The sequence below is a fragment of the Loxodonta africana genome, chromosome 1 (assembly GCF_030014295.1).
Source record: "Loxodonta africana isolate mLoxAfr1 chromosome 1, mLoxAfr1.hap2, whole genome shotgun sequence".
Classification (NCBI taxonomy): Eukaryota; Metazoa; Chordata; class Mammalia; order Proboscidea; family Elephantidae; genus Loxodonta; species Loxodonta africana.
In genome coordinates, this window is record NC_087342.1 from 145,913,377 (window position 1) to 146,201,734 (window position 288,358).

A 288,358-nucleotide genomic window follows, 5' to 3' on the forward strand; every position below is an offset into this window, starting at 1 on the left:
CCTTCCGTTCACCTAAATTAGTTCTTGTCTACTATCTAATAACTAAATACCCCTCTCCCTCCCTCACTCCCTCCCCACTGTGGTAACTATCAAAGAATATTTTCTTCTCTGTTTAAACTATTTTTTGAGTTCTCGTAATAGTGGTCTCATACAATATTTGTCCTTCTGCAACTGACTAATTTCACTCAGCATAATGCCTTCCAGATACCTCCATGTTATGAAATGTTTCACAGATTCATCGATGTTATTTTTCTATGCGTAGTATTCCATTGTGTGATTATGCCATAATTTATTTATCCATTCATCCGTTGATGGGCACCTTGGTTGCTTCCTTCTTTTTGCTATTGTAAACAGTGCTGCAATGAGCATGGGTGTACATACATCTGATGGTGTAAAGGCTCTTATTTCTCTAGGTCATATTCCAAGGAGTGGGATTGCTGGATCGTAATGCAGTTCTATTTCTAGCTTTTTAAGGAAGCGCCAAATCGACTCCCAAAGTGGTTGTACCATTTTGCATTCCCACCAGCAGTGTATAAGTGTTCCAGTCTCTCCACAACCTCTCCAACATTTATTATTTTGTGTTTTTTAGATTAATGCCAGCCTTGCTGGAGTGAGATGGAATCTCACTGTAGTTTCGATTTGCATTTCTCTAATGGCTAATGACATGAGCATTTCTTCATGTATTTGTTAGCTACCTGAATGTCTTCTTTAGTGAAGTGCCTGAATCACATCCTTTGCCCTTTTTTTAATTGGGTTGTTTGTCTTTCTGTTGTTCAGTTTTTGCAGTATCATGTAGATTTTAGAGATCAGACCCTGATCGGAAAAGTCATAGCTAAAAAAGGTTTTTCCAGTCTGTAGGTAATCTTTTTTTACTCTTTTGGTGAAGTCTTTGGATGAGCATAGGTGTTTGACTTTTAGGAGCTCCCAGTTATCTAATTTCTCTTCTGGTGTTTGTACAGTTCTAGTAATGCTTTGTAGACTGTTTATGCCATGTGTTAGGGCTCCTACCATTGTCCCTATTTTTTTCTTCCATGATCTTTATCATTTTAGATTTCATATTGAGGTCTTTGGTCCATTTTGAGTTGGGTTTCATGCATGGTGTGAGGTATGGGTCTTGTTTCATTTTTTTGCAGATGGATATCCAGTTATGCCAGCACCGTTTGTTAAAGAGACTGTCTTTTCCCCATTTAACAGACTTTGGGCCTTTGTCAAATATCAGCTGCTCATGTGTGAATGGTTTTATGTCAGGATTCTCAATTCTGTTCCATTGGTCTATGTATCTGTTGTTGTACCAGTACCAGGCTGTTTTGACTACTGCGGTGGTGTAATATGTTCTAAAATCAAGTAGAGTGAGGCCTCCCACTTTGTTCTTCTTTTTCAGTCGTGCTTTACTTATCCGGGGCCTCTTTTCCTTCCTTATGAAGTTGGTGATTTATTTCTCCATCTCATTAAAAAATGTCACTGGTATTTGGATCGGGATTGCATTGTATCTATGGATCGCTTTGGGCAGAATAGACATTTTTACAATGTTGAGTCTTCCTATCCATGAGCAAGGTATATTTTTCCACTTATGTAGATCTCTTTTGGTTTCTTGTAGTAGTGTCTTATAGTTTTCACTGTATAGGTCTTTTACATCTCTGGTTAGATTTATTCCTAAGTATTTTATCTTCTTAGGGACTATTGCAAATGGTATTGATTTGGAGATTTCCTCTTTGTTGCTCTGTTTGTTGGTATACAGGAATCCAGTGGATTTTTTGTATGTTTATCTTGTATCCTGATTCTCTGCTAAACTCTTCTACTAGTTTCAGTAGTTTTCTTGAGGATTGTTTAGGTTTTTCTGCGTATAAGAACGTGCCATCTGCAAACAGATATTTTTACTTTGCCAATCTGGATGCTCTTTTTTTCTTTGTCTAGCCTAATTTCTCTGGCTAGGACGACCAGCACAATGTTGAATAAGAGTGGTGATAAAGGGCATCCTTGTCTGGTTCCCGATCTCAAGGGGAATGCTTTCAGGCTCTCTTCTTTTAGGATGATGTTGGCTGTTGGCTTTGTATAAATGCCCTTTATTATGTTCAGGAATTTTCCTTCTGTTCCTATTTTTCTGAGAATTCTTATCATGAATGGGTGTTGGACTTTGTCAAATGCCTTTTCTGCATCAGTTGATAAGATCATGTGGTTCTCTTTTCTTGTTTTCTTTATGTGATGGATTTTATTGATTGTTTTTCTAATGTTGAACCATCCTTACACACCTGGTATGAATCCCACTTGGTCGTGGTGAATTATTTTTTTGATATGTTGTTGAATTCTACTGCCTAGAATTTTGTTGAGGATTTTTACATCTAAGTTCATGAAGGATATTGGTCTGTAACTTTCTTTTTTTGTGGAGTCTTTATCTGATTTTGGTATCAGGGTTATGCTGGCTTCATAGAATGAGTTGGGAGTATTCTGTCTTTTTCTATGCTCTGAAATACCTTTAGTAGTAATGGTGTTAATTCTTCTCTGAAAGTTTGGTAGAATTCTCCAGTGAAGCTGTCAGGGCCAGGGTTTTTCTTTGTTGAGAGTGTTTTTTTTTTTTCTTTTCTTTTCTTTTTTATTACTTTTTCAATCCCTTCTTTTGTTATAGGTTTATTTAGTTGTGCTGCCTCTGTTTGTGTTAGTTTAGGTAGGTAGGGTGTTTCTAGAAATTTGTCTACTTCCTCTAGGTTTTCAAATTGGTTAAAGTACAACTTTTCATATTACTCTGTTACAATTCTTTTAATTTCAGTAGGGTCTGTTGTGACATCACCCATCTCATTTCTTATTCTGGTTATTTTATTCGTCTCCTGTTTTTCTTTTGTCAGTCTGGCCAGTGGTTTAACCATTTTGTTCATCTTTTCAAAGAACCAGCTTTTGGTCTTGTTAACTCTTTCAATTGTTTTTCTGTTTTCTATTTAATTCTTCTCTAATTTTTATTATTTGTTTTCTTCTGGTGCCTGTGGGTTTCTTTTGTTGCTCTGTTTCTATTTGTTCAAGTTGTAGGGATGATTCTTTGAAATTGACCCTTTCTTCTTTTTGTGTGCGTACATTTATTGATACAAATTGACCTCTGAGCACTGCTTTAGCTGTGTCCCAAAGGTTCTGATAGAAAGTGTTTTCATTCTCATAAGATTCTATGAATTTCTTTTTTTTTGTCTTTAATTTGTTCTATAATCCAATCGTTTTTGAGCAAAGTGTTGTTCAGTTTCCATGTGTTTGATACCTTTTCCCTGATTTTTCTGTTATTGACTTCTAGTTTTAGGGCCCTGTGGTCAGAGAATATGCTTTGTAATATTTCGATGTTTTGAATTCTGTTAAGGCTTGCTTTACGGCCTAATACGTGGTCTATTCTAGAGAATGTTCCATGTGCATTGGAAAAGAGAGTATCCTTGGATGCTGTTGGGTGGAGTGTTCTGTATATGTCTATGAGGTCAAGTTGGTTAATTATGCCATTTAGCTCTTCCATATCTTTACTGAGATTCTTTCTGGATGCTCTGTCCTTCACTGAAAATGTTGTGTCGAAGTCTCCTTCTATTATTGTGGAGCTGTCTATCTCACTTTTCAATGCTGTTAGAGTTTGTTTTATGTATCTTGCAGCCCTGTCATTGGGCACATAAGTATTTAATATGGTTATATCCTCCTGGTATAGTGTTCCTTTAATCATTATGTATTGCCCTTCCTTATCCTTTGTGGTAGATTTAAGTTTGAAGTCTATTTTGTCAGAAATTAGTATTGCCACTCCTCCTCTTTTTTGCTTGATATTTTTTTTCCATCCTTTGAGTTTTAGTTTGTTTGTGTCTTTAAGTCTAAGGTGTGTCTCTTGTAGGCAGCATATCGACAGATCTTTTTTTATCCATTCTGCAACTCTCTGTCTCTCTATTGGTGTATTTAGTCCATTTACACTGAGTGTGATTATAGATAGGTATGAGGTTAGTGCTATCATTTTGATGCTTTTTTGTGGGTGTTGTTGACAGTTTCATTTTTCCACTTTTTTGTGCTATTTTTCTTTGTAAATTGTGTGTTCCTCTTTTTCATTGTAGTTGAATTTCTTTTTGCTGAGTCTTTACGTCTTTCTTGTTTGTTATTTTGAACTGTAGGTTTATTAGTCTTCTTTGTGGTTACCTTAATAATTACCCTTATTTTTCCGAGTTTAAACCTAACTCATATCTCCCTATGTTGCCTTGATTTCCTCTCCATATGGAAGATCTATGCCTACTGATTTACCGTTGTCATCTTTTACATAATGACATCACTGATTCCTTGTGTTGAGTGTTTGTTTACTCTTGATTTATTTTTGTGATTTCCCTATCTGAGTTGATATCTGGTTGCTTTGTCCTGTGTTCTAGTGTTGGGTTGACATCTGATGTTATTGATTTTCTAACCAGAGAATTCCCTTTAGCATTTCTTGTAGTTTTGGTTTGGTTTTTGCAAATTCCCTAAGCTTCTGTTTATCTGTAAATGTCTTAATTTTGCCTTCATATTTAAGAGAGAGTTTTGCTGGATATATGATTCTTGGCTGGGTATTTTTCTCCTTCAATGCTTTGTATATATGTCATCCCATTTTCTTCTTGCCTGCGTGGTTTCTGCCGAGTAGTCTGAGCTTATTCTTATTGATTCTCCTTTGTAGGTGACTTTTCGCTTATCCCTGGCTGCTCTTAAAATTTTCTTTTTATTGTTGGTTTTGGCAAGTTTGATTATAATATGTCTTGGTGACTTTCTTTTAGGATCTACCTTCTATGGGGCTCAATGAGAATCTTTGATAAATATCTTTCATCTTTCACGACATCAGGGGAGTTTTCTGCCAACAAATCCTCAAAAGTTCTCTCTGTATTTTCTGTTATCCCTCCCTGTTCTGTTATTCCAATCACTCACAAGTTATTCTTCTTGATAGAGTCCCACATGATTCTTAGGGTTTCTTCACTTTTTTTAATTCTTTTATCTGATTTTTCTTCAAATGTATTGTTGCCAAGTGTTTTATCTTCGATCTCACTAATTCTTTATTAATTCTGTAATTTTATTGTTAATCTTCTGAATTTCTGCTTGCTGTCTCTCTGTGGATTCTAACAGTTTATTAAATTTTTCATTATGTACTTGAATAATCTTTTTAATTTCCTCAGCTTCTTTATCTGTGTGTTCCTCTGCTTCTTCTGGGTGTTTCCTGATCTCGTTCCTGATGTCTTGAAGAGTTCTGTACATTAATCTCTTGTATTCTACAACTGGTAATTCCAGGAATACATCTTCATCTGGGAGAGTCCTTGATTCTTTGTTTTGAGAATTTGTTGAAGCAATCATGGTCAGCTTCTTTATGTGATTTGATATCGACTGTTTTCTCTGAGTCATCTGTAAGTTATTGTATTAATTTATTTTATGTTTGCTCTCTGTGTCCTAGTTTCTTGCTTTGTTTTGATATACCCGAATAAGCAACTAGAGTGAGCTAACTTGATTATTGGAGACTTCGAAGCACTAATGTCCTGTTATCAGATGGCTAGAGCTCTTACCAGGTATATGAGCCTAGGAGTCCATTCCCTATTCTTGTATTGATTCAGCTCAGGTGTTCTTATAGTCAGTCACCAAGTGCGTGGTGTAGGCTCTCACCTAGTATCTTAGAAGAGCAGTGGTGATGGGTGTATGCACAGGTTTCTGGTAGCAGCAGTGGGTCACATTCTGAGGAAGGCAGGGAGCTGACAACCTTCCCCCACATATCAGTGAGGAAGGAACGTCCCTGCTTTCTAGAGCGTTCTGGTGGGTGCGCTCTGCAGCTTTACATTAGGCATCCAGTGCTTATACCTGTAAGGACTGGTAGGCATCACTATCCTTGGACCCTTTTCACGGGTGGCTAGGTGCCATGGATGGAGCTGCCAGCTCTCAGACCCCTGCTGTGGGTAGATGAAGGCCCTATTTAATAGGGAGAGCAGTATCAAACCTCCCAAACCTTTCTCTCCACCACACAGCTGAAACAGTTACAGTCAGGCCTCAAACAGATTCGCCCTTGCAATATAATAGCCAGATCCTATCTGGTGTAGCCGAGCCACGTGGATCCATGCAGGGGTGAAAGACAAAGTCTATGGATCACTTGTGCCTGAACTGGAGCCGCTTCTGTTCTGAGCTTCCAGCTTAGGGGAGTCAGCAGACTATTTTTTCCCCTGTTCGTTGATTTGTTCCTTCTCCAAGGCCAGGAGAATAGCTCAGATAGCCCAGCAGGACCTATCTCAGGCCCAGGGAAATCAACCGTTAATGAAGCCAGCTGGGGCAGAGGGAGGAGTGATCAGATAGATAGGAGAGAGGTCTTCCAAAAGAAGGAGCTATCAGGTCTATGTGGTAAATAAGACAAAATCACTCATCTTGTGCCAAGAGTGCTTTTTTATGTCAGATTCCAGAGGCTTGTGTAGCCTGTGTGTGCTGGCTGGGTCTCCACTGAGATTGCCCCGGGGGTTAGGGCTGCATCCTGCACTTGCCTTCTTTTGCTGAAGCAGCTGTGTCCTAAACTCCACTACCAGTCCCATGACCATCATACCAGGGGGTCAGGGGTGCCAGCTCTTCGGTTGCCTTCTTTTGCTGAAGGAGCTGGTTCCTAAACACTGTGGCCAGCCCCACTGCAGACATGCCACAGAGTCAGGTGTGCACCACTCTGCTTGCCTTCCTTCAATGAAGCTGCCATGTCCCGGGAAACTACCATCAGCCCTGCTGCAGTCGCACCAAGGAACGCACCAAGGAATTGGAGCTGAGGCGCTGCCGCATGCTCAGCAGCTCCTCACTGCTTCTGCACCATCTCTCCCTCCCCCATCACTCAGTGCAATTCCTTAACTTTGCCTTTGATGCTCAGGGTTCCTAGCTTGTCATATATATAATTGATTCACTTGTTTTTTTGGGTCTTTTTCTTTTTTTGTTGTAAGAGGGATCACCAGAAGCATCTGACTACTTAGCCATCTTGGCCTCGCCTATAATATAAACATTTCTGAACCAAAGTTTCATAAAACCAAAAACCAAAAACCAAAAACCAAACCTGTTGTTATCAAGTCAATTCTGACTCATAGTGACCCTATAGGGCAGAGTAGAACTGCCCGATAAGATTTCCAAAGAGCAGCTAGTGGATTCAAACTGCTGACCTTTTGGTTAGTACCCATAACTCTTAACCACTGTACCACCAAGACTTCATAACAAGGCCCTATTTCTGTTTATTTTATGATTGGAGATGTGGAGATTGGCACTGGTGAGGTCAAGGTAGAAGACTTTGTGGACTTTTTCTTTTTCTCCTTACGAAAATAAACCAAAATGCTAAAATAAATAAATATAGGGTCGCTATTTGTCAGAATCAACTCAATGGCACTGGGTTTGGTCTTTTTGGGTTATATTCAGTTTGGAAACCCTGGTTGCATAGTGGTTAAGTGCTACAGCTGCTAACCAAAAGGTTGACAGTTTGAATTCACCAGGTGCTCCTTGGAAACTCTATGGGGTGATTCTACTTTGTCTTGTAGGGTCACTATAAGTTGGAATCAACTCGACGGCAATGCACATGGTTTTTTTTTGTTTTGGTTATATTCAGTCTGGACGTTTTAAGTACATGTGTTATCAGGAAATACAAACCCAAATTATCGTCTTGTTCAAGTATGATACACAACTTATGGAACTTCACTCTTCCATTTATATTTCCCATTGTATAGTGCATTGTTGTCTCCATGCATCTCTTGAAATGGAACGTATTTTGATGTATTCAAGATCTGTTTACTACACCCCAGGGATTGCCTTGGATTCTGTCCCTGAAGACATAAACATAAACATACTAGAGCAGACTAGTAATTGAACTATTTCTTCAAAGTGTTTGGAATGCACAAGTACAGAATGAGTGCTTAGATTTTCTCATTCCCAGTTATGTTATTTATACCTCACTCTCCACACAATTAGCATAGCTTGAGGTCAGGTATTGTTCTATCCATGGGCCACCATATTGATTTCTAAGGACAAAAAGATAATTAACATCTAGCATCTGTCGAATTTAATGGGGCACCAAAATCTTTATTCCACTAGTCATCATATAGCCCAAGAAACAATTTAACAGAGATGTGGGACAATGGCATGGGAGGGCACAGAAGGACACAACAAATACACTATAATTGGGGAGGGGTTCCAAAAATGTTTCACAGGAGCAGTGTTATTTGCTGGCCTCGAGAATGAGTAAGAGCTTTCTGGAAATGTTCATAGAAGGATATTCTAAGAAGTGACAACAGCATCAGCAAGAATATGGAGGCATGAAAATGCACAGTAGGTTTTGAAAACAGAAAGTTATGACAGGCTAGAACTTACATAAAGCCATTTGTAGCCCCTTTTCAATGAACTGCTTATTCATCCTTTCTTATCCTTTCTTCATACCTTTTCCTATTTTTACTGTGAATTGCTTATATCCTTTGCCCATTTTCTATATTATACTATTCTATATTATTGACATCTTTAAGCTTTTAATTTTTTTATACTCATGCTGGATACTCTTTTTTGTTTGTTTTGTTTTAACAACCAGCATTCGTTACTACCCTCTGGATACCCTCTTCTGTGTTATGGGGTTTGGAAGCTGGGAAGTACATTTACTAGACTCTCTTTCCCCATGTAGGTATAATTTACATTGTATAAATAAAATATGTGCTTGTAAGATTTTGAAAGGTGGAAAGAAGACAGAAACCGTGTATTCTTCCAGCAGTGATGGTAGATGAGTGGGCTTCAGCAGATACAAATCTTTGCAGTGGCCCCCAGAGCCCCCTTCCAGCCACCCTCCTCAGGATTACAGAGGAGCTGTGAAGTTGGCTGCAGTCTCCTGGTATACAACAACAGCAAGAATAAACTGAAAAATCTATGAACAATAGCAGAGTTCAGTGAGGAAATAGGTATAAAATTAATATTCAGAAATTATATATAAAATATATGTACATTTGTAGTCAGTATAACCATATAATGGAATGTAAGAACCTATTTACAATAGTGACAAAGAAGACAAAATATCAAGAAATAAATGAGCAATAATTAGGCAAAACCTATGTGAAGTAACTGTTAAAACATTCCTGAAGGCAAAACAAACTTGGACAAATGGAAAGGCATCTATATTCTCGGATGGCAAGATTCATTATCATAAAGATGTCCGTCAACTCTTTAAGTTATAAATTTAGTATATTCCTTCTTAGTTCCCCCTCCTCCCAAAAAAGATTTTTGATCTCTGCATCTTATTAGGTTTGTTATTTGTTTGTTCTATCTCCTTACTTATTTTATTTCCAATTGATCTCTCATGTGTTGCATGATAGTCTCCTACTGGAAACATGTTTTTGTCAACTTTTCTGGTATATCCTGAACTTTCTAAATTATAAAAATTTGAATGCTCAGCTGCTAACTGAAAGGTCAGTAGTTGAACCAACCAGCTGCTCCAAGGGAGAGAGATGTGACAGTCTGCTTCCATAAAGTTTACAGACTTGGAAACCCTATAGGACAGTTCTACTTTGTCCTGAAGGGTCACTATGAGTGAGAATCGACTCAACGGCAACAGGAATTCTGTGCTCAAATAAATATTTGTGACTGCTAAATATTCATCATTAATTGCAAGGTTTAAAATTATAAAGCATGCTTTTATAGTCATATTTAATGTTCTTTCTCTGGAACTCATCTATTCTATTCTGGTATTACGATTGGAACCCTTGCTTTCTTTAGGTTTATATTAAGTTGCTCTGAATCACTGTTTTAGGTGAGTCTTTTACATACAGTTTGGACTTGTATTTTAGTTTTTGAACTAGTTTACAATTCTTTTTCTTTGAATAGATGAATTGTTGTTGTTGTAGGTTGTCGACAAGTTGGCTGACTCATACTGACTTTATGTATAATAGAATGAAACGTTGCCCTGCCTGGTGCCATCTTGATCATTAATATGTTTGAGTCCATTGTTCCGGCTATTGTATATGTCCTCCAACCTAGAGAGCTTATCTTCTAGCACTATACCTGACAATATTCTGTTATGATCCATACGGTTCTCATTGGCTAATTTTCAGAAGTAGATCACCAGGCTTTTCTTTTTGAAATACCAATGGCATAGTTTCTGTACAGTACCTAACAACATGAGCAATGATAAAACAAGCTTATTGTCAAGTCTTTCCTCCCTGCCTTCTCCTCTGTACCCTTCAATTTTGAACAACAATATGTCTTTAGTATTTATTTTGTACTATTATATATGCTTATATTTATATCACTTCATTTTATAGCTTTAAATGATATTCTTTGACTAAGAAATTATCTATATACTATAGATCATTGTACTGACTCTACCTCCCACTTTTTTTTTCCACTGTCTCATTCCAAGTTTTATAGTTAAATAACTTTTTTTCTTGTCAGGGCATATAAAAATGTCTTTATTGCTAGGATCATATAACATTTACTATTTTGTTTCTGTCCCTCTCATCCCCACATTGTTCAAGTCTTCTTCTTTCCTTATTTGGTAATGCTAATTATGTGGTAGATTTCCTTTGCTTGTTTTCCTTGTCATTTTCTCTCTAATTCTTTCACCTTGTTAAAGAAAAAAAAAAGCTTCTTTTTTCATTTTGATAGTTTTGCTTACATCTATTCTGTATGCCCTTGGTGTTTTTCCCAGCGTGACTATTTTATTTGATATGCACCCTCCAATTTTGCCTTATTTCTGTAATGATGTTCTTTCTAATTCTCTGATAGTTTCCACCAGATCATGTTTCATCTCCTCCCTTTGCTTTGCTATCTCTCCCCCAAGTTCTTTCATTTCTGTTTTCTGGTCTTTGTTTAGAGAGGTAATTGCTTCATTAACTTTTTAAGTTCGCAAATGGCCTGTTGTTCTTGCTATCTCTCTCTACTTAACCAATGAAATTCCATGTTTTGCCTAAACTTTTTCTGACATAATAAGGCTACATTATCTAGCCAATCCCTGCAATCCCCAGCACTCTAGGAAAATAGGTTGGGCAAAATTATTTCTTTTTAATGGAAAGATAGTGTTTGACAATTAATAATAAAACATAAGATCATGTTTTATGGGATTTTTATTGGTGAGACCTAGAATTTAGACTTGTGTTTAAAAGAGAAGTGTAATGTAAGAAAGCAGTGTTAGAGATGTAGTGAGCATGGCCTTTGGAGAGAACTTAAGTCAGCATATTCGGTGTGGTTGTAGAGCAGCTGAGAACCTGTGAGACCTGAGTTATAAAGCAATAGAAACTCAAGTTCTTGCACGTATGCCCAGGGAGGGATGTGGTATTGATATTTGTGGGTAAGACGGCTCAATGAATTATTGATATTCTGTTAATAAAATATCTTAAGATAAACTTTATAACCATGCTTGTCTTATGTTTTAGATATTCATCAAAATGCTATGGAAAAGGAGTATGCTAACTGGACACCTACCATGAAACAAGTTGTCCTCACATGGACACATTCCTTATAAATATCTCATAGTTCATGTGGTCTACTCAACAGCTTAAAAGTTATGGAAATCTATTTATCCATCTATCCTATATCTAGTTAATGATACATATGTTGAATTATTTAGGGGGTATATACTGATATCTAGGAGCCCTTGTGTCACAGTGGTTAAGTGCTCAGCTGCTAACTGAAAGTTGGTGGTTCAAACCCACCAGCCACTGTGGGAGAAAGGTGTGACAGCCTGCTTCTGTAAAGATGTACAGCCTTGGAAACCCCATGGGGCAGTTCTCCTTTGTCCTATTAGGTCACTATGAGTCGGAATTGACTAGGCGGCAGTATTTAGTTTTCAGTGTATTGATATCTGCAATTTACTTTGAAATGCATAAATATAAGGTGGATTGATGGATGAATAAATAGTTGGATCAATGGACAGATAGGTGAGAAAACAAGTATAGTTAAATGTTGACAGAATCTAGGTGCTGTTCACTGTAAAATTCTTTCAACTTTGCTGTATGTTTGGTTTTTCATTATAAAATGTTGGGAAAAACTGTGGAAGTGAAAGTAATTACTATGTAGTTGTTGATTTCATGGCATTTACAATGCTCCCAAATTAAGGACTCAATACATTTAATTCTAACAGGTAAAAATGGAAGAGTCAGTCACAATATCAGCTTGATAATTTCTCTCTACTTGGCCTTTATCTCAAAGTTGCTCGATTGGCTTGCTTAGTTAAGAGCTTGAGCTGTCCTAACCTGAATGTCCAAAGTTAAGGTGCTCCTGTCCAGGACTCTTCCAAGGATGATGGGAACCTTACTTAACGGAACCTCTCTTAGCAGAATTGTTGCTAAGGCAACTCTCCTGTGACCGTTTTGAAATTAAAAAACAACAACATCAAAAAACTTTCCAAGTAGTCTGGTTGTAGAATTCCACTGGAAGCGGTCCATATTTGGTGGGTCATGTAGGTGACTTCCAAAATGGGTATCCAGTTTTGGATCCCCTACTTGAATATCCTCAACCCTGTTTGGGTTGCCTAAACCTTTCCAGAAGGACCTGGGTGGCATAATTAGTTAAGCATTTGACTAGTAACTGAAAGGTTGGTGGTTCAAACCCACCCATAGGTGCCTCAGAAGAAAGACCTGGCAATTGGCTTCCAAAATGTCACAGTCATTGAAAACCTATGGAACAGATCTACTCTGCACACGTGGGTGTGCCATGAGTTGGATGCAATCGACTCAGGGTAAATTTTTTTTTTTTTAAACTTCACCACACCCTAAACTTTGGTCTTTTATCATGCACAATACATCTGGATGCTAGAAGTCAGCTTCAAATAAGATATTTCTAGAGACTGGCCAGGTGTAGCAACTCAGGTGGATTACTGTAATGAGGCCAAAGAAGTACTGACCTGATGGGTCTTTCTTATAATCCACTTGCTCAGTTTTGCCCTCCACTATAACAATAGTGACACAGGCAGCCTCAGAACCCAACCCTTCTAAGAGACACCTGATGCGGCTCGTCCTCCTACAACAAACAGAATAGGCCACACATTCTTCTGAAATTGTTCTTGACAAGATAACCACAGAATGAGCTATAGATGGCCTCAACCCACCTCTAGATGGAGACTTAACATGCTAATGAAGGAAAATCGACCTCTTTCTCCATCCCAGAGAATCGAATCCTTGTCTAAAGAAAATGGCTAGTCATCCCCAAGCTCTGAGCACCTGTGTGAAGGTCAATCCTGAATATTTATGACAAATTTGCATTTCCTTGTCTGCTGTCTGTAAAAGTGTGGGCTTTTACCTCCCCAAGCTGCCTGTGAGCAGTCTTGGAAACAATAGCCCTGATTGCTCCTTTCCTTGTACAATGAAATAAAGGCGTCTTTCTGATCTCTCTACCTTGGCTTCTTGTTTACCAAGTAAAACCTGGGGTGTTCACCCAACAACAATAGCTTGCTGACATTCAAACCCCAAAGAGTAAGCCAAGCTTTTATGGTTTTAGGGGTGAACAAGCCCACAAAATGGTTTCTTGCCTGTCAGTCATTTCTGTTAAAAAAAAAAAAAAGTTATCTGGCCAAAATTGTGAAGTCCTGTAGACATAAGCTCAAAGTCAACGTGATCATTAGTAATCTCTTCTTCTTCTCTCCCATCTCATCATTGTCTACTCGTGCTCTTATAGCCATACCATGCCGTCAACTTCAGTCAGACAAGACTGTGAAATAAAAGACCAGGCAGAGTAAATTAGGAACTGCTATGTGGACCATATTTAGGTGGTGACTCTGACAAGATATTCTGGGTTGAATTTTGGTTTTGCGTGAGGAGGAGGCTTATAACTCTGTTGGTAAAATCCGTACTCTCCCTGCTAACAGGCTTTCCTCCCCAGAAAAAAAGGAGTAACAGGAAAAATAATTTTCTGAAAAGCCAGAGAAAAGTCAGCTTTTGGGTTATTTTAAATAAGTTATTTTTTTTCCTACTTTGTCCTAAATTCTTTCACTAAACTTATACTTTTCCAGTCCTGGTCTTAAAAAGGAGCACAAATGCACATAAAGCCTTGACATCATGTTCTGCTTAGAAACAAAACACGAGATTAGTTTTTTAATCATTTAGAACCATAGGCAGAATTTCCTTCCACATGTCAGGTTTTTTGTGATGAAGCCCTTAAAATTTGACTGTGCAAAAGGATGAAAGTAAAAGAGTAAAATTTCTACTGAGATTCTATTGTGATTTTCCTTTTCCTTTACTCTTTCAGAGGGCCACAGTGCTGAGAACCCGTATCTCTGGGCATTAGGAAATGAGGTAGTGAACTTTGAATATTCCCAGGCTTTAGGATCACTTGCTCTTAATTAGGTTAAATACAATTACCAATTGGATAGAAGGAAATTTTTTTTTTATTTTAATAATGTCTTTTATTTAACCCAATATACTAAAAATAATAACATTTCAACATGTGGCACTAGTCACATGTCAAGTGGTCAATAGTCATATGCGCCTGGTGGCTATGGTGTTAAAGAAGCTCTAATCAGTAATTTATTTCAGTTGCCGCCTACATGTTTGTCCTGCCTCCAGTTTCTCCACTCTCCAGGCCCACTGCTGTCACTTAATCTTACCAAAGCATTCTATTCATATCTCTCCTCTGCTTATAAGGTTTTGGTGACAACTTTGCCTACAGAATAAAGTCCAAACAATTTAATATCCAAGTAGCTCCACCATTTAGCACCTCAATATTTCCCATTTGCTTGAATAGCATGTTCTTGCAAAACAAATCTCAGTTCTTCAAATAAACCTTGCTCTTACCCAACTCTGATCCCTGGCTCTTTCTTTGCCTCTACATGAAATTTCTTTTCCCCACATTTCTACTTGTCAACATCTAATCCATCTTCCATGGTTTCACCCTATTGATGTTGTTCGGTGCTATTGCGTTAATTCTGACTCACAGTGACCCCATATGACAGAGCAGAACTGCCCCATAAGATTTTCTTAGCTGTAACCTTCATGAAATCAGATTGCCAGGTCTTTCTCCTGCAGAACCACTGGGTGAATTCGAATCACCAATCTTTTGGTTATCTGAGCACTTAACCGTTGTTATCACCTGTGCTCCTTAACATAAATGATACTTCCTCCATAAAGTGTTCATTGATTACCATGTCAGATCTGTTATATCACTTTTTTTTCATTTTTATTGTGCTTTAGCTGAAAGTTTTCAAATTAAGTCAGCCTCCCATACAAAAACTTATATATACCCTGCTATATACTCCCAGTTCCTTTCCCCTAATGAGACAGCACATTCCTTCTCTCCACCCTCTATTTCCATGACCACTCAGCCAGTTTCTGTCCCCATCTGCCTTCTCATTTTCCCTCCAGACAGGAGCTGCCCACATAGTCTTATGTGTCTACTTGATCCAAGAAGCTCACTCCTTACCAGTATCATTTTCTGTCCTATAGTCCAGTCCAATCCCTGTCTGAAGAGTTGGCTTTGGGAATGGTTCCTGTTTTGGGCTAACAGAAGGTCTAGGGACCATGACCTCTGGGGCCCTTCTAGTCTCAGTCAGACCATTAAGTCTGGTCTTTTTATGAGAATTTGAGGTCTGCATCCCACTGCTCTCCTGCTCCTTCAGTGATTCCCTATTGTGTTCCCTGTCAGGGTAGTCATCGGTTGTAGCCAGGCCCCATCTAGTTCTTCTGGTCTCAGGCTGATGTAGTCTCTGGTTTATGTGGCCTTTTCTGTCTCTTGGACTCATAATTACCTTGTGTCTTTGGTGTTCTTCATTCTCCTTTGCTCCAGGAGGGTTAAGATCAATCGATGCATCTTAGACGGCCACTTGCTAGTGTTTAATACCCCAGACGCCACTCTCCAAAGTGGGATGCAGAATGTTTTCTTAATAGATTTTATTATGCCAATTGACCTATATGTCCCCTGAAACCATGGTCCCCAAACCCCCGCCCCTGCTATACTGGCCTTTGAAGCATTCACTTTATTCCAGAAACTTCTTTGCTTTTGGGTTAGTCCAGTTGTGCTGACCTCTCCTGTATTGTGTGTTGTCATTCTCTTCACTTAAAATAGTTCTTGTCTACTATCTAATTAGTGAATACTCCCTCCCTCCCTCTCTTCCCACTCTTATAACCACCAAAGAATATTTTCTTCTCTGTTTAAACTATTTCTTGAGTTCTTTTGCAACTAATTTCACTAAGCATAATGCCTTACAGATTCTTCCATGTTATGAAATGTATCACAGATTCATCATTGTTCTTTATCGATGCGTAGTATTCCATTGTGTGACTATACCATAATTTATTTATCCATTCATCTGTTGATGGACACCATGGTTGCTTCCATCTTTTTTGTTATTGTAAACAGTGCTGCAATGAACATGGGTGTGGATATATCTGTTCGTGTAAAGGCTCTTATTTCTCTAGAATATATTCCAAGAAGTGGGATTGCTCGATCATATGGTAGTTCTACTTCTAGCTCTTTAAGGAAGCGCCAAATCGATTTCCAAAGTGGTTGTACCAGTTTACATTCCCATCAGCAGTGTATAAGTGTTCCAGCCTCTCTACAACTTCTCCAACATTTATTATTTTGTGTTTTTTGGATTAATTCCAGGCTTGTTGAAATGAGATGGTATCTCGTTATAGTTTTGATTTGCATTTCTCTAATGGCTAATGATCATGAGCATTTCCTCATGTGTCTGTTAGCTACCTGAACGTCTTCTTAGTGAAGTGCATGTTCATATCTTTTGCCCATTTTTTAATTGGGTTATTTGTCTTTTTGTTGTTCGGTTTTTACAGTATCACGTGGATTTTAGAGATCAGACCCTGATCGGAAATGTCATAACTGAAAACTTTTTCCCAGTCTGTAGGTAATCTTTTTTTACTCTTTTGGTGAAGTCTTTGGATGAGCATAGGTGTTTGATTTTCAGGGTCTCCCAGTTATCTAGTTTCTCTTCTGGTGTTTGTACATTGTTAGTAATGTTTCATATATTGTTTATGCCCTGTATTTTGGCCCCTAGGGTGGCCAGTATTTTTTCTTCCATGATCTTTATCATTTTAGATTTTATATTTAGGTCCTTCATCCATTTTGAGTTAGTTTTTGTGCATGGTGTGATATATGGGTCTTGTTTCATTTTTTTGCAGATGGATATCCAGTTATGCCAGCACCATTTGTTAAAGAGACTGTCTTTTCCCCATTTAACAGACTTTGGGCCTTTGTCAAATATAACTGCTCATATGTGAATGGATTTATGTCAGGATTCTCAATTCTGTTCCATTGGTCTATGTATCTGTTGTTGTACCAGTACCAGGCTGTTTTGACTACTGTGGCGGTGTAATAGGTTCTAAGATCAGGTAGTGTGAGGCCTCCCACTTTATTGTTCTTTTTCAGTGATGCTTTACTTACCCAGAGCCTCTTTCCTTTCCATATGAATTTGGTGCTTTGTTTCTCCATCTCATTAAAAAATGTAATTGGAATTTGGATTGGAATTGCATTGTATCTATAGATTGTTTTTGGTAGAATAGACATTTTTACAATGTTCAGTCTTCCTATCCATGAGCAAGGTACGTTTTTCCACTTATGTAAGTCTACTTTGTTTTGTTGTAGTAGTGTCTTGTAGTTTTCTTTGCATAGGTCTTTTATGTCTCTGGTAAGATTTATTCCTAAGTATTTTATCTTCTTGGGGGCTACTGTAAGTGGTATTGATTTGGTGATTTCCTCTTCGATCTTCTTTTTGTTGGTGTAGAGAAATCCAACTCATTTTTGTATGTTTATCTTGTATCCTGATTCTCTGCTGAACTCTTCTATTAGTTTCAGTAGTTTTCTTGAGGATTCCTTAGGGTTTTCTATGTATAAGATCATGTCATCTGCAAACAGAGATACTTTTACTTCTTCTTTACCAATCTGGATGCCTTTTATTTCTTTATCTAGCCTAATTGCTCTGGCTAGGACCTCCAGCATGATGTTGAATAAGAGCAGTGATAAAGGGCATCGTTGTCTGCTTCCCGATCTCAAAGGGAATGCTTTCAGGTTCTCTCCACTTAGGATGATGTTGACTTTGTATAAATGACCTTTATTATGTTGGGGAATTTTCCTTCTATTTCTATTTTGCTGAGAGTTTTTACCCTGAATGGGTGTTGAACTTTGTCAAATGCCTTTTCTGCACCAGTTTATAAGATCATGTGGTTCTTATCTTTGGTTTTATTTATGTGATAGATCACATGAATTGTTTTTCTAATGTTGAACCATCACTGCATACCTGGTATGAACCCCACTTGGCCATGGTGAATGATTTTTTTTTTTTTTTTATATGTTGTTGAATTGTATTGGCTAGAATTTTGTGGAGGATTTTTGCATCTAAGTTCATGAGGGATATAGGTCTGTAATTTTCTTTTTTTCTAGTGTCTTTAGTATGAGGGATATGCTGGCTTCATAGAATGAGTTTGGGAGTATTCCATCCTTTTCTATGCTCTGAAATACCTTTAGTGGTAGTGGTGTTAACTCTTCTCTGGAAGTTTGGTAGAACTCTCCAATGAAGCCGTCAGGCCAGGGCTTTTTTTGGGGGAGGGGGGGAGGAGTTTTTAAATTACCTCTTCAACCTCTTCTTTTGTTATAGGTTTATTTAGTTTTACTTCTGTTTGTGTTAGCTTAGGTAGGTAGTGTGTTTGTAGAAATTAGTCCATTTCTTCTAGGTTTTCAAATTTGTTAGAGTACAATTTTTCATGGTAAACTGATACGATTCTTTTAATTTCAGTTGGGTCTGTTGTGTTATCACCCTTTTCATTTCTTATTCGGGTTATCTGCTTCATCTCCTGTTTCTCTTTTGTCAGTTTGGCCAATGGTTTATCAATTTTGTTGATTTTTTTCGAAGAACCAGCTTTTGGTCCTGTTAACTCTTTCAATTGTTTTTCTATTTTCTATTTCATTTAATTCTGCTCTAATTTTTATTATTTGCTTTCTTCTGCTGTCTGAGGGTTCCTTTTGTTGCCCTCTTTCTATTTGTTCAAGTTGAAGGGATAATTCTTTGATTTTGGCCCTTTCTTCTTTTTGTATGTGTGCATTCATTGATATAAGTGGACCTCTGAGCACTCTCTAGCTGTGTCCCATAGGTTCTGTGAGGAAGTATTTTCATTATCATGGGATTTTTTAATTTCTTTCTTCCATCCTTAATGTTTTCTATAACCCAGTCTTTTTTGGGCAGGGTATTGTTCAATATCCAAGTGTTTGATTTCTTTTCCCTGATTTTCTTTCCTGTTATTGATTTCCACTTTCATTCCCTTATGGTCAGAGAAGATGCTTTGTAATATTTCAATGTTTTGGATTCTGCTAAGGCTTGCTTTATGACCTAATATGTGGTTTATTCTAGAGAATGTTCCATGTGCACTGGAAAAGAAAGTATACTTACTTGGCTGCTGTTGGGTGGAGTGTTCTGTATATGTCTATGAGGTCAAGTTGGTTGATTGTGGCATTTAGATCTTCCGTGTCTTTATTCAGCTTCTTTCTGGATGTTCTGTCCTTCACTGAAAACTGTGTGTTGAAGTCTTGTACTATTATTGTGGAACTGTCTATCTCACTTTTTCAAAGCCGTTAGAGTTTGTTTTATGCATCTTGCAGCCCTGTCATTAGGTGCATATTTAATATGGTTATATCCTCCTGGTATATTGTCCCTTTAATTATTATATAGTGCCCTTCCTTATCCTTTGTGGTGGATTTAACTTTAAAGTCTATTTTGTCAGAAATTAGTATTGCCACTCCTGTTCTTTTTTGATTGTTGCTTGCTTGATATATTTTTTTCCATCCTTTGAGTTTTAGTTTGTTTGTGTCTCTAAGTCTAAGATGTGTCTCTTGTGGGCAGCATATGGATGGATCATGGTTTTTTATCCATTCTGCCACTCTTTGTCTCTTTATTGGTGCATTTAGGCCATTTACATTCAGCGTAATTATGGATAGGTATAGTGCTCTCATTTTGATATCTTTTTTTGTGTGTTGTTGACAGCTTCTTTTTCCCACTTAATTTTTTATGCTGAGTAGTTTATCTTTATATATTGTCTTTTCCTCTTATTGGTTGTTGTTGATTTTGTTTTTGCTGAGTCTTTATTTTTTCATGTATTTAGAAAGAAATAATTTGCATCGTATTATTGCAAGATGTATAGCTTAGGACAAGCAAGGTCATCCTGAGCCATGATAGGAGTCAGAAATTGCCAGACAAATGGCTAAAGGGCTTTAAAACATTTTTTTAAAAAACTTTTTGCAATGGCTATAAATGGTTTCCCTCTATTGCTAGCTGACATGCCCTGTGAATTTCTACTTCATAATACTTTTATAGGTGTCTCAAAGGACATACTAGTACTTTGGATCAAAAATCACATTTGAATTTTTTTCCCTTTCTTTCTGTTCTAGGGGCCTCACTTTCAGTTCTGAAGAGACACATAGAACCCTAGGATAACTCTTGTTGCTTAGAAATTGTCAAACTAGTAAAAACAAGTGTGAATTCATTAATGTACTTTTCCGCTAGGATACAAAAATGCCAGTGTTACATTTGAAGGGAAATCTGACAGAACCATTATATTAGGTAAGGTAGGGAGAGATGTAGACACTCTTCATTTGGGGTCTAAATAAATAAAATGATCTCCCAAATCCCTAAAACCCAAACTAGCCAAAGGCTACACAATCAGTTGCATAGTTTTAGGTTTTACCTGCCCTTTTCCTCATCTGTATGGTCCAAGTGGTTTGGAAAGGAAGTATTGATTGAACATCTTTTCCTTACCCATATTTCTTTTTTTATGCACTGAATTAAAGCCCCGATAGTTCCACTAAAATGGCGTTTTTAAAAATCTCTTCCTCAGGTCTGCCTTTTCAAACAGGAATGACATAAAAACTATTTCCAAGCACACAAATGTTTTTTCTTTCAAGGTCGGTTTGTCTCCTAACACATCTCATTTACCAACAACTCATTTGCCTATACATAATTCTGAATCCACAGACTGATCATAAAACACCAATAATTTAATCAGATATTGTTATGGACAACTGATTTTGGCTGGGAAAAGTTGGTCCATTTAGAAAGTAAGCCTTCCAGCTCCATTAGCATGAAGCTTGGAGCGGTTTTCTTATACAGCCCACTGCCCTTTACTGTTGGATTTGACCAGAATTATTTTGCTTGCCTGAGGGCTGTATCTCAGAGCTTTGCCCTTGGCACAAACTCTGGAGGTTGCACCATGGTTACTGCAGGGCACCACTCAACCCACCCTTCTTACCTTCCTTTCCTATCTCCTGCTATTGCCCCAAAGAAGCAAACCTAATGTCTCACACTGTCCTGGGCCTTGTTCACCTGGATTCTGAAAGTCTACCAAGGCCATAGGACACAGAGGCCCGCAAAGCCTTTCCTTAAAACTTTTGCAGGCATCAGTCTATAGCTATCCCAAGGGCTGCTTCCAAATTAATTAGGGTACCAAGATCCTTCATAAGGAGAGATCCTTTAGTTGAATGTGCCCCGGTACACTGATTGGCACCTTTATCATTTACTGTACATACTTAGACACAGTTTAGTAAGTAATGAATTAAGTCTTCCAAAAGGTATTAGACCGTCTTAGTTACCTAGGGCTGCTATAAGAGAAATACCACAAGTAGATGGCTTTAACAAACAGAAATTTATTTTTTCTCAGAGCTTAGAAATCCAAATGCAGGGCACCAGCTTCAGGGAAATGCTTTCTCTCTCCGTTGGTTCTGGGGAAGGTTCTTGTCATCAATCTTCTCCTGGTCTAGGAGCTTCTCAGCACAGGGACCCTGGGTCCAAAGAATGAGCTCAACTCCTGGTGCTTCTTTCATGGTAGCATGAGGTCCCTTTCCTTTCTGCTTAATTTTCTCTTTTATATTTCAAAAGCAATTTACTCAAGATACAACTTAATCCTGTAGATTGAGTCCTGCCTCATTAACATAACTGCCTCTAATCCTGCCTCATTAACATCATAGAGGTTAAGATTTACAACACATAGGATAATCACATCAGATCACAAAATGGTGGACAACCACACAGTACTGGGAATCCTGGCCTAACCAAGTTGACATGCTTGTTTGGAGGACATAATTCAATTTATGACATTCCACCCTTTGGCCCCTGAAAATTCATGTCTTTACCATATGTAAAATACATTCACCCCATCATATCATCCCAAAAGTCTTAAATCAAATCTAAGTCCAAAGTCACATCTCCTCCAAAACTGGTCTTCATCTGTGAAATCTAGAATGTGAGTTATCTGCATCCAAAGTACAACAATGGAACAGGCAGATGGTAGACATTTCCATTATAAATGGGAGAAATTGGTGGGAAAGGAGGAATAACAGGCACCAAGCAAGTCAACAGAACACATTACATTAGCTCCAAAAGCTTGAAAATGATCCTCTGTTCTCTGAAACCATTTAGGCAATGGCCCGGACCTTCGGGTATTGGCCACATTTTCCAGGTTCTTGGTGGAGGCCTCCCAGCTCTGGGCTTCAGCTATGTTTTCTAGGCCCACTGGAACAGCAACTCTGCTCCCTCCCATTTGGGCAGCTCCATTTTCCTAGTCCATCTGTGTGGCAGTTCCATCCCATCGGCCCTGGCAGTCCACATTTTTCTGGCCCTTGGGTATGGCAGCTCCACCCTCTCAGCTTTGGGCAGCTGATATGGCCCCAGCCTGCTGGCACTTGTGAAAGGCAGCCCCATGCTCCAGGACTGAGTTGGTGAAGACCTGATTCTTTGAAACCTAGAAGGCTGTGTCCCCACCCTTTGAAACCACAGAGGCCATGGCTCTACCCTTTGAGACCCTGAAAGCTGTGGCCCTAGCCTTTCAGGCAGCTCTGCTTTCTTTGTTGCTTGTCTCTTCAGCTTCTGCTTCCTGGTTCCTTGGCTTTTCAGCTTCTTGGGTCCTTGAGCCACCCTGGGATCTGCACTGCTCAGGCAAGTGTTCCAAAGATCTTTAGCTCTGTCAATAAGTACCTGGAGGTACCCTACTCTGCCAGGAAGCCTCCTGCCTGATGTCACTCTGCCCTCTAGCTCTGTGGATTAGCTCCTGCACCGTCTCACAGTGGTCTCCCAGTTCTGCTACTGCCTTTTCTATGCTGCTACTTCTTGCCGTCTGTGCCATCTCTGGTGTCACAGCTCTTCTCACTTCCTTCTGGGCCCTCACCAGAATTGCTTTTGACATCCATAATTCCAATCTGCAAAGGAGGGTTCTTGCAGCAATTGCCACTTCCTGCTCACGAAGAAAATGATGGTAACTTTACAAGGGATGTGGTTTTGATTGCAGAACAGCCTTTATTGTCATCTGTGTCTCCCTGTGGCTCTTGTCCTCACCATCTTCAAGGCAATCTAGGCTTTTCCTATGTTGTTGTTAGGTGCTGTCGAGCTGGTCCCGACTCATAGTGACCCTATGTACCACAGAATAAAACACTGCCTGGTCCTGCACCATCCTTAAACAATCATTGTTATGCTTGAGCCCAATGTCGCAGCCATTGTGTCAATCCATCTTGTTGAGCATCTTCCTCTTTTCCACTGACCCTGTACTTTACTAAGCATCATCCTTCTCCAGAGACTAATCCCTCCTGACAACATGTCCAAGGTATGTAAGATGCAGTCTTGCCATCCTTGCTTCTAAGGAGATTCTGGTTGGGCTTTTTCGATAAGGCACCTTAAAGCTCTTCCAGCTTCTACCAATTCACAATTTCAAAACCACTTCCACATTTTGGTTATCTGTTAGAGCAGCACCTCACTCCCAGTACCACATTTTGTCTTCGTTATCTAGTGCTGCTATAACCAAAATACCACAAGCAGATGGCTTTAACAAACAGAAATTTATTCTCTCACAGTGTAGGAGGCTAGAAGTCTGAATTCAGGGCACCAGCTCCAGGAGAAGTCTTTCTCTCTCTGTTGGTTCTGGGGGGTGGTTCTTGTCATCATTCTTCTCCTGGTCTAGGAGCTTCTCAATGTGGGGACCCCAGGTCCAAATGACACATTTCCCTCCTGGTACTTCTTTCTGGGTAGCATGAGGTCCTTCTCCTCTCTGCTTGCTTCTATTTTTTATATCTCAAAAGAGACTGGCTCAAGATGCAGCCTAATCCTGTAGATTATGTCCTAAACACAATTAACATAACTGCCTCTAATCCTGCCTCAATAACATCGTAGAAGTTAAGATTTACAACACAGTATAATCACATCAGATCACAAAATGGTGGACAACCACACAATCCTGGGAATCATGGCCTAACCAAGTTTACACTCATTTTGGGGGAACACAATTGAATCCATAACACAGACTTTACATGGAAATTAAATGCCAACCATAAGCACTGCTTAAAACTATGTTGTTGTTTTTAGTTGCAGTAGAGTTGGTGCAATGTAGCCTGACTCTGAGAAGCCACTGGGTGGGTTCGAACTGCCACCTTTCCTTAGTAGTCAAGTGTTTAACCATTTGCACCACTGAGGGACTCCCGCTTAAGGCTATAGCATAGATTATTTTTTTGTGGAATCCAGATGCTTTTCTGAGAGGAAATACCAGAGCTTAGAGAAAAAAGAAGGATGTTTTGCTTGATGAGATGGTCCCTCACCAAAACACTTGCTACGTGCTGGTGAGTGAAGGTGGCAACAGAGAACAGAGGACACAGCCCTAGTAAAGAAGGTGTAAACATCTCTTAGGGGCTGTGCTTAATTAGTTTGGATCATTCTGATCAGGAAGGGTCTACCTTCTCCAGGTATGTATATAGAAATTTATGAAGATGACAGAAAGAAATAATAGCTTGGTCTCTCCAAAAAGAATATATAAGTTCACTATACTAAAGTCCTACAATCTGCAAAGGAGGGTTCTTGCACCAATTGCTGCTTCCTGCTCACAAAGAAAATGATGGCAACTTTACAAGGGATGTTGCTTTGATTGCAGAACAGCCTTTATTGTCGTCTGTGTCTCCCTGTGGCTCTAGTCCTCACCATCTGCAGTGAATTGATTTCTGTCTTTTGCTCAAGGCCCTCATTATTAAGTTTTTTTCTTGCTCTGGCTGTGGCTAGTTTTCTGTCTCTCTAGGGCTTTGGAGTAAAGAATACCTTCCCAGTGAGAATCTCTCAGAGCACCCCACCACGATACACTGCCTGTGTAAATACTGAATCTTTCTGACATGCAGAATAGCAACTCAAGATATCACAATTTAAATAGTTAGTGCCCAATATCATATATATTCCAAAAGTTCTAAAATGAGGAACTGTCAAACTGGATGAGGAATCCATGAAACTATAACTGCCACAATAAAGGAATCACAGCATTTGACCAGTTCTCAGCATGGGTGTTGGGGAGGGTTTAGCTATCTAGTGCTGCTATAACCAAAATACCACAAGTGGACGGCTTTAACAAACAGAAATGTATTCTCTCACAGTCTAGGAGGCTAGGAGTCCAAATTCAGAGCACCAGGTCCAGGAGAAGGCTTTCTCTCTCACCTCTGGGGAAAAGTCCTTGTCATTGATCTTCCCCCGGCCTAGGAGGTTCTCAGTGCAGGGACCCCAGGTCCAAAGGATATGTTCTGCTCCTGGCTCTTCTTGTTTGGTGGTGATGAGTTCCTTCTCTCTGATCGCTTCTCTTTTTTATGTTTCAAAAGAGATTGACTCATGATACAACCTAATCCTATAGATTGTGTCCTGACTTATCAACATAACTGCCTGTAATCCTGCCTTGGCAACATCATAGAGGTTAGGATTTACAACACAGTATAATTACATCAGATCACAAAACAGAGGACAACCACACAATACTGGGAATCATGGCCTAGACAAGCTGACACACATTTTTGAGGGACACAGTTCAATCCAAACATTCCATACTTTGGCCCCCCAAAATTCATGTCTTTGCCACATGTAAAACACATTCATCTCATATCATCCCAAAAGTCTTAAATCAACTCCAAGTACAAATTCTATCTTAAGGCAAAATTCCTCTTCATCTGTGAAATCTAGAATACATTTCATATACTCTTTCCATGTGCAAAGCCCTGTACTAGGCATGAAGAATATTTGAGATCATATTCTAGGTGAGTGAAAATATAATAAGAATGGCACTGGAACACCCTAAAGGTATTGCATGTTAATCCAGCATATATCAGACAGCTACCAAAGGATAGTGATACATCTCACAGTTATTGAGTACCAATATGATAGTACAAATCAAAACAAATGTTATTAACTGCTTTTGTATTCCTGGCTCAACACTAGATGCTGGGAATATATCAGGTGAACAAGATACACTCATTTCCTGTCTCAGAGAATACAGGCTTTGGAGAAAGCTGCCAATAAAAAAGTAATTATAAGTGTAACTACAAATTATAAAAAATTTTATATTTCTAGATTGCTATGCATTTATGCATGTTTCTTTTTGGATGGGGAGGGAAAAATTAAAATGGATACTAAATTAAATGTTACTAATTTTTTGTTTAAAATATTTAATAAAGTAGCATATCATAGTGAATAAGAACATAGATTCTGGAGAAAACCCTAGTCTTGAATCAGGCAGGTTCTGTGACATTGGGCAAGTTATTTGACCTCTTTGAATCTCAGTTTTCTCATCTATAAAATGGGGAAAATATAGTATAAGCATCTACCTACTTCATCCACCCCTTGTTTGTAAGTTTTTGTACTGTGGTGGCTTGTGTATTGCTGTGATGCTGTAAGCTATGCCACAGGTATTTCAAATACCAGCAGGGTCACCCATGGCGGACAGGTTTCTGTTGAGCTGCCAAACTAAGACAGACTAGGAAAAAGGACCTGGTGGTCTACCTCTGAAAAAAACTGGCCAGCGAAAACCTTATGAATAGCAGCAGAACATTGGTATAGTGCTGAGATGAGCCCCTCAGTTTGGAAGACACTCAAGATATGACTGGGGAAGAGCTGCCTCCTCAAAGTAGAGCCGACCTCAATGACCTGGATAGAGTAAAGCTTTCAGGACCTTCATTTTTGATGTGGCATGACTCAAAACAAGAAGAAATGGCTTCAAACATTCATCAATAATTGGAATAAGGAGGCGGAGCCAACATGGCTATAAACAGAAGCACCATGCTGTCCCTCTGCAGTGAAGGCTTGAAAAACTAAGTAAAACAGATACAAATGTCAATCCTGGAACCCTAAGCAAATGAAGGAATAAAGAACTCCATCAAGCACCGAATGGAATAAGAAACTGACAGAGAACAGAGAATGAGGACAGCTACAGAGTGGAGGTCCCCTACCAGCTAATGAGGCATGAATTCACTATCTTGGACTATAGCCACCAAAGAACACAGACAGAGAGTACAGGTAGGCAAATTCATGGAGCTTCCAACAGGAGACAAAACACCTGGTAACCAGCGATACACACTTTCCCACTTTCCGCACTTCTTCCCTGTATGTGGCCCCCCCGCCCAGCTTTCCAACATGCTACGGTTGCTTGGCTGGAGAGACATCCCTCACTGCTGCCCAGATTCGCTATCTTGGACCTCAGCCACCAAGGACCAAGGACAGGGAGTACAGGAAGGCAACTTCAAGGAGCATAACCAGGGATACATGCTTTTCCACCCCCCCCACCCTTCTTCCTTGTATGTGGCCTCCACTGTTTTCCACCTGGGTCTGCCCCAACCACACCAGCCAGCCCCTTCAGCAGCATTTTTTTTGTATTTTGGGGTTTTTTTTTTTTTTTTTGCTTCTCTCTCTCTCCCTTCTTTCCTGTCCTTTCTTCTGCCCAACTTGACCTGTGTGCTGTCCCCTCACTTTCCTGACAGGTTGTGCCATGCTGCTCAGCTAGAGAGCTACCACTGCATAGCCACTTTGGGTTTGCCCTGCCCCTGCTGGCAGACTCCCTCAGAGCAAATTTTTATTTTATAATAATTATTATTTTTCTGGCTTCTTCTTTGCCTTCCTCCCTTTCCTTTCTCCTGCACACCAAGTCCCATATGACATCCCCACCCCTTCTTGGTGGGCTGTGCCACACCACTTGGCTAGAGAGCCACCACTGTACAACCTCCCCAGGTGTGGGCTGCCCCTCACGGCCGGCACCTTCGGTGACATATTTTTTTCTTTTTTTTCCTCATTATTTCCTCTCTCTCTCTTTTCCTTTCCTTTCTCCAGCCCACCTATCCCTGTGGGCTGCCCCAGCCCCTTCTCAATAGGCAGTGTTGCACCACTCGGCTACAGAGCCACTGTTTCACTGCCTCCATGGGTCCAGGCCACCCCCAACAGCCAACTTCTTCAGTGCAATGTTTTTTTCTTTGCTTTTTTTTTTTCCTCATTATTTCTTCGCGGTCTATCCCTCCCCTCATTTCCTTTCTTCAATCCACCTGGCCCCCTGTGCTGTCCTTGCCCTTTCTCAACAGGCTTTGCTGCACTGCTTAGTTGAGGGCCACCTGCACATGGCCTTTACGAGTCTGCGCTACCCTCACCAACCAGCCTGCTCAGCACCATATTTTTTCATTTGTTTGCTTTTTTCTTTTCTCCTGTTTCTTCTCTTTTTCTCTGCTTTCTTTCTTTTCCTATATCCTACCCACCTAGCCCTGTGCACTGCCCTCACCCCTTCTCGAGGGGCCGTGCTGTACTGGTTGGCTGTAGAGTCACTGGTATGTGTCCTCACCAGGTCTGCACCACTCTCAGTGCCATTTTATTTATTTTTTTGTTTCTTCTCTCTCTCTCCCTTTCCTTTCTCCCACCCAACTAGCCCCATGTGCTGCCCCCTCCTTCTTGGTGGGCTGTGCTGAACCACTCTGCTGGAGAGCCTCTGGCACACAGCCTCCCCAGGTCTGTGGCATCCACTCAAGCAGCTCCCTCAGAGCCATATTTTTTATTTTTCTTCATCTTTTTCCGTTTTCCTTCCCCCTCCATCCTAGGCCCTGCAAAGGATAAACAAAAAGACTAAGCCCAGATTACTTGGTGGAAACCATGCAGGCAAGAAGGCAATGGGATGATATATAAAACCTTGAAAGAAAAAACTGCCAACCAAGAATAATATATCCTGCAAAATGCTCACTCAAATATGATGGCAAAATTAAGACATTTCCAGACAAACAGAAATTGAGAGATTTTGTATAAACCAAACAAGCTTACAAGAATTATTAAAAGAAATCCTTCAGTTAGAGAACCAACATCAGACAACAGCCTGAATCTAGGACACAAGACAGTATCAGCCAGATACCAACCTAGGATACAAACTCTCAAGGATAAACCAAAACTAAAAGATTTACAACAGGGAACCAGAGAGGTCAACCTGTAAATGACAACAAAATTAGAACAATAAAAGAGGAAATAAACAGTGTAGGAATACAACTTTCAAATGAAGAGGAAGTCAAGGTGATACCAAGTAATAAAAAACTGGTTTAAACTTAGGAAGACAGGGGTAAATTTCAAGATAGCCACAAAGAAAGTTAACAGAAGTTAACTTTCAAATAAAGAAGTAAAACAGAAAGTCTTAGTAAACACAAAATCTACAAAAACAAGAGACAAAAAAAAAAGAATCCACAAACAAAAGGAATTCAGCACAGAAGAGTAAGAGGAACAGAGAAAATGTCAGCATCAAAAAAAAGAACTACAAAATGACACCAATAAACTCATACATATCAATAATCACACTGAATGCGAATGGCTTAAATGCACCCATAAAGAGATAGAGACTAAAACAAACAAAGAGGACCCATTAATATGCTGTCTAGAAGAGACACACCTTAGAAGCAGAGACATAAATTTATTAAAAATCAAAGGATGGAAAAATACATATTAAGCAAACAGCAACAAAAAAAGAGCAGGAGTGGCAACATTAATCTCAGATAAAATAGACTTTAAAACAAAATCCACCATAAAATACAAGGAAGACCATGATATAATGATTAAAAGAACAATCCACCAGGAAGACATAACCATAATAAATATCTACGCACCCAATGACAGGGCTACAAAATAAATAAAACAAACTTCAATGGCACTAAAAACAGAAAATGACAGTTACACAATAACAGTAGACTTCAACACACCACTCCTAGTAAAGGACAGAACATCTAGAAAGAAACTTAACAAAGATACAGAAGATGTAAAGGCCATAATCAAGCAACTTGACCTCACAGACATATGGGTCTGGGTAAAAGAAGAAATCAAAGATGGAATAAAAAAATTCTTAGAATCAAACAAGAATGAAAACACATCATACCAAAACTTTGGGACACAGCAAAGGAAGTACTCCGAGGTCAACTTAGAGCAATAAATGCACACATCAAAAATGAAGAAAGGGACAAAATCAAAACATTAGCCACACAACTCAAACAAATAGAGAGAGAACAGAAAAAGGAGCCCACAGTCACCAGAAGAAAGAAAATAATAAATATTAGAGCAGAAATAAGTGAAATAGAGAATAGAAAAACAATAGAAAGAATCAACAAAACCAAAAGTTGGTTCTTTGAAAGGATCAACAAACCATTGGCCAAGTTGACAAAAGAAAAATAGGAGAGGACACAAATAACCCAAATAAGAAATGAAATGGGGGACATTACAAGAGATCCAACTGAAAAAAAAAAAAGGATCATAACAAAGTACTATGAAAAACTACACTACAACAAATTTGAAAATCTAGAGGAAATGGACTAGTTTCTAAAAACACACTACCTACCTAAACTAACACAAACTGAGGTCGAAAATCTGAATAGAACCATAACAAGAGAAGACATTGAAAAAGTAATTTAAAACACTCCCAACAAAAAAAAGCCCTGGCCAAGATGGCTTCACTGGAGAATTCTACCAAACATTCAGAGAAGAGCTTGCACCGGTACTACTCAAACTTTTTCAGAACATAGAAAGGAAAGGGGTGCTTCCAAATTCATTCTATGAAGCCAGCATAACCATGACACCAAAACCAAGCAGACACCACAAAAAAAAAAAAAGAAAAGTACAGATCAATATCTCTCGTGAATATAGATGCAAAAATTCTCGATAAAATTCTAGCCAATAGAATTCAGCATCATATAAAAAAAGAATAATACATCTCTACCAAGTGGGATCCATAGCAGGTATGCAAGTATGGTTCAACATTAGAAAATCAATGAACATAATTCACCACATAAATAAAAGAATCACAAGATCATCTCAACTGATGCAGAAAAGGCATTTGGTAAAGTTCAACACACATTCCCGACAAAATTTCTCAATAAGTAGGTATAGAAGAGAAATTCTTCAACATAAAAAAGGGCATCTATCCAAAACCAATAGCCAACATCATTCTTAACAGAGAGAGACTGAAAACATTTCTCCTGAGAACAGGAACAAAACAAGGATATTCTTTATCAACATTCCTATTTAACATTGTGCTGGAAGTCCTAGCTAGAACAATAAGGAAAGAACAAGAAATGAAGGGCATCAAAATTGATAAGGAAGAAGTAAAACTATCCCTATTTGAGGATCTTATGATACTACGTAGAGAACCCAAAGGTCTCCACAAGAAAACCGCTGGAACTAATAGAAAGATTCAGCAGAGTGGCAGGATACAAGATAAACATACAAAAATCAGTTGGATTCCGATACACCAATAAAGAGAACTACAAAAGGAAATCAGGAAAGCAATACAATTTATAATAGCCCCTAAAAAAACAAAATAATTGGAAGTAAATCTAACCATGGATGTAAAAGGCCTATACAAATAAAACTACAAAACACCACTGCAAGAAACCACACAAGACCTACATAAACAGAAAAACATTGTGAAAATGTCAATTCTGCCCAAAGCAATTTACGAATACAATGCAATCCCAATCCAAATGCCATCAGCGTTCTTTAAAGAGATGGAAAAACTAAACTTTAACTTTATATGGAAAGGGAAGAGGCCCCACATAAGTAAACCACTACTGAAGAAGAAGAATAAAGTAGGAGAACTTGTACTACATGACTTCGGAAACTACTATACAGATATGGTAGTCAAAACAGTCTGGTACTGGTACAATGATAGACACATTTACCAATGGAACAGAATCAAGAACACAGATGTAAGTCCATCCACCTATGGTCACCTGATCTTTGACAAAGGCCCAAAGTCCATTAACTGCGGAAAAGATAATCTTTATAACAAATGGTCCTGGCAAAACTGGATGTCCATTTGTAAAAAAATGAAACAGATCCCATACCTCACACTATACTCAAAAACTAATTCAAAATGGATCAAACACCTAAATATAAAACCAAAAACTATAAAGATCATAGAAGAAAAAATAGGGTCAATGGTCCAAACCCATTGCCATCAAGTCAATTCCAACTCATAACCACCCTATAGGAGAGAATATAACTGCCCCATATGGTTTCCAAGGAGCATTTGGTGGATTCGAACTGCCGACCTTTTGGTTAGCAGCTATAGCACTTAACCACTACACCACCAGGTTTCCGGGTCAATGCTAGAGGCCCTAATACACAGCATAAATAAGATACAAACCATGACTAACAGGACGCAAACACCAGAAGATAAGCTAGGTGTCTTCGTTATCTAGTGCTTCTATAACAGAAATACCACAAGTGGATGGCTTTAACAAAGAGAAATTTATTCTTTCACAGTCTAGCAGGCTACAAGTCCAAATTCAGGGTGTCAGCTCCAGGGGAAGGCTTTCTCTCTCTGTCGGCCTTCTTATCAATCTTCCGCTGGACTAGGAGCTTCTCTGCACAGGGACCCCAAGTTCAAAGGATGTGCTCTGCCCCCCGTGCTGCTTTCTTGGTGGTATGAGGCCCCCTTGTTTCTCTGCTCACTTCTCTCCTTTATACCTCGAGAAATTGCCTCAAGACAATCTAATCTTGTAGATTTAGTCCTGCCTCACTAACTCAATGGCTGCCCATCCTCCATCATTAGTATCATAGAGGCACAATTTACAACATGTAGGAAAGTCACACGATACTGGGAACCATAGCCCAGCCAAATTGATACACACATTTTGGGGGGACATAGTTCAATCTATGACACTAGATAACTGGGATCTTCTAAAAATCAAACACTTATGCACATCAAAAGACTTCGATGAAAACGCAAAAAGAGAACCTAGAGACGGGGAAAAATTTTTGGCTATGACAAATCTGACAAAGGTCTAATCTCTAAAATCTTTAGAAAAATCCAACAGCTCTATAACAAAATGACAAGTAATCCAATCAAAAAATAGGCAAAGAGTATGAACAGACACCAACAAAGAAGACACTCAGGAGACTAACAGACACATGAGGAAATGCTCACAATCAGTAGCTACTTGAGAAAAGCAAATAAAAACTACAATGAGATACATCTCACCCCAACATTACTGGCACAAACCAAAAAAAAAAAAACAGAAAATAACAAATCTTGAAAAGGCCGTGTGGAGCTTGGAACTCTTATGCAGTGCTGGTGGGAATGTAAAATGGTACAACCATTTTAGAAATCGATATGGTGCTTCCTTAAAAAGTTAGAAATAGAAATACTGTAAGATCCAGCAATCCCACTCCTAGGAACATATCCTAGAGAAATAAGAACCACCACACAAATAGACATATGCACACCCCATATTCACTGCAGCATTATTCACAATAGCAAGAAATGGAAACAAGCTAAGTATTCATCAACAGATGAATGGATAAACAAATTATGGTACATATACACAGTGAAATACTAGGTAAAAATAAACAACAATGATCAATCTGGGAAAAATCTCACAACATGGATGAATCTGGAGCACATTATACTGAGTGATATAAGCCAATCACGAAAGGATAAATACTGTATGAGACCACTATTATAAAAACTTACAAAAAGGTTTACACACAGCTAGAAACAATCTTTGCTGGCTACTAGGGAGGGGAGAGGTGGGAGGGAAAAACATAAACTAGAAAATAGATAAGTTGTAATTTTGGTGAAGGGTAAGACAGTACACAATATTGAGGAACTCAGCACAACTTGACCAAGACAAGGTCCTGAAAGCTTCATAGACACATCCAAACACCCTGAGGGACCAAATTACTGGGCTGAGGGCTGGGAACCATAGTATCGGGGTACATATAGCTCAGTTGACATAACACAGTTTATAAAGAAAATGTTCTACATCCTGCTTTGGCGAGTAGTGTCTGGAGTCTTAGAAGATTGTGAGTGGCCATCTGAGATACTCCACTGGTCCCACCCTGTCTGGAGTAAGGGAGAATGAAGAAAACCCAAGGCACAAAGGAAAGATTAGTCCAAAGGACTAATGGACCACAACTACCACAGCCTCCACAAGACTGAGTCTAGTACAACTAGATGGTGCCTGGCTACCAGTACCAACTGCTCTGACAGGGATCATAATAGAGGGTCCTGGACAGAGTTGGAAAAAAATGTAGAAAAAATCTTAACTCATAAAAAAGATCAGACTTAGTGATCTGCAAGAGACTGGAGAAATCCTCAGAGAATAATGGCCCCTGGATACCCTTTTATCTCAATACTGAAATCACTCATTAGGTTTACCATTCAACCAAAGATTAGACAGGCCCATAAAACAAAATGAAACTAAATGGGTGCACCAGTCCAGGGGCAAGGATGAGAAGGCAGGAGGGGACAGAATAGCTGGTAATGGGGGATCCAATGTCAAGAAGAGGAGAGTGTCGACATGTCGTGGAGTCGGCAACCAATGTCATAAAATAATGTGTATTAATTGTTTAAGGAGAAACTAATTTGCTTTGTAAACTTCATCTAAGTACGACTAAAAATAATAATAATCAGAATGTGGAGTGTATGAAATATGAATCTAAGAAAACTGAAAGTCTTCAAAAATAAAACAGAATGCATAAAGGTCAATATCCTAGGTATTAGTGAGCTGAAATGCACTAGTATTGGCCATTTTGATTTGGACAATCATATGGTTTACTACGCCAGGAATGAGATCTTGAAGGGGAATGGCATTGCATTCATCGTCAAAAAGAACATTTGAAGATGTATCCTGAAATACAGTGCTGTCAGTGATAGTAAAATATCCATACACTTACAAGGAAGACGAGTTAACAAGAATATTATTCAAATTTACACACCAACCACTAATGGTAAAGATGAAGAAATTGGAGATTTTGACCAACTTCTGCAGTATTAAATTGATCAAATGTGATCGAGATGCATTGATAATTACTGGTGAATGGAATGTGAAATTTGGAAACAAAGGATTGGTAATTGGAAAATACGGCCTTGGTGACAGAAATGATGCCAGAGATCGTATGATAGAATTTTGCAAGACCAACAATTTATTCATTGCAAATACCTTTTTTTAACAACATAAACAGCAACTATAAACCTAAACTTTGCCAAATGAAATACACAGGAATCAAACTGACTACATCTTTGGAAAGAGACAATGGAGAAGCTTAGTATCATCAGTTAGAACAAGGCCAGGGGCTCAGTGCAGCACAGTCCACCAATTGCTCATGTGCAAATTCATGTTGAAGCTGAAGAAAATTAAATCAAGTCACGAGAGCCAAAGTACAACTTTGACTATACCTGTTGCCATCAAGTCAATTCCGACTCATGGTGACCCTATAGGAAAGAGTAGAACTGCCCCATAGGGTTTCCAAGGAGCAGCTGGTGGATTGAACAGCTGACCTTTTGGTTAGCAGAGTAGCTCTCCATAGGATTCAATGACTGCACTATCAGGGCTCCAACCTTGAGTATATCCCACCTCAGTTTACAGACCATCTCAAGAATGTATTTGATGCATTGGACAGTAATGACTGAAGACCAGATGAGCTGTGGAATGACACTGAGGACATCATACATGCAGAAAGTAACAGGTCATTAAAAAAGACAGGAAAGAAAGAAAAGACCAAAATGCATGTCAGAAGAGCCTCTGAAACTTGCTTTTGAAAGTAGAGCAGCTAGAGCAAATGGAAGAAACGATGAAGTGAAAGAATAGAACAGAAGATTTCGAAGGATGCCTCAAGAAGACAAATGTGCAAAGACCTGGAGTTTGAAAACCAAAAGGGAAGAACACGCTCAGTGTTGCTCAAGCTGAAGGAACTGATGAAAAATTCAAGCCTCAAGTTGCAATATTAAAGGATTCTACAAGCAAAAACATTGAATGACACAGGAGGCATCAAAAACAGGTGGAAGGAATACATAAAGTTACTGTACCAAATAGAATTGGTCTACATTCAAACATTTCAGGAGGTAGCATAAGGTCAAGAACAAATGGTACTGAAGGAAAAAGTCCAAGCTGCACCGAAGGTATTGGCAAAAAACAGGGCTTGAGGAATTGAGGGAAAACCAGTTGAGATGTTTGAACAAATTGATGCAGCTGTGGAAACACTCCCTCATCTGTGTCAAGTAATTTGGAAGACAGCTACCTGGCCAACAGACTGGAAAAGATCCATATTTGTGCCAATTCCAAAGAAAGGTGACCCACCCAAATGCAGAAATTATCTAAAAATATCATTAATATCATGTTAGTCATCTAGTACTGCTATAACAGAAATGTCATAAGTGATGGATTTAACAAAGAGAAGTTTATTTCCTCACAGGAAAGTAGGCTAAAAGTCCAAATTCAGGGCATCAGCTCCAGGGAAAGGCTTTCTTTCTCTGTAGGCGCTGGAGGAAGGCCCTTGTCCTCAACCTTACACTGGTCCAGGAGTCTCTCAGCCACAGAGACCCTGAGTCCAAGGGATGCGCTCTGCTCCTGGTGCTGCTTTCTTGGTGGTATGAGGCTTCACTGTCTCTCTGCTTGCTTCTCTCCTTCGTACCTCAAGAGATTGCCTCAAGACAGAATCCAATCTTGTCTCACTAACACAAAGGCTGCCCATCTCCCTCATTAACATCATAGGGCAGGATTTACATTGACAGGAAATTGTCAGAAATTCAAGCTGGATTCAGAAGAGGACATGGAACAAGGTATACCATTGCTGATGTCAGATGGTTCTTGGCTGAAAGCAGAGAATACCAGAAAGATATTTAACTGTGTTCTACCGACTATGCAAAGGCATTCTACTGTGTGGATCATAAGAAATTATGGATAACATTGCAAAGAATGGGAATTCCAGAACACTGAATTGTGCCCATGAGGAGCCTGTACATAGGCCAAGAGGCAGTTGTTCAAACGAGGGGATACTGTGTGGTTTAAAATCAGGAAATGTGTGCATTATGGTTGTGTCCTTTTACCATACTTATTCAATCTGTATGCTGAGCAAATAATCTAAGAAGCCAGATTATATGAAGAAGAACGTGGCATCAGGATTAGAGGAGGATTTATTAACAACCTGTGATATGCAGATGACACAATCTTGCTAGCTGAAAGTGAAGAGGACTTGAAGCACTCGCTCTTGAAGATCAAAGACCACAGCCTTCAGTATGTATTACATCTCAGCATAAAGAAAACAAAAATCCTCACAAGTGGACCAATAAGCAATGTCGTGATAAATGGAGAAAAGATTGAAATTGTCAAGGATTTCATTTTACTTGGATCCACAATCAATGCCCATGGAAGCAGTAGTCAAGAAATCAAAAGATGCATTGCAATGGGCAAATCTGTTGCAAAAGACCTCTTTAAAGTGTTAAAAAGCAATCACTTTAAGGACTAAGGTGGGTCTGACCCTAGCTGTGGTGTTTTCAATCACCTCATACGCATGTGAAAGCTGAACAAAGAATAAGAAAGACTGAAGGAGAATTACGGTGTTAGTGAAGAACATTGAATATACCATGGACTATCAGAAGAACGAACAAACCTGTCCTGGAAGAAATACATTCAGAGTGCTCCTTGGAAGTGAGGATGGTGAGACTTCATCTCACTAACTTTGGGTATGTTATCATGATTGACAAGTCCCTGGAGAAGGACATCATACTTGGTAAAGTACAGGGTCAGTAAAAAAGAGGAAGATCCTCAATGAGATGGGTTGACACAGTAGCTGCAACAATGGGCTCAAGCATAGCAAAAGTTGTGAGGATGGTGCATGATTGGGGCAGTGTTTCTTTCTGTTGTACATAGGGTTGCTATCCGTCAAAACTGACCTGACAGCATCTAACAACAACAACCTGCTTCATATAGTTGTTATGGGAACAGAATGAGTTAATCTTTATAAGGTGCTTATAAGAGTGCCTGGCATATACTAAATGTCATATAAACGTATGTTTTGTTGTTGTTGGCTACCCTTGAGTCAGTTCTGACTTATGGTGACTCCATGTGTGCCAAGTAGAACTGCTCTATAGGGTTTTCAAGGCTGTTACCTTTCAGAAGCAGAGCACCCAACCTGTATTCCAATTATCTTTTGGGGAAGGGAGATTAGGATGTTACTGGGTATATTAGCCCCCACATTCTCTATTCCTGTTGCAAATATTCTATGTTTCATTTCTTATATTACACCATGCAGAAATTCATTATCTCTACATGAGATTTAAGGAAGCATGAGTTATTGATTTAAACCTTGCATCTGGTACAGAGTTAAACCTCTCCTGCCCAATGAGACACCTGAAATGGAGCCCACAGTTGATTGCTCTATGATGACTGGTTTTCATTCTGCTTCCAAGATACAGAGGAACATCCATTAGAGTTTGGCGGAAACTGTTCTGTAATCACCACAACAGCCTGAGTTTGCCTCAGGAGCTAGAGGGAGGAACAGGTTTTCAAACTATTTAATTGTAATCTAGAGACATATCTTGCTTTGTCTGATTTACGAGTTAAATGATTTCACCTGGTCTTGGGAGAAAACTGACATTCAGTTTCTCATTCCTGCTTCACAGATTACTGTTTCCGGTGAACAGAGCAACCACTTGCACACTCATTCTGACTTGAATCAGGCGATATGCTGCTTACTGATTCATTTGAGTTGTATAGCGGGAGGCTCTAAGGAGGAGTAAAGGAAGGCATTCTCCCTCCATCGTGAGAAAGAAGTGTTATGGGAACTTTTTTTTAAAAAAGAATTGAAGATAGGTATAATTCCAAGGTTGAGCTCAGAGGGAATGAAAATGAAATTAAGAGGAAATGGGTAGAAATTAAAATGATTGAGAAGTATGAGGACAAAGTTAACTATCTAGGCCCAAGTAGAGGAGTCAGTAAGAGGCAGAGCTGGAGGCAAGATGGAGGGATGAAGAGCCCAGGAACCCACTGATCACAGGCTGCCAGGAAAAGATCTGCATTTGTGCTTGGCATGGTTGTTTCGCTTGACTTACTACTTTTACTCAAACTTTCCATCTATCTGGCAAGATTTTACTTTTTTTGTATTCCCACTCTGATGTTGTGGGCTTAGCAGCATTCCTTTAGGTGATTCAGAGTGTAAAATCAAAGCCCTTTATTTTGAACTTTAGAGGAATCTGTTGAAATTGGAATGACAACTCCACTTGCATTCCTAAATTGCAGCATGTAGTCCCTTTATCCTCTTAACACACATCAAGACTATCTCCTCTTTGTATGAGGACCATGTCCCGGCCCTTAAATAATGACATATGTCAAATATCAAAGGTGATTGAAAATGGCACCTGTCATCAGTTTATGGACAGTTCCAAGAAGGAGGGAAGTTCACTTCACAGCCCAGTGCTTTCTACTTGAAGCTTGAACACTCACCCCTCCCTCTCCCTTTACCAGACTCGACTGGTCACCAGGACGGATGGCCAAATAATCAGACTCATACAAATCAGAGCTGTTCCATTGTCAAGCTTTATTAATAATTTCAAGGAGACAAGTAATCAAGAGGGACAGGCTAAGCAGGGAAAAGTCCAGGATTGTCCGCAGTATTGAATATACTTTCTCCTGATATTGAATACACTCTGGCCCCGGTGTAGACCATATGAAGTCCCTAAGGGATGTGTGCAGGTCAAATCGCTTACACAGAAGAGGCCCATTTTTGCACCAAACATCTCCATTTTATACTCAGCTTCTTACCTGACTTTTACAGGGAGCCAAGGCCCCAAAATTCATAAATTTTAGGATTGTTTACCAGAAGCAATCCTAAGCAACTGGGTAAGCCATTGCCTTTGAGTCAATTTTGACTCATAGCAACCCTATAGGACAGAGTAAAACTGCCCCACACTGCCTGGTAGATTCGAACAGCTGACCTTTTGGTTAGCAGCCATAGCTCTTAACCAGGTATGTGCTACTAAAACTGTCCTTAGGGAGGGACTCTTCCACCAGCAATCAATCCCATTTGTTTGCTTGGCAGGAGGCCTGTCATTAGCATCTTTATAAGGAGATTAGACTAGTTGCCTGCCTTCTTTATTTCCTGGAGATCACCCTTCCCCTCTTAAAGAGGGCAAATGGATTGCAGGCCTGCTGCTCAATCTCTTTCTTTTTGGAAATAAGAGGATCTGCTCACTTGGAAAGCCTCAGGAAAGCACTGCTCTAGGGAATCCATTTTTAAAGCAAACGACACAGCCAATTCTCATCAAAGGAAGAGCCATGTTATGAGATTTCCCAAAAGAGCCAAAAACCACCAAACCCACCGCCACCGAGTTGATTCCGACTCATAGTAACCCTGTAGGACAGAGTAGAACTGCCTGATAGAGTTTCCAAGGGGCCCTTGGTGGTTTCGAACTGCCGACGTCTTGGTTAGCAGCCGTAGCACTTAACCACTACACCACCAGGTTTTCCCCCAAAAGAGCAGATAGTGAAAAACTTCTATTTGATTTGGGAATATTTATCCCAGAGATTTACTTTTCTCATTATAATTTGCTTGGGTTCATTTAAGAAAGTGCTTGAGTTCCCCAAGCAACTGTCATTCCGTGTGAGAAGGAAGCAACCTAGCTCTAGAGAATGTTCTCGGCACAGAGAAAAACTGACTTGGTAAAAACATGAACCACAGAGAGCAGCTGAAGAATCTTCCTTAGAGATTTCCTAGTTTCATACAAAGCCAGTTTGAGGCAAAACCCATTCAAACCTTGAGGTGATGCTTGTTTGAAGTGGGCCATCCTTGATAGCACTTTTTTATGTGCTATAAATGAGTTGTTACTCATGAGGATAGGATGACTGATGCGTGTCATAAAAAGGCGCACAAATAGATTCACTGACTTGCCCAGAGTACCAAAATTATTTACTTTTGGATTTAAATTCAGGGCTCCAGACTCCAAAGATCGTCTTTTCTCCACAGTTTGAGACTGTGGACTGCAATTGCTGTTAACATAATGCGTAATAAAAAATAATAGTAGCTACTACCATGTGGTGAGCATTTAATCTGTGACAGACACTGTGCTAAACTCTTATGTCATCTCATTCTAGTTGCAACAATCCTGGAGGGAGTATTTATTCCTACTTTACAGATGAGAAAACTGAGGCACAGAACAAGTTAGTAGCAGAACATGGATTTGAACCTAAGTCTCTTCTACTCTAATTCTGTGCTCTCACCCACCTGCTACATTGCCTTTCCTGAACTGCTTTGATCTTGGCAAAGAATTTAGTTACACTGATTAATTATTTTTTACTTTTTCACAAATGAACAAAGGTGAACAAATGATTTGCCAGGGCCCAGACGTCCATGAGTTTAAGAGCTGTTTTTGTTACCCAGAGCAGTTCCTGCCTGGTTTGGCTTCCTGTCAATAAAGACACACTGAGGTGAGGAGAGAGGAAAAGCGTTTATGGCAAGCTCACAGGCAAGGAGCAAGGAGGTGTATATCTCAAACTGAGTTCCCTGTACAAAGGGAGGTAGAACGTTTTATACCATCCTTCACAAGGAAGTACATACAAACGTCGTGGACTACATAGGTTATCATGGCGCACAGGCACAGTAAAAGAAACTGTATTTTTTCCCCTTAGTATGTACTCTGCCCTGGGCAGAGATCTTAATATTTAATTAGGTCTTAGTGAGTCTGAGGTTACTTTGGGACAATTTTTAGGCTAGTAAACTGGGTTTGACTGGTTTAAGGCAGGAACTGAACCATAGGCAATGCTCAGGACGATGTAAACGAGGGGCAGGTTTTTCTTGATAATGGCTGAGTAGCTGCTGGCTGCACTCACTATCATTTTCAGTACTAAGCTCTTGCAGGTTCTCCCATCTACCTAGGTACATGTGTGTTTTAAATTATTTTCACCTGTTGCCCTTTCCCTTCCACTGATTATTCTCAGTCTCATTCCTTTCCTCCCTCTCCATTTCTTTCTTTCTAAAATGTTACAGATAAATATATTGTATATTTATAAATACATATGATATGGTTATATATAATATATAAATATTATATTTATCATATATATCTATTGAGATCTAATCTTGAGATGGTCTCTAAATTCTGGTGGTTTATACTCAAGGTTGTACTTTGGCTGTCATGGATTTGTTCCAATTTTCTTCAACTTGAACTTGCATATGATCAAATGATGGTCTGTTCGGCCGTCAGCCCCTGGCCTAGTTCTGTCTGATGATATTGAGCTTTTCCATTGTCTCTTTCCACAGATGTAGTCCATTTGATTCCTGTGTACTTCATCTGGCAAGGGTCATGTGTACAGTTGCTGTTTATGTTCTTGAAAAAAGTCTTGAAGAAGTCTTGGTCTTGCAAATTCTATTATACAATCTCCAGTGTCATTTCTGTCACCAAGGCCATGTTTTCCAACTACTGATCCTTCTTTATTTCCAACTTTTCCATTCCAATTGCCAGTAATTATCAATGCATCTTGATTGCATGTTTGGTCAATTTCAGACTGCAGAAGTTGGTAGAAATCTTCGATTTCTTCAGCTTTGGCCTTAGTGGTTGGTGTGCAAATTTGAATGAAATTCTTGTTAATTGGTCTTCCTTGTAGGCATATGGGTATTATCCTATCACTGATAGTGTTGTACTTCAGGATAGATCTTGAAATGTTCTTTTTGACAATGAACTCAATGCCATTCCTCTTCAATTAGTCAGTCCCAGCATATAAGATCATATGAAAGTTTGATCCAAAATGGCCAATACCAGTCCATGTCAGCTCATTAATGCCTAGGATATCAATCTTTATGCATTCCATTTCATTTTTGACCATTTGCAATTTTCCTAGATTCATATTTGGTACATTCCATGTTGTGACTATTAATGGATATTTGCAGCTGTTCCTTTTCATTTTGAGTAATGCCACATCAGCAAATGAAGGTCTTGAAAGCTTGACTCCTTTCACATCATTAAGTTTGACTCTACTTTGAGGAGACAGCCGTTCCCCTATTGTATTTTGAGTGCCTTCCAGCCCGAGGGGCTCATCTTCTGGCACTATATCAGACAATGTTCTGCTGCTATTCATAAGATTTTTACTGGCTAAATTTTTTCAGAAGTAAATGTCCAGTTCCTTCTTCCTATTCTGTTTTAGTCTGGAAGGTTCACTGAAACCTGTCCACCATGGGTGACATGCTGGTATTTGAGCACCGGTGGTATAGCTTCCAGCATCATAGCAACATGCAAGCCCCCAATATATGACAAACTGACAGACTTGTGGGCACACTGAATACTAATGACGAAAGACCAGACTAATTGTGGAATGACATCAAGGACATCACACATGAAGAAAGTAAGAGGTCATTAAAAAGACAGGAAAGAAAGAAAAGAAAAGACCAAAATGGATGTCAGAAGAGACTCTGAAACCTGCTCTTGAACATCAAGCAGCTAAAGCAAAAGGAAGAAACGATGAAGTAAAAGAGCTGAACTGCAGATTTCAAAGGGCAGCTTGAGGTGACCAAGCATTACAACGAACTGTGCAAAGACCTGGAGATAGAAAACCAAAAGGGAAGAAAACACTTGACGTTTCTCAAGCTGAAAGAACTGAAGAAAAAATTCAAACCTCAAGTTGCAATATTGAATGAGTCTACCTGGAAAATACTGAACAATGCATGGAGCATCAAAAGAAGATGGAAGGTATACACAGGGTCACTATACCAAAAAGAATTGGCCCACATTCAACCATTTCAGGAGGTGGCATATTATCAAGAAACACTGGTACTGAAGGAAGAGGTCCAAGCTGCACTGAAGGCATGGGCAAAAAACAAGCCTCTAGGAATTGCTGGAATATCAGTTGAGATGTTTCAACAAACAGATCCGGTGCTGGAAGTGCTTGCTCATCTATGCCATGAAATTTGGAAGACAGCTACCTGGCTAACCGGCTGAAAGAGATTCATATTTGTGTCCATTCCGAAGAAAGGTGAGCCATCAGGATGCAGAAATTATTAAACAATATCATTAATATCATGTACAAGTAAATTTTTGGTGAAGATCATTCAAAAGTGGTTGCAGCAGTACATCGACAGGAAACTGCCAGAAATTCAAGCCAGATTTAAAAGAGGACATGAAACAAGGGATATCGTTGCAGATGTCAGCTGGACCTTGGCTGAAAGCAGATAATACCAGAAAGATGCTTGGCTGTGTTTTATTGGCTATGCAAAGGCATCCAACTGTGTGGATCATAACAAATCATAGATAACATTGCAAAGAATGAGAATTTCAGAATACTTAATTGTGCTCATGAGGAACCTGTACTTACATCTAGAGGCAGTCATTCAAAGAGAATAAGAGGATACTGATTGGTTTAAAGTCAGGAAAGGTGTGCATTAGGGTTGCATCCTTTCACATACGCATTCAATCTGTATGCTGAGCAAATAATCTGAGAAGCTGGACTATATGAAGAAGAATGTGGCATCAGGACTGAAGGAAGACTGATTAACAACCTGCGATATGCAGATGACACAACCTTCCTTGCTGAAAGTGAAGAGGACTTGAAGCACTTACTCATGAAGATCAAAGACCACAGCCTTCAGTATGGATTACACCTCAACGTGAAGAAAAAAAAAAAAAAATCCTCACAACCGGACCAATAAGCAACATCATGATAGATGGAGAAAAGATTGAAGTTGTCAAGGATTTCATTTACTTGGGTCCACAATCAATGCCTGTGCAAGCAGCAGTCAAGAAATCAAAAGAAGCATTGCATTGGGCAAATCTGTTGCAAAAGATATATTTAAAGTGTTAAAAAGCAAAGATGTCACCTTGAGGACTAAGGTGCACCCAACCCAAGCCATGGTGTTTTCAATTGCCACATGTGCATGTGAAAGCTGGACAATGAATAAGGAAGACTGAAGCAGAATCCATGCATTTGAATTATGCTGTTAGTGAGGAATACTGAATATACCATGGGCTGCCAGAAGAACGAACAAATCTATTTTGGAAGAAGTATTGCCGGAATGATCCTTAGAAGTGAGGGTGGTGAGACTTCATCTCACCTTCTTTGGACATGTTATGAGGAGGGATTAATCCCTGGAGAAGGTCATCATGCTTGGTAACATAGAGGGTGACCAGAAAAGAGGAAGACCCTCAACGACATGGACTGACACAGTGGCTGCAACAATGGGCTCAAGCATAACAACGATTGTGAGGATGGCACAGGATCAGGCAATGTTTTGTTCTGTTGCACACAGGGTCGCTATGAGTCAGAACCTACTCAATGGCACCTAAAAACAGTTTGTAACGGACCCTGCTTCTGAAGTTTTCTTTCTTTGCTCCATTAATAATGTGATTGTTTTTAGGAAATTCAGGACATTTGTCCGCTTAGAAAGTCTGAGGTGGGGCTGCAGGATTACAGACTCCTCCTCATGTGGGGCCACAGGTCTGCAGTGCAAGGAGCACTGGGACAGGAGCTGGGAGAACTGGGTTGTCATTCTTCCTCTACAGCTCAATGCATGCTCCCAGGCAAGTCATTTAACCTCTCTCTCTCTTTTTTTTTTTTAAGCTATAGCTTCCTTGTCCATAAAGAGGGGAAATACCTGCCCTGCTTATCTCCTGCAATCTGTATGAGGACCAAATAAGAAGATAAGTGTGAAAACATTTTGAAAACTGTATTAGGTATTTGTAAGCTTTGTGAAAGCATAAAATTTTGCTTTGCTCACTCTTGCATCCCTAGCATCTAAAATGATGCCTGAATCGTGATATAGGCTAACTACATATTTGTTGAATAAATGCGCATCACAAAAAAACCAACCCACCTTTTCACTTAAACAAGTCAAAATTATGGTAATTACTTCTGTTTTACAAAAGGAATAATCATTTTTGTATAACCTCAAGTGTCAGCATCTCAGGGCTAGGAGGGGGGTCTGCAAGGTCATTCATCCTGAATTCCCTCGATGCTACCCCTGCCAGGTGCTTGTCCAGCTGGCTCTAGATCACTGTCACCGAGGGGCTCTGTCTGGATCACCAGTCAGAAGTTCCCATTCACACAGCTGAAACCTGTCTCCACTTTAGCCACAATTCTCCCTCAATGCTTGGCTCTTCAAATATTTGAAGACAATAATTTTCTGCCCTTGGATTTCTCGTGTCTAAGATTTCTCATTTACAAACACAGGGCACTTAACAACTATATTTTTTATTAATAATATAAGCAGAAATTTAGTATTTTTAAACAACAACAACAAAATTTTATTAGAATATGCCTGCTGCTAGCAACCCTGGTGGTCAGCAGTTTGAATCCTCCAGGTGCTCCTTGGAAACTCTATGGGGCAGTTCTACTCTGTCCTGTAGGGTGGCTGTGAGTTGGAATCGACTCGACGCAGTGGGTTTGGTTTTTTGGGGGGCTTTAGCCACATCAGGCTCTGGCAAAGGTGGACATCGCTGGTCCCATCTATTGGTAGACATCTGAAAAATGGTCTGCAAATGTAAAATAAATACTAAGATAGAGAATAACTAATGTGAATTTTGTCATATGTACCTTTATATAAAATCAATGCAAATTTCTTTGCAGCAATACTTATCATATTTTTAAAAAACCTGGAATCTACACAAGTGTGTAACAATAATGAGACAGTTAAAAAGTTGTGATACCTACTCAATGAAATAGCACAGCTATTAAAAATATGTGATAATAAGAATTACATAATAAAATGAAAAGTGTCTACAACATAATGGCACTAAGTGAGAAAATTACTATATATGTATTCATAGGTACCATGTGATTACTACGTTCTACAACAGTCTGAAAGTCCATGCTAAATGGGATCATTGGTAGTTTTATGGTAGTAAAGTTTTCTGGCATGGTGATTTTCTTTTCTCCTTTTTAGTTTTATATAAAGTACTGATTCCACTTTTAAGATAATAAAAATTAAAACGTTTAGGAATTTATTTTAACATTTTTTCTGAGATTTTTTACACCAACACACACATGCAAACACACGCATCTCCTCCTCCTCCTCCATCTTTTTTTTCACACTGAGTCAGAGTCTACAAAATAGAGACATGCATTTCGGTGGAGCCAGAAATGTTGAGATGAATATAAAAGATAGTATGAGGGGAAGCAGAAGTCTGTTGAATGCATACTTCTTGTTACACATTACTTTCCTCATCTGTAAATTGGAAATAGAAATAGTAGCTATCTCAGGATTGTTGTGAGGATTAAATGTGATACTTTTTGCACAGCACTTGGCATGGTATGGAGTAAGTGCTCTTAATATCATCGGCTTCTACTCCAAGATAACGGTAAAATTGCCATTGATTACAATTGTGTGTGCACGCATGCGTGTTAAAACTAAAACCAAACCTGTTGCCTTCAAGTCATTCCAGCCCATAGGAATCCTATAGGACAGAGTAGAGCTATACCCCTATAGGGTTTCCAACCAGTGGCTGGTAGATTTGAACTGCTGACCTTTTGGTTAACAGCCTGAGCTCTGAACCACTTCACCACCAGGCTCTGTATGTGTGTTCCTGTGTGTGAAAATGTGTCCTGTCAAGGAAGGCCCAAAGGAAGGTGACCAAGAGTGACAATACTATGGCCGACAGGTGGAGGCAGCCTCCCCCAGACAAGTTCACCATGTGTCTGACTGCCTGATGCCAAGCACTGACCTCCTGGGAGATGAGGGAGAAACAAGTAGGGTGTGATATCCTGGGCAGGTGTCAGACAAGCAGTGCTAAGGAGCCCGCAGGAATTCAGCAAAGGCAAGGCAAGTGGTAGTGGGTTCTTATTTACGCTCTACAGATGGCAGTTTTGGGACTGCCACTGGATCGGTTTGTGTTCTATAATGGGGGAGATACGTAGGCTTGGTCATAAACTGAAACCAGAGAATTAAACCGTCTACGTAAAATCCCTCTGAGGCAAAGAGACCAGGAAGGGAAAGGTGGAAGAAATGTGGACCCCATGGGAAGATGGAGCCATGCTGCTGGGCTACAAGACTTCAGAGAGGGAGACATGAATATGTGCGGGACACTCACATGGCTGTACCCCTCCAGGATCAGAGCTGGAGTCCATGTGTTTTACCATCCTGGAATAATTCCAGCATGCCTTCTATTGGCTCCGATAGAATTTAAGGAATAATAAGGGACGAGGAGCCTGTACAAGCTAGTCTCTCTTTTCCATTTGCTGTCAGGGAATCGATGAGCCCAGAGCCAAGAAATTGAAGCCTCCTTATTATTGTGTGATAGCAAACAAATAAGAGACCATCAGAAATTCACTCCAAAATGCACAAATTTGATTTTGAGGGAACAAAATATGTGAACATTAACGCCTAGGGCTACAGGTTATCACCATGAGGCTATAGTTTTCCCCTGGTGCACTGTGTCTCTCTTTGGTAGTTTAAAATACACTCTCATTGACATTTCAGAGTGGCTCACAGCTCCATCTTCCTGACTGAATGCCAAACACGAACTAAAATACATGAGATGTTTTGTCTGCCTAGTGCCATGCTCGGTGGGTGGAAGTCTGTGCACTTCTACCAGAGACGCAATAGGATTAGCAGCAAGAGGAAAGCTCCAGGCAAATGTTGGAGCAATGGAAGGGAAGGGAGGGAATGGATACTATGACGAGACGCAGTGTTTGTGCATGCTTGCGTGCGGCATGCCTGCTCTGTGCTCCATGGAATAAAAAAGGAACGGTTGGCAAGTGAAATGACAAGTTACATATATCCGGGAACAATTGTGCTAATTCAAAAAGACTAATAGTATAAAACTAAAGCAAAGCAAATGAAATACAGTGTATGCCAAAGAGTAAGGAATAAAAAGATTATAATAGATGACAACTCTCAAATCACTTGAGAAAAATAGGCAGAGTGCTACTGCCATTAATGAGATGGGAGGGATTAAGGATTAGAACACGATGACCTTATCAACCTCCTCATACCTTAGAAGGCTCTGGATTTCTGAACACTCACCCTCCTATTTGTTTTCTGGAAACTTAACTGAGCCAAAGGAGGAAACTATACCCTCAAAATGAGTTGTGCTTGCTGCTTCTTAGGGTGACTCTGGCTTAGTGAGATACCTGTGTTAGGCTGTGTGGGGTGTGTGTGTGTGTGTGTGTGTGTGTGTGGTTTTGCTTCTGATTTAAATAAATTTTCCTATTCTCGGGAGAAAACAATCAAGTTAGAGAGATAACTGTGTCCTGTTATATATTTTAACATCTGAACACAACATGGCCTTTTCTTCCTCATCATTGTCTTCAGTTGGTCATTGTTGGACTCACTGAAATACTGCCAGCTTTCCCTTGCCCAGACACATTAGCTATTAGGGATATGTCCTTCTCTGAGACAGGCTTGGATTTTACTGCTTCCTGCTGGGCCTGTTGGCATGGGTCCTAATCAAGTGGAAAATAAATGGCACTGTCCTGGGTCTTGAGCCAACATGGAGCGAGCCCCTGCTCTCCGGAACCGGAACACTGCCAGCCGGCCCACTGCCACGAGGCCAGGCAGAGCTCATATTCCTTTATTCTCGCTCTACTTCCTTTCCCCTACCTCCTCCCCACCTCTGCAGTAGATTTTCCCAATGCCTCCAGCCATTCTCCCAGTTCATTCTGTTGCCAAACCCTTCTCTATTACACAGAAATCCTGGGAACATCTTTGCTGTGTTTCATTGTTGTATATATTTTTTCCATAAGATTTTTGACCAAATTATCATAACTTGTATTTTGTGTCGCTCTCCCCCTACCCCAAAGTTCTCCATCCCCTATAGGGCGCAGGGTAATTCCAGGTGCTCAGCACTGATTGAATTTCTCAAAAGATGATTCAGCCTTTTTTTCCCTTCTTCCAGTGGTTATCTTGATCTATTTTCTTCTTGTTTTCTCTAGTATGTTATATCGTCAGTTATTTCTTCTCTTGCCCCTGTCTTCAACCTCTCTATTCCTTCTGGGTCCTTGCTTTCAAGCTATAAACATGTTTAAGTTTCTCCTACCTAAAACAAGTAAATGAATAAAAACTAATCAAATACAACCTTTCCCTAGACCTTGCATCCCATTCATTTATTCAATACATGTCTACTACACAGCATATGCCTACTATGTGCCAGGCACTGTTCCTCGTGCTGTTCAAGTCAGAATTGTCACTGCTCTTACGGTGGTAGTGAGGGGACTCAGAAAATGAACATACAAGTAAGAAATGTCCTATTATTCAGGGATAGGCCATTTGGTGCCTTTCTTAGAAGACCTTCTATTGACACTTCCTATAGCCTTGGCGACTGAGTGTGAACTGGATTTCAGTCCCCTTGGCCTCTCACAGACCAGCATACAGGTCCTAGTCTTTACTTTCTAACCAGCAGCATTCTGGCCTTGGTTCCCAGCACATGGCCTCTATGCTAAGGTTTTGGCTCTTAATCACAAGACATTAGGTTTTAGACACTGTTGTACATTCATTCATCAGGTTCTACCTTTTCTTCTCCTATCTTCTAGTTGCTCTTTCTCTGTTTTCCCTTCAGGTTCCTGTTCTAAGCTTCCAACATCACCCTTCTTCTCTTCTCACTTCATGTTCCCAGGGAGCAATTGTACCCATTCTCACTGCTTCAACACTACCTCTCTACTGCATCCCAATTTGCCTTCAGATTATAATACCCATATCGAAAGACCAGCTCCAAGGGCATGTGACAAGTACAGTGGCAAAGGACTCCATGATTAAAAGGGTCTCATGCTTGGGGTTTAATGCTTTGTGGTTGCCATTTTGGTATTCTTAAAAATTTTATCTTTGAATTTGCATTTTGTAATGAAGTCTGATGGGACAATGGAACATGTACTCAGGGCTTGAAGCCTTGGCTCACAGGGACTGCCTCCTGCTGCCTCCCTGGGACAGGTACTCAGATGCCAGCTCCCCTGCCTTCAGGTGTCCTGGCCTGCCCAGCATCCTCCTCTTCCTCTCTCTGCCCCTGGCCAGGACCTGGTTGCAGGAGTAGGGAGGGTCAAGGCTGGGATGTGTGCTGTAGCGTCTTGGGGATGGGACATGGTGGTGGCCATCCCTGCCTGGGGTTGGGAGCATCACTGCATGTTTGGGAGGTGACTCAGCTGGGGCAAGATCCAGGTACTAAGTGCATCCTTGTATGGATGTTGTAACCCGTTGGAGGCTGTCTGTGTGCAGAGGGTTGGACACCTGGCTGTGGGAAGAGATACTGACTTTCCCTGGGGAGTTCAGTCCAGGGGAGGGGGAGGCTGGTAGTCTGTGGGTCACATCCTCGCACCAGCACAATGAGTCAATGGGTGTCCTGGGCATCTATGAGTATTGGCACTTGTCTAGCAAGTATTCCTGTGTCTGAGGGAGTATAACATTAAACAGAAAATAAAAAACACCATGATCTGTAGAGAGAGAGACTGAGGTAAAAAAAAACAACATTTTATATTTGAGTACCTTTAACGGCACTCTTTTGCTGCTTTTTTTCCAGCCTACACTGGGCCTTGCAAATTATGTAGCAAGCCTTGCCTATTATAGCTGCCTATCTGAAATCTATACTTCATTGGCCCACGGGCTTTCAACACGTCCAAAAGTAAATTCAAAACTCTCTCCCTCAATGTTTTCTAACTCGGGTGGTGCCGGTCAAGCTAGAAACCCAGGGACCTCCTTCTTGTCCAGTCAGTTCCCAAGTCTTGTTAGGTCTCTCAGCTAGATACCGACCACAGTGACTGCATTGCCATTCCCACTGCCACCGCCTCGGTTCAGACCCTCTTCATCGCACACGATGGACTTGAACACGATGATTGTGAGGATGGCGCAGGACTGAGCAACGTTCCATTCTGTTGCACATCAGGTCCCCAGGAGTTGCAGTCAATTGGAAGGCAGCTAACAACAACAACAGTACAGAGCAGAGCACAGTAAGTGTTTGTAAATATTTATTGAAAGATCAGACGAATGCTTGCTTGAATGAATGATTGAATGAGGTACAGTATAACATTTTGGTAAAGGGCATCCACTTTGGAGTAATGCAGTCCTGGACTTAAATCCCAGCCTATATCTATCAATGTATCATGACCTTGTGAAAATTATTCTAAGCCTCAGTTTTTCAATTTCAAAATGGGGCAAATGGAATTTATCTCAAGATAAACTGTTTTAATATTGACAAATGAGGCTATACCAAAAACCAAACCAAACCCAGTGCCATCAAGTCGATTCCGTCTCATAGTGACCCTATAGGACAGAGTAGAACTGCCCCATAGAGTTTCCAAGGAGCACCTGGCAGATTTGAACTGCCGATCCTTTGGTTAGCAGCCGTAGCAGTTAACCACTATGCCACCAGGGTTTCCAAATGAGGCTATACTTAGATATAACTCAGATCTGTCATTAAATCTCTGTATGCTTGGAAGATGAAAAGACGAAAGTAAAGAACAACTAGACTGTGTTCCTTTAGCTTATTAACAATAACAACGACAAAAAAAAAAACACGCTCATTAAATACCCAATGGGTGCAAGGCACTCTGCTAGGACCTGTGGAGAAAATAAGTACAAAGCAGACCTGTGGGAGGCATTTTTATACATAATCCCTAAAATAAGGTAGAAAATGACAGCTGCCCTAAGAGAGGTATCAGATTTTAGATTGAGAGTTCATTGATAGCTAGAGCAGTGAGGAAGGCTTCCTGGGAGAAGTGGCATTTGAGATGGACCTCGGAGGAAGGATAGGAAGATGTTGCTGGCACTGGATGCGGCCATGGGAAAGCAGAGACCTCTGGGAGAGAACTGTGAATTCTGTCATTCTACTGCTGATGTTTCCATTGGCTGCTGCAGTTTTAGTGTCTGAAATGACGGTTGGTAACCTGCCTTTTCCTCATAGTACATTGTGCCCTGGCTTTCTGCCTCATAAGCTGTGGGCATGCTGCTCAAAATGAGGTCACTTGACTTTGACAGCTAAGGTAGAAGCTGCCTGTTCGGGCTGTTGCCTCTCAGAATAGGCACTTCTGCCTTTCTGCTCTCTGAACGGATTCCCCACACCCCGATGACACGTGGTGCAGGCTCTGCTGTATGGGTGACTGACCGCATCCCCGCGAACAGGAATGTGCAGCTGAGATCAGTGCGGAGAATTAAGACTAACAAATCTCATCACAGATGGCCAAATGATGTCATTTAGAATTAAATGGACTGTGCGTAAGGCTGAGGAATATACAAACACGCTGTGAAGATGATTTGGAAAACATTTTGTTTTACATGTGATAAACTAGTTTTGTGTTTTTAAATCAGTGAATCAGATGTCATTTCCAGGAATGGTTGTCTGGCACCACCAGACTGGGTTAATCACACCGCCACCAGCCTGTGTGTGTGCTACTATTACTGCATTTCCTTCACTGCAGTATGGTTGTGGTTAAACAAAGGTTCTGGGGAACCAGGCTTCTTGAGCTTGAAGGCAATCTCCATTTACTAATACGTGACTTTGTGGCACTTCACTTAACCTCCTTAAGCTACAGTTTCCTCATTTGTAAAATGGAAATGGTAGTAATACCTGCCTGATACAGCACTTGTGAGCAGTAAAAGATATGACCAGTGAAATCAGGGACATCTCCAAAACCAGAAAAAAAAAAAAAAAAACAGTTGCCGGTGTGATTGATTCCTATCCACCGCAACCCTGTGTGTTTCAAAGAACTGTGCGCGATAGAGTTTTCAAGGCTGTGCTCTTTCGGAAGCAATTACCAGGCCTTTCTTCCAAGGCACCTCTGCTCTGAACCATCAGCCTTTTGGTTAGTAGAGCACGTTTGGGCCACCCAGGCCATCACAGCACCTGGCATATAGCAAGTGCTTTCTCCCCAGATACCATCATGATTTGTTCTCTCATCTCCTTTAGATCTTTACTCAAATGCCATCTTCATTGTGAGGTCTTTTCCTACCACCGGCTTTAAAACTGCACCCCACCAACATTCTCTATCTCCTTTCCTGCATTATTTTTTCTCAACAGCACTTACTTATCACTATTTCACACAATGCACATTTTACTTATTTTTTTTAATATTTCTTGCTTGACTGTCCCTAGAATATAACTCCAAGAGGCTGTATGCCCAGATCACTGCCTGGCATGGAATGGGGCCTCAATAAACATTTGCTGGAAGGGACGAATAGGCTAAGTCTGCAAACTTGAAACTACTCGTGTCCCAGTGCTTTCCCTTCAGAGCCCTGTGTGGGGGACATTTGACTGTCCATTGTCTCCTTTACCAGGGGTGAACAGCAGGAACTAAAACTGAGGTAATAATTTAAGTAGCACATCAAGGAGAGCCACGGCCTTACTGAACTTAAACCCACTGCTGAGGAGTCTTCATAAACCTGGATTCATATTGCCCATTCCATCTCCCTGTGCTCATGACCTCCTGTTACCCAAAGCTGGCCAGGAGGACCCACTGCGGAACCTTGGAGGGCAGAGAATTTTCTCAGATTTCTTTTCCCTTTCCTGGGGCAGGCCCTTACTGGAACTCTGAGGAATAGCGTGAGCAGGAAAGAGTTCTGCAAGGCTCACCTCCTCTTCGCCTCGGCGGCCTCCATCTCGGGAGGCGGCTCCCCGCCCTGCAGCCCCTGCGCCCCGCGCCTCCGCTGCGCTTCGGGAGCGCGCGTCTCCGCCGCACCGCCGCGCCAGGAGCGACCAGGCGGCCAAAAGAGAAGGTGGCCCTCGCGCACCTCGGAGGAGTCGCGACGGGGGTCGAGTCCGCCGGCCGGGGCGCGCTAACCGGTAACAGCTGGCGGGACGGGGCTCCAGGGGCAAGCAAAACCGGGGTGCAGCGGGCGGGGCGCTGGGCGCGTCGTGCTCCGGAGGCGGTAGTATGGCTCGCTTGGGCTTGGGGTGGTTTTAGTTTGGGCGTGTTTTGGAGGATGGCGTGTGAGGGAGAGAACTGGGATTTGAGGGTTCCCAGGTAGCGAGTGTGGACCCCGTGGAGAACACTCAAGTTTAAAACCTTTCTGCAGCTCGTTGATGTTCCTGTGTCCCGCCGGAGGGCGTCAAAAAAGGCTGGAAGCGGAGGCGCCTGGGGCTTGGGTGGGCTTCCATCCCTGCGCTCGGCCCCAGGGGTTGGGTTACATTTCCTGCCCATGAGGAAACTTTCCTGCCCTTGGCCTTCCTGCTACCTCGGTGTTCCACAACTGGGAGAGCCCTTTCGGGCGGGGTGGCGGAGGGCCTGCACCTCCGAGAGAAATGCCCAGTCCCCTGGCCCCCGGGTGCGCGCTCCCTGCGATGGACAGGGGTCTCAGAAAGAACCCTGGCGTAAAAAAAAAAAAAAATAGCGGTTGTTAATTCATTTTGTTTGGACCAAGGAGCTTGCCCGCAGCGCACCTCACTGATTGGAGGGAAACTATGGCTTTGTTCCTCCACCCCATGTCCATCTTTTCTGTGTTATTGAGGAAGGAAAGAATAGCCTCATTAGGGACTTTCTGAGGTTTTGTGGCTTCTACAGTATTTAAACCTTGGGGTTTCAGCGTCCATGCTACTCCAGGGAGGATAAGAGAACTCCCAAATATAAATTCTCATTAAAACCCTAAAGGTAAGTAGTAGTATGTCCAGTTGACGGATGAAGGAAAGTCTCTTGAGATAGTAAATAAGTTTTCCAAGTTGACTTCCTCAGTTATTAGTAGGGAGTTGGGATCTGGAAACTAGGTCTGTGAGTATGATGTCTTAGGCACAGCACATGGGGTGTATCACCAAGAATGGTTGCAGGAAAGTGGCTGGGCCTGCAAGGATAAGGGAGAGACAGAAAGAGAAGACAGACACCACCATGAGCTGGGATATCCACAACAAGGAGTTTGTTCTCATCAGGGAGATCACCTGGTTTTTATGGGTTTAAGGTGATGTTAACAGGTGATAAGAGAAGGCAGAATTGCACCCAGTTTCTTTTCAAAATAAGAAGGGCAGCTCAAATGTCTTTAAAAGGGCCTTGAAGCCTGAAACTGGACTGGATTGTTCAAAGACCGAATGACAGTCATCTTAGAGAGATGACAGAGTGGGTGGACACCTTTGAGTAGGCATGAGAGATGAAAGCAGAACTGACTTTTTGAAAGAGGGGAGTGTTGAATCCTGGCAGCATTCCAGGACAAATTCTTTAAAAAAGATAGCTCAAGACCACCTAGGAAAGAATTTACAAAGACAATTTATGCCAAACGAACTTCTTTCCCTTTTCTGATCATCTCCTGGGCTGTAGATGGGAGAATGCCATAGCCCGTGTTTTTCAAATGAAGCGTTATGACTCATTAAAGTAACGATAAAGTAACAATATCAGTTTAGTGAATTGCATCCAGCATTAAAAAAAAAAAAAATGAAATTCAATAGAAGGGAAGAGCGCATTGCATCTACAAGGATAAGTGTTGTTTTGTAAAACGTGTGTGTGTGTGTGTGTGTGTGTGTGTGTGGTATTCTGGTTATCCTGTGCCTCTGCCTGGATGTGCATACCTGTCCCCAGCTACCCTCACTCATCCTTCCAGGCAAATCCCATTCTGCTCACAGTGGTGGTCACCTTCTTTATCTTGCAAATTACATCATAAGTACATTCTGGCAAGTATAGGCTTCCACCTCCCCATTTCTCTAGGCCCCAGAGTCTGAGATATTTTGCCAATCAGAACTCATTTCTGAATCCTTTATTTTTGACATTTTAATGTTTTTGGTGTGCCAGCAACTTGGCTAGGTGCTTTCTAATGCGCAGTCTCCTGCAGTCCTCACAGCAAGGTGGCTGTTATTATTCCCAAAAGTGGGGAGCTGCAGATAAGCAGACTCTCCCCGTTAGTGGGCAGTAGACAGTGTGTACTGCCTTTGTGGAGGCATTTTACAAAGCCTTACATTTTTTTTTTTTTTTTTTACATTATACCTAAAGGTGAAGAGGGGGAGAAGGTGCAACCTGTCTTTGTCCCTGCTTTCGTCTTGGTGTCATTCATCTAGAAAAGGGCAGAGGTGGACATTTGTCAGAGTTGAAGCAACTATGGTAATCTATGAGACCCATTTTTTATCTGGATAAGAGATGTAATACTAGAATGTTGGTCTTACAGTACAGTTAATAATTGTGCATTTAGGTCTAAAGAGTCAATTAAAACACTAGAGACTAGTGCCACTGAGCAGCAGTTCATGTAAAAGAAAAAACCTGGTGGTTTCGTTGAACCAGCCCTGAATGAACCACAGGGTAAAGTAGCTACTCAAAAGCAGACTTGGGTTGCATTGATGATGACATGCCTTTTTTTTTTTTTTTTTTAACATAGGGCTCATTATGTGCTAGGCACAGTTATGGGTGCTTTGCAGATTCAACCCTTGCAACGATTCCAGGTGGTAGGGACTATCATTTTCATCATTCCCATTTAACAGAAGGGGGTTTTATATCTCCAAAAGCCCCTTCGAATGCTCAAATTCCTCAATTTTCTTAGCTATATAAGAATAAAAATGCACTTTAAAAATAATTGGAAATTGACAGTTGTCTTAGTTATCTAGTGCTGCTGTAACAGAAATACCACAAGTTGATGCCTTTAACAAACAGAAATTTATTTTCTCACAGTTTAGGAGGCTAGAAGTCTGAATTCAGGGTGCCACCCCCAAGGGAAGGCTTTCTCTCTCTGTTGGCTCTGGGGGAAGGTCCTTGTCATCAACCTTTCCCTAGTTCAGGAGCTTCTCCTCACAGGAACCCTGACCCATTAACATAACTGCCTCTAATCCTGCCTCATTAACTTCATAGAGGTAGAATTTATAATGCATAAGAAAATAACATCAGATGACAAAATGTTGGATAATCGCACAATACTGAGAATCATGGCCTCACCAACTTGACATATGTTTTTGGAGGACACAATTCAATCCGTGACAACAGTGTATCTTAAACAAACCAGCTGCCATTGAGTTAACTTCAACTCATGGTGACCGCATGTGTGTCAGAATAGGGTTTCCAGTACTCCATAGGGTTTTCAATGGCTGATTTTTCAGAAGTAGATCCCCAGGCCTTTTGGCTAGCAGCTGAGTGGTTAACTGTTTACACCACCCAGGGACTCCATCCTAAACACTGGAAGTGTTAAACACTGTAGGTATATTTAAGGAAGTGTTAAACACTGTAGGTATATTTAAGGAAGTGTTAAACACAGAAGGTTTCATATGTATATATGAATACATACTTATATATAACCAAAAGGCTGGAGATTCGAGTCCACCCAGAGCACTTTAGAAGCAAGGCCTGAAGATCTGTTTTCCAAAAAAAACAAAAAAATCACCCATTGAAAACCCTACAGAGCACAGTTCTGCTCTGACACACATGGTATTGCCATGAGTTGGAATCAAATGATAGCAACTGGAAATACATACATACATGTATACACATACATATATATATGTAAATGTACATAATAGAGTGCTAAATGAAAGTTTTGACTGAGGCACCACGTTCAAGTTATGTGAAATTCCAGAGGGAAGTGCTGGACTCCCCAGTGGAAATTTCAAAGTAAGTACATAACTTGTGAACCTCTTGACCACATCAAGAATATGAGGGTTGAGAGAGGATGCCTTGTTGAAAAGATTTCTTTGGAGAGATCTGTCGCCACATCTTCATCCAAAACCCATTGAATGGGCGGGGGCTTTCAGGGCACTCTGAGGAGAGTTTGTTTGTTTGTTTGTTTCCTGCATCTGGGTTTCAGATGGTGGGCTGGGCAGTGTCAAAAGGCTGTGCACTAAGATCACCTACCTTCCCCCAGTTAGTCAGGGCAAAGGATGCTGGAGGATTTCTTGGGGACCAGGTGGGGCCATGTGAGAGAGAGGGTTGGCCTGGGACCACTCTAAGTTTGTCCCATGGGCGAGGGCATCTTAGCAGATAGCTTCTGGATATCCAGGAAGTACGGGGGAAACAAGCAGTCAGCTGAAGGAAAATGCTTATGATCAAAGCAACCATAGAGAGTGTGTGTGAAGGTAGTCAAAATATTGTCAGCTGAGATGAGACCTTCCCTGTCCCTTATCTCTCTGTCCTTCTGCTTTGATGTTGGAGGGGTGAGAAACTGGCCAGCAACTGGCGATATAGTAGAAAAGAAAAAAGAGGTTATCTTAGTTATCTAGTGTTGCTATAACAGAAATACCACAAGTAGATGGCTTTAACAAATTTATTTTCTCACAGCTTAGGAGTCTAGAAGTCCGAATGCAGTGTGCTGGCTCTAGGGGAAGGCATTCTGTCTCTATCAGCTCCCGGGGGAGGTCCTTGTTCCTTGGTTCCTTAGTGATCTTCATGTGGTATGGCATCTGTCTTCTCAGTGGCATCACTGGCGGGGGGGGTGTTGGGGTTCAGACCGTACCCAGTGACACTTTTGGAGGGGGTGACACCAAAACGACTGTCTATAAATTTTTGTGCAGTGTTTCAACAGAAATTTATTATTTTTTTAATAAAAATATCTCTAGATTGGACTGGACTCTAAGACAGAAAATGATACTGGTGAGGAGTGAGCTTCTTGGCTCAAGTAGATACATGAGGCTATGTGGGCAGTTCCTGTCTGGAGGCAAGATAAGAAGGCAGAGGGGGACAGGAGCTGGTTGAATGGACATAAGGAATACGGGGTGGAGTGGAGGAATGTGCTGTCTTATTAGGGGAAGAGCAGCTAGGAGTACATAGCAAGGTGTGTGTAAGTTTTTGTATGAGTAACTGACTTGATTTGTAATCTTTCACTAAAGCCACAATTAAAAAAAAAAATCTGTGTAGATATAACAACAAAAACATTTTTGTAAGCCCATCTTACATGTATCAATATACCTACAAGGCTGAAACTCTATGCTAATTTACCTTTTGAACGTTCTGATGCGCTCAGTCTGGTCGGAGCTATCGTTATTACCCAGTGACAATGCTGCTTTGAATCACGTGGTTTCGTCTGCACGCACCACAAGCACGAAGCTGTTGTTTTCGTTGCTGCTGGTGTTTTTATAGTCATTGATTTTGTCAAATTTTCTGGCGTTTTAGCCACAATGTTGTGGTAATTAGTGTTTGTGAACCAATACCAATGACTTTTTTGAGAAAAAAGTAGTAATTAAAGGAAAAGGAGTGATATATGGGAATTACAATTTCTGAGTAACATTAGTACAGAAACATTATCAAGGATTCTGTATGGTCTGGTATGGAAGGCAGTCCATGGGGGGAGGTGACACCATGAGTTACAGCATTGGGTGACACCAACTCTAGTGACCACTGTATCTTCCTTCCTTCATCTCTGCTTCCTCTCTTCCTTGCTCAGTCTACTTCTTTGATATCTCAAAAGAGATTGCCTCAAGACACAACCTATACAAACGCTGTCTAATTACCATAACAAAGAAAACCCATTCCCAAATGAGATTATAACCTCAGGTATATTTAAAACAAACAAACATTCCGACCCATAGAGACCCTATAGGACAGAGTAGAACTGCCCTGTAGGGTTTCCAAGGAGTGGCTGATGGATTCGAACTGCTGGCCTTTTGGTTAGCAGCTGAATGCTTAACTACCACAGGTATAGGGGTTAGGATTTACAACACATATGTTTTGGGGACACAATTTAATCCATAATAGAGGTCAATCCACGTACTCCCACCGCTGCAGGACACCAGCATGGAGCAGGCCCTGGTTGAGGGTAGGGCAGAAGATTTAATCTTAAAACCAGGTTGGATTTTTTTTTTTAATTTTCTAAGACTGGACATTTTAATTCTGTTTGAGACTTAAAGTGGTGGTGTGAGCACAAAAGACATGGGATCTGCTCAAGTTTTTACTTGAGGGCAGGAAGATAACGCCACTGAATATGTTTTAAGGGACAGTGGAAGGCTAAAATAAAATTGTCCTTTGACTAGGTCCTGTGAATTGTGCTAGTTCAGAGCTTGGGCTGTATATGCTTGGATTGAAATGGTAGAGAGCAGCAATCCGTTTGCTTGATGTTGTGTTTACTTCTGACAAAGGGCTGGAGCATTTAGGTTTGCCAAGAGTGCAAAGAGTCGAGCCTCGGAAGACCAGCTCATCAAATAAAAACACAATAAATACTTGGAGAAAAAATCCTCACAAAATTATCAAGGTGCTCGAGTATACATTAGTCTGTTCATAGTGGAAAACACCAGCTTTCTTACATGATTATCCCCTTTAGGTTATGACTTATCTTTAGACATTAGCGTAAGAAACATGAAGGGAAAAAGTTATTTTTGTGAGGAAGTCTAGGCTTATGGGATATGTTCAAGGTTTTATTTTGAGCACTGATAACCGGACACTGTGACCGTGTTATTTTTGGCTTTTTTCAGTGTGCAGAGTATTTTTTTTTTTCCCAGACTGGAGTATGAGAAGTGCTTAGTCCTTTTGGAAAGAGGGGAAAGTATCCATTTTTTGCTTTTACTTTCTTGCCAGCTTTGAAGGTGCCCAGTCAACCAAGAAACAACAGTTAGGAGATGAGTGATGAGTTGTTGTAAATGCTACTATCTTCCTAAATCCTTTGTGTAGGTTGTTCCAAGGAATATAATTCTGCCTTGTGTGAAAATAAAAAAGAAAAGAACAATTTAAGATGAACATTTGGAAACTATCATTTAAACCAACATCATATTCTTATCAGGGCTGCTTTAAAATTTCTCTTAAATTCTCTCAGTGGAAGAGGAAAGTTAACCCGTATTTCTGGGTGTCTAAAGCAGAGACCAAGAGGCAGTCGTTCAGACAGAACAAGAGGATACTGCATGGTTTAAAGTCAGGAAGGGTGTGCGTCAGGGTTGTATCCTTTCTCCATACCTGTTCAATTTGTATGCTGAGCAAATAATCTGAGAAGCTGAAGTATGTGAAGAAGAATGTGGCATCAGGATTGGAGGAAGACTCGTTAACAACCTGTTAGGCACAACCTTACTTCCTGAAAGTGAAGAGGGCTTGAAGCATTTACTGATGAAGGTCAAAGGTCACAGCTTTGAGTATGGATTACACCTCAACATAAAGAAAACAAAAATCCTCACAACTGGACCAATAAGCAACATTATGATAAACGGAGAAAAGACTAAAGTTTTCAAGGATTTCATTTTACTTGGATCCACAATCAACAGCCGTGGAGCAGCAGTCAAGAAATCAAAAGACGCATTGCACTGGGCATATCTGCTGCAAAAGACCTCTTTAAGGTGTTGAACACCAAAGATGTCACCTTGAAGACTAAGGTGTGCCTGACCCAAGCCACAGTGTTTTCAGTCGCCTTATATGCATGCAAAAGCTGGATGATGAATAAGGAAGACTGAAGAAGAATCAACACCTTTGAATTGTGGTGTTTGTGAAGAATATTGAATATGCCACGGACTGACAAAAGAATGAACAAATCTGCCTGGAAAGAAGTAAAACCAGAATGTTCCTTAGAAGCAAGGGTAGTGAAACTATGTCTCAAATACTTTAGGCATGTTATCAGGCAGGATCAGTCCCTGGAGAAAGACATCATGCTTGGTAAAGTAGAGGTCAGTGAAAATGAGGAAGACCCTCTATGAAATGGATTGACATAGTAGCTGTAACAACGGGCTGAAGCATAACAACGATTGTAAGGATGGTGTAGGACCGGGCAGTGTTTTGTTCTATTGTACATGGGTTTGCTATGACTCGATGAACTGACTCGATGGCACCTAACAACAACAATAACAGAACAGAAGTCAAGACAGCCAGAAGCAAGTATATGTTTATCTTATTCGGTATTTACAGTTTACTCTGTAGCATGTTGTTGTTAATTGCTGTCAGGTCGGCTCCGAATCATGGCAACTTTACGTATAACAGAACCGTCTTCATGATCATTGGTGTGTTTGAGTCCATCACTGTGGCTGTTGTGTCACACCATCCCATTGAGGATTTCCCTCGTTTTCACTGAGCCTCTACTTTACCAACCAGGATGTCCTTTTCTAGCAATTTATCCTTCCTGATGACATATCTGTCATCTGTAGCATATCTTTATGACATCCTGATGACATATTTGTCACATATCTGTGCTTGTTTAACTAAAAAAATAATTCTCTAAGTATTCTAGTGTCATCTGTGCCCTAAGGAGATGAACCAGTTGTGTCCTGAGGCTTTGCAGGGCCATTTGGCCACCCTCAGTCCTAAGCAAGGGGGTTTCTGTTTTCCACCCCTCACTTTGCAAAGCCCCTCCCTCTCTATTTTTTGGCAGGGCCCCTCCCTGAAAGTTGAGGTGTCAGTGGAGTGCCTGGAGCCTGCATTGCCCTCGCCCCACCAAGCTCTGGTTTAATTGTAAACAGGGATTGTACTAAGGTGGCAGTGGGTGGGGAGGTGGAGGAACTAGAAAGGACATGCACCCTGGTTTAAGAGCTACAGACCTAGGAAGGTAAGATCATCATTAGGAAGTTTAGATTTTCTGCTGTTTCTGCATCAGGCTCTTAAATAAGCCACTGCTTTAGTTTCAATATTCTTTTCTGTGGAGCAGAGATTGAAATACCTAGTTCCTCTCCTCTTTGCTTGCTTGTCAAAAGAATGATTCAGCTCAGAACTGTAAGAACGGTGTGTACTTCCTGGAGACAGATAACCATGAGCAATAAATACAAAGTAGGCTTGTTTGGCAAATCATCCTCAAAGTGATTTAAGATATTGCCAGTCTCACTTTTCTTGGTTTTATTGTGCCAAGGACTTCAAAAACGCCATTGATTAAAATTTAAAGGGTGATTAATTTCCTAGTACTGTTAAAATGGTCTCATTTTAAAGTTTTAATTCACCTGGCATGGTGTTTTATAATAGGAGCTATAAATCAATATGAGGGCTCAGTGAGAGGCAAATGCAGATTTTTAGGAAGTCTGCTTTATACTAAGGAGTTCCTGGGTAATGCAGACAGTTAAGTGCTTGGTTACTAACTAAAAAGTTAGCGGTTCGAATCCACCCAGAGGCATCTTGGAAGAAAGGCCTGGCGATCCACTTCCAAAAAGTCATAGCCATGGAAAATCCTATGGAGTACAGTTCTACTTTGACACACATGGAGTCTCGATGAGCCAGAGTTGACTTGATAGCACCTGGCTTGGTTTTTGGTTTGATTTATATTCTCTTTGATATTAAAATGAAAGATTCAGCTATGATGGGATTTGAGAGAAGGAGGCAGTCTTTGTGGGCTGAAATAGTTGGACAGGACTCCACAGAGGAGGCAGTGATTGAGCCCAGCACTAAAGGGTGGCACAAGTCTGGAGAGGAGTGAGATGGCAGTTCAGGTTGGCAGGGGGAATAGCATGGACAAAGACTCAGGGGCTTGTCTTTGAGGGCTTGGCCTCCTTCCTGAAGCTCCTACCACCAGCCCTCCCTTTCCTAATGACCCTGTTATGCCTGTTGTCTGTTTGTGTCAGCAGGCCTTTGCATTACCCTTTAACCTCTGTGTAGGTGTGTGCATTTGACAGGGTGAGGCTTGATAGGGGAGAGGATGGTTCCAAACACAAACATGGATTCTTTGAGGCCACAGGCCTCAACTCTTAAAAAAAAGAAAAAAGAATTTTTTTCAACTCTTAGGCCTCCATTAAATCTTTCGTAGTCAAGATCATAGTAAATGTTAAAAAAAGAAAAAAAAAACTTGCTGGGCTGAATTCATCCATACAAATTTTAGCATGTGCAAAACTAGTTAGTGTTCTTTTTGCTTGAAGGGCATGTTTATGAGAACATAATAAATGAATTTATTGAAGATGGCAAATAGTAGGATAGATTAATGGTGTTTTGAAAATGTCATTCTTTTCAAAAATATATTTGTTGTATAGTTATAGTAAAGCCAAGTCATTTTTTAATGTTTTTTTTTTTAGGTCAGTTTGTTGAATTAATTCATCAAAGAGAGCGTTGTTTTCCAAAACTTAATTTCAGCACCATTTCCGTATTATACTATACGAATACACACACACACACACACACGCACACAATTTTTACAGATAAACAGACCGTTGGGTCTGTGATGCAAGTGAAAAGCAAGTTGGTATTTTCTTATCAAGTTCTGGAATCATGTGTCTGGAAGAAAATTTGACTGCATCCGTTTCGCTCCTTTGACTTCAGAAAGGGTGAGTGTTTAAACCACAGCAAGGACCTGTACCGTGAAGACGGGGGACAGAGGCAGTGGGGTGCAAACATGCATGGAAGTGGCCTGCTTGCTGTGAAAACATTGACATCAGATTGCCAGACTGCCTTCATCATGAAATTATATCGTCCCTACTTGGAGGATGTTTACAATGACTTTTTTACTATAAAGTGATAATAATTGTTAATGATAGTTATTTTTTTAAAACCCTACTTGGCAAAATGAAAAATGTTGGCAAGCATATTTTGTTGTTATTGTTGTTAGCTGCCGTCTAATTGATTCCAGCTCACGGCGACCCCATGTGTGCAGAGGAGAACTGTTCCATAGAGTTTTCAAGGCTGTGGCCTTTCAGAAGCAGGTCACCAGGCCTGTCTTCTGAGGCGCCTCTGGGTGGGTTCAAACCGCCAGCCTTTCAGCTCGTAGTCAAGTACTTAACCATTTGAGCCACACAGGGACTCCAAACCCTATTTTACAGGTCTGTAAAATCCAGCCGGTCTCCAGAGTACATTCCTAAGAAACTGAAGCCACTTTAATGAGATTGAGGTGCATGCTCTTTGACATCAGAAAGCAACCGAGTTTAAATGTAGTCTGTGAATAGGATCTGAAAGCTTTGGAATGATAACTTATAATGGACTTCTGCCGAAATGAAAGAGGTGGTGTAATGCCAGGGACAACAGAAGGTGAAGCTTCTGAAAAGGAGGATTTGGGAAGCAGTCAGTGTGTTTTCCGGACCAGGCAGGGAGAGAGAGCCATGAGCTAGCACAAACATTCTCTTGGCTGCCTAGGACAGTCCCTACAAGGGCTCTTGAAAACAGCAAAGCTGAGCAGAATCCTTGAAGGTTGGCCATAGAAGAAGGACCTTCCTGGGGAGGGGTGCCTGGATATTCCAGCACCATCTTTTGTTCCGTGAAGTCCTCTTTTGCTTGGGGGGAGGTCTCAGTAATACCAACCTCCCCAGTGCACTTGCCGAAGGGTTGCTGCTTTTTGGTAGTTCTTTGACTCAACTCTAGTACTATTAAACCAACTTCTACTGAAGGCTTAGGGATAGAAAGAGCAAAATAGACAGTAATGTGAACTCAGAAAACCTGACTGTACTAGTGTAGCCTGCTTGGGATTCCCTTGGTACCATTAACATGCCTAGAATATTTTGAGGTCCAGACCAGGGAAAACCGGCCCGGAAAGAGGCAGAAGTTAAACCTCTGACTTTTCTGTGGTGGGAACCCCATCCTCCACCAAAAGAGTGGTCTCTCTTTGTGATTGCAGCAGACATCTGTGTTGGAATACAAGAAAACCAGCATAACGCGTGGCACACATGTAGCTGGTGGTTTTATAGGGGCTTCTTATATAACTTCCACATTCATCAGCTGATTTTCTGGTCTTAAATTTTGTTTACCATACTGTGCAATACAAGCGGTCAGGTCTGCTGTTCCTTATTGTAATTCAGCAAATTGATGCTCTGGTTATACATCAATTTCCTACTCTTGATTAGTATGACTGCATTCATAGGGCCTTGTCATCTCTGTGAAAATCTAGCTACCTGAATCTACGGAGCTGAGTCCAAGGCACAGCCATTCTCCTCACCTGGCCAGAGGCAGGGCACCTGGCACCTTCACTGCATACTTCAGAGTGATGCCTCCTCCCTTCTTGGAGATTTTACAGCTTCTTTCAGAAGTGTTTTATCTCTGGGTGGGCATGACATTTTTCTTGCTGTCCAACTGAAGCCTGTCTTATGATGGGAGAGCTCTGCTCTGAGGTTCAGCTTTGAGAAGGAGAGTGAAAAAAGATAATTTTTTTGTTTCTCAACATAACTTCTTTCATTTGATAAGAATTTATTGCATATCTACATCTTAAGTTATCTAGCGCTGCTGTAACAAATACCACAAGTGGGTGGCTTTAACAAACAGCAGTTTATTTTCTCACAGTCTAATAGGCAAGAAGTCTGAATCCAGGGTGCCAGGTCCAGGGGAAGGGTTTCTCTCTCTGTCAGTTCTGGAGGAAGGTCCTTGTCATCAATCTTCCCCTGGTGAAGGAGTACCTCAGCTCAGGTACCCCAGGTCCAAAGGACAGGTTCAGAATAAAACCTGATCTTGTAGATTGAGTTCTGCCTCATTAGCATAACTGCCTCTAATTATGCCTCATTAACACCATAGAGATATGATTTACAACACATGGGAAAATCACATCAGTTGACAAAATGGTGGACAATCACACAGTCCTAAAAGTCATGGAGTAGCCAAGTTGACACACATTTTTTGGGGGGACACAGTTCAATCCATAACATCTGCTATGAAGCATTTATTGCGTATCTGCTGTGCGGGATGCTGTACGTACATTGGTGAGCAAAACAGAAGAGGTCCCTGCCCAGATGGTGCTGGCCAAGGAAGAGGCTAAAGGAAAGAGAAGGCTAAGAAAGGACTGGTTTATTCAGTCTTATCAGACTTTTACTATGGAATATTGGAAAGATCTAATATTTTGAAGATATCCAAAGATATCTCCAAAGATCCTCAAGGAAAGCATCGTGTCCCAGCACCTAGCAGTTCACACACCCAGCATTCACTGGACTGAACTGGGGACTACTAAAACCAAAACCAGCTGCTGCTGAGTCGACTCTGACTCGTGGAGATCACATGTGTGTCAGAGTAGAATTGTCCCCCATAGGGTTTTAAATGGCTGATTTTTCGGAAGTGGATCACCAGGCCTTTCTTCTGAGGTGCCTCTGGGTGGGCTGGAACCTCCAACCTTTTGGTTAGCAGCCGAACTCATTAACTGTTTGCACCACCCAGAGAGTACAGAGCCAGAAAAAACTAACTTTAAAAATCCTTTTCTAACCTGTTTACTACCAAAGAAGTCCCTAGGACATAACTGGAAGAGGTGGATTTATGAGCCCAAACAGTTTGTCCCCATTGAGCCATCAGCTGGTCGAGGACGGATGCTCACTTGTTAATTAAGCATGAGTTCCAAGTGTTGACTGTCTGCACAAAATATTACGTCCTGTTTCTGCTTTTGGAAGTTGTTATCCTGTTGGCATTGATTCAGATTTTAAGAAGGAGGAAGTCTTCAGACTTGGGAAAACTCTCTGTTCCGTTTCTTACTTCTGGAAACAAATTACTATTGTGCACCGAAGTGAAAATAAAAAGGGAGAAGACACATCCTGAATTTCTCTGTTAGCTGTCAGTCACCACATTTTTGAGGTCTGCTAGGTAACTGAGGACTTGATAGGAAATACTAGGGAATGGCATAAAACATTTGATATGTGTAGAAAAATCTGGGAAGTGTGTCAATTTGAGAAGAGAGTAGGAGCCCAGTGTGTGTGTGTGTGTGTGTGTGTGTGTGAGAGAGAGAGAGAGAAATCCATTCTGAATTGAGTGGCTAGAATGTCTGACTTCAAAAGTAAGATGTATGTTCAAGTCAAAGGCTAGGAGGCAGGAATGGGAGAAGATTGTAAAAATCCTTGGAAAGACAGTCTTTTTGACTGGAGGAGATAAAAACCCACAGCTTATGAAAGAAGTTAAAAACCAACTTGAAATGAATTCACAGAAAAGGCATCTGTGAACTTGGGAATTAAAGTGACCAGTGCAAGCAGGAGGTGATGGTTCAGAGGGAAACCACAGAAAGAACTGAACCGGGGAATAAGGCTGTGTTAGCAATTTTTAAGCACTGCCCTGGGAGGAGACTACAAAGGCTTTGATTTTAGAGGAATGAAAGTGTTAGGAACATGACTGGGAAAGGAGTGATGGTTTGGGCAGGTGTCTGGGGACCTGTTAATCGCACTTTCTCTGGTTTGAGATCTTGTCTCCCCCTCCCCCGGTTCCTCTCCCCAGTCACTCATAAGTCCACCCAAAACAACAGCAAAAAGTATGCTTCTGAGTTGCAGTCGCAATTTTTATTACTGCTTTTTTTTTTTTTTGCAACGGTGCTTTCAGCTGCTCCAAAGAGCAATTCATCTCTGCTGCTCCAGGAAGGTTGTTTCAGGTATGTTTGCTCTCAGAGAAGTTCTTTTTAATGACTCTAATATTATGAAGAACTTAGACACAAAGAAAATCTCGGGCAGGGATGCTCAGGAGCAAATGCACTGAGGGCAGCTGCCCTGCCTTGCTCCGCATTTCCTGTGTTTCTTGTGCTCCAGGGTGAGCAGCTGCCAGCTCTTCAGCAGCCCCGTGACTAAGCTTTGGTGTGAATGCCTCTCTCACTCACTGCACGGTGTTATGACCCAGGCTTTCCTTACTGTGGTGAGATTATCAGGCCCTGGGGACTGTTACCCAGACATGTGGGCAGTTGCAAAACAGACAGTTCTAGCTTAAGTGTCTGCAAAAGTCAGAAAGTCAGCCCTGGGCTTTGAAAATGGGCATTCTACAAAATCTTGTCTTACTGCCTTTTATTTGTTGTTTGTTCTAGTACATTTGATGGCTAAAACTGATTAATTGGAGTCTTGGATGAAAAAATAGTGCCTTATGGACTCTTTTCTAAGGCACTAGGTGTCTGCTGTAAAGGAGGGGCCCAAGGTTCAGGGCTCTGTCCTGCAAACCTGTCTTTGGGATTCAAGAGGGAGAAGCCAGTGAAAACACAAGCCTCCTCTTTTATATGAAGGCTGTTAAAATGGTGGCTGCTTGGGGAGAGGCTGTTTCGCGTTTCAGTCGCATCCCAGGAGAACCTCGGATAGGCTGACTCTTGTTATTTGCTCACACTTGTCTCCAGGTGTTTGTCAGGGCTTTGCTACTCCCTTTTTGGGGTCTGTACCAAAGGCACAGGGCTTTCCACTTTCAGGACCTTGGCTCATGTAACTTTCATTATCCTTTGATCTTTACCCATCCTTAAGTGCTTCCACTTATATGAAAGGTAATAGTGTAAGGGATAAAAAAAGGAGTAGAAAAAAAAAACCCAAAACTTTCTTTATGGTAGGTATCAGTTGCCATCAAGTTAATCCTGACTCGTGGCAACCCCATGTGCGTCTGTGATGGTTAAGGTTGTGTGTCAACTTGGCTGGGTCATGATTCTCAGTGGTTTGGCAGTTATGTAATGATGTAATTAGGCAGTTATGTAATGATGTAGTTAGCCTCCATTTTGTGATATATTGTAATCATTTTCATGATGTGCTTTGATGTGATCAGCCAATCAGTTGTAAAGGGAGTTTCCTTGGAGGTGTGGCCTGCATCCAATATAAATGGACGTTCTGGCAAAGCTTGCCGGCTTTTACTTGCTCTGGATCCTGGATCTGGCCTATCATCATCTGACCTCTGGTTTTTGGGACTTGAGCCGGTGGCCTGCTGTATAGCCTGCCAATCTTGGGACTCATTGGCCTCTGCAACTTTGTGAGCCAGCAGCCTGCTGTCTTCCCTGCTGATCTTGGGTTCATGGCCTCTGCAGCCCATGAGCCATTTCCTTGAGATAAGTCTCTGTGTGTGCGTATATATACATGTACATATATGTATGAGTGTATATGAAGCCCTAGTGCCTCAGTGGTTGAGTTTGGCTGCTAACCAAAAGGTTGGCAGTTTGAATCCGCCAGCTGCTCCTTGGAAACTCTATGGGGCACAGTTCTCTGTCCAGTAGGGTCACTATGAGTCAGAATTGACTCAATGGCAATGGGTTTGGTTTTTTAAATTTTATTTATTTATTTATTTAATATGTATACACACATATGCTTCACTGGTTTTGCTTTTCTAGAGAACCCAGCCTAAGACGGTGTCAGAGTAGAATTGTGCTCCATGGGGTTTTCAATGGCTGATTTTTTGGAAGTAGATCACCAGGCTTTTCTTATGAGGTACCTCTGAATGATCTTGAACCACCATCCTTTCTGTTAGCTGCCAAGTATGTTAACTGTTTGCTCACCCAGGGACTCCTTATGATAGGTAAGCAGTTGATATTACTTGATATTTGACTCTTTTACAGACATACTTTATTTGCTAGTCCCTGACCAGCCTGGGAGGGCGGCACTGAGTGTGTCTGTCTGACTGGCCTTAGCAGCCATAAACAGGGATCACACCGTATACAGATGTGGGGAATTTATGCCGGGAGAGCTGCCCTTGGACTTGTGATGTGCTGCGTAGACAAGAATAGAAAACACTTTCCCATCTTTATTTTCCTCATTATTTTATGTCTTTTCACTTTTTTACCTGTTATCTATTTTGAAGCCAGATGAATCCTAGTTTCTCCTTATGCTCTGCTTATTATATGGGCTATAATGTTGATTACCAATAAAAATGATATGATAAAACCAGACTTCACTTATTGTCCTTAAAAAATAAAAAGAGAGAGGCGGAAATTATTACCATTTTTTGACTTGGTCGAACAGCATGGATCCTAAGTTGTAAATGTTGACCTTTATGATTTTTCAACCATCTAAATGAATCCTTTTTAATGTATTTTATATTACAATTTTACCTGTTTATCTGAAGCACATAGATTAATAAACTACATAGTAAATTTGTTAGGAATAGTCTGAGAGGGGAGTTAGTGTGGTATCTGAAGAATAAATCTAGGCTTTTCTGTCCCAGATCAGTGTATCTTAGCTCATAATGATAGTGCTACCCAAAACCAAACCAAACCCACTGCTGTCGAGTTGATTCCGACTCATAGTGTGTGGCAGATCCTATAGGACATGTGTATGCAGATGACCCTATAGGACAGAGTAGAGCTACCCCATAGAGTTTCCAAGGAGTGTCTGGTGGATTCGAACTGCCGACCTTTTGGTTAGCAGCCGAGCTCTTAACTGCTGTGCCACTAGGACTCCAAGGATTGTGCTAAAAACTGAAAAAAAACAAACCCATTGCTGTCGAGTTGATTCCAACTCATAGCTTCCCTGTAGGACAAAGTAGAACTGCCCCATACGGTTTCCAAGGAGCAGGTGGTGGATTTGAACTGTCATCCTTTTGGTTAGCAGCTGAGCTCCTGGCTAACCATCTTTCGCGCAACATTTCATTTAATCCTTACAGCAAGTCCATGAAGTAGGTACTGTTACCATCTTCATTTTTCCAGTGGGAAAACTGGAACTCAGATAATTTTTTTTTATGGTTCTAGATTTTTTTTAGAGCAAGGGTTCTGATGAGCTCTGGTGGTACAGTGGTTAAAGTGTTCAGCTGGTAACCAAAAGGTCAACTGTTTGAACCCAGTACCTGCTCCTCAGGAGGAAGACGTGACAGTCTACTTCTGCAAAGATTTACAGCCTTGGAAACCCTATAGGGTCGCTATGAGTCAGAATAAACTTGATGGTAGTGGGTTTTTTTTTTTTGGTTAAAGCAGGGTTTGGCAAACATTTTCTGTGAAGTGCTTCTTAGTAAATAGTTTAGGCTTTGCACTCAACTCTGCTGTTGCTAACACTAAAGTGGCCATTGTTGTTGCTGTTAGTGGCTTTCCAGTTGACCCTGACTCATGGTGATCCTGTGCACAACAGAACAAAATACTGCCCAGTTCTGCACCATCCCCAATAAATTGAAATATTGTTTGAGCCCCATGATCAGTTGCAGATCAAACTATTGTGATTTATAGAATTTTCACTGACCAATTTTTGGAAGCAGATCACCAGACCTTTCTTCCTAGTCTGTCTTAGTCTGGAAGCTCCCATGAAACCTGTTCAGCATCAACAACATGGAAGTACCACTGACAGACAATATATAAACAAATGAGGGTGACTGTTCCAATAAAACATTGTTTACGGACACTAAATTTGAATTTCATATAATTTCCTAGTGTCACAAAATATTACTATTCTTTTTTTTAACCATTTGAAAATATAAAAAATATCCTTCACTCAGATGAACTATACAAAAACAGGTGGTGGGCTTAATTTGGCCTGTGGGCTGTAGTTTGACGACCCCTGATCTAGATGGTAAGAGTATGCAGGGAAGGAGGGATAGGGTAGAATGGGGGTGGTAGGAAGATCCCATCCACCAGAGGGAACAAGGTGTGTGCAAGTGGCAGAGAACAAGAGTGTCTGAGGAGCTGTAATAGATGCAAGTACAATTTGATGGGGCATGAGGCAGAATGGCTCAAGATCAGAGGAGACAGGACCTAATCATGACCTTGTTTGCCATTTTGAGATTTTGGACTTTGTCCTTAGAGCAATGAAAGCCATTAGAAGTATTAAGCAAAGGAGTGACAAGTGCAATTTGTCTTTTTAAAGGATCACTGGCTGAAGTGTGGAGAATGGATTGCAGGGGTCAGAGTAGAAGCAGAAAAACCATTTTGGAGGCTTGAGGAGTGGGCCAGGTAGATGATGATGGTATCCACTAGACAGAGCCATTCCTGATGACAGTGTTTTCAAGCTGTCATGATGACACTTGTTTTGCAGATGAGGAAATGTGGTTTGGAGAGATTAAGTGTCTTGACTAACAATATAGCAAGTGGAGGTAGAGCAAAAATTAAAACCCTGGTCTTCTGACTCAAATCCAATGCTATTTCCTATGTGTTTTGAAATTCTTAACATTCCCAAAGGAAAATTATGTTGATCCTAATCTGCAACATTTATCTCTGACCCGTACAACTAAAGAGCTGCTCCTCTGATGGTATTTCTTTGATTTGAGTTGTTAATTTTCTTTTCCTGAGGAAATGTATTTCATGGCTGAGAAAAAAAATAATCTCTTGTTCAAAATGGAAAGGGCAAAGATGATACTGTGGTCTTATGTATTTTTTTGTGTGCTGGGGATAGAAAGGTAACTGAACACTTACAGAAAGTAAATGTCAGCTCTTCTTATAATAATCTGTGTAGCTTTATGTCCCAAGTGAGAATTGGCATCTTCATTTCTACCTTTGGAGGAGTGATTTGTCTGACTGGCTGCTCAGGGTTGTACAACTCTGGATTCAAACACCTGGATGCCAAGGGGTTAGATTCTCTTTCTTTGGGGTCCAAGGCTGAGGATGGAGGAAGAAGGGATGAGGGAGGCTGAGATGCCTGCCTTGGGACAGGGTGCCGATGGTGGTGATTTTACCTCGGTTTTCCTGGGATTGTGCCCTTGAGGAGCTGGTGGGAGATTCTGATTGGTGGTGGGAGAAGAGGAATTCCGGAAACTATGGGGAAGGGGCAGTGGTGGTGTCTGCTTAATGAATCTTGGTTTCAGCTGCTATTTCATTTATATGATCCCTATATTACTGTTATTTGTTAATTTGTCTCCCTTTCCCCATTATAAAGAAAGGCCTGTGGAGTCCTGTTCTGTGTCAGGTGTCTTTGCGTACCCCATAGTGTCTTGCACACAGTAGATGCTCAGTATTGAACCGTGGCTCTGTTGAATTGTCACCTTTGGCATTTGTACTGCATAGTGCAGCTTCTTTTTCCAAAGAAGTCATAATTTTCTTGTTTAAAATAATCACAGGTCACAAAGAAGGTATTTGGAAAATCCTGAAAACATGATAAATTTCAGAATAAGCACTGGACAAGATGCAGACTTCTATTGAGGGTCTTCAGCATGCAACCCTCATTATGTAACTCTTGTTGCCCACTTCTCATTTCTCTGCCCCATTTCATTAGACTTGGGTTGCACGTCTTTATTGTTGCATAGGTGGTGCTCAAGGAGTATATACTGAAGTAGTTTATTTCTGATACTGACTTTATTGATTCTTTGTAGGTTCTTTACATTCTCATGCAGGTATAAATTGTGAGGCTAAAGTTGTAAGCTCAGAGATTTTGATGTACTCTCTCCCTCCTTCCCTTCTTTATTTGAGTTGCCTTGAATTGGAATTGACTTGATGGCAATGAGTGTGGTTTTAGTTTATGTGCCAGGCACTGGTTTAAGTCCTGGGGGGCAACAACAACAAAAGGCATGGTGTCTGATCTCAAATACGTTCCAGTCTAATAGATAGAAAAAAAGGAATAATGGCCACATGGTATGAGGTAAGACCAATGTGTGCGCGGCTGATGAGGGCCTCTCCCTGATGTAGTGGATGGGACTACCCTGGGGCCTTTGCCTGCTGAACTGGTGAATGTGGCTGGAGCAATTAGAGCAACCATGAGTTTTGGATGAATCAACAGGTTCTGCCCTTTCTTTCTCTATTTGTGCAGGGTAGAGATGTCTGTCCAGAGGTTAATTTCTAACAGAACCTCCCAACAGTCTGCATCTAATTCTGATTACACCTGGGAATATGAGTATTATGAAATTGGACCAGTTTCCTTTGAAGGACTGAAGGCCCATAAATGTAAGTCTTATACAATTCCAGATTGTGAGCACAAAACGTATTTGCTTTTACCCCTGAAATCTCCAGTGACTTATTCTCCTTCTTGCAGAAATCTGTCCTCTACCTGTTCTTGTTGTTGTTAAGTGCTGTCGGTTTGTCATACTGTGCAGGCTTGTGTGTTGCAGGAAGCTATGCCACCGGTATTCAAATACCAGTAGGGTCACCCATGGCAGACAGGTTTCAGCTGAGCTTCCAGACTAAGACAGACTAGGAATAAGGAGATATTCTGTTGTTTCTGAATGTGTATCAATGGCACTGTAAAAGCTTTAGGTGCTTAGTAGGTCCAAAGTAATGGGATGGATTAGTAAATATCAAAGAGATTAGAATTGGCGATACAAATGCAGCAAAGGAAATGCTTCTATTCCAAAGGTCACTGTCAGTTGGAACCGACTTGATGCACCTAACAACAACAACAAATTACTTAAATTGTTTAGTCTTTTTTTATTTCTGGATAACAGGTAAGGACATTGCTTGTTATGAATTATAGTAGAAATCAATGTGACTAGAAATATTGCCATATATTCCTGTGGTTCAGAGCTCGGCTGCCAACCAAAAGGTCAGCAGTTCAAATCCACCAGCCACTCCTTGCAAACCCTATGGGGCAGTTCTACTCTGTCTTACAGAGTGGCTATGAGTTGGAATGGACTTGACAGCAACCGGGTTTAGTGTGGGCTTTTACAGCTTGGTGATGCAAACTCTATTTTTGTGTCAGTCTACTCCTGTTTCTTTTCCTTAGTTTCAGGGATACAAAAGACAGAGCTGCTGCCGTACTTGTGGTTAGTACGTTTCCAGAGACAGTTAAGAAAAATATTTTAAGAGCACATTTTAGAAATGATTTTAGCTGGAAAAAGTTCCTGCAAAATATATGTCGAAAAGTGACATATCACATACTTACTTTACTTACTATGCAATTAGTAAGGGGGTGATTTTGTTAGTTTTAGCATTTATATCATGAAAAAAACAAAAATGCCAGAGTGCATACTTACTGTTCTGGTATAAGAGATCTGATGAAAGTAGAGACCCTTAGCTTCAGGAACATGACAGTATACGAGACACATAAAACAACAACAACAATAACAACATAAAACTCAGACATACAGGAAAATGAAAAGATCAAGTCAACTATTGCAATGCGTACATTGGTGCAGTCTCTTCCATTTGAAAATGCTGTGATTCTGAGCTTCAAGTACGTCTTCTTGTTTTGCTGAGCAAAATATCAAGCCAATTAAGTGCAATTTCAAAACAATAGAAGTAAGACATTTCAGGGGAAAGCCCTTACAGTTGGTAGGTATGAACATAATAGTTATCTTCATTTGCTTTGTCTGTTATGAATAATATTTGGCCACAGTAGTTACATTTTAATGTTAGATTAAGTTTCTCTACCTGTTGAAATTAAGATTCTTAACTTCAAAGTGTCATTCATCTGAGAAACAACCTCTGATGGTCATTGCAGATTCTCCTTTTGCCCTCATTTCGAATCGTGTATTAAATCTTACTGTGTATCAGAAATGGACACATATATGACATACATTTGGCACTAGCAGAGTGGAAATTCACTCATTCATTCAGCACATATTTATTGAGCAACTGTTGTATACAGTAGCATTTTAAGCACTGGAGATGCAATAGTGAACAGAAAACACAAAAGTACCCCTTCTTATAAAGCTTGCATTCTAGTGGGAGAGACAGTTAACAAGTTAAATAAACAAACTATGTCAGATGGTGATTAAAAGAGGAAAAACACAGGCTGAAATGGAGATTAGAGTGTGGAAGTGAAAGTAGAGAGTGGCCATGGAAGGCCATACTGATAAATAGAGTTTCGAGCAAAGACCTGAAGGAAGTGAGGAGGTGAGCTATAAGATAGCTGGGGGAAGAATATTCCAGAAAAGGATCTATGGCAGGAGTAAGCTGGAACATTCAAAGACAGTGAAGAGGCCAGCATGGCCCAGGTGAAGGACTGAGAGGCAGAGCAGTAGGAGACAAAGTAGTGGGGCCCAGATTACGGGGGACTTAGAGTCATCCTAAGGATGTTGACTTCTACTCTAAAAAGTCATCTTAGGGTTTTGAGCAGAGGAGTGGGATCTAGCATAGGTTTAAAAAGGACCATACTGCAGCTGGATTGTGAAGTAGACTGAAGGGAATGAAATTGGAAACATAGACCTGTCAGGCGCCTATTGCCCTAGGCCAGACAAGTTATGATGGTGGCTTGGACCAGAGTGGGGGCAGTGGAGTGATGAGAAATGCATACGTTGTAGGTATATTTTGAAGGTAAATCTGACAGAATTTATCAATGAGTTGGCTATGGAGTGTAAGAAAGAGAAGAGTTAAGGATGATTTGAAGCTTTGTTACCTGAGTGATGGAGGATAGAATTGCCATTAAATAAGATGGGGAAGAAAATGGGAGAAGGAGATTTTGGAGAATTACATCAGGAGCTCAGTTTTGGACCTGTTAAGTTTGAGATGCCTATCAGACATCCAAGAGGACAAGGGAGGAGAGGTGTGGGATGATGGTGTAGGTTTGAGAGTCATCCGCATATAAATGGTATTCAAAGTCAGGAGGGTGGATGAGTGAGTATAGATAGAAAACTGAAGAGGTCCAAGAACTGAGCCCTGGGTATGCTTAAAAAAAAAAAACCCAAACCCATTGCTGTGGAGTCGATTCCAACTCATAGTGATGCTATAGGACGGAGTAGAACTGCTCCATAGGGTTTCCAAGGAGCAGCTGTTGGATTTGAACTGCTGACCTCTTGGTTAGCAGCCTGAGCTCTTAACCACTGTGCCACCAGGGCCCCAAGCCATGGGCATGCTAGCATGTAGAAACTGGGGCTAAGGGAGAGGTTGAGGAGGGAGCAGAAAAAGGAGTCTGAGAAGGAATGGACAGAGAGGAAGAACACCAGGCAATTGTGGTTTCCTGGAAACCAAGTGAAGAAAGGGTTTCAAGGATGAGAGAATCATTTGTGTCAAATGCTGCTGTTAGGTCAAGTTAGTTGAGGACTGACACTTGATCGTTGGATTTACAATGTAGAAGTAACTGGCAATCTTTTTAAAAGCTGTGTTAGTAAAGTATTGGGGGATGAAGGACTGATGGACTTGGTTCAAGAAAAAATGGGAGAAAAAGAATCGAAGACATTACATATAGACATATCTTTTGAGTTTTACTACAAAGGAAGGGAAAGAAATAGCTCAGTTCTGAAGGGCTCCGCTGGATGAGAGAGGGAGTACTTAGAGAGAAAGAAGCAAAAGCCAATGAGTCAGTGAATGGACATTCATACATTCTAGCAGGATTGCTCTGGCTGCTGACTTGAGATGAGATTAAAAGAACATCCTCTTATTCTGAGTTGTCAATGGTGGCCAAATTCCATGGTTTTTTCATGTGCCACTTTGCAGGTAATGCCGGGTACACCCATGGATAAGTCAGCAAGAAGCTAAGTCATCAGGACAGGAAGCAGAGCTAGAGCTTGCAAAGGCTTGGAGTAAGATGTATCGTCAGGAGCACAGTAGAGACAAGTCCTGGAACTCACTCTTGGTTCTTTGCCAAGAATTCATACCACGAAACTGACCCTACTGCCTTAGGAACCAGAAATGGTGTGAGGACAGTCCTGGCTCTTGTGCCCCGAACTCTCTTTCAAATGGAGTATTAGTCCTGGTTTTTCACACGGCCATGAAATGGATAAAGGTCATAGTTTATTCTCAGGAAGTGAAGTGGGATGGGCTGGTTTGTTTTAGTCCTACCCTAGAGTGGAAAAGATAATACAGGAAGCAAAAGATCATGCCAGTGAAAAACGTGCAGCTGCTAGCTTTCTGCTCCCTGGTTTTATTAAAGGTCAGGTTATTTTATTATGACACATTCCATTTGGAATTTCCCTGGGCCGCTTGTCTCTTAGTAGCTCAGTTCATAGCCAGAACAGGCTGTGGCTGCCTTGCTTTGTTAGGAACCCCTTCGGAAGGCTTCTCTAGGTTTCCTTAACCATCTAGCTTCATTGCACCCCACTGTGGGCAAACCTCTCTTCTGACTTCTTTCCAGGAAAGGGTGCTTTGGGAAAGACCAGGAACTCTGCTTTGCTCCTTTCAATGCAGTGTGAATGCCCATGAAACTCAGCATGTAAATATAACTTCTAAAGAGTTTGGATATTTTGGGGATGAGATAAGGGATCACCAATGTTCCCTGTGAGGTGCTCAGAATGAGAAAGTGCTGTGGGCTGAAGGTCATGTGGCAGAGTTAAGGGGAAAATAAATGGAAATAATTTGAGGAAGCAAATTTCTTTTAAAGGAGAATGTGAATAAGCAGAAATACTTAAAGCATAATGTGGTGGGAAAATTAGATGCCCCAGTTTTCAAGGAAACATTTAGAACATTGAGTCACAAGGATTCTCAAATTCTAACACAGTCCTCCTCCTCACCCCTCATGACTTCTCTGAGCGCTGTGACCCTTCCATGCATACCCTACGGTATTGCTGCTTCTTGATCCGGTGCCTAGGGTGCAAGATGGGCCAAGAAGGGAGGGGACGGGGGCTGGGTTAAGGGCACTGCTTCCCCACCTCTGCCCACCCCAGGCTAGGAAGTGGAGGACTGATGGGGATCACCCCACCATTCTCAGGGTGAAAGCTATCCTCACGAGAGCACCTTCTTAGTAAAATTTTAAAAATGTGAGTCAACACAACTAGATTAAGTTCTAAATTGAAGATTTAAATATAACACTGGTGTGTAATTTTAGAATGTGATTTCACTGTGCAGATAGTTGATACAGTACAGTGTGGGGAACTGCCATTCATCTGGTTCTTCATAGACTGCGCCCCTGTAATTGAGATTTTATTGTTAGATGTTAGCTGTACTTGTATACATGTGTCTTGTGGTTCTTGTCTTTATGTCTTTTTTTATGCCTCATTTCCATTTATATTGTTATAAGTCAAAGTCTTCAATTTCTATTTCTTTGCTACGCTTAACCCCAGGAAAGATACATTAGCAGAGTAAATTGTCCATTTGCTTTCTTCATTTTGGAAAAAGTGCTACGTAGATCTAATTTAACTGGAACAATGCTTTACATTTAAATACATTTAATGTATAAGCTCCGATCGTTTATTTAAAAAAAAAATTGCCAAGCATCCTCATTGTAACCACACATGGGTAAACTTCTTAGAATAGATCAGAAAGTGTAAAATGATTCAGCTCAGTTGCCCCCCAGATTTGAGACCCTCTGGTGTATGTGTCAGGTTCTATAGACAATTCAGCCTAATCCTTGTCCATGGAAACCCTGGTGGTGTAATGGTTAAGAGCTACAGCTGCTAACCAAAAGGTTGGCTGTTCGAATCCACCAGACGCTCCTTGGAAACCGTATGGAGCAGTTCTACTCTGGCCTATAGGGTCACTATGAGTCAGAATGACTTGTTGGCAATGGGTTTGGTTTTTTTTTTTTGTTTAATCTTTGTCCAGTGGTATACACCTGTGACTATTACCCAAGAGAGGATCAAGGAAGGGCCCGTTTAGAGAAACAGAGACAAAATGCCTGGGGTCCAGAGAAGGGAGAGGGCACATTAGTTGGGGAAATTAAGGAGACTTTGTGAAGGAGATGGTGCATGGGATGGGCCTTGAAGGATAGATGGATGTTCGTCTGCTCCAGGCTGGAGGAAGTTGTTCCAGCCAGGTAGAGGCAAGAACCCCTGTAAAGGCATGAATGTTAGGAAGCTGTGGTTGAAAGTTAAGGCAAATAGAGGGATATAATGTCCCCTAGTCCAATTAGAAACTTATGGGTTGTATGAGGGATAAACCAAGAAAGGATGATGATGATGATTCTAATGATAACTGGCAGATGTAAGGCAGCTTCGGAGATGCCAGGCATCATATAAAGTACCTTACATATGGCATCTCTTTTAATCTGGAGGAGTAGGTCAGGCCTATTTTTGTTGAAGGTTGTTCATAAAATAGCAACATTATCAGAGCTGTGTTAAAGCAGATTTATAGAGATGAATCATAGGAAAAGGTAGAAGGCAGGGAGAGCCTTCAGGAGACCGTTTGTATGCCCTCCCGAAGACGTAACTAGGACCTGAACTATTCCAGGATGCTTCCAGTGGATGGAGAAAAGGGGATGGCCGTGGGTTTTTCTGGACCAGATGCCTGTGGAGCAGGATCCTGCCTTCCTACTGGCACTTTGCCTCACTTCTGGAACTTGTTTTTAACTGGAGCTTGTGAACCTAGGTTTCTTGGTCCTTTCCTACCGTCTTGATGGTGATCCGTTCCTGATTTTTATCAATTAGGATGTATTTTCTCCTAAAAAATACAAAATTGATTTGTTTTAAATCAGAATTCACTTAAATTTTGTATTGTAGTCTCTACTAGAAATTGTATTTTCTAACTCAAGATGTTTCAGTCCTGGGTTCCTTACTGGGACATGGAGGAACAGAATAAATAAGGCTGAAATCTCTTTGTGTTACCGTGGTCCCTGTTATTGTGGAAAAAAAGAAAACATCATTTCCTTAGCTGAGACAGAAACTGGGGAGGTGACTCAGACTCTTGCCTCACCCTCATTCTCTACATTTTATCTGTTCCCATTTGACTGATGGGTCAAGATTGGCTCATTGTATTGTTGACCTCCTCACTCGTTCATGCACCAAAACAAACAAAAACAACCAAACCCGTTGGCAGTTAGTCAGTTCTAATCCATGATGACCACATGTGTTATAAAGTAGAAAACCCTGCTCCATGGGATTTTCTTTGCTGCCTGTAATCTTTATGTAAGCACATTGCCAGGCCTTTCTTCCAACTCTCTCTAAATAGCTCAGATTCCTTGAATGTTCCAGTTCTAAGTTACTGTGAAATACTAATCCCAACATTAACTGTCTTGCAGATTCCATTGTGATTGGATTTTGGGTTGGTCTTGCAGTCTTCGTGATTTTCATGTTTTTTGTGCTGACCTTGCTGACCAAGACAGGAGCCCCACACCAAGAGTAAGTTTGGGCTATTCCTAAATGTCTGTTAAGCCCCATAAGGAAGCAAAGAAACAAACCAGTACCCAGGCCTGGAGTTGCTTCCAGTGGATGGAGAAAAGAGGATGGCTATGGGTTTGTTGTCTGGACCAGATACCTGTGGAGTAGAATCCTGCCTTCCTCCTGGCACTTTGCCTCACCTCTGGGACTTGTTTTCAAGCTTGTGAACCTAGGTTTCTTGGTCCTTTCCTGCTGTCTTGATACTGACCCATGCCTGATTTTTATTAATTAGGATGTATTTTCTCCTTATTCTTAAAAGGATTTAGATGCTTCGCGAGATTAAAAACAACAAAAAAGGACAATCGCAAAAAATAGAATGAAAACCACTTTTGAAGAACTTTTCAAGGGGCAAAGAAATAATTGTTGCTGGGCATTCAGCTAAATCAGTTATTGACAGTAAATACTGCATTTAACACTGAATTTTCTTGAAGCTAAAATAAAAAGGGAAACACTATGGATTATATATTCTCATAATATGATAAAGAAAACATTTGTATTTCTTTAATTACCAGTTGCCATCGAGTGGATTCTAATACATCGTAACTCCATGTGTGTCAGAGTAAAACTATGCATAGGATTTTCAATGGCTGATTTTTTGGAAGTAGATAAGCAGGCCTTTCTTCTGAGGCACCGCTGGGTAGACTTGAATCTCCAACCTTTTGGTTAGCAACTAAGCACTAACCATTTGATCCTCCACTGACTCCATTTCTTTAATAAGCATAATGATTACATAGGTGCTTAAAGAATATTGGGTAACATCATAAAGTGTTTGGTTATGGTTTGCAAAAAACCCTGAAACGTTTCTTTATCCCAACTCTTCTACAAAGGTAGAGGCAAAAATAGCCTATGTTGAATACGTTATTAGTCGGTCCCAGCAGGCAACAGGTGTTATTGTTGTTAGTTATCATTGAGTTGATTCGAATTTATGGCATAGAGAGCACATTCAAATTGGGTAATTGGAGGAGCTTTTGATAAAGGGATTATTCACAAGTTGTGGACAAGGAGGAGGGCAACCTGGTGGGATAGTGCAGAACACCGGGGATAGCAACACTGAGAAGCAGATACCATCTGAGATCTGAAGGGGTAAGGGGAAGGAGCCATGACTGGAAGCCAGGAGTCCTGTGGAAAGGGCTGGCGGAGAGGAGCTGTGACCTTGGGTCAAGGGCACAGCTAGCCCAAGGGGTAACTGCCTAGGGAGGAAGCTTCAAAATAAATTCCAAGATCTTACTTGCCTCCTTCCTTCCCATCTTCCGTATCATTCAGCTGAACACAACCAGCAGCTAGAGGCAGTCTTACAGGGCACAGAACAGGGTGAGGAAGGATGGTGAGTAAATGGAAGAAATTTAGCACAAATTCCTAAGGTTAAACATTGAATCCTCACAGCTTGACAAGAGCACCTGAGTAAACAGAGGGTTCGTTCTGCACACTTTGGTTCTGTGTCTCATCCCACAACCTCTGGCATCCATTGTTCTGTCTTCAGGTTGTATTTGCACTATAACATGTGCTTGGGTAAAGGGAACAGTTCTGCCCACCATTTAGCTATTTCTAGGCATCCAGAAAAAATGTTTAAATGCCAACATTTTAAATGAAAGGAAAATACCATTTTATTGAAGCATACAGAGACATAAGGTTGAGAATTTCTTTAACAGCCACTAAAAATTCATGAACTTTCCTTTTTCTCTCTTCATGTCCTTAAAAACATCCACACCTGCCTTTGCTTCTCCTATATTGGTTCAGGGAATTAGAAAATCTGCTGTGGTTTGTAACAGTAGTAAGAAAAGCTGAGGACAAGCTTGAATTACAGTGCGTTTTATAGAGCGGTCAGGGAATAACAATGCCTTATTATATTCCTTTTCCTCTGAGGGTGAGAGGGATTTTTGCAGGGTTATTGAGATGGTTTTGTTTGATGTAGGAGGCAGGTGATTTTATGGCTGAGAACACTTTAGTACAAAACAGAACGTGGCTTTCTTAAGGTGTCATGGTGATCCCGGCTAGTTGAGACTTGCATTTTCAATCTTCAGTTGGCAATTCAGTCAGACTGCTAAATGGTCTCCCTTTTTGATGAAGGTTCTGAATGGCTTCAGTCAGAGAAAAGTGGTCATCATCACCTTACATCTGTCTCACAAGGTCAGAAAGAAAGCCTAACTTTTGTTTCCACTTATAATAAAATGATGGATCAGCTGTCATGTCCATACTTTAACTGCTTTTGTACACAGCCTGAGGCAATGTGAGATACAGCATTTGGTTGCAGTATATCATAATAATAAAAATTGAAAAGAATCAGACATGTAGAAAAACGCTTAATTGGATCAGTTATAAAAGCTTTTAGATCTTAATAAACTTGACATTTATTTGGCAGGAATTTTCTTCTAAAGCAGACATTGTTTTTTGTTTTTCCCCATACAGCCATCTTTAATATAAAACAACTCACTAAGTTTCTATGTGATAATTAGGAATGAGGGAAAGAATGATAAATCGTTGAGAATAATAGTAAGAGTTAACTTATCAAGGGTTTATTATATGCCAGGGACTGGTAATCATCTTCTATGCATTATCTCACTAAATCCTCACAAGAAGATAAAGTCTTATAATAGTCCCCATTTTACAGATGAGAGCAAAAAAGGCTGAGGCAGTTGCGTGAGGTTTCACAGGTAAAAATCTGTAGAGCCGGACTTCAAACTAAAGTCTTTTTGACCGTTTATTTCCTGTTCTTACCCATTACACTTAACTATTTTTTATTGGCAATTTTTAATCTCTTCCTTCTGTTGAACAAGAGATCTTAGCAGGCAGTCAGTGTTTTTTCTTTTGTCACTTACTGGACCAAGCATGGGCCCTGGAGGCAAACATTTCCAGGTTTATTTATTGAGACTGTAGGCCAAATTATTATTCTTTTTTTAAATTGTGCTTTAAGTGAAAGTTTACAAATCAAGTCAGTCTGTCATACAAAACCTTGTATACACCCTGCTATATACTCCTAGTTGCTGTCCCCCTAATGATACAACACATCCCTTCTCTCCACCCTGTATTTCCATGTCCCTTCAGCCAGCTTCTGTCCCTCTCGGCCTTCTCATCTCCCCTCCAGACAGGAGCTGCACACATAGTCTCATGTGTCTACTTGATCCAAGAAGCTCACTCCTCACCAGTATCATTTTCTGTCTTACAGTCCAGTCCAATCCCTGTCTGAAGAATTGGCTTTGAGAATGGTTCCTGTCTTGGGCTAACAGGAGGTCTGGGGATCATGACCTCCGGGGTCCCTCTAGTCTCAGTCAGACCATTAAGTCTGGTCTTTTTACAAGAATTTGAGGTCTGCATCCCACTGCTCTCCAGCTCCTTCAGGGCTTCTCTGTTGTGTCCCCTGTTATGGCAGTCATTGGTTAAAGCCAGGCACCATCTAGTTCTTTTGGTCTCAAGCTGATGTAGTCTCTGATTTATGTGTCCTGTCTCTTGGGCTCATAGTTACCTTGTGTCTTTGGTGTTCTTCATTCTCCTTTGCTCCATGTGGGTTGAGACCAATTGATGCATCTTAGATGGCCACTTGCTAGTGTTTAAGACTCTGGGCCAGATTCTTAATTTGTGTTGAGAGTTCTCATTTGTAAAAATAAGGTAGTATCTGCCTCCTAGAATTATTGTAAAGATTAATGAGATAGTACCTGCAGCGCTGCCAGCATAAGCTGGGATCGTAGTGTCATTCAATGAAGGTTAGTCCACTCCTTCTGTGCTGGTAGAAGTCCTGGGGAGATGTGAAGGGCCTGGATAAAGAGTAGTAGGGAGAAGAAAAAAGTGCATCACCTCATGAGATAGCCAGGCCCTAAGCATTCACATTGTGTCTACGCTTGTTCAAATGTTGCTTCATTCTACCCCAGCTTTAGTTTGAGTGCATCTCAAGATGACTCTATAAGGTGAATTTAGAAAGATGTCAAAGTAGAGAATCCTGGTGATGGTTCAGAAGAACTAACATGTCTGAATTCTGATTGCTTTATGTATCAGGCTATGTGGATGGTTTGTCACAAAGAGCAGTTACTTCCTCAGTTGGGATACCAGGCACCATCCTGTTTGAACATATAACTCCAACACTCAGGTTAAGGCACCTGGTCAAGTCTGGAATCTCAAATATATGGCCCAGTGCTGGATCTGCCACTTAATTCTTTTCTCCATGGAGGGTTTTCAGGGCAGGGCTGAGTGGTGCCATAGGATCTCGTCATTGCTGGTACATGGGAGGAGTATGCACATCCCTTAAATAGTAGTAGGACCCAGGATGGCAGATACCTAACTTCTGTGCCCATGCCCCCAGCAGACATCACTAATTACCTATGTCCTCTTTCCTGTTTAGCCAAGACTTGACCTCAGGATTATTTTCAAAACAACTAGAGGCAGCCATCAGGAGTTAGTCATGTTTTTTTTTTTTTTTTTTTTTTTTGACAGAGAACACATATTTGACACCCCTGGCTGGAGTTCCCTGTAATAGCATTGGGTAGCAGGAGTTGAGATCCATTCCAGTTGCACAGATCCAATGACACCACAATAAAATGGGCATTTTATTTTTTTCTGAAGTTTTTAATTTGGGATCATGTTAGGAAAAGAACTTCAGTTCTGGAATTACTGACTGCTCAGTGGCTTCTGTTAACAGAGGGATGTGTAATAGGATAGGCTTTGATGCAGTAACAATTCCCCAACTATCAGTAAAACACAAAAACCAGTTGCTGCTGAATTGATTCTGACTCATGGCAGCCCCGTGTGTGTCAGAGTAGAGCTGTGCTCCACAGTGTTTTCAATGGCCCTGCTCTTTCTGAGGTAGATTACCAGGGCTTCCTTCCGACGCATCTCTGGGTGAATTTGAATCATCAACCTTTCAGTTAGTAACTGAGTACATCACTGTTTGTACTACCCACAAAGGTTTATTTCTTGCTGAGCCTACATGTCTGCCAAGGGTCAGCAAGGGGTTGACAGAAGTGTTTCTGTCGTGTAGCTGCAATATCTGTAATACTCAGCCTCCTGGGTTGGTGTGACAGGGGAAGAGAACACCTGGAGATCTCAGAGACCCTCTGTTCTTTCACCCAGAAGAGACACATTGGTAAGAACAGGCCATGCCTACCTAACTGCCTGAGGGTTGAGAAGAGTAGTCCTCTGTGGCCAGAAGAAAAGAACCAGATATTGGGGAACACTAGTAATATATCGGGAGATAGATGTGGTATACTTCTCCCATAAAGATTGTTTTTATTGTTAGGTTCCCACTCATAGCAACCCTGTGTACAACAGAATGAAGGCAGGAGGGGACAGGAAAGCTGGTAATGGGGAACCCAAGGTTGAGAAGGGGAAACTGTTGACACGCAGTGGGGTTGTCAACCAATGTCACAAAACAATATGTGTATTAATTGTTTAACGAGAAACTAATTTGCTCTGTAAACCTTCATCTAAAGTACAATTAGAAAAAAAAAAAGATTACAGCCTTGGAAACCTTATGGGACATTTCTACTCATAGGGTGGCTATGAGTCGGAATTGACATGACAGCACTGGATTTTTTTGGTAGTGTATACTGCAGAGGGAAAAGAAGGCTATTATAAAGCCAATATCACCTTTCTTAAAAGCTTTTAGGCCCAAGAAGCAGCTTTGATGGGGATTATTTTTCCCATGGAATATTTGCTATTGTGTGCAAAAAAAAAAAAATCTCTTATCTGGGTCCTTTATGGGCAACGAAGTTAAAAGAACCATTTCTACCATCCCACCCCTGCTTTCTCAGCTAGAAAGCCATTCAGTCTGTGTGCTGTCTTGTTAAAGCGTTATAGCCCATTATCATCAATCTGCCAGTTAGAGAGATGTGGATCACGTTTTTATGTTGAATTTCTTAGACTTCATAAAAGACAGATTCCTAAAATACCCTGTCTTTGTAGCCTTTGCTAAGTACACCTTGGTCAGGTGAGGATGTTCTTCATTTAGGGTTGAGTGCAGGGCTGCTTATGACCTTATAAAAACAGAAATTACATTTTGCTTTCGGTTGTAATTTACCTGAATATGGCACTCTCTAAAGAACAAGTATAGTGCAGCTAAAAGCTAATAACAGGAAAATGTCAATGCCAAATCTTTGATAATGACCATGGCCACAGGAACTAGCTGGCAAAGTGCAGATGTTGTGAGTGGTTCCCAAGACAGCCCTGTCCTTTTGAGGACAGTATTCACAGGTAGAAATTCTGACTATTTTATGTATTTGATTCAATTTGTAAACGTTTTTTCAGGAGATACTTTTAATTCCCTGTCAATTAAGAGGTATTTACTAAGTACATAGCTACTGCTTTCCCAGCAGGTGGGTGTCTCTGTTAGGGCTTATTACATGAGATAAAACACTCAGCACAGGCTGTGGCTTGGTAAATGTTAGAGGTTGTTATTATTTTCTCTTTGTTTATCACAGAAGTTTTCACCCTTATTAGATCTTTAGATTGCACATCTTTAAAAGTCCACTGTGACTGACTGCTGGAAATAGCAGGTGCCAACAGCCTGGTCTGCCCATCACTTTAAATGAGTGGGCAAACCCGAAGACAGTTGTTGGCACACTAAGACTCTTGACATAGCAGCAGGCAGTTCATTTGTAAATTAAAACACATACACACACAACAGTTGCTGTGGAGCCAGTTCCAAGTCTTGGCGACCCCATGTGTTACAAAGTAGAACTGTGCTCCACAGGGTTTTCAACTCAATGGCTGTGATGTTTCAGAAGCAGATCACGTGTCTCCTGAGGTGCCTCTGAGTGCATTCAAGCCGTCAATCATTTGCGGCACCATATTGGACAGCATGGTTCTAGAGGAAAGCATAGGAGAATATCTTGAAGACTTTGAGTAAGCAATTATTTCTTACAGAGGACACGAAAAATACTAAACATAAGAAAAATTTATAAATTGAAGTTAATTGAAATTTAAAACTTCTGTTCCTCAAAAGACATCTTAGGGTTCTGTAGTGAAACTACACATATATATAGCTCTGTAGTGATATATGTATACATAAAGTAGAACCAGGGAGATATGTATATATATCTTCCTGGTTCTCTTTTATACACACACCCACACGTGTGCATACACACACATGCACATACTCATATAGAGTTTTTTTTTTTTTTAATTCAACAATTGGTTCATGCAGTTGTGAGGGGCTGGCAAGTCCAAGAGCTGATCTGTAGGTTAGGTGACAGATTAGAGACTCCTGTAGGCTTGTGTTCCAAAATTCACAGGTCAAGTGACAAGAAGAGTTAAGAGCGTTCTGATAAAATGTCTATTTCTTAGTCTGGAAGTAGAACACATCCTAGAGAAACTCCCTTTTTGCTCTTAAGGTCTTGATTGAGGCCCATCCACATTATGGAAGACAGTCTTCTTTACTTAAGGCTAACTGATTTAATCACATATAATTATAAAACAATTAGACTAGTGCTTTACCAAACAACTGGGCACCATAGCCTAGCCAAGATGACTCACAAAATTAACCATCACACACACCAAGAAATCATGGGGAGAAGGAGGGGAGTGGGATGGCCATGGGAGCACATGTCTAGCTTCAGGTGTAAGGGGGGAAAACATCTCAGAAGGGGTTGCTTTATGTCCACTGTCCTGACCCTTCCCTGGGGCAAGACAAAACCCTCATTGTCTCCTTTGTCTTAGTTCTTCAGCAAGGGTTAATGGACGCAGCTTTTAATTCTGAGAAAATATAGCCTGTGTTTCACATTCACCTGATGCGCTAGGCAGACAGAAAAGCTATTACTCATTGTTTCTTGTTCCTAGAATTGGGGATAGTGTGGCCCCAGCAATTTTTTTTTCCAACAGTTTCTATATGTACCATTTAGTGACATTGATTACAGTTTCAGAGTTGTACAGCCATTCTCACCCTCCTTTTCTGACTTGTTCCCCCCTCATTAACATAAATTCCCTGCCTCCTAAGGTTCATATCTGATCTTTCAAGTTGCTGCTGTGAATTTGATCCCATATAGATAGTTCTTACTAGAGTATGATGTTCAAGGCAGATCTTTTTCACTAGTCAAGCTATTGTTTGATTTTAAGACGACTTTAGGGGTTATTTTTGGTTTAAGGTTTAAAGATTATCTTAGGGCAATAATTTCAGGGTTTCATCCACCCTCCGTGGCTCCAGAAGGTCTAGAATACACAATAATTTGAAAATCTTTTCTGCATTTTCCCCCTTTTGATCAGGATTCTTCAGTGGAATCTTTAATCAAAATGTTCAGTAATGGTAGCCAAGCACCATCCAGTTCTCCTGGTCTCATGGAAAAGGGGGCAGTTGTTTATGGAGGTGATTAGCCACACATTCCATATTTTCCTCCTATTTCCTGACTCTCCTTCTTCCTCTTGCTCCAAGTGAGTAGAGACCCATTGTTGTGCCTTAGAGGGCCACGTGAAAGCTTTTAAGATTCCAGGTACTACGAAACTAACTAGGAGGTAGAACAGAAGCACTAAACATGTTATTAGGCCAACTAGGCTGTCCCATGAAACCATGACCCTAAAATTCCAAACCAAGAACCCAAATTCCATGAGGTGTTTGGTTGGACATAAGCAGCCTCAGCAGCTACCATTTCTTTTTTTGCCCTCGTTATAAATATATCTAACACACAGCTTTTGCCAATTCAACTTTTTACAGGTGTACAGCTTATTGACAGCAATTACAATAATCAGCTGTGCAACCCTGTCCTTAATCAGTGTTAGCTTTCCATCACTGCTAACCCTCTTTCCCCCCTCCCTCTTGCCCCTGGTAACCACTAATAATCTTTGGTCTCTATATATTTGCATTTCCTTGTCTTTTTATACAAGTGAGGTCATACAATATTTGTCCTTTTGTGATTGGCTTGTTTTGCTTGGCATAATGTCTTCAAGCTCCATCCATACTGTAACATGTATCAAGACTTCATTTCTCATACTGGCTGAGTAGTATTCCATTGTATGTATGTACATTTTGTTTATCCATTCGTCTGTTGATGGGCATTCAGATTGTTTCCACCTTTTGGCTATTGTGAATAGTGCTGCAGTGAACATTGGTGTACAAGTCTTTTTTTGAGTCTCTATTTTCAAGTCTTTTAGGTATCATAGGAATGGAATTGCTGGGTCCTGTTGTTGTTGTTGTTGTTAGGTGCCAATGAGTTGGTTCCAACTCATAGTGACCCTGTGTACAACAGAACAAAACACTGCCCGGTCCTGCACTATCCTCACAATCATTGTTATGTTTGAGCCCATTGAGGCAGCCACCATGTCAATCCATCTCATCGAGGGTCGTCTTCTATTTTGCTGACCCTCTACTTTACCAAGCATGATGTCCTTCTCCATTGATTGGTCCCTGCTGATAACATGTCCGGAGTACGTGAGAGGAAGTCTCACCATCCTTGTTTCCGAGGAGCACACTGACTGTACTTCTTCCAATATAGACTTGTCCATTCTTCTGGTAGTCTATGGTATGTATATTTAATATTCTTTTCTAACACCATAATTCAAATGAATCAATTCCTATTTTGTCTTCCTTATTCATTGTCCAGCTTTCACATACATATGAAGCAATTGAAACTATGTTTTGGGTCAGGCACACCTGAGTCCTCAAGGTGACAGGTTTGCTTTTTAATACTTTAAAGAGGCCTTTTGCAGCAGATTTTCGAAATGTAATATGTCATTTGCTTTCTTGACTGCTGCTTCCATGGGTGTTGACTGTGAATCCAAGTAACATGAAATCCTTGACAACTTCAGTCTTTTCTCTGTTTATCATGATGTTGCTTACTGGTCCAGTTGTGAGGATTTTTGTTTTCTTTATGTTGAGGTATAATCCATACTGAAGGCTGTAGTCTCTGATCTTCATCAGCAAATGCTTCAAGTCCTCTTCAGTTTCAGCAAGCGAAGTTGTGTCATCTGTATAATGCAGGTTGTTAATGAGTCTCCCTCCAATCCTGATGACGCCTTCTTCTTCATATAGTCCAGCTTCTCAGATTATTTGCTCAGCATACAGATTGAATAAGTGTGGTGAGAGGATACAACTCTGACACATACCTTTCCTGACTTTAAACCACACAGTACCCCCTTGTTCTGTTTGAACAAGGTCTATGTATGGGTTCCCCATGAACATGATTAAGTATTCTGGAATTCCCATGCTTTACAATGTTATGCATAATTTGTTATGCTCCACATAGTTGAATGCCTTTGCGTAATCAATAAAACACAGGTCAAAATCTTTCTGGTATTCTTTGCTTTAAGCCAAGTTCCATCTGACATCAGCACATCCTCTTCTGAATCTGGCTTGAATTTCTGCCAGGTCCCTGCTGATACACAGCTGCAACCGTTTTTGAATTATCTTCAGCAAAATTTTACTTGCATGTGATAATTTCTGCATTCTCTTGGATCACCTTTCTTTAGAATGGATACAAATATGGATCTCTTCCAGTTGGTTGGCCAGGTAACTGTCTTCCAAATGAATGAGCATCTCTAGTACTGCATCTGTTTGTTGAAACACCTCAACTGTCAATTCCTGGAGCCTTCTTTTTTGCCAATGCCATCAGTGCAGCCCGGACTTTCTCCTTCAGTACCATCAGTTCTTAATCATTTGCTACCTCTTGAACTGGTTGAACATCAACCAGTTCTTTTTGGTACAGTGACTGTATTCCTTCCTTCTTTTGATGCTTCCTTCATTGTTCAATATCTTGCCCATAAAATGAATCCTTCAAAACTGCAACTTGAGGCTTGAAATTTTTCTTCAGTTCTTTCAGCTTGAGAAATGCTGAGTGTGTTCTTCCCTTTTAGTTTTCTAACTCCAGATCTTTGTGTATTGCATTATAATACTTTGTTTTTTCGAGTCACCCTTTGAAATCTTCTGTTCTGCTCTTTTACACCATTATTTTTTCCAGTGGCTTTAGTTACTTTATGTTCAAGAGCAAGTTTCAAAGTCTCTTCTGATATCCTTTTTGGTCTTTCCTTTCTTTCCTGTCTTTTTAATGACCTTTTGCTTTCTTCATGTACGATGTTCTTGATACCACACAATTTGTCTGGTCTTTGGTCGTTAGTGTTCAGTGCATCAAATCTATTCTTGAGATGGTCTGTAAATTCAGGTGGGATATACTTAAGGCCATATTTTGGCTCTCAGGACTTGTTTTAATTTTCTTAAGCTTCAACTTGAACTTGAATATGAGCAATTGATGGTCTGTTCCATGTTGGCCCTTGGCCTTGTTCTGACTGATGATATTGAGCTTTCCCATCGTCTCTTTCCACAGATACAGCTGTTTTGATTCCTATGTTTTCCATCCAGTGAGGTCCACATGTATAGTAGCCACTTAGTTGTTGAAAAAAGGTACTTGCGATGAAGAAGTCGTTGGCCTTGCAAAATTCTGTCATGTGACCTCTGGTGTTGTTTCTATCACCAAGACCCCATTTTCTGACTAATGATCCTTCTTCTTTGTTTCCAGATTTCACTTTCCACTCACCAGTAATTATCAATGCATCTTGGTTCCATGTTTGATCAATTTCAGACTGCAGGAGTTGGCAAAAATCTTCAAGTTTCTCATCTTTGGTATTAGTGGTTGATGTGTAAATTTGAATAATAGTTTTATTAACTGGTCTTCTTTGTAGGCATATGGGTATTTTCCTGTTACTGACAACATTGTACTTCAGGCTTGATCTTGAACTATTCTTTTTGATGATAAATGCAACTCCATTCCTCTTCAATTTGTCATTCCTAACATAGTAGACCATATGATTGTCCAATTCAAAATGGCCAGTACCAGTCTATTTCAGCTCACTAATGCCTAGGATATTGATCTTCAGGTATTACATTTCATTTTTGATGATTCCGATTTTCCTAGATTCATACTTCTTACATTCCTCGTTCAGATTATTAATGAATGTTTGCAGCTGTTGCTTCTCATTTTGTGTTGTGCCAAATCCACAAATGAAGGTTCTGGAAGCTTGACTCCATCTTCATCATTAAGGCCGACTCCACTTTGAGGAGGCAGCTCTTCCCCAGTCATCTTTTGAGTGCCTTCCAACCTGAGGAGCTGATTTTCCAGCACTATATCAGCCAGTGTTCCACTGTATTCATGAGGTTTTCACTAGCCAGTTTTTTTCAGAAGTAGATCTCCAGGTTCTACTTCCTAATCTGTCTTACCCTGGGAGCTTTGCTGAAACCTGTCCACTGTGAGTAACCCCGCTGGTATTTGAAATAATGGTGGCATGGCTTTCAGCGTCACAGCAACATGCAAGCCACCACAGTGGAACAAACTGACAGACATGTGGTGGCTGGGTCATATGGTAGTTCTATTTTTAATTTTTTTAAAATAATTTTTATTGTGCTTTAAGTGAAAGTTTACAAATTAAGTCAGTCTCTCACACAAAAACTTATATACACTTTACTACATACTCCCAATTACTCTCCCCCCGATGATACAGTCCGCTCCCTCCCTCCACTCTCTCTTTTCGTATCCATTTCTCTAGCTTCTAACTCTCTCTACCCTCTCGTCTCCCCTCTGGGCAGGAGATACCAACATAGTCTCAAGTGTCCACCTGATCCAAGAAGCTCACTCCTCACCAGCATCCCTCTCCAACCCATTGTCCAGTCCAATCCATGTCTGAAGAGTTGGCTTCGGGAATGGTCCCTGTCCTGGGCCAACAGAAGGTCTGGGGGCCATGACCACCAGGGTCCGTCTAGTCTCAGTCAGACCATTAAGTCTGGTCTTTTTATGAGAATTTGGGGTCTGCATCCCACTGCCTTCCTGCTCCCTCAGGGATTCTCTGTTGTGTTCCCTGTCAGGGCAGTCATCGGTTGTAGCCAGGCACCATCTAGTTCTTCTGGTCTCAGGATGATGTAGTCTCTGGTTCATGAGTCCCCTTTTGTCTCTTGGGATAGTAATTACCTTGCATCCTTGGTGTTCTACATTCTCCTTTGATCCAGGTAGGTTGAGACTCATTGATGCATCTTAGATGGCCGTTTGCTAGCATTTAAGACCCCAGACACCGCTCTTCAAAGTGGGATGCAGAATGTTTTCTTAATAGATTTTATTATGCCGATTGACATAGATGTCCGCTGAAACCATGGTCCCCAGCCCCTACCCCTGCTACGCTGGCCTTCGAAGCATTCAGTTTATTCAGGAAACTGCTTTTGGTTTAGTCCCCTTGTGCTGATCTCCCCTGTATTGTGTGTTGTCTTTCCCTTCACCTAAAGTAGTTCTTATCTACTATCTAATTAGTGAATACCCCCTCCCACCCTCCCTCCCTCCCCTGCTCCTAACCACAAAAGAGTGTTTTCTTCTCAGTTTAAACTATTTCTCCAGTTCTTATAATAGGGGTCTTATACAATATTTGTTCTTTTGCAACTAATTTCACTCAGCATAATGCCTTCCAGGTTCCTCCACGTTATGCAGTGTTTCACAGATTCATCACTGTTCTTTATTGATGCGTAGTATTCCATTGTGTGAATATACCGTAATTTATCCATTCATCCATCGATGGGCACCTTGGTTGCTTCCATCTTTTTGCTATTGTAAACAGTGCTGCAGTAAACATGGGTGTGCATATATCTGTTCATGTAAAGACTCTTATTTCTCTAGGATATGTTCTGAGGAGTGGGATAGCTGGATCCTATAGTAGTTCTATTTCTAGATTTTTAAGGAAGCACCAAATCGATTTCCAAAGTGGTTGTACCATTTTTACATTCCCACCAGCAGTGTATAAGTGTTCCAATCTCTCCACAGCCAATCCAACATTTATTATTTTGTGTTTTTATTAATGCCAGCCTCGTTGGAGTGAGATGAAATCTCATTGTAGTTTTGATCTGCATTTCTCTAATGGCTAATGATCATGAGCATTTCCTCATGTATCTGTTAGCTACTTGAATGTGTTCTTTAGTGACGTGTCTAATACATATCTTTTGCCCATTTTTTAATTGGGTTATTTGTCTTTTTGTAGTTGAGTTTTTGCAGTATCATGTAGATTTTCGAGATCAAGCGCTGATCGGAAATGTCTCAGTTAAAAACTATTTTCCCAGTCTGTAGGTACTCTTTCTACTCTTTCAGTGATGTCTTTGGATGAGCATAGGTGTTTGATTTTTAGGAGCTCCCAGTTATCTAGTTTTTCTTCTGCATTCTTAATAATGTTTTGTATACTGTTTATGCCATATATTAGGGCTCCTAATGTTGTCCCTATTTTTTTCTTCCATAATCTTTATCGTTTTAGATTTTATATTTAGGTCTTTGATCCATTTTGAGTTAGTTTTTGTGCATGGTGTGAGGTATTGGTCTTTTTTCATTTTTTTGCAGATGGATATCCAGTTATGGAAGCACCATTTGTTAAAAAGACTGTCTTTCCCCTGTTTAACTGTTTTGGGGCCTTTGTCAAATATCAACGGCTCATGTGTAGATGGATTTATGTCTAGGTTCTCAATTCTGTTCCATTGGTCCATGTATCTGTTGTTGTACCAGTACCAGGCAGTTTTGACTACTGTGGCGGTATAATAGGTTCTAAAATCAGGTAAAGTAAGGCCTCCCACTTTGTTCTTCTTTTTCAGTGATGCCTTACTTATCCAGGGCCTCTTTCCCTTCCATATGAAGTTGATGATTTGTTTCTCCATCTTATTAAAGAATGTCATTGGATTTGGATCAGAATTGCATTAAATGTATAGATCGCTTTTGGTAGAGTAGACGTTTTTATAATGTTAAGTCTTCCTATCCATGAGCAAGGTATGTTTTTCTACTTCCATAAGTCCCTTTTGGTTTCTTGCAGAAATGTATTGTAGTTTTCTTTGTATAAGTCTTTTACATCTCTCGTAAGATTTATTCCTAAGTATTTTATCTTCTTTTATTTTATTTTATCTTCTTGGGGGCTATTGTAAATGGCATTGATTTGGTGATTGTCTCTTCGATGTTATTTTTTTGGTGTAGAGGAATCCGACTCATTTTTGTATGTTTATCTTGTACCCCGATACTCTGCTGAGCTCTTCTATTAGTTTCAGTAGTTTTCTTGAGGATTCCTTAGGGTTTTCTGTATATAAGAGCATGTCATCTGCAAATAGAGATAATTTTACTTCTTCCTTGCCAATCTAGATGCCCTTTATTTCTTTATCTAGCCTATTTCTTTATCTAGCTCTGGTTAGGACCTCCAGCACAATGTTGAATAGGAGCGGTGATAAAGGGCATACTCGTGTGGTTCCCAATATCAGTGGGAATGCTTTCAGGCTCTCTCCATTTACGGTGATGTTGGCTGTTGGCTTTGTATAAATGCCCTTTATTATGTTGAGGAATTTTCCTTCTATTCCACTTTTATCATGAATGGGTGTTGAACTTTGTCAAATGCCTTTTCTACATCAATCGATAAAATCGTGTCATTCTTGTCTTTTGTTTTATTTATGTGGTAGGTTACATTAATTGTTTTTCTAATTTTGAACCATCCCTGCATACCTGGTATGAATCCCACTTGGTCATGGTGAATTATTTTTTTGATATGTTGTCAAATTCTGTTGGCTAGAATTTTGTTGAGGATTTTTGCATCTACATTCATGAGGGATATAGGCCTATAATTTTCTTTTTTTGTGGTGTCTTTACCTGGTTTTGGTATCAGGGATATGGTGGCTTCATAGAATGAGTTTGGGAGTATTCCATCCTTTTCTATGCTCTGAAATACCTTTAGTAATAGTGGTATTAACTTTTCTCTGAAAGTTTGGTAGAACTCTGCAGTGAAGCCGCCTGGACCAGGGTTTTTTTTTGTTGGGAGTTTTTTGATTACCTTTTCAATCGCTTCTTTCATTATGGGTCTATTTAGTTGTTCTACCTCTGTTTGTGTTAGTTTAGGTAGGTAGTATGTTTCTAGGAATTCATTCATTTCTTCTAGGTTTTCAAATTTGTTAGAGAACAATTTTTCATAGTAATCTGATATGATTCTTTTAATTTCAGTTAGGTCTGTTCTGATATCACCCATCTCATTTCTTATTCAAGTTATTTGCTTCCTCTCCTGTTTTTCTTTTGTCAGATTGGCCAGTGGTTTATCAATTTTGTTAATTTTTTTGAAGAACTAGCTTTTGGTCTTGTTAATTCTTTCAATTGTTTTTCTGTTTTCTATTTCATTTAGTTCTGCTCTAATTTTGATTATTTGTTTTCTTCTGGTGCCTGTGGGTTTCTTTTGTTGCTCTCTTCCTATTTGTTCAAGTTGTAGGGATAATTCCTTGATTTGGGCCCTTTTTTCTTTTTGTATGTGTGCATTTATTGATATAAATGGACCTCTGAGCACCTCTTTTGCTGTGTCCCAAAGGTTCTGATAGGAGGTGTTTTCATTCTCATTGGATTCCATGAATTTCTTTATTCCATCCTTAATGTCTTCTATAACCCAGTCTTTTTTGAGCAGGGTATTGTTCAGTTTCCAAGTGTTTGATTTCTTTTCCCTGCTTTTCCTGTTATTGATTTCAACTTTTATGGCCTTATGGTCAGAGAAGATGCTTTGTAATATTTCAATGTTTTGGATTCTGCTAAGGCTTGCTTTATGACCTAATATGTGGTCTATTCTAGAGAATGTTCCATGTGCGCTAGAAAAGAAAGTATACTTGGCCGCTGTTGGGTGGAGTGTTCTGTCTATGTCTATGAAGTCAAGTGGGTTGATTGTGGCGTTTAGATCTTCCGTGTCTTTATTGAGCTTCTTTCTGCATGTCCTGTCCTTCACCGAAAGTGGTGTGTTGAAGTCTCGTACTATTATTGTGGAGCTGTCTATCTCACTTCTCAATGCTGATAGAGTTTGTTTTATGTATCTTGCAGGCCTGTCATTGGGTGCATAAATATTTAATATGGTTATCTCTTGTTGGTGTATTGTCCCTTTAATCATTATATAGTGTCCTTCCTTATCCATTCTGATGGATTTAACTTTCAAGTCTGTTTTTTCAGAAATTAATATTGCCACTCCTGCTCTTTTTTGATTGTTGTTTGCTTGATATATTTTTTTCCATCCTTTGAGTTATGGCGTGTTTGTGTCTCTAAGTCTAAGGTGTGTCTCTTGTAGGCAGTATATAGACAGATCTTGTTTTTTAATCCATTCTTCCACTCTCTGTCTCTTTATTGGTGCGTTTAGTCCATTTACATTCAGCGTAACTATGGATAGGTATGAACTTAGTGCTATCATTTTGATGTCTTTTTTTTTGTGTGTTGTTGACAGTTTCTTTTTCCCACTTAATTTTATGTGCTGAGTAGATTATCTTTATATATTGTTCTTTCCTCATATTTGTTGTTGATGATTTTGTTTCTGCTGAGTCTCTATTTTTTTCTTGCACTTTATTTTGATGAGTAGGATAGTTTGTCTCCTTTGTGGTTGCCTTATTATTTACCCCATTTTTCTAACTTTAAATCTAACTTTTATTTCTTTGTATTGCCGTATCTTCCTCTCCATATGGAAGGTCTATGATTACATTTCTTAGTCCCTCTTTATTATTTTAATGTTGTCTTCTTTTATGTAATAACATCGCTGTTAACCTGTTTTGAGCTTTTTTTTTAATAATCTTGCTTTGTTTTTTTGGATTTTCCTGTCTGGGTTGACTTCTGGTTGCTCTGCCCAGTGTTCTAGTCTTGGGTTGATACATGATATTATTGATTTTCTAACCAAAGAACTCCCTTTAGTATTTCTTTTAGTTTTGGTTTGGTTTTTATGAATTCCCTAAATTTCTGTTTATCTGGAAATGTCTTAATTTCACCTTCATATTTAAGAGACAGTTTTGCTGGATATATGATTCTTGGCAGGCAGTTTTTTTCCTTCAGTTATTTAAATATGTCATCCCATTGCCTTCTTGCCTGCATGGTTTCTGCCAAGTATTCCAACCTTATTCTTATTGGCTCTCCTTTGTAGGTGACTTTTCATTTATCCCCAGCTGCTTTAACATTCTCTCTTTATCTTTGGTTTTGCTTAGTTTGATTATAATATGGCCTGGTGACTTTCTTTTCACATCTACCTTGAGTTCAATGAGCATCTTAGATAGGTGTCTTCTCATCTTTCACGATATCAGGGAAGTTTTCTGCCAACAAATCTTCAACAATTCTCTCTGTATTTTCTGTTATCCCTCCAATCACTCGTAGGTTATTTCTCTTGATAGAGTCCCACATGATTCTTAAGTTTTCTTAATTTTTTAAAATTCTTTTATCTGATTTTTTCTTCAAATATATTAGTGCCAAGTGATTTATCTTTGAATTCAGAAGTTCTGGCTTCTACTTGCTCAGTTCTGCTCCTCTGACTTGCTATTGAGTTGTCTACTTCTCTGTAATTTTATTGTTAATCTTCTGAATTTCTGATTGCTGTTTATGGATTTTTCCAGCTTATTAAACTTTTCATTATGTTCCTGAATAATCTTTCTAATTTCTTCAGTTGCTTTATCTGTGTGTTCCTTGGCTTGTTCTACGTATTGCCTCCTTTCCTTTCTGATGTCTTGAAGGGTTATGTATATTAAACTTCTGTATTCTGCATCTGGTAATTCCAGGAATGTACTTTCATCTAGACGATTTCTGGATTCTTTGTTTTGAGAGCTTGTTGAGGTGATCATGGTCTGTTTCTTTATGTGACTTGTTATTGACTGTTGTCTCTGAGCCATCTATAAGTTATTGTATCAGTTTATGCTTGCTTACTGTGTCGTAGCTTCTTGCTTTGTTTTGTTTTGATATACCCAAATGGGTTGCTTGAGTGAGCTAGCTTGATTATTTTTGCCTTTGGAGCTCTGACGTCCTGTCCTCAGCTGGCTAAAGCTGTTATCAGGTATATCAGTCTAGGAGTCCATTCACTTTTCTTGTATGAGTTCAGCTTAGGTTTCCAGGTAGCTGATCATCAAGTGTGTGGTACAGGCTCTGTCCTACAGAGAGGCAGGGGTGGTTGGCGTATATACTGGTATCTATCTGATTGCAGCAGGGGGTCACGCTCTGAACAAGGCAGGGGGCTGAGAACTGACCCCTGAGTGTCTCTGAGGAAAGCACGTCCCTGTTCGCTAGAGTGTACAGGTGGGTGGGTTCTGTAGACGGACCATGGGCACCCAAAGTTTTTGGTTGTAAGGACTCGGGGGGTACCAGTTATCCTTGGACTCCTGTCACAGGGGCTGGGTGACCTGAGTGGAGCTACCAGTCATTAGGTCCCTGATGTGGGTAGGTGAGGACCTCTTTTAATAGGCAAAGCAATGTCAAACATCAAACACCCACCTCTCCACCGACAGCTGAAACAGTTGGAGTCTGCCAACAAGGGGCTATTCTCCTGAAATAGGCCCATGTGGAGGGGAATGCTGCTCAAAGTCCACAGACAGTTTATGCCTGGACAGGAGCCGCTTCTGTCCAGAGCTCCCCTGGTTAGTGGAGCTAGCAAATTATCTTTTCCCCTAATTGCAAATTTTTTCCTTCCCCAAGGCCGGGAGGATGGCTCTAGGTGCTCAACAGTGCCTACCTCAGGCCCCGGGAATTCAGCCGCTGAAGCTGGCTTGGGGGTGGGGGGGTGCGTTAAAATGTATGCAAGTACTTAGCTTTTGCCGAGAGCACCGTTCTTCTCTGGTTCTGGAGGTGCGAGTAGGCTATGTGGCTGGCTGCTTCTCCCTTAGGAAACTGTGGCCGAACGCTAGTACCAGCCCGCCGCCACCACTCCAGGAATGGTGCCTGAGAGCTCCCCGTGATTCAGGTCTGGTAACTCTTCTCCGCTTCTGCACAGTCTCTTCCTGCCCCTGCCCCTCAGTTTGTTTTCTAAGCTTGCGTTTGAAGCTCAGGGCTACCAGCTTGTCACAAATATACTTGTTTCACTTTTTTTTTTCCGGTCTTTGTTGTAAAGAGGGCTTGCCGGAAGCATCTGCCTATTCTGCCATCTCAGTTCCACCCCCTCTCTATTTTTAAATTTTTGGGGAACCGCCAAACTGTTCTCCACAAAGGCTGGACCATTTTGTATTCTCACCACCAATGGGTAAGGATTCCAGTTTCCCTAGATCCTTGCCAACATTTGTTATTTATTTTTTTAACTTTTCTTAGCCATCCTATTGGGGGTATAATGATACCTCACTGTGGTTTTGATTTGCATCCCTCTTAAGGCCAATTATGCTGAGCATCTTTTCATGTGTTTGCTGGCCATTTGAATGTCCTCTTTGGTGAAATGTCTATTCATATCCTTTGCCCACTTTATGATCGGGTTGTCTTTTTGTTGTTTTAAAGTTTTACATATATTTTGGTTGTTCAGTTCTTGTTGGATATATGGTTTTCAAAGATACTCTCTTAGTTGGCAGCTTGCATTTTCACTTTTTTTGTTCAAGTCTTTTTTTAAATTTTTAATTATTTTTGTACTGTATATAAGTGATACCTTTGGTAAAGTCTTTTGATGAACAAATTTTTTATTTTTATGAGATCAACATTTATTTTGTTTTTTGCTATTTGTGCTTTTATTATATTAGATAATTCATTGTTGAAAGCTAGGCCTGACAGTGTTGTCTTTGCTTGTTCTTCTAAGAATTTTATGGTTTTAGTTTGCACACCACAAGGAGCCCTGGTGGTGTAGTGGTTAAAACACTCTGCTGCTAACCGAAAGGCTGATGGTTCAAACCTACCAGCTGCTCCACGGGAGAAAGATGTGGCAGTCTGCTTCCATAAATATTTATAGCCTTGGAAACCCTATAGGGTTGCTGTGAGTTGGAATCAACTTGATGGCGGTGGATTGAATTGGCACACTTAGGTCCTTCATCCATTTTGAATTTGTTTTTCTGTATGGTGTGATGCATGGATCCTGTTTCATTTTTCTGCATGTGGATATCCAGTTTTCCCAGAGCCATTTATTGGAGAGACTCTTCTTTCCCCATTGAATGGACTTAGCACCCTTGTCAGAAGTCAGTTGACGGTAGATGTATGACCCCAGCAGTCTTAATCGTGCTATTCCAAACACCTTATGCCCTTCTTTTTTCCTGGGTGACATTTTAGCTTACTGGTCACAGGTTGCTGGCACACTCATCCTCAGCTTTAAACCTGAGTGAAATGACAATTATGGGAGAAAAAAATCACTTGAAAGACAAAAAAGACCAGTTAAATTTGCATTGATACCCAAGTCTTCAGAGTCTCTCTAAAGTGATTTTTCTCCAAACTCTTAATACAAACCTGATGAATGTTGTATTCTTGTATAAGTCATTTATCTTCACAGCACATCTGCTTAGCTGGCAATGAGATTTGTTAACCAGGCTTATAACTGATAGGGATAATTCAGATTTCTGAGAGCAGTTCTTTGCCTCTCAAGTAATCATGGTAGGAGATATATCTGGAATAAAAAATCCCTCAGCTAGCTGGATTGCAAATCTTTTAGGATGACTGATCTCTGAAATCCAGATGATTCTTGCTAATTTGGAGGTTTGTGATATATGACCAGATTTTCTAGACATGTAAATTGAATCCATGCTCCCTCACCCCATAAGAATTTGGTCATAAGCACTTTCTACTGAGTGATAGAATGGGAGGAAAGAGATTTAAGAACCGAAATCACTAAAAAGATCATACATTCACTGAATACATATTTCAGAGCCTGATTTTTGTCAGATTCTGTTCTGGATTTGAAAATGCGTAGACACGATTCTTGCCCTTAAGGAGTCACTATATGAGCATGAGCAACCCTTGTATAAGTCTGGAAAGGATGGTGGTTAAAGTAGATGGGGTATCCCAAAAAACCACAAAACCAAACCCACTGCCAGCAAGTTGATTCCAACTCATAGCGACTCCATAGGGTTTCCAAGGCTATAAATCCTTACAGAAGTGAACTGCCACATCTTTTTCCTGCAGAGCAGCTGGTGGTTTTGAACTGCCAACCTTTTGGTTAGCAGTCGATTGCTTTACCCACTGTGTCTATTAGGTTTTTCAATTTACCTATGCTCTTTCTTTCATGCATTTATGGGACAGATTGAGAGTTATTTCCTTCCTTCATTCATTCATTCGTGTTTGAACTGTTAATTTGTCCTACACTAAGTAAGGAATTAGGAACTGGGGTTTCATCCTATCACTAACTAGCTGTGTGACTCAATGGACAATTTGATTGCCCCTTGCCTTAGTTTAGGAGCCCTGATATGCAGTGTTTAAGAGCTCAGATGCTAACCAGAAGGTCGGTGGTTCGAACCTACCAGCGGCTCTGCAGGAGAAAGGTGTGATAGTCTGATTCCGTTAAGATTTACAGCCTTGGAAACCCAATGGGACATTTCTGCTCTGTCCTAAAGGGCTGCTATGAGTCAGAATTGACTTGATGTGGATGGGTTTGGTTTGGTTTTGGTTACCTTAGTTTATGAATTTGTAAAATGAGTAACAAACAAATCTGTCTTGGAATAAAATAGCCAGAATGTGCCTCAGAAGCGAGGATGGCGAGACTTCGTGTCAAATACTTTAGACACGTTATCAGGAGGGATCAGTCCCTGGAGAAGGACATTGTGCTTGGTAAAGTAGAAGGTCAGTGAAAAAGAAGAAGACCCTCAACGAGATGGATTGACACAGTGGCTGCAACAGTGGGCTCAAGCATAACAATGATTATGAGGATGGCGCAGGACTGGGCAGTGTTTTCGTTCTTTGTACATAGGGTCGCTATGAGTTGGAAACGACTCGACAGCACCTAACAACAATGAAATGAGTATAATAAGTCTTGTCTACAAGACTGCATTGTTCTATTTTGAGAATCAAGGGAGGTAAATGATATGACAGTGCTTTGACAAATACTGAACACACCACTATGAGATAGTATGATTATTGTTGTAGGCCAGTGGTTCTAAACTCCAGTATGAGTAATAATCCTTGGGGATCCTGTGAAAATGCAGATTTCTGGGCCCCACATCCATAGATTTTGAGGACCTGTGACCTAGGAGGAAACCCTGGTGATGTAGTGGTTAAAAGCTACAGCTGCTAACTAAAGGGTCAGTGGTTTGAATCCACCAGGCACTCCTTGGAAACCCTATGGGGCAGTTTTACTCTGTCCTATAGGGACTCTATGAGTCAGGATCGACTCAACAGCAGTGGGTTTGGTTTTGGGTGACCTAGGAATCTGCAGTTTAAGAAGTACTTCAAGTAATTGTGGTACAAATAATCCAAGAATCCCACTGAGAAACATTGCTGAATGATGTAGAATACTGGGAGATTCCCTAGCAAGGTATCTGCTCTCAGGATTCTCTAGGGGCTTTCATCCCTAAGCTTCTGCCTTGAGTTTATTTGAACATTTTCAGAAGCATCTCATTTTTGATGTTTCTTTTGGTTTGGTTTTTTGGTCTGCATGCCCTGTGTAGGTGCTCTATGGAAATATGCTGGCCTGCCCTATGTGCAGAAAACCATGATTCTGCAGGTGAATGAGCTAGAGTGTAAATAATCTGTTATTTTCTTTCCTTTATAGCCATGCAGAATCTTCTGAAAAGAGATTCAGAATGAACAGCTTTGTGTCAGACTTTGGAAGACCCGTGGAGCCGGATAAGGTGTTTTCTCGCCAAGGCAATGAGGAATCCAGGTCCCTCTTTCACTGCTACATCAATGAAGTGGACCACTTGGACAGGCCCAAGGCTTGTCACCAGACCACAGCCTTTGACAGCGATGTGCAGTTCCAGGAAGCCCTCCGAGGCAGCGGGAGGCCAGAGGAGGAGCTGAACAGGCTTATGAAATTTGACATCCCCAACTTTGTGAACTCAGACCAGAACTCCTCCTTTGGGGAAGATGATCTTCTGATTTCTGACCCACCCATTGTTTTAGAAAATAAGCCAGTTTGCCAGACCTCACACAAAGACATGGATTGAGAAACATGCTTTGTAAAGGCCTCCCTGAAGATGTGGATTCTGTCTTTGTATAGCAAAAAATCTTCTTCATTCACCAAAATTGTACGTGTGTGTGTGAAAGAGAGAGAGAGAAAAGAGCAAGACCTGAATAAGCAGAGTAAATAGGCAATTTATGTGCCTTTAAACACACTTGAGGCTTTTTTTTTTTTTTTTTTTGATTATTTACAGTATTCTATTTTCCTTGTTGAAAAATTTGGCCGAATATCCAGTATCATTCTTCCGGAATGGGGGTCAGCATACTGCTTTTAATCTAACCCTACCATGACCATATTCTGTGCCTTTTAGCAATTTGTTTCACCTCTCTGGGCAGCCACCTTTTTTTACTGTAAGATGAGGTGGCTGCAGTATCCCTCCCAGCTCTGATAATTGGTGAATTTATGACTTTGCACCCAGATGAGGCTGGTATATGCGTAAAGCATTATAAGCTAAGGCACTGCCTCCTGTCTTGTTTTACGATTCCCTAAATGTCTGTACCTTTTATCTAGCCCTTAACGGAGTCCAGCTTTAGCCCAGGGGCCCAGAGGTCTACTAGGCTGTCAGGAGACTTGCCTTACATGGTCACTGTTGGCTAGCATTTCTGCTGGGTTGTGCGGAAACTGCTCTTCTGAGAACCTTTAGGCCACTCATGCTCAGACCTGGGGGACAGCTGCATCACCCTCAGAATGAGTTTCAGTCCCCAAGAACTGTAGAGAAGGTTGTCAGCTGAGAAAGGAGAGGGAAGGAGTGGTGTCGTCCTGTTTGTCTCTGTTTGTGTACCTGTGTCTGGTCACATTGTAGTACCATTGACCATTGGCTATAGAACAATAAAAGTGCTGTTTGCCAGGCTGTCTCTTTACTACAGACAGATAAATGAGGGTCATCTGGCTACTGTGTGGGCTTTGAGCTGAAGCAGTAAGTGGGTTGAAAATACTCCACCAACAGATATTCAGGGTGGCCTAGATTATGTAAATACGTGTACAATGCAGAGTTAAGTTCATGAAGAAATCAAGCCTGCGCACTGGTATTGGCAATAACCTGGTTCTGCACACACCCTTAGTTGCTCGCATGGCTAGCTGCTAATTTGTGAGTGGCATTTTCATTATGAATTTGTTCACTGCCTGTCTTGCTTTAGCTGTAAAATAAATACATTTGATCGCACAGGAATTTTCTCTGGTTCTTTGTTTTCACACATCTATTTTTCCTCTTTCCTTTAAAAACTATACCGCATTTGTAATACCTTCAAATTTCTTAGAGTGGGCAGTGTTGATTCCGTCATCTTGGGGGTCCCAGTCATGCACCAGCCATGCTTTAGGAATTAACCAACCAACAGAAATCCCTTTGCCATAATAATGTCTTTTGAGGAAAACAGTATTCTTTAAGGCTCTTGACACTGAACAGCAGAACAAAGCAGAGAATATTTCTTAATAATTAAATCTGCTTTAACACATTCTTACAGATACTTATATATTTTCCTGAATATTCTCTACAATACATAAAGAATGCTGATTTTATTAATTTCTACCTTCTAATTACTCATAAATTACTCAACCAAATATAAACCATAGGCTATTTCTTATTAATGTTCAAAGCTATTTAAGTGGTATCTTACTAAAAAATGCAGATTTATTAGTCAGAACACTGAAGGATATTCAAAGTTGGAAAAATATCCATGACTATTCCATCATTTTTATGAGCTAAATCAAGAACCGAAGGGTCCGAGATTTTACTGTACTTACAACCTAACGAGTTATCCTGCCACAGTGTTATGCATGCTGCCAGAAGACATTAGACTCCTGAGTGAGAGACAACGGACTTCATTACTCACGACACAGCTAGGCAGCATGAGCTTCATGTTGGTTCCTGTATTAGTTTCCTGTTGCCATTGTAACAGATTAACAGAAAATTATTGGCTTAACATGACACAAATTTATTCTCTTGACACAAATTTATTCTTTTACAGTTTTGGAATGCAGAAGTCAAAGCTCAATCTCAGTGGGCTAAAAATCAAGTTATCATCAGTGCTGTGTTCCTTCTGAAAGCTCTAGGGGAGAATCCATTTCCTTTTTCCAGCTTCCAGAGGCTGCCCACATTCCTTGGCTCATGGCCCCACCTCACTGTGATCTCTCATTTTGTCTTCACATTTCCTTCTTGACTCTTGTGATTGATTAAATTGGACCCTCGCAGATAATTCAGGATAATGGCCCCATCTCAGGATTCTAAATCACATTTGCAAAGTCCCTTTTGCCATGTGACAGAGTCACAGCTCTGGGGATTAGGACATGGGCATGTTTGGGGGAGGCATTATTCAGCTGACTATAGGCTGCCCTCTGGCTTCAAAGATTCAGGCCCATCCATATGCAAAATGTATTCACCTCATCCCAACATCCCCCGAAGTCTCAAACTATTACAGCATCAACTCAGAGTCTAATACATCATCTAAATCTCATCAGCTCAAAAGTCCCATATCTCATCTCTTAACCATTTAAGTCATAGAGATTCAGTGCATGATCCATCCTGAGAAAAAATTCCTCTCCATCTGTGGACCCATAGAACTAGAAGAAGTTATTTGCTCCCAAAATACAATGATGGGAAAGCCATAGGATACCAGTTACAGACATTCTCATGCAAAAATGGAGAAAATGGAAGGGAAAAAAGGAGTCTTTCTGATCCTAAGCAATTTTGAAATCCAACTGGGCCAGCTCTGTTAGGTTAAGGCCTGGGAACCCGTCCCCTCTTGAGGCTGGAGCATGACCTTTTGTAGTCCCAAGTCAGGGAAAAGTGGCTCCCACTTTGACCAAGGGCAGTTCTCAAGAGAAGGGGGCACTGACCAATAGCCACAGAAGCTGGGAATGGCATACTGGTTAGTAAACAGGATCTGGGTAGGGCTCTACCAGCACCCATTACAAACAGTAACAGGTAACTTTCACTAAGTACTAAGCAGCCACGCTGCTAAGTGCTTTAACTCTAAGAACTCTCAACACAGAGGCTTAAATGATCCTTTTAAATGTCAGATAGATCACGTCTCTTCTCAAAACCCTGCGATGGTTTCGCATTTCACTCAGCAAAGAACCCAGAGTCCTTACAATGACCTATGTGGTCTATGAGAACACCCCACCCCGGAGTTTCTACTGCTCTCCCCTGGCTTATTCTTGCTTCAGCCACACTGGCCTCCTTGGTGTTCCTTGAAAACATCACAAATGCACCCATTTTAGGGCTGATGCCCTGGTTGGTCTGTCTGGAACACTCTTTTGCTAAATAATCCACATGGTTCACTCCCTCATCTCCTTCAAGTCTTTCCTCAAGGTTCTCAATGAAAACTATCCTAGTCGTCCTGTGACCTATCCCAACACTCCTTATCTATCTCCCTTATCATCGGTTTTTCCTCCTTCACAATTACCACCTTTTATCATACTATACAATTTACATGATATTATGTCTATAGTGCATTTTCTGCCCTTTCTACTAGAATGTAAACTCCTCAAGGGCATAGCTGTTTATTTTGTTCACTGATAAATCTCAAGTGGTTAGACCAGTTCCTGGGAACATAGCAGGCGGTTGATAAATATTTGCTGGCTGGATGGATGGATAGATGGGTAGAGGGGCAGACTGTTCTTTACATTTATTTTGCAGATAAGGGAACTAAGGCTCTGGAAGATTCAATGTTTTGTCTAGGCTAAAGAGAGCTAGTAAGTGGCAGACAAAGCTGGACTTTGAGTAAACTTTGGTGAGTTTGTAGAAGGCCTGAACTTGCGTAGTGATGTTGCATAAGTTCCGACATATGTATTCATCCAAGGAATCAACACAATTAAGATAATGAATATATCACATGTGGTCTTCTGTAATCCCTCTCTTCCTCATGTCCCCCCATTCCATGGGAAACACTGATTTGATTTTTGTCACTATATATTGTTTTGCATTTTCTAGAATGGAATTATGTAGTATGTAATCTTTTTTGTCTGGCTTCTTTCACTTGGCATAATTAGCTTAAGATTCATCATGTTGCATGCAATAATAATTTTTTTTTTTTTGCAATTGTTGAGTAGTATTTCATTGTATGAATACACCATAATTTGATTATCTGTTTCTCTGTTGATGAACATTTATTTCCAGTTTTGGCCATTACAAATAAACTACTACGAACATTTGTTTACAAGTCTTTATACGGAGATATGCTTTTATTAGGTAAGTACCTAGAAGAGAAATGGCTGAGTCATATGGTAAGTGGATGTTTAACTTTTTAAGAATCTGCTAAAGTGTTTTTCTAAAGTATTTGTACCACTTTACATTCCTACCACAGTGTATGAGATGTCCAGTTATTCTACTTCCTTGCCAACACTTTGTAATGTCAGTCTTTAATTTTATGCATTCTAATATTTACTATAGTGGTATCTTGTTGTAGTCTTCATTTGCATTTCCCTAATGACTAATGGCATTCAGGACCATTTCATGTACTTATTTGTCATCTGTATATTTTTGGTGAAGTGTCTTTTCAAGTCTTTGGGCTTTTTTTTTTTTTTTTTTAATTTCAATGTGACTATTTTCTAATTATTATTGAGTTTTGAGATACTCTGTTTATAAGTTCTTTATCAGATGTATGATCTGCTAAATTTCTCCCAGTCTGTGGCTTTTCTTTTTCTTAAAAGGTCTTTGAAAGCAGAAATTCTTCATTTTGCTAAAGTCTTTTATATCAATTTCTTTTTTTAATGGATTGTGCTTTTAGTGTCATATAAATCTTTGCTGGACCCAAGGTCAGCAAAATCCTAATTTTTTTTTTTTCCTAGAAATTTTATAGTTTCAGATTTTCCATTAAGGTCTATGAGCTATTTTGAGTTAATTTTTGTATATGATATGAAGAATTGAAGTTCATTATTTTGTATATGGATATTTAATTGTTCCAGCATGATTTGTTGAAAAGGCAATCCTTTGTCACTGAATTGCCTTTGCACCTTTGTTGAAAATCAGTTGTCCATATGCATTGGTTTATTTCTGGACATTCTATTCTGTTCTGTTTTTATATTTGCCTATCTCTCTCTAATACCACACTTCTTGATTACTGTAACTTTAGAGTAAGTCTTGAATCAGATAGTATAAGTTCTCCAACTTTGTTCTTTTTTTCTTTTATTTTTAGTACACATACTGTTTCATGACATTGGTTAACAACCCCATGACAGGTCAACACTCTCCCTTCTCAACCTTGGGTTCCCTATTACCAGCTTTCCTATCCCCTCCTACCTTCTAGTCCTTGTCCCTGGGCTGTTGTGCCCCTTTAGTCTTGTTTTGTTTTATGGGCCTGTCTAGTCTTTGAAGGGTGAACCTTGGGAATGACTTCATTACTGAACTAAAAGGGTGTCTGGGGGCCATACTCTTACGGTTTCTCTAGTGTTTGTCAGGCCAGTAAGTCTGTCTTTTTTTTTGTGTGTGTGTGGGTTAGAGTTTCATTCCACATTCTTCTCCAGCTCTGTCCGAGACCCTCTATTGTGACCTCTGTCAGAACAGTCAGTGGTGGCAGCTGGGCAACATCTCATACTGAACTCAGTCTGGTAGATGCCATGGTAGTTGTGGTCCATTAGTCCTTTGGACTAATCTTTGCCTTGTGTCTTCAGTTTTCTTCATTATCCCTTGGTCCTGAAGGGGTGAGACAAGTGGAGTATCTTAGATGGCTGCACACAGGCTTTTAAGCCCCCAGATGCTACTCACCAAAGTGAATGTAGAACATTTTCTTTATAAACTATGTTATGCCAATTGAGCTAGATATTCCCTAAGACCATAGTCCCCACAGCTCTCAGCCCAGCAGTTCAGTCCCTCAGGAAGTTTAGTTGTATCTATGGAACTTATATGACCTTGCCTTGTACAAGTTGTGCTGGCTTTCCCAGAATTGTGTACTGTCTTAGCCTTCACCAAAGTTACCACTTATCTATTGTCTTATTTAGTCCAACTTTGTTCTTATTGTTTAAAGTTGTTTTGGTTATTTGACTCCTTCCCATTTCTACATGAATTTTAGAATCAGATTGCAAATTCCCTTTTTACATCCTGTTCTGCCAAAATTCTATCCATTTCTTAAGATCTAACTCCAAAGCTACATTTTCTAAAAAAGGCTCTCCAGAACTCCAATGAAAGGTATTTCTCTTTCTTCTGTGCTTCATTCATACTTCATAATACTCTTATTACATTTATTTATATTTGGCTATATTTACTTGTCTGATCTTTCCTGCCAGACAGAAAACATCTTAATGTCAGGAATCTTGACTTATTTCCTTCTGTCTGCCAAAAAGCCTAGTATTATACTTTGAAGTTCCCAGAGTGGTGTCCTTTGGAATCCTTTGGAGTCCCTGGGTGTTGCAAATGGTTAATGTGCTTGGCTGCTAACCAAAAGGTTAGAGGTTCGAGTCTACCCAGAGGTACCTTGGAAGAAAAGACTGGTTATCTACTTTTAAAAATTAGCCATCAAGAACCCTACAGAGTAGAATTCTACTTCTACACACATGGGGTTGCCATGAGCCAGAATTGACTCAATGGCAATTTAAAAAAAATGCAGGAGTGAGTCCGGCATTAAGAGGGCTCTGCAGAGTACATCTAGCTTATTTGCCTGCACATTGTCAAGGATTCTAACAGACTTAACATTTTTTATTCTATTGCTTGTTATTTCCAAGATCTCTGAGCCTTTAAAGTTTCTATTGCTATTACTGCACTTACAGAGAATAATTAGATAATTATTTTCCAAATATCAAAATATACTCCAGCTAACTTTGATGCTAATTATATTTAGTTGTGTCTTAACAATATATTTATTGTTCACATACTGCCTCATCATTAAACTACTGGAGGAATGTCATACTCTTAAACATATCGAAGGCTTCTTTTGCTACCAGGGCAGTGCACCTCAACTCAAATCTAGTGTATTCCCACTGGCCCACTCCAGTCCTACTCTTGCTCTTTACTGGGGGAACTGAAGTTATGCCCCAGCCCGCTAAAAGCATATGAATCTCAGGAAGAATGACTGGAGGATAAGCATGCCCTTCTTATGGGAGAAATTCAGCCCAGTGATCTGGCAGCATGGGAATATGTTTGGCCTGCTTTTTCTACAGCCTTAATTGCTATACTCTGTTCCACACTTATTAGGAACAAACACAATGAGGACATTGTTTTAACACCTTGTTGTGTTTGTTAGCAGCATAACTATAAACCCCAAACCAGACCCATTGCCGTTGAGGCAATTCCGACTCATAGTGACATTATAGGGCAGAGTAGAACTGCCTCATAGCATTTCCAAGAAGCAGCTGGTGGATTTGAACTGCTGACCTTTTGGCTAGCAGCCACAGTTCTTAACCACTGCACCACCAGGGCTGCAGCATAACTATGAGTAGGGAAATCAGCTTTCCCATCACGCTCAGGTGTTATGCCGCTATGACACTCAGCTTGGTTAATGGTTTCTCCTGTGAGAAATTTAAGACTCAGAAAATTTATGAATGCATTTTTTTTTCCTTCCTTGGTCTTTCTACATCATTAGGTCTGGTGAGATTATATGAATCCTGTTTATTTGAAGCACAGAATTAATCTTTATTGAAGCATCATGTATTTAAAAGGCTATTAGACAATTTGTGAGCAGACAGAAATGCTCTCAGATTTTTGTTCTAAACTAGAATCTTGGCTAGTGGTTAAAGAAAATTCATTTAAAACTTAAATTTAGTGATACAAAATTAAAAAATGGTGGAACTATTAGCTAATCCATTAAACAGTATAGCAGTTTACCTTTGTACCTGTTTCTCTGGTGGTTTTGCAATGATCTCCCTCTGAGTCATCCCTGAAAGGCCTGTGTCCTGTCAATATCATCATCCTCAAGGAGTTGATTCTTTTGGAAGATTCTAGGGGAATAAAGAGATGAACAAAAAGAAATGAACACACAGGGGATGTGGCACATGTATATGTGATAGCCAACACAGCCAGGAGCTGCTTACCTGGTCCTTCTGTCCACTAGCAAACAAAAGCTTAGGTGATGGCAATGGATGTGGCTCAACTGGGAGCTGCTCAGACCAAGCAGAACCTACCCGCTCCTGGCCATTGTCCTCAGAGCACTGGGTGTGGCTCAAGCCAGTCAATTCCAGTTTACTAGACTACAAGTCAAAGAAAAAAAATGCAATGTGTCTTCCTGTGCTCCCTGATAACCTGTGTAGTCCATAACGATTGTATATACTTCCTAGTGAGAGACAATATAAAAGGTTCTGCCTCCCTTTGCTTGGGGAGCTTGATTTGAGGTGTACACCTCCTTGCTCCTTGCCTGAGAGCTTGCACTGAACACTCTTCCTCCCTCCTTGGTGTGTCTTCATTGATGAGAAGCTGCACTAAACAGGACCTACTTTGGGTAACATACAATAAAAACCACAGAGAGACATGTGATACAGAAAATATGTCCCATTTAGAGAAAAATATAATCATAAAAATCTGGTGTGATGAAAAAATGGTGTGGTGGAAGAGAGCTGGTGGTGAAAGAGGGGGCATAAGCAAAGGCAGCAGCTTAGGTAGCACAGTTAGAACATGAGTAATTGGTTGACTGAAGGCAGTGTGGTAGGCAGAAAAAAGATGTCCACCTGTGAATGTTACCCTCTGTAGCAAAAAGAACTTTGCACGTGTGCTTAAGGACCTTGAAAATGGGGACTTCAGCCTGCGTTACTGAGGTGGGCCCAATTTAATCACACACAAAAAAAGCCTGTTGCTGTGGAGTCAACTCCGACTCATAGCCAACTCTATAGGACAGAGTGGAACTGCCCCACTGGGTTTCCAAGGAGCGGATGGTGGATACCCACCTTTTGGTTAGCAGCCCAGCTATTAACCACTGCACCACCAGTGATCCAACTTAATCAAAAGGGTCATTAACATCAGAGAGCCTTTACCAGCATAGCTCAGAGTCAGAGGGTGCTGTGGCTGCAGAGAATGCTCCGGAACCAGCCCATTGCCGTCGAATTGATTCCGACTCACAGTGACCCTACAGGACAGAGTAGAGCTGCTCCATAGAGTTTCCAGTGAGCCCCTGGTGGATTCGAACTGCCAACCTTTTGGTTAGCAGCCATAGCACTTAACCATTATGCTACCAGGGTTTCCAAAGAATGCTCAGAGAGATGCAAAGTCACTGGCTATGAAGGCGGAGGCAGAGGGCAGAAGTGGGTGAAACTGGTCAAGGCAAGAAGACGAATTCTCCTCTAGATCCTCCACAAAGGAACACAGCCAAACTAACCCGTGCAAGTGTCAGACCCCTGGCCTACAGAACTGTAAGAAAATTGTTTTGCTTTAAGCTATTAAGTTTGTGGTAATTTTTTATGGCAGCTAACAGAAAACTAATATAGAATCTGAGAAATTAGAGGTCTGAAATAGAGTGTAGAGAGGAAGGCTGAGGAGAGGGCCTTGAAGGCTAATGATTCTGATTTTTCCACCTAAAAAACAACGGGTTGGGGTAGCAAGGGGATAGATGTCCGGGAGAGCTTTAGGAAAAATCACCTGGTAATGCTGTGCCAGACTATTTAGAGTGAGAAGAGGACTGGGGAGGGGGAATCAATTAAGCCTCTGCTTGAAAAGTTAAGAGTAAAATGGTGACAGGGCTTCAGTTGTGGTGGTAACTATGGGAATGGAAAGAAATGGATAGATGTATTATTTTGAAAAAAAAAAAAACCGGTTACAGGCCTTAAGGACTCCATGTTGGGGAGGATTAGAACAGGATGGCTAAAGGACCCAGGGGAGTAGGCAGCTGGTTTCTGGGGGTAGAGGAGGGATTACAAATGAGGGATTGGTCTCAAACACATTGAGTTTAGAACAGTGGGTGATCTGAATGGTAATTCTGACCATAATTGTAAATAGGTGCAGGCGCTTAGGAGAGAGGAAGGGTAGAGATGCCGATCTGATGTTATCCTGCTAGTACTGAGTTATGCCGAGAGAGTCAATACGATAGCTGGGGGTTGACAGGGTGGGGAGGAATGCGTTTCTAGATAGAATTCAAGGGACAAATGCAGGTGATTAATTTACCAAACTCTCCTACAAGTGTGAGGAACTGTGCTGCTGTGAGTGTTTCGATCTCAAATCAGGGGAATGAGCATCAGCTTTTCCTGACTAAGGCTCTTTCTATGCAGTCATGGTAACAAGCAGAAGAGATAAGAAGGCAAGGATATGCAATTGTATGGTTAACACTGACTTTGGCTGGAGCCAGTGGATGGAAAACACAAGATGCATCATTCTACTCAGTTTTTTCCCCACAATTTAACCCTGTTATAAATTCTTTACCTCAACTTCACTTCTGTCTAGCTCACAAATCCCTCCCCAAAATCCTTTCCAGACTCTCTCCTCCAAGGAGTTTCATAGAACACATGTATTTCTACATCTTTTTCTCTGTCCACTGCATCTTCTTAAGGATTTTCTTGTTATAATACCAACACCCTAAGGTATTCGTGCCAGGCAAGCTTTCCTGAGACTTACTCCACTTGGTCACATTTCTACTGTGTTCTTGGTTCTTGTGGTTTGTGCCCCAAGAATGCGTACCTTCTACAGTAACCTCTCCAATTTCAGCTTGCTTCTCCAGTCTTGATCATTTCTCATTATCCTGAATTTACTAACAACTCATTTTATTCTGCTAATGAAACCTGATGCCTCTATCCTTTCCAAAGAATAAACTTCCCCTCCAATTAATTCTGTCCCTGAACAAACTTAATTCTTAGAACAATACTATGAAGTAGGTATCCGTGGGAAAGAAGAGTATCTGTTTCTCCCTATTATATAAAACTATTTAGGTGGTTGTGATATAGTCGTCAGCAATCCTGGAAGAGAAAAATGGATTTATCATGGTTTAGTCTAGAAAGGAGAAAATAATTAGGGTTACGATTTAATCTCTTCCAAGCTAGAGAGGTGTTGGGTGGGAATACATTTTTTTAAAAAATATTTTACTGTGTTTTAGGTCAAAGTTCACAGAGCAAATTAGTTTCCCATTCAACAAATTGTACACAAAGTATTCCATGACGTTGGTTGCAATCCCCACACCGTGTCAACACTCTCCCCATTTCTGCCCTGTGCTCCCTGTTTCCTTTTGTCTTGTTTTCCTACCCCTTCCTGCCTTCTCATCTTTACTTTTGGGCAAATGTTGCCCTTTTGGTCTCATATAATTGTTTATTCAATGGATCATGTTCTTTTTGAGTGTTTTTATTTTATTGGCCTATTGCTTGGCTGGAAGGTGGTTTCCGGGAACGGCTGCAGTTCCAAGTCATGTGTCTTAGGGCCATAAGCTTGACGGTTCCTCCAGTTTCTATCAGGCCAGTAAGTCTGGTCTTTTTTATGAATTTGAGTTTTTGTTCTACATTTCTCTCCTGCTCTGTCTAGGACCCTCTATTGTGATCCAATTGGGGAATACATGTGCTTTTGATTAAAGTCTGTTCTATAGAAACTGAAAGGAAAGATTATTAATCAGATGGGTCTCAATACTAAAATAGAATTGTCAATGAACTTGAAAGGATTGGAAAACAGTTCTCTTCACTATTCATTGCTAAAGAGCTTTTCAAATCAGGATAGCAGTCGAACAGTGTCTTTGTTTTAAGAATACCTCTGTTAAACAACATACCTATGGATCCCGGACCTAATCAGAATCCTTAGTAAGTATGGGTAGGAAAGAATAGCTATTTTCCCTATTGCGTATATAAAGTTAAAAATTTAGGATCTTTGTAATCTGGAATGGAACCCCAATATTAAAGCCTGGATCTCTCAGGGTTTATGGATAGATGCTCCCATGGTGAATTCCCTGGGTGGTACAAATAGTTAAGCACTTGACTACTGACTGGAACACACTACTAGTTCGAACACACCCAGAAGGCACCTAGGAAGACAGGCCTAGCTGTCTGCTTCTGAAGGGTAAGAGCCTTGAAAATTCTATGGCGCAGCTGTACTCTGCACACATGGGATCACCATGAATTGGAACTGACTCAATGGCAACTAACAAGAAGAAGCTATCATAGAACGCTATGGGCTCACAAGCAGATCAGATCAGAAATCCCTCTGCACCAACGCAGAGGTGTCAGCAACAAACTGTCTATCCTGATAAGTCTCCTGAAGGGCAGCCCTGTGGATGCAGATGCCTCAATGCACTGTGAACTGGATGGAACTGGTGAGAGGTGATGATTTTTAGACCTTATGAAATCTTCAGAAAAGCCTTCTTGTGCAAGACAGCCAAAAGGTGTCTATGTTCTGTGTGTTTACTGATCCTGAACACTAAAGGCAATGACTAAGGAGTGGGGTACGGTTTATGAGGTTTTTAGTTTAACAACAGCTTGGATACTACTTATGGATCTTTAATCTGTAAACAGAACTGAAGATCTGCCATGTACACAACTTACCCAAAATGTTGAATCTTCATCAAAATAGGATGCACTTTTTTGGTAAGTGATAATCTAGTTGTGCTAGAATCAGCCATATTTGTGGTTATAATGAACAATTCACGAGTAGGTAGTCAATCAAGAGGACAAGGAGATGGCTGTAGCTATATATTAATACATGGGCATACAGATAAAAAGTATAAAAAAGCACACTCAAATAATAACCAAAATAGTTTATAACTTGAAACAATAAAATTCATAAAAAAATAAAACACAAATTATAATGCTCTACCTTCTTAGGAAAGGGACATTAAAAATGCTATACATTAAGACAGTATTTGTACTCCTTATATTTAGCAAATTTCCGCATCTCACATTTACTACCCGTAATTTCACCGAGATCTATTTCACCAGTCCTTTGAAATAAAATATTCTACTTTGTAATTGTTATTCTGTACTATCTAATATGACACATGGTTATTTTATTTTTAAAAAATGTTATTGTGCTTTGGGTGAAAGTTTACAGTTCAAGTTAGTTTCTCATTAAGAAACTTATATATATATCATTTTGTGACATTGGTTGGAATCCCCACAATGTGACAGCACTCTCCCCCTTTCTTCCCCGGGTTCCCAGTGTCCATTCATCCAGTTCCTATTCCTTCCTTTTCCCTCATTTTGCTTTTGGGCAGAAGTTGCCTATTTGGTCTCGTATATTTGATTGAACTAAGAAGCACGTTCCTCACCTGTGTTATCGCTTGCTTTATAGCCCTGTCTAATTTTTGTGTGAAAGTGGGCTTTGGGAGTGGTTTCAGTTCTGTGTTAGCAGAGCGTCCAGGGGCCATGGTCTCAGGGGTTTCTCCAGTCTCTGTCAGATCATAAGTCTGGTCTTTTTTCGTGAATTTGAATTGTGTTACATTTGTCTCCCGCTGTGTTTGGGACACTCTGTAGTGATTCCTGTCAGAGTGGCTGGTTGTGGTGGCCAGGCACCATCTAGTTCTTCTGGGCTCAGGCTGGTGGAGACTCTGGTTCATGTGAGCCTTTAGTCTTTTGGGCTAGTATTTTCCTTGTGTCTTTGGTTTTCTTCATTCTTTGCTCTGGATGGAACAGGACCAATACATGTATCTTAGATGGCCACTCGCAAGCTTTTAAAACTCCAGACACTGCTCACCAAAGTAGGATATAGAACATTTTCTTTATGAACTCTGTTACGCCAATTGATCTAGATGTACCCCGAGAGGCATGTGGTTATTGAGTACTTGAAATTGAGTCCAAGTTGAGATGCTGTAAATGTAAACTATATTCTAGATTTCAATGACTTAGTGTGAATAAAAGAAGTAAAATTGATTAGTAAAAATTTCAATTTTATATTTATATTGATATTTTAGATACAGTAGATAACGAAAAATACATTATTAAATTAATCTCACCTGTTTCTTTTTACCTTTTTAAATGTAGCTACTAGAAAATTAAAAATTACTTATGTGGCTCACATGAGATTTCTACTGGACAGCACTGGGCTAGAACATTTAAAATCAAAGTGGATACACCCCCCAATTTTGTACTGTATACTATCTGCCTTTGGAAATGGGAACTGTAAAAGAAATAACAATCCAGCTACTTTTACACATGTTTGTAATTCTTCTAAGGGACACATACTATATTTTAAACAGAGAAAGTAAAAATGTTGCTGAATTCTGTTTATAATTTTCAAAGGTACCAAAAAGGTAGGCTTGCCATTTAAGATATGCAGGTTAAATGATATGCCACTTAATCTTTAAATTAAGATTAAACGAATGGATAAATTCAATCCCCTTATTATTTGTGAGATATACATTTTCACCTTATAATAGATGCAAAAAAGAGACCCTCAAGGAAGGATTTGAAAACTGGGAGAAACAAGAGAATTCACTGTCTAACCTGCACAGAAATTAGAATTCTTATCTACATTACTGAGGTAGCTTTACACTGTCTGCAGTCCACAGGATCGCCCAGCCACTGCACTCATATTCCACTGTGCGTTTCCAGGAAAAGCAGGAGCCGCTTTTCTGGCACAAAGAAAATTCAGAATACATACTTGGTCAATGATAATGTGACATGCAGTGTGGGAGATTTCCTTTTCTTCCCATTTCTTATGAGTAAGCCGTTTTACATAAATCTCAGTAGTTATAATCATTTGACACAAACGGACTTGTCCATAACTTACTTAAAATGTGACTGGGTAATGATTTTCAGTAAAATATGCCATGATACTTTTTTTCTCTTATTCGTTAAGGGTAATTTATTTTGAAACGTTGTTTTTTTATTGTTTGCTTCTGGTAACAGAAAAGAATACTTATTCTGAAAAGCTCCTGGTAGTGGCGCCATCCCGTGTGTCTCCAGGCCGAACAGTGAGGCCTCTGAGACCAGGCTTCCTAGTGATCCTCCGGGTCCGGGGCATGAGCGTCCTCTGAAACAGCAGCTGGAAAAACAACTCCCTGTCGGTGAAGCTCCCGAAGGACATCTAATATTGAGTCTAATTCCGTGCGAAACTTGTCCAGCTCTCGATTCTTTAATTGTGCAAGTCTTTTCCATTTCTCAGTTTCTTTGTTTTGCTCAGTTTCTACTACTTGGCGTGTTTGCTGTATTATCTGCAAATCAAAAAAATTCCACATTACTACTGCAGTTCATGCTGGGGATGAAGAACGCTTATCAATCCTGAAGAGCTAAAGTGGACAATGGTTAGCATGGCAAGTAAGAGGGGAGGTAGGGTGGAAGCCTGACCTAACAGGCTCCGTTTTGTTCATCAAACAAGCTTGCAGGCTAAGAAGTAGGAAATTTAGAATCTCAATCTTAGACTGAATTTTTATAGTTTTTTAAACTGTGAATAAAAGTATAGTACCATTTAAAACATCAGAAATTTCTAATTTCTTGGTATGAATCTAAACATCCAAAAAATGTTCCTCTTAAGATAGCAATTAAGACAGTTTTAGTTTATACAGTAAAACCTGCAAAAGCCGGAACCTGTGTAAGGCAGAAACCTGTCAGAGAAGGAAAACTCAAATATTTTCCACTAATAGAGAGCAACAGAGAAGTGGTTAAGACTGCACCCTGCCAAAGGCAGAGAACTCACAAGACCTGGAAAAACAAGTTCCAGCTGTCACAGGTTTTACCGTAACATGTCATTAATTAATTATACATCACAGCATTAGAAATAATAATATTAATAGCAAATGCATACAGAATCCATCATGTGCCAGGCCCTGTTATAAGCATTTTACATATGTTAACTCATTTAATCCTAGGCTTCCATTAGGAGGTAGACAGATGCTATGATTTATCCCCATTTAATAAAACCCACTGGCACTAAGTAGGTTTTGACTCATAATAGCGACCCTATAGGACAGAGTAGAACCGCCCCATCTTTCTCCTGCAGAACAACTGGTAGTTTTGAACCACTGACCTTTTAGACAGCAGCCAAGCGCTTAACTACTGAACCATCAGGGCCTCTCAAATGGGAGGCACAAATAAGTTAAAAAATAATTTGCCCAAAGTTCACACACACCCACTGGAGGCAGAGCCAGGATTCATACACCCAGGCAGCCTGGCCACGAAGTCCCTGCTCTTAATTGCCACGTAGACTGTCTCCCTCATGGGGACCAATCTGTTCAACTGTGAAAGGAGGGTACCTCGTCTAGTAACTTACTGTTACTTTCAAAATGCCTTACCATAAGGTAATCTTTAGTTACAGGCATTACAAACCATGGAAAGCTAGACATACCAAAACAACTAGTTAAGACAAGCCAATAATGTTAGTTCAAACATGTTGAACCTGCCAAAGATAATTTTTATCCATAATTCTGTCTGGTTACAGAATAACTTCATAATTCATTACATAAAGTAAAATAAAAGCAATTCAGAAATATTCTGTGCAAAACAGGTGCTAGGTTGAGGAGAATACAAAATGCTGTATGAATTTTCAGTTCTAAGCCTCTTTTGGATGTTCATTATGTATTGAAATTAACTTGGCATTTTACAATGCTGTATATGAAATTGAGATCCATTGCTTTCTCTGTAATTCAAGAATGTCCTGAAAGTCCTACTACTTTTTTGCTTAAGCAAATAAAGTGGTCATGGTTTATAACCAGGATCTTTCAATAAACAAAAAAACCAAAAACCTGTTGCCATGGAGTCGATTCTGACTCAGCGACCCTATGTAGGGCAGGGCAGAACTGCTCCATAGGGTTACCAAGGCTGTAAATCTTTTCGGGAACAGAATGCCACATCTTTCTCCCAAGGAAGAGCTGGGGGGTTTGAACTACTGATCTTTCCATTAGCAGCCAAGCGCTTTAACCACTGCACCACCAGGGCTCCATATAATTTATTAGTCACATTTGTTTACAACAAGACTATAAAATAACTATTTGTAATAAGGTCATAATATAGCATGTACCTACAGCAAGTTAAGACGCAAATCTTAAACAGTCATTGACAACTTAGAAGCATTTTCTAGAACAGGCATTATAAAGTGGCACATATGGGTAAGCTCTGGTGAAGCGGTGGTACACTATGATGCCTTAACTCTGCTATGGTTGATGGTTTCCTGGTACAGAATGTGTTTTTCAAAGAATTTCACAAATAAAAGTTTAAGAGTAAAAATGAAAAATCAATGACATTAATCTCTTTGTCCTCCATTTCATAATATTTCTTCATTCCCATAATGCTAATGCGCTAACATCTTGATATGATTAAATAGTGCTGGTGTTTCTCTGTGGAATTCAGGTCAACAATAAAGCTTTGCAAGTCTGTAATATTTTCAAATTTCAAATTGTATATAAACTTATGCTGCTCACGCAAAGCTGAATATCAGCATCGAGGCAACAGCCTAACAATATATCATGCTCTTACTCCTGCCATGTTTAGTATCTACTATTTTTTGCTTGCACTTAAGTGTAGTAATCATGATATTACTTGTGCTAGGTATATATTATACATGATCACTTTTAAACAAATTTATTTCTTATAAACATTAAAATATGGAACATTGTTCTCAAGGAGTTCCCAGGATAAACATGCATACATTTTAAGCATCCATCAATAATTAAGAATATGATACAAGTTGTTTCATTATTTCCCCGGACATGAGACAAACCAATCGCCAAGTATTTGAAATTTAATGTCATTTTCAATTAAAAGCTATAAATTAACAAGATCAAAATACAATGTAGACACTTTAAGAAGTAACTTTTGCTAGAGATGACAAAACCATAGAAAATTAGAGGCAGTAAAAATAAAGTACTATACGAATATGTAAACGTGATCTACTATTTTACCTGCTGAAGTTCCTGTTCTCTTTGTTCATGTCTCATTTCCATCTGTTTAATTTTCTTTTCTAAGCCCGTGAAATGTTTCATCTCTGGAGTATGATTTTCTTTGGCTTCTCTCAATTCTTCTAGGAGTTTTGTAACCTAAAATTGAGAGCATTTCGTAAGTGAAAAACTAAGCTCAAAATGAAATAATTTTTTAAAAAGGTAGGCTTGAAAAACAAGAACATTTACTATCTCCTTTATGAAATTTCTCTAGAAGAGGAATCTTAAGAGCCAGGGCATCCTGTATTGCTAGAGTAATGAACAGCTTTCCTTCCCTATGCCCAGGAAGTAAAGGCTTATCTTAGCTTTGAGATGACCTCACATTCCAAGAGGTTTTAGATGGCTGGACTGCTTTTTCCCTCCTATGGATGTCAGGCTGGTTAAGAGGCTCAAAAAGAAGTTGGACAAGGTATATTTTTGGGCACTTTCTTTGGTGCATTCAGCTTTGCTACAAAGTATTTGTTTAGTAAAGTGATTATATTTAGGATTAAATGATAATGAATTTAAAGCATCCAGCACAGTACAGTGCCTAACACACAGAAAGAGTTCAATAAATATAGATTACTCTTCCACCATCAACTCCCTGGAAGAGAATTCTATCTGTAATTTCTCTTATGGCCCCTATCACTTTATGCTTTATAGTAACTCACTCCACAAATTCAAGTGTCTTGGTTATCTAGTGCTGCTATAACAGAATTACCACAAATGGATGGCTTTAACAAAAAGAAATTTTTTCTCTCACTGTCTAGTAGGCTACAAGTCCTAAAATTCAGGGCATCAGCTCCAAGGGAAGAATTTCTCTGTCAGCTCTGGAGGAAGGTCCTTGTCATCAGTCTTCCCTTGGTCTGGGAGCAACTCAGTGCAGGAACCTCAGGTCCAAAGGATGCACTCTGCTCCCGACACTGCTTTCTTGGTGGTATGAGGTCCCCATGTCTCTCTGCTTGCTTCTCTCTTTTATATCTCAAAAGAAACTGGCTAAAGATACTACCTAATCTTGTAGATCTCATCAATAAAACTGCTGATAATTCATCTTATTACATCATAATGATAGGATTTACAACATATAGGAAAATCACATAAAATGGCAGACAATCACATAGAATGGTGGACAGTCACATAATACTGAGAATCATGGCCCAGCTAAGTTGACAGATATTTTTGAGGGCCACAGTTCAATCCATGACAGCAAGTATGCATACAAAAGTAGAGATTATGGAGTACTGAGGTCTTTCATATAGGTCCTATGTGCTTGACAGGTTTTCCTGGCCACTTTTGGGAGGAATGTGTAATGATTGTAAGCACTTCATCTGGGCAGATCTAGATTCTCATCAGGTTTAGCACTGAAGAAGATACTGGCCATAGCCTCGTAAACAGGGCCTTGATGCAGTTCAGGTGTTCATGTGACTCAAGGGTAAATTCTAATCAGTCTAAGCTCAATATAGCTGTCCAGTTTTCCCTCCCAATGATTGGTTTAGAGGTGGGTATGTGACTCAGTTCTGAGGCAAAGGAAGTTAGCTGGGAGACATTATAAACCAAAACCCATTGCCACTGAGTCGATTCCAACTCATAACAATCCTATAAGACACGGGAGAACTGCCCCATAGGGTTTTCAAGGGATTTGAACTGCCAACCTTTTGGTTAGCAACTGAATGCCTAACCACAGTGCCACATTATAGTCCATAGGTATTAGTTTATTTGATTATTTTTCTGTCCCATCCACTAGAATGCAAGCTCCTAGAGGGCAAGAGCTTCGGGTATTGTATTCATCACTATATCCTCAAAGCCTAGATTGAGTAGTGACTGATACCTACTAAGTATTCATTACATTAAAAAATAAAGAATGCTAGGAAGTAGGTTTTACTCTTTCACTAGCTGAAAAAAGCGAGTCTCGGAGTTGAAAAACACTAGTTAGTATCTGTAGCAACATTATTCTTTTTCCATCTGCGTAAGAAATAGACCTGGGGTGCAGCTGACTTTTCAGCTCTGTTTCTCCCTTGATACAAAGACGGAATGTCAGCTGTGAGGCCAGATACTCTGCTTGTGGTAAAAAGGACTGCTGACTGGTAGACTGCATCTGGGCTTGGAGGACTTTGTATGAACTGAAATACTTAGTGGGAAGCCATAGTTTTGGGCTGTCCTGAGTGTAGTGCCTCTTACAATTGGACATGTCTGTTGCAGGAACCAAGGAAGCTAAGCACATGGGTTATTATTATAACAAATATTGCTTTTTGTGGAGCATGGGGCGTCTAAGCCAGGTTGGTTCCTCCATCTGCCTGATGTGAGTCTTACTCCATTACGCCTGTGCTGTCATCTGGGGGTCCAAACAGAATAGCTCCTGGACAGCTGTGTGGACTGCTGTGAGGACTACTCCCACTGAAGAGAAATATCTGATACAGCCTTGCTGGCCTATCTGCAGGGTACCAAGTGTGGCCTATGACAGTTGCATGACTTTAAATGCTTACTCGAACCTGCTGGCGGTCAATGCAGTGGCGATGTAAGAATTTAAACTTGAATCATTTATTATCATAAATCCCATGACCATTTCACTCTTTGTTTATAAAATAATAGCAGCTAGCTATGGAATATTTGAGGTAAGTTACAACAAACAATTTTGATAATTTTTATGAGTGGGTTGCAATCAGAGACTTTATTAGAGATCAATCTTCACTGAATGATTTCTAAAGCTGTCTTTATAAAATATTTATACAGATTAAAAAGAAAATATACCACCATTTGTGAAAAAGAATCTGGGATCAGTAAAACACATATATTAACTGCAGAATATGAAAAATAGCATCTGTTCTCGCAGTTGTCTCTAGAGAGTGTGAATACAGATTCTAGTTCTTTCTCTACAAATTCAGGCTTCAAGAAAATAAATGAGCAGATGAATGTTGGTGTCAAATTGGACTGGGAAAAGACTGGAAATCTACGACAAGTGCTAAAAGATGAAAGATTGACTTTTTCATTAGGGTATTAAAATAACAAACACTTTGAAGAATACATGCCTGAGTTAGTGTCAAATGAATGAAGATACATTAGAGGCTTGATAAAGTTTTCACCTCATTGCAGCAGGTGGGATTTAAAAGAAATGTAGTTTAGAGACATTTTAGGAAACAAAGGCATAGATACAATGCAGAGTATAGTGAAATCCTCTCAGATTTCCATGATTAACACACTAAAGTTGGAGTTGGTCATTTTTTATGGCTCTATAAAATTACTTTAAAACCGAACAAGCAATCAAAAAACAACAGAATTCAACACTGCTTTAAACTGATAGCGCACTTGCACTAGAGGTTGTGCTCCAGTAAAAGGACTGTGGTTTCCTATCCTATTTTAAGCAATTAGAAAATGACAAAATGTATCTTTAGATTTTGCTAACAGCACCTGAAAAAACCCGTTGCCCTCGAGTTGATTCTGACTCATAGCGACCCTAAAGGACAGAACCAGAGAACTGTAATTCTGGAGAAAAGGGAAACAAACAAGGTAAACTCTACCACTGCCTAGCTTATTGTCTAGGGGCAGCTTCCAAGCCACAGGGCAGGGAGGGGGAACCTACGGAGAGCACTACAGAATGCTAAATTGAGATGACAAAGACCAAAGTTCAGCCAGAATATGCAAGGCAGTGTAACTGAGAGGAAGTTTTCAGAGATTCTCAGAGAGGTCCTCTCAAGGCATTAGCTAAGTACTGATCTACACTTCTGTGAGAGGAAAGTACCTAAGGCTGGGGTAATAATAACTGGAAACAGTAGCTTGAATAATTCCCATGGCTAGGAATACTTCGTATTCTCACCAGCCAGAGAAGAAATGCCTCATAATACACAGGGCATCAGGGAGAGCCCTCAGAAATGTATCACCTTATACAGGGAATACATTAGCCCTAGATTAAAGCTGCAGCCCTGGAGTGCAGTGGTTAAGAGCTCAGCTGCTGACCAAAAAAGGTTGGCAGTTTCAATTTACCAGCCCCTTCTTGGAAACCCTATGGGGACAGTTCTACTCGGTCCTATAGGGTTGTTAGGAGTTGAAATCAACTTGACAGCAACAGGTAGATTAAGGCTGCTCTGGAACCTCCCTAACAAAGTTTAACAACAAGCTTTATAAGAATCAAACTGAACCTAAGTAACATAACTACCTGACAGAACAAAGCCTAATACTATTTAAAACAACAACAAAATTCATCCAACAACATATAATTCACAATGCTCAGCATCTAATAAAAAATAAACAGGCATGCAAAGAGGCAGAAGGAACTCAGAAGGAAAATTAATGAATAAAAAAAGATCCAGAAATGATAGAGATGGAATTAAAAGAAAAGAATGTTAAAATAGCTATTTTAAATATATTTCATATTCTCAAGAAGGTAGAGATGAAAATGGTGAGGAAAGAAATACAAGATATAAAAGGATACAATTAGAAGTTAAGGTGAAATACACAATAACTGAAATGAAAAATACATTGGATGGGATTAATAGCATACTAGACATTGCAGAAGAAAGGACAGTGACTGGAAGATATAGCAATATACACTACCCAGAATGAAACACAGAGAAAAGAGGCTGGAAGAAAAAAAAAATGAAGAGCATATCAGTGAGCTCCTGTTCTAACGAACACCTCTGGGAGTGTTACCTGTTCTGAAATCTACTTTGTCTGATATTACTATCAGATTGGAGACCCAGAAAAAAGAACAGGGCAACAGAAAAAATATTTAAAGAAATAATGTTCAGCAGTTCCCAATTTGTTAAAAAGTATAAATTCAGGATCTGAGAAGCTCAATAAACCCCAAGTATAAGAAACATAAAATCACACTCAGGTGTAAGATAATAAAATTGCTAAAAACTGGTTATAAACAGAAAATCATCTTAAAAGCATCCAAAAAAGAAAAGAAACATACACAGAGGAATGAGTAAAGAATTAGAACAGACTTCTTATCAGAAACTATGAAAGCCAGAAGGCAATAAAGTGACATCTTTAAAGTACCGACAAAAACCAAATGAAATCAAAACAAGAAAAACCATGAACTGTCAACCTAAGATTCTATGCCTCGTGAAAACATCTTTCAAAAAAGGTAAAATAAAGATTTTCAGACAAACAAAAGCTGAGACAATTCACTGCCAGTAGATCCACACTACAAAATGTTAAAGGAAGTTCTCGAGACAGAAGAAAAATTATACCAGACAGAAATTTGGATCTACACAAAGCAACAAAGTGCCAGAAGTGGTAAATACGTGGGTGTTTAGAAAAGATACTTTTCTCATTTTTGAATCTCTTTAAAATATTTTAACTCTTTAGAGCAAAATGATGACTATTTGTGGGGCTTATATATGGTAGTAAAATGTATGAAAACAACAGCACAAAGGACAGGAAAGGGAAAACAGAAGTATACAGTCACAGCTTCATGCATTATATGTGAAGTGGTATAGTATTATTTGACGTATAGACAGGGATAAGTTAAAGATGTACATTGTAAACCCTAAAGCAATCACTAAAAAATAAAATAAAAACGTATAGGCCAATAGTGGACACAAATTACAATTAAACCAAATTAATTAATAAATACATTAAATATAAATGCTTTAAATACTCTACTTAAAAGGGAGAATGTCATTACCTTTATTCAAGAGACAAAATGCTTTAGTTTTCCAGTTATTAGGCTTAAACACCATGTGACGCAAAATCAAAAGGACTTCAGGAGAATAAAAATGGTGAGTTTCCAGAAAGACCTACTTCCTGTAATGGTATTACTACTGGTGATCCAGTGTAACTGTCATGGTTGCTTTAGCTATTTCTTAACCAAATTAAGCAGTATTAGTACTTAATACAGAAATGGCCCTGCACCTAACTTACCTTCTAGAAAAATCAAACAAGAACAAATTGCCCCCTTCCACTTTTGTAGGGAATGGGGAAATACAAACACAACAATTTCCAATTAATATTTGACAGGAAATATAAACAATTCTCAATTAATATTTGAGCTTCATCTTGGGAAGGCAAATTTTCCATTAATAAGTCATTAATATATGCTTGACATGTGATTGGTATTTTCATGTTATATCTATCTGTGAATTTCTTAAGTTAAAAAATTTGTACCAAAATATGAATATGATTGAAATGGCTAAGAAAAGCTTATGTCCATCTAGATTTTAGTTCTTTCTTACCTCATTCTGTAGGATTTCTTCTCGAACTTGAGAAACTACAAGAGACTCTTGCTTACCCTGTAGCTCATTAACTTGATTTTGGAAATGTTTTATAAGTACCTAGAAAATTAGAAGAACTGAGTTAACAAAACTCCTCCTTTGAAAAAAATTTCCTTGTTTGAAAAACAAAATAAGGTCAACTCATTGCTTTTATTTGGACTAAAAAAAAAGAAAAAAAAAACTGGACATTTAAAAATCATCCAAATTCTAACAGAAATAATTGCCACAGGAAGTAAGGCCTTTGAAGGGGTTATTTTAGGTTTCTTCTAACATTTAAAAATAAAACACCACACATATTATAAATTAACGACTCTGAAACTACCTGGCCTCTTTATCTATATTATTTCTCTTCTGAAGGCCTGAAAAATATCTTCTTAAATAAACTGCTATAGAGCCTAAGCATTTTGAAGAAAGTGGTCAATATTATACTTTGTGATGGAGGGTAACAGTTTTTATTAAAGGGCTATTAACTAATATCAATTATGTTGTTTAGGAAGATTACACAAGCCTAATAACATCTGTGACACAAATCTTAGTCTCCTATTTTTAGCCAGAGACACTGAAATACATGAAAAAACATTCTCATCAAGAAAGTATTAGAATTTGGGAAAAATTCAATGCGTCTATTGTTTTGATGATCAGACAACAATGACTTCTACTTAACTCACAATTTTACAAAATCACATTTATAACCCTGGGAAAATAGCATATTTATGGCGCCATGACATTATGACTCTATTTTCCCAGCTCTTTCAGTCTGCTCTTTACTATATAACCACTTGGCATGATGCTTTCACTGCCCACTCATACCCCATTCATATGGGGGGAAAAGCAAGAGAAGATATCTCTAAGGCTGGATGAATGGTTATTTTGAGCAGCATTTTAAATCTTTTTAATTGAGGTATTAAAACACAGGCAAAGTTCTTTTTTTTTGTTGTTTTTCTTTTTCTCCAACTTTTTATTTTGCAAAGAATAGTAAAATGAATAGATCCTCTAGATTCAACAATATTTCTTCCTCTCTGTATACACATGTGTATGTATACGTGTGTGTATGTGTGTGCATGATTTTTCTCCCCTGAGCTATTTGAAATTAACTTACAGACTTGATGACATTTCATTCTGAAATGCATGTCCTTATAAGGGTATTTTCTCACAATATTATCATCACACTTGAGAAAATTTATAATTTCATAATATCTACCAAACCAAAACCAAACCAAACGCATTGCCTTCGCGTTGATTCTGACTCATAGCAACCCCACTCAAACTTCTTCAATTGAGAGTTTTTAATTAAGATGCTACTAAATAATTACAGGTGGTAGAGGTTGTGGTGAGATATTTTCTTGACCCGCCTTGCCCCCCCAGCTTGTTTTTTTAAATTAAAACCTACAGAAAAGCTGAAGAGGTCAATGAATATTCATATATTCTTCAACTTGATTCATCAACTGCTAACATTTTGCCACATTTGCTTGTTTGTTCTTCCTTTTATTCTTATTCTCTTCTTGGCTACACCATTTAGAAGCAAGCTGCAGATAAAAGTTCTATTTAAATGCTGTTTTCCAACCTACTAACCCTACAGAAGATGGACCAAACAGTAGATATTTGTAGATATTCCAAGTAGATATACAGATACTCAAGGAAGACACGTTCATTCCAGGAAATGCTGCTAGGTTGTCAACATTCTCAGTAATAATTCTTCCAAGTCTGTATGGTTCAAAAAGGCTAGGGCTGTGTATATCTCTCGCTTCATTGTTTTATCTCCAGTGCCTGATTGTCTGAATTATTATTTGGCTAACGAATGAAATATAATGGAACAGGAAGAAAGAAGATTATTACTTGCTGGGTGGGGTTGGGGTGGCGGGAGATGGTTCAACATTCAAGTTCAACTACTGAAGTTCCAATCTCCTCAGACATATCCCTCAACCATCTGCTACGACCTACTTAGAGGAAGATATATCTGAGAAATATAGGGATAAAACTGTACAAACGCTTATTTACAGGGTATAATTTTAAAGCAGAAAAAATTAAATATATGGTATGTTCTTCCATAAAAAAAATGAAGCCAACAGTAACTTTCCATTTCTATCACCAACCTGAAGAAGTTAAAATTAAATAATGTTCTGTTAATAGTCCTGAAAAAAAAAAATGACCTATGTTAAAGTCAAAGAGATCCAAATATTGTCACCTACCTCTTGAGTTGCTATTTTACGATTTAGTTCAGCTACTTTGGAAGAAGATTTTTCGACTGCATTTTGGCAAAGAAGTTTCTCTACTTCTCTCTGATGAGATGCTTTGAGGGATGCAATGTGTGCTGTGTTATCTTCCTTGAGCCTATGGAACAAATTAAAGAAAATCACATAGAAAAGTGGCTCTTCAACCTCTAACTCACAGTTAGGAAAAAAAAATAGTGTAAGAAATCTGGAAATGAAAGAAGCAAAGGGAGAGAGGGCACCAATATTTACTGCACTGTGCTAGGTACTTTACACATGATCGCACAGGAGTTCTTACAACTGCTCCATGAGCTTACTATTATTTACTGAATAGCACTAGGGGAAAGCTTGAGTTTAAGAAAAAGCAATGTACCTAGTGTCCCTGATCAGCGAGTTGAAGAGCTGGGGGTCAAGCCCAACAGAGTTGGACCTCAAAGCCCAGGCCTTCCACTCTACCTTCTCCCTGGAGCTACACTAAGAGAATCAGAGGTTCTAAATGTTCTGTTAGATTTAAAGCAAAGCCCATGATATTTTATTTTTTAAGACAGACTCAAATGTCTTGCCCATTGCCCAGATTCTTATTTGGATAATCACAGCTGTTCTCTTTAGAATCATCAATGCTTTGTCTCTAGGCAACGTTTACCACTTTCTGGTCCATGCATATGATTCCAGTTGCATAAAATAATCTTGACAGTAATTGTCAAGACACAAGGGTACCTGTACTTAATTAATTTGGACTTTAAGTTTCTGTGACAAAATTTTTGCATTCAGAGGTAGTTTAGTAAACGGGAAAATTATAACTAGAGTTGTACATTTCTTACACATACTTTCTCTTATCCAAAGCAGGTACTCAGTAAAACACTGTTGATACATACATACATTATAGCAATTCCCAAACTACCGATTTTTCAGTTGCTTATTTGACTCTATGAATATTTTCTTCATGGAAACAGTAGATTAGGGTCTCAGGAAAAGTATAAATGCCTAAAGTACTCAAGATATAATTGCACTATAGCAAAAAAAAGGAGCCCTGGTGGTGCAGTGCTAAGAGCTCAGCTGCTAACCAAAAGGTCGGCAGTTTGAGTCCACCAGCCACTCCCTGGAAATCCTATGGGGCAGTTCTACTCTGTCCTATAGGGTCGTTATGAGTAGGAATTGACTTGGAGGCAACGGGTTTGGGTTTTGGTTTTATAGTAAAAAAGCGGCCTAAATCTGGACCAGAAAAGTTTAGTCCTTACTTCTCAGGCCCAGAGCTATGTGGGAAACAGATAAACAACACTAGAAATTTTAAATTATATATAGGAAAATTTATAGAAAACCAAGAAGTTTAAATTATTTATAGGAAAGAACAGAAATCTTTCTAAATAATTTCATTACTGCTATTGTATTCAGGGTTGAAAAACAAGATTTCAACTTGGAAGCAATCTGGTTGTCATGGTGACTCAATCCCCAACATGGCTGACAGTCTGCAAGTATTTATTAAGTGCTTCCTATGCTCATTCTGGAAACCCTGGTGGCGTACTGGTTAAGTGCTATGGCTGCTAACCAAGAGTTTGAATCCACCAGGTGCTCCTTGGAAACTCTATGGGGCAGTTCTACTTTGTCCTACAGGGTTGCTATGAGTTGGAATCGACTCGACGAGAGTGGGTTTGGTTTGGTTTTATGCTCATTCTGCTTCCACATCCAGTTGCTGTGGGAATGCAAAAGAAGTATAATCTTACATCAGTTCTCAAGGAACTAAGGTGGTACGTGATTTGCGCTTACTTTGAACATATTTTAATTTGTATAGGAATTGGAGGTGGGAGTAGGCAATTTCCTGGGAGCTCCAGGAAATGTTTTCTGGTGGAGGTAGGAGTTGAAATATGAATGAACAAAAGGTAGTGAGAAAATAATGCAGCTTAGGTGTGTAGTGTCGTATTAGAATAATGATGGGACTTGAAATGCCAGGTAGAGAAATTTGGTCCTGATACTGCGAGAAATCTGGGGGTGAGTGGAGGGCACTGTTACACAGATACAGGAGATTTAAGGAATTTTAATGGTTTCTAAGAAGATGATTGGGAAAGAAGGTAGAAATTAAAGTCAGGGATATCAGGAAAGTTGTGTAGTAAACCAGGTAGGCAACACTGTTTGACTACAATGAAGCTGAAACCAAAACGAGTAACATTTTTAAGGAAGCCATGTGCTGGCTGTGAACTCATGAAATAAAGGAGGTAAAGCTGGGCCTGGCAATTGGAAAAATATGGTCATAGAATGGGAAGGCTGAGAGAGGGAGCTAGTTCAGGCTTAAAATGGATAGAATTTGAGGTACTGTTGATTTCAAGAGGTACAATCCAATAAATAGCTGAAGGTCTAACATCTGACACCAGGGAAAAAAACAAGCCTTGAAAAGTAAATTTTGGAGTAATGTGTCATAGAAGCCATAAGAATGGATGAGTTTTCCAATGGAGAAAGAATGGAGGAAAATCAGAAAGCCAAGACTTGAACCTTAGTAGGAAGCCAGATTTTTAGGATGGGGAGAATGAAGAGGAGCCAGTAAAAGAAACAGAAATGTTTTGGTCAGAGCTGTCAAGTCATGCAGGTTAAGGGAGCAAATCATTTCAGAAAGGGCAATGTAGTCAATACTGTCAAGAAAAACAGGGACAGGGAAAACTCTGCTGGACTGGGAAAGGCTATTACTAAGAGGGGTTTGTCACAGTGACGAGTATGAAAGCCATATGTAGAAGGAAGTGAGGCAGAAAGAAAATAAAAGACTATTTGTGGAAAGCTGGCACTGAGAAACGAAAAGAGGACTAGAACTTGGTTTGGTCAGGTGAAAGAAGGCCTGAGGATGTCAGAAGGCTCAGAGAAAAGAGACGGTGGATAGTAGCTGAAGATTCTAAGAAAGAAAGGCATGAAGGGATGTGATCATGAGATCAGTTGAAGTTATTATGGAAAAGAGAAGGACCTTTTCCTCTTAGACTGTCACCTAGTTTTACTAATAGCTGTTATCTGACGGCAATCTGCCTAGGTACCTGGATTAAAGCTTACTATAGAAATCATAGATGATGACATTCTTTTGTAAGAAAGACTCAGTGGGTCAGTTTATCAACACCACTTGGGTACATCCAGAAAGACAGGGCTGACTGGCCAGAAATGGAGGTTCAAGCTCATTAGAGCCTGAACCACTAGCAGGTAGAAGACTTTACCCTGAAACAGGTCTATCTATGCCTGGCAATGTAATGCAATTTCTGAAAATTCACTCACGAACGCAGTTCAGGGTCAAACTAACTATCCAGAGGGAGTATACCTTTTAACTTTTCAATTTCTACCTTTTTATGCCCCCGTATTTTTATAAATAATTTAACATTTTACCTTTTCATGGAGTTTTCAAATTGATTCGATGCTGCTTCAGATTTCATCTTTAGCTCATTCCTCTCCAAAATTACTCTCTGTAGTTCATTTTTCAATCTGAAGTTTTCTTGTAAAACGTCTGATGTATGGGAATCAGTAAAAGTGTGTGGCTGGTAGAGCTTGTCATCCAGGGTTCCAGAGGAGTTAGCATTTCCTTTACCTGTGTGCAAAACATCTTTCTTCACCTTTTTGGTGGACATTTCCTCTCTACCCTTAGAGTTCTGATTAGATAGCATCATTCTTCTCTCCTTCTGAAGCCTCTCCACAGTTTTTGAAAGGTCTTGTATTTCTCTGGCCTTTGCAGCCAGTTCCTCATTGAGTCTTACCAGCTTAGCTTTAGCATGAGCCTGTTCCACCTGGAATTCTAGAGACTGGAAATCTTTATCATCTTTATCATTCTTCTTGAGTTCTAATTCAGCATTCTGATGTTTAAGCATGTCTATTTCAGCTTCGAGGTTTCTGACAGTGATCTGATGGGCTTCCTTAATGTCGCTGAGTTCCTTCTCTAGTGCTTTAGCCACGGGGTTGTCGCGCTGGTTCTGGGCTGCTTCCTTCAATTTGTTGGCGAGTAGCTGCTCCTGTTCCTCTAGTCTCTGTTCATACTGAATCTGAAGAAAAGAATTGATGTAACACCAAACCACTGATAAACATTTCGTTAGTTACTGAAGCTCGGCATTGCAGGGTCCTACCTGTTCCTTCATTCAGACACTCATTATACACTCTGATGCCTCCAACTCTCTGTTCTTTGAGCCAGTCAAATGTACTGAAGTCCTACTCTTTGAAGGATATAACATTATATATTGTTGATATGTTATATAATTTCATAATTGATACACTGCTACATAAATGTTAAATTACATGTTCTCATAACCTCAACATTATTTTAATAAAACCTATTATTGTAATAAAGCCTATTATTATGCACCTTTTTCTAAGCAAATTGGCAAACTACACTTGTTGAGAACAGATAGGTAAAACAGCTGTGGGCATTGAGGTCTTTGACAAACACCTTTCATCTTTCTAACATCAATTTAATCATTTCACAGGGAGCAAGTCAGCTTGGAATTTGCAAACTTTAGTATTACAAAAGAAATAACTCAGGTAATTTACTCTGTGGAGGAAGGCACTGATAGTGTTTGTTCATTTATTCAATGAATATTTATTGAGCTGCAACTGCTGGTCAGGCACTGTGCTAAGTTCTAGAGATCAAAGGACTCAGTTCTTATCTTCAAATAGCTCACAGCCTAGTTAGGAGAGAGACAGGGCAACAGTTACAATGTGCTATAACTGTCCTGATGGGCCTATGAACGTGGCAAGTGGATGCAGAGAGGATCCGGCACCCCATGTGTCTGAAGGACTGAGGAGAGTGAGAGCACTTAAGTTCAGGCTTGAGGGATAAGTGTAAATCTGGGGATAAGTAGAGGTGGTGATGTTTTAGGAAGAACATCTGCGAAGGTGTTCTAATGCTTGGTGTGTCTGGGAATCAAATGAAAGGTGGAAGTGGCAGGAAATGGACTGGGCGAGAGTGAGGATTGGGATGGGGCGGGGGGTTGAAGAAAGGAAAAAGATAGGATGGATAGCTCTAAATACATAAAAAATGGGGTAGGGGTTGGAGTTCATGCCTGAGAGCCCCTATTTGGTCAGTGAATAATAACAATCATAATTATTAGAAATAATCATTTATTGAGTGCTGGGTACACTCCAGGCATGGTAATGAGGTACAGGCATGGTACATATATGCTGCTACTCAATCCTGCCAATATCCTGAGTTAGGGATTAACTAATTAAACTATTTATTGGGCATCTATTGTGCTGAATGACAGAAAACAACAGGAGTAAAAGCAGAACAGTCCCTGCCATCACAGAGTCCAAGGTTAGATGGGGAGAAAATGACCACTAATGATCCAATCAAAATGCCTGTAAATGCAGTGGGTGCTGTGAAAGAGAGGTGCATGAGGCCAAGAATGCCTACAGAGGTAATTCATCTGCCAGGTCCTGGAAGGTTTCACTGAGTTATGCTTATGTTGAGATGTGAAGCATGGATACACTTGAACTATGTGAAAGGGCAAGAGGGTACACAAATTTCTGTGGTTGTAGGAAACATGGCAAGGAGGAAAAAACTTGCCAGTATGATTAGATAGGGGAAGCATGGTGGGAGAAAATGCTGTGGAAAGAGGGGCCTGGCTATCCATGGATTTATAGCCTATTTATCTATTCTAAGAGCAACAGGAAGTTACCAATGAGGTACAAAGGGATACGTGTGTGTGTGTGTATGTGTGTGTGGGTGAGATAAGAAATATAACTTTGCCTGCAGTCACAAGAGCCAATTAGAGGATGGGGCAAACTAGATATGTGTAGACTAGTTAGGAGGCTACTGCAGTAATCCAGCAAGCCAGGGCAGACTACTGCAGTAATCTAGGCCAGGTACTAAATGATGGTAGTATAGTAATGTGATGCTGAGAAGAAAAAGGGATTGACAGATACTTAGGAGTAGAAGTGCCATATGGGTAATGAGTCAGTTATTATCTCTTTTCCATACGGGGAAACTGAGGCTCAGAGAGGTTAAGTAACTATCCCAAAGTCACAAAGCTATAATGCTGGATCTCAGGCTGGTCTGACTCTAAAGTCTGTGTGCCTTCCATTATGCCACAGTTACCCATATACAGGGAGCAGGGTCTGCTGAAAGTAAAGCATGGGGAAGGGGGCAGGGGCAAGATGAACTTGAAGGTTGAGAGTGAATGATTTGGGGAATGTAGGAGGAGCTGATCAACCACATGCAATGGGCTTGCCCAGAAGCAACAAGAGAATTTATTAGACTGCAGCAGTGCCATCCTCACAACTGTGCCATCTCCTTCAGAAAGGACAAAGCAGCATGAGTGGTGGGGTAGAAAAGCAGATGGGTGAACTGAGGCCGAGAGTGAGGAAGCTAAGGGTGGTTGAAAACTGGCTGATTAAAGGAGTACACCTTGGAATTTAGGACAGTGGGAAAATGAACCAGGTAGAGATTAGGGAATTTGAGAAAGAGGGTGGAGTAAGGGGTGTTTTACTTTGCCATTTTGTGTCTCAATATCCACTATTTCTAACATCACTGAGAATGTCTTATATAAAGATTACCCTGTACTTGGCTATTCTGTGTCTGAAATAAAAAGTTGCTGAAGGAGGGCACAAAGATAGGATGGACCCAGTTTTCTTTTGCATCTACTGATACATGTGGTAAAGGTTGTGTGGGAAAGGACGTTAGAGCTATTTGTTAAAATGAGACCTTAGGACTCCCCCTTCCCACCAATTTTAATCATGCGGTTCAGGTCTGAGCCCCATCTTCATGGCTACCTTTTTTTACCTTCATTTTCTGAAACTGTTGTTCCATGGTACGAAGGCTTTTCTTTGCTTCTTCATCTTTGCCCTCAAGATCAGCTTCTAGCTTTTTAATCCTTTTTTCCATAAATTCCACTGTATTTCTATTCACTGTGTCACCCGCTGCTGATGCAGCCAATATCAAAGCAGGTAAAGAATTGGGATATCTTCTCTTTAGAATTCCTTCCATTTCCTTAACCTATTAAAAATATTTTTTTATATGTGTAAAGTCACAATTATATGTAAAACTAGTTTAATGCATACAGTTTATGTTCTATCAATCAAATCTAGATGTATGTTTATATCATGTTTCCTGACTGAATCAAATATACAGAAGCACAAATTAATTCCAAAGTTTATATCCCATTGTTGTTAGGTGCCCTTGAGTCAGTTCCAACTCTATGTACAAAAGAACAAAACACTGCCCAGTCATGCGCCATCCTCGTAACTGTTGCTATGTTTGAGCTCGTTGTTATAGCCACTGTGTCTATCTGTCTTGTTGAAGGTCTTCCTCTTTTCACTGATCCTGTACTCTACCAAGCATGATGTCCTTCTCCAGGGACTGGTCCCTCCTGGTAACATGTCCAAAGTAAGTGGGACTAAGTCTCACCTAGATTATCTAATTAATAGTACCCTATAAAAAAAAATTTTAGTTCTGTTTAATTAACGGCTAGTTAACTTACAGAAATCCTCTGCATTCATTTGAAATAGACCTTGGAACTTTCTATTGTACTAGTAATAACCAGTCTTCTTTTTTCCACAGACTCCTCACATGACAATACTTGTACCAATGACTGAAAAATTACATGCACATGAATGTGAAAACTTTTTGAAATAAACATACAGATTCTTAAGCACCAGGCCCTGCCTGTAACAGTCCTCACCCCCACCTTCCAAATGAAGTTTAATCTATTTTAAAATGACATTTCAAATGGGAAGCAAGGAGGATTAGACCGACATTTAGTGAAGTCTGTATAAAAGACTAAATTAATACTTTTCATTTAGTCTATAAAGCAAAACAATGACATGTATTTTTTCTGTAAGAAGAAAGAACTGTACCCAAGGCCCACAGGAATTAGAACTTGGTATTATATATACACGTGTGCACGTGCACGCGTGTACCTGCTTTTTTTAATAGAATTTACATGAAATGTCCAGAATATTCAAGTCCATAAAGGCTGGTAATAGAGGAGCAGCAGCCAGGGGTTGAGAGAAGGGAGGATAAGGGAGTGACTGCTAGTAGTTATAGCATTTCTTTTGGGGGTTATGAACATGTTCTGGAATTAGATAGTAACAATGGTTGTACTTTGCAAATATACAACAACCACTGAATCCTACACTTTAAAAGGGTGAATATTATGGCGTTTGAATTATATTTCTATAAAAAGTATGAGCAAAAGACAAAGGTAAAATAAAGACATTTTCAGAAAAACAAAAATAAACTAATAAAAACACAATCAAGAAATTTTACTGGGGAAGAAACTGAGTGAACAAGTATGCTTTAAGCTATTTGCTTTTTCTGCCTTCTATATCAACTTTAAAGAAATTTCACGTTCTTCCATATATGTTACACTCCTCCATACACAATGATTGATTAAATATTATGAAGGTATAATGCTAATAAACCTTTTGAGATAAAAAAAATTTTTTTTTTAAATCCACAGTGAATGTTAAAGCCTAAACAGACTATATTTGTAGGGACAATTAAACGCAAGGGTACAATCTTTACTTATATTATATAATCACTTACTATTCTAAAACTTTCTGAATAAATTTACTACATTACAATTCCTGAGGCTGGTCATTGAGAATGAAATTGTTCAGCATGAAGAAGGAATCCAAAATTCCTGTATTTAATTCCAGGTTTCTGCTCACAATTTTTCTCATGTTTTCTAGCAATCCCCGACAACTTATTTAATAAGTAAAACATTAATTTTACTGTTTGACTTCTCATTGTCGTATACCTGCTTTTGCTAAAAGTGTTATGGTTCAGACATATTTGAAAAACATATATTGAAATGCTAAATTCTTTCTTAAACTGTTTTCTAGCGTGAGCATGCAATGAAATGGCACCTGAGAGGTAGTCTGGTACAGTGGCTAAGAGCATGTTTGGAGTTTGATTCTGCCACCAGTGGCTTTATGACCTTGTGTCAAGTCCATCTGAATCTCTTACTTCACTGGTAAAATGGGGACAATAATAGTACCAATGTAATGGGGTTGGTACAAATAACATTCATATTGGTAAAGCACTTAGCAGAGTGCCCAGCATATAGTGAAAAAAAAATTTTTTTTTTTTTTGAAGTGAGGGACCGATAAATGTTGGCTTTTATTATGATTTGGTCTCAAAAACTACCTTTTCCAAGCAAGATGGGTTGCTGGTACTCAAAATCCTCTTTAAGACTGAACACTGTTCATATGAGATATTTAAGGGTCATGTCATTTGTAAAATGAACAGTAAATATTTCCATTCATGAAGACTGCTTGCACAGATGTGCCATAAACTGGAATATACCCATTTATTTTATCTGGAAATTTTTGAAAGCTTTGTTCCGGTATTAAAAACTTAGTTATGACTTAGTAGTTAGTATATTAAGGTACAGACACACATAAACACACAAACACATATATTAAAAAGAACTGGATTAAAAAAAATTAATTCATTAAAAAAATTTTACACTTAATGTCCATTATTTGCAATCTAATTTTGATATCTTGAGAGGTATATTACATTTTTTAAAAAATTAGATTTATTTGTATTTCTTTAATTTTGCTTTTTAATATCACTCTTTGGTCAATGATACCAACTAGCTGGTATACAAAATCAATTTTTTTTTTTTAACTTTCACTGGAAATTAAAATATGAAATATTTCTTTAAAGAAAAGTATGAACAAATGTATATAATCTGAAATATTCATCATAACATGCATCTAGTTAGTCCCATTTTCACTTATGTTCTATTTAGCAAAGGGGATATTTTATTCTATAATTAATTTGTTATTTCAGAATATGGCTCCAATATCATTATACAAATACTGTAAAATATACATTAGTTATGGTTTAAAATTAATTAGAATAGAAATACTCATGGAAACAGGATTAATAAGATCTGGAACATATACGCATGTATCAAAACATTCAAACAATTATACAAACCACTATTAAATGATGAAATACTTTAGAAAGACATAATGTAAGATGATAAACCAACAAGTATTTAATGAAAATGTTAACAAAAGAGGGAGGCTACTTTTAGAAATGCTGTATTTCTGGTCAACATATATCACCACTTTTGAGTCTTAATTTTGCTATTAAGCCTGCTTTACTTTTTTTACTCTCCAACATTCAGTTTTTCATAATTTCTCTTAAGATAATGTCATCTACTGGGGGAAGCTGTCCCATTGGCCTTTTCTTATCTAACAATTCTGGATGGTTTATCCTACATTGGTTAATCTAAATCTGAAACACTGAAGAAAAGCCAAGCAATGTGGACTACACTAACTTAAAAATAGTTCTAGCTATTAAACCACCTTTGGCCTGTTCTTTCCTGATGCCTGAGTCAAACTACTAAATCCTACCTTTTAATATAAGAACAGGTCTTACAAAAATAACAATTCTTTTGCTTAGTTTTCCTTCTTCTCATAAAACTGGGGTAACAGCCCAGTGATGACCTCATAGTTTTGGGCTTGTGATGGAATAATAGCAGTATTTTTAAGCGTCATAACTTGACTATAGAAACATGCTCCCTTGTGAAGAGAGATGGAAATCTTTTTTGTTTACTTATTAGTTATAAATACAAATTCTACTTTAAAGAAAGTTTAAAAATACAAGAAAAAAGTTAATTATAATTCCATCCCCCAAAACAACTACTTCAATGAAAAAAATCTTTGTTCTAATAGGCTTCACTATGTGATTTTAGAAAAAGATCTCCTGGTCTCACTGGCTGTGAAATGAGTATTTCTAAGCCTGAACAAAGAGCAAGAATTCAAGATTATGGCCAGATTTTTTGGGAGGTTGAATATTCTGTTTATAGGGGGTGTTTTGTAACATGACTCAAGCATTACCAATATTTTCCCACCTCAAAGATCTCTTTTCCTGTACTCCTCTCTCACCTATCTTTGGTGAGCAGAAGGAATCCTGTCTCTATACCCAAAGCTTTAAAATTCTGCTTTCTTCTTCCTAGATGTCTAACAGAGCTGGGATGTACAATAACCTTTCATCCATCAGTTCACCATCTTATATACAAGATACAAGTCTAAAAATACATATAAAGGTGTAGATTATGTAAAGTGATTTTGTTTAGTACTTTATTAATGTTACTTCAAATACTGTATATCAAGTATATTTTAAAAAGGGGAAGTTATATATTAAAATCTGGACTTCGAAGTGGTTCATTTAGGTTTGAATCTATGCTAAGAATTTGCGTTTCCACCCCAAAACCAAACCAAACTCACCGCTATAGAGTGAATTCCAAGGCTATAAATCTCTACTGAAGCAGATTGCCCCATTGTTCTTCTATGGAGCCATTTGTGGTTTCAAACCACCGACCTTTCGGTTAGCAGTCCGGAACTTTAACCCCTGTGCCACCAGGAATTGTCAATTCTACCCCAGATATACTGAGTCAGAACCTACATTTTAACAAGATCCCCAGGTGATTCTTATGTACAATAAATTTTGAGAACCACTGCTCTACTAGTGGTTTTCAGAATTGGTCCCTAATCAGCAGCATTAGCATTGCCTGGGAACTTGTTAGAAATACAAATTCTCAGCAGAGGTTTGAACCAGAAAGAACAGGTTGATTAAAATGCATGAACAAAAACAAGAATTTCTAGGTTGACTACATCTTAGGTTGACTACTCCTGAGAAAATAAAAATTCACTGTATATAAAATACCTCAATAAAAATGTATCCTTAATACATACTTGTCGTTCCAGATCCTGAATTTTTTTGGCATCAACTGCTTTATCTTTTAAACGTATCTTCTGTTGAATAGACGGATTTCCAGATTCAGCTTTCAGTTTCTCAATCTGTCAATAAATAAAGAGTATGTTAAGAAGCATATCTAATCCATACCAGAAAAGCACGAGTCGGGGGCAGCATAATGTTAGTTGTCTGATTCATTTATTAACTCTTCAACATTCATTTACTGAGCTCAGTGGTTAAAAGCTTGTCTGCTAACCAAAAGATTGGCAGTATGAATCTACCAGTTGCTCCTTAGAAACCTTATGGAGCAGTTCTATGCTGACCTGTAGGGTTGCCAAGAGTCGGAATCGACTCCACGGCAATAGGTTTGGTTTGGTTTGGCTACCATGTTCTAGGCACCTCCCAGATGTGGCACTGTGCTGAAGATATAGAGGGCAAATAAGACACACTAGGTCCCTGCTCTCACAGCATGCTGTAGTGGAAGGAGGTGGCTGATAAGCTATTAAGTAAATCAATTAGTACATAAAACAACTTCAGAGAGTGCTAAGTGCTAGGAAGAAAATAAAACAGGGTGAAGGAATAGGAAGAAAGAGCTGGAGGGGGTGGGATTGGCAGCTAAATTAGATAAAGTGGTCAGGAAAGGCCTTTCTGGGGAGAAATTTGAGTTTGAACTTGAACGAGGAGGAGTAAAACATAGTAAGAACCAAGGCTAAAATGTTCCAGGCCAAGAGAACAAGTACAAGAAGGCTGGCAGGTTTACGAATTAGAGGATGTGGTTGGAGGAGACTGTCTTGGGGAGAGTGTGATACCAAAGATGCAGGCAGAGTTCAGACTGCATGGGGACCTGACCTGACAGGCTGTGATAAGAAGCTTGGATTTATTCTCAGTTGAATGTAAAACAGACTATCTAAAAGTAAACCAAACCAAAATAAAAACCCAAATCAGTTATTTTAGTTACAGTATAACCTGTGAAAGCTGGGACCTGTGTAAGGCAAAAACCTGTCAGAGAAGGAAAACTCAAATATTTTCTACTAATAGAGAGCAAAAGAAAAGTGGTAAGACCACCCTGTCAAAGGCGGAAAACTTTTGAGACCAGAAAAACAAGGCAGTCCTGTCGAGTTCTGGCTCTCACAGGTTGCACTGCAGCAGAGTTTAGAGTCTTGATGCCGTGACAGGTACGAGGCTACGCAAATCTGATTATCAGGGACCACAAGGTTCATCTACAGAAATACATTCTGAAATAATATACCTCAAGTTTGAACTTCTCGATTTCTTCATTTGCTTCTTTAAGCCGAACGGCATCTTTATCTAGAAGTTCCTGGTTTTCAGCATACCACTGTAACCTCTTTTGTAGGCGACTGATTTCTTGTTTATGTGTTTCTTCTAAAATTTTGATTTCATATAATTTTTCACCTGTAAGATAAAGTAACTCAATAGGCTGATTGTGAATTTTCAAACTATGGATATAAACTAACTTTTAAGATTCTAAATGAAAACCAATGCCTAAATAATGGAAGCATTATAAAAAAAAAAAGGCATAAAATAGCTGATGTATACAATGCAGTGTCTAGTTTATTAACAAAGAAAATCAAGGGACTATGTTCATAATCCATTCTCAAACTCACAGCAAAGCTGGCTTAAGGAAAATTTTGATATTGTTTTCCCACTGACTTACATTACAAAAGTAGTTTCCACCAGAGAACAAATGTTGGATTCAAGAGATCACAATAAAAATATAAGAATGCCTATTATTATTTTAAAAAGTAACAACGGCAAACGTTAGTGAATGCTTAGTATGTATTATTTAATAGAACAGACTTTTATGATGGAGCCCTGGTGGCGTGGTGGTTAAGGGCTCGGCTGCTAACCAAAAGGTCAGCAGTTCAAATCCACCCAACAGGGCAGTTCTACTCTGTCCTACAGGGTCACCATGAGTCAGAATCAACTTGGGTTTGGTTTGGTTTTTATTATTATTATTCTATTTGACAGATGAGGAAAATATAATTTTCTTACAAATAGTTAAGAATAGATTTTATTGTACATATCTTACACTGGTAAACTCCTCATTACATTGTACAGGAAAGATCCTGACTTTAGAAAACAAGGTCTCCTGCAATCTTTCTTTCTAGCCCTGTGTTCTGTCATCTAAGGTCTAACCCACATGTGCACTCAACAACATGCTCATGGGAAACAGCTGGGCAGCCTTCATCCATTCCTTCATTTCCAAGTCTTACCATCTGCCAAGGCCCAGCTCAAATGCCACTCCTTCTTTGAAATCTTTATTTAGCACCCCATCTTTCTCCCATGTTTGTAAATTTTTCCTTATATTAAAGTATCTGCATTTTTGTCTCACTCCCCTTTGTTTTTCCTGGCAGACACCAGGCCACATTAATCTTAGTGTTCTCTGTCTACAAAACATAGTGCGGTGCCATTTGTTCATTTAGCAAACACTTGAGAGCCCACAACACTTCAGACCCAGGGATAAAAAGACAAACCTTGTCCCGAGGAAGGTCAGAGTCTAACTGGGAAGAAGACATGTAAAATTCCATGAATTCAAAGTAATCCTTAATTTTCTTTGGTCATGTTATATTTCCTGCTAAAACCAACCAGTGCATTAACTTCTTAATTACTGAATTTTTTTTTTTTTTTAAATACTTCTAAGATTACAATGTACTTCAAGGAATAGTATTCAGTTTCCACCAATTCAAGATTAGAATGGTTATGAGTAAAAAGGTAAACTGTTTCAACTCTGTGTTTTACCTGTAGCATAAGCAATCTGATCTTTGGCTTGGTCTCTCTCTTTTTTCATCTTTTCCAAGTCTACTTCAAGAGCTTGTTTGTCTTGCTTCAGTATTTTGATGTCTTCCAATAAACTGTTTTTTTCTTTCTTGATATTCAAAGAAATACAAAAGCAAATGATTTCCAATCAAAATAAAGTGTGGTATAGTCTCTCCTTTTTCCAATCTATCATAATACTGCTGCTAAATAATCTTCCTAAATTTTAGATCTGATTTTATCATTATGATGCCCCCACCCCCAAATCATTAATAGCTCCCCATAGCCTATGAGAATCAGTTCTAATCATCTTACTAGGCACAGTGTTAAAGACCTTCCAATTTACTTTTCCAACTTTTTCTGCTATATGTTGGTCAAACTGGATGATTCACTAACTCTGTTGCCTGTATTCCTACAATAACCTATTAAATAAACAAACCCATTGCTGTCGAGTAGATTCTGACTCATAGCGACTGTACAAGACAGAGTTAGACTGCCCCATAGGATTTCCAAGGAGCAGCTGGTAGATTCGAACTGCCAACTTTTTGGTAAGCAGCTGTAGGTCTTATCCCCTGCACCACCAGGGCCCCAACCTACTAACTAGTGTGCCCAAATTAACTCCCACCCTCAGGGTCTACAGTCTATTCTCCTCACAGTAGCTAGAGGAATTGTTTTAGTACAGTTAATATCACTCTTCTGTTTTAAACTCTGACACCCCCCATTCCTCTAAAAATAAAACTTAAAGACCTTACTTTCAGAGTGTATAGAACCTGGCCTTTGTCCACCCCTCTGACGCCAACTATTACAAATCATCTCGTCTCTCCCTCCATCCTAGCCATAGAGACCTCCTTGCTGTTCTTCGAACATGCTAAGTACACTGCTACCTTAAGGTGTTTACATTTCCTGTCTCTTCTGCCTGTAGTGCTCTGCCCCCAGAGAGCCACGTGGCTTGCTCCTTCACTTCATCAGGAAGGCCTTCCCTCACCACCGTACCCCTCACACCATCCGGGCCCCCAGTCACACTGCTTCATTTTCTTCTCACAGCACTCTTCACCACCTGACATACATTTATTTGAAAGCAGGGAATTAATTTTGTTAATCCTTGTATCAAAGTATGCATAAAAATATTTGGCACACAAAAATATGTTAAATAAATAAATTCTCAATATGCCCTGCATTCTATGTTATTCTCAAAACCTTGGAGCACTGTGCCCCCATTACTCTGCTTGACAAAGTCATACTTATCCTTCAAACCTTTGTTCAAATGAGGTTACTCCCGATAAATCCCTTCCTCTGTGCTCTCACAAACTTCCACTGTACTTCGAGTATGGCATATGGCATTTACTTTCTGTTTTTTTATGGCACTCATTTGTTTATTTACATGCCTGTTCTCTTTATTATGCTGAAAGCTCTATAGGGGCATAGACTGTGGTTTATAACTACCTGTTTACTTTATGGCTTTACGCACATGGCAGGTACTCAATAAACGTTATGCTGAACTGAACTCCTAACTGCTGAAGAAGCTCTTGGACTCATGGCAGTACACTTGGTATAGTTAGTTTTAAAATAAAAGAAATTCTTACACATTCAGTATACCATCTTACAATTTAAAATTCAGTCTTGAAAATAATTTCATTCGTAAAGCATTATATAATCTTTGTTTCTCAAAGCATCACATATTTAACTGCATTATTTCATCATTCAATTCTGTGTGATCTTCTGTAGATCTCTTTTCAGGACAGTACTGAGTTTATGTTTTTGAATGTTTAGATAATCTTTCCGCAAATACCTCTTGTCTAATTAGGCCAAACAATTTAGGAATGCTTCCTAGCAATGGCTACTGCATGGCATTATAGAATTTGAGAACTGAAAGGAACTTTAAACATCTTGAGTTCAGTCATCCAAGGAGTGCCGGGATGGATGTCCACTCTGTGCCTGTATATCTCCAGGGACAGACAAGGCTAGTATGCCTCATATCGATCCTACGGGCCTTAGGGTTTTTGGCTAGCAACTACTTTGGTCTCCTTTTAAGTTATCATGCAGACATTCAGAGACATTCTGCCTGCCTCTCTGGCCTTATCTTCTACCGCTCTCATCCTTATTTACTCATTTCCGCCACAGAGCCCTCTGATCCTGTAAGGTAACAAGCCTGTTTCTGCCTCAGGGCTTTTGCATTTGCTCTTCCCACTGGCTGGAAGGCTAGATCTTTACATGGTTGGCTTCTTCTCTTCAGCTCTCAAGCATTTTCTCAGAGTTTCCCTGACCACGCTACCGAATGCTGCTTCCACTTCTCAACATTATTCTCTTTTTAAAATTTTCTTCAAATCACTTACTACTATCTGTAAGTATTCCATTTGTTTACTTATTGCTAGAATATACGTTCTTAGTTAGCAAGGTCCATGTCTGTCTTATTGATGTCTCTATGTCCAGTGCTTGGAAGACTGCCTGCTACCTGGTACGTGCCTGATAAAGACTGACTGCACTGCAGTAAGCACCTTTCTCTTACCCACCTTGATACTAAAAGGAAACATTTCAGGATCTTAGCTTTTATCATGTTTCCATCCATACTTTATAAAGAGCCATGTAATATTTTAAGAATACACTAATTGGTATTAATCAACTAGGTACAAATTAGATGATATATAAGTCTACTTGATATGAATATTGTATTACAGATTTATTCCAGCATGGCCGATTTTGCTCTAAACTACTTAAAATCAAAATACCAAAGTGAATGAAAATATAGGTATATCTATACTCCTTTTTCCAGTATTTACACAAATATACAAATCTCCAAATAATTGTATTATCTTAAACTAACACATTTCTTTTTCATGATTTAAAATTTTCCCTGTCTTTGGCAGTTTCACCACAATGAAACTGGTGTTTTTATTATTTATCCTGCTCAGGATCTACTATGCTTCCTGAATCTGGGAATTTATCTCTTTGATCATTTCTAGAAGGTTCTCAGTTATTAACTTTTTAAATATTTAAATATATATTAGAACACCTCATATTTCTTAATATTTTTGATATTTCTCATTTCTCTATTTTTCTGTATCACACTGGGTAAGTTCCTTGGATCTATATTCCAGTTTACTAATTTTTTTTCTGATTTGTGTATGATCATCTGTTTAATAAGAAGGATAGCATGCTTAGTGAAGTAGAGGCAGACCCTCAATGAGACGGACTGACAGAGGGGCTGCAACAAGGGGCTCCAATGTAGCAACGATTGTTAGGATGCTGTGGGACTGGGCAGTGTTTCGTTCTGTTGTACACAGGGTCACTATGAGTTGGAACTGATTCGACGACACCTAACTCCACCACCATCAACATCTATTTAATTATTTCACTGATTTTTTAATTAGTAGAATATTTTATTTCAAGGGCAGTATTTTTTTTTCCTCTGAATTTTTCTAGTATGTTTTTGATAATTTGTTCTTTTTGCAATTTCCTCTCATTTATTTATATCTTTAACCATTTTGAGCCTCTTTATTTTCCCTATTCAATAATTCTATAGGGGCTCTAATCTTGCTGTTTGTTATACCTTCTGATGCCTGCTCATGGTGCATTGCTTCTTGGGGTTTTATAATTCTGCGTTGTGAACACTTAGTCAGTGGGATCTTATCTGCGGGAATACCGTGTGAGCTGGGTTAAGGGCATAAACCTCCAGAAGTTGTTGTGCATTTGTTTCTTCTAGAGGTTATCACTGACTCGGGACTACTGTTTGTTATTTATTCAGTTTGAGCATGATCAGCCCTTATACAGGTTGTGTCAATTCAAATCCTAAAACTCAAAAGTGGCAGAGGTATCATTTATATTGAAGAACCAGTAAATCATGACACCAAGCAGAGGAGGCTTTTTCCCTTTCTACTCAGAGAGCAACTGAAGGCAGACAAACTTTCTTAACATTTAAGGACATGGTCCTTTGAAGTTCTGGTGTCCTGTCTCCACTTCACTGTTAAAGCCTAAGCCCCTTGGTTGCTGAACTGGGAGCCTGAGGAACAGACACTTAACACTAGGTTTTCATCCCCTCTACATTTCTGTCCCTAGAGATTTCCCATACTTTCTTGAGAGCTTGGTTATGCATTTATGAGATGTTTATTATATTTTATCCAGCATTTTTAGGAGTTTTTAATAGGAATTTTCAAATTTCCTATTTTCTAGAAATACATGTCCAAAACAGTACTTTTAAAAGGTCACTAATAACAGGCTTCAAAGGAAGCTAATGGAAGGGCCCTTATCATGTTCTTCTAAGCCTTCAAAAACTTTAGCTGTATTAATTTCTGTTTTAACTTGCTAATTTTTGAGACCCATTGATATGGGGGCTCGGTCTTTTTTTTCCTTCCTTCTTTCCCTTTTCCCCCTCCCTTCTTTCTACCTACCTACCTACCTAATCATTCTATGCATATACACAAAACACACATTCAAAGACAGTTCTCTAACAGAGTCATATGTGAAGCTGCATTTTACATACTACCAAATCTTTTATACATCAGTTGTTAAATTATGGTATGTCTCAATTTATGTAACCAACTTTTTGTAATAAATTTATTATTAAAAAGTAGTATGCAATTGGAATTTTTCTAATTTACATAGTTATTCAAATAGATTAGAAGGGTTTTTTACTTTAGTGCTACCGTTTTTTAAAGTAAGTGCCCTCCACAGGGCATATTTGAAAACGTGGCAGAGAACAAGGATTGGTGAGTGCTATCAGCACATAAGAAACCCTGGTGGTATAGTGGTTAAATGCTGTGGCTGCTAACCAAAAGGTCGACGGTTCAAATCCACCAGGTGCTCCTTGGAAACCCTATGGGGAAGTTCTACTCTGTCCTATAAGGTTGCTATGACTATGAGTCGGAATCGATTCGACACCAATGTGTTTGGTTTTTTTTTTGGTTATAAGCACATAGCTCCTGAGAACAGCAATGATAAAAATCATACTTAAAACAGAATTAACCTGCCACAAAATCCAAAAATTCCCTGACTAATAAATACTGCTTTAGAAAATTCTAGGCCAAACTCTTTATCATTAAATATAAAATGTTAATAAGTTATGGAGCAGCTATTACATTACACCTTTGTGTTGGCTGGGATATACATATATTTGTAAGACACAGACTCTCTCTGCCCCCCAGAAGTGCACAGACCACTAAGGAAGACAGGTATAAATCCAACCAACTTTTTAAGGTGAATAATTGCCTCGGATTTTTTTCCTATTGTAGCTGAACACCTCCTAATGAAGAATTTACTTGAAATACACATACCCTAAATGAGGTTATGATTCCTATATAGCTCCAGTAAGAAATTCCTAATGACATGTTGAATTATAAAGAGGATGCCATCTAAAACCAGCATTACATGGTTTCCTCTATATTAAGGTCACTATACATATGATAACTATTATACTAATTAATATGCTACATTAAGATCATATGCATATATACGCTGGATTATAATCATAGATATTTCATCTTAATCTTCAAATGGCATGAAATTTAAAAACAGACAGTATTCACAAATTACAAAAACGGATGTTTCACATACATGGGGATTTTATAATAATCTTTACTATCCTTAATAGTTAAAATCCTTATGCAACTTACCTGTGCCATTCGGAGTTCTGCTAACAGTTCTGTAAAACTCTGGTTTCTGGTGGGCTCTGAGTCTTCAACTACTCGAGACAGGAAACGACTTTCATGCATTTGTTCTCTGATTTATTTTGAAAACAAAAGATGTTTTTACAACGTACTGCTTTTAATATAAAATATTCATTTCTTAAAAATTAAAAACTCTAATGGACACTGAAACTATGTGTTATTGAAGATAAAAAAATTTACTCTAAAGGTTAAAATACTGAAAGGGAAGTATACTTTAACAGAAATGTATATGTTTAGACTAAAAGACTAGAAAGCCTAAGAAAAATAATGTACTGGTTAATTTATAATATAAAAGTATTTCCTCCCAATTCTCAGAGGAAAAAATAATGTCCTAGAAAATGTCCTGCGGTGTTGTATACCCCTTATCACATCACCATAGACCCCCGCCCTTGTTTTTTCTTTGCCAGTCTTACACATGGACACTAATAGACTAAAAACAGACATGGTCTACTACTTGGACATTGTTGTTGTTAGGTGCTGCTGAGTTGATTTCAACTGAGTGACCCCATGTGACAGAGTAGAACTGCCCCATATGGTTTTCTAGGCAGTAATCTCCAGGAGAGCAGAATACCAAGCCTTTTTCTTGCAGAGCTACTGGTTGGGTCTGAACTGCCAGTGAGCAGCTGAGAGCTAAACACTGCGCCACCAGTGCTCTTCTTTTTGTTGTCGTTTTTTCCACAGAGACATTATATAAGGAGTTTAGGAACCCATATAAGATCATCTAACCCAAATGTGCTAAAGAAATCATTTCTTTCATTGTTAAAATTTCATTTAGAGATACAGTTTTGGATCCTAGGACAGATACTCTCTTTTAACAGCTAGGTGGTATAAGACGTGATATTTGAAAATACTTCACTGAAGTGTCTGGAAAGAAAGCAGATGTAAATGCTTTCACGTACCAGGAACGTGCAGATTATCATGCTCAATGGGGCACCACCTAGCTGGAGAAAGGGGCTTTTTCTAATTTCCGCAAAGGTGCCCTCTGCTGTACCTGCTGGCTGTGTCTGCCAGATGGTGTGCCTTTTTCTATTTCGCATGAAAGATCAGTATGGGCTAGTGGCAGCCCTGCCTCTTAGCTCCTAAAGAATTATGTGAATAAATACGATGACATTCACAGTCAAAGAAACTTCTCCTGATAGCATTCCTACCAGTAATTAGGTGTTCACGTAGAATGACGCATATTTAGTCATTTTCTAAAAGAAGATAGTACCCTAGCTTGTCTGTGTTTGTGAGCTCTGCTTTTTTACTTCACTTAATATGTTAAAGTTGCAGACATTAACATCCAAAACACCTCTGAAATACGAGCCGTGATTCCTAAGTAGGTGCTGGTGTCCCATTCTTCTGCTGCAGCAAGAGCTGGGTCATAACAACTCACGGGTTTTCATTTCTCTGGAGAAATGCCCTCAGCCAAACAGGAACCCTTACCTCCTAGTCCAGGAAAATACCCTCCACACCCTTCATGGGGCACATCTCAGCCAGGACTGACGGGCTTAGCGTACAAAACGTTGCCCTTGCCTCAAGTGGGGACCAACCTTATAGTGCAATCCTGTCTCCAGAGCCTCCTCATGGGAGCAGAAAGAAGCCAGTCCCTAGCTGCGACCACTTTCTCGCCTAGCTTTCCCTTGCCCTATCTTGAGTCTCTTGCTCCCCTGCTTCTGAGAGTAGACTTCCAGTGATTCTCTTCAACAAGGATCCCTGCCTCAGCTTCTGCTTCTAGGCAACCTGACCTAAGCCAGTAAGTGATATTACTTTTAACTGATGTTAATCACCTGGCTTCTTAGGAAATGCTCAAGTATACCAGGCTTAATGTCCAGTCGAGAGGAATACTGTATACCCGGTTTTCTGAAAGTCATGTCGAACTTAAATATGAGCAAGCCAAAAATTTTAAAGTATGTATTAGTCATTTAATGCCAAAAGAAAAATTCACTGAATATTAAAAATTCAAGCTGTAAAACTGTACATCAGTGTACAAATGTTTTTAATTCTAAGAGAAAATGTGTCATTATTAATATAACAATAAATGCTTAGAATAATTCTAAATATATTTGATTTTAAGAATTTAAAAAAGACTCACTTTAAGGAAGCTAACTCGCTGGACAAACTCTGGTTTTCCTTGAACATTCGCTCCTCATTTTTCTTGTTTTGTTCTTGGAGCTCTTTCACTTGATTATACAATCTTTCATTTTCCTGTTTAAAAATAGAAAATTACATTTTGGTTAAAAGTCAGTTGTATTTACATATTATAATATCGCAACAGGTAAGTCCTTTAAACATCTTAAAGATCTTATAAATTTCTTCAGTATTTAAGCAAAGAAAATCTTTTCAAACACATTGTATTATCTCAAGAGAAAACTTGGCACGTAAAAATGACTCTTGCCAAAATGTTCAAAATGCTTGCTTGAAAAAAAAAAATTGTAAAAATTCCCAAAGCAAGATCCTAATGTCAGTATAATGCACTGGACTGCACAGGAGTAAATGGGTGACCAGCTGCAGGAATAACCACATCCTGACTGCACAGGCCAGGGCGGAAGGGCCCAGTGAGACCGTTCGCACCCTCTTTTTTGTGTTTGGCTTGAGAGAGAAAAATTATGGCTGGAGAGACATTCTATAAGGCTGGCTTCTTCTAGTGGTGAGGTAACTAGATTTAGCAGCAATGAATGCTCATGCCTGTTTCTGAAGCCTGCCTTAAAGGTGTTTCTGCCAGTTAAGGCAGAGACTGACCAGACCCATTTCACTGTGAGGCCTGAGCTAAAGAGTAACTCAAACAGTTGAGATCAGAGGGAGAAGGTATCTCTTTAATGACTCCTAACAATATTTTCTGTTTATGTTAATATGTAAAAATGAAGTGATTGTTGTTTAAATAATGTTAATGGTTAATCTAAAAGAGGCTTTATACTGTAATAGAAAGAGAATAATCAGCTGGATCATGTGCTAATTACTTGGCTCATTAATCTCTTTAAATGTGCTGAAACCAAGGACCTTTGAGGATCTAATGAAAACTATGGACTATCTGACCCACGTCTGGCATAGTGCCTAGCACAAAGTTTGTGCTTAAATATCCGCAGAGTTAATGAACCCTCAGAAAAATATTTACATACATAAATTTTGTATTACCTTTGCCGGAAGAGGTTGGCACACTTATGGGTCTATGGAATACTCCTTTTAAAAACACTCACTCTACATGGCAAGATCAGAACAGCAGGCCAAGTTTTGAAAGTTTTCACTAACTCTAGGGCACTATGAGTATCCTGCAAGTACTGCAGTACTCTTTCATTTATAGCAAATGTCATAGTTACTGATGTGGCAATGCTTTCCCTAGATGTTACTGAGTGATAATACTTGTCACTAACAGGCTCAATGCTTAGGCTATGGTTGTCAAAAGAGAGAACTGTAATGAGAGAGAAGGAGAAGGGGAGGGAAGCAAGAAACAAGGAGTTTGGGCTGGGAGGCGAGGAACTAAGATGAAATCTCATGCTGCAGACCACTAAACCTGTCCTGGCTGTCTGTCAAGTCAGCATTACCGAGATTGCCACACATCACAAGTGCCTACCTTCTGTAGGACACAGATTTTCTCACACTCAGTTCAATTTTTTTTCACTGCCAGGGCACTAGCAATTGATTTCAGATTCATAGTCCTGAATATAATATTAAAGGTAGCTAATATTATCTATTAAAAGGCATTTTAGAAAACTAGGACAGTTTCAAAGGAACATGGCTATTAAACATAATAACAGGCAATATTCATTGATTAGTTACTGTGTGCCAGGCACTTGCTAAGAGGTTGGTTTCCTCTGTCTTATATTAATTTCACAACCACCTTAAGACGGAGGTATTTTTTATTATTATTGATATTCACATTTCATGGATAAGGAAACTGTCTTAGAGAGGTGAACTGATTTGCCCAAGGCTGCACAGTAGGTGAAGGAGCAAAGATTCTTTGATTCCAGAATCCATGCTTTTAATGACTTTAATTCTGCCTATGAGAAATGTGTAAACTAGTTAAATTATTATTTCTTCTTGCCAGAATTTCCATTTCCCATAAAACAAAAAGAAACATTTTAATAACATTCATTTTTATAATCCTCAGGATCTCAGGAACAAGCTCACAATGCAGTGAAGAATTAACACACCTGTTGATATCCTTGAAGAAGTGTCTCTTGTTCCTGTATTTCTTTTTGGATTTGCTTCAGTTTTTCTTCAGTGACAGGATCAGTTATTTCTCCAAAATGTAGCCATCTTTGTTTTTTGTTTGCTTCTTCAAGGCTACTTAACTTTGAGAAAATGCAGAAATTGTTTTATTTGGGGAAGAAAAGGAAGAAGTGAGAAGTGAGGAAGAAAAGAAAACTCAAGGTGTTGTCTTATAATATTTGCCACACTGGAATTTCATCTAACACCAATTACAGTTAATCAGTATAGTGATGTTTTGTACTGATGGTTCGTTTAGGGATGTAACTCAGAAATACTAACACTGTCATTCTCTGAGTCTAGACCTTCTACAATTCTTTCTGAAACTTTGTTTTCTTTGAAGGTCACAAAGAACTAAGATTTGTTTTAAAAAGGACTGCTAACAGAAGAAAAGGATTAAAATGAGCCAATTTAAATTTAGACCCTGCCCCCCACCCCAGGCTTCAATTTAGGCTGTCCTGCAAGGCAGTACTGTCAGAATCAAGTCTCTATTTTATACAGCAAGTATGTCAAGTCAAACAACTCCAGGAATAGAAGGATGACAATGAATTTAGCAGGGAGTACAGATTCTTTTTCAATCAATGAAAGATTGTGTAGTACCTTTGCTTGAAGAATATAATTGTCTTGATTTAATTTGAAGAGTTCTTTTTCCTGTTGTTTCTTTAGTTCTTCCATCTTATTTTCCAGCTCTCTTTCTTTATCTGAGAATGTGACTTTAATTTGCTCAATTAGGACTTGTGCACCCCTCCATTTTTCCTCTGCTTCCTGAACTCTTCTAAACATAAGTAATTCTGTCTCCTTGTTCCCACCAGAGTATCCTAAGGAATCCTTTTAAGGGAAGGCATTTCCTCATTATGGCAGATTTACATGTAATATTAAAATACAGGTTGTTAGGAAAAAAACACACAAACAAAAATGACATACTATTATATAAGAGAGGCAATAAATGTTTATAAGGGTGACTAGAATATCACTCTTGAGGGAAGAGAAATTTCATGTATTTTTTATATTTCATTATTTATAATTTCATTTAAATATGATTTTAGAACATAAAAACATTACAAATATTTATTTGAAATTCAATACCTACATTCGGAAACTGAACACAGGAATCAATTTGTATAGGATCTTCAGACTTCTCAGGAGTAGCAGCCAGGCAACTTTCAGTTTTGGGAGCTGGTGTGCCCAAAGCTGCAGGCTTAATGACTTTTGTTCCAGATAAGATTTCTAAATATTGTAAGCAATAGATAACTCATCAAAAAACTCATTGAGAGCACCATAAATGCAAACAAAGTTGAATGTATATTCAGCAATTAAGTAACAATAAATAAGTATGAATACAGTGGGAACACTAAGATAAAATGAAGAGCTCAAAACAAAGCACAGCTGTTTGACTGTGAAAATGGACAGTGCATTCAGAATTGCCACCTGTGATCAGCATTCTATTCAATTTGACACAGATGCCTAATTGACCCAAGACTCCTGTCAAATGACATGGAACTAAATAAATGCAAAGAGAATGTGAGCTGGGATAACCTCAGGCTTTATTACTTTAAATAAATTATTCTTTCAAATGTTCACAGCAATAATAACGCATTTCCAAATGATCAAAAGTAGCTGATAACTTTCTGAAGCATTTTAGTTCAGATTCAATGTGCTTTCAAAGCGCAACTTTTCTAAACAATGTATGTCAAGATATAATAGCAATAACCAAAAAAACCCAAACCAAACCCAGTGTCATCGAGTTGATTCCAACTCATAGCGACCCGATAATAGCAAGAAAGTAATACAAACTGCAAGAAGATTTTATAACAGCCAATGTAAATTTGATTTTAAAATATTAAATAATACTGCTATAGTACTCTGGTAACATACATTAAACCAGAAAAACGTGATTAATGTACATTCTGGTCAAGTTTTCAGGTACTTTGTAAATCCCCAAAACAGTAGAGATAATTCTAAGGGTAATATATTATTCAGTTAATAATAAAGAATGTTTAAGGGAAATACTTAGATGAGAACTTAAGGCCCACATTCAAATACTACAGGTCCTGAGTGGACCATTCAATAAACATTATTTGATTGCCTCAGCCTTGGAGGTAAATGAAGAACCTCAAAATTTATATTTTTAACATAATTTATTCAAAATGAGAATTTTTACAATGTAAAGTTTATTTTTTTCCATTAAAAATGTAATAAGAAATACAGAAAAGTCAAAAGAAGAAACAAGTCACCAAGAGTCGTTCACTCAAAGATTTCTTTTCATTCTTTTCCCTAGGCCTGGGCACAGAGAACTTTTCCTTACAGAGTTGTGATCATATTTAATTGGTCTATCTGATATAAATAAACTTTCCAGATAAATTCCTTAAAACATTCATAAGGAATTGTTCAAGTCATTATAAAGGAAGGCATTAACCTCCCAAATTACTGGGGGTTTATTAATGTGGCCAATGAATGGGGTGTGATCTACTAACGTTGTGATTCTCCTTAGGACCTGGCAGCTGAGTGGCATGTTGTTCCCAACCATAGCTAAGTCTGCCAGTTCTTTCATACCAGAATGTCCTCTTCCTGAATTCTCAATTTTGATTTCTCTCAGTGGGCTAAAGTCATTTTTCAATAATGGCACATGTGCACTATCAAAATTTTATGAAAAGAATATACGATTACCCTTTTTCCTAGCTTGATTTGAGGTGGGAACAGATCTCAAGTTTTTGTTCTTCATAATGTCCTTTGAAGTTTTCTTTTCAAGAGTAGAAAACGTCTTGGATGGTGAATTGGGTTTGCCATAGCCTGAGCTCCTAACTGATGCATATAATCCACTCTGGGGTTTTCTTTTAAGTAAAGGAGGTGCACTTCTAGCCTTCTTATACAGCAGCTCTTTACCAATTACAGCCCCTTCTTCTCTAAAACTGAGTTGAGATATCAAAGTCTGTATACAACAAGGAGAAACTTGTTAGTATTTAAATGAACTGCAATTATAGTTGTAAATGAAGATGTAACAGCTGGCAAAACTGCAGTGACATTAAATAATGCACTTTGTAGAAGGCAAACCACTACAGTAAAGTTAAGTCTAATTCACTAGAATTTTAGTATTCTGAAGCACAACTTAAAACAAAGGAAATATGGCCAAATAACAAAATAAGTCTGCCAGATGTATAATTACTAGAATGAACATGGAGGAACATATTTGAAAATGACTTAAAATATTATCTTTTTCCTTCCAGACTTCTCAAGATGTTTTAAAAAATTAATACCCTGCAGTATTGCACAAAGAAAACTAGAGATGACTTATGATAAACACATAATTAAAAACTATTAAATACAAATAGGATATTGTGATCACTGAAACGATAAAGCAGAATAGATCAAGACTAGAGGAAAAAGAAATAGTGAAATATGTTTCTTCATAGTTGCTAACAGCATTCATGTAAAATGCCATTTACTCTTGCAGACTAACGGAAAGACTGAACAACAGTACTACAATGATGAGTAAACTTTATTTTCTTATCCTACCAAATTCTGGTCTATGCTTACTGAAGAAAAAGAAAAACGTAAAGAAAGGCTTCTAAAAGAAAGCTAACTCTATAATGGTATTCTTGAGTTTGGGGACCTGAAGATGCCATAGTACATATCACTTATAAGTATCCAGGATCTGCTGTGGAGGTTGGTATGTCATCAATCCCACTAGCTTAAGAAGACAAATTTATAAATAATACTTACATACTTAAATATAACTTAGTTTCTCAATATATCAATTCAGATTATAGATACTTACTTTATTAATTTTGTCATCCTGAGGTAATAATGAAGGATCAACAGAGAGTTTTCTCCTCAAAACATCAAGGTACATTTTATCTATGTGTTCTTCTGTAGCAGTTACTCGTGGACAGCTATTTTCTATACCTTCATTTGCTGTCTTTTGTAAAACCACATTCTCATCATTTTTGTCAAAAAATTGGTTCACGTGGTGTGGCTCTTGAAACTTAACATTTGAGTTTGTCTTAAGTAAAGGGCTAACAAATTCAGTTTCTTTATTATCAGCCAGTATTTTAGAGCTACGAAAGAAAGCAGGAGAGAATGAACCCTGTATAATGTGTGACCCCTCAAACAGCAGTTTTTTTTTAACATCTTTCTACAACTATTCAAATTAAGTTATTAATGTTAAATACATTATTTACAATTCTGCTTAACAAAGTACAGTTGCATAGTATCACAGAATTGTTTTTAATTTCAAATAATCTGAATGCAGTAAAGTACAATATAAAGAATTATATGATAACTCTCAGGTATACTTTAAAGAAAAGCCAAACCAAACAAGCTGAGAATGCTTTCGTATAAGAAAAAAATAAAATTAAAAAAACTTAAATCAACTTTTTGTAATATAGCTTTCATCCATAGTTTCTTATGAAGTCAACATGCATTTGAGACAGGGAAAATGTTTTACATATTTCGAAAAGAAACTAAGAAGCAATTACAATTTATGCCAATGAGACACAGAGTATAAAAACTAAAAAGTACAAATTTCATCACAGTACATACTAGCAGTAGGGTCGCTATGAGTCGGAACCGACTCGATGGCACTGGGTTTGGTTTTTTGGTTTGGGTATATACTAGCAAATTAAAAACAAACAAAAATCATTAGGATTTTGAAATAAAATAATTCCTGGGGTTAAAAATACTTTAGGTGCAATGTAACATTTCAGACAACTAGATAAATGGGGAATAAAAATATGGAAACTATCCCAAAGGAAACATTCCTTTCCTTATGGACTGGTTGGATGATGCATGACAACCTTGAAACCATGTGTTGATGACAGAAGAGGCTGGATCCCTAAATGACTGTGTAGAGCAGAGCCCCACTCCTGCTGACCCATGGGGGACAGTGATGTGAACAGGAAATAACATTTTTGATGGTGTTAAGCTATAGTATTTCAAAGATTATCTGTAACAGAGACTAGCGTTACTTATTCTACAGCTTACTAAAGGTTTTTTAGATACAGGTACTAAAGTTCATAAAACTGATATTTCTATAATTATTGTTCTGTATTTAATATCAATGTACTTGTTCTCAGTTTTTAAACACAAATGTAAAAATCTGTTTCAGAATTCACATTACTAAAATGGTTCCACTTACACCAACAAAGACAAAAGATGTTTAAGAAAATTTCTTTAGAAACATGAACATAACCCCAAACTGCAACGATGAGGAAGCTCAATCTGTCCTTTAAAAGTACTAAATAGCAGCACTACAACTCAGGGAAGAAACACTAGATTTGGCATTCAAGTGGACGGATTTTGGTGTAAGCTTCACTTCATCCCTTCCTCTCAACTGGTACATATGTAGAAACAAGGCCAAGAAATCACTCCAAGTGGATTTACACGATGAGGCTATCGTATAATGAACAAGTGACTACATGAAAGAGTGACAAGCTATTTTACGGAAATATTTCATGTAGATGAAGGATTTGACAATATAAATGGTTAAGCACATGGACTGCCTATGTTCCTTAGGCAATTTATTTAACTTTTTTAAGCCTCAGTTTTGTTATCCATGAAATGAAATAATAACAAAATATACCTCATGGAGTTGCTATAGGATTAAATTAGATAATGTACGCAAAGAAATTTGCAGTTTCGGGCCCAGAGTAAGCATGTGATAAAGGTCAGCTGTTATTATCACCATCATCATCTAGTTCTCATGAGAGCTCCACTACTCAAGTGGGTTTACCTCAGTTTTATCAGCTGGGGAGGGGGATAAGACCCCTGTCCTACTTGTTATGAGAATCACGTGAAACGCTGGATGTGCCGTGTAAGTGCTATATACATGCAAAGTGTTCTTATGACAAGATCTTGTGATGCGCTACTCTGTTGCTACTCTGTGTTGGAGGATGACAGCAGTGTCCCACATGCTTCTAACAAACCATCCTAGAACTAGAGCACTTTCACACAGCCTATTTCTTTTGTGACCAAAGAACTGATCCTGTGAGAAGAGATGGCTGGTCTGAGACAAAGTGCTAGATGAGCTCGTTTATAAAAAAAAATAAATCTACAACTGATATACAAAATAAAATTCATGTTCTCCCACATCATCTGAATCAACTGTCTCTGAGCTATTTGAAGATGAAGAGATAGTATTTTTCAGTGAAAAGCTTTAAGACTACTTAATGGCAGCAACTTTTTTAGTACCATATATTTATTTTCCTTTTAGAAAAAAGAGAATTTTGGTACATTAAGTAGGGACTAATATGAAAAGAAGAAAACAATGACTCATAGGTAGATTCATGTAAGTGAGTACCCGTCAACGTTAAGTTGATTTTGACTCATGATGACACCACATATGTCAAGAGGAGAACTGTGCTCCGCAGGCTGTTCAACGGCTGATTTTTCAGAAGCAGATCACCAGGACTTTCTTCTGAGGCACAGACTGGAAGCCCCCGCCTTTTGGTTACAGCCAAGCATATTAACTATTTGTACCACTCAGGGATATAATACCACACATTAACCATTCACTGGAAATGTTTATGTAGAACAAATTATTCTGCAAGTTTCTAATGACAAAATAAGAACAAATAAAAGCTCAACCAACTAAACAAGCTATATAACATTCCAAACTCATACCTGACAGGTTGTAAATCAAAACCACTGACCCCAAAGGAATCTATTCTGATAGGTTTCATCAGCTCTTCTACTGTGGGCAGATCTAAGGGGAGAAAAAAGTGAAAGTAGCTACTAAAAATGTATAAAGTGCTTAAAATAATTAGCTCTAGGTGTCTCTAGTCAACATAGTTAACAAAACTCCATACGCAATAAACTCCATTTCTACCGTAAACTTACTTGTGCTAGGCTAACTTCCTTTAATATTTTGTTTGATAAATGTACACCAAATATGTGTGTGTTTACTCTTCTTTAGTGTTAAAAAGCAAAGCTATCACTTTGACGACTACGGTGTGCCTGATCCAAGCCACGGTATTTTCAATCACCTCATATTTATGCAAAAACTGGACAATGAATAAAGAAGACCAAAAAAGAATTGATACCTCTGAATTACGGCGTTGGCTAAGAATGCTGAATATACCATTGACTGCCAGAAAAACAAACAAATCTGTCTTGGAAGAAGTACAGACTGAACGCTCCTTAGAAGCCAGGATGATGAGACTTTGTCTCACATACTTTGGATATGTTATCAGGAGGGACCAATCCCTGAAGATGGATACCACCCTTGGTAAAGTACAGGGTCAGCGAAACAGAGGATGATCCTCAGTGAGATGGACTGACACAGTGGCTGCAACAGTGGGCTCAAATGCAGCAGTGATTGTGGGGACTGGGAAGTGTTTCGTTCTGTTGTTTACACAGAGTCAGGAACCGTCTCAATGGTACCTAACAATAACAACATACATAATATGGATATACATGTGGACATACATGGGTGTGCATATGCACATATTTTTTTGATAAGTGTATTTAGTTGATCCCAAAATACTGTTCTCTATTTGAAAAACCACTGTAATACCGTATTTTTTCACAAATAATGTGCCCACACATATAATGTGTGGCATAGCATGCTTACAAAAATATCGTGAAGGGTTTGCACAGTTGGCAAAAAAACGTGTAATGTGCACATTATTTGTGTGATATGGCAAATACATATATTATATATATGTATACATGAAAAAGAGTAAAAAATATGAAAACACTTAAGGGATGTCTTAATTTGATCAAGGCCTATTGAAGGAGGAACTGAAATTTTATCCCATGTCTGCCTCTAACTTTATAGTGAAATCAGCGTTTCATTTTGAACAAACCCTTTAAAATAGTTCAGAGACTGAGAAACAATCACCACAGTAAACTGTATTTAAATCACGCTACGCCAAAAACTGTTCAGAGAGGGTCTCAAATAATAGAACAATAGTATGTAAATTTATTATTAAGCTTTTACCAGATTCAGTAGTTGAGTTGTTTTTTGAGGACTCATCGTCATTGTCTTGAGGATGATCTTTCACGGAGTTCTTGGTATTTTCTACTGCATTATTCTCAAATCTTTGTTTGTCTGTATCTCCCAAAGAATGGGCTATATGATGATAAGCCTGCTGTAGGGCTTCAATGTCACTATTGCTTTGTCCATAAGAAATACCTGTTGAAATCAATGTAATCTCTAGGTATAATTATACTGCAAGTGCATGAGAAATATAAAATGCTAATATCACCCCGGCGGCCCAGTGGTTAAGAGCTTGGCTGCTAATCAAAAGGCTGGCAGTTCGAATCCACCAGCTGCAACCTGGGAACCCTATGGGGCAGTTCTACTCTGTCCTATAGGGTCACTATGAGTTGGAATTGACTAGATGGCAAGTTTTGGTTTGGTTTTGGTTTAACATCACTCCTTAATCTGTTAGGAATGGTGAATAAGGCTGTAAGACAATGTTGCTGTTATGTGCTCTCAGGTCCATTTGGACTCACAGTGACCATAAAGGACAGAGTAGAACTACTCTATGGGGTTTCCTAGGCTGTAATCTTTACGGGAGGAGATTGCTAGGTCTTTTTTCCCATGGAGCCACTGGTAGATTCGAACTGCTGACCTTCTGGTTAGCAGGTGAGTGCTTAACCATCATGCCACCAGGGCTTCTTGTAGGACAACAATGACATCATAAAGGTAGAGTTATACACAAGATCAGGTACTATGTAGCTATAGCCAACTAGTATGAAATTGGAGCAGGCTCAATAATTTTTTTCAGCAAGGTGAGATGACATAGTGGCATCCTGATGTAGCAAACTATAAAAAATTGACTCCATTAGTTATTGCCCTCTTTTTCTACTATCTTTAAACAAACTCTCTGCATTAGATAAAACTATTCTTAATTTTTTCCAAATTGATTTATTCCTTTCAAAGATTCTACCTCTCCCTTCACACTGCTACTCTCTCTCTGCTTCCCCGTGCCATCAAACACTTTATAGTCTGCCTCTCTTCAAATGTAATGCCCTCCTCTGACTTTGCAATCCAATACATGTTCCAACATCCTGCTAATGCTCCTTTAATAAAATCAACTTCCTAATGGTCAAGTCCAACAGTTTTTCTTTTTTATTGTGCTTTAGGTGAAAGTTTACCGCTTATATTAGTTTCTCATACAAAAATTTATATATAGTTGTAATCCCTGTAATGTAGCAGCACACTTTCCCTTTCCACCCCAGGTTTCCCGTGTCCATTCAACCAGCTCCTTATCCATTTCTGCTTTCTCATCCCTCCTGTGGACAGGAGCTGCTCATTTAGTCTCCTGTATCTCCATGAACTAAGAAGGCACACTCTTCACGAGTATTATTTTATGTTTTATAACCCAGTCTAATCTTTGTCTTAAGAGCTGGTTTCAGGAATGGGTTTAGTTCTGGGTTAACAGAGAGTCCAGGGGCCATGTAACATGGGGTTCCTCTAGTCTCAGATCATTAAGTCTGGTCTTTTTACATGAATTTGAGTTCTACACCCCACTTTTCTCCTGCTCAGTCACGGACTCCCTGTTGTGTTCCCTGTCAGGGCGGTCATTGATTGTAGCTGGGCACCATCTAGTTCCTCTAGTCTCTGGCTGATAGAGTCTCTGGTTTATGTGGCCCTTTTGTCTCTTGGGCTAATATTTTCCTTGTGTCTTTGGTGTTCTTCATTCTCCTTTGCTCCAGGTGGGTTAGGACTAATTGATGCATCTTAGATGGCCGCTCGCAAGCTTTTAAGACCTCAGCTCAGCACATGCTTTCATCATGGCAGATACAGTCAGGTATTAAAAAGCAAATGAGTAACATGTCTTGGTGGGAAAATTATGTCTTATAGTTTTAATTTTTTTACTTTTATATTTACATCAAAAATGGAAGTGGATGAAGCAAGTCACTGCCTAGAAGGGCAGTGACAAGGAAGAAGAGATCTGAGGGGACTCCTATGGTTTGGGTCATGTTTTGTTTCTTGATCTGGTTGCTGGTTACATGGGTGTGTTCAGTATTTAAAAATTTATTCAGTTACACCATTATGATATATGAACTTTTCTATACTGTACTTCAATTAAAAAAAATGCAAGCAGACTTTAGAGCTGGTTAGTGTTTTAACATTGAAACTAACATTTCCCATTGCTCTTTTTTCTAAACATCCAGATTAGTTCAGTTGACCAGTATCCTGAGACTGCAAAGCATGCTGATTAGAAGGTTCCCACTTGCAACTATTTATGTGATAAATCAAGAATTGTTTTTAATCCTATACATGAAAAACAAAATATACAAATACAGTGGAAATCTGGTGGTACTATAACAAGTATCTATAATTGCTGATTTAAACAATTTCAAAAAAGCATTCTTGTTCTAATTTTATAAGTAAATATTATAAATGTAAACATATTTATACTGATAAAATACCACTTTAAACCATATATAATTTCCATATGATATTTCAATTGGAGATACAGGCTTCACTGCTTTTAAAAAAAATTTGAAAAGGCTTTGTTTTACAGACCTTTACAACCTTTAGAAAAATCTGGTTGGCCCTATGTATTTCAGAATTTGGGGATGTGACCTAGCTTTTTCCTACAGAAAGGGAACTGTGGAAAAGCACAGTTAAGACTGAAGTCCCATTTCTCTGACACATGACAAATTTAACTGAATACTCTGGAGAGGCAAAGAAAGTTAATATTTGCCTACAGTGTATACTTTTCATCAACACTATTCACTCATTTTTTAAGAAACGTTTATTTAAAAACATACTTTATTTGGCCCATTAGCAGTAAGTGCCACCATTAGCAAGGTCAGATTATTTAAATCATTAAACTACAGTAGAAAAATGTGAGATTTAAAATTCTTAGTATCTCTAAAATCCCTAAATATGAAGTCAGTTAGTCATAAAATATTACACAGTTAGAGAACAACCAGTTCTTGAAGCACTTTTACCTGTTCCTGTCATTTCATTATTAGTCATCTCTGGTGGGGCCTGTGGCTTACTTGCAGCTTTATCCTGTTCATCAAGGTTGACATCTACAATGGAGTCTAATGAATCAAGCAGCACAACTGCAATAATATAAAGGGGAAAATAATTGGAATGTAGAGAAATTTGTGTGACTCTTATTCTAATATTATTTTAATCATATGCAATGTATACAAAAACAAAGATAAATGTTTACTTTGTGTGTGTGTGTTGCTGTGCAGTTGATTCTGACTCATAGCGACCCTATAGGACAGAGCAGAATTGCCCCATATAGTTTCCAAGGAGTACCTGGTGGATTCAAACTGCCGACCTTTTGGTTAGCACCTGTCGCTCTTAACCACTATGCCACCAAGGTTTCCAGATAACATATATATATATATATATATATATATATGATTTTCTTTTTCCTATATACAAGAGAGTAGGTTAACATAAACATACATAAAAAAACATATCTGTGTTTTATACAGATCTAAGGTGCATTTATATTTAAAGGCAAAGACCCTAAGAAAACTCACAACAAAAATTATTCATAAATATAACAGGATGGATTCAAGATAGGCATAAGAAACATATTAAGAAAAGCTGTGAACTTTAATTCCTTAGGTGTATTTATAAACAAAGATAGCAAATTACTCAGAATTACTTAAATGGAATTCTAAACAGATCATTCTTGCCAACTAAATATATGAATATATATAATATTTACCATTAGCCAGCATGCCAGTTTTCTCTTCTTCCTAAAGTAACAGAAAATGATATGATTTAAAACCAAGCTATGTAATAATACCACAATGCAAAAAGACATAAAACTCTGAAAATCATTTGAAAAGATGAGGACATGTGCTAAGTTTCTTTCACCACTCTCATTCACCAATAATTCTCCAAGACTAGAGACTATAGCTCTGAAAGATCTTCTAAAAGTTTTTTCAGAACCTTGGCAATTACCAGCAATATATTTAGACCTTAATAAGCCTTATTCAAAGCTATCTATGTTGTTATGTGCCATCTATTCACCTACATTGGTCAGAATTTCTCATAATTTTGTAACTCCAAAAAAACATGGCTACTCTCATTATAACATCACAAACCACTTTTGCCTTCTTGTTCAAAATTAAAGATCAAATGTAACTTGTACTATTTCAGCTATATTTTGAGAGACAAAATTTTCAAAAAGATCAAGAACTTACCAAATGTATTCTTGGTGAAATAACACTTTTAGAAGCAGCAGAACAGCTGAAGTTTATTGTCAGTACTATAGGTTCTCTCAGAATGTTTTCTAATTAGTATCACCTATATCCTCTATAAAGTGCTCTGCTGGTGCAATGGTTAAGCACTCCACTGCTAGCTGAAAGGCTGGGCATTCTAATGCATCAGCAGCTCCGTGGCAGATGTGCTCCCATAAAGATTATTGCCTAGGAAACCCTATGTGGCAGCTCTACTCTGTCCTACAGGGTCACTATGAGTGACAGCACATAACAACAATAACAAATATTCTCTACCAGGATAGGAAGTTTGTACGATCCTTCCAAAACAATACAGTTTCAATTCGTTTCTATTTTGATTCTTACCCAGAACTCTACTACATTTCCACATTTAGGTTAACACATTTCTACACAGGATATATTTTCTTAATATACTACATACATTACTGTACTCAACAACGATTGTAAGGATGGGGCAAGACTGGGCAGTGTTCTGTTCGGTTGTGCACAGGGTCTCTATGAGTCAGAACCGACTCAGTGGCACCTAACAACAACTACTGTTCTTTCTACTGACCTATTCATATTTAATAAAATGTTCTAATTCCAACCATAAATCCCATTAAATTTCTAAGGATACTTATCAGATCACATTAATCGTCAGGTGTTATTTTCAAGGTCATCTTCTTTTATCCCCCCAAACTAAGTAGTATATAGATACCCAAGGGCAAAGTACTTGGTGGATTTAAAAATGCAGGCATTTATTTACACCCTGAAAGTTTTTCTCTCTTCTGTTTAGAGAGCCTATGATGTCATAAGTTCAAAACATCTAGTCCCAACACGCAGCTCCAAAGAGACTATGTCCAGATCAAAATCAATATAACAATTTATAATTGCCCTACTAGCTACTATTACATAGCTTCAAAGGTCAGTTCTATGTGGTAGTCACTATGTAGCAGTAGTCCTTAACAAGCCATGGTAATAACTGAGAGAATTAGAGTACAGCACCACTGAATGTAAACACGATAATGCAATTAATTATCTTTGCCAAGTATGTTGCAGACAATAATGCTACCACTGGTATAAATACTAACGAGGGTATACTTATTTTACTTCACAAGGACAAGTCCTAAAAAAGAAAAATGTAACTCAGTATACTTGTTAAAAAATTAGATTTGAGATGTTAATTTTCAATTTCTGAAGCCTAACATTAAGAAAATTACTTGCCAAAAAATCCCTTATAAAATCACCGACCTTCACGAGTTTTCATGAAGCTTTACATGAAATTGACATTCAGAGTTAAGAAAATGTTTAACTGGGTGTTAAAAGATGAATAACTTGACAACACTGTGTAAGACTATGAAGAGCTCCATATTTCAAGCTTTGCGTATTTCAACAGCTAGCCAAGTTGACGAAGCTGTAAAATATTTCATTGCTGTATACCTGTTTGGGTACATTTACTTTTTCTGACTGGGGATTTTCCTTGGAATGACTCTCTTCTTCTTTAGTAGCCAAAGGTGCATCAGTGTCCTCTTCCTCTTCAAAATCATCACTGTAATTTTCTGATGAAAATAAATTTAAAAAATGCAAGGATCACATTGTCAAAAAAGTCAAATTCCAGAAGAAGATTGCTGATTTCCAAAGGAGAAAGTCTGCATAAAAATAATTTCATGAAATATTAACATAATGATACCTTTGAAGATTGTAATTTTGGGGGAAAAATTTAATGAGAATTCAATTTACAAGATTATCTTAGGTTTTTTTGACTTTTTGTACTTTTACATAGTTCTCAGAGTTTTACATTTTAAATCTTCCCACTCCCAAAAAATCAGATGGTTAAAAAACAAAAACAAAAACCCAAACCTGTTGCTATCAAGTCAATTCATTAGTGCACTTTTAATAATCTTAGTAACTCAGATTGTGACTTCGGTGATCCCACTCTACTTGTCCAAAGCTACTTTAAAGACTATATGGTTTGCCTTTTAATTATTTTTCTCTTACCAATGTCTTTATCACCTAAATTAAAAACTATGTATTTCCGTAAATATTAAAAACTTTAAAACCAGTGAAATTACCTGCCAGTTCTTCATGTACAGTTTTATTCTCATGTCCATCTTCAGTTAATTCTATATTGGCTTGATTACTAGAAAAACATTCAACTTAATATTACAAGTTAATACATTTTTCATGCAATCCTTTGAATACATTTTTTAAAAAAATCCCAGAAATCGTATCTTTCTTCTTAAATACTATTGTTCTATCAAAAGTTAAGCATCTGGGTATTAGAGGGAAAATGTTTCAAAAATAAAGGCTCTTCAAAGTTTAAGACTAATTCTAGCTGTCAAAGTAACGTAAGGAAAAAATGTTAGATTTCTTAATTTTATAGAAAAATGTACACAATTTTATACATGAATAAATGCATTTACATGTACATATATCATCATGATCCAGATATTTCCATATGAAAGATGAGGAAGAGACCATAAACTCTGAGAACCAGCAAAGTCCACATGGAGGCCAGAAACAACACCATGCTATTTACAAGCTCTTCAGCAATTTAATTCTGAAATGGAAGCTGTATAAACCAAAACCAAACCCAATGCCGTCGAGTCGATTCTGACTCATAACAACCCTATAGGACATAGTAGCACTGCCTGATAGAGTTTCCAAGGAGTGCCTGGCGGATCCGAACTACTGATCTCTTGGTTAGCAGCCATAGCACTTAACCACTACGCCACCAGGGTTTCCAGAAGCTGTATAAAAAAAAAAAAAAAAAATAGGCGTCTTAAACTAAGAATTTCAACGGGAGGACAAAGGAGCTCAAGCAAGTTTTAATTATACTGGATATATTAGTTCTTATATTGCTTTCTCTCAAATCAAGGAATGAGCAGAAATAACAGTAGTTCAAAGGGACAATAAAAATTGTGGTCAATAAACCTGTGCCTGCATAATTTGTGCTGTCATTGTTGGGAGAGGCGATCCACCATGGGTCCTGAGTGTCCCTGCACGTTCTTGCTGGGTGTGCCAAGGACACAAGGCCTTAAGTGCTCTTTCCTGGGTCATTTTTCAAGATTGTGTATTTAGTGAGCAACCTTGAAGGATGAGTTAATGTTTTCACCTAGACAAAAGAGCAGGCTTGCATCCACTTATATAAAAGCAGTAGATTGCCCGTGCTCAGTGTTCTTCTCCTGTAACAGAACCCACTGCAAGTACAGACACCCACCAGGGGCCCTTTGTGTCACCGCTATGGGACTTGGGGGCATGCAAAACCAACAAAAATGACCTTGACACTCTGGTACTGCTTTTGCTGTCAGAAATAAAGTCCTTTGTCTTTGACCAAGAAATCTTGCGTCTACTGTCAGCATCTGTAATATTGGCAGGTTAACTTGTTAGCTTGTAAGTAGGGTAAAAACCTTAGATCCTGCGCAGCTCACAACAATCACTGAACTACTTTATCCACTGTCTAAAAGAAACTAATCATCTTCAGGAGATTTAAAAATCAAAACCAAACCCACTGCTGTCAAGTCGATTCCTACTCATAGCAACCCTACAGGCCCCATAGGATTTCTGAGGAGTGACTGGTGGATTTCAACTGCCAAAATTTTGGTTAGCAGCTGTCTTAGTCAACTGGTGCTGCTATAACAGAAATACCACAAGTGGATGGCTTTAACAAAGAGAAGTTTATTTTTACGGTCTAGTAGGCTACAAGTCCAAATTAAGGGCATCAGCTCCAGGAGGAGGCTTTCTCGGTCAGCTCTCAAGGAAGGTCCATGTCATTAATCTTCCCTTGCCCTAGGAGCTTATCCACGCAGGAACCTCAGGTCCAAAGGACATGCTCTGCTGCTGGCACTGCTTTCTTGGTGGTATGAGGTCCCCTCTCTCTCTGATCATTTCTCTCTTTTATATCTCAAAAGAGATTGGCTTAAGACACTATCTAATCTTGTAGATTTCACCAACATAACTGCCGCTAATTCATCTCATTAACATCATAATGATAAGATTTACAACACACATGGAAATCACTTCAGATGACAAAATGTTAGACAATCATACAATACTGGGAATCATGACTTAGCCAAGTTGACAGATATTTTGAGGGGAGACCCAATTCAATCCATGACAGCAGCTGAGCTCTTAACTACTGTGCCACCAGGACTCCTTGAGGAGACTAGGCACTCTAATAATTCTCCTGATCTTTAACTTAATTATACCTTTGAGTTCTTAAAATCCTAAATAAAATTGTAATTTGATTTCCATTTACAATAAAAAAAAATTAAGTGGATAACTGAAACTGAGAAAATTAAAGGTCTCAGGTTTCATTTCACAAAGTTCTTGAAAACTTCAAAAGTCTACTCTACTTACAGAGGACCAGTTCAGAAAAAAATGAGGTTTCCTGATAATTGCTCTCAAAGGTAAGACCCAGACCAAGCATGTTTTTGCTCCGTGGTTCCCCCTTCCCTTCCTGTTCACTTTTTCTACATTTACAAAAGCTATCTGGGCTCTCTTTGGTTTATCTGTGGAAAATCACTCAATAAATTCCTCTCCTATTAAGGTCTTGTTGACAATGCGCTATTACTCTCAATAGTATCTCAGGCATGAAATTCCAGATATCTGAAGGCAGACTGAGCTATCAAATACAAATCAACCTATTCCATTGTCATGGATTGAATTGTGTCCCCCCAAAATATATGTCAATTTGGCTAGGCCATGATTCCCAGTATTGTGTAACTGTCCACCATTTTGTCATCTGATATGATTTTTCTATGTGTTGTAAATCCTATCTCTAAGACGTTAATGAGGCAAGATTGTTAATGGGTCAGGATTCAATCTACAAGATCAGAGTGTGTCTTAAATCAATCTCTTTTGAGATTATAAAAGAGAGAAGCGAGCAGAGACAGGGAACCTCATACCACCAAGAAACAAGAACTAGGAGAATAGCACATCCTTTGAACCTGGGGTCCCTCCACTGAGAAGCCCCTCGACCAGGGAAGACTGATGACAAGGACCTTCCCTTAGAGCCAACAGAGAGAGAAAACCTTTCGCTTGAGCTGGTATCCTGAATTTGGACTTCTATCCCACTAGGCTGTGAGAGAATGAATTTTTCTTTGTTAAGGCCACCCACCTGCGGTATTTCTGTTATAACAGCACTCAATAACTAAGACACACATTCATACATAAGAAAAACCTGATTAAAGTAATAAACAGAATTAAAAATAATTCTTTTAACAGAGCTAAAAATAAGATTTAATTTTTCCTTTTATAATGTTTACCCAATTAAGCTCCTGTATACACCAGCCTTCCAAAAATACAGAAAAACACAAAAATCATTCAAGTTTAATAATTAGCTTATATTATATTTACATACCTAAGTAAAGCTTTAAAATGAGTGGAGTCATTAGAATCCAATTCTTTATTTAATCTTGAATAGTCAATGGAAGATGTTAAACCTGTCTCAAGCCTGGCAAAAAATTGCTCTTTCTCCTCTTGTTCTTCTAACGTGTCCAATCCCAATCCGAGAATACTATGATTAAGCTCAGAAACTACGAGCTCTAAGTGAAAAGCACAAATATATTTTATTAACATGTGAAATTTTGATAAAATTCATTTTAATGATGCATATATTAACATTACATAGTAAATAATACATCTTTTAAAAATGGACAGTCTTATCTCACCAAATATAGATTTATATTCACAATCAATCAGTAAGGTTATAAGGCCTCTCTAAAGGTCTATTTTTAAACCTTTGAGGAAGATGTTAAATCTGTCTCCATGCTTTAGCAAAGGAGACTTTAGATAGTTACGAGTTAACTTTTAAAGAATCTTGAATATAACCATAGTGATTAATAACCTATCAATTAATATCACCCACATTTCTTACCATTTGTTTCTAAGCTGTCAATACTTAAGATAGAAGTTCCACTGCTCTTAAGAAATTCTATCTTTTCAGCAGACTCCTCCTCGATTTCCATAATAGGCTGAGAAGTCTTCCTTGTTTTCAAATAGCTTACATTTGTTCCAAGCAGTCCTAGGAATGGGATTTAATAGTTGGATATTTATGTTCAAAAAATGGTTTTAACTACTGTGCTAACAAAGTAATACTGTTATGGCGATTTTATGTAAAGTAGCTACAAAAAAAAATCTGCTCTACTAAATAAAAATCAACCCTACCTAAAATCTACAAAAGAAAAATTATAATTTCATTTGAGTACAGTGTATCTTATTAAATAGAATATTATTTTAAAAATTAGCATAATAAACAAGATTTTATTTTTTGTTAGTTAGATGCACAGGTACTTAACACAGTATACTGTATCACTCTGAAGACTATTTTCTGCCTTATTCCCCTTGTTTTTACTTTACTTAGAGCATTTTTGTTGCCTGACTCTTAACACTACTAGAAATATATTGTGGATGGTATGAACCAGCATAGTAAAATACAAGGAGAGTAGGTACAATTTAGGATAATAAAGGAGGGTAGAAAAGATCTTCTACTAGCGCCAATATCATTTCAAGAAAATAGAAAGCAAAAATTAAAAGGTCTTTTATAGTCATTTTTTCCAAACCACTGGGAATACTGGCTGTCTGGAAGTGTGATCCCCACACCAGGATGTGTGGGTACTATGGGGAGAGGGGAGGCTACTACAATCTCTCACAGCATTTTGGAATGTGAAATTTTCTCTAAGGCTAATAGTAAACATGTTAAAAATGTTTCACAACTGGCTATATATGAGATGATCTTAGGGAATTATTATCAATGTTTCTTGGATACTAGTATCACAGCTCTATTTTAAGAAGAGAGGCCTTAACTTTAAGAGGTACACTTTGCAATACTGAAGTGGTATGCTGTTGGAGATCTGCTTCAGTATAATCCAGTGGTGGGGAACACAGAGATGGAAGGGGATATGGATGAAACATGACTGGCCATGAATTAATAATATAGGCAAAGGGCATATGGGGGTTCATTCTACTCTTCGCGCTCTGTATATGTGTGCAATTGTCATATCAAATTCTATTGATTTGTTAAAATCTGCCCTATGCAATGACATTAATGCACTGCCAGAATATTTTATTAAATTACATTTATATGGTAACATATGAATGTATAATTCATCACCTTAATTTGAGTAAATCTAAATTACCTCAATGTAAAATAACCTAATAATGCAGAAACAGATTCTCAATTACATAATAAATATAATAAAGCGAAGTAATATGAAAATCAATTCAAACCTCAAAAATCCACACTATGAGGGAGGTGAGGCCAAGATGGCGTAGTAGTCAGATGCTTCCTGCAGTCCCTCTTACAAACAAAGACCCAAAAGAACAAGCGAATCAATTATATATGACAATCTAGGAGCCCTGAACAGCAAAGACAAAGTTGAGGAATTAGACTGAACAGCAGGGGGAGGCAGAGACAATTCAGAAGCAGTGAGGAGTTGCCAGACCTGACCCAGTAGGAACTGGCAACCTGCGGGCTGGGTCGCCTGGCGTGAGCAGTGAGGCAAGCAGTGGCGCTCGGGACAGTTTTTCCACTTCAGGACAGATCAAGTGGCAGAGAGTCTACTCTAGCCTTTAGAAGCACTGAAAAGCGGTGCTCAACTGGCAAAAGATCAGTACGTGCATCTTACCTACCGAGCGGATCAAAAAACACCTCTTTGGGAAAAACCTCTCTCCCATTTACCTGCTCCTTCCCTGCTCTGCACAGGGTCCTGGGGCCAGCTTCAAAGAATACCGCATCCTCTGGGCTGGAAGTAGGACCCGTCACATGTCCTGAGCCATTCTCCCAGTCTTGGAGAGGGAACAAATTAACAAACAGGAAAAAATAATCTGCCAGCTCCCCTAAGTTGGGAACTCAGGGCTGAAACAACTCCTTTGCCTACGCACAGGCATAAGGGGTCCAAGGACTCTGAATGCCTTTCACCCCTACATACACCTGTGTGGGCCCATTTCAGTCAACCTGTAGAGTTTCCATCATCACCACAGTACAACAGGGTATACATAGCTGAAGCCTAACTTCAGCTGTATCAGCTATATGGTGGAGTGGCAGGTTTGTGACGTTTGACACTGTTCTGCCTATTAAGCAGGGTCCTCATCTACCCACACCAGGGGCCTGAGGGCTGGTGGCCCCACCTACACCACCTAGCCACCCATAACAGGGGTCCAAGAATAAGTGGTGCCTCCCAGTCCTTACAGTCAACGGCATTGGGTGCCCATAGCCCAGCTCCAGACCCCCCCAACCTATGCGCTTTAGGGAACAGGGACACACTTTCCTCCCAGACACTTGGGGAGTTGTCAGCCCCCTGCCTTGCTCAGCACATGATCCCCTACTGCAGCCAGATACCTGTACCTACACCAATCACCCCTGCCCATCTAGGACTGTAGGCGAACGCCTGCCACACACTTGGTGGCCAACTACCTGGACACCTGACCTGAATCCATACAAGAAAAGTAAATGGACTCTGGGGCTTACACACCTAGTAACAGATCTAACCACCTGGTGACAGGACTTACAGCTTCAAAGGCGCCAATAATCAAACTAGCTCACACAAGCAGCCTATTTGGGCATATCAAAAAAAAACCCCAAAAAACAAGAAGCTAGGACACAGTAAACAAACATAAAATAAACACAACAACTTATTGATGGCTCGAAGACAACAGTCAGTGTTAAATCTCATGAAGAGGCAGACCATGATGGCTTCAGCAAGCCTCTAAAACAAAGAATCAAGAAGCCTTCTGGAGGAATATAATTTTCTGGAATTACCAGAGGCAGAATTCAAAACATTAATATACAGACCCTGTTCAAGAAATCAGGAAGGAGATAAGACAAAATGCAGAATAAGCCAAGGAACACACAGGCAAAGCAATACGTGTACTGAAGGAAGTTATACAAGAGCATAATGACAAATTTAACAGGCTGCAGGAATCTACAGAGAGAGAGCACACAGAAATCCAAAAGATTAACAATAAAATTTCAGAATTAGACAACACAATAGAAAGTCATAGGAGCAGAACTGAAGCAATGAAAGTGAGAATTACTACTGAGACTGAAGATAAAGCACACATGAACTTATTTTAGGAAAAAATCATATAAAAGAATTTAAAAAAATGAAGAAACCCTAAGAATTATGTGGGACTCTATTTTTTTTTTTCTTTCTATCAAGAGGAATAACCTGAGAGTGATTGGAGTACCAGAATGGGAGAGATAACAGAAAATATGGAGAAAATTGTTGAAGATTTGTTGACAGAAAACTTTCCTGATATCGTGAAAGATGAGAAGATATCAAAGAAGCTCACTGAACCCCACACCAGGTAGATCCCCCCCAAAACTCACCAAGACATATTACAAGCAAACTTGCCAAAACCAAATATAAAGAGAGAATTTTAAGAGCGGCTAAGGATAAACGAGAAGTCACCTACAAAGGAGAGTCAATAAGACTAAGCTTGGACTACTTGGCAGAAACCATGCAGGCAAGAAGGCAATGAGATGACATGTCTAAAACCTTGAAGGAAAAAAATTTCCAGCCAAGGACTATATACCCAGCAAAGCTGTCTCTCAAATATGATGGTGAAATTAGGGCATTTTCAGATAAACTGAAGTTTAGGGAATTTGCAAAAACCAAACCAAAATTATAAGAAATGCTAAAAGAGTCCTTTGGTTAGAAAATCAGTAACATCAGATAACCTAACACTAGAACACAGGTCAGAGCAACCAGATATCAGCCCAGATAGGGAAGTCACAAAAACAGGGAAACAGAGATGTCAATATATAAAAGATGACAACATTAAAACAAAAAAGAGGGACTAAAAATGTAGTCATATATCTTTCAAATGGAGAGGAAGTCAAGGCGATATAAAGAAATAAAAGATTGGTTTAAACTTAGAAAAATAGGGGTAAATATTAAGGTAACCAAAAAAGAAACTAACAATCCTACACAACAAAATAAAATACAAGAAAAACATAAAGACTCATCAAATACAAAATCAACAACAATGAAAAAGATGAAAAGAAAATAAACAACTCTGCACAGAAAAGAAACTCAACAACAAAAAGGACATCAAAATGACAGCACTAAAATCATACCTATCCATAATTACGCTGAATGTATATATACTAAATGCACCAATAAACAGACAGAGAATGGCAAAATGGATTAAAAAACAAGATCCACCTATACGTTGCCTACAAGAGACACACCTTAAAGACACAAACAAACTAAAACCCAAAGAATAGAAAAAAAAAAAAAAAATCAACAAACAACAATCAAAAAGAGCAGGAGTGGCAATATTAATTTCTGACAAAATAGACTGACAAAATCCACCACAAAGGATAAAGGAGGATTATAATGATTTAAAGGGTCAATACACCAGGAGGACATAACCATAATAAATATTTACGCACCTAATGACAGGGCTCCAAAATACAAAAAATTCTAACAGCACTGAAAAGAGAAATAGACTGCCCCAAAATAATAGTAGGAGACTTGAACACACCACTTTCGGTAAAGGACAGAACATCCAGAAAGAAGGTCAATAAAGATATAGAAGATCTAAATGCCACAATTAACCAACCTGACCTCCTAGACATATACAGAACACTCCAACCAACAGCAGCCAAGTATATTTTCTTTCCCAATATACATGGAAAATTCTCCAGAATAGACCACGTATTAGGCCATAAAGGAACCCTTAACAGAATGCAAAGCATCAAAACATCACAAAGTATCTTTTCTGACCATGAAGTCATAAAAGTAAAAATCATTAAATGAAAAAGCAAGGAAAAAAAATCAAACACATGGAAACTGAACAACACCTTGCTCAAAAACTAGTGGGTTTTAAGAAAAAATTAATGATGGAATAAAATTCACTGAATCAAATGAGAATGAAAACACATCCTACAAGAAACTTTGGGACATGACTAAAGCAGTTCTCATAAGTCAATTTATAGCAATAAATGCACACATCCAAAAAGAAGAAAGGGCCAAAATCAAAACATTAATCCTACAAGTTGAACAAATAGAGAGCAATAAAAGAAGCCCTCAGGCAACAGAAAAAAGCAAATAATAAGAAATAGAGCAGAATTAAATGAAATAGACAATAGAAAAACAATTGAAAGAGTTAACAAGACCAAAACTTGGTTCTTTGAAAAGATTAACAATATTGATAAACCATGGGCCAAACTGACAAAAGAAAAACAGGAAAGTAAGCAAATAACCCAAATAAGAAATGATGGTGATATTACAACAGACCCAAATGAAATTAAAAGAATCATAACAGAATACTATGAAAACTTGTACTCCAATGAATTTGAAAACCTAGAGGAAATGGACGAATTTCTAGAAACACACTACCACCTACCTAAACTAACACAGAGGTAGAACAATTCAGTAAACCTGTAACAAAAGAAGAGATTGAAAGGTAATGAAAAAACTCCCAACAAAAAGAAAGCCCTGGCCCTGATGGCTTCATTGGCGAACTCTACCAAACTTTCAGAGGAGAGTTAATACCACTACTACTAAAGGTATTTCAGAGCACAGAAAAGGATGGAATACTCCCAAACTCATTCTATGAACCCAACATATTCCCAACACCAAAAGCAGATAAAGACACCACAGAAAAAGAAAATTACAGACCAGTATCTCTCATGAACACAGAAGCAAAACTCCTTAACAAAATTCTAGACAACAGAATTCAACAACGTATCAAAAAAATAATTCACCATGACCAAATGGGATTCATACCAGGTAGCAGGGATGGTTCAATATTAGAAAGACAATCAATGTAATCCATCACATAAATAAAAGACAAGAACCACATGAACTCATCAATTGATGTGGAAAAGGCATTTGACAAATTCCAGCACCCATTCATGATAAAAACTCTCAGCAAAGCAGGAGTAGACGGGAAATTCCTCAACATAATACAGGGCATTTATACAAAGCCAACAGCCAACATCATCCTAAATGGAGAGAGTTTGAAAGCTTTTCCTTGAGAACGGGAACCAGGCAAGGAATGCCCTTTATCACCACTCTTATTTAACATTATGCTGGAGGTCCTAGCCAGAGCAATTAGGCTAGATAAAGAAATAAAGGGCATCCAAATTGGTAAGGGAGAAGTAAAAGTATCTCTATTTGCAGATGACATGATTTTATACACAGAAAACCCCAAAGAATCCACAAGAAAACTACTGGAACTAACAGATTTCAGCAAAGTATCAGGATACAAGATGAACATACAAAAATCAGTTAGATTTCTCTACACCAACAAAGACAATGTTAAAGAAAAAAGCACTGAATCAATCCTGTTTACAGTAGCCCCCCAAAAGATAAAATACTTAGGAATAAATCTAACCAGAGATGTAAAATACTTATACAAAGAAAACTACAAGACACTACTGCAAAAACCCAAGAGAGACTTACATAAGTCGAAAAACATACCTTGCCCATGGATAGGAAGACTTAACATTTCGAAGATGTCTATTCTACCTAAAGCGATCTACAGATACAATGCAATCTCAATCCAAATTCCAACAGCACTTTTTAGCAAAATGGAGAAACAAATCACCAACTTTGTATGAAAAGCGAAGAGGCCACAGATAAGTAAAACATTACTGAAGAAGAAGGAAGGACAAAGTGAGAGGCCTCACACTACCTTATTTTAGAACCTACTACACCACCACAATAGTCAAAACAGCCTGGTGCTGGTACAACAACTGATATACAGACCAACGGAACAGAAATGAGAATCCAGAGGTAAATTCATCCACTTATGAGCAGCTGATATTTGACAGAGGCCCAAAGTCCATTAATTGGGAAAAGACAGTCTCTTTAACAAATGGTGCTGGCATAACTGGATATCCATCTGCAAAAAAATGAAACAAGACCCATAACTTACATCATGCACAAAAACTCAAAATGGATCAAAGACATAAATCTAAAACCTAAAATGATAAAGATCATGGAAGAAAAAATAGGGACAATGCTAGGAGCGCTAATACATGGCATAAACAGTACACAAAACATGACTAACAATGTACAAACACCAGAAGAGAAACTAGATAACTGGGAGCTCCTAAAAATCAAACACTTATGCTCATCAAAAGATTTCACCAAAGAGTAAAAAGGCAACCCACAGATTGTAAAAAAAATTTTTGGCTATGACAAATTCGACCAGGGTCTAATCTCTAAAATCTACAAGATACTGCAAAATTCAACAACAAAAAGACAAATAACCCAATTAAAAAATGGGCAAAGGATATTAACAGGCACTTCACCAAAGAAGACATTCAGGTGGCTAACAGATACATGAAGAAATGCTCGTGATCATTAGCCACTAGAGAAACGCAAAACAAAACTACAATGAGATACCATCTCACCCCAACAAGACTACCATTAATCCAAAAAACACAAAATAATAAATGTTGGAGAGGTCGTGGAGAGACTGGAAAACATACACTGCTGGTGGGAATGTAAAATGGTACAGCCACTTTGGAAATTGATTTGGTGCTTCCTTAGAAACTAGAAATAGAAGTACCATACGATCCAGCATTTCCACTCCTTGGAATATATCCTAGACAAATAAGAGCCCTCACACAAACAGATACATGCACACCCATGTTCACTGCAGTACTGTTCACAGTAGCAAAAAGAGGGAAACAACTTAGGTGCCCAACAACCGATGAATGGATAAACAAATTATGTTATGTTCACACAGTGGAATACCATGCAATGATAAAGAACAATGATGAATGTGCACAATATCTCGTATCATGGATGAACTTGGAAGGTATTATGCTGAGTGAAATTAGTCACTTGCAAAAGGACAGATTCTGTTTGAGACCACTTCTTATAAATAAGAATGTAAGAAAAGGTTTAAACACAGAAGAAAACATTCTTTGATGGTTACCAGGGTAGGGAGAGAGGGAAAGGGGTATTCACTAACTAGATAGTAGACAAGAATTATCCTAGGTGAAGGGAAGGACAACACACAATACAGGGGAAGTCCGCACAACTGGACTAAGCCAAGAGCTAAGAAGTTTCCTGAATACAGCCAAACACTTTGAGGGACAGAGCAGCAGGGGCAGGGATCTAGGGACCATGGTTTCAAGGGACATCTAGTTCAACTGGAATAATAAAGTTTGTGAAACAAATGTTCTGCATCTCACTTTGGTGGGTGGGGTCTGGGGTCTTAAAAGCTAGCAAGCAGCCATCTATGACACATCAATTGGTTCCAACCCACCTGGACCAAAGGAGAATGAAGAACACCAAAGACTCAAGGAAAATACAAGCCCAAGAGACAGAAAGGGTCACATAAACCAAGGACTCCATCAGCCTGAGACTAGAACTAGATGATGCATGGCTACCAATGGCCACCCTGACAGGAAATACAAAACAGAGTCCCTGAAAGAGCAGGAGAAAAGTGGTGTGCGGAATTCAAATTCTAGTAAAAAGACCAGACTTAATGGTCTGACTGAGACTAGAGATAGCCTAGAAGACATGGCCCCTGGACTTTCTGTTAGCCCAAAACTAAAACCATTCCCGTAGGCAACTCTTCAGACAAAGAATAGACTGGACTCTTAAGACATAAAATACTTGTGAAGAGTGTGCTTCTTAGCTCAAGTAGGTAACCCAGACCCAGTGCCGTCAAGTCGACTCAGCTCAAAATGGGAAGCTCCTGTCCAGAGGGAAGATAAGGTGGCAAAAAGGGACAGGAGCTGGTTGAGCAGACATGGAAATCAGGGGCGGAAAGGAGAATGAGCTGTCACATCATAGGGAGAGCAACTAAGGTCATATGACAACATGTGTATAAATTTTTGTATGAGAAACTTGAACTGTAAACTTTCACTTAAAGCACAGTAAAAAAAAATTAATCAGGAAAAAAAAACCACACTATGAGTATTTTTTTATAATTTTAAAGTGCAGTAACAAAATCTAGAATTAAAGGTCTTGAGTGACCCCTTGTGGTTAAATAATTTTAAACGAAAAAATCAGCAATACTCACCACCACCTTCAAAATCATCTTCAGTTATCCACCATGGCACTGTATCTTTCTTCTTTTCTTCTTTTTTAGTCTGTCTAGGTGTTTTGTTTGAATTTTCAAAAGAATCATCTGAAAGCTGAATCAGGTACAAATTACTGAATTCTAAAATACATTTAAAATTAGAGAATCCCAGATTCATATCTAAAAATGTTTCTATTAAGACTGAGTTCAGTTACCATATACATAAACAATATTATCATATTCTATAATGTATAAATTAGCATTTCTAAATATATGTGACAAATACTACTTAAAAATCAAACATATTCCTCTGAACATCTACTTCATATCTATTTTGAATTAAATAGCTACCCAGGGAAAACAGTAACAACAAAAGAACAACTGAGGAAAGGAAATACAGAAGGCAACAATCCCAACTTGTAGACATTTTCTAGGGTCTGAGGATAAACAATGGTTGATCAAAATTACCTAGGACCACTCTAGAAGAATAAGGAATTCCAGGACCAGGAGGTAAGTTTCAGGGCGTAGAGAGGATGACAGTGTTTACCAACGAAATCGTCATTTTGTCACAAATTTATAAACTCAACAAAACATTAAGAAACTCAAAAGTTCTTTTGTGTGCGGGTATAGCAGATTTAATGCATACTTACATACAGCTTCAGCATTACTTAAACCAATCCTTTTATTTGTCAGGGTCCTGGTGGTGTAGTGGTTAAGTGCTTGGCTGCTGACCAGCTACTCCACAGGAGAAAGACGTGGAAGTCAGCTTCCCTAAAGATTTACAGCCTTGGAAACCCTATGGGGCAGTTCTACTCTGTCCTACAGGGTCGCTATGAGTTGGAATCAACTCGACAGCAATGGGTTTTCTACTCTTCAGGTCCAGATTTCACTATGATTCTTAAGTTTCCTACCCTAATGTCAATCTATGCCCCTCACTCTCAGCCAGGAACTTGACCTCTGTCTTCACAAAGACCTTCAGTTAAACACCAACCTCCTTCCCCTTATTTCACCACTAAATTTACCTGTTAAGGCACTCCTTTCGTTCCTCTCTCAGAAGGGATAATTCTTTCCTCCACTCTAGGTAGACTCTTTACAAGGGCCAATTCTCACCTCTCTAGGTTCTTACTTCCTTGGTTACCCCATTTCATTTCTGTATCTTCACAAACCTTCACAAACTGCATCCCTGGTGCCTAACCACAGCACCTGGGGCAACTGTGGAACGAAAAAATGAACACTCAGGTCTACTCTAATATTTAAAAAAAAAGAAGGAAAAGTTCTTTATTTTATCTCCTTTTCACTCTATCGCTTGTCCTTTATATATCAACTTAGTGAGTTTACTGCTTAGCCCCTTAAATTCTGGTTCCCATCCTAAACAGCTCTCTTCCACATACCGACCCCACTGCCGTTGAGTCGACTGCAACTCATAGCGACCCTATAGGACAGAGAAAAACTGCCCCATAGGGTTTCCAAGGCTATAAATCTTTATGGAAACAGATCACCACATCTTTCTCCTATAGAGAGGCTGGTGGGTTCAAACCGCCACCCTTTCCGTTAGCAGCCAAGCACTTAACCACTGCCACCACCAGGGCTCCTTCCACATACCAAAGGCTTCCTAACTGCCACAAATAAAGGACCACTGCCAGTTATCCTCCCCTGCCTGACATCATGGAATTTGATGGTGATGACTAACTCTTGCTTCTTACAACTCTCTACCTGTGACTTTAGCAGCATCACTTCCTCACACCCATCTATTTTTATAGCTCTTGGTTCTTTTGTCCATTTAATGTGAGACATCCCTAAAACCAAAAAAAACAAAAAACAAACAAACAAAACCACCACACCTGTTGCTATCGAGTCAATTTTTACTCATAGCAACCCTACAGGATAGGGCAGGACTGCCCCATAGGCTTTCCAAGCAGTGGCTGGTGGATTTGAACTGCTGATCTTTTGGTTAGCAGCCAAGCTCTTAACCACTGAGCCATCAGGGCCTCAAGGCATCCCTAAGACTATGGTTTTGGTCCTCAGCATCATCATTCTATACACTTTTCTGAGGAAGAAAGTAACATTTATTAGATACTTGTTCTATGTCAGGCTTTATACTCAGATTATATCAATAAATACACCCAACAATTCTGTAGGGATTTACTCATGGGAAAAGTCGGAGAGGTTAAGCAATCTGTCCAAGTTTCCACTGTGTAACTATAAGGGCTGGGATTCAAACTCAGGTCTCTCTGACTCTAAAACCTGTCTGCTTTCCACTATACTATATAGCCCACAATTAGGACACTGTCACCTGTGTGATCTTTTTAACTTTCAAGATGACCACACACACACACACTCTTCCACCTGTCAAGCCCAGTAATTCTACCTGAATTATCTATAAGAATACCAATTTTAAAATGTTCAGAAAGAACTCAATGTCTTTTCTAAACCTCAATTTCTGAAATTAGTTAATGCCATCATCTTCCACAATGTATCTTGAAATGTTTCATTTCTCTCTTCTTGCCAAACCCCATTGTTTACCAAATCCGGAAAATGTGCCTTAGACTGAGTCTATTCTTCCTAGTCCCCGTGGCCACATCAGAGTATGGAAGAAGGAACACACATTTTTGGAGCCAGACCGATGTGGGTTCAAATTTCAACTTCAACAAATGCTAGTTCTGTTGCTTAGGGGAAGCTACCCTCTAAAAACAAAAACAAACCCGTTGCCGTCGAGTCAATCCCAACTCATAGCGACCCTATAGGACAGAGTAGAACTGCCCCGTAGAGTTTCCAAGGAGCGCCTGGTGGATTTGAACTGCTGACTTTTTGGTTAGCAGCTGTAGCTCTTAACCACTATGTCACCAGGGTTTCTGTTACCTCCCTAGGCTTCAGTTTATTCATCTGTAAAATAGGTATAGTACCATTGACCTTGCAGAGTAGTAGCAAAGATCAGAAAAAGAAATGGACGGTACCCTCCATACTATTTAATACACAATAGGTGCACTCACTTTAGATAATCTCACACACTGCTTTCCAGGTTAGTATCGTTAAAAACAAAATAAAATTTTAAAAGTGGGTTTACCTATAATAACATTGTTAGTGAAGAGGTGGAGAAATTGGAACTCTAATGCTGTGTTGGTAAGAACACAAAATGGAGCAGCTACTTTGGAAAACAGTCTAGCAGTTCCTCAAAAGGTCAGTTACCATAAAAAAACCAAAAAACAAAACCCACTGGGATGCAGCAATTCCACTCTTAGGTATATATGCAAAAGATATGAAAATATATGTCCATACAAAAACTTAGGAACAAATATTCATAGCAGCATTATTTATGATAGCCAAAAAGTGGAAAGAACCCAAATGTCCATCAACTGACGAAGAGACAAAATGTGGAATATGCATACAATGGGATACTATTCAGCCATAAAAGGAATGAAGAACTGACACATACTACACATCATGGATGAATCTTGAAAACATTATGCTAAGTGAAAGAAGTCAGTCACAGAAGACCACATAGTGTATAATTCCACTTCTATGAAATGTTCAGAATGGGCAAATCTTTAAAAACATAAACTGGAATAATGGAGGCCAACCAGAATGCTCCCTAGAAGCAAGGATGGCGAGATTACATCTCACATACTTTGGACATGTTATCAGGAGGGATCGGTCCCTGGAGAAGGACATCATGCTTGGTAAAGGAGAGGGTCAGCGAAAAAGAGGAACACCCTCAAGCAGGTGGATTGACATAGTGGCTGCAACAATGGGCTCAAGAATAACAATGACTGTGAGGATGGCAACCGACCAGTCAGTGTTTCATTCTTTTGTACACAGGGTTGCTATGAGTTAGAACTGACTCGATGGAACCAAACAACAACAGGGCTGGGGAACGGGTATGGGAGAAGATGAAGGGTGATTGTTAATGTGTATAGGGTTTCTTTTCAATGTGATGAAAATGTTCTAAAACTGGTTGTGGTGATAACTGCATAACTCTGTGAATATACTGCAAACCATAGGACTGAATAATTTAAATGGTTAAATTTTATGGTATATGATTATACACCAACAAAGCTATAGAAAAAAAGCTGGTTGGACTGTTCTCCTTAAAAACATGTTTTGGTTCCTCCTTGGCAGTACAATCTGGACTCAATTTTAAGTTTCAAACTCAAGTCCACTAGCCTTGAGAGCCTGTGTTTCACCTATAATCACCCATCCAGACAGGTTAGCCAATACAAAATTGTATACAATAGTACAGCTGTCAATTTTCTTCATCCCTGAACACCACTGTGGACAAGTCCATAGTGACCATCCCTCCAAAGGGACTTACTTATATTAATTAATAATATACATATATATGCATACGTTACACTATAAATTGAACAATTATTTATCAAAGTAACTAAAAAAGTTAGCATAACTTTAAAATCATAGTTTTTCATTTTTAAAAATGAAACCCTGCTTTACACAAGTCTCTAATATGGGATAACAGCTTTTAAGGGTATCAGTGTGAGAGAACCTGTGTGTGTCCGTGTGTTTGTGTGTTGGAGGGATAATAAATGAGAGCTAAAAGGAACAAAAGGCCTGTAGTGCTATTTAACTTTTACAATGAAAACACACTGTAATAAATTTAATTTTCAAAATGTTCCTACATTTGACATTTTAAAAATCGGTTTTTCAAATGGAAAGCGAGACTCATATCCTAAGCACCTACTATGTCCTAGCATTTGGTAGATGGCTTTGTTTAATCCTTAAAACAATCCTACAAAGTACGTGTATTTTTTCTGCTAAACAGATAATAAAATTGAGGTTCTTTCTACTATACCAAACTCCCATCATGAACAGGAACATTAGGGTAATAGCTTAAAATGTATCTCTCTTCAGTACCCTGCAAGGTCCCTCCATTTACACAAATACACAGGATGCAGTATAACCCTCTCACTTCTCATTCTGCAAATATTTACTGAACGTTTATTAGATACTGCAGATAATAGCGATGAACAGACACCCATCACCTCATAGATCATATATTCTTGTAATGACAGGCAGAAAATAGACCCACATGAGAAAAAATAATGGGCGATGTTAAGTATTATTCAAAGAAATAAATACACAGAATACGAAAAAGTGGCCTGGCGGTTACTTTATACTGGATAACCAGGAAAAACCTCTCTGAGGTGGTGACATTTAAGGGTAGAGCTTCATTAGCCAGGTGAAGAATAAGGGAAACGCATTGTTGGCAGAAAGAACAGCTAATGCAAAGCCCTTCATGTGGCATGAGCTTGGCATGTCTAGGGGAGACAAAAGGCCACTCTAGATTAAGTCAAGTGGATGAGGGGGAAGAGTGGTATACAGTCTATGAGATAGACCCATGAATAAAATCACGCAGGGTAAGCCAGGGTAAGGGGTTTGAATTTTATTACACATGTATGGGACGTCAAGAGCGTTTTTTGCTGGGGAGTGACAGGGTCTGATTTATGTAACAGATTATTCTCGCTGCAGTACGGTAAAAGGAATGCTGAGACATCAGTTGAGAACTACTGCAGCAGCCCAGGTGAGATGATGGTGGCCTGAACTAGGATGGTAGCAGTGGAAAGGGAGAGAACTGGAGGGATGACTGGCTGTATTTCAAAGGTGGAGTCCACAGAGCTTTGTGATGAACTGACTGTATCTGAGAGGTGAAACAGATAAGTGAAGGATGAGTCTCTCATAAGACACATTACAAATACAGTTTCTAAAAATATAAACTTACCTCTTTCATAAACTGTTCAAACTCTTCATCTAGCTCTTCTCTGGAATAGTGAGCCATAATCAATAATTTCCACTTCCCACAGTAAACATTCCAAAGTATTTTCAAAATTGGAAACTCTAGATGACAAAAGATATAAACATCTTTTGAGGTAGTTCATATCACATCATGAAAACAACCAGACTTTAGACACTTCCCTTATGACTTAGTATATATCTACAATTATTGGCCAGTAAGTTGAATTAGTGATTCATAATTCATTAAACAAACTGATTTAGAAAAGCAGCTTTCACACTGCCTTGTACTCAGGGTCCAGAATTGCATTTTCATCTGTTAATATCCAGCTGTTAAAATGTGGGCTCTACAGTATTTCCTAAATCTATACGTATTAGTGTGTGTATGGGGGCGGGGGGTGGGGAGGATGAGGTTCAAGGGGGTGGTTACTTAATTTCCCTCAAACAAACCAGCGCCTCACAAAGAATCTTTAAAAAAATAATAAAATATAAATTCAAAGGACCGTTTCTTTCTTGCCAAGCACAAAACGAATTTTGTGCTATCTTACTAGGTAACCAGTTACTAACAACAAGTTAGTTATTTAACAATCTATAGTAAGAGTTTTGCAAAAGAGATTGTTTCCAAATAAGGGGATGTTTCCAAATACAGACATATAATTTATTGAAAAAAACTCAGAATTTACTTAAAGTTAATGGAGTATACACATCAGCACGAATTGTTTCTTTTGGAGGGAGGGAAAGCCAACGAAAAATATCCAAATGAACGTCTAAAGTGAAATCCTAAGATTTGCAATGCAAAGCTCCCTACCTCCTTAATGAACTCAGCTTCAGATCTGCTCCAGCTCTGGATTCTGACTCCTCGAAGGAGCTGGAACCCCAGCTTTCTATTTCCGAGGTGGAGGATGGGGGGACCCACACAATATCTTGCCCAACGTGCAGAACTCCTTCCCCTCACTAGTATTTCCGATCAGTCCCAGGAGCGTGCCGTAAAGTCGGCGGCAAAAGGTTGCTCAGAGGAGGATTCCACTCAAAGGATCCGCTGCCCGGCAGGGTTCCGGCTCCAGGAAGCGCGGATTCGGAAGTTGGCGGAAAGACAAAAATTCATGTGCAGTGGAGCCCGGATGGAGTTGGAGAATGACCCAGAAAACTTAAATCCCAGAGGACTGGGAATGAAGCAGGATCTAGGTAACGGCGATCCCAGTGAGTAGCAAGCATTTATGCTTCACTTACCCGTGTCTCTGACTTCGACGCTTTTCGGGAAAGTGAGGAGGGGCCCAGCAGTTGCTAGGGTAACAGTCTTCAGCCGCTGGGGTCCGAAGTCACATGACCCGAGTTGGTCACGTGGCGCGTGGGCACTGCAGGCAACCTTTTGTTCCCTCTAATGGACTTTAATGGACTCGACGGCACTGAGTCTGGGTATGAGCAACAACTGGAACAACCACGGTTCAGCAGGGCTACCCGGTGGATAGGAAATATCGTTGCTGCACCAATACGTTCTCTCTTTCTCTACACTTCTTTGAACAGTGGATGGCAGCAAACTGGTTACTGACAAGCCCGGACAGAGGCATGATGGGTGTTGTAGGCCCAGTCAGTGGCTTCCTGGGAAATGTAGTTTTTAGTCCCCCGTTGTTTTTGCGTGCTGTCTAGTCGCTTAGGACTTATTGCGACCCTCTAGGGCAGTGTAGAACTTCCTCGTGGGGTTTTCTAGGCTGTGGTCTTTATAGGAGCAGGTCTTTTCTTTCTCAGAGTCACTGGTGGGTTCCAACAGCCTGTTGCGTCACCAGGGATATTTTTCGCACTTGGCGTCTTTTCCCAGCTTTCTCCACCCTTATCATTGGTGCTATCTGCTTTGCAAATGGAAATCTTGAAGGAATTTAATTTATTGGATTTCCTATACGTGCAAAAGTCTGTGTGGGGCGTTGTGACAGAAAAGCAGACCTGAGAAAAACAGCTCTGTTGTCGGAATAGAGACTGTTCCACCATCTAGTGGACAAGAAGTTGAAAATACATACACACCAACATTTTTATAAAGATATCACTACTCGTTTCTGATCATTAAATATATGTATATACACATGTGTATATATATGTATGTATGTGTGTGTGTATATATATATGTTGTTAGGTGCATCCAGACATTTCCCACTCACAGTTACCCTATGTATAACACAGTGAAACACTGCCTGGTCCTGGGCCATTCTCAAAATCGTTGTTATGCTTGAGCCCATTGTTGCAGCCACTGTGTCAGTCCAACTCTTTGAGGGTTTTCCTCTTTTTCACTGACCCTCTAAAAAACATAATGTCCTTCTCCAGGGACTGGTCCCCCTGATAACACGTCCAAAGTACGTGAGACAAATCTTGCCATCCTCACATCTAATGAGCCTTATGGCTGTACTTCTTCCAAGACAGGTTTGTTTGAACTGGCAGCCCATGGTATAGTAAATATTATCTGCCAACACTGTAATTCAAAGGCATCAATTCTTTGGCCTCCCTTATTCATTGTCTAGCTTTCCCATACATATGAGGCAAATCAAAACACCATGGCTTGGATCAGGCACACCTTAGTCCTGAAAATGACACCTTTACTTTTTAACACTTTAAAGAGGTCTTTAACAACAGTTTTGCCCAATGCAATGCGTCTTTTGATTTCTTGACTGCTACTTCCACAGATGTTGATTGTAGATCCAAGTAAAATGAAATCCTTGACAGTTTCAATCCTTTCTCCATTTATCATGATGTTGCTTATTGGTCCAGTTGTAAGGATTTTTCTTTTCTTTATGCTGAAGTGTAATACGTGCTGAAGTCCATAGTCTTTGATCTTCATTAGTAAGTGCTTCAAGTCCTCTTTGCTTTTGGCAAGCAGGGTTGTGTCACCTGCATATCGCAGGTTGTTAATGAGTCTTCCATCAATCCTGATGCTGTGTTTTTCTTCATATAGTCCAGCTTCTCGGATTATTTGCTCAGCATACAGATTGAATAAGTATGGTGAAAGGATACAACCCTGACACACACCTTTCCTGACTTTAAACCCTGCAATATCCCCTTGTTCTGTTCCAACTACTGCCTCTTGGCCTAAGTACAAGTTCCTCATGAACACAATTGGTGTTCTGGAATTCACGTTCTTCGGAATGTTATCCGTAATTTGTTGTGATCCACACAGTCGAATGCCTTTGCATAGTCAATAGAGCACAAGTACACATCTTTATGGTATTCTCTGCTTTCAGCCATGAGGCATCTGACATCAGCAGCGATATCCCTCTGAATCTGACTTGAATTTCTGGCAGTTCCCTGACAATGTATTGCTGTAATCATTTTTTAATTATGCTCAGCAAAATTTTACTTGTGTGTGATATTAATGATATTGTTCAATAATTTCCGCATTCTGTTGGATCACCTTTCTTTGGAATGGGTACAGAGACATGGATCTCTTCCAGTAGGTGGGCCAGGTAGTTGTCTTCCAAGTTTCTTGGCATAGACGAGTAAGCACTTCCAGCGCTGCATCCGTTTGTTGAAACACCTCAATTGGTATTCCATCAGTCCCTGGACCCTTGTTTTTTGACAATGCCTTCAGTGCAGCTTGGACTTCTTCCTTCAGTACCATCCGTTCTTGATCATATGCTACCTCCTAAAATGGCTTATTTCACTCAGCATAATGCCCTCCAGATTCATCCATTGTGAGATGTTTTACCCATTCATCATTGTTCTTTATTGTTGTGTACTATTCCACAGTGTGTACGTACCACAGCTTGTTTATGCATTCATCTGTTGATGGGCACTTCGGTTGTTTCTATCTTTTTGCTACTGTGAATAATGCTTCAGTGAACATGGGGTGTGCATATGTCTGTTCGTGTGATGGCTCTTATTTCTCCAGGATATATTCCTAGGAGTGCAATTGCTGGATCATTTGGTATTTCTATTTCTAGCTTTTTAAGGAAGTGCCAGAGTGTCTTCCAAATTGGTTGTAATGTTGTGCATTCCCACCAGCAGTGCATAAGAATTCCAATCTCCTGGCAGCCTCTCCAACATTTGTTATTTTCTGTTTTTCTGATTCATGCCAGTAATGTCAGTGTGGAATGGTATCTCATTTTGGTTTTGATTTGTATTTCTCTAATGGCTTTTCCTCATGTGTCTGTTGACCACCTGAATGTCTTCTTTGGTGAAGTGTCTGTTCATTTTCTTCAAACATTTTTTAATTGGATTGTTTGTCTTTTTGTTGTAGAGGTGTTGGATTTTCCTGTACATTTTAGAGATTATACCCTTGGTGGATTTGTCATAGCCAATATTTTTTTTCCCTACTCCGTAGTTTCTCTTTTTACTCTTTTGGTGAAGTCTTTTGATGAGCATAAGTGTTTAGTTTTTAGGTGCTTGCAATTATATAGTTTACCTTCTGGTGTTTGTGTATTGTTAGTTATGGTTCGTATCCTGTTTATGCTGTGTATTAGGGCCTCTAGTGTTGACCCTATTTTTAATTTTATGATCTGTATTGCTTTTGGTTTTATGTTTAGGTCTTTGATCCATTTTGAATTAGTTTTTGTATATGGTGAGAAGTATGGGTCCTGTTTTATTTTATTTTTCAGATGGACATCCAGCGTTGCCAGCGCCATTTGTCAAAAAGACCATCTTTTCCCCATTTAATGGACTTTGGGCCCTTGTTGAAGATCAGGTGACCATAAATGGGTGGATTTATATCTGGGTTCTCAACTCTGTTCATTGGTCAATGTATCTGTCCTCGTACCAGTACCAGGCTGTTTTGACTGCTGTAGCTGTATAGTAGGAACTGAGGTCAAGTCATGTGAGTCCTACTTTATTCTTCTTCTTCAATAGTGCTTTACTTATCTGGGGCCTCTTCCCTTTCCATATAAAGTTAATTATTAGTTTTCCCATCTCTTTAAAGAATGCTGTTGCTATTTGGATCGAGATTGCATTGTATTTGCAGATGGCTTTGGGTGGAATTGACATTTTCACAATGTTGAGTCTATCTATCCATGAGCATGGTACGTTTTTCAATTTACATAGGTCTTGTTTGATTTCTTGCAGTAGCATTTTGTAGTTTTTTTTTTTTTTCTTTTTTTGTAAGACCTTTTACTTCCCTGGTTAGATTTATTCCTAAGTATTTTATTTTTTTAGGGGTATTATAAATAGTATTGCTTTCTTGATTTCCTTTTAATAGTTCTCTTTATTGGTGTGTAGGAATTCAACTGATTTTTGTATGTTTATCTTGTATCCTGCTACTCCGCTGGATTTTTCTATTAGTTCTAGTATTTTCTTCTGAAATCTTTTGGGTTTTCTATGTATAGTATCTTATCATTCACAAATAGGGACAGTTGTACTTCTTCCTTATCAGTTTGAATGCCCTTTCTTTCTTTTTTTTTTTTTTTTTTTTGCCTTGATGCTCTAGCTAGGACTTCCAGCACAGTGTTAAATAGGAGTGATGATAAAGGGCATCCTTGTCGTGTTCCTGTTCTCAAGGGGAGTGTTTTCAGCCTCTCTCTGTTAAGAATGATGTTGGCTGTTCGTTTAGTATATAAAAAGCAAACAAACAAAAAAACCCACTGCCATCGAGTTGATTCTGACTCATAGTGACCCTATATGACAGAGAAGAACTGCCCCATAGGGTTTCCAAGGAGCACCTGGTGGATTCAAACTGCTGACCTTTTGGCAGCTGAACTCTTAACCACTATGCTGCCAGGGTTTCCTGGTTTAGTACAGATGCCCTTTATTATGTTGAGAAATATTCCTTCTATACCTATTTTATTGATTATTTTTATCGGGAATGAATGTTGGGCTTTACTGAATGCCTTTTCTGTGTCAATTGAGGTGATCATATGATTCTTTTGTTTTATTTTTGTGATAGATTACATTGACTGGTTTTCTAATGTTGAAGCTTCCTTATGTATCTGGTATGAATCCCACTTGGTCATGGTGTATTATTATTATTTTTTTATATATGATGCTGAATTCTATTGGCTAGAAGTTTGTTGAGAATTTTTACATCTATATTCATGAGAGATATTGGTCTGTAATTTTCTTTTTTTTTGTATTATCTTTGCCTGGTTTTGGTATCTGGGTTATGAATTCCAAAGTATCCCTCCTTTTTCCATGTTCTGAAGTAGTTTGAGTACTATGGCTGTAAGCTCTTCCCTGAATGTTTGTTAGAATTCTTCAGTGCAGCCATCCGGTTCAGGTTTTTGTTTTGTTGGGAGTTTTTTATTTTCTTTTTTAAATTACCTTTTCAATCTCTTCTCTTGTTATGGGTCTGTCCAGATTTTCAACCTCAGTTTGTGTTAGTTTGGGTAGGTAGTATGTTTCTAGAAATTTGTCCATTTCCTTTAGATTTTCAAATTTGTTGGAGTATAGTTTTCATAGTACTTGTCTTAGGCTGGGTTCTCTAGAGAAGCAAAAGAAGTAAAGCATATAAGTATATATAAAAATTATATATAGAGAGAGATTTATATCAAGGAAACGGCGTATGTGATTGTAGAGGCTGGACTGTCCCAAGTCTGTGAATCAGGATAGAGGCCTCTTCCAATTCATGCAGCTGCAGAAGCTGGCGAACCCAAGATTGGCAGGTTGGGGAGCAGGACTCTTGCTCACAGGCTGTGAAGATTGATGAATTCCAAGATCGACAGGTAAGCTGTTAGCTCAAGTCCCAAGAACTGGAGGTCAGATGACAGGAGACAGCTGCTAAATCCAGAAGAACAAGCCAAAAGTCTTGGCAAGGTGAGCAGGAAGGAAGTAGGTGACAGAGAGTGGAGAGATGAAGGCTGAGAGGTCAGTGAGCCACCACAGGCCCCACCCCCGCTGGTACCACTCAGCACATTCAATCATGGGGGTGATCATATATCAAATTTCAACAGGGACGTGGTCACATTATACAACTGCCAAAACACTGAGAATCATGGCCCAGCCCAGTTGACACACAACCTTAACTATCACAGCCCACCCCTTGTCAACTTGGCACCTGCGTGCATCTCCCCAAACCATACATAATCTCTGAATAAAGACAATTACACAGTCATACTTGTGCCTAACATGATACAACTAACACACATACAACAGAAAACATGCTAGCACTGTTTACTCTTATATTTTATAAGTGAAGAGAACAAAAATATTTGATGTACACATACAAAGCAGAAATATAACAATTACAATCCTCGTTTCTGTAACTGGTCATGTGGCTGTAACTGGTATTCAGAACTACCTTCTTCCACCACCCATTTTGTATTCCCTTTGCCCTCAGCAAGCACCTCAGCTGGTCGTGGTTCTTTGCCTGATGGGGTGACCCGAATCTTCATTCCTGAAGGTTCTGGGCCATTAGAAGTCATGTCAGAATTGGGTTGCTGTAAATTCCCATTGACTTTAATCACAGGACATGGTAGTACTAAGAGACACCCTGAGGGATCTCCTGCATTCCAGACAAACTCTTCTTTACCTCCATTATGTAATATCAATCTGATTTCCTCTTTGTAATCAGGATCAGTCACACCAGCCAGTATAGTAACTCCTGTCTTTGCCTGTTGATCCAGAGGCATAAGGAGCCCAAATTGGCCAGGTGGCATTCTTAGCTTTCAGTTCAATGGAATCAGTGATGTGTCTCCAGGTGGGAGGATTCCTTTCTTTGGAACTAAGACCTCTAGACCAGCAGAGCATAAGGTTGCAGGGACGGGAAGCAAAAATCTTGCGAATGTGTCACTAGGGGTAATAGTGAGTGGTAGCCCTCCCATTTCTGCCCCTTGATTCCTGGACCCATGATTCCTGGCTATGGGAGAAATAGCACCATATATTGGATGCTAGTTTAGAGCATATACAGGCTTGTGGAGAACATTGCTCCAACCCTGCTAGGTACTGCCACCTAGCTGGTGCTGTAATTTTGTCTTTAGGAGGCCATTCCATTGTCCTATCAAGCCAGCTGCTTCAGGCTGAGGGAAAACATGGTAAGACCAGCAAATTCCATGAGCATGGGCCCACTGCTGCACTTCATTTGCTGTGAAGTGAGTCCCTTGATCAGAAGCAATGCTGTGTGGGATACTATGACAGTAGATAAAAAAATTTATTTGCATTCTGTAAATCCAGGAATGATAGTTTTGACAGAAGCATAGTGTGCAGGGAAGGCAAATCCATATCCAGAGTAAGTGTCTATTCCAATAAGGATAAAACACTGCCCTTTACATGATGGAAGTGGTCCAATGTAATCAACTTTCCACCAGGTTGCTGGCAGCTCACCTTGAGTTGATGGTGCCATATCGGGGACTAAGTGTAGGTCTCTGCTCCTGGCAGATTGGGCACTCAGCAGTGCCTGTATCAAAGACAGCCTTGGTAAGTAGAAGTCCATGTTGCTGGGCCCATGTAAAACTTCCATCCCTGCCAACTTGGCCACTTTGTTCCTGAGCCCATTGAGCAATGGCAGGAGTAGCTTGGGAAAGAGGATGCATGGTTTCCACAGAACACGTCATCCTGTCCACTTGATTGTTAAAATCATCCTCTGCTGAGGTCACCCTTTGGTGAGCATTCACATGAGACACAAATATCTTCATTTCTTTGGTCCATTCAGAAAGATCTGTCCACATACATCTTCCCCGTAAATCCTTGTCTCCAATTTTCCAATCATGTTCTTTCCAAGTCCCTGACCATCCAGCCAAACCATTTGCCACAGCCCATGAATCAGTATACAGTTACACATCTGGCCATTTCTCCTCCCAAGCAAAGTGAGCAGCCAGGTGCACTGCTCGAAGTTCTGCCCATTGGAAAGATTTCCCTTCACCACTGTCCTTCAGTGAGGTCCCAGAAAGAGGATGTAGTGCTGCTGCTGTCCACTTTCGAGGGACACCGGCATATCGTGCAGAACCACCTGTATACCAGGCACAGGTTTTTCCTTCTTCAGTCAACTGGTCATAAGGAACTCCCCATGAACCCATAGGTGCAGACTGGCAGGTAGAAGGTAATGTGACAGGAATGGAGACCATGGGCATTTGGGCTACTTCCTCATGCAACTTACTTGTGCCTTTGGTTTTGCTTGAGCCTGATCTCTTATATACCACTTCCATCTTGTGATGGAGTGCAGCTGTGCATGGCCAACTTTATGTCTCTGTGGGTCAGACAACACCCAGCTCGTGATGGGCAACTCAGGATGCATGGTGACTTGGTGGCCTATGGTTAAGCATTCAGTCTCAGTAAGGCCCAGTAACAAGACAAAAGCTGTTTCTCAAAAGGAGAATAGTTATCTGCAGAGGATGGCAGGGATTTGCTCCAAAGTTCTAAGGGTCTGCACTGTGATTCACCAGTAGTGGCCTGCCAAAGTCTCCAAGTAGCATCTCTATCTGCCACTGACACTTCAAGCACCGTTGGATCAGCTGGATCATATGGCCCAAGTGGCAGACTGGCTTGCACAGCAGCCTGAACCTGTTGCAGAGCCTTCTCTTGTTCTGGGCCCCACTCAAAACTAGCAGCTTTTTGAGTCACTTGATAGATAGGCCAGAGTAGTGCTACCCAAATGAGGAATATATTGCCTCCAAAATCCAAAGAGGCCCCCTAGGAGCTGTGCTTCCTTTTTTAGTTGTGGAAGTAGCCAGATGCAACATTTTGTCCTTCACTTTAGAAGGAATATCTTGACATGCCTCACACTACTGGCCCCCTAGAAATTTCACTGAGGTGGAAGGCACCTGAATTTTTGTGGGATTAATTTCCCACAGCGTAGCATGCAAATGTTTTACCAATAAGTCCAGAGTCATTGACACTTTTTCCTTACTGGGTCCAATCAGCATAATGTCATCAGTGTAATGGGCCAGTGTGACATCTTGTGGAAGGGAAAGGTGATCAATATCCCTGTGAACTAAATTATGACATAGGGCTGGACAGTTGATTCAGCTCTGAGGTAGGCAAGTGAAGGTATATTGTTGGCCTTGCCAGCTGAAGGCAAACTGCTTCTGGTGCTCCTTTGAAACAGGTATGGAGAAAAAGGCATTAGCCAGATCAATAACTACATACCAGGTACCAGGAGATGTTTTAATTTGCTCAAGCAATGAAACTACATCTGGAACCGTAGCTGCAATCGGAGTCACCAACTGGTTAAATTTTCAATAATCCACTGTCATTCTCCAAGATGCATCTGTTTTTTGGACAGGCCAAATAGGCAAGTTGAATGGGGATGTGGTGGGAATCACCACTTCTGCATACTTCAAGTCTTGATGGTAGCAGTAATCTCTGCAATCCCTCCAGGAATGCAGTATTTCTTTTAGTTTACTATTTTGCTAGGTAGCGGCAGGTCTAATGGCTTCCACTTGGCTTTTCCTACCATAATAGCCCTTACTCCATTTGTCTGGGATCCAATGTGGGGGCTCTGCCAGTTCCTGAGTATGTCTATTCCAATTATGCATTCTGGAACTGGAAAAATCACTACAGAGTGAGTTTGGGGACCCACTGGACCTACTGTGAGATGGACATGAGCCAAGACTTCATTAATAACCTGACCTCCATATTCCCCCACTCTGACAGTTGGGCCACAGTGACATTTAGGGTCTCGTGGTATCAGTGTCAGTTCAGAGCCAGTATCCTGTGAGCCCTAAAAAGTCTGATTATTTTTTTTTCCCCCAATGAACAGTCACTCTCGTAAAAGGCCATAAATCCCTTTGGGGAAGACTGGGAGAGAGATTAACAGTATAAATTTTTGGCAGTGTATTGGAGTCCTTCCTTGAGGGGACCTAGCCTCTCCTTCCTTCAGAGGGTTGTGGGTCTTTAAATTGCTCAAGTCTGGGAATTGACTGAGGGATCATGACTCTTTTCTGGCGATTCCAGTTAAACTGCTGTTCACCTTACCTAGAATTCACCTGTTTGTACAGATCAAGTAAATATTTAGTAGCTTTCCCATCTATTTCACTCCTAGGGATGCCATGGCTAAGTAACCAACGCCATAAGTCCATATAAGTCAGAGTATTCTGATTACTGCTTTGACTCTGCTGTCCATTAAGGTAATTGCGCCCACCTTGTCTTTGTAGATTGAGTGCTGCTACTTGGCCCCTACTACTATAAGGTCCAATCAGCCCCACTGTAGTTAGGTGTCTTAATCCAGTTAGGAGAGTTTCCACTGTCAAATCTGATTTACATAAAATAGCAATCACAGCAGTCTTCAAGGATGCTGGAGCTCCCTTCACAAATTTGTTCCTCATGGTTGTGGTAAAAGATGTGTTCTCTGGGTATTCCATGTGCGGTTCTGTGAATCTAACCTGATAAATCCACCCTAGCATGCCAATTTTCCTTAGCCTTTGGATACCTTCTTCTACGGTATACCAAGGCAGGTATTATACTTCAACTTGACTTAGTGTAGACCACCGCATAATCCATGCTCCAGCAACCCAACCAAACAAATGATTAGACCCTTTCCTAACTTCTCAAGCTGAAACCTTGAATGAAGAATCTATGCTTAGTGGACCCATATCAATAAACTCAGACTGATCCATTTTTATGTTCTGTGCACCATTATCCTCCACCCTTAATAGCCATTCCAACACATATTCCCCAGGTTTTCTGTTTGTACGTGTTAGAAAAGTCAAGTAGTTCTTTTGAAATGTAGCATACCTCCTCCTGGGTCACACTTTGCACTTCACCTTTTGGGGCTCAATGGAACTTAAGTCCTGTTATAGGTCTAGAAGCCAGAATCAGTAATGTGAATTTGTTATGAGAGCATTCAGCATTGTCTCGTAAAGCTTCTGCCTCAGGCAATGCCCCAGGCGATGACTTGGGCAAGGCTCTTTAGAGGCAGCTGGGCTAGGGCTAATCTCATTAGATGGGAATGAAGGGACTAATGGTTTTCCTGGGCAGGGTGGTATAGCAGACAAACATGAAGTAATTTCTTCAGATGGGAGTGGTTCTGTTGGCAGAAATGATTCAATGTAATTTAGGGGCTCAGTGTCTCCATGTTTCTGGGTATGTCCCCACCCCAAGTTTCAGGATCCCATTTCTTCCCAATTAATGCCCTCATTTTAACTTCAGACACCTCTCGAGGTTGGCAATTGAGCTGGTGTTGTAGTTCAGCCATTCTTACAATAAGAATCTGGGCTTGGTTTTCGGCAATATTGACTCTATTACTACAAGAAATAAGTCTTTCTTTCAAAGCACAAGTGGAAGCTTTGAGGCCGTTTTTGTGACACTTTGAATCCCTGAGCCCATCTCTTTCACCAGTTTGTCTAGTGAGAGTAGGACCAACCTTCCAGCTTCCTTATACCTCTTAATATGACAAATTTGTAGAAAGGTATATATGCAATCACCCAGAGCTTTGCCTTTCACCAATACCTGATCTACTGGGGTGATATTTTGCATATTTGAATTGCTACCTCACACCATGGATTAGCAGTGCCCTCTTTACTACTGGGAAGTAGAGTCATCAACATCTTTAAGACTAACTGGGCTTGAGAACCAATTTAGGAAACTCATCCTTACAATTTTGTTTCTCTAGAATCAATCTCGGTACCAAATGTCTCAGGCTGGGTCCTCTAGAGAAGCAAAACCAGCAAAGCATATAAATATATATATAGAGAGAGATTTATATCAAGGAAACAGCCCATGTGATTGTAGAGGCTGGAAGGTCCCAAGTCAATGGATCAGGATAGAGGCCTCTCTCAATTCATGCAGCTGCAGAAGCTGGTGAACCCAAGATTGGCAAGTTGGGTAGCAGGGGTCTTTCTCGCAGGCTGTGAAGATTGACAGATCCCAAGATCAACAGGTAAGCTACTAGTTCAGGTCCCAAGAACCGGAGGTCAGAAAAGAGACAACTGCTGAATCCAGAACAAGCCAAAAGCCTTGGCAAGGTGAGCAGGAAGGAAGTAGGTGGCAGAAGGTGGAGAGATGAAGGCTGAGGGGGCAGTGAGCCGCCACAGCCCCCACCCCCACACAACAGATTCCATTATGAGGGTAATCACATATCAAATTTCAGCAGGTAAGTGATCACAACATTATACAACTGCCAAAACACTGAGAATCATAGCCCAGCCAAGTTGACACACAATCTTAACCATCTTGGTACTGTTATGATTTTTATTTCAGTTGTGTCTGATGTAATGTCCCCCATTTCATTTCTTATCTGATTTATTTATGTCCTCTCCTGTTTTTTTTTTTGTCAATTTGGCCAATGGTTTGATTTTGTTGATCCTTTCAAAGAATCGTCTTTTGGTTTTGTTGATTCTTTCTACTGTTTTTCTATTCTCTATTTCATTTATTTCTGCTCTGATCTGTATTATGTCCTTTTTTCTCAAGGCTCTGAGCTCCTTTTGCTATTCTCCTTCTAATTGTTCAAGTTACATAGCTAATGTTTTGATTTTGTCTCTTATTTTTTGACGTATGCATCTATTGCTATAAACTGGCTCCGAGCCCTGCCTTTGCTGTGTCCCAAAGGTTTTGGTATGATGTTTTCATTCTCATTTGATTCTAGGAATTTTTTGATTACATCTTTGATTTCTTCTGTTATCCAGTTGTTTTTAATCATGGTGCTATTCAATTTCCATGTATTTGATTTTTTTTTATTGCTCTTCCTGTTATTAATTTCTACTTTGATAGTGTTGTGGCCAGAGAAGATGCTTTATATTATCTCAATGTTTTGGATTTTGTAGAGGGTTGCTTTGTAGCCTGAGATGTGGTCTATTCTGAAAAATGTTCCATATGATTTGAAAAAGAATGTGTACTTTCCTGCTGTTGGGTGGAGTGTTCTACATATGCCTATGAGGTTAAGTAGGCTGATTGTGCCCTTTAGCTCTTCTGTATCTTTGTTGAGTTTCTTTCTAGATGTTCTGTCCTTTACCAAGAGTGGCATGTTGAAGTCTCCTACTATTTTTGTGGAAGTGTCAATTTCTCTTTTCAGTGCTGTTAGAGTTTGTTTTATTTATTTTGGAGCCCTGTCGTTGGGTATGTAGATATTTATTATGGTTATGTTCTCATGGTAGATTGTTCCTTTAATCATTATATAATGCCCTTCCTTGTCTTTTATGGTGAGTTTTGTTTTAAAGTCCATTTTATCTGGGATTAGTATTGCCACTCCTCTCTTTTCTCTTGCTGTTGGCTTGATATATTTTTTTTTCCATCCTTTGATTTTTAATATATTTATGTCTTTGTTTCTGAGGTGTGTCTCTTACAGACAGCATATTGATGGGTCTTGTTTCTTAAATATGTTCTGTCACTCTCTGTTCTTTATGGGTACATTTAAGCCATTTATGTTCAGTGTGATTATCGATAGGTGTGAGTTTATTGCTGTCATTTTGTAGTGCTTTTTTTTTTGTAGTGCTGACATTTTCTTTGTTCCTCTTACTTTCCTGCGCTGAATTCCTTTTGTTTGTAGATTTTGTTTGTTTGTTTCGTTTTTATAAATTTTGTCTTTACTGAGGCTTTATGTTTTTCTTTTTTATTTTGATGTATAGGTTTGTTAACTTTCTTTGTGGTTACCTTGAAATTTTCCCTATCTACCTAAGTGCAAACAAGGCATTTATTACTTGATATCACCTTGACTTACTCTCCATTTGAATATTCTATTCCTACACTGCTTATTTCCTCTTTTATTGATCTTACATTGTTGTCATTTACAGATTGACCTCTCTGATTCCCTGTTGTATACCTTTTAGTTTTGTTTTATCCTCGAGAGTTCATTACCTAGGTTGGTGTCTGGCTGATGCTCTCCTGTGTCCTAAATTCAGGTTGTTGTCTGATGTTGTTCATTCTCTAACTGAAGCACTCCCTTTAATAATTCTTATATGTTTTGTTTGGTTTTTACATATGCCCTTAATATCTGTTTATTTGGAAATGTCCAAATTTTTGCCATGATATTTGAGTAAGAGTTTTGCAGGATATATTATTTTTGGTTTTTTATTTTGAAGTTTTATATATGTCATCCCATTGCCTTCTTTCCTGCATGGTTTCTGCTGAGTAATCAGAGGTTAGTCTTATTGTTTCTCCTCTGTGTATGATTTTTCATTTTTCTTGAGCTGCTGTCAGGATTCTTTCTTTGTCTTTGATTTTAGCAAGTGTGATTATGCTTTGGTGGTTTTCTTTTGGGGTCTATCCTATATGGGGTTTGTTGAGCTTCTTGGATGGTCAGTTTTTCATCTTTCATGATATCAGGAAAGTTTTCTGTCAGCAAATCTTCATAAGCCTCTCTGTGTTTTCCTTTTTCTCCCCGTTTTGAAACTCTGATCACATGCAAGTTTTTGCTTTTGATTGTATCCCACATTGTTCTCAGGGCTTCTTCATTTTTCTTTATTCTTTTCTCTGGTTTTTCCTCAAACAAAGTGGTATCCAAGGATTTGTCTTCAATTTTGCTGATCCTGCCTTCCATTTGCAAATTTGCTCCAAAAATATTCTATTCCAGTGTCCATTTATGAAATCTGGTTATCTTTTGGATTTCTAATTGCTGTTTTTGTATGATTTCTTGTTGTTTGTTTATTTCAATGTTTTGTTCCTGTATTATTTTTCTGAATTCTTCCATTGTTTTGTCTGTATTTCCCCTGGTTTTGTCTGCATGTTCCATGATTTTATCTACCTTTTCCTGCATTTGGAAAGCCCTGAAAATCAGAATTTTGAATTCCCTATTAGGTAGTTCCAGTGAATTTTCTTCTATCAGAAAGTAAACTGGTGTTTTATTTTGGTCACTTTCTGGAGCCACCCTGTTCTGCCTTTTTATATGTTTTGGTATTGCTTGCTGTTTTAGGGACATCCGGGAAATATTTTTCTTTGTTTATTGGTTGTAGATTTGTTTGTTTCATTCTGATTTTTTGTTTTATTTGGTTTGTCTGGGCAGACAGGCTGGACATGCTTTATTGCTTGCTTGTCTGTAGGCATGATACTTCTCACCACCTTGTGCAGGTGGACAGAGCTGGTCACTCAGCTATAGTGCAACAGGGCATGTCTAACGGGGGAGGGGGATGGCATGGATGGGTTGCCTGTGGCATGTACTGGGGCTGACAGGGCAGGGACGAGTGGCAGTGCAGGGTGGGGTCTGGTGTGCCATGCCTGTGTTCAGGGGTGTGGTGCTTGGCATGCAATGCAGATAGGCAGGAGGGAAGGGAGAGGATGTGATGTGTGAAGCTAAGTGGTGAGAGAAAAACAAGAGAAACAGAAGCAAAAATAAATAAATAAATAAATAAAAGAAAAAATAAATAAAATATTGGCTCAGTAGGATTTGGCAGGTGGGGGTGAAGCACATCCGGTAAGGCTGTAAGCTGAGTGATGTGGCTTGGCCTATCAAGAAGAGGCGGGCATCGCACATGGGGCTATCTGGGTATAATAAAGGAGAGAAAGAATGGAGACAGAGGAGAAACCTAAAAAAAGAAAAAAAGTGGTGCTGAAGGAGGCTGCTGGTGGGGTGGCATGGACCCAGGGAAGCAGTGTGCTGGTGGCTCTATAGCCAAGTTGTGTGGCACAGCCTGTCCTGAAAGGATGGGGATGGCACACAGGGCTAGGTGGATGGGAGAAAAGAAAGAAAGGAAGGGATAGCAAGATAAGAAACTAGAAAAAAAGAAAAAAGAAATGGCACTGAGGGAGCATGCCAGTGGGGTTGCATGTACCTGGGGAAGCCACGTGTGGTGGTGCTCTAGATGACTGTTGTGGCACATCCCATCAAAAGGGGGCAGGGGCAGCACATGCAGCTAGATGGGCAAGAGAAAGGGAAGGGAAGAATGGAGTGAGAGATAAGAAACTGGAAAAAAAAAAAAAACGGCATCGAAGGAGTCTCCTGGTGGGGTAGTGCAGACTGGGGAAGGTGTGTGCCAGTAGCTCTCTAGCCAAGTGGTGTGGCACAGCCCATCAAGAAGGGACAAAGACAGCAGTCAGTGCTAGCTTGGCAGGAGAAAGGAAACGAAGGAAGTGAGAGAGAAGAAACAAAAAACGCCAAAAGAAAGAAAAAGAAAAAAAATGGCGCTGAAGGAACCAGTAAGTGGGGGTAGGGCAAATCCTGGCGGCATTGAGCTGGTGTCTCTCCAACCAAGGGATCGTGGCCCACTGGAAAGTGATGGAGGCCGTGTAGAGCGAAGAAGGGTGGGAGGTGGGAAAGCATGTATCCCTGGTTACCGGGTGCTCTGTCTCCTGTTCGAAGCTCTGCGAAGTTGCCTTCCTGTACTCCCTGTCTGCATTCCTTGGTGGCTGTGGTCCAAGATGGCAAATCTGTACCACGTTAGCTGGTAGGGAACCTCCACTCCGTAGCTCTCTTTGTTCTCTGTCATTTTCTTATACCTTTCGGAGCTTGATAGTGTTCTTTATCCCTTCATTTGATGCTTAGCGTTCCAGGATTGAAGGTTGTATCTGTTTTACTTAGTTTTTCAGGTCTTCGCTGTAAAGGGATCGCATGGTGCTTCTGCCTATAGCACCATGTGCCTCCACGTCCTGTATATATATATTTCCTTATCCCTTTCTTTAAAAATGAGCACGACGACACAAGTCAAAGTTTCAGAGGACAGCCTTTAGGATAAACCAAAAAACCAAACCTGTTGTCATCAAGTCGATGCCAACTCGTGGCGACCCTATAGGATGGAATAGAACTGCTCCATAGAATTTCCGAGGAGCAGCTGATGGATTTGAACTGCCGACCTTTTTGGTTAGCAGCCAACCTTTTTGTTAGCAGTGGTAGCTCTTAACCATTGCCCAGTAAAAGTAAAATTGACAATGGATGAAAGGATTTCTATTGACAGACATAGTTCAGGACCTTATCATCTCAGGCCTGAACTTTTCATTCAACTATTTTTTGTGATCCAAATGTGTAAATGCCTGGCACTGTGTCCTGGGAGACAGATATGAATAGTAATAGAGATTTTTTAGCTACCATTTATTGATCACTTAAGGTGATAGGAGTTTCACATGCATTATTTCACTAAAGTCAATTCGGTTCAGTATTTATTGTTTCTAATATGTGCTAATGAGCAACATAGTCATGATCCCTGCTTAAGAGAGTCTTTGGTCTAGTGGAACAGTTAGACAAGTGACCAGACAACTGCAATTCTGTGTGACAACCACTGTGATAGAAGTAATGTGTAGTTGGAAGATGTTAGAGGACACCTAAACCTCTGGGAGGACGAGAAAGGTTTCCTAGAGGAAATGAAGTCTAAATTGAAACCCAAACTACCTACACAATGAGTAGAAGATAGCTAGGGTTGATGAAGAGGGGAGAGAGTTTTCAGGCAGAAGGAATGCATGTGAAAAGGTGCATGAAAAATCTATGAAGTTGTTATCCCCATTTTACAGATGAGGAAGTAGAAACAGAGGGGTAACTTGTTCAAAGTCACATTTGCTCTGTTTTCAAGTCCTCTTTTCACTTTCCTCCTTATCTACCTTCTGTTCTATCATTCTTCCAATGTTCTTTTGCAAATACTTTCAGTTTCTTTGCCTTAATATGTTTCCAATACAGCTACCTAATAAAACACCTGTTATGGAGCAGTTGAACATAGCTGGAAAAAATCACCCAACAGGCTGGTCTGTAACCAGTTTTTTTGAGACCCCCCAACTGCTTGGAGTGTAAACATGAAGTTGTTTTATTTCTTATGATCATTTCTTTCAAGAGAGCTCTCAGACAAATTTTAGATTCCGTAACTTTTTAGTAATTTCCAGTTTACTAAAATTTAGGAATTAGCGCTTGAACCTGAAATCTCTTAATTCAAATTGTCTTTGTTTTTGGAGAAGCTTGGAGTGGAGACGAGAGCATGATCTACTCTCTACACAAGTTTTCTTCCTTGCTGTTTTAAGATCTAGAGACAGGGAGGAGGATTTGGGAGAAAGGGCAGGTGTTCTTTTATTGGCTGAGGTCACACTCATAGACTTTTTGGTTGTCTTCACTTATCTGGCCGGTTAGATAGATGACTGGCTCAATGCCTTCCTTGAATCAGGCATCGAAATGTTGATTCTAATGGTGTGAATGTATGAGTTCTTCAAGAGTCCCTATATAATTTCTTAAGGGACAGAATCTAACTCTGACTCAATTTTTTCTACCATCCCCTTCCCAAGCTTCCATCATAAGTGATATGTTCCTCATGCCCATTGTCCTCCCATTTCTGACTACTGCCTAGCTGGCAGACCTCCTGGGTAGAATATTACTACCCAAGATGACTCAAGCCCAGCTACTTTCTAGGCTCCTCACTTGGCTCATGGAAAGCTGACTCGTGTATGCCATGTCAAATGATGAGAGTACAGGCTGCTCAGTCACAGCCCCTTCTCCAGCTCTGAATTTCTCTCCTTATTTTTTTCCTTGCTCAGATTGACTCAGGAACAGACTAGCAAGTTCACCCCTAAACAGATGTCCAATTGGGAAGTGAAATGGCAGTCTAATGATCTTATAGATCACCTCCAGTACCTAAGGTGATTCTCTTGGTTCTCCACTCTTTTTCTCGACAGAGATGTAACTCCCCCCTGCCTGTCTTCACTGCTTCTTTCAAAAGGCCTAGGACTCTGATCCCTTTCCCCCTCATATTATGAATTGAGGATAGGTTGTGGTTGAAGGGTGAAGTCTAGTTCTGCTGCCTCTTGGTAAATGAGAGAATAAGGAGGAGGGGGATGTGTAGCCTCAGTTTTTAGCAGCACAGCAGTAATTCCTTTAGAATGCAGGATGCGTAGCTTTTTGTCCTCAGTTTTTAATTTTAGGCCTATTGTTCTCAAACTGTATGCCAAGCTACTTTGGGTGCCAAGGGTGAACTCATAGGGGCACCACATGACAAGTTAAATTTATCAGGGAATCACAGTGGCTTTCGACATATTTCAGACACCATGTGAATTACTAGCTTAAGGTAGTTGACAGTTTCAACACTGATCCTGTTACATTCCTTTTAATGAGATTATATCTTTGTGAAGTTGGGTTTTTGGTAGTTGCTGTAATAAAAAGCAAATATAGTATGAAAGTCAATGTGGAATGAGAAATGAAGGTGTTGATCTCCAATCCAATTCCAATGTTTGAAAAATTTGTGCAATCTTTACCAGATGTAGATATCCCATTAGTAAATAATAGTGGTTAAGAATGAAAGAAAAATATCACCTTTTCTTTCAATATTTTTGTGTAATTAAAAAAAAATTAGCCATTAGATTATTATAAGGATATAAGTACTTATTATTAAGGTGTTCGGACCTAACTGCTTAGTGGATAGAAACCCTGGTGGCATAGTGGTTAAGAGCTTTGCCTGCTAACCAAAAGGTTGGCGGTTCGAATCCACCAAGCGCTCCTTGGAAACTTCTACTCTGTCCTGTAGGGTTGCTATGAGTTGGAATCATCTTGATGGCAATGGGCTTGGGTTTTTTTGGTGACTTAGTGAATGGATATTTCTTTAGGCTTAGGGGTGCTGTGAAAAAATTACCGAGACACTTAATGCACCATGAACCAAGAAACCCTGGGAGCATGTCTGCGTGAAGTACATCTCTTCCGTATTATTGAATAATTAATGCTATTGCATTCTCAAAATAAATAAATACGAAAAGGATGGAAAGATTCTTCAAAAACAAGGTAAGTGGGATTTGCGGAATTATTTCTGATGGTATTTGTAATGTCAGTTTACACTTTCACCATCAGAGGTCATGAAAGGACAGTTTAGAACAGAAAATTTGAGCTTTGTTGAAAATAAACTTGTTTGAAATTTGAACTGTCACTTGTTCTTAGAAGGCTTTAAAAAATTCATTGATAAATGAAGAAAAAGAATTTTTGAGAATAAAATTGTTGAGTGAGTTGCAAGAACATCAGGCTATTCTTTGACTTTTGTGCTTTAAATTTTTATTTTAAGAATAAAATTTAAAACCCAAAGCACTGGCCACCACTTGCCTTGGAAACATATATATACTTAACTTTAGTTAGGTTTGTGGGTCTACAAAGCAAAATAATTTTATTCATTAAAAAAGATAGGAAATAAGTGAAATTAAAACTTAGAATTTTTTTGGAATACTTTTTTTTTTTTAATAAACATTGCATGTACTTCATCAAGCATAGTGAAGTGTGTCTCTTAAACTTTACATCTGAGAAACTGGTGATGGAAAGTGTTTCTAGTTATCTTATAATAATGAAACTGCATTTTAAATGTTGATTTATATTTTGGTTAAGCCATAGGTAACAAGTATTGATTTAAAACTTCTCTCGCTGTAGGTGAATTATTAGAAATGCAAAAACAGTATGTTAAAGTAATTTGTATTTTAGGTTCTACAAACACAGAAATCATCAGTTGTCATTTCTCTTTTTTGCAATTAGAAGAGAAAAACTTCCTTATAAAATGATTGTTAATATTTTTGCATTAGTTCTTTACATTTTCATAACTATTATGGCATATGAGTTGACATTTCAAAACAAACAAACAAACCAAACCAAACCAAACTCATTGTGAGCTTATAGGATGGAGGAGAACTGCCCTACAGGGTTTCTAAGGAGTGGCCAGTGGATTTGAACTGCTGAGACTTTTTGGATAGCAACCAAGTGGTTAACCACTGCACTACTAGGTCTCTGAGTTGGCATTGGACAATCAAAATCCACTCCGCCAAAATTGTAGTTCAGTGTCACCAGCAGCTCTGGCTTTGGCCACCTGAATTCTGCCCAGCCAAAGGAGCTACCAGTGGGCAAAATGCATGCCTCCAGGGCCACGATATGGTTGAAAGAAATTATATTTGACTTATACATAATGTTTAGATTAAGACACAGCGCCATCCATCTCAAATTCTTGTTGATGAAATAGGCACAGCAATAATACCTACATAGTATTGTGAGGACTAAACAAGTTAAAACAAGTAAAAATTTAGAACACTACCTGGTACCGAATATGCTCAATATAAATTAGCTCTTGTGTTTTTGTTATTTGTGAACCATGTCATGCAGTGTATGTGGTAAACAATGATTTGATACCTATTATTATTACTACTGGTCCGTGGGTAGTGCAAACTGTTAATGTGTTGGGCTGCTGACCAAAAGTTTGGAGGTTGGATTCTACCTAGAGGAATCTTGGAAAAAGCCCTCATGATCTACTTCCAAAAAATCATCCACCGAAAACTGTGGAGCACAGTGCTAGCCTAACAAACATGGGGTCGCCATGAATTGGATTTAACTCCATGGCAACTGGTTGGTATTATCGCTGCCATTGTTTTTTGAACACTTTTTCCAAAATATAGGGCATAAAAGACTTTTTTTGTTGGTCTCTTGAACACTTAGGTGGCATCTTAGCTATCAAAAAGCCTTAAAAATAGTAAAAACACAGCTTTTTAACTGTAATCCATTTTAATTGCCTATTTGTTTAAGCGGCCAGACCATAGTCTTCACTAATGTCCGTAAAATTGCCCCTCTCTTCAATATTGTCCTTTTCTGGGGGGTCAATTCTATTATACTGAGTTTACTGTCTATTCTTCTAGCAGCTCTCAAGCTTTAGGATCCTCCATACTACTCAGATGTGCAGCCTGCCCCCATCTGAAATCGTTCTCTTTACTTTCGATGACTGTAGTGTGTGGTGGAGTTGAAGGGAAGCTGACAGGTGCCAACCGGAATCTGAAGTTTGAGAAATCTTTATTGAAGAGATTTTATTATTTTAATGCATTCTTCTTCCTTGATAATAATAAGTATTTTAAAGGCATTCTTGGGGCTTAAAAAAGTTACTTTCAGGCTTTCTATTGCTCAGACTTGATTGGTTCATTAGTAAATTGTGGGTCAATCAAATTTTGACATGAAAACATGGCATGTAGACATTAAAATATATTTGACTACCTGCACAAATACTGATATGTTCAGTTAGTTGAGAATTGTTTTACTTATTTTTGTTTTTTTGTTGTATAATCCATTTTAAAAGGAAAATGTAAATTAATATTTGATATGAAGTGGAATAAAAAGTTGATTTTCTCATGAAGTCCTATTTTGAAGAACTCTCTTTATCCAGAAAGTCGAAGTACATGCATCATTTTCTAGTCACCATATAAATCTCATTGATGAAAAACAAGGTTTCTTTGAAAGAAAAAGAAAATATAAAGGGACTGTTTCTGCAATTCCACCAAGCCTTTCACCAATGCTTCTAACAAGTTCCAAAATGAATTTCATCTCCATCCCCTCCCTTGTTTTCCCTCTACAGAAGGTTTTAATGAGCAACAATCTGGTTCTAAGGATGAAAGCCGAAGGAAGGAAAATTCTGAATAACCTACCACTTACGTTATTCCACGTCCAATATTCAAGATTATTGAGAGTAGCATTGGTTCTGTAACACCACTGCCTTATTAAAGGAATCCATTTAACTTTGGGAAACTGCATAAGGAACAAATGAACAATCCAATACACATTCATTTTATGCTCACACACAAGCCTTCGCTGACTTTTTGATACTTCAAGTTAGGAACAGCAGTTCTTTGTTTTATCTTATTATTTTTCAATGTCAGCTCTTTCTCATTTTTCCTACCAGACCATAAACATTTTGTGGGTGGGCATTATATTATTCATTTCTCTATTGTACTGATGGTTTGTGCAAAGTAGGTGCTTAAAATGTGGTTGTTGAAACTATTGATGTTATTGGTGTGGGCAAATCTGCTGCAAGAGACCTCTTTAAAGTGTTAAAAGTAAAGATGTTACTATGATGACTAAAGTACACCTGACCCAAGCCATGGTATTTTCAATTGCTTCGTATGCATACGGAAGCTGGACAATGAACAAGGAAGACCAAAGAAGAATTGATGCCTTCGAATTATGGTATTGGTGATATATACTGAATATACCACGGACTGCCAGAAGAACGAACAAGTTTGTCTTGGAAGAAGTACAACCAGAATGCTCTTTAGAAGTGAGGATGGTGAGACTTTGACTCACATACTTTGGACATGTTATCAGGAGGGTCCAGACCCTGGAGAAAGGCATAATTCTTGCTAAAGTAGAGGGTCAACAAAAGAGAGGAAGACCCTCAAGAAGAGGGATTGACAGAGTGGCTGCAACAATGAGCTCAAACATAGCACTGGGCAGTGTTTCTTTCTGTTGTACATAGGGTCGCCATGAGTCGGAACTGACTGGATGGCACCTAACAAGAGCAGTAACAACAGCAATGATTTGCGAAAAGTAGGTGCTTCAAAGGTGGTTGTTGAAACTGCTGATGTTATTGTCTCTTGGTCCATTTTATAGTCTATTGGTTCAAGTTGTAACTTAAAACTTTTAAAAGTATTAATACATCCTAAATAGACCTAATGTGTATAGGGTAATGCTACCCCACACCTTCTAGCACACCCCAGTATGCTAGGTAGAGTGATTGCCCTTTGACCTAAGCATTATTTCTAGGCAGGGATAAACTAGGGCAGATCCAATTACAACAGAAATATGAGACTTCTTTATTACTCTCTCTAACTAGAAATTGTAATGATAACAATGATGACCGAACATCTACGGGTAATTCAGTAAGTGCGGAATTGCAGAATATCCTCTATTAGTGCTGCAGTTGTTCAGAGCTCACTTCCATGCTCTCTACCCTCCTAGGGTCTAATAAATGGATGGGTAAATTTTAATCTGAATAGGTGTTGCATCAACGAGAAAATTCTTTCATTTTGTGTCTTAATTTCAGTGGAATCTTGACTAGTTGTTTACTGCTCCACAATAGCATTCCTCAGAGTCCTTAGAGTGAGAATGACTATTGGTGATTGCCTTCATGATTAGGTACGCTGTCCTAATGTCTTTGAGGAGCCTGAAGGAGCCTTGCTATTTTCTACCACATTTTCCTCATTACTTAAGTAGCTTTCTTTAGCAGTTTCATTTCCTTCCCCATTAACAATAAACACATTTAGGTTATTCACCTGCTCTGAAAGCTATTTGGAATACATATGTAAAGCTGCAAAACTTATGCTCCTCTCTTCCTTTTTCCCCTCAGAAAAAGAGTTGTTAATGCTTAATTTTTCTTAAAAAAGAGAATAAAATCCATGAGTTTATTACCTCCATATTTTGAGGTTTTCTCTGAGTTCTTGATAGTTGTTTAAAGGAGATCAACTTGATTTATTTTAGTGGAAATTCAGTTTTTTATTTAAAATATGTAATAAAGATACTGCAAGAAATAAAGAATAAATAAAGTTATATATTAATATTACTAACTTTAACTTTGGGTTTTAAAAAACACTTGTTTGTGAAAATCTAGGAAGAGGCCACAAGCAGATCCTGGGAGGAAGGCTTCTTATGGGAATTCTAGCTTAAATTTAACTCCAGAAGTGGACCCTTTATAGAGCTTGGAAATGTCTTCATAACAAACATAATTTGTTGGAACCACAACATACAGTGGGTTTGTTTTGACACAGGGAATATGGCAGACAAGAGTCCAGAGATGTCTACGGTCATGGAGGATTAATCTGGACTGTTTGAGAACTCCCAGCCCTCTCTGCAGTGGAGCCACAGCCTGGTGAATCATGCGGGTGAGGAGGCAGTGTTGGCAGGGGTTAGCAGGAAACGGAATGAAAACCAATTTACGAGCAGGCTCCTGAGAAAGGTAGCATCTGAACATTACAAGAGAATTGTATACTTTTTGGCTCAGAGCAACAGCCCTTTAATGTCTGGATAATACAGCCAGAATGTTAATCTAACTTTGTTCTATATTTTTAGTACTGGCAACTGTTCAAGAGAAAATGGTTATTTTCTTTTCTATTTTGAAAAGTTCCTAGTCTTTAAAGATTGGAATCTTAGGATAGATAGAATTTCAAATAGCAAATTTAAAATTGTAATTTGAATTTTGTTGAGTATACACACACACGCACAATTTCATAGAAAAATGAATGGTGCATACATCAAAATTACCTGGGTGGTGGAGTCATATTTGATTTCTGTTGTTCTTTTTACAATTTATTATATTTTTCTAATTATTTGCATTGAACATGTTGCCTGTTTTGAAGTTTGAAAAAAATAAAAAAGGAAAGTACGAAGGCTAAAATATGAAACACCCAAGTACACATCACCCTTGCTTATAATTTGTTATTTTTGCTTGAGATATTTTTGAAGAAATAAATTATTATAGATAAAGTTTTCTGTATTTTATTTCTACTTTAAAATACTTTTATACTCAGAAAAATGAATATAATACAGATATATTATAAATGTTTATAATAAAGTATTTACTTTTCTGAGAAGTTACCGTCAACATGTTGTATTTCAGATATTTATGTCTACTACATGAATAGTTCCTAATGCGAGAGTTTTATATTTAAAAAAGTCCACAGAATACTGAGCAGTTAGTAAAATTTTAGGGATATTTATAATTCAAATGAAAAGAATGTAAGTTATTATATGTTTGTAATAAACATTTCATGCTGTGAAAGGGGTCCAGAATAATAATACTCTAATAATAAAACAAATAAACATTAAAATAGTAATGATGGAGATGCTGATTAAGAGACCTGTAACAAAATTTCCCCTTTTCATTGTTATTTCTTTATCTAGGTCACCAGGGTTTCCATCTAGGGCATAGTGATTCAAAATCTTTCTTTCAAAGGCTGGGAATTCATGTATTAATTTGCTTTCTTGGTTGTGCTGGACCAAATGCAAGAGCCCAGAGTGAAGATGAGAATGCACTTCAGAGACAGAAGGCGGGAAGGAGTTAGATTTATAATTAATGTACTCACAGGAATAATATACTTAACAGTCTCGTAAAAATACTATTTGATGCCTACACTGCAAAAAATATTATGATACAACTGAAACAAGGCTGTATGGAATTGTAGGGTTCTCAAAAACCCAGGTTGAAAATTCTATCAAAATAAATTCCTGAGGACTCTTAGACACCAAAGTTTCCCAGGCACACTGATGAAAACTGTAACTTGTGCCACAAAAATGTAAGTTTAATTAAATGGGTGTTTAACAATGTATCAGTGAGGCTTACAAGGATAGAATATTTACGTTTTCCCATGAATTTATGCATTATTGTTCCTCACACAATTTTCACATTTCAACTATCATATCATTTCTCTTTCCAAAGTTTGCTATTTCAGTTTAATTTCCTTTCAGCAAGTTTGGTGCATGTTGGTGGAGTAATTACCATGTCTTTTTGACCACTGTCTCTTAAGTGCCTGAGGAACAACAACTCCAAGAAGTATCCGGCTGTCAACTGACAATTGTGTTTTTCAAAGAATCATATGGTTTTTAATGCCAGAATCTAAGTTGTCATAAATAAACAAACATTATTTACACGTTTTCTGTTTTTTCTGTTACCTCTCAGTTAATATTAATAACAGAAATAATATGTTATCTTCCACTATATTATTGATCAAAAATCCAGTACTTAGTATGTAATTCATTGTCTTTAGATATTTAATAACTATATTACATACTGAAAGTAATCACATTTTTATATTATTATACTGATATAAAGGGCAGTATTATTTTAAAGAGCATAAAGAATTTTATCTCATTTACAATCTGTGATATCTAGGTAGGGACAGTGGGCCCTTTACTGTCTTCATGGCACAAGGAGCATCACATAAATCTTAGTGTGTATGTGAGTATCGTCCAGCTGGGTTCGAGTACTTTTGTCACTGCTTTAATCTTAATTTGTGATATAATGGAAAACTTTTCACAAGATTGTTACACTACTCAGTTCATAACCAGTTTAGGCAATAAAACAACCAACTGTACATATGCTTTGGTATAGCTGTAACTTTAGCAGTATGCCAAAGACCACACCGTAATCACTGTTAGAACCGGAAACGGAGTTGAGAGGTGCTGATTATGGTGAGGCTGATGTCCAATGTTCATGCCAGGAGCTGCCTTCCAGCTTGTTGATTGTCTTGTGAAGTTTTGGGAACTGTCAGTTCTTCTCAATGGGCAAGAGGAAGACTCTGGTGCCTCTGCTGTTGACTCCAAAACATAGACTACATAAACTCTAAAACATTCTCCTGAGGGGAGTCACAATAATTATTCAACAAACTTAAAAACAGAACAAAACAAAACAGCCAGTTGCTGTCCAGTCACTCTGACTCATGGCAACCCCATGTGTGTCAGAGTAGAACTGTGCTCCATATGATTTTCAATAGCTGATTTTTGGGACGTGATTGCTAGGTCTTTCTTCCTAGGTACCTCTGAGTGGACTCGAATCTCCAGTCTTTTGGTTAGCAGCCAAGCGTGTTAACCATTTGCATCACCTAGGGTGTCCCCAACAAACTTTGTTGTTGTTGTTAGTTGCCATCAAGTTGATTTTGACTCATGGTGACCCCATGCGTGTAAAGTAGAACTGATCCATAGGGTTTTCTACTATGACCTTTCAGAAGCAGATCACCATGGTATGTCTTTTGAGACACTTCTGGATGGGTTTGGACCACCAAACCTATGGGCTAGTAGTTAAGTGCTTAATTGCTTGCGCCACTCAGGGACTCCCAACAAACTTTACTGGGGACATATTTTGCCCCAGATACCATGTCCAGTTCTGAAGGCACAGGATTAAAAGACGTAGCCCCTGCAAGAGGCACTCACTGCTGAGATAGGAAACAGAATTGTGAAATTACATAATACAACACATGTGAGAAGTTCTCAGTGAAGTACTCTGATCACAAACAAAGGAAGTACCAGCTCTTCCTGGAGGCATCAGCCATTGCTTCACAGAGGAGGTGACACTGGGCCAGGAGAGGTAGGTGCTCTTTTGTTAGAAAGTAGGGAACAAGATTTTAATGTTGAGGACAGCACATTTAAGAGGCATAGTGGTTAAACTACTGGCTGCTAACTGAAAGGTCAGTGGTTCAAACCCACCAGCTACCCCGAGACAGAATGATGCAGCAGTCTGCTTCCATAAAGATTAGTCTTAGAAATCCTATGGGGCAGTTCTGCTCTGTCCTAGACAGTCAACTCAATGACAACAGGTTTTTTTTTTTTTTTGGTACCACCCTCTCCTTTCTTGCCAAGGAATGGACATCTAACTTGTACTTAGCCAATCATATGGTGCTAAGGAAGCAGAAAAGCACACTGAGTAGCGAATCCTTCTGGTGTTAACAGCAGTATTGGGGTTGCAGTTTCCATCAGCTGTGGGACCAGTGCCACATCCACCATTTGTGTCCAGAGAGTGGCATTGGTGGTACAAACTGCAGGGCCATTGTTCAATGGTGGCAGCAATTGTGCTCTCAACTGGTTAGGTTCTCTAGTCTACTTTTGTCTGTGGTTTTTCTTCCTAGCCTCCCTTTCTTCCTACCATTTCTGAATTTGGTTCTCCATGCTTCCCAAGATTTCTGTGAGCTACTCAATATATACTGTCATAAATTCCTGTCCTACTTCTTTCAACTGTTCTACTTGCAAATAAGGACCCTCTCTAGTTCAATAGTGTTCATGGTGGTTTGGGAAAGGTTCAGGTAGAGTGTAAAGAGTCTCATATACCATGTTAAATTTTTTTTTTTTCATAATTGAAGGCTTTAAAATAGGGGAAGAATATGATCATATTCACATTTTTAAAAAGATAACTGTTGAGATTTATAAAGATGGGAAGAGGATAAAGATGAGTTCAGGTAGGAGACTATTGTAGTCGGGCAAGAGATAATGAGGGCTTTAACAAAAAGGGGCAAAGGGGGAGAGAGAAAAAGAGGGAAAGAGGATTTGAGAGATAGTTTGGAAGCAAAGTTTATTGGACTTGTTAACATATGGGATGAGGTACAGGGAGAAGTTGATGATGACTTTGAGGTTTCTAGCTTGGATGGATGGATGGATGAATGGATGGATGGATGGATGGATGGATGGATGGATGGATGGATGGATGGATGATGGGGCCATTCCCTAAGCAAGCTAAAGAGGCTTTGGAGTAATCGAATTATTGAATTTAAGGTACAGCTGGAGGTGTCCAGTAGGCAGGTGGATGTGCAGAATTAAATTTGAATGAAGAAGTAGAGAATGCAAAGATATGAATGGCTTTTTATGTGGTAAGAGTGGATGAAAATATTTTTGAGAGTTATGCATAGACAGATAGATGGCTAGATAGATGGAAAAGATAAAACCCTTAGGAATTTCAACATCAACAGTAGATCCACAGCTTCTCACAAGTGTCCTCTGATTACGTGTATTCACCACCAGGTTGGTCATTTGCTGTCAATATACAGCCTCTGCCTTGTCCCTTCTTGGTTGCTCTGCATTCCATTTGTCTCTGGTAGCTGCTTGCAAAGCCCTATGGAGCAGCTACACAGCTGTCATTGCCCATCATGAAAACATCAATGCCCATGCCAAGGTGCTGTCTCAGGGTCTTCTCAAAGCTCCCTATCCTAGGCTGACAGAATGGTGCTGGATGCCCAACAGAGGTGGGCATCAGGGCCTTCTCTCCAATGCTATGATGTAATGTTTTCCACAGCCCAAACAGCATTTGAACATTTCCATCTGCCTATGGCCATTGCCCCTTTAATTAAATCCAGGCTACTGTTCCAGATGGGAACAGACACTAAGCCATCCCTTTCATTCATATCTTCTTTTACTCTTCCTCATCTTGATGAAAAACAAATCAAATAAATGGAGTCAGACAGATACATTACTGTTATTGTTTTTGTGTATATGTGTATGTATGAGTGTGTGTGTGAGGGGGGATGGAGAGCGTCTAAATTATCAGTACCCAGCCAAAAATGTCCTGCTACACATGGTACACAGCTTAAAAAATACTGAAATATCGTGGAAAGAATGATGGCTTTTGTCTTAGGCTGGGTTATCTAGAGAAGCAAAGCCAGTAAAATGTATAAATATATATACGGAGAGAGATTTATGTCAAGGAAATGGCTCATGTGGTTGTAAAGGGTAGAACGTTCCAGTCAGGCTTATCCTGATTCATGTAGTCGCAGGGTCTGACAAACCCAAGATTGGCAGGTCAGAGAGCAGGGCTCAGAGGCTGAGAAGATTGATGAATCCCAAGATCAGCAGGCAAGACTGTAGGTAAGCTGCTAGCTCAAGTTCCAAGAACAGGAGGTCAGAAGAGCAGGAGCTAGCTCCAGGATCCAGCTTGAGCAAAAAGCCCATGAGCCTTACCAGAATGTCCACCTATATTTGATGCAAGCCACACGCCCATGTAAACTCCCTTTTGGCTGATTGGCTACTCATAGCAGATCCTATCATGTTGAAGATCACAAATCATAGGACTGCCAACCCCCTGAGAATCACGGCCCAAGGCAAGCTGATGCACAGACTTAACCATCACAGCTTTGTCACAGAACGAGATAAAATCTTATTATTTATAGCTGTGTGGCTGGGATTTTAAATTACTTCACCTTCTTGAGCATTAATTTCTTTATCAGTAAGATAGAAAAACAATAGTATTTACCTTTCAAGATTGTTAAGATAAAAGATAGCATTGGTAGCATTCTAGACACTAGTAGACACTTGACAAATAATTAAGAGAATGAGTCTGATCTATTTTCCTAGATATTTTAAATAGGTATACTTAGCATATACTTTCTGAAGTGGCCTTTCACTTTGTCCCCTTTGTCTTTTTCATTTGAAATCAATCTCCTCTGAATATGTGTACATATGTTTATACAGAAAATATATGAACATATACATAGAAGAGAGGTATTTTTGAATATGTGGAATCACTTAATATGTATGGGGAACTATATCTTCTTTTTATTATGCAGATAAAATATTTTCAAGAAAATATGTGTGGACAAGATCCATTGCAAAATAACTTGTACTGCACAAAGATTTTTCACAATATTTCTAGCTAACAATCTGTGAGCAATGGTAGACCTATGAAAACATTTTGCAAAAGTGTTTCTACCTTTTATCCCCAAACAAACACCATGGCAGGAACAAACTTTTATGATTTAAAAACATCTTTCAGCAAAACAAATCTTTGGGATGAAAATAAGCACTAGGGCTATTGAACAGGGCAAAACAATGCAGATGTGGACCATTTTTATTTTGTGACATATTGTTTCTTCAGTTGTTAATTGTGGCCTTTTTTTTTTTTTTGCCATGTGCTATATTCTCTTTGTCCTCCTTTATATCAGACAGAAAGTTCTTCAGAGATAATCTGCTCTTCACTAATCCATTCATCCTTTCTCTTAACCAGAACTTTCTACTCAGGCTCTTCATTCATTCAACAAGTATTTTGTAAGAACCTATTATGTGCCGGCTACTGATAGGCACTGGAGTAGAACTGTGAATAAAGTAGAGATGGTCCTTGCCCCAGTGGAGCTTAAAAATAGACAACATTGGAAACACTTTTGCAAAACCACATAGAGAACCCAGAATGGTCAGAATTGAAAAAAATGTTTGCAAAACCACATTAAAAAAAAAAAAAAAATCAATCTCCACCACCATTTTATGGTATAGTAGAAATCCCTGGGTGGTGAAAACAGTTAATATGCTTAGCTGCTAACTGAAAGTTTGGAGGCTTGAGTCCCCCCAAAGATGCCTCAGAAGAAAGACTTAGCATTCCACTTCTGAAAAATTGGTCGATGAAAACTATGGAGCACAGTTCTACTCTGACAAGCTTTTTTCCTTTTTATGAAAAGCTCAAGAGACATTGGAAATAATATTCTTCTGGTTCCTGTACATTGATGTTCTTACTCGTCATTCTCTTACTACTCAACTTAAAATGTCAGTTTGAAAATATGATTATTCTGACTTATTGATCAGGACTTAACTTAGATATATGAAAAATTTGTCTGGCAAACCTGATGACTGAGCTCAGTTACTCATATGGTATATTTACTATGACCAACTTACATTTAAATTTCTGTGTTACATGAAATGCTTTTCAATAACAAGAACACTTTGGACTATAATCCTGGAGCATCTTTATCGTTTTTTTCTTTTTCTGACCTAGTTTTGTAAGGAAGGATTATCGCTGTGAACATGACAAAGAAAGCAGTCTGAACAACGTTCTTAATTCACCACGGTTTGTTTGCTTTTCGTTCAGTATGAGACTGTTAACCTTTACAAAAAGACAACTAGGAATATGTCTAAATATTTATTTTCACAATCTCTAGTTTCACATACTTTTAAGTTCAGAACTGAAATCCTATATCTCCTCTGACACCCTAGCAAATTTAATGGCACAAACTCCTTTTTTGAACTTTTTTCTCTGACTTAGTCTCTTAATTTTTTATGGCTCTAAAAAATAAAACATGAAAAAGCAAAGCTAGAGATATTTTATCTTTCATGTACGACAGATGTTCCCTCACCCATGTTTCATGGGCGTAATCCATTTTTGGAAAACACAGACATGGATGTTTCTGCCAGCAAAGCCTCTTGAAAAGAGGACTGCTTGTCTTGATTAGCAAATCCTTGGTAATGAGTCTGAAGCCCACACCCTCTTCAGATTTCTGGATAAATTCTACATTAAGTGGTAGAAGAATTAGTCTGAGACTAAAGAGTAGCAAGTGGCTTTAAGTATGTGAATGATAACAGTGGCCATTCTGATAGGACATGGTCTACTGGTACTGTTTTATATTTACTTTACCAAATTTTTAAATATTAGATGCACAAAGATGAAGGCCAAGACTCAAGGGCAGATTTATTTTTAATATCGGGGAAGCATTAATATGGATATTATAATGGGAAAATTAGAAAAAATAAGTTCATTAGATATGGACATAAAACAAACTGGATGCTCTAGCTACCAAACTGGTATCAGATACAAGTTTGCCTTCATCTTCACAGAAGGGCAGAGATACGCTCTCATTTGCTTACGCCCGATCCTATCTCCTTATAATGCTGGCAGATATAGCAGCTTTGCCTTTCAGATTTTCACCCAGTTATTTTTAGTTCTTCTGAAGCCTGGGAAATAAGAAATATAACCTCCTTGAAAAATCCAAGTGAGCCAACCATAGCAGGGCCTCTGAATCTGATTAGATAAAACAACAAATAGGTTCTGTTGGGGCAGAGGCAGGAAGAGCCAAGGTGGGTGGCAATCTTTGCTTAGCTCAAGGGAAATGTAGCCTCAAAGAATTCAAAAGTGGGTGAAAAAAATAACATAAGCAATAGACAACTTTCCCACATCTCAGGTCACTCTCTAAATACAGCTAGAAAAATTTTCCCCACACTAAACTTAAAAAAAAATATTTTTTAAGTATAATAAACAGTATGTGAATGTATGTTTATCCTCAGCACCACGCTGAGAGAGAGATTTGCCCGCTAGCAATGCTTGTGCTCTATAGTCAACGGTTTTAATCCTCATTAGCTTAGAAAGTAAATCAGGACAAACTTTAAGTTATAAAAGTGGATGTTAGTTTTAAATTTTCCAGTATGATACTGGAGTAATTTAATACAGTCTTTTCCCTCAGTTATTAAAATGGGGGAGAATCATCAGAGTCAAAGAGTGGGTAGAGATTTTGCACCCAGGTAGAGTTAAGAAATGAAGTCTGTTCCAACTCTGCCGCTTGATTCCTGGGATCAGTTTGCCAGGTTGTAGCTTGGCGGATACAAGGCGCAGTCTAATCAGGAAGGTGGGGGTGGCTGGTGTGTGAATGGTTGTCATCAATAGCTTTTGACAGAGCTCAAAGAAGTGACAGTGTGCATCCCCAGCATCACCACATTGTAAAAGAAAATAAATAAAAAGGGGACTCGGTACTGAAATACAAGATGGTGGACATCTGGCATCTTCAGAGCTTTGGAGGTTCCTGAAGTGCCCTGTATTTCAGTCTCACTGTTTAAAATGTGGGGATTGGTTTACATGCCACGTTCATTTGGTAATTTGAAAAATTCTTACCCATTTCCTCTTACAGTACAGATGTCCATGGTTAAAACTGTGGCAATGCTAAAAAGAGTCATTAAGATAAGGTGCTTAATTTGTTTCTTATTTGTAAGTCAACCCTGCTAAACTTGCCTTCTCTTTTCTCTATGAGTGTTTCAACTTCTGTCTTCATTTGTCAATACACCAATGCTTCTTTAACACATACAAGCAGCCAGGTGGCGTGTGTGAGAAGGTTTTGGTGGAGGAACAGAAGCACACTTGGGCCGGGGAATCCTGCAGCCTGTGGAGAGGGCTGGAGGCATTTAGGACATACAGAGGTTAAGTGAAACAGCTTGATGGGCTCAGTTAGTATCCCAGCAGGTGTACTGGAGCCTGGGTGGCACAAACAGTTTGCAAGCGGCTGCTACCCTAAAGGTTGGTGACTTCATGGAAGAAAGGCCTGGTGAACTGCTTCCATAAAGATTTCAGCCAAGAAAATCTTATGATTTCCTTGAGATTGCCATGATGCCATGAGTCAGAATCAATTGGATGGCAATGGTTTTTTGTTTTGCTATTATTATGATTATGGAGTCCTTGGGTGGTGCAACAGTTAATGTGCTCAGCTGCTAACCAAAAGGTTGGAAGTTTGAGTCTACCCAGAGGCACCTTGGAAAAAAGACTTGGCTATCTACTTCTGAAAATTCACCCATTTGAAAACCCTACAGAGCACACTTCTATTCTGACGCGCATGGAGTTGCCATGAGTAGGAATTGGCTGGACAGCAACTTTTTTTTTTTTTTTACTGTGACTGTGCCAGATTTCAAGGAGCCGTGGTCATGCAGTAGTTAAAGCCCTTGGCTGCTAATCAAAAGGTTGGTTATTCAAACCCACAAGCTGCTCTGAGGGAGAAGAGACCTGGAAACCTGCTCCTGTACAGATTACAGCTTTAGAAACCTTATGGACCAGTTCTACTCTATCCCCTAGGGTTGTTATGAGCTGAAATAGACTCAACAGCAACTTTTTTTTTTTAATGCCAGATTTTAGCTGTTAGCCAGGATTCTTCTAGCTCTTCCCTGTGGCACAAGCAGGTTTTACATGTAGCATCCCAGGTTCTAGACAGTTGTGGATGCTGAGGGTGTCCAGCTGTTCAAACCTGGGCACATCACTGACAGGCTCAAGTACAGAGGTGCAGGTGCTCTCCTCACCCACCATTCCACCATTGCAGCATCCCGCGCTGTCTCAGGCCCACCTGGTGTGGGAATTGTCTTCGCTGTGCTTCCTTATGCCATATCCTGCAGGGGATGGGGCCTGGCACTTGCTTCTTGGTGTGCTGTACTTCTCTTTAGGGATCTTTTGGAGTCAAAAATGGAAAACTGATATCCCAATTCTGGGATGCCATATACGCCTTTCCACTTTTTGGATTGTAGATACTTGTAGACTAAGGCATTGGGAAACATCTATGATTAAAATGCTACATATTTTATGTCATACTCTCATTTTTATCCAAAGAAAACACCTTGACAAAGTGTGTCTATATGGCCCGTGAAATACATAATTTTGGCTGCTAACTTCTACTTCCATTAGGCCATATACTGAGGTTTCCTGTATTCTGGCTGTGGTTGACAACCTTTTTGCTAATGAAATAGTGGTCTAAATGGCTTGTAGGGTAGAATATTTGCCCTAAAAATTTCTAAATTTTTAACTCGAAATATACATTTGAAATAGAAGTTATGGAATTCATGATCTAATTTTGAACTTCATATGAACCTTGTAATTAAAACTCTGCTTGAAAGTATTAAAATTAATTATGCAGTTATCTATCCACCTAGCATACAGCAGATAAATCACAACTGCTCCTGTCAGAGTCTCCCCATCTTCAAAATAAAACACATGGCGGGTAGGGAGAATTTTTCAGTTTACAAAGTATTTTCATACATGTTATCTTTTTGATCTTCCAAGAAGCTTGGGCTACATGGTTACAAGTTCCTTCCAGCTTTAAGCTTCTGTTATTTTTTGACCACACTCCTATTAAAAGATTCAGACTGGAAGCGGGTTTGTAACAGCAAAAACAGCAGAGCAAACAGGCCCCACTCAGTGGGGTGATGTACGAAGGCCCTTCATAAAGTGCTTGTATCTTTAGAGAGCACTTTTTAATCACCGCAGTGGTCAGGGGTCTTTGTTAAAGGATCAGAGATTCATCATCTGAGGGTCCCGAAGTGGAGGAGACAGTCTGTCAGTGCCCTGGGAACCCGAGCAGCTGAGCATTTGAAGTCTGGCAGCCACCCACGCAGTGCCAGATTTGCCACCATGGAATTGGTTGTGCATGCTCTAAACAAGAGCACAAAGAACACGACACCTGTCCTCGCATTTATTCCCTCCTTTTCAGCATCTTTTTCACTAATCACCTCTTAACTACATCAGGATGAGAAATAAACACTGGCAGAGACAAGCCACCAATACAGCACTCAAAGATCCTTCCAGAATGTGTCTTGAAAATAATACCCAGATTAAGCTTAAAAATCAGGCTGTTCTCTTTGTTGTTGCAAGCTTTTTGGAAAGGGGTAATTTCCCCGATGTGATAAAAAATGGAAACCTTTTCAAATGAGTAAGAATTTTGTTGTGTGTATGTCAGGGCCAGCAGAATCTTGACCAGCACTTCAGGAAATATTTTTCTTGTAAGAAATTGTCTCAAGCTTCCTGTTCTAACTTGGAGAATCATTTAGTCAGTATTGTAAAGTGTTCCCATTTTTGAGATGATTTGAGGCATGTATATGGGATTGGTGTTTACCAGCTATGAAAAGATTTTTGCAGTCTAACAATGTGGTCGTGACTCTAGTAGAACGCACATAAAAACAAACATACAAAAAAAAAAATCCCAAAATCCATTGCCTTCAAGTAGATTCTGACTCATAGCAACCCTATAGGACAGAGTAGAACTACCCCATAGAGTTTCCAAGGAGCATCTGGTGGATTCGAACTGCCAACCTTTTGGTTAGTAACTGTAGCACTTAACCACTATGCCACCGGGGTTTCCAGAACACACATAGGATTTAAAAAAAAAAAAACAAAAAACTTTTCTCCCTTAAAAATGTATAGGGAAAATAGAGGTCTTTTACAAGTTCAGGATTATTCCTTCACCATTGTGTGTGTTAGGAATTCCATAGCCTATAGAGCTACTTGAGGGGTTCTCTTCATTACCACAGCAAAGGCACAATGGCTGACTCATCTTTGAGGGTGTGGATTACATGTGTGGGATTGTGTCTGGGATGGAGCTCTCTGGAATAGCAACACTCCATCAAAAACACGGTGGCACACCTGTACTCCAAATGGCCGAGTAAGGCAAAACATATGACATCAAAACACTGGGAATCAGTGGCTTTTTTTTTTTTTTTAAAGTAAGCTGTAGCAAAGTTAAAGACAAGCACCAAGGAAGAAGAATAGAGAGCTCTCTGTATGCTGCTCATGGAGTGACTTATCTATCAGTTCACCTCTGCTCCTAACCTGTGTTTGTTCTACCTGATGTTGGCATGGACATCATAAACATAACATGTGAAAAGTGGCTTAGATGGACGTTTCATCCTAAAAAATAATTTATTGTCACAGGTGGCACAATGAGAATTGACTGCTGCTTATATTTCCAAAGGCTCTAAAACATCACAAAGGAAATAACAAAATGGCTTCTTCTGGGATTTTCAGTGATAACTGATGGCATAGAATTGATTTCACTATTTTAAGGGAGGATGCTAAAATTAATGTGTAACATCAAATGGGAATTTTAATATCAAAAGGGGAAAATTTATATCATTGTTTTTTAATATAAAAGTTTATCAAATTAGCTTTCCAATCTAATAAATTCTTACTCGTACCTCTTAGAGGCAAGTGTTAATAGCGTCGACGTAGTTGAACTTTTACATAGTTTATATTTTATGGATATACTTTAAAACAATTATAGTAGAAAATTTTCTGTTTGGATGCTCATTTTATTTACTTAATTGGTTGCAAGAAATTGTTTTTGCATAGAAGCATGTTTGTATAAAAATCGAACTTCTGATAGATAAAAATCTGTATCTGTTCAGAAGATTGATTTTTAATAACTGAGCCTGAGCTTTTGTTCAATGAAACTTCTTATATTACAGACTTTCTTCTCCTTTTGGCTATCTACATAGCTTCACATTGTTTTACTTTGTTGCATAGATACTAAGAGGATATTACCCTCTGGGTAATATTGTTATATAGTACTTTTTTTTTTTTTTTCCAAAGAATGCTTCTATACTGAGATTGCAACGAATTTCAGTTTTAATTACCTGGCTTCTCTCTATGTTCTGTGCACTGCACCCACGAGATAGGTAGCTGCTAATCAACTCCAGTGCTGCTCCTTGCTGTGAGTGGGACACAGGCAGTGAAGTTAACATCAGGTTTGAAAATCAGGCTCTCTGGTAACTACCTACACTTCGAGTGTTTCCATACAGAAGACCAAGATTTAGCATTAAACATGGGCTTTTTCCTCTATGCAAATATCACAAGAGAAAGGATTATGTTGGGCACACAGAAAACACACTCATAGCATCTAGCTTGGAAGGTTGGTGCCACCATGGTTTTTGTGGAGAAACATGTGGCTGGCAATTGAGAAGCCAGGGAAAATTGTGAGGATTAAAGGAAATCAATTAAGAGCTGAGTTACATAAATCTTGAGGGCTCGTTGCACCTGGAATCATTTTCATGGCAGTGTGTACAACTGGGCTTTCTCCTCTTTAAAGTATCCTGCCTGCAGCATGAAAATTGCTGTTTTGAGTAAAATTCTATACAAATCTTTCATTTGATGACTAGAAAAACATTTTTTTTTTCTTTTTGAGATTTTCAAGTAGTACCAGGGAATTTTTTGGTAAGAGATTGCCAAATTCTTCCATCGCATGTCTTTGATCCTAGACTGATGTTCTGTCCTTGTGTGTTTTCCCTTAGCTTTCACTGAATCACTTTAACCCACCTATTGGAAACCCTGGTGGCGTAGTGGTTAAGTGCTACAGCTGCTAACCAAAGGGTCGGCAGTTCGAATCTGCCAGGCGCTCCTGGAAACTCTGTGGGACAGTTCTACTCTGTCCTGTAGGGTTGCTATAGGGTCGGAATCGACCTGACGGCACTGGGTTTGGTTTGGTTTTGGTATTCTTCATATTTTGAAAATATTTGAGGGGGTGGAATTCACACAGGCTCAGTTTGGTAGAGACAATCTGGACATGGTGTCAGAAGTTTTGGGGCATTTTAGAAGAGATGAGATGGTTTAAGGAGAGACTAAACATACTTAGGAGTCCCTAGGTGGTGCAAACAGTGAAAGCACTTGGCTGCTAACCGAAAGGTTGGAGGTTTGAGTCTACCCAGAGGCACATCGGAGGAAAGGCCTGATGATCCACTTTAGAAAATATCAGCCATTTAAAAAAATATATGTATATATGGAACATAGTTCTACTCTGACATACATGTGGTTACTATGAGTTAGAGCCAACTCGACAGAAACTGGTTAAATAAACTTGTCTGTGGCACAACAGAAGGCAAGCATTACAGTTTTCCTTTCATATTATTTTTTTTAAATTATGTTTGTAAAAAAAAATTTTTTTTAATTATGTTTAGGGAGGAAATAAAAGGGTAATAATATTGCCATTTTTGAGCTTCCAGTCGACCATAACATTCTCCTAAATATTTTATGTGCATTATCCCATAATAAGAAGATTTATTGAGCATTTAATACACGTCAATCTCTGGCTGAAGCCCTTTACATATATTAACTCACTGATCCTCACCAAGCACACAATGAGGTAAGCACTTTTGTAATCTCCACTGTACAGATGAGGAAATTGAAGCCGACACATTGTAGGTCTCTTAACCATTGCACTAGGTTGCTTCTCTTTACTGCTTTATTATCTCACTCAATATTTATAATATCCTGCAAGATAAGCATAATTCTCCTTTTATACATGAGGAGGAAACCCTGGTGGAGTAGTGGTTAAGAGCCACGGCTGCTAACCAAAAGGTCGGCAGTTCGAATCCACGAGGTGCTCCTTGGAAACCGTATGCTGCAGTTCTACTTTGTCCTGTAGGATCACCGTGAGTTGGAATCGACTTGACGGCAATGGGTTTCGTTTGGTTTACACATGAAGATACTGAGGATCGGAGATTCAGTAACTTTCCCAAAGTTGTGCAACTAGAATGTGGTGTAGTTACAATTCAATCCTCATGGCTTCCCCATCACAATGGGTATGCTTTTTCTAGGTGGCTAAGTCAAAACCTATAGGGAGCATGCGCTACAAGCATGGAGCTGGGAAGGCTCAGGGACCTCAGTCACAAGGCAATGTGGGGAGGGCAAAGCAGCCTGCCCAGAGCTGCAGCCCTTACACATGGTTCAAATTGGCCTCCTTACCCATGCTGCAAGGTCAGCGCTCAGAGTGAATTGAGAATTTCAGAGTGGTTTGCTTCCCAGAGTGGACATGCTCCTTCAGACAGGCTCTTTGTGGAAATCCCGCTGGGACTTCCACATAGCACACATATTTGTAATGCCTTCTCCTGCCTCAGGGTACAAGGGTGCTTTGTAGTCAGAACCTAAAGTTCTATCCAGTTAGGATCCCATCTGGTCTTTGGTGGAACACATTGGAAAAAGTGAACTGTAGATTAACCCCCAAGCCAGAAAATATTTTCATGGTTCCCATTTCCATAGGGTCACAAGAGTGTATGAGAATAGAATGCTTGGCAGGAAGCAAAAATCCATACTCTCAGAAATATTCTTTTCTCTAGGTCTAACCAGATGCCTCATACCTAGCTGCCTCTGGGATAAGAGGCTACAAGTAGGGACCACTGCAGAAAGCATCACACTGTTCCTTTGGCAGTGAAAAGGCAACCTACGCTGGGCTTTTAAATGTTCAAGTCTTACAGAAATAAAATTTTAGTAATCATTATGTAGAGATTATATTTTTATATCATGGGGCTTCCTATCAATTTTGGGGGATTACAATGATAAAATATAATGAAATACGCATTTAGAGATACTCTTCATACTGTTTTGTGAATACAAACGTGCACATTGACAATATGACCCCCACTGGTTTATGTTATTTTCTAAATTCATGGGGCACCATAAGGTTTGTACTTCAAATGGTCTTTTTTAGAAGGAATCATCTCATTTCTTCAGTGCCTAGCATTTTTGCTGTTACAAAGCAGAGATTAATGTAACTTTATTGACAAACAAAATCCACAAAATGCGAATAAATTAAGCTATGTGAATCTGGCTCCATTAAGACAGAGAGTCATGTGCCCTTCATGGCAAGTTTCTTAAACATTTAGAGTACAAGTTTTTAAATTTGGGTCTGTAGTACATAGATGGACTTCAGGGGGTCCATGAAACCCTGAAACTGAGTGTAAAATTTTGTGCTTGTTAATTGTGGGGGGACAGAAACCATAATTTCTGTTTTCTTAAAACATGTTTCCTTCATAGATAATGTTATTATTCTTTTTGACCACAGAGACTGCTGTGTATCAATATGGAGTTGTCCATTTCCTTTTGATGTGTAGAAGTAAACATAATACAATTCTGAGAATAATACATAAAATAAGTGTATAGTATGCATAGAATTGAAACCCCTGGGTGGTGTAAATGATTAAACGTTGGGATACTAACCGAAAGGTTGTGGTTTGAACCCCCCAGAGGCACCTTGGAAGAAAGGCCTAGAGATCTGCTTTCAAAAGTTCCCGTACACTGAAATCTCTATGGAGTGCACTTCTACTCTGAAGCACATGGGGTGGCCATGAATTGGAATGAATTAATGCATAGACTCTCTCAGATGTTCTTAACTCAAAATGAAACATATTTTCATGTTTCAGTGAAATGTATCAATGACATTTCTAGAAAAAGTATTTCAAATGTTTTATACATCATTGATATATAGCTACTATGTTGTTTTTCGGTGCCGTTCAATAGGTTCTGACTCGTAGAGATCCAATGTACAACAGAACGAAACACTGCCAGGTCCTGCGCCATCCTAACAGTCGTTATGTTTGAGCCCATTGTTGCAACCATTGTGTTAATCCATCTCATCCAGGGTCTTCTCTTTTTTGTTGACCCTCTACTTTACCAAGCATGATGTCCCTCTCCAGGGACTGATCCCACCTGATAACATGTCCAAAATATTAGACGAAGTCTCACCATCCTCACTTCCAAGGAGCACTCTGGCTGCATTTTTTCCAAGACAGACTTGTTCCTTCTTCCGGCAGTCCATGGTATATTCAATATTCTTCACCAACACCATAATTCAAAGGCATCAATTCTTCAGTCTTCCTTATGTATTGTCTAGCTTTCGTATGCATGTGAAGCTATTGAAAACACCATGGCTTGGGTCAGGCAAACCTTAGTCATCCAAGTAACATCTTTGCTTTTTAACACTTTAAAGAGGTCTTTTGCGGTAGATTTGCCCAATGTAATATGTCCTTTGATTTCTTGACTGCTGCTTCCATGGGCGTTGATTGTGGATCCAAGTAAAATGAAATCCTTGACAACATCGATCATTTCTCCATTTATCATGATGTTGCTTATTGGTCCAGTTGTAAGGGTTTTTGTTTTCCTTATGTTGAGGTGTAATCCATACCGAAGGCTGTAGCCTTTGATCTTCATCAGTAAGTGCTTCAAGTCCTCTTCACTTTCAGCAAGCAAGGTTGTGTCATCTGCATATGGCAGGTGGTTAATGAGTCTTCCACCAATCCTGAGGCCACATTCTTCTTCATATAGTCCAGCTTCTCAGATTATTTGCTCAGCATACAGATTGAATAAGTATGGTAAAAGGATGCAACCCTGACACACACCTTTCTTAATTTTAAACCCTGTGGTATCCCCTTGCTCTGTTCGAATGACTGCCTCTTGGTCTATGTACAGGTTTTGCATGAACACAATTAAGTGTTCTGGAATTCCCATTCTTCCCAATGTTATCCATGATTTGTTATGATCCACAGGGTTGAATGCCTTTGCGTATTCAATAAAACACAGGTAAACATCTTTTTGGCGTTCTCTGCTTTCAGCCAAGATCAATCTGACATTAGCAATGATATCTTGTTCCATGTCCTCTTCTGAATTCAGCCTGAATTTGTGAATTACTGCTGCAACAGCTTTTGAATGATCTTCAGGAAAATTTTTGTTGTATGTTATATTAATGACATTGTTCGATAATTTCCACATTCTGTTGGATCACCTTTCTTTGGCATGGGCACAAATACGGATCTCTTCCTGTCAGTTGGCCAGGTGGCTATCTTCCAAATTTCTTAGCATAGATGAGTGAGCATCTTCAGTGCTGCATCCATTTGTTAAAACATCTAATCTGGTATTTCATCAATTCCTGGAGCCTTGTTTTTTGCCAGTGCCTTCAGTGCAGCTTGGAGTTCTTCCTTCAATACCGTTGGCTCTTGATCATATGCTACCTCCTGTGATGGTTGAACGTCGACCAATTTTACTATAGGTTACAAAATAAAACCAGATTCTACATGTGATTATCTACATTGGGATAAGAAAGTATTGTTTGTATTCTTTAGGATAGAGACAAAAAAGATACAATAAAAAAGAATGTAAAGATTAATTTGTAAGAAATCACCTCCCCCCTCACACAAAAAATCTACAAGAAAACCTTCAAAGATCCTACTTCAGACGGCCCACAACATATATGCATCTTTTATAGATAACCATTCACTCAAGAGCAGCCACCCTACAGCCCACTGGCCAGGGATTCTTTTTTCTGTCTGTGACAATCAGATGTCATTTCCTTCCTCTTGTGCCTTTCCCCCTTTCCTTCCATGCAGCATGTGATCACTGCTACTGCTCTCCTGACATTGCAATTCTTACTACTCCAGGACAAGCAACCAGCAGTCTCTGGGACAGGGATGACGTTGGTGGTAGGGAGGGGAAAGAGAGATTAGAACACAACGTAATTTTGTCTCCCTGTGCACACTCTATGTTCTCAGCTGGCTGTTTCCCAATATTCAGCACACGATGCCTTCAGTAACATCCACAGCCCCTGAGTCCCCTTACCACCATCTTAGTCCTTTTCCCTCTCTCTTCTAGAGGGTTCCATTGTCATAAAAAGCATAGAATGATACAGTTTTTCTCTTGAATATGTGTGAATTTTGCTTCAATCTTTTTCTAAAAAGACTCTACTTTAGCATCTATAACTGACTTTATTATTAATAACAAGCTTGCTGACCTCCCAAGGACCTTTGCACTTGTCGTTCTTTTTGCCCCTATTTCTATCTGCCTGGCTCCTTCTCTCACTTCTTTTGGGTCTCTGATCAAGTGATCTCCTCAGTTGGCTCACCCCTTCCATCACTCTATATCCCCCTTAGCTTGCTTCATTTTTCTTCACAGTACACCATGTCACAGTGATCAATTTATTTATTATTTGTCTCATCCCAACAAAATGAGGGCAAGAGCTCTGTTTTGTTTACTGCTTAGTGCCTAGAACAGTGCCTGGCACATAACAGCACAATATTAAATGTAATGAATACATAAACGATACTTAACATTTGTACCTACTACCTGTCTGTCAGTTTGTCATACTGTGGTAGCTTGTGTGTTGCTATGATGCTGGAAGTTATGCCACTGGTATTTCACATATAAGCAAGGTCACCATGGTGGACCTGGTTTTCAATGAAGCTTGTAGGCCAACAGGCTAGGAAGAAAGGCCTGGCAATCTTCTGAAAATTAACCAATGAAAACCCTATGGATCACAATAGAATATTGGCCTACATAGTTATGGAAGATTAGTCCATTAGGTTGGAGGGCACTGAAAAACACTATGTTCTCAACAATGAACTTAAGCATTGTCATTGTGAAGATGGTACAGGACTGGGCAACATGTTGTTCTGTTTTTCATGGGGTTGCATGAGTTGGAGCCAACTTGATGGCAACTACCAACAATAACACAGTACGATGTGGTCAATGCTTGGAGAGAAGGATGTACAAAGGGCTAATGGAATAGAGAGTGCCAACTCTGATAATTTTAAAAATCAAGAGCGGTGACTGAAATTTAGCAGAGATGATAGCATACATAGTACTTCATGGTTTCAAAGCATTTTTTTTGTGAATTATTTATTTGATCTTCCCCAAGCACTTGGAGGTAGAGCAGATAATCTCTAACAAACAAGAGAAGTCAGGACCCAGTATCATTTTACTAGGTCCATGCCCTGGTTTTCTTCTTCCAAATTCATTACATTTCCCATGATAACATCTTTCCTTTATGTTGTTTAAATGCAACATTGCTGGTGCTAATTAGAAAATGGGAAAATCTTAGTTTTGTCATGTATTCCTTTTTTCAAAAGATTATTAAGCTCCTTTGGGCAGGAACAAAATCTCTCACTTAACACTTGCAGTAATACCTGCATGATACTTACGACAAAGTAACAAAACTGCTGCTTGACTAATAGAGAGAATGATATTGCTGGCATTGAATGCTGACCAAAAAAAAAAAAAAAAAAAAAAACTCTGCCAATTGATTCCTAATTTGTCTGAGGAATAGAATTTGTCTTTCCTTCAAAATAGTTAAGGAATCCGTTTCATGGTTAAGGGTTAAAGACAAAGTCTGTCTCATTGCTTTTCCTTAAAAATATGTATTCCAACTTGCTCTATGTATGTTATTATAACAAATAAAAAAACATTAGAAAAAGCTCTGGGTAAGCTTTTTCCTTTAGATAAGTGCTGTGCTACTAGAACATATGACATCATGGTTGGCTCCAACATTTGGAAACGAGACAGTATAAAAAATGACAAGTTCTAGTAGCCATGTCATAACAGGGGATGAGATTTAAAACAAGACTGACAAAATAAAGTTTGAGGAAACTGACTATTTTTTAAATTGTACATTTATCATGACAGTTTTGGGGTTAATCTCTGGAACCAGCACAAGGAGAAATGAGGTAATATTTGCACATGTTGTGGATAAGATAACCAAGAGGAGGCAGGGGCAGGAGGGGGGCACCCACTTCCAGTCTAATGTGCAACTAAGATTATGTGCTTGATGGCTGAAAACTGCTCTGTGGTTAGGATAATGTAGGGTTCAAAAAGATGATGCCTACGGCGTGGTGAGCCATCACATTCGATCTAAAGCTTTCTGAATGGGGGCCTGAATAGATGAGGCAGGAAAAGGAGTGGGCTGAAGCCTGGAAGGAGAAAGATTTGGGAAACAAGAAAATGGGAAGCAAATGACAAAACTTCTTCACAGAAATGACAGTGTAAGGGTTGGTAATTAAAACTTCACTGAAAAGTGAAATCTTTGATGATAACACTGGCTTAATACTGTTCATATGTACATTAGGATATGAGAAGAGATTGCAACACTGATTCCAATTCCTTACTATCCAGATGGTATTACTATCAGAGAAGTGTTCAGAGGTCTCGTTTTGGCACACTTTGTTTTATTCTGTGGCTTTGAGGAAGAGAAAGAAAGTACTGTGAGGGACGTGTTGACTGAAATGCACCATTAATTTCATGTCTCTTTTGTAAAAAGCACTTTTAAAGTGTGCCAAGAAATTTTAAGTGTTTCAACAACATGCCCTGGTGACAATACAGAAATGAGGGTACATTCTCATGGTATCAATAAAAATATCGTAATAATTTACATTACTGCACTGAACTGTAAATTGGGTCACAATGGAGCACTTTCAACATTAACAAAGATAGCAGCAACCTCTATTTCGTTCCTGAGCCACTGAGATCAGAATAAACATGATCTCTCATTGTCTCTAAGATCTGAAGTCTTGGTTGCTAAGGGGCTTGAGTTTTATGGAGGGCTCTAATTTTTTTGAACTTTCTTCTCTCTACGTAACAGATCCCAGATTTACAAGCTTAGAGGTCTTAGAAGGAAATAAAACAAGCATATTTGTATCTTTTTAAACTAGTGTGGGTTTCCAGATGGTATTAGAAACTATTATTGGCTGAGAAGAAACACTTGTTTGTGTCTCAATCTTGTACTTGGGTCTGTAAGACTTGGCAAATGGTTCGCTTTTAATATCTAAACAAATAAACAAAACATTTTCAGGATTTGCTGATACTCGGTATTCTTGCGAACACCAAGGGCCAATTTCTCTAATTTTTGTTTTGTTCAGAATCTCTTTAGAGAATTACCCTGTTGAGAATCCCAAATTTATAATTCTTTGTATTAATGAGTCTATGAACATGTGTGGTTGTTTACTGATGAGTTAAGTTAAATATGGCAACAAGATGTTTTTGTTAGGTGCCATCGAGCCTGTTCAGACTCATAGCTACCCTATGTATAACAGAACAAAACACTACCTGGTCCTGCACCATACTCACAATCATTGTTTTGCTTGAGCCCATTGTTGTAGCCACGGTGTCAATCCATCTCCTTGAGGGTCTTCCTCTTTTTTACTGACCCTCTACTTTACCCAACATGATGCCCTTCTCCAGGGACTGGTCCATCTTGATAATATGTCAAAAATATGTGAGATGAAGTCTCACCATCCTTGCTTCTAAGGAGCATTCTGGCTCTACTTCCAAGACAGATTCGTTCGTTCTTCTGGCAGTCCATGGTAGATTCAATTTTCTTTGCCAACACCATAATTCAAAGGCATCAGTTTTTCTTTGGTCTTCATTATTCATTGTACAGCTTTTGTGTGCATGTGAGACAATTGAGAACACCATGGCTGGGGTCAGGCACACTTTAGTCCTTAAAGTGACATCTTTGCTTTTTAACACTTTAAAGAGGTCTTTTGCAGCAGATTTGCCCAATGCAATGCGTTGTTTGATTTCTTGGCTGCTGCTTCTGAGGATGTTAATTGTGGATCCAAGTAAAATGAAATTTTTGACAACTTCAATATTTTTTTCCATTTATCATAATGTTCCTTATTGGACCAGTTATGAGGATTACTATCTTTTTTTATGTTGAGGTATAATCCATGCTGAAGGCTGTAGTCTTTGATCTTTGTCAGTAAGTGCTTCAAGTCCTCTTCTCTTTCAGCAAGCAAGGTTGTGTCATCTGCATATCACAGGTTGTTAATGAGTCTTCCTCCAATCCTGATGACCTGTTCTTCTTCATAGAGTCTGGCTTCTCATATTATGTGCTCAGAATACAGATTGAATAAGTATGGTGAAAGGATGCAACCCTGACACACACCTTCCCTGACTTTAAACCATGCAGTGTTCCCTTGCTTTGTTCAAACGGCTGCCTCTCAGTCTAAGTACAGATTCCTCATGAGCACAATTAAGTGTTCTGGAACTCCCATTCTTCCCAGTGTTATCCATAATTTGTTATGATCCAGATGGTCAAGTACCTTTGCATAGTCAATAAAACACAGGTAAACATCTTTTTGGTGTTCTCTGCTTTCAGCCAAGATCCATCAGACATCCACAATGATATCCCTCAGTCCACATCCTCTTCTGAATCTGCTTGAATTTCTAATAGTTCCTGTACTGCTGCAACCGCTTTTGAGTGATCTTTAGCAAAATTTTTCTTGCATGTTATATTAATGATATTGTTCAACAGTTTCTGCATCCTGTTGGGTGACCTTTCTTTGGAATGAGTACACATATGCACCTCTTCCAGTTAATTGACCAGGTAGCTGTCTTCCAAATTTCTTGACATAGACAAGTGAGGGCTTCCAGTATTGTATCCGTTTGTTGTTACATCTCAATTGGTATTCAGTCAATTCCTGAGCCTTGTTTTTCGCCATGCCTTCAGTGCAGCTTGGACTTCTTCCTTCAATACCATCAGTTCTTGATCATATGCTACCCCTGAGATGGCTGAACATCGACCAGTTTTTTTGGTACGGTGACTGTGTATTCCTTCCATCTTCTTTTGATATTTCTTGTGTTGTTCAATATTTTGCCCATAGAATTCTTCAGTATTGCAACTTGAGGCTTAATTTTTTTCTTTAGTTCTTTCAGCTTGAGAAATGCTGAGCGTGTTCTTCCTTTTTGATTTTTTAACTCCAGGTCTTTACACATTTCATTATAATATTGTACTTTGTCTTCTTAAGCTGCCCTTTGACATCTATGGTTCAGCTTTTATTTCATAAATTCTTCCATTTCCTTTAGCTACTAGACTTTCAAAAACAAGCTTCAGAGTCTCTTCTGACATCCATTTTGGTATTTTCTTTCTTTCTTGTCTTTTTAATGACCTCTTGCTTTTTCATGTATGATGTCATTCCACAACTCTTCTGATCTTTGGTCATTATTCAAGTTGAAGCTGAAGAAAATTAGAACAAATCCATGAAAACCAAAATGTAACTTTGAGTGTATCCCACCTGAGTTTAGAGACCACCTCAAGAATAATAGATTTGATGACTGAAAACTAGGTGAGTTGTGGAATGATATCAAGGACATCATAAATAAAAAAAGCAAGAAGTCATTAAAAAGTCAGGCAATAAGATAGAGGCTGGCTAACAACCCACTCAGTTTCATGCCTAATGGGACACTTTAACATCAACACAACAATATCTAAGTGTCTGCTAGTTGAGATATGATGATAGGCACTCTGGGGATGCAAGTGTTTAAAACTAAGCTTCTGACCTGAAAGTGAACTCAGCATTATAGGAGACATTGATGAGTACAAAACAAAGTAGCAAAGGAGCCAATAAGTTTTATGGAAAGAGACAGACATGGGCTTTGAAGTCTGCATGTACGTGGGTTCTGCTGTTGGCTCTGCCACTATGCTTACCTGAAGCAGTCTTTTTTGCTTTTCTTTTTTTCTTTTAATTTTGCTTTAAGCGGAAGTTTACAATTCAAGTCAGTTTCTCATACAAAAACTAATGCACACATTTTTATGTGATCCTAGTTGCTCCCCCTACAATGTGACAGCACACTTCTCCTCTCCACCCTGTATTTCCCATGTCCATTCAACCAGCTCTTGTTCCCCTCTGCCTTCTCATCTCATCTCCAGACAGGAGCTGGCCACATAGTCTCATGTGTCTACTTGAGCTAAGAAGCACACTCCTCACTAGTATCATATTATGTCTCCTCGTCCAGTATAATCTTTGTCTGAAGAGTTGGCTTCAGGAATGGTTTTAGTTCTGGGCTAACAGAGAGTCTGGGGGCCATGTCTTCTGGGGTCCCTCCTGTCTCAGTCAGACTATTAAGTCTGGTCTTTTTATGAGAATTTGAGTTCTGCATTCCACTTTTCTCCTGCTCCATCAGGGATTCTTGGTTGTGTTCCTTGTCAGGGCAGTTATTGGTGGTAGCTGGGCACCATCTAGTTCTTCCAGTCTCAGGCTGGTGGAGTTCTGGTTTATGAGGCCCTTTCTGTCTCTTAGGCTCATATTTTCCTTGTGTCTTTGGTGTTCTTCATTCTCCTTTGCTCCAGGTGGGTTGAGACCAATTGCTGCATCTTAGATGGCCGCTTGCTAGCTTTTAAGACCCTGTCACTCACCAAAGTGGGGTGCAGAATGTTTTCTTGATATCCTTTGTTATTCCAATTGGCCTAGATGTTCTCTAAAGCCGTGGTCTCCAGACTCCCCACCCCTGCTACTCTGTCCCTTGAAGTGTTATATTGTATTCAGGAAACTTCTTAGCTTTTGGTTTAGTCCAGTTGTGCTAACTTTTCCTGTATTGTGTGTTATCCTTCCCTTCACCTAAAATAATTCTTGTCTACTATCTAGTTAGCAGAGCACAGTTTTGCTTTTTTTTTTTTTTAATCTGAGAAGTAGGGAAATTAACAGTCACTCCACAGGGATGTTGTGAACACCAAATAAGACGGTGCATGAAAAGTGCCCAGCACTGTACCTGGTGCATAAAAAGATGCTCAACAAATGTTGGTTCTTTCCTCTAAAAAAGTGATAAAAGAGCCATAGTCTGTAAGTGACATTTGAGTGGAATATTGAAGGATGCAGAGAATTGCATAAATTGTGATTGCAGGAACACTGGAGAGGAGGACAGACTAGCAAAGGTGTAAGGAAGGAAGCATATTTGGGAAATAACATGCAGTTCAATTTGACTAACTAAGCAGGTACGTGTAAGGGAGTTTTGTGTAGGAATGGATTACAGAGGCAGGTCAGAGAAGGCCTCCAAGTGCAATGTGAAGTTATTTGGAAATAATTTTGTAAGCAAAAGTCTGAGTGGGATAAGTAAGGGGTAGATATGATTGGAGTTGTTCCAAAGAAATATTGATCTGGAAACATACAGTCATTGGAATACAGTGGGGAGAGAGAAAGAGGCCAGAAGACTAGTTAGGACCATTTTAGAGCAATTCAGAAGAGAAATAATGAAGGTTTCAATTGGTATGGCAGGGCGAAAGGAAGAAAGAGGGCATGCAGGTGTGATATATGAGCAAAATGGGATCTGGAATTGCTCCTTCAACGTCTGCCCAGATAACATCCTTTTTACTCCCTCTATTTCTCACACCACACTGAATTTTGTTTGTTTTTGGGCCCCCTCCTCCATTGGTCTGGGAGTTTGCTGAGGACTATTTTTTTCATCTTGGTATTTTTAGACCATATCAGAGAGTCTGAGAATATAGTTGGTCTTTGAAAAGAGTTTGTTTAATGCAAGAAAAAAATTCTGAATAATGTGGAAGATAGACAAAAAAATGAAATAGCAAGACTAAAACAAAAAAGAAAGAAGAGTAAAAGATAAGTGGAACACGGAGGAAAGGAAGTCAAGAGAAAGATGAGAGGGGTGTTTTGGAACAGCTTGAGTTCATTCACAACCAGCGATGTGGAATTGTAGCCATTAAAAAAATTAGATTAACACTTGCCTTCTTTTTTCCTTTACCCTGAAGCCCTTACCCCATGCACAGCTTTTCATAAATAATACTTGATGAAGATGGTGATGATGTGTCCTCTTCATGCTAATCCAGGCAGTTCCCAGTTTATGAATGGCTTGGGTTCCAAGAGTCTGTTGTAAATCAGTTGTTTGGCTATTGAAATGTATTTTTCCTTTGAGACAATGTAACATTCAGTGGTTAAATTCTCCAACTACTTCACAAAAGGCTATTTAATCCACAAAGTGGCGGAATTATAGCGCTAATGTACTAACTAGTGCAGAGTAGTAATTCCTTATAGGCGTATTATATACTTCCTGATAGTTTGCATAGTGTTTTTTGCATAGATTTAAAAAAATGGGCTATCTCTGCAAAATCATTTTTTCCATGTTAAAGTGGGTTCCAAGTTTTAAATGTGGTGGCCAGTAACACATCCTCCACCCACTTGGCTTCCACAGCAAGGCTTCCACCCCACCCTTTCCAGAGAAGTTTAGCTCCAAGGAAGATCCCAAGATGGGAGCAGGGAAGTACGATGCGCACGTGTCAATGCACGAGGGCTCCATGGCGAGTGGAACAATCACTGGCTTTATTGTCACAAGACCGATTTGAACCTAGATCCTGCCACTTACCAGCTGGTGACCTTGTGTGAATGTTTATTTTACCCTTGTGTAGAGTGGTGATAATGACACATACTTCAAGGGGTTTTGTGATGTTTAAAATGAAATAATATAGAAGGAGCACATGGATAAAAAATAGTACCTGATAAATGAACCAGTTGTCCTCGATTTGATTCTGACTCACGGCGAGCCCAAGTGTGTCAGAGTAGAACTGTGCTTATAGGGTTTTCAATGGTTGATTTTTCTGAAGTAGATTGCCAGGCCTTTCTTCTGAGGTGTCTCTGAGTAGACTTGAATCTCCAACCTTTCAGTTAGCAGCTGAGCTCTTTAAACATTTGCACCATGCAGGGTAGTCGGTGCTTAAAAATGTTCTGTCTTCTTCCCTAGCTGCCCACCACCACTAAACCTTAAAGCTGAGTGGGTAGAGAGGGACTCCTGTAGTGATCACACCCACTGACAGGGGCAGGACAAGGGTTCAGTGACTAAGGAGAGCCTCTGGTGGCGTTTCCCTGGTGAGTTTTCCAGACGGGGAGACGTGAGGGGTCAAGGGTGCTGATTCTCCAAGACAACAGTGGCAGCTGCAGTGTCAGTTTCTGCATTGGGTTGTATACTATCACTGTAGCTGGTACACCTCCAAATATCAGGTGCTTAATATTGTAGAAATGTAGTCCTCATTCACACAGGAAGTCTTGCAGGCAGATTTCCTAAGGCATGTTGCAGTGACGCAGGTTCCTTCCATTCTGTGACCCTGCCTGTCTACACCTCTTGGCATCAAGCTGATAGAAGAAAAAAGAACAAGCAGGATTGTAGGATTGTGCATGGGAGGTTTATATGGGCCAGGTCCTGAAGAGACCAGCATCACTTCCATTCACATGTCATAGGCTAGAATCATGTGGCCCCATCTGATTGCAAAGGAGGCTGGGTAATGTAGTCTTCTTTTTTTTTTTTTATGCTTTAGGTGAAAGTTTACAGAGCAAATTAGTTTCCCACTCAATAGTCTGTATATGAAGTGTTCTGTGACACTGGTTGCACTCCCCACAATGTGTCAGCACTCTCTCCATTTCCACCCTGGGTTCCCTGTTTCCTTTCATCCTGATCTTCTATCCCTCCCTGCCTTCTCATCTTTGCTTTCGAGCAAATGTAGCCCTTTTGATCTCATGTAACTGATTGTTCTAAGCAGCATGTTCCTCTCGGGTGTTATTGTTTATTTTATGGGCCTGTCTCTGGTTTGGCTGAAAGGTGGCCTTCAGGAATGTCTTCAGTTCCAGGTCAGGAGGGTGTCTTAGGGCCATAGCCTTAGAGGTTCCTCCCATCTCTGTCAGACCAGTAAGTCTGGTCTTTTTTGTGAAATTTGATTTTTTTGTTCTACATTTTTCTCCTGCCTTGTTCAGGACCATCTGTTGTGACCCCAGTCAGAGTGGTCAACAGTGGTAGCTTGGTACCATCCACTTCTTGTCTTGGGATTATGTAGGCTGTGGTTCATGTGGCCTCACTAATGTAGCCTTGCTGCTTGCCCAGGAAGAAGAGGGAATAGTTCTAATGGTCAGCTAGCAGTCTCTGCCACAGATGGGGGCAGGGGTGCTAGTAGTTGCTTGTTAGTACAAATTGTATGCAGCAAGTAGTTATAAAAAACCACCTGAATACAATTCAAGATAAACAAGAAAGTCAAGCCAAATGAATGTCAGGGAATTCAACAATAAGATAATGGCCTGAATGCTTTGGGGTAAATCTTGACCTGTAGTCTAGTTTTCCTTTCCTGGTAGAAATTAAAAAGACGAAATAGATCAATACTAAACAGTTTTCAAAGTAGATTAAAATATAAAGATAATGATTCTTTAAAGCTCCTCTACCAAGAAAGTGTTTAAAACTATGCCAAACTTAATAATGTAACCCCAGCTATTTTAAATATACTAAGTGCTGTCTAAAGACACAAATGGTTACTTTTCATGCTCTCTTTTTTCTTTGAATTACTTAACAGAATGACTCAAGGGCTGGAAATTCAAGTCACATCCATAGCTGTGGTTGATTAGGCAAGTTATCTACGTTCAAACCATCCCTGCTTGACCTTGTAAAAGCATGGAGTTTGGAGTTCAACCACTTCGACAGGTTGAACATTTTCCAAGCCTCTAAGCCTTGAAAACCATAGTTCTACTCTCCACATGTGGGGTTGCCATTAGTAGGAATTGACTCAAAAGCAGCCCACCACCACCACCACCACCACCAGCACCACCACCATCATCTAAGATATGGGATCATCTGATAAGAATCTTACAGGCTAGTGACGGAGACCAGTATATAAGTGAGTAATGACAGCATAATGGGATTAGCATAGCATTAGCAGCATATTCATGGGATGATGGCATTGCCACGTTAAGAAGTGCTGGAAGTGGAGGGTGAAAGAAGAAAGAGAAAGTGAGGAGGTTGGTTGGCAACAGAGATAAGGGTAGGCGGGAGCCAGAACACAAATGATCTTGTAAGCCATGTCAAAGGTCTTGGCTGTTATTCAACAGCTGATTAGGAGCCAATTTCACTCTGGTGCACAAGTCCAGTAAGCTCAGAGGAATGTTATCTATTGATTCAAGAATCATGCAAATTTATTTGTTTAAGTGTATAATTTATATAAATTTTAAAAATGGATTCCCAAAGCATCTGTGTGGTTTTGCTTTATTAAATTATACCAGTAACTTGTTTAGAGTTCTAATAAACGTGTGTATTTTTGAGGGTCTATTTTTTTTACACCACTTTCAGATCACTGGTGCAAAAGGCCTCTATGTATTAGCAGCAGTAAGTTAGAGTTTTCATTTGTGTTCCTTGTGTCCCCTGGGCTCATAAGGTGATTTTTTTCTCCCGAGAAGAAAAGTTGCTCAAAAATAACTTGAAATGCAATCTAAATGCATCCAATTGAAAGTTCGGGAGCATTCAATGTTGAGTATTGCATTGACTTAAATATTGGTTTAGCAGCCAATACTTAAAGGGCATTGACCTTGCTGATTCCAACAAAGCAGGAAATGGAAGAAAAGAGGGAAGGAAAATAACAAAGTATGTAACACCAGACATTACCAGACCAAAAACCAAACCCGTTGTCATCGAGTCGATTCCAACTCACACAGAGACTGTATAGGACATAATAGAACTGGCTTGTAGAATTTCCAAGGAGCCCCTGGTGGATTTGAACTGCCGACCTTTTGGTCAGCAGCTGTAGCTCTTAACCACTTATAAAATATTGGATTGTTTGGAGCATTTTTCAATTTTTGAAGCACTTGGCTATTAGAGTGGTTCTTAGCCTTGGCTGCTCATTGGAATCACCTGGGGGCTTTCAAAACATTCTGGTGCCCAGGCCATACCCCAGACTACCGAAATCAGAATCTTAGAAAGTGGCACCCAGGCATCGCATTTTTTAAAACTCCCCAAGTGATTCTACTTCGAAGTTCAGCTTAGGAAGCATTTGTCTTTTGGTTAGGATTACCTGTAATGTGGAAACAAATGCCAATTCAATTCAATTAAGGTTTTTTTTTTCAAACAAATCAAGGAATTCTTTTCATGAAATGGCTGAAAAACAAGAATTTATTTCTGAATAAAATTCGCACAACATAATTTGTTTACAATATGATCTAAAAAGGAACACAAATGTGAAAAGAATATATATATATAGTGAATAACTAAAATATTTTTTTTCTCTTAAATATTTAAGGCTAAAGAGTTCTAGCCAGGCAATCAGATAAGATTTTATTTTATAAGCCAATGGCAATATTCTCACAGATTTGTATTACTAAGATAGTAAGATACAACCGATAAATGATACTGGTTCTTATTTCTTTATTTAACATTTCTTTCACAGGTCGGACTATTCTAGACTTTTCCCAGACAAGTATCTGTAATTGTGATTTCTTTTCTCTTTTTTAGGTGGTTAGAAGTCATGGAAAGAGCATGGGTCTCGAGACCCACTTCTGCTTACATCTCTAGGCTTGTATTCCCTTGTCTCTAAATGATGATAGTAAATGTTTTGTTAAAAAACTAAGGACTGCTGTGAGGATTAACTTCAACAAATGTCAAAGAACCATATATAGTTTTTCTTTATACTCTTTAAATAACTACTTAATTAATAGATGAGTAGTGGGGACATGCTTTATTCTTTATTCTCTAAAATAGATATAGGAAACCTAGTCCATATATAGTGTGTTACTTCTCCCAAACGAGTTTAGTCAGGTATCCTGTTCTATTATCTAGAAGAAGCCATAGGTAATGTCCAATAAAAGTGAAATACCAGATTTCTGCATAGTTTTAGCAGTGTTATGGGAGGAAGAAGTTTCTTTCCATGAAATGGAAGAATTTAACAGTAATTTAACAGTAATTTAATAATAATTTTACATGTCCAACTATTTAAAACATCAGGTAATTTGTATTATGGTTTAGGGAACATAACTGAATTCTCAAACATTGCCATGACTGACAAAATCAGAAGTTCGTTTTTATAATTCAATGTTTTAACTAACAAAATCTACTTGTCTTGATCATGCATAGATTAGTGAACAATTTTAAAAGGCAATTATTACTAGGTATTAGAGGCTAACAGATAAACATAATTGTGTGTGTGTATGTGTGTGAATACTCTGCAATGTGGCTTCTATAATAACAGATCCTTTAACTTGATGCTGGTGTTTTAAATTAAAACATCAAGTCAGTTTATACATCTGGCCTTACTTGGTGGTTTTCTAACTTGCCAATGTTATATCTTAAATGTACTTTTATTAATCACAGTTCAAAATAGCCACATCATTAAATAATCATTTTTGTTTTGAAAAATATACATTCTTAGAAATGGTACATATAACCCCTTCAGTTTTTGTTGTCAAATCATGGGTTGGGTGGGGGAGGGTAGAGGGAAGGAATGCCAGATCTGCATTTCAGACCATCAGCTAACTCACAGAGTGGTTTCATCTCAGTCTTGATTCCATTGCCAAAGGGAAGATGGAGACACATGTGGCCGCACTGTCATACTTTTCTGCCAGCTGCAAACCTCATCACAGTTCCTGTGAAGTACATTTCCACAGATCAGGTTTCTGCCAGGGAAGACTTTAACAATCTCCTACTCTGCTTTCAACCAACAACAATTAGTATTAGCAAATGGTTCGGGCCACTGCCTGAGATTACATATGATTTCTACTCAAAAAAGACAAACTTTTACTCAAACCAGACCCACACGCTGAACACTTGAGCTCCCCTCTTAGACATAATGAAGTTGAGACAGTTTCTATCTTTCATTTAAATAAAAAATCACTCTCACATTTGAAACCAAGTTGGCTGTTTTCCCCTGGCTGGGTTAGCCATCTGGTAAGGGGGACTTTCAGAGTACTTATGCTTAGGCCAGGAGTTTAGGGAAAAAAATCATTATCCTTTTGTCCTTTTTTGCCTTACTCTTCTAATGTGGTCAAGCTTTTTTTCTTTTAAAGTTTTCACAGCAGGTTTTCCCCCCGCCGCCACCAGATAACACATATGGCAAATAAGTTAAACTCTTAATACATTTTACAGTCAAAATTTTCTTTTTCAGTATTGTGGATCAAAAAAGCACAGATATGATTGAGGTCACTTCAGCTCATTATAGAACAATGAAGATTCAAAAGTTTCACTTTCTTGATCTATGATATGCCTATGGTTCTCTTATATTGCTATGTTATTTTTCAGGGTAAGGTAAGGTCAATTTCCTTTCCACGTGTTCAAAGGTTTATGATTGCCCCAAATGGAGAGATCATAACCTTAGTGTGTCTGAGGATTTTATTGTTCTTCTTAATTAAGTTCTTCAAAAATCGGTCTTGATAGCTACTGTCTTTCCAGTCTTTTTTTTTTTAATTAAATTTTTTTTTTTTTTACTGTACTTTTTAGATGAAAGTTTGTAGAACAAACTTTCTCATCAAACAGTTAGTACACACGTTGTTGTATGACATTGGTTAACAATCCCACGAGATGTCAGCACTCTCCGTTCTCAACCCTAGTTTCCCTATTACCAGATTTCCTATTCCCTCCTGCCTTCCAGTCCCTGCCCCAGGGCTGGTGTGCCCCTTTAGTTTTGTTTTGTTCCATGGGCCTGTTCAATCTTTGGCTGAAGGGTGAACCTCAGGAGTGGCCTCATTACTGAGCTGAAAGGGTGTGTGGGGGGCATACTGTCGGGGTTTCTCCAGTCTCTGTCAGGCCAGAAAGTCTGGTCTTTCTTTTTGTTAGAATTGCATTCTACATTTTTCTCCAGCTCTGCCTGGGACCCTCTATCGTGATCCCTGTCAAATCAAGTCAGTGCTGGCAGCCGGCACCATCTTGTACTCGACTCAGTCTGGTGGAGGCCGTGGTAGATGTGTTCCGTCAGTCCTTTGGACTAATCTTTCCCTTGTGTCTTTAGTTTTCTTCATTATCCCTTGCTCCTGAAGGGGTGAGACAAGTGGAGTATCCTAGATGGCCCCTCATAGGCTTTTGAGACCCCAGACACTATTTACCAAAGTAGAATGTAGAAGATACTCTTTATAAACTATGTTATGCCAATTGAGCTAGATGTTCTCCAAGATCATGGTCCTCACATCCCTCAGCCCAGCAATTCAGTTCCTCAGGGAGTTTGGATGTGTCTATGAAGCCACCATGGCCTTGCCTTGCGCAGGCTGTGCTGGCTTCCCCAGTACTGTGTACTGTCTTATTCTTCATCAAATTTTCAACTAATCTTTTGTCTATTAAGAGTTTTTCTATCCCCACTCCTCCCCTCCCTTGTAACCACCAAAGACTATTTCTTTTTGTATGTAAACCTTTTCATGAGTATTTACAGTAGTGGTCTCATACAATATTTGTCGTATTGTGATTGTCTTCTTTCACTCAGCATAATGTCCTCCAGATTGATCCATGTTATGAGATGCTTCACAGATTCATCATTGTTCTTTATCATTGCATAATACTCCATTGTGTATAGGTACCGCAGTTTGTTTATCCATCCTTCTGTTGATGGGCATCTAGGTTGTTTCCATCTTTTTGCTATTGTGAACAATGCTGCAGTGAACATGGGTGTGCATATGTCTATTTGTGTGACAACTCTTATTTCTCTAGGATATATTCCTATGAGTGGGATTGCTGGATAATGTGGTATTTTTATTTTTAGCTTCTAAGGAAGTGCCATATCGTTTTCCAAAATGGTTGTGTCGTATAGCAATTCCCACCAGCAGTGCATAAGACTTCCAAACTCCCTGCAGCCTCTCCAACATTTGTTATTTCCTGTTTTATTGATTCGTGCCCATAATGCCAGGGTCAGGTGGTATCTCATTGTAGTTTTGATTTGCATTTCTCTAGTGGCTAGAGATCGTGAGGATTTCCTCATGTGTCTGTTGGCAGCTTGAATGTCTTCTTTGGTGAAGTGTCTTTTCATTTCCTTTGCCCATTTTTAAATTTTTTTTTTTTTTTTTTCTTTTTGTTATAGAGATGTTGGATTTTCTTCTAGATTTTAGAGCTTGGACCTTGTCTGGTTTGTAATAGCCAATTTTTTTTTTTCCCAATCTGTAGGTTCTCTTTTTACTCTTTTGGTGAAGTCTTTTGGTGAGTATAAGTGTTTAATTTTTTAGAAGATCCCAGTTATCTAGCTTATCATCTGGAGCTTGTGTTTTGCTGGTTGTGGGTTGTATCCTGTTAATGCTATGTATTAGGGCCTCTAATGTCAATCCTATTTTTTCTACTATGAACTTTGTGGGTTTTGGTGTTATATTTAGATCTTTGATCCATTTTGAGTTAGTTTTTGTATATGGTGTGAGGTATGGGTCCTGTTTCATTTTTTTGCAGATGGACATCCAGTTTTGCCAGCACAATTTGTTAAAAAAGACTATCTTTTCCCCATTTGATGGACTTTAGTCCAGTCAGTCTTGAGCTATGTTTTTCATGGATGGAGGATGATTATATCAAGCATTTACAAAGCCTGTTCAAAACAACCACTGTTTACTAGCAGTTCTTTCCAGTACATTCCCTTCATAGAGTAATTATAGATAATTGAAAATTATGTTTCATGGAGCAGAAGGTGGCAGAAGAGATAATTCCTGCTTCACAGATGAGACAATTAAATTTCAGAGAAATTAGGCAATTTTTTCAAGCCTACCCAGCTCAGACAGAGTAGAGAGGGTGCTAAACCTTAAATATACTTTCTGTCTTGTCTCAGTCATCCTAGTGCTGCTATAACAGAAATACCACAAGTGGATGACTTTAACAAAGAGAAATTTATTCTCTCACAGTTCAGGAGCCCAGAACTCCACATATGGGATGCCAGCTCTAGGGGAAGCCTTTCTCTCTCTGTCAGTGCTGGGGGAAGGTCCTTGTCATCCATCTTCCCCTGGTGTAGGAGTTTCTTTCCACAGGAACTCTGAGTCCAAAGGACTGCTCCTGGTGCTGCTTTCTTAGTGATATGAGGTCCTCATGTCTCTCTGCTCACTTCTTTCTTTTGTATCTCAAAAGAGATTGACTTAAGCCACAACCTAATCTTGTAGGTTGAGTCCTGCCTTGTTAACATAACTGCCACCTATTCCACCTCAATAACATCATAGAGGGAGGATTTACAACATGTAGGAAAATCATATCAGATGACAAAATCGTGGACAATCACATAATCCTGGGAATCATAGAATAGCCAAGTTGACACATATTTTGGGGGGACACTATTCAATCCATGACAGTCTTCTTGAACTTATTCATTTTCCCACATTGTAATACAGGTGCATTGCATCTTTAAGTAAAAACTTTTTACAGCACTGACAATTTGCAGGAAACTATGAATTTTCCTAAAATATTCATTATGAAACCACACGTATCTCAGTCAGGATCCTGTCATTAATTTAGACAAAGCACACCTTTTCTAAGTCATTAAGCAAGTAAATGTGTATGTAAAACACATGCTATTTATTCATAGTGCCTAGAGTCACAGGTAACATTTTCTTTGCTATTTTGTAATATATTTTAAAGTAAATACCCTCAATACATTTAAATATTTTAAGATTAAATTTCAAAATCATTCAGTTTTATACTGATTTCCTTAAAGGGAAGGAAGGAAAATCAGCCAATGGTGTAGAAAGCCTAGACAATGGCTTTGTAATGTGTTGATCTGGCTGGGCTAACCTGTATTTCCCAGAATTCTCTCTTGTAAATTTCTGGTTAGGTTGGGCCACAGGACAAGAGTCTTGGGGAATTTGGAAAGTGAAAGGGAAACAACCACTGTTTTGTAGCTCATATACATTATTGCTGATCTGCTGACTTATCTAGTTGGCATGAAGAAGCAGCTGGGTGCATAACTGCTCTATCTTCCTCTGGACCCTCCTTCAGCTTCTCAGACTCCTGGACCTGGTATGTGTGTTTAGCTCTGAGGTGAGGGCCCTGATTTCTGTAGGATACTTGTATTAGTTTTCTATTGCTGCCGTAATAAGTCACCACAAACTCGTTGGCTTAAAAACATCTATTATCTTACACTTCTGGAGGTTAGATGTCTGGCCTGGGTCTCACTAGGCTGAAATCAAGGTGCCTTGATCCTTTTTGGAGACTCTAGAGGTGAATTCATATCTTTGCCTTTTCCAGCTTCTAGAGGCCTCCCACATCTCTTGGTTTATAATCCCTTCCTCCGTATTCAAAGCTAGTAATGGCCAGTCTAGTCTTTCTCACATATCATTACTCCGACACTGACTTTTCTTCTGCTTCCCTTGTCTACTTTTAAAGACCCCTGTGATTATGTTGGGTACACCTAGATAATCCAGGATAATGTTCCTGTCTTAAGGTCAGCTGATTAGCAACCTTAATTCCCCTTTGCTATGTGGTAGCATATTTATAGGCTCCAGGGTGTGGGCATCTTTGAGGGGGGTCATTATTCTGCCTACCACAATACCCTTGTCACCAAGGTCTGTGGCAACAAGAACAGACATGGGTTACAGTTTGATTTTGTGGGGTTCTAGCTCATGCTTGTGGGTTTCAGTTTGTTCTTGCTCTTCAGCAATTTACATCTATCTTCTCTTCCTGACTTCCTGCCCTGTGGATTTTAAGCTCCAGAGTCAGATGCAGATTAAACAGCTATTCAGAGACTGTTTAATCAGTTCCCCCAGTTGCTTAAGGCCAACTTCTTTCAACGAATTCTATCTATCTATCTATCTATCTACCTATCTATCTATCTATCTATCTATCTATCTATCTATCTATCTATCTATCTATCTATCATCTATCTGTCTGTCTGTCATCCATCTATCTATCATCTATCTATCTATCAATCTATCTATCATCTATCTATCTATCATCTATCTATCTATCTATCATCTATCTATCTATCTATCATCTATCTGTCTGTCATCCATCTATCTATCATCTATCTATCTATCAATCTATCTATCTATCTATCTATCTATCTATCTATCTATCATCTATCATCTCTCTCTGTCTCTCTATCTGTCTGTCTGTCTTAATCATCTAGTGCTGCTATAACAGAAATACCACAAATGGATGGCTTTAAAAAGAGGAATTTATTTCTTCACAGTAAAGTAGGCTAAAAGTCCAATTTCAAGGTGTCATCTCCAGGAGACAGCTCTCTCTCTCTCTCTCTCTCTCTCTCTCTCATGTCGACCTTCTTATCTACTATCCTAGAAGCTCTGCCTTTCTGGTTGAGCCTTGAATGCTACACCCTACAATTCAACCTTTGGTAGCTGTAGCTGTAGGAGTAAGTAAATACACTGATACCATCATGGCCCTTGGGGGGTAGAGCTAGAGTAGCACAATGTCTATGTTCAGAATCATTTTAGCTGTGGTGATGTTCCTCCTCTTCCCCTCTTTAAATATGAACATCTCTACTGTTCATATTGCATTGACCAGAAATAGTCCATCTGGTCATTCCTAAATTCCAGGGGGCAGTAAGTGTCAGAAGTATAATCCCCTGCTTCTTGGAAATAAAGGAGAAGCTAATATTGGTGAACAGAAGTAATGTTGACCACAGGAGAAGTAAGAGAGAAATATGTGAAAAAGAAGGAAATGAGAAACCATGACTGGCAGACAAAGGGATAGTTGCAAAAGATGAACTCTATTTGCTTTTCTCCTCTCTCTCTTCCAGCAAGAGGAAAGCTGCCCAGTCATCTTGTGTTTAATCCTTTGCATTTGTGAAAACTGTGGTGGCAGCATTATTGCTGTCAAAGCTGGAAAAAGGTAAATGGTGGGGAATTTTTAAATAAGCATTTGTCTTGATTTCCTTCTTTAAAATCCAGGCTGTGAGATGGAAAAATACAAGGAATATTATGAGATTAAACACTTTAAATATTAAAGCATTTATATTAATCATAGGCAAATAATATGCTGATTTAATTTTTAATAAATAGATAATTAGGAGAAGTGAATTTGGGCAACGTGAAATCTGGGAGAAATTACCAACTCTTTTTCATTAAACAATGAAATTCCTCATGGAAGAAGTAAGACTTAAGGTTCTTTTATAATGAATTACGGAAAAGCCTTTTTGTTTTGGCATGAGGTTTTTTTTTCTCTAATGTGTTGTAAATCTACTAGAAACATCCAGATTTTTTTCTGTCAGTCATTTTCTCACCTCGCATCTGAATGCATATGGAATGTAGTGATAGGTCAGTGCAGAAAAAAATCACCCTGGTAGTTTGTGAAAATAGAGCCCTGCAGGTATAGTTACAGAATCCCTAAAGATAATTGGAATTGACAAATCTTCCTTATTTGAATCTGAAAGAGAAACATGGACAGTTAGTGAGAATTGCCTGGAAATGGGACAGTCTGAAAAAAATTAGAAATTTGGTAGATACCTACCCTTCATGTATTGGAAAGAACACGCCCAATTTATTTCCTTGTCTGACTTCATTCAAAATTTCTGCATTTGTTGATCAGCTGGGGTACTAATGCTGTTCCCAGAAGAACATAGTTCCCTCCAAGAGCACTTATTTAACCACCCACATCCTGGCCTGTGGCCCACTGGCACACCCGCTCCCCTTTGTGAATTAGGAGTAGAGTGTAAACTTAATCTGCTACACACACAATGGCACATTCTTGGAGAGTGGCTGTCTAGACCATTTCCTTCACACAGTGGCTCAAGGGTCTTTTTATGGAGCGATTACTGGAACGTTAAATTGTGGGTAGTGGCTTCTTCAACAGATTCCTTACCCAGTCCCGACAGTCACGTTTCAAGTGGTCTTCTTCCACAGATTATAGGTCGTTAATGTGCCTATCCATATTAGCTTGAAAGTGAGTTTTCTTGCAGCCAAACTTCTATACCTCTCACCTGCTGTCTGTCTAGAAATGAAGGGAATTTAGTCCCTACTTCTCTTTGTTTCTTTTTGTTCATTTTCTGGACTGACATATACATTTTGGGGGAAAAATAGAGTTTTTAAAACCAGCCCAAGCCACCTAGAGATTCCGGCTAGCATCTGTGAGTTTCGAACTATTTTGAGAAAGTCCAAGAGTTTGAAATGAAAATTAAGGGATGTCTTCGAATTCCTGAAACCATGCCTTGCCTCCACATTTGTTGGCCAAGTAACTTGATGTTCCTGTGCCTCGTTTTTCCTATCCACCCCCCAAAATTGTGCCCCACCAATAATAGTAGCAAAATATGTTTTAAGAGTAAAGATAGAGAGATCAGGACCGAACAGGGAAGAAAGAAACTATGTATATGTAAAGAAATATCGTGTGAGTGGTAATACCTATTTCTTGGCGCTAAAAACTGTGTCTCACTTTATGTCTGGCTTTGGAAAGCCTACTTCTTCCTAGTATTATAAAAATGTCATCCTGAATTTATACACTAAAACCTGTCAAAGCCAGATCTGTGTAAGGTAGAAACCCGTCAGAGAAGGAAAACTCAAATATTTTCCACTAAATAAAGAATGATAGAAAAGTGGCGACTGCACCCTGTAAAAGAAAACTTGCAAGACCCAGAAAGACAAGGCAGTCCCACCGAGTTCTGGCTCTCACAGGTTTCAATGCAGTTTCTTTCTTTTGCTTAGATTGTTAATCCAGTTGAAATTTGTTTTTGTGTGTGATTTGACATAGATTTTGTGTCCAGTTGTCTCAACATCGTTCATTGATTCCTCTCCCAATTAGTTTACAAGGTACCTTTATCAAATTCTAAATTCCCCAGAACACCTGGATCTGTTTCATGCATTGACTTTGCCAGTACCACAGTGTTTTAGTTACTGTAGCTTTATATTGTCCTCTGATATTTGGAATGTTGTGAGGAGGGATTAGTCCCTGGAGAAAGACATCATGCTTGGCAGAGTACAGGGTCAGTGGAAAAGAGGAAGACCCTCAAAGAGGTGGATTGACACAGTGGCTACAACAATGGGCTCAAGCATAACAACAATTGTAAGGATGGCTCAGGACCGGTGGTGTTTCGTTATGTTGTGCATAGGGTCGCTGTGAGTCGGAATTGACTTGACGGCACCTAACAACAACAACAACAATTTGATATATCAAATCCTTCCACGATGTTCTTTAAAAAAACATCTTGGCTATTCTTACATGCTTCCTTTTAGAGATGAGCTTTGTAATTAACTTGTCACAATTCTTTAAGACTCTCACTTATATTTTGATTACAATTATTGAATTTATAGATGTATCTGGGGCAACTGACAATTTCATACTACTGAATCTCCCCATATATGAACATGATCTCTGTTTAGGTCTGCTGTACCATTTCATTATAACTCAGTTGGTACACAACCTGATTTGACTAAATTTAGAGAAGAAACAAAAGAAAATCTAAATTTCAATTTAACCAAGTTGCTTGAAATCTACCGAACTATACATCCTTTTATTGTTTTCCAGAATAAGTCAGATTATTAAATATATTAGTTTGAAAAACTAAAAGCAAATAAGATCATTGCTTTGGGTGTGTGCATGTACAACCTCAATCTTGTTGTATGACAGAATATCACTCAATAAATACTTGTTATTACACACTGGAAACCCTAATGGCATAGCGGTTAAGAGCTATGTCTGCTAACCAAAAGGTCAGCAGTTCGAATCCACCAGGCACTCCTTGGAAACTATGGCGCAGTTCTACTTTGTCCTATAGGGTCGCTACTTGCTACGAGTCAGAATCGACTTGAGGGCAATGGGTTTATTACACAGTAGGAAGAAAAGCCTGGCAATTTATTTCTGAAAACCTGCTAATTGTCCGATCTACTACTGATCATGGGGATGGCACAGGACTGGGCAGCACTTCCTTCTGTTGTGCATGGGGTTGTCATGAGTTAGAGGCTGACTCAATGACAGCTAAGAACAACAAACAATGTTAGAAAGTAAGTACTGAATATTATCAGCTCCCACCCCATTTTATAATACGTCTCCTTTTGGTCAGTAGGGGGTGCTCCTGCAGCAACATGCCATCTTTCAACTCCACTGATTCCCAACAAATTTCAAAGCATCAAAAGTATTGGTTTATAAATTATCGGCTGCAGTTCTCACACTTTCTAGCAGACTCACATCTGTGGGGATTTTATGGAGAAGACAAGTAATGGGAGAAGGTGAGATCTTCAAAGTGTCTTGTAACCTAAGAAGGCCTGTATTATACAAGCACAGAAGGCAGAAAGGGATTATAACATGTAGTGTTTGGGCTAACGAGTAGAGCCTCTCCTTTTAGGGGCTGTTCCTTTGAGCCCTGGTGCCAGCAGAATGCTTTGCGAGCTGTCAGTTTCCTGATCTTAGTCCTTTAAGGCCAACATTTTTCAAGCAGTGCTTTAAATAGAGGAGAGAAGCTCAGGAGAGCAATGAGTGGGGCTGTGGAAGAAAGCAAGTCGAGTTTTAGACAATCCTATGGGAAAAGACTTGATTCCATCTACTGGTTTTCCCTCATTGTTGGTAGTGGTTGTGTTCAAAGAAATTTGTCATTCCCAACTTCCCTTCCCAGCCTGAGCTCAGCACTTCTTCCCTATGTTCCCAAACCTTCCGGTACTATTGTCTGTTTTGCAAATATTACATTTTATGATAATCACCTGTATTTGTTTGTACAAGCCTCCCTCCCCTTGGTTAAGCAACTTGAGGGCAGGATCATGTTGTATTTGTCTAGCAGACTATTGGTATATTGTAGATAGTCAATAATTATTTGTTTAACAGATGATGGCAAAAAAAAAAAAGGAAGGGAAAAGAAAAAGGCATCACAGAGTGGTAAACTGATATTACTAGGTAAGTGAATTTCTAAACTGATCCAGGATCTGGAAAAAACAGCAACAAAATCTACATAGGACATTGATGGGTATAACCCAATTTAAGCAGCAACAACGACAAAAAATGGCTTTTTTTTCTAATGAGGTTAGTGATGACATTTGTAATATTGTTGTTAGATGCGGTGGAGTTGATTTTCTACTCATGGTGACTCAATGTGACAGAGTAAAAATGCCCCACAGGGTTTTCTAGGCTCTCAGAATCAACTCAACGGCAATGGGTTTGGTCAGTAATCTTTACAGGAACAGATCGCCAGCTCGTTTCTCCTGTGAAGCTGCTGGGTGGGTATTAACTGCCAAACTTTCGGTTAGCAACTGAGCACTTAACCCTTGAACCACCAGGGCTCCTTAAATATTTGTATTGGCAAACATGTAATGTAACCATAACCGCCTCTTTGTGAAACAAAGACCATTTGACATTTATGTGGGTTCCAAAGCTGAATTGGATAATGCAAAAGTATCCTTAAAATTATGTGAGGCTCTGGAATGTAGCATTCCATGAATAATTTTATTAAAATCACATATTCTACTGAAATTCAGATATTGCAATGTCAACTCATAATTCCAATTGATGGTTCTTACTAGAAAAAATTTTCTCACCACTGTCTCTTTCTCATTTTCTTTAACATGGCAAGGCAAAAGCATCAGACGTTTATTAACTGAAGAGGTTAGTTCAGGTGTTTACATTCCTAATTCCTTGAGTTACCTTTTCCAGTAATATTACTAACTTCATTTATCTTCAAACAGTTGCACATCAGGCTATTTCAAGAGTCTTCATTCCTCTGGATTCCTCATTATTCGATAGTCTAGTTTGTATGAATTGTTAGAATACCTATGGTTAAACTGGAGGAAATAAATGCTATTTTGAGTAGAAAGTTTCATGTTTACTTATTTTGGTACAAGTGACTATGTAATTTTTTAAAATATATATTAATTTCTTATATTTACCTGAATAGCCAGTTAAAACTATGAAGACCAGTTTCAAAGATTGATATTGACACTAAAACAATGTATATAAAGCTGCCAAAACAGAACGTTTATTTTTGTTCTAAGAACTTTAAAAAAATTTTTCTTATAAACTTGATCTTGAATCTTCTATGTGTTTATGAGTCCACTTCATTTGGTATTTCATATTAATTAGGAGAATCACTGGGAAATTGAAGGAAGCTGATGAAAAAGCAGGCTCTGGGACACTAAGTGGTTTTCCTAAGAATTGAGAATCTGGGGAAGGGATTGATTTATTCATACTACCCAGGTCCACCACTCACTGTACATGGGACTATGATGCTTTGTGAAAATTCCAAAAAGACAATTAACTTGATACAATGTATTCAACTCAAACACAAATATAATTGATTTTTATGTCTAGAATGATGCAATGAACAGAAAGTAGAAAGGCAAAATGTATTTTGGTTTTGTTAACTCAGTTAGACAGATATTTGTTGGACATCTGTTCTAAAGGTAGAATTTGCTGTGGAGTCAGGCTGCTAGGTTTCAAATCCCAACTGTGTCACTTAAGACTTGGGGGCCCTCAGGCATAGAATTTAACCTTTCCCAGTTTCAGTTTCCTCATTTGTAAAGTTAGGATAATTACAATCACTATTCTTAAAGCTGGAGCCCTGGTGGCACAGTGGTTAAGAGCTACAGCTGCTAACCAAAAAAAGTCATCAGTTGGAATCCACCAGTTGCTCCTTGGAAACCCTGTGGGGCAGTTCTACTCTGTCCTATAGGGTCACTATGAGTCAAAATCTACTCAGTGGTAACGGTTATTCTCAAAGTTGTAGGGAGAATTAATTGAGGTAACTCATGGAAAGCACTAGGCACAGTGCCTAGCATATGGTGAAGTCTCAATAAATGGTACCTATTATTTTTGGAAACCCTGGTGGCTTAGTGGTTAAGAGCTATGGCTGCTAACGATAAAGATCGGCAGTTTGATTCCAGCAGGCGCTCCTTGGAAACCCTATGGGGCAGTTCTACCCTGTCCTATAGGGTTACTATGAGTCGGAACCAACTAGACGGCAATTTTTTTTTTTTTTTTTTATTCTCACCACTATGCTAGGCAAATGGGATAACACCAAAGATGTTTAAGATTAACTATGTTTTTAAGGAGGTTATAATATTAATAATATTTTATCTAGTGTATTAAGGAGCCTGCGTTCTGTGCAGCAGGTTGGAACAGTAGGAATGGTTCATTTAAAAAAAATTCCTGCCTGCAAAAATGTAGCTTGAAGATAGTTTACTGGAATTTACCTCTAATGTTGACCTATAAACTGTATTTGATATGTGACATGCTTGCACTTTATTTGTTACCTTTTACTGTAAAATAAAACACAGATACAAAAAAAAAAACCACACAAAACAAATGTATATAGCTGAGTGAATTATTATAATGCAAACAACCTTGTAACCACCACTTATGTCAAGAAATAGAATGTTGGCAGCTTCCCCAGAAATATCTCTATGGATTTCTCTCATCTCAGTCATAGTGCTTCCTTCGCTCCAAAAGTAACAGCTATCCTGATGTGTTTACTAAGCACTTCCTTGCAATTATTTATGGTTTTATCACCCAAGTGAACATCCCCAGACACTTAGTCTTGCCCATTAAAAAAAAAAAAAAAACTTACTCTATCTTTTACACCTCTTTTAATCTACAGGTTCCCCAGCTATTCCCCTCTTTTACTTAGCTTATCTGTGAAGAATGCAGAGCATTTAACCTGCCCAAAGTCAAATGGATTTTGGTAACTGCATACTCATGGTGCAGTTCAACATTTTGCTTTGTCCTCTCCAATCCTTGCAAATCGGCAGCTGGATCCAGACACTCAATCAGACTAATATTCAATCCCTTTGGAAACTACAGTTGATATTTCTTCATCAGGGGGCACATCATGTCTGATTTCTCCTTCTTTTTAATATTTTCAGGAGTTGATGTTCAATAAATACAAAAATTTGTTGAGTTTGCAAAAAGGTAGTAGTCGAATTCTATCACTTCTTTTTTTATTTATTAACTGGCATAAATTTATAAACAGTTGCTTCCTCTCATCTACAATTTAGATACCCAGTAGTACTGTTCATATAGGAGAGGCAGTAGAAATGCTTGATTCTTTTATTTGACCAGTTTTCAAGGTAATGAAGCAGTTCTCTGTCATCCTCAGAAGATGATCAATTAGTTTTATTTAAATATCATTATAAAATCCTGGATTTAAATATACTTAACGGGTTTCAATTGATTGTGATTTTTTTTTTCTTGATGCTCATTGTCCTGTCTTTGGCCAATGGGAGCCTCTTCATGTTGGCTCCTAAGTCTTTGGCAGTATAGAATGGTCTTTCTTTGCTTTCTATGTGAAGATGTTTCAGGTCATCTTACACATGGCTTACTCCAAACCTGCAATCAGTCATTTCTCTAAGAAGTCCTGGTTTCTTTTAATAGGAAATAGAATATGAAGACCACCTTTTAGGCTCTAGGAAAACTCATTGGAGCTAGGATTGTCATTGTTTTGAGGCTTTTTCAGTGAACTCCTTCTAATATTTCCAATTCGAATACAGGATGACAGAGTTTTCACTTTTTCTATATTACCTCTGTATCTTCTTCCTTCTACATTGAGAATTCTAGCTGTCAAGAATTCGAGGATAATAGGATTAGAATATCCCATAATTACTCACTTTCTTTATCCCGTATCCCATATTAACAGTCTCAGAATAACAAAACTAATACTAAGGTCACTGATTCTGATTAGCGAAAGCAGTTTAATTTGTTTCTATGTATTCTCCCTATTTTTTTCTACCTTTAAAAAAATGATTGTACTGTAGCTACATTATCAAACTGTATTGTCATTACAGTGTATATGTTTCTCATTTAATCTTAGTGCTATAAAACCAACAACAACAACTGCAAAAAACCAAACCCATTGCCATCAAGTTGATTCCAACTCATAGCGACCTTATAACAGTGTATTTAATGTTCACCCCTCCAGTGTTTGTGTAAACATCTCTTTAGTCATTTTAGTTTTCTGAAGCTCATTCTCTAATAATTTCTAAGGAAAGATCTATGGGAATAATATTCCCCGAGTTCTTACATGTTGATAATTGATAAGTTTGTCTGTGCCCTTTATACATCTTATATTTTCTTTCCCTGAATATCTTAAATGTGTTACTTCATTTTTTTCTGATGTAAAGTGCTGCTGTCAGAAAGTCTGATGATAACCTTCTTTTTGCTCTCTCTGTTTTTATCTTGGAGTGATTCATCATAGCAATATAAAATCATATAAAAGAAGTGTAAAACTATATATATGTGTATATATATATAAAACTACATGTGTATGTATGTATATATGTATAACTACATGTATATGTATGTATATATATATAAAACTACATGTATATGTGTGTATGTATATATATAGCTTGACCCAAGCCATGATCTTTTCAATCACCTTATAAGGATGCAAAAGCTGGGCAATGAAAAAAGAAGACAGATGAAGAATTGATTCATTAGAATTTCGGTGTTGGTGAAGAATATTGAATATACCATGGATTAACAGAAGAATGAACAAATCAGTCTTAGAAGAAATACAATCAGAATGCTGCTTAGAAGCCAGGATGGTGAGACTTCAGCTCACATACTTTGGACATGTCATCAGGAAAGACAAATAAGTAAAAAAGGACATTGTGTTTGACATTTTAGAGGGTCAGTGGAAATGAAGGAAACCCTCAATGAAACGGATTGACACAATAGCGACAACAGTGGACTCAGACAACCATAAGGTCGCCATGTGTCAGAGTTGACTCAACGACAACTAACAACTATCTATCTATCATCTATTTCTGTTTAAGTATATAATTTTATTTTGAAATTAGAAAGGGTCAGTTGCACCAAGAACAAGGTTGTGGTCGGAGATACCTGCCTAAGCTCAGATAGCTAGTCAGCTCAGGGTCATCACTTCCTCACCTTTCATTCATTCTTCAACATGCTCCAACCAGGCTCTGCCTCTCTTCCCCCTTTCCCCACCATGAAACTCCTCCTTTTGCCTAGGTCACTATTAATCATCATGCTCCAGGATATGGGTAGTAAAAAGCAATTGAAGTGATTTAAAATTTTAACCTCTTAGAAGTTGACCAATATTTATGTATTTAAGATGAATAAAGAAGGTGTTCGAATACAACTATTGGACTGACAGCACCATAACTTTAGGTGAATTAGACAACTTTTCATTTTATCTGATAGCACCTAAGTACATTTGGTTGTTTTAAGATAGTCATTAAGAGTAAAATTGTTTAATATTACTACAGCTAATTGTTCTTTTATTTCTTTAATTTATTCTTCATCATTAATTAAGTTGTTTTATATTAGGTATTTGATGGGATCAGTTTTCTTCTATCTATATAACCACACCTGATTTAAAAAAATGGTATCCTGTATTTGAATACCCTTCTATTCTAGGAAAAATTGTCCAGTACTATAAATTAAAAAAATTGTTATAATAATATACTTGTCATGTTCTATTTCACAAGCTTGGTTTACAAGGTAAGATCACATTTATTTTTAGGTTAAATTATAATGACAATAAGATTTACGTCTACCCAGACTAGCAGGAAATCCAGTCCTTTTCCTGGGGTTCTCAAGACCAGATAGTCCCAAGGCCCCTCAGATTGCTTGTCCCATTGCCACTGAGTTGATTCTGACTTATAGTGACCCTGTAGGATAGAGTAGAACTGCTCCATAGGGTTCCCAAAGCTTCTTTATGAAAGCAGACTGTCACATCTTTCTCCTGTGGGGTGGCTGGTGGGTTCAAACTGCTAACCTTTAGTGTAGCGGCAGAGCACTTAACCACTGTGCCACCAAGGCTCCAATATTGCTTATAGTGGTCAATAATTGACTTTTCTTCACCACTGACTTCCCACAGGGAAAGTAATCACCGACTTCAAGGCCAGTGTGCCAGACCTCCTGCTTCAAAGCGGCCCTGCTACGGGGCCAGTTTGTCTTTGGTATTACTTCTAAGTTTTCTATAGAGGACAGCTGGTATGGATGGTGAAACAATGCAGCCTAGAAGCCATTTGCAGGGCCATGTTTTCTGGAGCTGTTCATCCTCATGGGTTCTTCAGCATTCGTGCAAAAAGGGTGCTGCTTCTGCTAGTTTAAGCACAGGCATAGATGTTCCATGCCGAAGTAGTATCAGAATCTCAACATCATAGCTTCGAGATAACGTATATGCAGTGAACTCCCCAAAAGCACACAGCCTCATTGTGCCCTCCACACAACACCCTTCATTCTGATTTTGTGTCCACATCATCAGTCCTGGTTCCTCTTGCCTAAGTTGTGGCAATAGATACCTGATATGCTGGAGTTCCATATCCTAGAATGCTATGTCTGTAAGAAGCTTAAAGATCATTTGGCCCTGTTGTTGTTAGTTGCTGTTGAGTCAATTCCAAGTCACAACCCTGTTATTTTACTGATAAGAAACTAAAGCCCAGAGTGAAAAAGTGCCCAGAGTAAAACACCTATGTGAATGTGAGACTAGATACCTTTCCTCTAGTCCTTGAATGACAGGAAGGGTTTAGAGAAGTAATTGACATAATAAAATTTCTCACTCATGCAAAGCACAGTGTGAATGTTCCCAGGCCACTCTTCTCAAACTGGAGTGTTTTACGATGCTGCCGTCTTCATACATTGCATCCAAGGTTGTGGCAGAATGCGGAAGTGAGTAGGGAAGACATGCTGAATAAGTGACTATCATAGCCTTCTCTTCATATTCCATTGGTTAGAACTAATAATATGATACTATTATGCAATAGTTTAGAAATCTAGGACCTAGCTAGGCAGCTGCTTCTCAGCAACTGCCCTAAGTTATGGAAGGTGAAAATGAACCTTTGGGGTCAGTTAACCATGTAGCAACAGAAACTTTTTCCAGATATATGCCCACAGACTTCTTCTCACATATTGATGTTAGCTGTCTCAAGTTGGCCCCTGACTCATGATGACGTTTTATACGATGGACCAAAACACCGCTCAATCCTGTGCCATCCCTGTGATTGCTTGTGGATTGGACCATTGTGATCTATAGGGTTTTCACCGGCCAATTTTCAGAAGTAGATTGCAAGGACTTCTGTCCTATCTGTCTTAGACTGGAAGTTCTGCTGAAACCTGTTCAGCATCATAGCAATATGCAAGCCTCCGCTTACAGATGAGTAGTGACTATGCATGAGGTACTTTGGCTGTAAATAAACCTGGGTGTCCTGCATGGAAGGCGAGTATTCTACCACTAAACCACCAATGTCCTGTCCTCTCACATACCAATGGCTAAATTAATCATTGGTAAGGGAAATGGGAAAACCATGACTGACTTAAACTAATGTAGATTTATCTTTTTTTTTTTTTTATGAGCTGCTCATATGGTCATCTTCCTTGAATAATAAATACATGAACAAAACTGGGGTTCTGTGGAAGAAAGAGAAGCCAATTAACAGTGACTTCTAGTCACTATGCTAATATCTTCAAAATAGTTATACTTAGATAAACATGAGAGAGAGTGAATGTCACCTTAGCTGGGGCTACAAGGCAAGTTCATGTGAACATGATTAGAGACGAAAGAAAAACAAAACAAAACTTGAATGATCACTAAGTAATTTAGCCTAGCTTTGTGTTTGGCCTACGGATTCATTTTCAAAAGGATATTTAAGCTGAGTAGTTTTTCTAGCAATGGCAAAGGATTTTCTCTTATTTATCTGCACTGTCTTGCCTAGCCTGCCTCAAAAGTATTTTTAAGATGCCTGGCTAGACTTAAGACTATGGCACATGACCAAATTAAGTGGTCCAAACAAGATTTAGCACATGGCCTTGACTTAATTACCACTATTTTAAATTGGATGTTCAGACAAAAAGTTTGCTTAAAGGGAACAGCAAACAAGCCTATTTTGAGCATTACATAGACAATTGAGAGAAGAGACTCTAGACAATTATGTGGTAATAAAATTATTAGTGATGGCTATATAAACTAATTATGCAATAGACTCTATACATACATGTCAAAAAAGCATAAATTTTATGTACCATTCTTTTCTAACTTGTATATACACCAAATGACGCTAATTTGGACAAATCTTTTTACCTCTCTGGGGCTTATTTCCTCATCTATAAAATAAGAGAGTGGGGCTTATTCCCTCATCTATGAAATAAGAGAGTGGGGTTAGATGATCCCAGAGTTCTCTTTCCACTCTGTAGTTTTTCAGTTTTTTAAATCTTAATTTTAAATAAATTATAAGCTCTGACTAAACTCTGATATCTTATTTCTCTTTGATTCCTCGGTTGTTAGCACATACTGGATTTTCAGTACATGTCTGTTGAATGAGAGAATATAGAACCCTCCTCATCAGGTTCCACTACAGAAAGGGTGTTAATCTGAGACTTGGTCAACAGAAATGCTAAACCTACACACTTTATTTTCATGGGTGCTATTATGCCTTTACATTATCTCTATGTGATCATATAGCCGCTACACTTGCATATCTCAAAACCAAAACCAAACCAAACCTGTTGTTGTTGAATCAATTCTGACTCATAGTGACCCTATAAAACAGAGTAGGACTGCTCCATAGGGTTTCCAGGGATCAGCTGGTGGATTCGAACTGCCAACATTTTGGTTAGCAGTCAAGCTCTGAACCACTGCACCACCAGGGCTCCTGCATACCTCAGTGACAATGAATAATTGGAGACCACACCACAGATGTTCTTATAACTGTGGATTCTAAAAACTGACCCAGGTTATGAAATACGAAATAGGTCAAATAGCAAGCACCTATGGCCATTTCCTTTATATGTTGTTCTCGTTGTTAGGTGCCATCAAGTCAGTTCTGACTCATAGCAACCCTATGTACAACAGAATAAAATACTGCCCAGTCCTGCACCATACTCACAATCATTATGCATGAGCCCATCGTTGCAGGCACTGTGTCAATGCATCTCCTTGAGGTCCTTCCTCTTTTTCGATGACCCTCTGCTTTACCAAGCATGACGTCCTTCCCCAGGGGCTGGTTCCTCCTGATAACATGTATGAAATATGTGAGACGTAGTCTCACCATCCTTGCTTCTAAGGAGCATTCAGGTTGTACTTCTTCCAGGACAGGTTTGTTCATTCTTTTGGCAGCCGATGGCATATTCAACATTCTTTGCTGACACCATAATTCAAAGTTATCAATTCTTCTTCAGTCTTCCTTATTTACTGTCCAGCTTTTGCATGCATATGAGATGACTGAAAATATCAAGGCTTGGGTTAGGTGCACCTTAGTCCTCTTAATTGTGCTCATGCGGAAACTGTACACAGATCAAGAGGCAGTCGTTCAGGTAGAACAAGAGAATACTGCATGGTTTAAAGTCAGGACAGTTTTACATAAAGGTTGTATCCTTTCACCATACCTATTCAATCTGTATGCTGAGCAAATAATCCGAGAAGCTGGACTATATGAAGAAGAATGGGACATGAGGATTGGTGGAAGACTCATTAACAACCTGTGTTATCAGATGACAGAACCTTGCTTGCTGAAAGTGAAGAGAACTTAAAGCAGTTACCGATGAAGATCAAAGACTACAGCCTTTGGTATGGATTGCACCTCAACATAAAGAAGATAATAATCCTCACAACTGGACCAATAAGCAACATGATAAACTGGGAAAAGATTGAAGTTGTCAAGGATTTCATTTTACTTAGATCCACAACCAACACCCATGGAAGCAGCAGCCAAGAAATCAAAGCATGTATTGCGTTGGGCAAATCTGGTGCAAAAGACCTCTTTAGAGTGTTAAAAAGCAAAGATGTCACCTTGAGGACTAAGACGTGCCTGACCCAAGGCATGGTATTTTCAGTTATCTCACTTGCATGTGACAGCTAGACAATGAATAAGGAAGAATTGACACCTTTGAATTATGATGTTGGCAAAGAATTTTGAATATGCCTTGGACTTCCAGGGGGATGGACAAATCTCTCTTGAAAGAAATACAGATAGAATGCTTCTTAAAAGCAAGGACGGAGAGACTTTGTTTCAATTTCTTCGGACATGTTTTCAGGATGGATCAGTACCTGGAGAAGGACATCATGTGGGTAAAACAGAGGGTTATACAAAAAGAGGAAGACCCTCAAAGAGATGGATTAACACAAGGGCCGCAACAATGGGTTCAAGCATAGCAATTGATTGTGAGGATTTTGCAAGACTGGGCAGTGTTTCGTCTGTTGTACATAGAGTCGCTATGAATTGGAACTGACTCAATGGCACCTGAAAACAACAATGAAAGCTATAAATCTCCTCTATGAAAGCTATAAAAGGGTTAAGTGTAGAAAATTATTTGTTTCAGAAAAAAATCTTAAACCTGAAACTTCATGTTTTCTTTAAGTAGGGCTATAGAACATCTCATAGACTTAATATATGAGAGGGAGAGCGTCCAAATCAGACAATTACATGCTTTCCAGTTCTCATAACATGTGCCAACAGAGAGGCATCGAGACTCTTAAAATACAAATCAACTTAGCTTGAAAAGAAAACATTTTTATGTAGAAAACAGTTTTTAGACTATGATTTGATCCTGAATTATACTTTCAAATGTACAAACCAAACCCAATGCCATAGAGTCAATTCCGAATCATAGTGACCCTATAGGACAGAGTAGAACTGCCCCAGAGGGTTTCCAAGGGTTGGCTGGTAGATTCGAACTGCTGACCTTTTGGTTAGTAGCTGAGCTCTTAACCACTGCACCAAGTTGCCTCGTATTCATGGTTACGTTGCAAACAAAGAAACACAGTACCAGCTTATTATAAAACATCTGTCCATGTCTTAGTTTGAGCATAAAGAGTCCATGGGGGGTGCAAAAGATTAATGCACTAGTCTGGTAACTGAAAGGTTGGAGGTTCAAAGGTGCCTTGGAAGAAAGATCTGGTGATTTGCTTCCAAACAATCAGTCATTGAAACCCCTCTGGAGCATAGTTCTGCTCTGACACACATAGGTTCACCAAGAGTTGTAATCAACTGGACAGCAACTGATTTTAACTGGTTTAGTTTTAGTTTATGCAACACGTATTATTGCATTCACATGCATAGTTACAGATCACCAGGAAAGTATTAAAATGAAAATCTTCAGCAAATTATAACCTATTTATGTTTTCTAAATTACAAACTAGTCATATACTATGTCTGAGGTATGGCGTACTTTCTTACAGCTTGGGGGAAAGTTACAGGTTGAGAAGATGGTTGGAAGGATGACAAACTGTGGCACAGTGTGGAGCTGAGAGGTTCAGATGACCGGGGATTTTAATTGCGGATGGAGAAACTTGGTTCTGATCTAGGTCTGCAGAATGTCTTGAACTGTTTTTCAGTGTTTTCGGTTTGGCAAACCCAAAACGTGTTTTGCTAAGCACTTTTCTCCTCATTTTAAGCCCATGTGTATTATAAAGGAAATTTAATCCGTATGTTTTTGATTCCTTTACACTTAACTCATCAAACTGTTGTTTTGTAAGAGCTATTTGATGTCCAAGAAGCCTTTGAGTTTTTTTTATAACTTTAGAAAGCTCCCCCCTCCTTAGAAACAGGAAGTTGTGTTTTTCTGAGAATAACAAACTAAAAAATCATACAAGTTGCCTCTTATTCAGAGGCTAGGGTTTATTAGGAGATTTCAAATCTGGAATAAATGTTAACACTAAGTATAATAATCATAATGCAAGTAAATACTTATACTATGTGTTTTATTTGTCCTAAGCGTTTTTTATATTTTAACTTATTTAATTCTTATAACAATCATGAGAGGTACGTGCTGTTACTATTTAACAGAGAGGTTATCTGCTCAAAGTCACACAGTTCATAAGGGTGAAGCCTGGGTCCAGGCAGTCTGGGACCCTGTGTTTAGCCACTATATTCTATTTCCTGTTTCCATAGTGCTATCTTTTAACTTAAGAACTTTGAACATTATTTAAAATTAGTTATGAACCAATAGGGCACTAACCAGTAAAAAACAAGTTGCCGTCGAGTCAGGGATCATGGTGACCCATGTGGTCCGAGGAGAGCTGTGGGTTTCCAGTGGCTGATTTTCCAGAAGTATATCATCAGGACTTTCTTCTGGGGCACCTCCTGGTGGGCCTGAACCAACAACATTTTTGTTAGCAGTTGAGCTCATTAACCATTTGTACCAACTCCAGTAGTATAGTAGATACTGGGAAAATAATGTTTTTGCCCCTAAGAGAGTTTGCTTTGCGATGGGCAGGAAAAAAAACAACAAAAACAACTGAATGATATACTTCATTTTTCTTAGACACCACTTGTCCGTTCATTCAATGCATATTTATTAAGTATCCACTAATGCCAGACCCTCTTCTGGCCACTGGGGGTCCAGCAGTCATGGGGCTTATATCCTGATGAATGTGCTATCCTTACTGTAAGAGCAGACCACTGAGGGAAATTGGAAAAATGTCTCAACTGGTTTGATATTTCCATCAAGAATAGGAAGGATGGGAGGCAGCTGGGATGGCTTGTGTCAATAGCCCGCAAGCCTGTGCTCCCGGGAAAACATGTTTTCTATGGAAGCCGTGGAGCATTTCAGGTGTCCAGTCCTGCTCTTTAAATTCCATTGGATATTTTCTTCCCACCACAGCTCTTCTATTCCGCAATGATGTTAACACCAACCAACCAAAGAAACTCATTACCATAGAGCTGATTCTGACTCTATAGGACAGAGTAAAACTGCCTCAGAGGGTTTCCAAGAAATGCCCGGTAGATTCGAACCACTGACCTTTTGGTTAGTGGCCAAGCTCTTAACCACTGCACCACCAGGGCTCCTCAGTGATGTCAAGAAGCTAGTATTCCCATTTTCAGGTAAAATAAGTTTTTCATCCTTAAAATCTTAGCTAAATTGAAGAATAAAATGAATACCTTAAAGACCTTTAGGAAATTTCACACTCATTAATATTAAATTGGTATGTTTTACTGTAACTGAATTATGAGCAAGAGGTTACAGCAAAATCTAAGGAAGCTTTAACAGTTCACTCAGGAAGTTAATGTTTATTTGAAAACATTATGAATTATTTTTCATTAGAAAAGCAATACAAACATATTGCAAACAATTTGGAAAACAGAGAAAGGTAAAAAAAAAAAAAAAAAAATCCCACCCCCAAAGCTGAAAGACATTTCTGTTGGTTTTAGAGGTGTAGCTTTTTATTAGTTTTTTTAACAATAGTGTCTGGCTTTTCACTTGTGTGCTTACTTTTTCAGTTTTTTTTTTTTTTTCTCGTCACAGATGGAATACCATGTGTTATCTTTTTTTATCACAATGGAGTTTGGAGCCTTGAATTTTGCTTTGCGTTAAACCTGAAGAAGTTTACATTTTCTTAAAGATAAGGCCATTTAAGATGCTGTGTGGCTAATTAGAATCACCATGACATGTCTTCCAGTGAGAGAAGTGTCATCCAGGAAAACACAGGATGAAAGCCATAGCAGAAGCTGTGCAGTATAGTGACAAAAAGCTGCCTGAAATGATACCCTTCCCTTAGGAAACGTGTCTCGGATTCCAAATCAAAGCTCTCTTATAATGAAATGGAATTGTTAAGAATGAATAGATGCTATGAGTCTTCCCAGCTGTATAAGACCCTAAAAGTGACTAGAAATAATAAAAATTTGTCAGGCCTATTACAAAGATGTATTATAACTCTGCTCTTCTTCCAAGCCCTCAAATCAATTCCAACATTAACTGTATTTTATGAAATTTTCTCTTCTCATCCATAATTCTGTAAGAAAATCTTTAAAAGTTTTAACCTTTAAAATCGTGTATAAATTAAGCTTTAAAATAAAATATGCTAAAATTAAGCCAAAGTTTTAAAAACTGTAAATTGCCTCAAACAAAAGAGAAAGTATAATAGTACTTCCATTTGTGTTGAAAATACAGAAATATACTATATAAAAAGTTAATATGTTGAAAAAAGACTTATGTTTTTAATCTTTCCTTTAAATACCCCCAAGCAGGCAGAATGTTCCTACTTTACATGATTTTGCTGGTTCTGCCAATAAGCCCTTCTTAGCTTTTAGAATTTTATTCAAATGTCAAGGGAATTAAGAAAAACGAACATTCTTTGAAGAGGAAAAAAAAAAAAAAAGGAAATCCCTGAGCCATACATGTTTCAACTTTTGAATAATCATATTTAAAGAATTACCTTTTTTGCAGCCTTATTGAAGTTTTTCATTTGCCTTCTAACAATTTTCTCCTAAAATGCTTAATGGTCCTTTGTCATGTTTGCCAGAACTACTCTTGTCTCCCTTGATTTGTGCTCTGACTTCTGGAAGCTGAGAGGAGGCTGTTGTGGGTGTGTAAACTGGAAAATGAAGCCTTCACAGAGACTAAGAAAGAATCTGAACCTGATTTTAGCTTTACTGTTATGTTTTCTCATTTTTTTTTCCTAATAACACAGACTAGACTGATGAGTTCTTGTGATTCTCAAAAGCGCCTTTATTGATCAATTCTTTATCCTGCTTATTCTCTGAGAAAAAGAAACAAAAATCAACCAAAAGAAATTGGCTTCCAGCAAGGCTAGGAAACAAAAAGAATTCACTCACAAAACCAATTTCTCGTTTCTGATCCTCCCTTTCCTACAATGCTGTATCTCAACTTAAAAAAAGTCATGCATGCTAATTTGTAGTAACTTGCAAAATTTTAATATCTGCTGGTTAAAAAAAAACATGTAGACATCAGTTCTAATGAGCTAAAACTAATAGCAATATCACCATTACCATGATGGCCTGGAGTTATTTGCCTCTCTGAAAGTTCAAGCAATTCAGTTTGCAAAAACATCAACCGGATTCTACAGTTAATACATGCAATCTTTCTTTCAAACTCTGGTGTTTGCTCTGTCTCTGTTAGAGTGGATCAAGAGGGTTGTGAGGGTCCTCTGCTTTGTTTCATCTTGGTTTGCATGCTACAGTTCTACATCTGTTTTGTTCAGGAAACAAAGGGCAGAGGGAGATGGATAGGTGTATAAGAATTGTGGGAAAGGGCATTATACTTGTACCTTCCTTTCTATGTAAGACCAGAAGCGTCGTTTACCATGCTGTGTAGGAGCCCTGGTAGTGCAACAGTTGAGCGCTTGACTGCTAACAGAAAGGTTGGAAGTTTGAACCCATTCGACGGCTTTGCAGGAGAAAGACCTGGAGATCTGCTCCTGTAAAGATTATAGCCAAGAAAACCCTATGGCTCAGTTCTACTCTGTCACATAGGGTCACTATGAGTCAATTGATTCGATGACACCCAACAACAGCAACAACAACATCACCAATATGCTAAACTGGAGATCTACTGCAGACTTTATTAGGTCTGAATGGATTCCGAGCTCACCTAACTCCCAATCTAGAAACAGCTTACTATGTCCTGAAATGTGGCTCACAAATGCAGTTTTATTAAAAAAAAAAAAAAGAAAGAAAGAAAAAGATGAGAAAAGTGAAAAATTCAGTTTACGGGTTTCCTGACTCAGTACTAACTGTCAAAGGTATTGCACAACAATTATAATAATTGGCTTTGAAACCCTACCCTTAATCAGTGCAATTTTCTATCATCATTAATCCCCCATTCCCTCTCCCTCCTGCCCCTGGTAACCACTGATTAACTTTAATCTCTATACGTTTGCCTTTTCTTTTCTTTTTGTATAAGCGAGGTCATACAATATTTGCCCTTTTGTGATTGACTTATTTCACTCAGCGTAATGTCTTCAAGTTCCATCCATATTGTACCATGTACCAAGACTTTGTTTCTTTTACTGGCTGAGTAGTATTCCATTGTATGCATGTACCACATTTTGCTTATCTATTCATCTGTTGATGGGTATTTATGTTGCTTCCACCTTTTGGCTATTGTGCATAGTGCTGCAGTGAACATTGGTGTACAAGTCTTTTTTTGAGTCTCTACTTTCAAGTCTTTTGGGTATATACCTAGGAGTGGAATTGCTGGGTCATATGGTATTCTATTTTTAGTTTGGTTACACAACTGGAAAAATGTAACCAATGTCACTGAATTGTACATGTAGGAACAGTTGAATTGCCGTGTACATTCTCAAAAACAAACACAAACAAAAAGAGCATTGCACAGGTAATCTGGAAGGACAAAGTCAAGCTAAGCATGCCCACTTTATTCCCCACAAGTGGAAAATATTAAGTGCAGGTTTTACAGACTTTTTTTTTTCCTTTTCTGGCTTTGATTAAAAAAAAAATTATTGTGCATTATGTGAACGTTTATAGGCCAAATTAATTTCTCATTCAAAAATGTATGCACAAATTGTTTTGTGACATTGGTTGCAAGCCCCATAATGGGTCAGCACACTCCCTCTTTCTACCCCCAGTTCCTATTTTCCATTTGTTCAGTTTCTTGCCTTCTTTGCTTTTGGGCAGATGTTGCCCATTTGGTCTCATATACTTGATTGAACCAAGGAGCACATTCCTCATGTATGTTACTGTTTGTTTTCTAGGCCTGTCTAATCTTTGGCTGAAAGGTGACCTTCAGGAGGGACGTCACTTCTGAGTTAGCATGCTGTTCTCTTGGGAGTTCTCCAGTCTCTGTTAGACCAGTAAGTCTGGTCATTTTTGTAAATTTGAGTTTTGTTCTACATTTTTCTCTTGCTCTGTCTGGGATTTGGCTTTGATTTAAATTAACATTAGGTAGGAAGACATTTAGAGAGTTCAGGTTATATCAGTTTTTATACTTCAAGTTTTGCTTAGGTCTTAGTTGAGATTGGGTAGTTTGAAGAACCTGAGCTGTCACTCTGAACTGTATTAGTCACGTTTGGAACATGTGATACCTTTTGTTTTGAGTCTAGAAGTTCAGGTGACTGGTCCAGCCAATAAATGAAAACAAACAATAAGGAAATGGCTTTCTAGTAGTGTGCACAATTACTGCCTTTAAGGGTTTAAATGTTCCAAAGGGAGCCTGGGAATTAAAAAAAAAACACCCAAAGAATCTAATAATATGCTTTCTTTATTACAAAAGGAAATTGTTCCCCTGCATAGATATTTACTTCCTTCTTCCCTTCCATCTTTCTTTTTTTAATATAGCTTATTTAGCTCTCATTTTTGACAGTCACACGTAATGAGTCCTGTTGCCTTAGAAAAGATGGATGTCTGTCAAACACAAACAGCATTATGCATTTACAATGACAGAACCAAAACCCATTGCTGCCGAGTTGATTCCGACTCATATCGACCCTATAGGATAGAGTAGAACTGCCCCATAGAGTTTTCTAGGAGAGCCTGGTGGATTCAAAGTGCTGACCTTAGCAGACATAGCAGTTAACCACTACGCCACCAGGGTTTCCACAATGACAGAGGGCTTCAAAATAAAAATAAGTTCAAGTCGGTGCTTTCCCTCACTTCGGTGGGAGAACAATGTAAAAAATGTAAGGCAACTATCTGGAGGAGCAAGGCTCAAACTAGTTACACAGAGAAGAAAAAGAAGATCCTAGGTTAGACAAGGCCCAACCTGGGGAATGGGCAAGCCTCCTGCAATTTGAGTTCTGGTTCACTGAATCACAAGGTGGTTCTTACCCTCTCAAAACCATTTCTCCTCTCTGGATAGGATTATAACAATATCTGGTATAAGTCTTTTACTTCAATGAAATACCAGAAACCAAGCCTGTTGCTGTAGAGTCAATTCCAACTCATAGTGACCACAGAGTAGAACTGCCCTATAGGGTTTCCAAGGCTGTACATCTTTACGGAAGCAGACTGGCACATATTTCTCCCACGGAGCAGGTAGTGGCTTCCAACTGTCAACCTTTTGGTTAGCAGCTGAGCACTTAACCACTGTACCACCAGGGCTTCCCTTTTACTTCAGTAGAAGTAGGTAAAAAAAAATTATTTGTATAGAATTGGACAGGAGTGACTAAGGCCCCTGGAATTTTAAAGTTTGCAGGAAAATAATCTTATAATGACGTTGAAATAACTGACTGTAGGATGTTTGGGCTATTCTTTTTCTATAGTTGTTACACTGGCCTGGGTCTTTTATAGACCTTTGATTCCTGCCTTAGGCAGATTGTAACTTGTTCAGTAGTAGAAAGAGAAAAGAATAAGAAAGAAGCCTGGAAAAGCCTAGTGTAGTCATTGGTGTTTTTTCAGTTCTCTCAGTAAACAAGTGTGTGGGCCACAAAAAAAGGCTTCCTGCCTGGGCAGAGGCTATGGGAGGGCAGAGCTCACCAGTGGAAGTGTCCAGAGTGGAGGAGGGAGCTAACGAGAGACAGAAGATGATGCAGATGGCATGTTGGCTGGGATGCTGCCTCCACCTCTGGAGCTGAAATATAAAGAGAGTAAAGAGCTGCTTAGCATAAATGATAGAAAGGCAGGAAAAAGGAGAAGAAAAAAAAAGTAGGACAAACATGTGTTGATTTTACTAGGTGTTAAGCTCTGTACCAGGCACTAGAAAAATATTACATCATTTAACCAATTACAACAACTTGGTGAGAAAGAAAATCTTAATTCCTATTCCAGAGAATTTTACATCTGAGAAATCTAGTTTCCTCATAATAAGTTTTAGAAAAACTCACTAGCTGTTTGTTATCTTGGAGCAAGATAACCGATACGACTTGAATCTGGCATTCTCTGTTTTTAAAGACAATGATCCAGTTATAGCCCACAAAGAGGGAGTTGACAATTTCTTCCTGTGAGGACTTCATCTGACAGGGCAAATAGAATATTTTTTGGAAAGAGGCGGCCAACTTTGACAAAAAAAAAAAACCTAATACTCTGTGGGTCAGGTGGTCCACAGGGGTGAAATAAATTAACACAGGGGAAAAAAACCCCACTCCTTCAGGGATTCTTTTTTTCCCCTCACAAAATGAAACCGTGAGTATGTTGCAATGGGAAATACCTGGTTATTACAGTAGTCACACAGACCACTCTCAGAAAGACTCACTGGCCAAATGAAGATTCACAGTGTATGTCCCATTGCCACAGTGTTGAATCAGTTTAAAACATTCAGTGAGAAATAAGGGGGAACAGATGGGGTGGGTAAGCACAGTTAGCATAGGATGCAGGTAGGGTGGAAGGGTCTCTTTACCTGAATACTAGTGTATGCACTATGTGTACGTCTTGCCTTCCTGCCTCATCAACCTTCCCTTGCTGACTCTGTGGTTACAAGGACCAGAGTTGGGGGTGAGCAAGCAAGCTCAATAGACAGAGGTGCCTGGAGCCAATACATACTTGCTATATTGGAAAGATGCAGAGACAAGTATTCAAGGCCAGAAACTGAAGCTCACTGAACATCTGCTGACTAGCCAGAGGGTGGCTGTGTGGGTGGGACATGTGGTACCAGAATGAGGTCACGAATGGAAGCTGATTAAAGACTGCTATAACTATCATAAATACTTGATACCCCATAAATTTTGTCTTCTCCAAAATTTAAGATTTTAAAAAACAACTTTATTGAGATAGAGTTGATGTAAAATCAACTGCACATATTTATAGTGTACAATTTGATGACTTTTGACATCTGTATACATATATGTGTAACCATCAACACAATCAAGATAATGGACATATTCATCATCCCCAAAAGTTTTCTGGTGCCATTTGTAATCCATCTCTCCCTCCTCCTTAACTTCTATTTTCAGACAACCAGAGATCTTTTGTTGAGAAACTCCTGATGTTTCTTTTTTTTTTTAATAATTTTTATTTTGCTTTAAGTGAGTTTACAAATCAAGTCAGTCTCTCACACAAAAACTTATATATGCCTTGCTACATACTCCCAATTACTCTCCCCCTAATGAGACAGCCCACTCCCTCCCTCCACTCTCTCTTTTCGTGTCCACTTTGCCAGCTTCTAACCCCCTTTAACTTCTCATCTCTCCTCCAGACAGAAGATGCCAACACAGTCTCAGGTGTCCACCTGATCCGAGAAGCTCACTCCTCACCAGCATCCTTCTCCAACCCATTGTTCAGTTCAATCCCTGTCTGAAGTGTTGGCTTTGGGAATGGTTCCTGTCCTGGGCCAATAGAAGGTCTGCGGGCCATGACCACCAGGGTCCTTCTAGTCTCAGTCAGACCATTAAGCCTGGTCTTTTTATGAGAATTTGGGGTCTGCATCCCACAGCTCTCCTGCTCCCTCAGGGGTTCCCTGTTGTGTTCCCTGTCAGGGCAGTCATCAGATGTAGCCGGGCACCATCTAGTTCTTCTTCTGGTCTCAGGATGATGTAGACTCTGGTTCATGTGACCCTTTCTGTCTCTTAGGCTCATCATTACCTTGTGTCCTTGGTGTTCTTCAGTCTCCTTTGATCCAGGTGGGTTGAGACTCATTGATGCATCTTAGGTGGCTGCTTGCTAGCGTTTAAGACCCCAAACTCCACTCTTCAAAGTGGGATGCAGGATGTTTTTTTAATAGATTTTATTATGCCAATTGACTTAGATGTCCCCTGAAACCATGGTCCCCAAACCCCTGCCCCTGCTACGCTGGCCTTTGAAGCATTCAGTTTATTCAGGAAACTTCTTTGCTTTTGGTTTAGTCCAGTTGTGCTGACCTCCCCTGTATTGTGTGTTGTCCATTCCCTTCACCTAAAGTGGTTCTTATCAACTATCTAATTAGTGAATACCCCTCTCCCACCCTCCCTTCCTCCCCTCTCTCGTAACCACAAAAGAATGTTTTCTTCTCAGTTTAAACTATTTTTCAAGTTCTTATAATAGTGGTCTTATACAATATTTGTCCTTTTGCAACTGACTAATTTCACTCAGCATGATGCCTTCCAGATTCCTTCATGTTATGAAATGTTTCACAGATTCATCACTGTTCTTTATCAATGCATAGTATTCCATTGTGTGAATATACCACAATTTATTTATCCATTCATCCGTTGGTGGGCACTTTGGTTTCTTGCATCTTTTTGCTATTGTAAATAGTGCTGCAATAAACATGGGTATGCATATATCTGTTTGTGTAAAGGCTCTTATTTCTCTAGGACATATTCCGAGGAGCAGGATAGCTGGATCGTATGGTAGTTCTATTTCTAGATTTTTAAGGAAGTGCCAAATCAATTTCCAAAGTGGTTGTACCATTTTACATTCCCACCAGCAGTGTATAAGTGTTCCAGTCTCTCCACAGCCTCTCCAACATTTATTATTTTGTGTTTTTTGGATTAATGCCAGCCTTGTTGGAGTGAGATGAAATCTCATTGCAGTTTTGATTTGCATTGCTCTAATGGCTAATGATCATGAGCATTTCCTCATGTATCTGTTAGCTACCTGAATATCTTCTTTAGTGAAGTGTCTGTTCATATCTTTTGCCCATTTTTTAATTGAATTATTTGTGTTTTTGTAGTTGAGTTTTTGCAGTATCATGTAGTTTTTAGAGATCAGGCACTTATTGAAAATGTCATAGCTAAAAACTTTTTCTGAGTCTGTAGGTAGTCTTTTCACTCTTTTGGTGAAGTCTTTGGATGAGCATAGGTGTTTGACTTTTAGGAGCTCCCTGTTATCTAGTTTTTCTTCTGCGTTCTTAATAATGGTTTGTATACTGTTTATGCCATGTGTTAGGGCTCCTAACATTGTCACTATTTTTTCTTCCGTGATCTTTATTGTTTTAGATTTTATGTTTAGGTCTTTGATCCATTCTGAGCTTGTTTTTGTGCATGGAGTGAGGTATGGTCTTGTTTCATTTTTTTGCAGATGGATCTTCAGTTATGCCAGCACCATTTGTTAAAAAAAGACTGTCTTTCCCCATTTAACTGTTTTGGGGCCTTTGTCAAATGTCAACTGCTCATGTGTGCATTGATTTATGTCTGGATTCTCAATTCTGTTCCTTTGGTCTATGTATCTGTTGTTGTACCGGTACCAGGCTGTTTTGACTAATGTGGCGGTATAATAGGTTCTAAAATCAGGTACCTCCCACTTTGTTCTTCTTTTTCAGTAATGCCTTACTTATCTGGGGCCTCTTTCCCTTCCATATGAAGTTGGTGATTTGTTTGTCCATCTCATTAAAGAATGTCATTGGAATTTGGATTGGAATTGCAGCAAATGTATAGATCACTTTTGGTAGAATAGACATTTTTATAATTTTAAGCCTTCCTATCCATGAGCAAGGTGTGTTTTTCCATTTATGCAGATCTCTTTCGGTTTCTTGCAGAAGTCTATTATAGTTTTCTTTGTATAAGCCTTTTACATCTCTGGTAACATTTGTTCCTAAGTATTTTATCTTCTTGGGGGATATTGCAAATGGTATTGATTCGGTGATTTCCTCTTTGATGTTCTTTTTGTTGGTGTAGAGGAACCCAACTGATTTTTCTCTGTTTATCTTGTATCCCGATACTCTGCTGAACTCTTCTATTAGTCTCAGTAGTTTTCTTGAGAATTCCTTAGGGTTTTCTGTGTATAAGATCATGTTGTCTGCAAATAGAAATAATTTTACTCTTCCTTGCCAGTCTGGATGCCCTTTATTTCTTTGTCTAGCCTAATTGCTCTGGCTAGGACCTCCAGCACAATGTTGAATAAGAGTGTGATAAAGGGCATCCTTGGCTGGTTCCCGTTCTCAAGGGAATGTTATCAGGCTCTCTCCATTTAGGGTAATGTTGGCTGTTGGCTTTGTATAAATGCCCTTTATTATGTTGAGGAATTTTCCTTCTCTTCCTATTTTGCTGAGAGTTTTTATCCTGAATGTGTGTTGAACTTTGTCAAATACCTTTTCTGCATCAATTGATAAAATCATGTGATTCTCGTCTTTTGTTTTATTTATGTGATGGATTACGTTAATTGTTTTTCTAATGTTGAATCACCCCTCCGTACCTAGTATGAATCTTACTTGGTCATGGTGAACTATTTTTGTGATATGTTGTTGGATTCTATTGGCTAGAATTTTGTTGAGGATTTTTGCATCTATGTTCATGAGCGATATAGGTCTGTAATTTTCTTTTTTTGTGATGTCTTTACCTGGTTTTGGTATGAGGGGTATGCTGGCTTCATAGAATGAGTTTGGGAGTATTCTGTCCTTTTCTATGCTCTGAAATACCTTTAGTAGTAGTGGTGTTAACTCTTCTCTGAAAGTTTGGTAGAACTCTGCATTGAAGCTCTCTGGGCCAGGGCTTTTTTTTGTTGGGAGTTTTTTGATTACCTTTTCAATCTCTTCTTTCGTTATGGATCTATTTAGTTGTTCTACCTGTGTTTGTGTTAGTTTAGGTAGGTAGTGTGTTTCTAGGAAATCATGCATTTCTTCTAGGTTTTCAAATTAGTTAGAGTGCAATTTTTCATAGTAATTTGATATGATTCTTTTAATTTCAATTGGGTCTGTTGTAATATCACCCATCTCATTTCTTATTCGGGTTATTTGCTTTTTCTCCTATTTTTCTTTTGTCAGTTTTGCCAATGGTTTTTCAATTTTGTTTATTTTTTCAAAGAACCAGCTTTTTGTCTTGTTAATCTTTTCAATAGTTTTTCTGTTTTCCATTTCATTTAGTTCTGCTCTAATTTTTATTATTTGTTTTCTTCTGGTGCCTGAGGGTTTCTTTTGTTGGTCTCTTTGTGTTTGTTCAAGTCGTAGGGATAGTTCTTTGATTTTGGCCCTTTCTTCTTTTTGTATGTGTGCATTTATTGATATAAATTGGCCTCTGAGCACTGCTTTCGCTGCGTTCCATAGGCTCTGATAGGAAGTATTTTCATTCTTATTGGATTCTATGAATTTCTTTATTCCATCCTTAATGTCTTCTATAATCCAGTCTTTTTTGAGCAGGGTATTGTTCAGTTTCCAAGTGTTTGATTTCTTTTCCCTGGTGTTTCTGTTATTGATTTCTACTTTTATGGCCTTATGGTCAGAGAATATGCTTTGTAATATTTCAATGTTTTGGATTCTGCTAAGGCTTGCTTTCTGACCTAATATGTGGTCTATTCTAGAGAATGTTCCATGTGCACTAGAAAAGAAAGTATACTTGGTTGCTGTTGTGCAAGTGGTCTATGTCTATGAAGTCAAGTTGGTTGATTGTGGCATTTAGATCTTCTGTGTCTTTATTGAGCTTCTTTCTGGATGTCCTGTCCTTCACTGAAAGTGTTGTGTTGAAGTCTCCTACTATTATTGTGGAACTGTCTATCTTGCTTTTCGATGCTGATAGAGCTTGTTTTATGTATCTTGCTGCCCTGTCATTGGGGGCATAAATATTTAATATGGCTATATCTTCTTGGTGTATTACCCCTTTAATCATTATATAGTGTCCTTCCTTATCCTTTCTGATGGATTTAACTTTCAAGTCAAAATATATTTTGTCAGAAATTAATATTGCTACTGCTGTTCTTTTTTGATTGTTGTTTGCTTGATATATTTTTTCCATCCTTTGAGTTTTAGTTTGTTTGTGTCTCTAAGTCTAAGGTGAGTCTCTTGTAGGCAGCATATAGGTGGATCTTCTTTTTTGATCCATTCTGCCACTCTCTGTCTCTTTAGTGGTGCATTTAGTCCATTTACATTCAGCATAATTATGGATAGGTATGAATTCAGTGCTATGATTTTGATGTCTTTTTTTGTATGTTGTTGAGTTTCTTTTTCCCATTTAATTTTATGTGCTGAGTAGATTATATATTATGCATTCCTCATGTTAGTTGCTGTAGAGTTTGTTTCTGCTGAGCCTCTATTTTTTTCTCTTATTTTATTTTGATGAGTAGGATAGTTTGTCTCCTTTGTGGTTACCTTATTATTTACCCCTATTTTTCTAAATTTAAAACTAACTTTTAGTTCTTTGTATCGCCATATCTTCCTCTCCATATGGAAGATCTATGATTACATTTCTTAGCCCCTCTTTATTGTTGTCTTGTTTTATGTAATTACATCACTGTTACCCTGTTTTGAGCTTTTTTTCAAAAAAAATAATCTTGCTTTGTTTTTTTGATTTCCCTGTCTGGGTTGACTTCTGATTGCTCTGTTCAAGTCTTGGGTTGATACCTGATATTATTTATTTTCTAACCAAACAGCTCCCTTTAATATTTCTTGTAGTTTTTGTTTGTTTTTCACTAATTCCCTAAACTTCTGTTTATCTGAAAATGTCCTAATTTCACCTTCATATTTAAGAGACAGTTTTGCAGGATATATGATTCTTGGCTGGCAGTTTTTTCCTTCAATTTTTTAAATACGTCATTCCATTCCCTTCTTGCCTGCATGGTTTCTGCTGAGTAGTCCAGGCTTATTCTTATTGACTCTCCTTTGTAGGTGACTTTTTGTTTATGCCTCACTGCTCTTAAAATTCTCTCTTTATTTTTGGTTTTGGCAAGTTTGATTATAATATGTCTTGGTGACTTTCTTTTAACATCTACCTTATGTGGACTTTGATGAGCATCTTGGATAGGTATCTTCTCATCTTTCACGATATCAGGGAAGTTTTCTGCCAACAAATCTTCAACAATTCTCTCTGTATTTTCTGTTTTCCCTCCCTGTTCTGGTACTACAGTCACTCGTAGGTTAGTTCTCTTGGTAGAGTCCCACATGATTGTTACGGTTTCTTTGTTTTTTTAAATTCTTTTATCTGATTTTTCTTCAAATATATTAGTGCCAAGTGATTTATCAGAAATTCGGCTTCTACTTGCTTAATTCTGCTGCTCTGACTTTCTATTGAGTTTTCTACTTCTGTAATGTTATTGCTAGTTTTCTGAATTTCTGATTGCTGTCTGTCTATGGGTTTTTCCAGCTTATTAAATTTTTCATTATGTTCCCAAATAATCTTTTTAATTTCTTCAATTGCTTTATCTGTGTGTTCGTTGGCTTGTTCTGCATATTGCCTCATTTCCTTCCTGATGTCTTGAAGGGTTCTGTACATTAATCTTTTGTATTCTGGCTCTGGTAATTTCAGGAATGCTCTTTCATCTAGAAGATCCCTGGATTCTTTGTTTTGAGATTTTGTTGAGGTGATCGTGGTCTGTTTCTTTATGTGACTTGATATTGACTGCTATCTCTGAGCCATCTATAAGTTATTTTATCAGTTTATGCTTGCTTACTGTGTCGTAGCTTCTTGCTTTGTTTTGTTTTGATATACCCATATGGGTTGCTTGAGTGAGCTAGCCTGATTATTTTTGCCTTTGGAGCTCTGACGTCCTGTCCACAGATGGCTAGAGCTGTTATCAGGTATATCAGTCTAGGAGTCCAATCACTTTTCTTGTATGAATTCAGCTCAGGTGTCCAGGTAGCTGATCATGAAGTGTGTGGTACAGGTTCTGTCCTACAGTCTTAGAGGGGCAGGGGTGATTGGTGTAGGTACCAGTATTTGATTGCAGCAGGGGGTCAAGCTCTGAACAAGGCAGGGGGCTGAGAACTGACCCCCGATGTCTCTGAGGAAAATGTGTCCCTCTTCCCTAGAGTGTGCAGGTGGGTGGGTTTTGAAGACAGACCATGGGCTCCCAAAGTTTTAATTGTAAGAACTGGGAGGTACCAGTTATCCTTGGACCCCTGTCGCCGGTGGCTGGGTGACCTGAGTGGAGCTACCAGTCCTTAGGTCCTTGATGTGGGTAGGTGAGGACCTTGTTTAATAGGCAAAGCAATATCAAACATTAAACACTCATCTCTCCACTGCACAGCTGAAATGGTTGGAGTCTGCCAACATGGGCCTATTCTCTGGAATTTGCCCATACAGGTGCATGCAGAAGGGAAAGGTACTCAGAGTCCACAGACGGTTTATGCCTGGACAGGAGCCGCTTCTGTCCTGAGCTCTGCTGGTTAATGGAGGTGGCAAATTATCTTTTCCCCCAATTGCAAATTTTTTCCTTCTCCAAGGCCAAGAGGATAGCTCTAGGCACTCAACAGTGCCTATTTCAGGCCCAGGGAATTCAGCTGCTGAAGCTGGCTCGGTGGTGGGGGGGCGTGGTAAAATATACGCAAGTACTTAGCTTTTGCCAAGAGCATTGTTCTTCTCTGGTTCCAGAGGTGTGAGTAGGCTGTGTGGCTGGCTGCTTCCCCCTGAGGAAACTGTGGCCGAACGCTAGTACCAGCTTGCCACCGCTCCAGGAATGCTGCCTGAGGGTTCTCCGCAATTCAGGTCTGGTAACTCCTCTCTGCTTCTGAACAGTCTCTTTCTTCCCCTGCCCCTCAGTTCATTTTCTAAGCTTGCCTTTAAAGCTCAGCGCTCCCAGCTTGTCACAGATATACACCCTTCACTTTTTTGGGGGGGGGAGGGGGCGGTCTTTGTTGTAAAGAGGCCTTGCCGGAAGTGTCTGTCTATTCTGCCATCTTGGCTCCACCTGTACCTGATGTTTCTTGTTGGGCTCTTCTGGTTGATAAAGATGAGGTTCCCTGGGCATATCATTGTTGGGAAGGTGGAGGAAGAGAGGACTGAACTCTGCCTAATAAAGGAGGAGGATCTGTTTTCCATGTGTTTTCTTGAAGTGGGGAAGAGGAAAGGAGGCTTAAAGAAGAGAAATACGTTATAAGGGCAGTATACTGGGATTTAAGGGGAGAAATTCCTTGTGGTGAGGGATTGCTAATGAATTCTTAAGAGTTTTATATCTAATATGTAATTATAAATATTATAATTGTTTGGAAATAAAACCTCCATCATTTCAATAACAGTCTGGTTAAGCTTTTGGTGCTTTGGAGGAATTCATTCATTTACCACAGACTTACTGGGTACCTACAATGTGCCAGGCACCATTCTGGGTCCTTGGGATACAAAGAACAAAGATCCTTGCTTGCCCTTTGGAGCTTGCATTTGAATGGGGAATCAAACAATATACTAGAAAAAATAATAAATATGTAAGTTTTATAATGTTTTAGAAAGTGACAAGTGCTACAGGAAAAAAAGAAAAGTAAAGCATAAGTGGAAACCCTGGTGGTGTAGTGGTTAAGTGCTACGGCTATGAACCAAAGGGTCAGCAGTTCGAATCCACCAGGTGCTCCTTGGAAACTCCACGGGGCAGTTCTACTCTGTCCAATAGGGTCGCTATGAGTTGGAATTGACTCGACGGCACTGGGTTTAGTTTGTTTTTTTTTAGAGCATAAGTGTGGGGACAGTTTGGGGTGAGGGGAACAGGTTATAATTTTAAATAGCATGCTCAGGATGAGCAAAGACACAAAGAAGGTGGGAAAGTCAGTCCCGTTGATATCTGGGACAGAATGATCCCAGCAGAAGGAGCAGCCAGTACAAAGGCCCTGAGGCAGAAACTACCTTTTGTGTTAAGGACCAGCAAAGTGGTTGACTTATTACTTCATTACTGTAATCGGAAAATGAAAGTAAAAGTGTATATTCAATCTAGGAATGCTTCAGTATTTGAATCTAGGAACAACAGCAAGAAACCCAAGCAGATGCTAGTTGGACTGAGGTAGGATAGCCATTAGCAATGATATAAGTAATAATGGCTGAAATACGTAATAAAATGTGCCTCAAATTTACTCAGGTTTATTACTGGTGTTACATTAGTAATTAATCTTGAATTTGTTTAGCTCTGAGCCTCAATCTATTTATACAGTGTAGCAGTCACTTGTAATTTTTTGATCTTCTCTGTATCTCTCACTTTTGGGTGCTAAAATCCTGGGTGCTGTTAACCAGTGCCCCACCTCTAACCCTGGCTGCCCCTCCCCACAAAAAGCAAAAAAATCAAACCCAGCTCCTTCAACCCTAAGTGCCATGAATTAGGCTGGCGAACCAGAGAATGTCAAGCCCCTGGCCACAATAACTGGTTCTGGAGTGGGAAAATACATAATGCTGGGATATTTCACACTTTTTTTTTTAAGAACACTGACATGAACCTTGTGGAGATTTTGCTGACATAGAAAGACTTTTTGTCAAGAGCAGAGTAGATCAAAAGCAAGGGCCCTGATGAGTTTGGTTGAAATCAATGCAGCCGTGCTTGAAGCACCATCATTCCATTTCTGATTGTGTGAGCTAATAAATTTCTTTGGCTTGAACTTGTTTGAGTTGGGTTTTTAATCATTTGCAACTTAAAAGATAATAGCTATTATACAAGAGTGCTTGCCCTCTCCAAAATCTCCCCTGAGTATTTCTGGGAGTTGCAAGAAGTGTGTTAAGTACCTCTAGAATTGGCCTGGGTTGTCCCTCTCTGTGGATGCATTACTGGCCACGGTTCAGAGAAGGCTCTGCTGCTCTCTGTGAGCTAGGCCTGAGCTCTGCTGGCGAGGGTACCCTTGCCACTTCCTGACTGGAGTTGATCCTATAACAGTGAGGATCCCTGCTAATTACTCAAGAAGGCTACTGAATGTAACGAGGAATGAGGCTTCCATCTATGTTTTTCATATTTAAATTTCACAAAGCAAGACTCTTTGAGCCTTAACGTGTTGCTAAGCACAGCAGAGACTACCCTTTTAATGGGCATATCACCCATATTCAGAGAGCCTAAACCAGGATCTATAACTGAGACCTCTCGGCCCTTTTCCTCCAGGCTCCATTGCTGGGGCATCTGTGTGCAAGTTTCCTTCCACTGTATAAGGAGTATCTTCAGGTACTCTGATCCCACATAGTTATTTTGTTCTCATTTTCTCTTCCTGAATTCATCTAGCAGATCTGCATATGTGCAATTGTTGACACTGTTCAGATTCTATTTATTTTATGTTTTATACCAAGTAGTGTCTCATTTCCTATATTAAGTCAACTGATACAAGAGGGGTCAGGTGGGTGGGGTGGGTGTTGCCGCTCATCAATGCTCTGCCATTTTTCAAATCTTGAGTCTGGTTCAGTGGGATCAGTCAGTTACGGGAGCAAATATCACAACATTGCACAAATTTAGGTTACCGAAATTGAATAGCATTGGGTGGGTCAGCCTGCCATGTAGCCTGATACTTGTTTTTGAGCCAAGTTTCTAAGAATAAGTCTTTGGGAAAAAAAAAAAAAAAGAAAAGCTACAATCTCAAATTAAGAATCTGATAATTACTAGGACAACAAACATTTACTTTGCATCTACAAAGTCCCCTGGGTGGCACAAAGGGTTTGCCTTCACTACTAGCCTAAAGGTTGACAATTCAAACCCACCCAGTGGCACCTTGGAAGAAAGGCCTGGTGATCTGCTTCCATAAAGATTACAGCCAAGAAAACCCCATGGAGCAGTTCTATTCTGTAACACATGGGGTCGCCATAAGTCAGAAATGAATTGATTGCAATAAGTTTGGTTATGGGCCAGACGCTATAACAGATACCTTCTTATACAACCTGATTTGATTTGGAATGAAGTGTGCAATGCACTTTTTAAATTTGCAAGTCAAACCTTAAAGTGGTGGCTGAATAAAATCTTTGGTATGTTTGAAGCTGCCAGAAAGGGTTTACATTCAGTACACCTTGCTCAAGCTCAGGGTTTATGTATCTGATTTGGGGATAGGGAAGGTAAGTCTGGGGAGGGGTTGGTGAACTAAATACCATAATACACGTATTGGGGAGGTTTGGCCGTGGCGAGTGTGATAGCTATTAGGAGAGCTTCCCGGTCCTTTTTGATGGAGAAGCAGCACTTGTACTATTAGACCCCAGGACACACATTTAATTAAGAAGCCCAAAGAAACCTAAAGTTCAGAAAGATATAAAGTATTTAAGCACTTTTTTTTTTCTCTGTAAACTTGGAAGATTGTGCTTTCAAATTGCCAGATGAAGGCTAAATCCTGAAGTAATTAGCAAAACTCAAACACCTGGAATCACTCAACACACTTGGAACAAACCAACACATTTCAGGATTTTCGACTGTTTTCTCTTGTTTATTCTTTCTTTTACCTTGTATCATCCCCCTTCCCCAACCCTATCTTCTCTCTGAAGCCTATTCTATGGATCTCAGAAGAGCCAGCTCTCTTGCTATGCAGTGAGTCATCTGTTACCACTTTCCAGGTTCTGGCTCTAACACGCTATAATATGATTTGTTTGATCCACTTTTGGCATCGTGTAGCTGACTCAGCACTAATGATTTTCAGCATTGAGGAAAAGTTTCTGTTTGCTTCTTCCCCTTGCTTCTTTCTCCTGCTGTACGCTGTAAAACATGTTGACATGCTGAAAGAATGCAAAAGAGCAGACAAGAACTTCAAATGAAAAGAGACATTTGATATGCTTTGTTTTTGTTTTTTTGTAACACAGTGTGTGAAATAGATGTGATTTCCGAGTAACTGAGTGCACTGTTTGGCACACCATATGGAAAAAGATCCAGTGACTTGTCAGCCATCACGACGCGCCAAGAGAACTGCCTCTTGCCACTGATGCTGCGTGTTAGGAACATTTGGGCTGTGTCTGGTACTCCAGTGTTGTTGTTGGACTACAATCCACACCAACTGACCTTGTGAAGCAACTTTGTGTTGAAGTA

The 288,358-nt window shown here is 39.2% G+C and overlaps 2 protein-coding genes and 1 pseudogene across 8 annotated transcripts; 1 reads left to right on the forward strand and 2 right to left on the reverse strand.

Annotated features, from left to right (window-relative positions):
- The first annotated feature begins 74,917 nt into the window (after nt 1-74,917).
- Nucleotides 74,918-105,955, forward strand: MRAP2 (melanocortin 2 receptor accessory protein 2). The gene is made up of 3 exons (XM_003404373.4): nt 74,918-75,046; nt 81,927-82,026; nt 105,394-105,955. The coding sequence occupies exons 1-3, from the start codon at nt 74,920-74,922 to the stop codon at nt 105,785-105,787; spliced, it is 621 nt and encodes a 206-aa protein (XP_003404421.1). The 5' UTR covers nt 74,918-74,919; the 3' UTR covers nt 105,788-105,955.
- A 3,834-nt stretch (nt 105,956-109,789) lies between these two features.
- Nucleotides 109,790-190,986, reverse strand: CEP162 (centrosomal protein 162). Of its 7 annotated transcripts, none has more exons than XR_010322493.1 (29): nt 189,869-190,985; nt 189,050-189,165; nt 183,319-183,433; nt 174,200-174,346; nt 173,684-173,867; nt 170,394-170,461; nt 169,762-169,880; nt 167,826-167,856; nt 167,083-167,199; nt 164,111-164,305; nt 162,793-162,874; nt 159,950-160,229; nt 158,842-159,103; nt 157,265-157,401; nt 156,775-157,002; nt 156,120-156,260; nt 154,064-154,176; nt 151,936-152,041; nt 146,315-146,441; nt 144,804-144,967; nt 143,554-143,658; nt 138,620-138,832; nt 135,241-135,887; nt 131,869-132,010; nt 129,641-129,739; nt 123,453-123,587; nt 118,887-120,770; nt 113,563-113,667; nt 109,790-111,430 (listed from the first exon to the last, which is right to left on the reverse strand). XR_010322493.1 is itself a non-coding variant. In XM_064288693.1 (27 exons), exons 2-27 carry the CDS (start codon nt 189,104-189,106, stop codon nt 120,555-120,557), a joined length of 4,230 nt encoding a protein of 1,409 aa, XP_064144763.1. In that variant the 5' UTR covers nt 189,107-189,165; nt 190,291-190,986; the 3' UTR covers nt 118,321-120,554. The 7 variants fall into 7 exon arrangements, 4 of the variants coding, with proteins under 4 accessions (XP_064144763.1, XP_064144771.1, XP_064144779.1 ...); XR_010322492.1 differs by having other exon boundaries at nt 113,555-113,667; XR_010322494.1 differs by lacking the exons at nt 109,790-111,430; nt 113,563-113,667 and adding an exon at nt 115,465-118,307.
- A 4,620-nt stretch (nt 190,987-195,606) lies between these two features.
- LOC135232870 (uncharacterized) lies at nt 195,607-200,261 on the reverse strand (annotated as a pseudogene).
- Between the last annotated feature and the right edge of the window lie 88,097 nt (nt 200,262-288,358).

What these genes read in the sequence shown, in the direction of transcription:
- CEP162 (XM_064288693.1), bottom strand. Translation starts at nt 189,106, where the DNA reads ATGGCTCACTATTCCAGAGAAGAGCTAGATGAAGAGTTTGAACAGTTT. An exon ending in CAACTCAACTACTGAATCTG is followed by an intron (nt 162,875 to 164,110) that starts GTAAAAGCTTAA and finishes TTCTCCCCTTAG; the next exon opens with ATCTGCCCACAGTAGAAGAG. An exon ending in AGCGAGTTAGCTTCCTTAAA is followed by an intron (nt 152,042 to 154,063) that starts GTGAGTCTTTTT and finishes AAAATAAATCAG; the next exon opens with AGAACAAATGCATGAAAGTC.
- MRAP2 (XM_003404373.4), top strand. Translation starts at nt 74,920, where the DNA reads ATGTCTGTCCAGAGGTTAATTTCTAACAGAACCTCCCAACAGTCTGCA. An exon ending in AGGACTGAAGGCCCATAAAT is followed by an intron (nt 75,047 to 81,926) that starts GTAAGTCTTATA and finishes ACTGTCTTGCAG; the next exon opens with ATTCCATTGTGATTGGATTT. An exon ending in ACAGGAGCCCCACACCAAGA is followed by an intron (nt 82,027 to 105,393) that starts GTAAGTTTGGGC and finishes TTTCCTTTATAG; the next exon opens with CCATGCAGAATCTTCTGAAA.